The sequence below is a fragment of the Nyctereutes procyonoides genome, unplaced genomic scaffold (assembly GCF_905146905.1).
Source record: "Nyctereutes procyonoides isolate TBG_1078 unplaced genomic scaffold, NYPRO_anot_genome, whole genome shotgun sequence".
In the NCBI taxonomy this organism is placed as follows: Eukaryota; Metazoa; Chordata; class Mammalia; order Carnivora; family Canidae; genus Nyctereutes; species Nyctereutes procyonoides.
Genome location: NW_026575020.1, coordinates 43,649,464 through 43,937,821, shown reverse-complemented (window position 1 = coordinate 43,937,821; position 288,358 = coordinate 43,649,464). Strand labels below are relative to the sequence as shown.

General features: G+C 44.0%; 3 protein-coding genes across 5 annotated transcripts; 1 reads left to right on the top strand and 2 right to left on the bottom strand.

Annotated features, from left to right (window-relative positions):
- Nucleotides 1-25,902: 25,902 nt before the first annotated feature.
- LOC129508290 (ADP-ribosylation factor 2) lies at nucleotides 25,903-43,826 on the bottom strand. 3 transcript variants are annotated; one of them, XM_055323265.1, is made up of 6 exons: nucleotides 43,741-43,803; nucleotides 42,777-43,024; nucleotides 40,631-40,797; nucleotides 33,430-33,540; nucleotides 30,210-30,334; nucleotides 25,903-27,751 (listed from the first exon to the last, which is right to left on the bottom strand). In XM_055323265.1, exons 3-6 carry the CDS (start codon nucleotides 40,776-40,778, stop codon nucleotides 27,590-27,592), a joined length of 546 nt encoding a protein of 181 aa, XP_055179240.1. In that variant the 5' UTR covers nucleotides 40,779-40,797; nucleotides 42,777-43,024; nucleotides 43,741-43,803; the 3' UTR covers nucleotides 25,903-27,589. The 3 variants fall into 3 exon arrangements, with proteins under 3 accessions (XP_055179240.1, XP_055179239.1, XP_055179238.1); XM_055323264.1 differs by having other exon boundaries at nucleotides 42,777-43,063; nucleotides 43,741-43,775; XM_055323263.1 differs by lacking the exon at nucleotides 42,777-43,024 and having other exon boundaries at nucleotides 43,741-43,826.
- A 9,347-nt stretch (nucleotides 43,827-53,173) lies between these two features.
- On the top strand, nucleotides 53,174-196,474 carry NSF (N-ethylmaleimide sensitive factor, vesicle fusing ATPase). The gene is made up of 21 exons (XM_055323262.1): nucleotides 53,174-53,263; nucleotides 72,568-72,653; nucleotides 74,900-74,999; nucleotides 77,925-77,964; nucleotides 87,818-87,984; nucleotides 90,693-90,800; nucleotides 91,255-91,330; nucleotides 93,649-93,804; nucleotides 124,071-124,270; nucleotides 137,580-137,745; nucleotides 138,539-138,613; nucleotides 138,796-138,983; nucleotides 147,460-147,555; nucleotides 150,451-150,607; nucleotides 152,565-152,698; nucleotides 166,075-166,141; nucleotides 168,195-168,274; nucleotides 190,790-190,924; nucleotides 192,346-192,459; nucleotides 195,779-195,834; nucleotides 196,283-196,474. The coding sequence occupies exons 1-21, from the start codon at nucleotides 53,252-53,254 to the stop codon at nucleotides 196,326-196,328; spliced, it is 2,259 nt and encodes a 752-aa protein (XP_055179237.1). The 5' UTR covers nucleotides 53,174-53,251; the 3' UTR covers nucleotides 196,329-196,474.
- Nucleotides 196,475-203,120: 6,646 nt separating this feature from the next.
- WNT3 (Wnt family member 3) lies at nucleotides 203,121-249,398 on the bottom strand. Its single transcript, XM_055320801.1, is given in 6 exon segments — nucleotides 203,121-203,196; nucleotides 206,971-207,458; nucleotides 208,139-208,198; nucleotides 208,200-208,405; nucleotides 211,698-211,939; nucleotides 249,150-249,398. Coding segments are annotated over 5 exon segments (1,068 nt in total). The 5' UTR covers nucleotides 249,230-249,398; the 3' UTR covers nucleotides 203,121-203,196; nucleotides 206,971-206,978.
- Between the last annotated feature and the right edge of the window lie 38,960 nt (nucleotides 249,399-288,358).

The window sequence follows — 288,358 nt, the reverse complement described above, 5'->3', positions numbered from 1 at the left end:
TCCTCTAGGGTCTCTCTGCTGCAGAGAGACTCTTTGCCCCAGAGCAGCCTTCACCAGGGGCCACAGAGGCCCCACTATCTTGCCTGGACAAACAGGGCACAGTGACAGGCACTAACTACTCACTCCAGAGCTCCCCTGGAGTTGGCTGAGCCTTTGTTGGGCCTCACAGTTCCACTCCCCCCTATGCCCAATCCTGCTTTTGTTTCCCTTCCTTTCACATGTGTTGATCCCCAGTAAGCTGTCTCAGCCTCCGCTTCCAGGGAACCCAGCCTATGGAACATGATTCACTACTTTGGACCAATGCAACCAGTGCAATAAGCCCTGGGTCGAGACTTGGCCACTGTTCCCAGTTTCCCTGAGTCACTTCAGGAGGCCCAGGATGTCTGCAGACCACAGTGCTAGAACAGTGGAGACCAAGGCAATGCCAACACTTGGTCAGAGGTCAGGGTGGTCATGGCCTGCCCCAGTAATGGCCATCCTATGCCAGACCTACTATCTGCTCTCTACGGTTCAATGAAACCCTCCCTCCCTTCCTCCCCTTTTTCCTTCTCTCCCTCTTTCCTTGCCCAGGCAGATGTTATGCCCACATGAGTTCTCTGGCATTGTTAGGACAGGGAGCTTACAGTCTAACATGAAAACAACTCAATTCAGCATGATAAGCATTCAGCTAGAGAATGCCATTGATCACAAAGGGGCACCTAGAGGATCCCAGGAGAGGCGTTCTGGAGATGTCTTTGTTGAGTCCTAAAGGACAGGTAGGAGTTGGACAGCCCAGGGGGGTGGAGGGAGATGTTCTAGGGAAAGGGGAAACTCATATCAGCCTGGACCAGGTATCCATGCACTTGCTGGGATGCTGGGGGCAGTTGCCAGTTTCCTTGAAAGCAGCTTTGCTTCCTAAGGACTCAAGTTCGAAGAGTCAGCAGAAGAGCCTGTAGACATGACCCCCTTGCAGTTAACAAACCCCCTGGTTCCCAAAGATGGTTATTACATTGCCCTTTGAGCTCATCTTCTCCAGCCCATAGCCTGATTTATTTCCTTTTTCCCTGTAGGTCCCACACACCAGCCCTGTCATCACTCTCACCCTCTAACCTTTCCCTTTCCACCTGCCCACCTCTGCAAATGCCCCTTCCAGCCCAGAGGCAGGTGACAGGGCTCAGGACATGCTACCCCAAATTATGGCATCTTGGCATAGTGAATATTTTAAGCTAAAGGACTTTGAGAAAGTCTGAGAAAACAGCATGAACAGGAAGCTCTCTCTGAACTTCCTCCCCTTCCCCCCTGAAGCAGGTCATAAGACCCTCTCATGACAGGTGTCCTCTCTAAACCCAGAGGAAAGGAGCATCCCATCCTCCCAGAAGGAGGAAGGCTGAAAAGGAACTGAACCAACAGACCTTGCTAAGTTTTGCACAGTTTACTGCCCTTGCTTATGCTCTTTGACCTGCTCTGTTTCTACCACCATCCAGTCTTCATCAAAACTGGCATGAAAACACTCAGGTTGAACGTTCCCTCATGTCTTAATTTCCTGATAGCTCCAGTGTCATATAAAACTCAGGTTAAATTAATTTGTAAGGTTTTCTGTTATTCTATCATTTTCATTGGCAGACCCAGCCAGAGACACTAAGAGGGTCCAGGAAGATTTTTGTCCCATCCACGGGTTGGGGGGACCAGTGTTCCCCTGTCTCATGTGGTGCCTCTGAAAAGCCTCACTTCCCCCACGTGCTCTGAGACCCCAGCCCCCCTCCAGGCTTGTGCAGGCTTGTTCTCCTGCAAAGTTGGCCTCGTAGCAGATTGCTATAAACACCATGTTCTCTTCCCCCACAGAATCCATGATAAAATCAGAGATTTTTTTTTTCCAAGGGTGGCAAAGAAAACCTTAACAAGTTGGTTTTTCCATGGTCACACAGGGTGGTGCCCTGGCAGCTCTGTGGGAAATGGGAGATATGGCCACCACCTGGTGATTCACCTCTCCCCTCCTTAATCCAGGATTATTCTTCCTTTTTTTGCCTTTTTAAAAACAGCTTTATTGTGATTTAAGTTGCATACCATACAACTCACCTATTTAAATGATATAATTTGATGGCTTTTAGTCTATTCACAGAGTTGAGTACCCATCGCCACCATTGATTCTAGAACATTTTTATTATCTCCGAAAGAAACCCTACACCTCTTAGTTGTCAACCCCTCAAACTCCCCAAACCCACCAACCTTGGGCTACTACTAATCTACTTTCTGCCTTTAAAATTTGCCTATTCTGGACTTTTTATGTAAACTTCCTTCTTCATGGGCCATTATCTACATTATCACGATTATTTGTAGAACTTTTGCAGATTATAAAGTCCTTTCCTACGTATTATCATGATAGATTGATTATTAAGCAAATACATAAATAGAAACACTGGCCCTAATTCTTCCTTACTCCCTTCATTATGCAACTTGGTGGTACCCTCCCATGTGGGCATGGTGTCTCATCCTACCCTACCCCTTCATCCTGGTCTCAGCCACACTGTTTGCTTCAACCAATGGGATGCCAGCCAACAGGAAGGAAGCAGAGTCTGGAACATATGCCGTGTGTTTCTGCTTCCTCCTCTGCTCCTGAGAACATATCCGGTCGGCCCCGAGGAGGGGGGTGGGTAGAAATTCATGCCCCATCAGCCCCATGGCCTGCCCCCAACCCTGTGGGGTAGCCAGCCTACATCACAGAGAACCAAATGTGCGAGCTAAAGAAACGTTTATTGTGATATGCTACTGAGGTTTTGTGGTTCTTACTAGAGCATTATTGTGGCAATAAATAACAATTATCTCATTTGCTTTTTAAACCACAATCCTGTGAGGTTGGTAGAACAGGCAAAATCTAAAATTAAGAGACAAAAATAGGGAAGAGGGAGGAAACTAGTGTGTATTGAACACCTACTCTGAGCCAAGTCCTGCGCTTGGAATTTCCCATGTAGTAATATCTTGCTGATCCTTACAACAACTCTGTGAGACTGCTGTGTTATGGGGAGGAATATTTCAGCTGCAGGGAACAGTGTACTTGCTAATGTCTTATGGAATAAAGATCCTCTTTATCCCAGATAAGAAATCTGGAGGGATAAGCAATCCAGGGTTGCTGAAGAAGCTCAGTAAAGTCATTTAGGATCCAGTCCTCTCTATTTTTCTCCTCCACTATCTTAGCCTTGCTTTCTCAGCCTTGCTTTCTCAGGCTTAGCACTTTGTGGTTGCAGGATGGTTGCCACAACTCCAAGCATCACATCCTCACCCAACCTCATCCATGGCAGAAAGACAACAGCAGGACTTTCTGGCATATGGGGGAAAAATCCTACCCAGATGTCCAATAGCCTTCCTTTTATATCTCATTGGTTAAAATAGGGCCATAGGTCCATCCACTCCTAAGCCAAGCAATAACAAACAAAAAAACAAAATGACATGACCACACTTAGATTAGACCAATTGTAGTTTATCCACTGAAGTTGCTAGAAGGGCTCTTCTTCTCTGAGCATGTGTCATCTGAATGAAATCTAAGAAAAAAGGAGAGATGAGCTTTTAAATGGGCAACAAACGACATCCACAGTTGTTATTCCCACTTTACAGATCATGAAACTGAGGCTTGGGAATTCAAATAAGTTACCAAGGTCATCCACCTAAGAACTGGTAGAACTGAGATTCAACCACAACTCTGTCTGGCTGCAGAGCCCTTTCCAGTACATCGTAAGGGCCCTTGATCAAATTTATGCAACTAAGAATTGCCAGAGCAAGGCTAGAACCTGAGTCTCCTGGATGGGAGCTTTTTCCTCAATGCAGGCCACCTATTTGCCCCCTGCCTGGGCACTCCCTTCGCACACACAATCCTGCCACACTAATCCCTTCCTCCTCCCCTTTGAGTATTTCTGGTGCCTCTGGAGTGGCCACGGTTGTACAATTTAAGGTACATCATAGGAAGTGCTCCCATCCTGTAATATATTTCAGCATGAGTCCTGGTCATGGCTTCAGGGTCCGTAAAATGATTTAGAGACCCACCTGTCTCTCAGTGTAAATCCAAAAGCCTGTGCATCACATTTCCTGGAACAAGGATATATGTACCTGAGCCTGGTAATAGATAGCTCCCATCTACCCATTCGAATCCCCTGCCTCCTTCTCCCCAAAAGAAATGGCCTCAACTTCTCCAATTCAGCAAATTTTACTGTCTTGCAACCTCCTTTCTGGCTGTCAGAGAAGCATGCCAGGGACGTCTCTTTTCTGTTCAGATGTTCCAGTATGCCAACGTGGTTATGCCCACTCGTTCCCATATCAGCCTCAGTCACCGGAGATCAACCTGATATCCAGAAAAGACCCTCACGATGGGGGCTACCACTCAATCTCTGCTCTCACCCCTCCACTGGGCCTAGGAGTTTGCTGGCATTTCTCACAGACCTATCACAGGGATGGTGAAATGGGCTCTTACTCCTTCACAGCCATTTCTTAGTGGAAAATACACACACACACACACACACACACACGCCTGAAAGGCTCTTGGTGTCCACTCAAACCTTTCTTTCCCACCCCAGCCAGTCCCATCTGCTTAGCTCAGAGACACCCCCTGGGACAGTTCAGTGACTGGCCAACATGCCTGGCCTGCCACTCGCCACCCCTGTCCTGGAGGAAACACACGTTCCTGAGCACTGAGTTTTCAGAAACTCGAGGAAAAACTCAAGGCTGAGGTCACACTTGGGCTGGGACTTGAAAAAGATATAGAGGTCAGAAAACCACAGAATCTAGACCATAAAACCAGGGCAGGGAAAAATCTTCAAGATCATCTAGGCCAGTGATTTTTAGCAGCAGGACTTTTGTCTTCCAGATGAGTTGTTTACATTGAATCCCAAGATTCAAAGTAAATACAAGTGGTCTATGTATACAATGGAATATTACTCAGCCATTAGAAATGACAAATACCACTATTCGCTTCAACGTGGATAGAACTGGAGGGTATTATGCTGAGTGAAGTAAGTCAAACGGAGAAGGACAAACATTATATGGTCTCATTCATTTGGGGAATATAAATAATAGTGGAAGGGAATATAAGGGAAGGGAGAAGAAATGTGTGGGAAATATCAGAAAGGGAGACAGAACATAAAGACTCCTAACTCTGGGAAACGAACTAGGGGTGGTGGAAGGGGAGGAGGGTGGGGTATGGGGGTGAATGGGTGACGGGCACTGAGGGGGACACTTGACGGGATGGGCACTGGGTGTTATTCTGTTTGTTGGTAGATTGAACACCAATAAAAAATAAATTTATTATTAAAAAAAAAACAAAGTAAATACAAGTGAAGCCACTCTAATTAAGCAGAGGAGGTAGAGTTGGAGTATACCCGACCCTCAGCCAGTCCCTGGGCTCTGTGGGACACAGTTTGAAAACCATTGCTATAGTCAAATCTTTAATTTACCAGTGGGGAAATTGAAGCCCCCCCAAAAGGAAGTGATTTGGCATGCACATGGAGTTGAGATGCCAGAAACTGTTCACCAAATCCAGAGGACAAGGGTTGACCAAGATCTCCATGCTAGAGCTTGGGGAGAGGACAGCAGGAAAACAGAGTGGGGAGGAGGGAGGACTGGGAGGACTGTTCAAGTGGCTGGTTACCTCAGACAGAGCTTCAGTGAAACATTCTGGAGCTTGGATGAGAAGCCCTCCATCCCAGAGGGAAAGCCAAGTTTGCATTCTTTCTCCCCCACACCAGGCCTTGGGGGAGTATTCTATGGCAATCCTTCAGCACACTCAACTCGTGTCAGGCATTTAACGCACTGAATAAAATATCAATCCCTCACCGAGAACAGCTTCAAAGTGGAAAGTTGACTGAAGCTGATCCAAGACTATATGGGGGCCACCATTCTTGTGATGCTAGGGGACCCAGGAAAAGGCTATCTTTTTTTTTTTTAGTGTCAGAACAGGGGACACTTCTGCTCCAGATGAGGCTGGACAGAGGGACCGAGTATCTAAGGACTGAGGAAGCAGGTCAATCATTTCCTTCCAGCCTCTGCCCATCCCACTGCTCAGTCTAACAAGATCTGGGGGCAGGGGAGTTTGGAGAATAACTGACGTGAAGAGAGCTATTGTTTCATGCAAATGAGGGACAAAATGTAAGAAGTGGTACCTTAAAGCTTTGGTTCTCAGAGTGGTTGTGGTTCTGAGAAAGTAGCATCAGCACCAGCTAGGAATTTACTAGAAATGCAAATTCCAACGTGGATGGAACTGGAGGGTATTATGCTGAGTGAAGTAAGTCAATCGGAGAAGGACAAACAGTGTATGTTCTCATTCATTTGGGGAATATAAATAATAGTGGAAGGGAATATAAGGGAAGGGAGAAGAAATGTGTGGGAAATATCAGAAAGGGAGACAGAACATAAAGACTCCTAACTCTGGGAAACGAACTAGGGGTGGTGGAAGGGGAGGAGGGTGGGGGGTGGGGGTGAGTGGGTGACGGGCACTGAGGGGGACACTTGACGGGATGAGCACTGGGTGTTATTCTGTATGTTGGTAGATTGAACACCAATAAAAAATAAATTTATTTAAAAAAATTAAAAAAAAAAAGAAATGCAAATTCCAGAGCCCCACCCCAGACCCAATGAATGAGAAACTCTGGGGGTGGCACCGAGCCATCCGTGTTTCACCTGCCCTCCAGGGGCTCCGGGCCTGCACTTGAGTTGGAGAACCAGCTGTCTGAGCTCCTGTGCCCCCAGCTCCTGCAGCAGCACCTGGGCTGCATGAAGGAGGTATCTGAGATCAGATCCTAAAGAGAAGACCCGGGGCTGCCCCAGAGGGACTGCTGTCAGAGAGGAAAAAGAATCTTTCTTCCAAAATAACAAATGTTGGCCAGGATGTGGAGCAAACGAACTTGTGCTATGCTGGTGGGAAATGTAAAATGGTGCAGCCTCCGTGGAAAACAGTTTGGCCATTACTCAAAAAAAGCTGAACATAGCATTACCCTTTGACCCTAGCAGCTCCACCTCCCAGGCGTGCCCCCAAAGGAAGTGAGGTGGGCCACAGGTGGGTGAGAGCTTGGTTCCTCATGGTGCTGCAGGGGCACATCTAAGGCAACACCGCCCCCTGACCACATCCCCTTCGCCTCCCAAGGCCTGAACCAGAGAGGCCTGGACAAGCCTGGGCCTCCCATTTCAGTGGCTTGACCTGAGGGAAAGCCAGGTGGCCTGGGTCACTGAGGAATATGATGAACGGCTTGGACGTGAATCCTAGAGCATGTGGACACACCCAGCTTCTCATACCCTGAGGACCCCCAGCCAGGATCACAAGGGCAATAAATGGAGGCTAAGCCAGGCCTCCTGACTGGATTCATCCAGCACCTACAAGGGGCCTTTGCTATGGTCTAGAAAAGCAAGTCCTTTGTTTTAGGGGCTTCTTCCCTCCTCTGTCAAATGAGAAGCTGAACTGGGGGTCTCCCAGGTCCCTCCTGGCTCTGACCTGAGGTGTTGAGGACAGGGTCATGGCTTGCAGCAGAGGGTAAGGGTGGGAAGGCTTGGGTGAGAGTGGAGATAGGGCAGGAATGAACTGGCTCTGAAGGTGACAGCAGCCCCCCGGGGAGGGGGTTGTGAGGTCTCCTCCATTAGCATGGTCAAATGATCCGGTGACACCAGGTGGCACCCGGCACCTAGGAAGCTCTCGGTCATGGTTAGCGACAATGGTTATTATGATTGTCAGTACCCCCAATTAATAAACAGCCTGCTCATTTCATCACTGGTACCCACAAATGTTTCAATTGCTGTATCATTGAATCCAAAATTTCTGAGTCATTGAATCCACACACCGCTGGACCATCCAAGTCCAAGCACAGAAGCATTGCTGAATCAGACCCAAGGGCCCCCGTGAGCTGCACCTCTCCTCCTGCTGCTCGTGCTGCTCCTAGATCTTTCCAAAAGCCAAATCCCACTTTAAGGCCCAATCCATGGATGTGCCATGGGAACATGATTTCATTGGATTCTCAACAACTTTGTGAATAATTATAGTTATAGTTTAAAAAGGAAACAGGTTCTCAGAGGTCACACAGCCTGAACTCACACTCCCATGTATTTGATCCTTGGTCCATGCTCGTACCTTCTGGGTGGCCTTCCACTTCCTGACTGAGTGAACCTTTCCTCCCTCTATGCAGTCCAGACCTTTCTTTTATCTTTCTTGTAGCACAGACAGCCTCATGTTGTCATTTCTTTCTTTCTTTCTTTCTTTCTTTCTTTCTTTCTTTCTTTCTTTCTTTCTTTCTTTCTTTCTAAAGATTTTATTTTCAAATTATCTCTATCCCTAATGTGGGGCTCAAACTCACAGCCCTGAGATCAAGAGTCACATGCTGCCCTGATTAAGTCAGCCAGGCACCCCTTGTATTGTTATTTCTCTGGGCACCTCATCCCCTGGACTGAGAGTCTGACATGGGCAGACAAGAACCGCATCTAGGGGAGCCTGGGTGGCTCCCTCAGTTAAGCATCCAGTTCTTGGGGGATCCCTGGGTGGCTCAGCAGTTTAGCGCCGCCTTCAGCCCAGGGCGTGATCCTGGAGTCCCGGGATCAAGTCCCACATTGGGCTCTCTGCATGGAGCCTGCTTCTCCCTCTGCCTGTCTCTCTCTCTCTCTCTCATGAATAAATAAATAACATTAAAAAAAATAAGCATCCAGCTCTTGATTTCAGCTCAGGTTATGATCTCAGGGTCCTGGGATTGAGTCTCATGTAGGACTCCCTGCTCAGTGGGGAGTCTGCTTGAGGAGCCTCTCTCCCCTCTCCCTCTGCTCCTCACTCTGCTCTCTCTCTCTCTTTCTCAAATAAATAAATCTTAAAAACAAAAACAAAAAAACCAGGTCTGATCTTCCTTATGCCCCCAGGAACCCGCACAGTGCCAGACTCACCTCGGGTGCCAAACAGGACCTTTGGATGGGTCCATCATTCATAGAAAACTCTGGCTACTTGCCAGGGAGGATGACTTCCACAGGAGGAGGAAATGCATTCTGTGGTTCCAGGCTCCATCTTCCTGTGGTAGCCAGTTCACTCCAAAGCTGGAACTGGCCTGCATTCCCCACTCTGCCAGTGATCCTACTAGAACCACACACTGCTTCCACTTCTGCCCCCGCCATAGTCTAGAGTGAAGGTTTCTGGGTCTCAAACCTATTGGATGTGGGAAGAAAGCTCTGGCCCCTCTTCCCAGAAAAAATCCCAAGCCCAGTCACATGAACTTTTGCATATCAGTGGATTTGGCATCTCCTGAAGTCCACCAAGGAAGCCCCTGTAGACATTTAGACCCGAAGTCAGAGGATGCCCGAGTTTGGGAAGTAATTAGTGCCAACAGCAGAGAGCAGGGCCCCAGAGTTTCAGGGCACAAGCCTGTCAGGGAACCCCAACCAGTCCCCCCAGACCACCTCCACCCTGATACCTGCTGCACCTTTCCTTTGGCACACCTTCCCTGGCTAAGAAACCCTGTGTTCTCACAACAGTACACGGGGCCTGAGCTTTCTCTAACGTGATTTGTTTTGCATCTGCTTCATTAGAAAGCCTTTTAAAATGCATTTTCAGGTCTGTGTTCAGCACGGTGTGTCTCGATGTAAAAATTTTCAGACAAATCACTTTAAGCAGGTTGGTTGTTTTTATTCCTTCCCCCTAGGCTTGCCAGGTCTCAGCTCTATGCAAACCATGAAAGAACATCATAAACGATAAGGCAGATTTGGGGCCTCCCAGGGCCTGGACCTGCTAGATTACCTCTATTCCACCCAACTGACTGGAACCCCTGTCTAGACCCGTGGGGACCCCTGTCTAGCACCCATGCAGCTGGACCAGAGGACAGACTCTGAGATGTCAGTGCCCCTCCCCCACATCCCAGATCCTTGCTGACCTGGACCACAGAGACAAAAATTGTCCTTCACAGGGGTTATTTTCTCAGTTTAAAGAAAAGGAAAAAGAGGCCCAGGGTGATGAAGGGGTCCTACAAGGTCACTCTGCCAATCTGTAACCTGGTCTTCTGAGAGGGCTTCAGAAATCACTTAGTTTGATTTTCTGCTGTTTGCGAATTCTAAGAGAAGAGAGGCTGTATGTGGGACCTAGCAATGGTCAAGAGTTTTCCAGACACTACCGTTCGATCAGCTGGAAAAGGCCCAGACAGCACCAGGGACAATTGTGGGGACAGGGTTGACAGTTGGGCTCCAGACCAAATGTCGTAGTACAGACTGCTGACTCTTCATGGTGACACTGGACTCCAGACTCCAGCCCCTCGAGAGGAGTGATATGTCTGACAGAGGGGCCACAGGACACAGCCGAGGACACAGCTGAGCCTTCTCTTCCACAGCAGCTCTGAGGTCTCTGCAGTTTCTATAGGAACGTTTCCTTGGCAAAGCAAGACAGCAGCACGGATTTCTCCCCTGAGCACAGGGACCTGACATCCACAGACGACTCCCTGTGTCCCCGGGTCACACGTGGCTCTGCTCTTCCATCTGGCTTTCTGTGCCTGTTCCTGTGGCTTCTTTCTCTTTTGCTCTAATCCTGCCTGCATGGACTCAGGAGCTCCTGTCCCCTGAGCTGGTGCCCAGCTCAGCCCTGCAACAGAGGTGGGTGATGAAGGGCCCAGCCCAGTGTCAGGCACATGGTGGGCATTCAACAATTTTTGCTGAATTAAAAAACTGAAGAAAATCATGAAGCTGATCTAAAATCTGGAAAATCAAGTATGTTGGGGAAGATGCTTTGGAATCTGTTGGCTCCAAAGGAGCAATGGGCTTGTCCCTGCCAGAGAAGGGTTTATTGGGAAGCTAATAAGTTTATGCTTGAGACCCTCCACCTGTGAGGGTCCCTTCCAAGCCCTATACCCCATTTTGAATTACAGAAGATACCTATTTTTCTTATAGAGTGTACCCAAAGTACTGTAAGCTTCAGGCTTCACGAAACCTAGACCCACACCTGACCCTGGAGGTCCTGCTTTACAAGCTGTAAGGCCTACATATTTGAGAATAGAATCCTAGAATTAAGTGGGATCTCAAAAGATTATCTAGTTTATCTCTTAAGCAGGCAGATCCATCGATTCCCAGGAACATTTTTCCTAAGGATCTGTAAGAAGGTGCCACCTCTCAATTGCCCATTCTAATGTTAGACTCCCTTAAAAATCAAGAAATCTCTCTTTATGTCTGACGTCTGTCTCCTACTTTAATTGAACATTATTACCTCTTGGTCAGGCATTATGGACACAAAGACCATATCTCCCCTCCTCCTCTAAGAATATTGGCATCCCCCTCAGAAGACCTGGTAGACAGATGGCAGAGACAATGCAACACTATTACTTCGAGAGCACACAGGAAGACCACATTTCCCATCCTTCCTTACAGGTAATTTGGGACCACAGGACAGAGTTCTGGCCAATAGGTGTGAGTAGAAGATATAAATCACTTCTGGTCTTGGCCCTTAAAAGCATGATCTTGCAATTCTCTGTTCCCTTCTGCAGAACCTTGAGAGACCATGTGTTCCAGACGTACAGCAAACAGATGAATGCAGCAGGGGTCCCTAGGCCACCTCTTGGAGGAGCAACCAAGCAGCAATAAGATGGTGATGTGAGGAAGGAAAATGAACCTTTACTGCATTAAGACACTAGCACTTCAATGTTTATCCATTATGGTAGCATTGCCTAGACTATCCTAATTAATACAGTCCTAGTTTCTCCTCTCCTCCTCCTCTCTTTCAAGTTTTAGGATGCCTCTTCTACAGCAACATGGAAGTTCATATCAACACAAAATAGGTTAGTGCGGCATGTTGTATCAGGACAAAAATCACATTAAGGATTGATCTATAGAAAAACTAAACCATCCCTGAGCCTCTTTGCCCAGTTAAACAGCATCAACATCTTCAAACTTTCCCTGAATCCAAGGTCCATCCCTTTGATCATCTTTTCTCAAGATTTCCTTCAGTTTTCCACCTTTTTTTTCAAAGAACCAGTGACCCAGAGTGGGAAGCTCACTCTAATAAGAAGAGAATCCATAACATATTATGTATAGAATACAGGAGACCTCCTCTTGTCTCTCCTTATGTCTACAGTTGCAAAAACATCTAAAAAAACAAAGCTTGAAAGGCCTTTCATCCCCCATCTCAGGCAAAGCCTGGCAAACTGAGTACATGGATTTATCATTGTTTCTTTCTGAAACGCCACTAAAATGTGAGTTAAAGAATTTTAAAAAATGTATGAGCCCACAGGAATGAAAAGAATGAGAGGGAAAAAAGAAACCCAGCAGAAGACAAAAGATGTCAACAGATTTTTGGAAGATGGAAAGCAGGTGGAAGAATTATCAGAGCTGAGAAATCTGAATACCATGTGCCTACTCAGGGGGATGCTAACGAAAACAGAGCCAATTCAAGCTGCGGATTCTTGGCAAGACACAGGTATTGCAGGCACCAGGGACTGCAGAAGACAAGGATGAGTTGTAGAACTGGAAACTTGGCAGGTTCTGCCCAACTGGAAACTGAGCGGTCGGTAGAAAGACAGCAAGTTCCCACCCCCATGCAGTACAGCCAAGTGACCACTTTTCCCCTCCCCCAGCAGGGGGTTTATTCCATGGAGAAACTGAGGGTCTAAACCCTGATCAGCAGGAACAGCAGAAGAAAGAGAAGCCAGAGGGAAAACAGAAGGATTGCATGAAAGTCAATCTACAAATGGTTGTATCCCTAGCCCCTTGACCTACGCATCTCCAAGGACATCTAGCAATTAGATCAGCACTAGCCCACCAGACTCATCCACCCCAACCCCAGAGAGATTGGTAGGTTCTTTTCTAGAGAAACTGAATGGCCCCTAAAAGAAGACTCACTGCTACTGACATTTGGGGAACCTCAAAGAAATTGCCCTTATATAACTCCTATGGTGAAGCTCATCAATAGACAAGTGACACTCATGCACATGGAGTGTCCAGATGGCTTTTTAATGTTTTCCTCTTAAATATTAGTGGACTGAAAAGGATAACCAAGAATTTGAGGAAGTTCTCCAACATGAAAGGCAGAAAGTGAAACCAGCTGATCAACAGAGGGAGGAACTTGAAAACATCAAAGAAACAGGCATCAATGTCTTCAGAGAGACAAGAGAAGATATTTCACCTAGGAAACTAGAATAAAAGACTATACAAAAAGGAATAATCCAACTTGGATTGTGGTAATGGTTGCACATCTCTGTAAATTTACTAAAAATCATTGAATCACACTTCAAATGGATGACTTTCATGGTGCATAAATTGTACACCCCAAAACACTATTTTTAAAAGGGAATAATCAGGGGGTAAAAAGGAGAAAACCAATGGCAGATGAGTGCCTGGCTGACTCAGTCAGTAGAGCATGCCATTCTTGATCTCAAGGTCCTGAGTTCAAGCCTCAGGTTGGGCATAGATCTTACTTTAAAAAAAGAAAGAGGAACGCCTGGGTGGCTCAGTGGTTGAGCATCTGCCTTCAGCTCATGGCGTGATCCTGGAGTCCAAGATCCACTCCTGCATTGGGCTCCCTGCATGGAGCCTGCTTCTCCCTCTGCCTGTGTCTCTGCCTCTCTCTCTCTCTCTCTCTCTCTCTGTGTGTGTGTGTCTCTCATGAATAAATAAATATTTTTAAAAAAACAAAATTAAAATTAAAAAAGAAAAAATATGATAGTAGAAATAAAGTAGCAAATAGGAGGGTTTGAAAGATAGCGCCAAGGAAATCTTTGCAAAAGTAGACAAAATATAAAGGTATGGAAAAGAGGGGAGAGAAAAAATAGGGAAAGTCAAACAGATATCCACCTAGGAGGCCCAACAGAAGAAATACAGGATAAAGAAAATGGAAGAGAGTCCATGATCAAAGAAGTAATACAAAAATATTTTCCAGAACTGAAGGACCTACATTTCCAGATTGTAAAAACCCATGGCAGAGGACCTGGGTGGCTCAGTTAAGCAGCTGGCTCTTGATTTCAGCTCAGGTCTTAATCGCAGGATCTTGAGACTGAGCCCCACATCAGGCTGCCCCTCCCCCCCCAAATAAAAAATTAAAATTAAAAAAAGTATTAAAGGATGCCTAGGTGGCTCGGTTGGTTGGGTGACCAACCTTTGATTTTGGCTGGGGTCATGATCTCAGGGTCATGAAATAAAGCCCTGATTTGGGCTCCAAGCTCAACAGAGAATCTGCTGGAGATTCTCTCCCTCTGGCCCTCCCCTCTGCTCATGCTGGAAAAAAAAAAAAGCCCATTGAAAATAAACAAATAAAAATAAAAGCCTACTGAGCACCCAATACAATGAATACGAATAAAGGTCTCCATTAATTTCATGGTGGTGTACATGAAGATAAAAGAAGATCTTAAGTTTTCAGAGGGAAAAACAAAACAGACTAAAAGAAAAGATCAATACTAAGAATGTCATGAGACATCTCATTAAGAACTTCTCATTCTAGAAGTCAGGAAACAAGAGAAATGTGTTCAAAATTCTCCCTTAAACTGGTAAAAGCAGTAACAAAACACAAACAGAAACAATTAAAAAGCAAGTCTTGGAGGAGTGTGTGTGTATGTTTCCATCTCTTTGGGCTTTCTCAAAGATTTCTCTCTCTCACCCACTGTCCCTCTTTCTCTCTCTCTCTCTCTCTCTCTCTCAGTCCTTCGCTCCCATGTTACACATCCTCCCTCCTTCCCTTCCTCTTCTCTCTGCCCTGCTGTCTCTCTTCCTCAACTGGCCATCACACAGGATGGAAGGAACTTTTTTTCTAATTACTCCCTTCACGTGTTTAAGTCATTTTACCTTCTCTCTTCTCTGTTTTATTTTGATTATTTATTTGTTTGTTTGTTTATTTATTTATTTATCACGGAGAGAGAGCACACAAGTAGGCAGAGAGGCAGGCAGAGGGAGAGGGAGAAGCAGGGAGCTCGATGTGGGGCTCGATTCCAGGACACTGGGATCGTGACCTGAGCCAAAGGCAGACGCTTAACCGACTAAGCCACCGAGGCATCTCTCTCTCTCTTCTCTGTTTTAAAAAGTAAACATGCAGAACACTTTATATTTCTGCATTACAAAATTGAAACGAAACTGCTTTTGTTTTCTTCCCCTGGTCCCTGAAGCATCTCCCTGGATTTCTGCCCAGGCAACCCTGCCTCGGTTCTGCCTCCAGTGGGTACCATTCCCTGTTTGTGGGTCACATCAGATGGGAATAAAAGGCTTGACTAGGTCTGAGCTCAAACTCCTCATGTACATTTACTATTTTTTAAAGATTTTATTTACTTATCTAAGAGAAAGAGCATAAACAGAGGGAGGGGTAGAGGGACAAGTAGACACTGTGCTGAGCAGGGAGCCTGATGCAGGGCTCCAACCCACGACCCCATGATCATGACCTGAGCCAAAGTCAGACATCCCAGCTCATGAACATTTAAAGACAACTCTCAACTGGTATTTCCTAGTTCGTTAGGAAAAAAGAGCTTAGGGAAGCCTGGATGGCTCAGTGGTTGAGCATCTGCCTTTGGCTCAGGTTGTGATCCCGGGGTCCTGGGATCAAGTTCCACATCAGGCTCCCCACTGGGAGAGCCCGTTCTCCCTCTGTCTATGTCTCTGCCTCTCTCTGTGTGTCTCTCATGAACAAATTTTTTAAAAATCGAAAGAAAGAAAGAAAGAAAGAAAGAAAGAAAGAAAGAAAGAAAGGGAAAGAGAAAGAAAGAAAAGAAAGGCTTAGATTTGGTCCTCAACAGGAAAAGGCCTCCTCATTCTAGATCCTTCTTTCCAGCTCGCTTTCTAAACCTCTCACTAAAGCAGGATGCTGCCCAAAGCCCATCAAGCAGGGATTGGTTCCCACTCAGTATTGAGACTTGTGTAGAGGTGGATGGTGTCAGCAATGACAAGCCACTCCTCAGAACACATTCGTTAGATGCCAACTATGTGCTCAGTTGCAGGATGCAGAGAAAGCTGAGGCCCGGCCTTTTGTCTCAAGAACTCACTGTCTGTGGCAGGGGGAACAAGCCCTAAACAAATAACTGTCATTCACGATGACCACTGTGGTAGGAAAAGTATGTACAGGGCATCAGAGCAGTGCAGAGAAGGATGGGGTTCCTTCTGTCCTGGGGTACTGAAGGCGACTTCCCAGAACACGTGCCCCAGGAACCGAGCCTTGAAGGATATGTGAGACATTGTCAGATGGAGGAGGCCTGAGGTAGTGTAGGGCAGGTTGGGCAGAGGGAATGCCCCGTGCAAAGGCCTTGAGGTGTGTAAGGACATTTCTGTGTGAGATGTGACATGACTGGAGGTGGGGGAATCCCAACTCTCCCCATCAGAACCCCCAAACCCCCATGACATCTATTACCTATCTGGGGAGAGACAGCAGTGTCTGGTCCTACATGATGCCGTGGCATCCTGTGAGGGACGGCTCTGTCATTAGCAGGGCAGCAGCGCACTGTCCCCAAATGAGCTCCTGGATTTGACAGCTCTGCTGTCACCCAACAGCCTCACTCACTTCCGGGCATCTCAGGAAGGAAGATCGCCTCCCCCAGGGTCACCAGCTCTCCCTGGAGGCTGAGGGAGATAGCAACACTATCTTCTGCGGGAGCTGGGCTGGATCAGTCTCTGAGGCCTAGGAGACCGGCTCCCTGGTAGTGACCGTAAAGACATCAGCAATGTGGGCAGGTCTGACAAGCGGTGGGGCCTGGGAGATCCGTGCAGTGCCCACTCTGTATTCTATCGCTGGGTAACCCACACCTGCCCTCCCCTCAGCCTGGCATGTTTGCTGAATGGATGAGAGAGGGAAGAGCAAAGGCGGGGAGAAAGAGAGAGACAGAAAGAGAGACAGAAAGGTGGGGAGACAGAGACTGATGGGGTGTAAAAGGAGAGAAAGGGATGAGGTGTCGGGGTGCCTAGGGTGCCAGGCACAGTCATACAGCTCACACCTGCAGGACACACATTACATACCAGGCCCTGCTGCTACCTTACATGCAGTACTTGAACACTCCTGACTCATTTGCAGTTGAGGAAACTGAGGCACAATGGGGCTAAGCAACTTGCCAAGGTCACACAGTTCACATGTGTGGGAGCAGGGTGTGAACCCAGGCAGTCTGGTGTCAGAACCCGCACTTCTAACTGCGCAGGGTAATAAATATCGCAGTGGTGGTAGGGAGGCATCTTCATGGGACACAGAGGAGGTTGTGCCCCTGGGGGATGGGATCAGTCCTCTCATGATATGTGATTTGCTCAGTGCACACTCTGGCCCTCAGGCCTCTGTATAGAGTTCCTGGAGGCTAGATCCTACACTCATTGACCACTGCAGTATGCTGGCCTGAACGTTGTGGATCAGGGTGGGGGGTCTCTAAGAGGCCTTGGTCTCCACTGCAGTTGTGGTCAAAGTAGTTGGGCTCTCCAAGCCCAAGCCACCATGGTTTTTTTTTTTTTGTTGTTGTTGTTGTTGTTTGTTTGGTTTGTTTTTTTTTTTTTGTTTTTTTTTTTTTGCAAAAACAGCAGGCCAGATGGTTGGCTCCCTTTGCCTGGTGCCTGGCTCCCTGCCAGCATGGCTGCCCCAGGGCCAGCAGAGTGAGGGTAGGCCTCCACCATAGCTTTCCAGGGTCATCAAGAACCTTCCTCCCCTCTGCCACTTTCTCCCCACAGTCGGGCCTCCCTCATGAGCTGTGGGTATCCTCTCTGGCGTGATACCCCCCACCTCATCACCTCTGCTCCTCAATGAATACTAATGACCATCATTTGAATCTCACCGTGTGCCAGCCACTCTGCCAAGCCTCTGGCATGACTCATTCACTTAGTCTCTGCTACTTTGTCCTAGAGAGCAGGTATCACCCTCTTCTCTGTACAGGCAGGGAAGGAGCCCCTGGTCACAGAAACGCTGGGTGGTGAGATGGGAATCCCACCCAACTGGAGCCAAGCCTGCCCTTTGGCCTGGGCCTTTGTCTTCTGACCCCCCCACCACGTGGGGGTCCTGGCGCCTTCTCTCTTTTACTGGCTTAAAGTCTTTGCCAGATGGCCTCCCTTGCTTCATTGCTGATGGGAAACAAAGTCAGAACAAGGCTGTTTCCAAGAGCAGAGCTGATGGCCACCATCACTAGATAGATGGAGCCCCGAGGAGTCCTCTGAGTGTTAAGATGCCCTGAAGGGATCGAAAGGGTCTCAGACACACCACTTGCTACAGTGGCGCGTAGGAGTCAAAGGGCATGACTGAGCAGGCGAGACCCACATCCCATCCACCAGGGAAGGCAGAAAAGGAGAAAGAGGATCACTTGTTAAGCAGGGAACTGGCTCTGAGAAGCCAAATGTGACCCTGGGGTACGTGTCGTTGGGGCACACACCCAGGACTTACAGGAAGTAGAAGCCCAGGCTGGATCCATCCATCACCCAACCCTCTCAGGAGTAGGACCACCTGGTAGGGTTCTCTCTTGAGCATTCTCCGGGCCACAGCGCCATCTGCAGGGCAGCCCTGTGTCGAAGAGCTCCTAAAAGCCATCAGCGTTTCAGTAATGACTGTGGGTGAGAAAATCTGCGCCCATACATACGGTTCTTTAAAACTTAGGGTAAAGCCACGTAGGCATCACCCCCTTCCAGCAACCTTCTGAATGATTCTGGGGGATAGAATCGTACCCATTTTATAGATGGAGAAGTTGAGCCTCGAGAAGCTACAATCACCTAACCCCTTGGCAGTGGAGCCAGGCAGGGTCCCAGCTCAGGCCCTTTCACAAATATCTTTGTGCTCTACAGCTGTCTTTTCTGTCTCAGGAGAGAAGCAGCATCGGGGGTGAAAGAGAAAGCAAAATCTGCTGGCTGAAGGGATCAGAAAAGTCGGATTTGTGATTTGCTTCTGTCACAGAAGCCCTCAGAAAGGACCCTCTGCCAGCCAAACCCTACCAACTTAGCCAGGGAGAGCGAACACTCCCAGACAACACAACCTCTGGAGTCCATCAGCAGATTAATACACAGAGAATTGAGCTATTTCATTAAAGGAGATTGTCGAGGGGGTGAAGTGGATTTGTTACACATCTCAATAACTGGCACGATAATGGAGAATATATTTTATTCCTTTCAGTTCCCATCTCAGCAGCAAGCCTTGTCAGCCAGGGCTTGGAGGCTGAGGCTGTCTGCCCTAATGAGGAGAGGATGCTCAAGTTGTCTAAATTCACCAATTTTTCTCAAATTTGAAATCTATAGTTTCCTGGGCCATGTCTTGTTAATTGGGCACCCAAATTCTTTTAAAAAAATCTATTCATCTTTATTAAAAGATTTGTGAATTGGGTAGCATCCCATCTAACAAGTAGAGGTGCTCCTGGCCTTCTAAATGCTTGAGCTTGTGTCTAAGCATCTTTGGTGGAACACACGGCAACCTTAACAGGTTTACACTGGTGGTCAACGTTTCATTACCCGCGTGTGGAGTATTCGCTCAAGTGTTTACTCCTGGGACAGTCCTCTTCTGCTGCTCAACTTCAATCTCCCACGAGTTTGTTCCAAGAGTAGCAGATAAGTGCAACAGTATCCACAGCTACTGGCAACATCATCCTGATGGAAGCCTGATTAGAAGGAAGATCTCTCTAGCTGCTGGAGGCTTCCTCTCCCTTTATGCAGAGCACAGCAGATTTGACTGTTCTAGATAACTTGTTATTTGATTATCTATAACACAGCTCTTTTTAATTAACCACTTTTGCATATTTATGTTCCCTAATTAGTAACCAAGTGTTTAACTGTCTACTGCATGCTTATCCCTAAGATGTTTGCTTTAGGTTGGAAAGCCTTCAAAGAGAGATATTGCTCCTTTGGGATGCTAGTCTCTTCGGGTCTTTAGTCACATGAACAAGTAACAGGTATTTTATAATCGTGTGTAAAAGGCTTGTGGAAATCCACACATCTGAGAATAGGATGTGTGGTGAATTTCTAGGGTCAGTTAAAGGAGAAATATATGCAAATGATGGAATTCTGGGATACTTCTGTACATGACCCAGCCAGAAGAGCATAAGGACACCACTTTGATTTCATTCATTAACTCACCAAATATTTGTGGAACACCTACCCAGTACGAGGCCCTACAAAGATTTTGCAAAAATTCAGTCCTTTATTTCAAAATTGACAGCACAGTGGGAAGGTTCTTTTTTTTTTAAGATTTTATTTATTTATTCATGAGAGACACGCAGAGAGGGAGAGAGGCAGAGACACAGCTAGAGAGAAAAGCAGATTCCATGCAGGGAGCCTGATGTGGGATTCGATCCTGGGACTCCAGGATTACGCCCTGGGCCAAAGGCAGTGCTAATAAACCGGGGTGCCCTCTTTTATCTTTCTTTTTTTTTTTTTTAATGCAAATCACAGAATGCAACAGAGGCGAAATCCAGGAGTGGTGAGGAAATAGGGCTCTTGGCTAAACAGGAGAGGCTCGTTCTACTTAGAGTGTCCTGGAACATCTTATCTGCTTGTTGCCAGCCTTTATCCTCAGTAGGTTGAGGAAGTAGGAGAGACAACCACTCCTCTGGACCTTCATGGTTAAAAAGAGAAATGATGGGGGTGCCTGGGTGGCTCAGTTGGTTAAGCATCCGAGTCTTGGTTTTGGCTCAGGTCATGATCTCAGGGTCTTGGGATCGAGGCCTGCATCTCCGTGCTCAGCATGGAATCTGCTTGTCCCTCTTCCTCTGCTCCTCCCCCTGCTCATGCTCTCTCTCTCTCTAAAAAAAGAAGTTTAGATCTTTAAGAAAAAGAGAAATGATGGTGTGTGTTGGGGGTTCTCCAGAGAAACAGAACCAATAGAACATATAGTGATACATAAGGGGAGATTTGTTATGGGGGTTGGCTTACATGGAGGCTGAGATATACTACCATATGCTGTTGCAAGATGGAGAATAAGAAAACTAGTGGCATAATTCCATCTTGAAGCCAAAGGAGGTCAGCCCTATGAAAGTCCCAGTGTCCAAGGACTAAGAACCAGTAGCTCTGATTCCAATGCTCGACAGGAGAGATGAATGTTGGAGCCCGACAAAGAAAAGATAATTTGCTCTTCCTCCACTTTTTTTTTGTTCTACTCTGGCCCTCAGGAGATTGCATGATGCCAGCCCACACTGGTGGGGATGAACTTTTCTCAGCCTACTTAGTCACATGCTAACCTCTTCTGGAAACACCCTCACAGATACACCCAGAAATACTGTTTTACCAGCCATCTGGGCATCCCTTAGCCCAGTGAAGTCAACACATACAATGAACCCTCACAGATGGGTTCACACTGTTACAGCCTCCCTCTGCAATGACTTTCTTCTCCCCACTTCCTGCCATGCCCAAACTTCCTAGACTTTAACCTTCAGGCTCTTTCCCACTCCACTCCTAGGGTCAGCCCACCTCTCCACCTTCTCCCTTTTGTAAGGACCCTGTACCAGCCATCCATCCAGCTCTGGGGAACCTACCCTTCTGGCAAGTCCTGGAAGGCAGGACTCCTCAGGGGCAGGACCCACCCAATCAGGAGGAAGGGAAGTGGCTTTTAAAGAAATCCAAGTGGCTACACTGGGATCCCAGGCTAAACCCAGATTTTAAGAGGACAGGAATGAGAAAAACTGAAGGACAAATGATATAAAGATGGTTTTGGAAATGTCTACTGCTGAAACAAATAACGTGGAAGACAGCATGGCGACTAGAACAAGTATTCAAGAGATATTAGGTGGTATTATTATCGAATACCAGAATGATGAGGTCTTGTGATAAAATATAACTATAACAAAAGCAGCCTTTAAAAGTTAAATTTTTTTCCAAGCAAGAATAATAGGGAAGAGACGTTCCAGGCAGATAACATGATATTAATAAAAGATATTAATAAAAGACTGGGAAAAAGCTAGTATCCTTTCTTCCTATTTCCTTCCATTTCCTGTGTTAAAGAGAATAATCTTCAAGCTGGAAAGGCTAACAAACATTATTACGGGGTAATTGGGACCCAAGATAGATGATGCAGTGCTCAAGGAGAGCCCTGCTCCTTTTCATGGGCTCAGCTCTTCTGATTCCAACTAAATATATCCAAGAACTCTCTGGTGTGACTGCAGAACCCCTACTGGTAAATATTGGGAAATCAGGAAGCTATGAGAGGTGGGGAGAAACTGGAGATAGGGAAATGTTGCCCATATCTGAAAGTGGACTCCAGAAAGTACAGACTGGCAGGTCTAATGTTGATCTGGAGTCAGCAAGGTTTTGAGCCCTTAGGGAAGATGGGCAGGTGTTACTAGTGGCCAAAGTACTAAAGATAACTGGTCAAATTAACCTCATTTCCAATGTTGACTGGTATATGGAGACACTGCTATGCATACTGTATATTTTTGCCAAAGCACTTGACAGTATCTTTGAGGATTCCTGGGAAGCAAGATGAATAAGGCTAGATTTAAAATATAAGGCTCGGAGAGGTTGGCACTTTTATCCATTGTCACACAGCTGACCTTTTGTGAAGATTTGAATTCAGAGAGCTTAAGTCTAGGATTCAAACTGTTAGCCACATCACTGGGCTGGCATCTAGATTATCAGGCTCACCACTGGCCCCCACATTTTAAGAATGCTGACAGATCAAAGCAAGTATGGCAGAGAGCTACCAGAAGAATGGGAGAGGCTAGACATCTTACATATGAAAAATCCTGAGGGTTTGTGTGGGATAAAAATGACTTGAGGGAATATTACATGACAAAGCAAAGAGGTTTATTCTGCTCTGAAGGATAAGGGCAAGTGATAGATCTCAACTTTCTGAGGATTAGTCATCCCAAACTAGAATGGGCTGTTTTGTGAGGTACTGAGCTCCCTGATACTGAAAACATTCAAGCAGATGCTGGACAGCCATCAACCAGGCTTTCTACTCCAAGATAATACTCTTACCCTCTTCTCAAAGTGTCTACAGCACCTCTGAGACCCACTAACTTGGCACCCCCATTGCTATTGGTTTCATGATTATAAATTTCACATTAGCTTTCTTGAGGTGTAATTTACTCACCATACAATTCACCCATTGTGAGAGAGCAATTTGAAGGCTCTTAGTACATGTATACAGTTGTGCAGTCATCAACACAATCCAATTTTAGAACGTTGATTGTAGTTTTTGCTTCCCAAAGAATGTCATAAGCGCTGAAGGTAGGTCTAGGTCTCCTTGTCTACAGTCTCCAAAGGCCTAATAACGCATCTCACACCCCCATGCCCTGGTTCTTCCCTTCCATCCAGCACTCATTCCCTTTCCTTAGCTGACACGGTTCTGCACCTGCAGCTGTGTCTCTGTGCTCTGGGCCCTCCCCAGTGGTCTCCATAGTGCACTTTTGCTTCCTTCTCTGTGTGCCAAGCTCTGGAAGCCAGTGTGTGGTCTTCAGACAGCACCTGAGGCAGCCATGTGGCCTCCAGAAAGTCACTTTATCTTCTGGAACCTTGGTTTCTCCCTTTGTAAAGTAGATGCAATACATGTGCCTTGCTGGGGATGAAGAGTAGAGATGATGTATGTAAAGTGCCTATGATGGTATCCAGTATGGTCCGTAATGGCAATGACCAGTTTTACAGAATACTGTTGCCACCTTTATTATTATTGGCACTCACGAGTCCTCTGCTCTGGGTGCCCATTTGCCTTTCTCTTCCAGGAATATCCATGGCTGTAGTACATTTTTGGGGTTATTACCAGTGTCCAGGCAAGAAGATGGATCCTGGTACCCTCCCCCAAGAGCCAACCCTGCCAAGGCTGAGTATAGGTCAGTGGGATGAAGCAGCAGCACCACCTAGTGGTGATGAGCAGCAGCAAGTTATCGGTCAAATCCGTAGCTGGTCTGACTGCACACTTTGGAGCCTAGAAATTCAATGGTCTGCCATCCAATGCTCCTGTGTGAGACTTGTGTGTGCACAGCACCCTCCTTCCCACACCATGTGTTAGAATAAAAAGATTTAAAAGATAAAAACCACACCAGACGTTCTTTGCATGGTGCTCCTAGAGACCACAGGGCGGGATAATGCAGTCTAAAAAGCATCTCTACCAAGTCTAGAGACGACCAGACCAGTGATTAGTGGTTGCCTAGGACTGGGTGATCTGAAAAAATGGTGAGGTGAATGCTAAAAGGTACGAGGTTTCTTCTCAGGATAACAAAGATATTCAAAAATTACAGTAAGGGTCGCACAGGTCTAATACTAAAAACCACTTAAATGTGTGAACTGTACAGTATGTGACTTATCTCTCAATAAAGCTATCAAAAAAGGTGAGGTATCATAATTTTCAAAGGGAAAAAAATTCATCTCCACCACACACCACCAGATTCTCTGTGTACTGTTTGACAACTTCCATCACACCAGTGGACAAAGGGCTCAGGTCACTTCTAGGTGTCCTATTTTACTTCACTTGAAACCTACCTCAACCCTCCTGTGCTGAGTAACTCAAATGGAAATATTCCCAGCTTTGTTAGATTACTTAGAATAGAGCTAACTATATGACCCACAGTATATAGAACTGACTCACAGAAGCCCCGCATTATCCCTTGTTGGTATCCACTCAGGGCTGTATCCTAGGTCAGCCTGGAAACTTCTATTTCCAGGACAGGAAATGGACGGTCAGAGGTTGGTAGCCTAACTGAAGTCAGCTAGGGAATGGGCAACTTTAATTTCAGCTTCAGACTTTGATTCCAGGTTCAGAGTTCTTGCCATTCTTTAGGGTGCCCACACAACTACCTTTTGCCCTGTGTCCCACATAATTATTCATAGCATCCCACTCCCTCTCGAGATAATAAATTCTGTGGTCCCTAGGGGGCAATCTTTCTCTGGGGCTGTGCCTCCTCTTTATTGGAGACTGGACGGAGCTGTGGTCAGAACCAATGGTATCTCAGTACCCACTAGCTCCCCAGGCCCCTCACCTGCCCAGAATAGACAAATCCAAAGAAACAGAAAGTAGATTAGTGGTTGCTGGGGCCCTGGGGGAAGGGAAGAATGGGGAAGGATGCTAATGGATCCAGAGTTTCTTTTGGAGTTGTCTAAAATTCATAGTTGTGGTTGCATACTCTAAAAACCACTGAACTTTAATGAAAGAAGAAAGAAAAGAAAGAAAGAAAGAAAGAAAGAAAGAAAGAAAGAAAGAAAGAAAGAAAGAAAGAAAAAAGAAAAGAAAAGAAAAAAAAAGAAAAGAAAAGAAAGAGAAAAAGGAAAAAAGGTGAGGGGAGGACACAGCAATGTGCTGGTTAAACAAGCATCCTGGCTGGTCTCCTCAGCATTCTCCATGGTTAGAAAAGGACAAGCATTCAGCAGGGTGCTGGGTGCCTCGGATGGTTAAGCATCTGTCTTCAGCTCAGGTCATGACCAGATCCAGAGGTGCATCAGTCTGTTTCTCCCTCTCCTTCTGCAGCACCCCCACCACCCAAGCTTGTGCACGCTCCCTTTCAAATAAATAAAATCTTAAAAAAAAAAAAAGTGAATTGACAAGAGAAATTAAATATACCCCCCTACACACCATCCCACTTCCCTTCTCCTATAAACAATGCTCATCAGTTTGTGGCCAGCACTATTGTTCACAAGATATTCCCAGGGGAAACCTTCAGAGCAAGGCGTGCAAAGGCCAGAGACCTTGAATCCGCACAACCCTTTTAGGCAGGTATTATTATCCCCATTTAACAGTTAAGCAAACTGAAGCTCAGAGATAAAGAAGCTAAGAGTAAATAGCCTGAAGCCAGCAGCTACTCTACTACATAGCTGGGATGTCAACATGGCATTCAGGGACCCATGGCATTCAGGTCTTCATTCAAAGTTACTGCATGAGGTGGCCCTACTTACCAACTCACCATCTCCAAACCACAGAAAACCACAGTTGAAAGCACCAGGAAAATGGTCAGTGAGGAGTATTGCTAAAGACATAAAAGTCACAGTAGCCTTGGGGCTGTCTTTTGCACAAGGACCCTGGGAGTTTTCAATAGCAGTAAATCTGCTAAGATGGAGGGGGAAAGGGATTTTAAAGTCGTTCAAGATATTCAGAAGCATGTGGCTGTCCTCTCCTTCCAAAGCAAGTTCTTTATTGTCCAACCAATCAATAATTGTTTAATGAGGCCTAGCACCGTACTGGGTACACTGTACTAAGCATAAATACAAAAGTGTAAGACACAGTCCCTGCCAATTTGAGATGTACAACCTAAATATTTCTCAGGAATTACTCCAGTTAAAAATCAAATCTGGACCTGGATGCCAGTATTGCAATGAACATTCTTTCAAGTCACATTGTTATAAAGAAAAACATTACACCCCACATTTATCATGGTATAAGACTTCTTCCTATTAATATCAACATCATCATTAACATACAAGGTTTACTTTTGTTAAAATTCACTTTACATTCCCCTCCTCTGTAATTTGAATAAACCTTTTTTTTTTTTTTGAAAAAAGAACTTTCAAAGGTGAAGTAGGGAAAGCGCTTAAGTACACACTTGGCCAACAGCTGTCTGCGCAAACAAGCTCTGGACTACCATGTGAAATCAAGCTCATCCCTGGGCCATCTCCATGAATATTTTGAGGACAACATAAAGCACATTTCAACATAAGACATTATTGCCATCCAGAAGAGGGAGTCAGCGCCACAGAGAGCAATCAAGATTGGACATTTTTCATGGCAAAATTTAGCACCAACTCAGGGGCAGTAACAGGGGTTGCCAGGGATTTCGATTCCAAAATTAACCTCTCGATCCTCTCTCACTCTCAGAACTCACAGGTGTGTGGTTCTGGGAACAGAAACTAACCGAAACCGCAAGCTGAACTGAGACAACTGAACTGGGTGACGATTCTATCCCAGGAGTGAACCTCCTGCCTCAAGCAGAGAACATTCAGCACAGAGCAGAGCAGTGGGAGCAGCAGTCTCAGGAGCCTGAAACCCGAAGTGGTGATACAAGGACACACGACCTTCACCTCCCTTCTGACCCTCACCTTGCTTCCGTAACCGGGCCCTTCACTCCACCATGTGGCCCCAGTGAAGAACCTCAGCCTCACGCTGGGTTACTGACCCCAAATGGTCTCCATTTGGCAAATAAGAGGGAAACGGGGGAAGGAGCTAGCACAAGGGGAGGACAAGATAATCTTCTAGTGTTCTGGAGTCTTAATGAAAAAGATCTTGAGTTCCTTTAAATAAAGCACATTAAACTAGGAAGAAAATAACTTAAGGGAAAAGTTCAAATCTGAACTTCAAACCTGCAGCAAGCAGGTGCTTGTTTTTCTTGAAGATCTTTTGCTTTAAAGCACTGAAAGGTGAGTTGCTAGGTCTGGCAGTGAGGGACAAGAATGACAAGTCCTTCCTCTTTTACAAAAGGCCACCAAAGTATAAGAGGACTTCAGGTATATGCAGAGACACCAGACCCAAAACTGCACAAGTCAGCTCCATCCCCATGCCCACTCTCCTCCTCCTGCCCACCACAAAGACTACTCTGGCTATTGTGCACCAGGAAGCCCTCAGGACCCATCCGTCAGCTAAGCTGACCCTCGAAACTACTGAAATGGAAGGTAGCATTTAAAATATAACACTGGTTTTTCTTCAAATGTAAGACTGGTTTTCTTATATAGCATGTCTAAGGCACGGTGTGAGAAAGCTGCTCCCACTCCCAGCCACACATCCATACTCGGCTCCTCACACGCACACATGCACACAGAAGAGGCCAGCTGACTTTGCCACAATGCATGGGGAATCGAGCGCTTCCAATCACTTCTGGGTTTTGAGCTGGTTGGAGAGCCAGTCCAGGCCTTCATAAAGCCCATCTCCGCTGGTGGCACAAGTGGCCTGAATGTACCAGTTTCTCTGGCGGAGGGAATGTAGGCCGAGCTTGTCTGTTATTTCTGCTGCGTTCATAGCATTGGGAAGATCCTTCAAGAAAAAAATTCAAAAGTCAGTTTATAATGATGCATTTATATAATGAAATATTATGCTCTTCTCCCAAAACCTTAGTCACAGTCTTAGCTTGGCTGATTTTCTCTCTCTGACCTCTCAACTCCACAATGGGAAACCCCACTCACTTTACCATTAAAACAGATGCAGAATCTGACCACTTCTCAACATATCACAGCTACCCACTTGATCCCACCACCACCACTTCTAAGTCGAGGTACTGAAATAACTTCCTAACTGGTCTCCTTGCTTCTATGCTTGTTTCCCTCGAAGTCTGTTCTCAACCCAGTGGACAGTGAAAGTCAGAGCAAGTCATTTTTTCAAAACCCTGCAACAGATCCATCTCTCTCAGGGGAAGAGTCAGAGACCTTATGGTGTTTTGCAAGGCCTCATGACCTGAGCCCCCAGGACCACTCCTTAATTGTCTTGCTTCATCTTTTCAAATACAGCACTCAACACATGTTACTATAAGATTTACTTATTTGGTATGTTGATTACTTATTATCTGTCTCCTCTAACTAACTAGAATGCAAGCATTACAATGGCAGGAATTTCTATCTTGTCCTTTGAAATATTCCTAGTTCCTAGAACTGTGCCTGGCACATAGTAAAGTCAATCTAGTTATACTGATGTGGAGTGACATCAAAAATACGTTCTGTCGGGCAGCCCAGGTGGCTCAGCAGTTTAGCGCCGTCTTTAGCCCAGGGCGTGATCCTGGAGACCCGGGATTGAGTCCCATGTCAGGCTCCCTGCATGGAGCCTGCTTCTCCCTCTGCCTGTGTCTCTGCCTCTTGCTCTCTCTCTCTCTCTCTGTGTCTCTCTCATGAATTTAAAAAAATATATATATATATATGCTCTGTGGGGACATCTGGGTGGTTCAGTTGGTTAAGTATCTGCCTTTGGCTTAGGTCGTGATCTCAGGGTCCTGAGATCAAGCCCTGCACTGGACTACCCAGCTCATCGGGGAGCCTGCTTCTCCCTCTCCTCCTGCTGCTCCCCCTGCTTGTGTTTGCTCTGTCAAATAAATAAATAAAATCTTAAATGAATAAATAAATGTAAAATAAAATAAAATAAAATGTTTACTGGGACGCCTGGGTGGCTCAGTGGTTGAGCAACTGCCTTCAGCTCAGGGCGTGATCCTAGAGTTCCAGAATGGAGTCCCACATCAGGCTCCCTGCAGGGAGCCTGCTTCTCTCTCTGCCTGTGTCTCTGCCTGTGTCTCTGTGTCTCTCATGAATAAATAAAATCTTTAAAAATAATAATAATAATAAAATAAAATGTTTACAAAGAGCTGGAAGGCAAGAGAAAATGCTTTCAATAAATCTGAAGTGACAAAACAGGATGCAGCCCTGTCAGAAGAGCATAAGCTCAATCACATAATGAATGTATTCATGAAGGAGAAAGTGGAAGGAAACACATCACGCTTCCTGACTGAGGTCATCTCAGGCTGATGCATTCCATGATTCTACTTCATTCCACTATGCTACCTTCAACTCCAAGCTTTCTTCCACTTTGAATCCCAAGGCGAGATGGCTCTACACTTGGCCTTCCTCCCACTCTTCCTTCACTGCTTTCCACTACATTTATGTAGAAGACCCTTCTCCTCCTTGGACAATAAACCCCAAATGATACAACCATCTCCTCCCTCACTGCCACCGCCCCTCTGTTCCAGCTGCACTGGCTGCCATGCTATTCCTAGCCCCATGAGGGTCCTGTGCTCAGATGTCATCTTATCATGGAAGCATTCTGGCCCTTCCCCACATCCAGCCTGACCTCTTCCTCCGCTCCACCTTCCTCTACAACACTTCCAGCAGACACATTACATATCCTTTACTGACTACCTCTACTCCCACTAGGATGTAAACTTCATGGACACCAGGATTTTTGTCTGTCTTGCTGCTCACTGCTACATCACCAATACCTAAAACAATGCCTAAATCTTAATAGATGCTCAATTAATATTTATTGAGTGAATGGAAGACATATGCTAACATGGAGGTAGGGAAGAGCTCAGCTGGCTTAGTCGGTAGAACATAAGACTCAATCTCGGGGTCCTGAGTATAAGTCCTACATTGAGCCTAGAGTTTACTTAAAAAAGAAAAAGAAAAAAAATTTTAAAAAAAGGAGGTTGAGGGAAAGGTTATGGTATGGACTAGAGAGAGGGAGAAACACATCTAATTTAAATATCTATATTCTTGAGGCTCCTGGGTGGCTCAGTCAGTTGAGCATCTGCCTTCAGCTCAGGTCATGGTCCTGGAGTCCCGGGATTGAGCCCCGTTAAGCTCCCTGCTCAGTGGGGAGTCTGCTTCTCCCTCTGCCCCTCATCCTGCTCATGTGCTTGCTCTCTCTCTCTCTCTCTCTCAAATAAATAATTACATTTTTAAGTGAACATCTGGCAGCAATTTTGGTCCCAGTATTCAGAAAGCCAACAATATACCTGTTTATTTACAAATACCAGTAAGACTGCATCTCTGAGCTCATCTTCTGCTAACATTCTGGTTAGTTCTTCTCGGGCCTCATTGACTCGCTCTCTGTCATTACTGTCAACCACAAAAATCAGACCTGGAAAGAAATCACAAGCACATTGGTAATCTGAACCTGGAAAGGGCACCATTTATATGTCCTTACAGCTTCTCCCTACTTACACCTATGGTTTCACAGAAAATAATCAGTTAAGGAAGGACGTTTACTCTCCAGAATTAGGGAGCCTGCCACACACAATCAACTAGCCTATCTTTTCAGAAGCATACAGGCCCTCCCCAGATTGAAAGAAACAAAATTATAGAGAAAAGGTTAGGTTCGTGCTTAATCACTTCACTTTTACATCATATCTGCATAACGAAGTCCCAAGAAAAACCAAGGTCATCAAAGTTCAGACACGGACATCAAAGTTCAGAGAAGCATCCTTGGTTGGCAGTACTGCAGACATCATCCATCAGCATGCCAGAGGTGGTGGCGTCCTGATGCCACACAGAAAGGACAACGTTCTGGAGACCCCTACAATTACAATTGGTGTCTGAAGGGAGGGAGTCTTGTGCTCCTAACCTGTGAAGTGTGGCCTAACTCTAGGAAGCTGGTGTTGGGAAATCTTTGGAGGATCCCATACTAGACCACATCAGATTTTGGCAGCAAGAATATGTCACAGGTAGTGCCAGGTATTCCTTTTTTTATCACATCTTAACACAGAAGTTTGGCCATCACACTTTTAGGGTTGCTAAGTGGGTTTAGACAATATAAGTCTAATTCTCCCAAAATAAAGTTCCCTGTCACCTACTGCTTTTAGCATTCATTGAAGACTATTACTAGATCTGTTATTTCCCTAGAGTTACAGAATGGTGATTTTTCTAGATATTGTTATTTCATCTGTATTTGTTAGCTGACATCTTTCTAAACGAGAATTCCTTCGCTCTGCTCTGAAACCTTGGGAAAGTTCATCTTTTCTGTTTTAGTTTCCTTATCTATAAAATGGAGGTAGTACCTGCCGTGGTTGGATCATTTGGCTTAAAGGAATCATTTGGCTTTATAGACTAAAGGGATATAACAATGAAATGCAATGTGTGAACTTTGGTTCCTGATGCAGACAAATCCAATGTGGAAAAGACATATTTGATACAACCGGAGAAACTAAATTAAGGACTAGGCACTGATCATGAAAGAATTCATATTAAGGGCAGCCCAGGTGGCTCAGCGGTTTAGCGCCACACCTTCAGCCCAGGGCCTGATCCTGGAGACCCGGGATCCAGTCCTGCATCAGGCTCTCTGCATGGAGCCTGCTTCTTCCATTGCCAGTGTCTCTGCCTCTCTCTCTCTCTCTCTCTCTCTCTCTCTGTGTCTCTCATGAATAAATAAATTTATTTTTTTTAAAAAGAATTCATATTAATTTTGGGGGTGTGATAATGGCATGGAGATTATGTTCAGAAAAAAAGCTTTATCAGTTTGAAATGAAAACTGGGGATCCCTGGGTGGCACAGTGGTTTAGCGCCTGCCTTTGGCCCAGGGCACGATCCTGGAGACCCGGGATCGAATCCCACGTCGGGCTCCTGGTGCATGGAGCCTGCTTCTCCTTCTGCCTATGTCTCTGCCTCTCTCTCTCTCACTGTGTGCCTATCATAAATAAAAAAATAAAAAATAAAAAAAGGAAAACTGAAGGATGGGGACACCTGGATGGCTCAGCGGTTAAGCTCTGCTTTCCGCTCAGGGCGTGATCCTGGAGTTCAGGGATCAAGTCTCACATCAGGCTCCCTAATGGGAGCCTGCTTCTCCCTCTCCCTATGTCTCTGCCCCCCTCTCTCTGTTATCTGTCATGAAAAAAAGAAAACTGAAGGATATAGGAGCAAAAGGTCTCATGTATCATGTCTGAGATATGCTAGAACATACTCTGGGCAAAACGCTGGTAACCATGGAAGCTGAGCAATGAACACAAGGGGGTTCATCATGCATCCTTTCTCCTTGTATTTGTTATGAATGTTCTACTAACAGGGCAGCCCTGGTGGCTCAGCAGTTTGGTGCCACCTTCGGTCCACGGCGACCCGGGATCAAGTCCCGCGTCGGGCTCCCTGCATGGAGCCTGCTCCCCCCTCTGCCTGTGTCTCTGCCTCTCTCTCTCTGTGTGTGTGTCTCTCATGAATAAATAAATAAAATCTTTAATTAAAAAAAAATTCTACTAACAAAAGTTAAAAAAAAAGATAAATGCACTATTTTGAGAAAAAACAATCAAATTCAGAGATAACTGCAAACCGAGCAAAGTGCTACAACAATGATCTAAAATCTAAAGGGCCAGCCAGTGTGGGCAATAGGTCTAATGAGACCAACAAACAAAGACTATGACCAACAAAGTCTTTTCATAGTAAAGACCAACAAAGTCTTTACTATGAAATGCATGTGATACAAAAACCACTTGTTATAGAAATTTCAAAATTAAGACTCCAATTAAGTTCTAAAGTGAGCGTGGAGATGCCTTCTGGTTAGGATTCTACATGAGAATCAGGGTGTAAAAACTAGGTGAACAGTTAATGGCTATTTTGACAGGCAATACTCTATAAGGTAGCACTGATCCAACACAAAATCCATGAAAAAAAAAAAAAAAACTCAAGTAGATTGATGAAGGAGTGGACCCATTAAAACCCCAACTTTTAGGAAAGCAGTGATAAGGAAATAAGGTAATGATCTGGGATATGTGTGTGTCAATTCACACACTTCTGGACTAGCAGGGCAGCTGGGAGAGACTGTGGCCACACAAGATGCTGGCATCTGGGGTTCCAGCCATGTCTGTTCATCTCTTTCTCTGCAGGGGCATGATTTTTCGATATTCTCATCCAGTTTAAAAGAGTTCACTGAACTCAAACTCTCTAAAACCTGGTACTTCGTCTAAGGCACATATAGCTCTCAATTAACCAAAAGATAAAATTCATTATGATAGCCATTTTTTTAACTCGTCTGGATTAAGAGTAGTTTTCTATGTAGGACATTAATGCCCACGTACTTTTTCTAGGAAGGCAGGGACCATTTTCCAAAAAGAAAGTGTTAAGTGGATCCTCAGAAGAGAAGGAATGATGGACAGTCCAAATAAAGCAGAGCACAAGGTTTTGCTTCAAGCATCCATCTTTAGACGTGTTTAATACAAATAGTTTCAAGGTCATAGACTGGATAATCTTTACCTTGGGTGTTCTGGAAATAATGTCTCCACAAAGGTCTGATTTTGTCCTGGCCACCAACATCCCAGACCGTGAAGCTGATATTTTTATACTCTACTGTTTCCACATTGAAACCTAAATAGGCAAGATGAAGAAAATTTTTAATGAAGACTTTCATTGGGTAAACAATTCAAATGAATTTTGGCTAACATTTGGACAGGACTTTTAATTCACAAAGCAACTTGCTAGTCAAAGATCTTTAGCTTACAGGATCACCTGGCTGACTCAGATGGTGGAACATGCAACTCTTGATCTCAGGGTCGTGAGTTCAAGCCCCACATTGAGCCTAGAGCTTACTTAAAAAAAAAAACAAACAAAAAAAGAAACAACAAAAAAAACCCTATATAGCTTACAAAATAGAATGCTAGCTTTGCTCTTCCATTCATCATGACAGGTGTCTCAAATCTTCTCTACTCTCCAACTACACATGACCTCTTTCTCTCAGCAGATCTTACATGACTTCAGAGCAAACAGAAGCCATTAATGAGACTGACTTCTACCTCCCACCACACAATGTAGAAACCTACCTACATCTGTAACCATTCTTTTTCTCTCCCTCTTAGAACAGAGAAAGGGGCAACTATCCAATGCCAATTCCATCTATCCATATAATCTGGACCGCTCCAAAATCTCCAACCTCTTCTTCTCAGTAAGCTTAAGTCTTTACACTTCCCAAAAAGCCCTTCTTTGACTCCACATATTCACCTGCTACCACCCTCTATTTTCCAGATTAAAATCAAATTTCTCTAAGAACCTTAGTTACATTCACTGCCCCTACTGTGTTGCCTCTCACCCAAGAGCTCCTGCTGCTTCAACATGTTACACAGCTGGTCTTGCCAAGGTGAGCAATGATCAACATGTCAATAAATCCAACAGAAGCTTTTCAGTTCTTACAAGTTTGATTTTATATTTCATACTACTGCTCACTCCCTTCTTGAAACTCTTCCCTGGTTTCCTATTTTCTTTGTATTTCTATGGCTGAACCTTCTTGGACTACTTAGTGAGCTCAACCACACTTAATTGATCCTGAAATGATCAATATGATTCTGTCCTGCCCCATCCATTCTCCTCTTCCCACAGTGGCAAAAGGTAATTTCGTTCACTCATGGGGCTTCATTACCACCTTTGCACTAACAACTCTCAAATTTACATTTTTCCATCCCAGATCTCCTGAGCTTCAGGCTCATAATCCAATCTTCAATCCAAAATCTTTGATGTCTCAAAGGCTCCAATAAGGCAAGATGTCAACACTGAACATAAGATCCCCACACCTCTAGGGGTGCCTGGGTGGCTCAGTTGGTTGATTCTTTGATCTCAGCTCAGGTCTTGATCTCAGGGTCATGGGTTAGAGCCCCACATTTCAATCCATGCTGGGTACAGAGCCTACTTTAAAGAAAGGGAGGGTGCCTGGGTAGTTCAGTTGGTTAAGCATCTGCCTTCGGCTCATGTCATGATCTCCAGGTCCTGGGAGAGAGCCCTGAGTCAGCTTCTCTCTCTCTCCCTCTGTCCCTCCTCCCTGCTTGTTTTCTCTCTCTCAAATAAGAATAAAATATTAAAAAAAAAAAAAAAGAATAAAATATTTAATTAAAAAAAAAAGATCCCCACCCCTTTATATTCCTCCTCTACTAGTTACCCCTGTACTGACTTCATCCCACAAGCCAGAAATCTGAGAGGCATCCCTGATACTTCCAACTCTCTCACCCCTAAAGATCTCATTATCAAATCTTATCAATTCAACCTCCTAAATATCTAATAGTCACCCTAACCCAAGAGACTGTCATTTCTAGCCTCAATTATTGAAGTAACCTAACTAAGCTACCTGCAGCCACTCTTCCTCTCTCCATCCATTCACCATTTTCCAATCAAAACTCTCAAAACCTATAATGTGGTCATATCACTTCCCTACACATTTATGCTTGACTGAAATATTTAAAATAAAGGGGAAAAAATAATCTCTCTTTGGCTTCCCACACCCAAATCCCAAACATGACCTTCGAGGTCCATCACAGCCTGGGCCTGCTCACTTTCCAAATCTCACTTTGAGTCATGTTTTAGCTTGTTTTAGCGAAGGGCACTCACGTCATCACAGCAATCTCAATTCTTGCTAAATAAATGTATAAATTCAATGACATTCTAATCCTAAAGTGATTAGGGAAGGGGGGTGGGGCAGGAAACTTAGCAAAATGATCTTAAGTGTTATCTGGAAAAATAACCAAGTAAATGTAACCAGGAACTCTCTGAAAATAGATAACAAACTATTTTTAAAGATATTATCAAACCTTGAGTAACACATGAAATAATTAAGTTCAAATTACTACAACAGGGAGTTGTCCAGAAAAAGACATATATATCCATGAAAATTTAGTATATAAAAAGAAGGCATTTAAAATCAGCATAAAAAAACTATCCAATAAATGAGTGTGGACAACTGTCTATCTCTGCACATGTCCAATATATATACGGCTATTTGGATTTAATTGATTAGGAGAACCTGGATGGTTCAGCCAGAAGAGCATGCGACTCTTCATTTAGGTTTGAGCCCCACACTAGTGTAAAAATTAAAAAACTTTTAAAAAATTAAAAATTAAATTAAGTCCAATTAAAAAGTCAGCTCCAGGGGCACCTGGGTGGCTCAGTGGTTGAGCATCTGCCTTCGGCTCAGGGCATGATCCCAGGGTCCTGGGATTGAGTCCCACATCGGTCTCCCCACGGGGGGCCTGCTTCTCCCTCTGCCTGTGTCTCTGCCTATATCTCTGTGTCTCTCATGAAAAAATAAATAAGGGGATCCCTGGGTGGCGCAGCGGTTTAGAGCCTGCCTTTGGCCCAGGGCGCGATCCTGGAGACCCGGGATCGAGTCCCACGTCGGGCCCCCGGTGCATAGAGCCTGCTACTCCCTCTGCCTGTGTCTCTGCCTCTCTCTCTCTGTGTGTGACTATCATAAATAAATAAAAATTAAAAAAAAAAGAAAAAAAGAAAAAAATAAATAAAATCTTTAAGAAAAAAAAAGTCAGCTCCTCAATCTTACTAGCCACCTTTCAAGTGTTCAATAGCCACTTATAGCTATGGCTTCTACCCTGGACAGTATGGACCCAGAACATTTCCATCATTGCAGAATGTTTTATTGGACAGCACTGGCCTATATATTTGAAAAATATAACTAAATTCCTACCTTACTCGTAACAGAAAAATAAACCTCAAATAAATAAAATATTTCAATGTCTTTTAAAATGAAATAAAAATAACAGAAAACTAGCAGTAGAAAATACTTATGAATACTTTTATGACCCTGGAGTTAGGAAGACTTTCTAAAAATGACACTGAAGCTAAAAACAAACAAACTAACAAACAGAAAACTTGGCAGGAAAAAAAAAAAAAAACTTGGCAGGGCACCTGGATGGCTCAATAGGTTAAACATCTGATTTTGGCTGAGGTCATGATCCCAGGGTCATGGGACTGAGCCCTACATCAGGCTCCACACTCATCCAGTAGATTGCTTGTCCCTCTACCCCTTCTCCCCCTCCTCATACACTCTCTCTCTCTCAAATAAATATATTTTTTTAAAAATTGGTAAATAAGACTACCTAAAATTCTATATGGCAAAACTTAGAAAAAGCAAGGTTGAAAGACAATGGAGGGGATCCCTGGGTGGCGCAGCGGTTTGGCGCCTGCCTTTGGCCCGGGGCGCGATCCTGGAGACCCGGGATCGAATCCCACGTCGGGCTCCCGGTGCATGGAGCCTGCTTCTCCCTCTGCCTGTGTCTCTGCCTCTCTCTCTCTCTGTGTGACTATCATAAATAAATAAAAATTAAAAAAAAAAAAAAAAAAAAAAAAAAGACAATGGACTAGGGATCCCCGAGTAGCTCAGTGGTTTGGCGCCTGCTTTCAGCCCAGGGTGTGATCTTGGAGTCCTGGGATCGAGTCCCATGTCGGGCTCCCTGCATAGAGCCTGCTTCTCTCTCTGCCTCTCTCTCTCTCTCATGAATAAATAAATAAAATCTTAAAAAAAAAAAAAGACAATGGACTAGAAAACTAACACATGACACATTGTTCCTGACCCAAGATGTCCTTCTTCAAATCATTAAGAGACATATAAACATGCCAACAAAAAGAGAAAAAAAAACAAAAAACAAACAAAAAAAAACTGGTAGAACCAAATTAAATCAAGTCATAGATTGGAGTGCCTGGCTGGTAGAGCACACAACTCAATCTCAAGGTCATGAGTTCAAGCCCCACATTGGGCATGGAAACTACTTAAAAAATAAATAAGGTGCACCTAGACGGCTCAGTTGGTTAAGCAACTGACTCGATTTCAGCTCCAGGGATGATCTCAAGAGTTGTGGAATCTAGGCTCACATCAGGCTCTGTGCTTAGTGTGGGGTCTGCTTGAGATTCTCTCTCCTCTTCCCTTTATCCCTTCCCGGGTACTCACATGCACTGTCTCTCAAATAAATAAATAAATAAATAAATAAATAAAATCTTAAAAACTAAATAAGTAAAATTGAGCCATAGAATAAATACAAATGGCCAACGGATGTTTGAATATATTCACTTACAATAAAAGAAATCCCAATAAAAATCGGTGTTTTTTTCTCCATCATATAGGCAAATTCCCTGGAGAAATGAACATTTTTAATAGCTGGTACTACAACCTTTTTGGGGAGAAGCTTGGTAATGCGTACCCACATTTTAAATATACATAGGGTTTGGTTGTTTTTTTTTTTTTTTTAAGTAAACTCTGTGTTCAACATGGGGCTCAAACCCACAATCCTGAAATCAAGAGTCACATGCTCTATGGACTGAGCCAGTATGCCCCTAGACATACATTAGCTTTAACATAGCAATTCTTCCTCCAGAAATTACTGCAAGGACTAAAGTACATGTTTGCAAAAATGTTAAAGATGCTTACTTCAGCATCATTTACAAAGAACATGGCAAATAAGTGAATCAACCCATCAATGGAAATTCATTAAAAATATAGCCACATAATGGAATACTATCCAGTTACTCAAATTTGATGTTAATCTGTATCCGTTGTTATTTAAGCCCCAAAATTTAGTGACTTAGAATAATGATTCCTCTCCTCCTCCAACAATTCTGTGGGTTGCCTGGGTTTCCCCTTGTAGTTACATTCAGCTATGGAGTCCCTGGAAGGCTGGACTGGGCCCCTCTCTCTCCAGGTGGTCTTTTCATTCTCAAGAAACATTGAGCTTCCTCTTATGGTGGTGGCAGTGTTCCCAAAGTGCAAGTCTTAAGGCACAAGCACTTATTCAATCTTTGACTTAATTTGCTAATATTCCCTTGGCCAAAGCAAGCCACTTGGCCAAGCTTAGCATCACTGTAGAACAGGAATGCACGTGAGAGTGGATACGGAGGGGGATGATTCACTCCAGGCCATTAGTTTCACAATCTACAAGATTGGTATTCCATTCATTCACCAAATATTTACTGGACAGCTACTATGTGCCAGGCATTTTGCCAGGGGCTTGGGAACAATGGTGAAAAAGACAGACATGGTTCCTGCCCTTATCTACTGCTGGAAGGAAGAGAAGTGGGCAAGCGATGACAAATGTGTTGAGAATTACTAAGAAGTTTTGGTTACTAAGGAAACTTTTAACAGGGGAAAACCAGTCCAGGCCATCAGAAAAGGTGTCCCTGAAAAATAATGTTTAAACTAAGACCATAAGAATGAGCTGGCATTAGCTACAGAAAGGGGGAGGGGGCTAAGTTAAAAGGCAGGAAAGTATTCCAAAGGGAAGAAATCATATAGAAAAAGATCTAAACATACTATTTAATGAAAAGTAAGTTCAAAAACAGCATGCATATGATTTTACAAAGATATTCACCAAATCTTAACAATAGTGTTTTGTTAACACTTATTTATGTTTTGCTGTATGTCTAACACTATGGATGCATGAATTATTTTAATAATTGGAGAAAACCAAGCAATTATGCTATTTTCATTTTAGACTAATAACATTTTTAAATTGTGGATATGAATGCTTTCTCCATCTGGCTTCCTCCTTCTCCAAATGTTGCAATCTCTGAAACCACTGCCCAAGTTGGAAGTTGATCATTTGGTTCCTCTGACTAACCTAACATTCAGAACACTATGACTTCACAGGTCATCCTGTGAGGATCCAGGATGTTTGGATCTAGAGGCAGTTCATAAGGCAAAGATGAAATCCTATCAAACTTGCTTTTGCAAAATCCTTAAATGGCTTACAAAATTCAGCGCCGTTTCGCAGGAATAACTACACTGCCAGGTTCTCCTCCAGCACTGGAACAAATCATATTCTTTCAGCTGGACACCAACTCAAAGTAACTGGCTTGAGCCAGAGTGAAGAAAATCACACTGCATCTTTAAACCCTAGGAACATACTTCTTGTGGACATGGTTCCACTTAGGCCAGCTGGAAGACGACTGAATGAGGAGGCAAGAGCAGGTTCCCAGCTCCCAACTCAGGCTTAGGCTGGGACACAGACTAATTAAGTGGAATAGAGGGCATAAAACCGCCCTCTCGGTTTGTCTGTTTAAAATTTCAAGTAATCTCCACACCCAACATGGACCTCGAACTCACAACCCCAAGATCAGGAGTCGTAAGCTCTGGGGCGCCTGCGTGGCTTAGTCAGTTGAGCATAGGAATCTTGGTTTCAGCTCAGGTCGTGATCTCAGGGTCCTAAGATATAGCCCCAAATTGGGCTCCGAGCTTAGCGTGGAGTCGGCTTGGGTTTCTCTCTCCCTTTCCTTCCATACCTCCCCTGCAAGCTTCCTCCCTAGAGCGCGCTCTCTCTCTTAAACAAATAAATCTTAAAAAAAAAAAAAAGAAAGAAAGAAAAGTCGCAAGCTTTACTGACTGAGCCAGCCAGGCACTGCTGCCCTCCCTGTTTTAATCATTACCTTTTTCATTTTCACCAAGCAGATAAGGTTAATTGTGCTTATCCTAAATGTGTTCATTTGATTGCCTCATACACCTAGCAATGGTCCTAGAGATGCCAGGGAGCAATAAGGAAATTCTGTATTACTCAGTATGGGCCTCAAAAAGCTTACACTCTTAGACAAGATTTTCAAAAAAAAAAAAAAAAAAAAAGTATCAATAATATAAAAGGCAAGTAAAAGTATAACAAAGTAACTTGTAAACTGGTCTTGTCACAGGTTGTGAACATACCTATTGTAGGGATAGTAGTCACAATCTCTCCCAGTTTCAATTTATACAAGATGGTGGTTTTTCCAGCTGCATCCAAACCCACCATAAGAATCCGCATCTCTTTTTTCCCAAATAGACTTTTAAACAGTTTTTCAAAAACGTTCCCCATTGTGACTGATTTCTGTTACCTGAATGAAAAGAAAGACAAGTCAAGTAATTGTTCTTTGCAGAGATATAGAAACACCATACATAAAATACAACTCTCTATTAGAGGAGGGACTTAGTAAAATATGAAAATAATTTTAAGTATAATTTGGCCAATAAATAGTAGCATGTCTTGTGGTTTTTTTTTTTTTTTTAAGCATGTCTTGTTTTTTAAGGGAAATTCAACTCAGCCTTTTGACACCTTGCCAGAAAATTCTCTTTTCCACTGCAGCATCCAAGTGGGTAAGTGGAAACACAGTCTCAACGCTACCACTATGGCCGCCGCCTCGCCTCGCCTCGGCGACTAACCGAGGCCGGGCCTCCCGCCTCCCCCTCGCCCTCCCGGTGCGACCAGCCGACCGACTGGCAGCGGGTTTTGGTCAGCCTGGGCTTTGGTCAGCCTGAGAACGGAAGCAATGTCAAAACAAATACATCTAAACTCTCTCGAAATGAGAACTAAGGAAGCAAAGAATGGGTTTATTTTACAGGATGTGAAGTCTTTAAGGTAGGTTAAATGTCAGTATCTCTTAAAAATGTAGTAGTTGCCTTTGGCTAGCAAACAGTATCAACACCCAGAAAAAAAAAAACTAAAAAAATTTCAGAGGGGAGGAAATACAGCATTTGCAACACCATTCAGCTAACAGAAAAACTAACTAGAGGTGGGGAGATCTGTAGCAACCACTGTTGACCATCCCCTGACTCTCAACCAATTTTTCACTTTTTATTGAAATGTATTATACATAGAGAAAACACATGATAACCAAACAATTCAATGAAATGTCATAAACCCATCAAAATATGATGATTACCAGTGACCCAAATCTCCTTGTTCCCATTCCAGTCATTACCTCCCAAAAGGTATGACTATCGACTTCTAACAACATAAGTGTTCAATATTTTATTTTTTAGAAGACTGTATGATAGATTCTGTAAAGGCAGACTAGCTTTGTAGAAATTTATTCTACAGCCTTTTAACACATCAGTCTATTTGAAGAGTGAGCTTGACATTTTAAAGACTTCAAAGTAGTCCATCCGGACCTCAAACCGAGCCCCTGAACATCTACAAAGATTCTTTGTAGAAAGATTCATTTGTTGGGCAGCCCTGGTGGCTCAGAGGGTTTAGCGCCCTCTCCAGCCCAGGGGTGATCCCGGAGATCCGGGATCGTGTCCCACATCGGGCTCCCTGCATGGAGCCTGCTTCTCTCTCTGCCTCTCTCCCTCTCTCTCTGTGTGTCTCTATGATAAATAAATAAAATGTTTAAAAAAGAAAGATTCATTTGTGAAACAGAAAGGGGTGGAGGAGGGGCAGAGGGAGAAGCAGACTCCCCCACCAAGCAGGGAGCCAGATGTGGTACTCCATCCAGGTGCTCCAGGATCATGACCAGAGCAAACAGCAGACACTTAACCAACGGAGTCAGCCAGGCGCCCCTAAAAAGATCCTTCAAAAATGAAAAGTAAAAAATAAATCCTTGTTCCAAAGAATATGATTTTCCTTTTAAACTGCTAACCAGGGATCCCTGGGTGGCTCAGCAGTTTAGTGCCTGCCTTTGGCCCAGGTCACCATCCTGGAGCCCCAGGATCAAGTCCCCACGTCGGGCTCCCTGCATGGAGCCTGCTTCTCCCTCTGCCTGTGTCTCTGCCCCCTCTCTCTCTCTGTACGTGTATCATGAGTAAATAAATAAAAATCTTAAAAAAAAAAAAGAATTAAAAAAAAAAAAAAACTGCTAACCAGGGGTGCCTGGGCTGGCTCAGTTGGTTAAGCACAAGACTCTGGATTTTGGCTCAGGTCATGATGTCGGGATGGTGAGATGGAGCCTGCTTAAGATTCTCTCTCTCCCTCTGCCCCTCCCTCTGTCAATAAATGAATAAATAAATAAATAAATTGAAAAAAATAAAACTGCTAACCAAAGAAAAACTTTACTCCCTGGCAGGGCAGGGGAAAAATGCAACAAGGACTGCCAACCTCTCATTCATCTGGACCCTAGTGACCTCAGAGGCCACCAAATTCCAGAGGGCCCACGTCTGAAATCCAACGGTTTCCCACAGTAGCTTCACATGGATGATGTCCCAAGTACACACTCCATTCCATTCTACGACGAGAGAAAAGCAGCAGCAGGGCACGTATCCCGTGCATAAATGAAGTTAAAGGTGAACTGCCACAACCAAAGAGTGACGGGTGCTTTCATCATCCATAGGAGGTCTGTTTGGAAACTACACAAACGTCCAGAACATTTCAGCAGTCAAAAATCTCTAGTTGGGCGACAAAACCAGAGACGCCTTGTCTTTTGTTTCCGAAAGAAGACAAATCGCAGAGATGAGGAAAACTGTAAGGAACGAGCCAGGGGTGGGGAGGGGAGGTGCTTCCCCCTCAGAGGTCCCCTGAGGCAAGTGCTCCGCTCGATCCCCCTCCCACCACGCGAGTACACCACCTAGGTTTCCCCTCCTGCTTCTCTTTCCCTCCTCTGTCAGAGACGCCCAAACCCCGCTAAGCCTCTGGAGACGCTCTGGGGAAAAACGTCCGCGACTCCGGCGCCCCTTCGGCGCACCCACCCTTCCCTGCCTCCAGCACCAACTGCCCTTCAGGCAGGAGCCGCGACGACACCCCCAGGGCACCAACAGGACCAGGTGGCCAAGGGGGCGTGCGCGGCGGGCGGGCCGAGCGTCGGCTTCCCGGGGGGGGGGGGGTCCCCAAATGCCTCTCCTGCCCGCCCGCCAGGCCGCTCCCTCGGGAGCTGCCGGCCCTCGGGAAGGCGGAGGACGACGGGTGGACGCGCCAAGCTTCCCTCGGGTCCCCGCAGCACCGGCCCGACCCCTTTCCGCAGGCTAACCGCCGCTCTCTGATTTCCCGCCCGCTGACGGTGCGGCAATCCAGCCAGGCCTGGAGAGCCGCCGCCCCTTCCCCCCCAGCCCGCTCGCCCGCGACTCACCTGCCGCCGCGCTGACCACGGTTACCCACCACAGCCTTTCAGATTTCGGCTCCCTCTGCAAAATGGCGACCGGCGCGGGGGCGGGAACGGCAACCAACCAATCACCCGCCGCCTCTCGGAGCTTTTGTACCAATGAGCTCGAAGTTCCGTGAGTGACGACACATTTGGCCAATGCGAAGGACAATAAGAGCCTGGTCCGGGGTAAGGCCCGCCCCCGGCGACCTAGGCGACGGCACGAAGCTCTGCAAATGCCGAGTTCATCTTCCAATGATAGCCCCCCGCGACCCGGCGGGACACTCCCACACGCCCCGCCCCAAAGCCGCGCGCGACCAATCAGAAAAGTAAAAGGATTTCCGATTTGCTCCGCCAATCAACTCGGAAAAATCCCTGGGATTGAACTAACCCCGGGAGCGTTCGAACCAACCGGGTAGGGGCATGCGGGCGGGGCCAAGTTCCCAGTGATATTTAAGGAAATTTGCCGCGGTTGAGCTAAAAGTAGAAACTAGTTGGGGCGGTGTCTCGTGTGGGAAATACCCAGACTTTGACACAGAAGTTAAGACTTAAGGAAAGTTTCCTACTCAGTTTGAAGCTAGGCTGCACCCCTGCCTCTAAACCGATTTTCAGCAGTTTGGGTAAAATACTAGCCACCTGCACCGTTCGGATGCCGCACTACCACAGCCCTCACCTCCTGTCGGGAACTCAGCCCCCTTTAAAGGCCAACTTGGTGGGGCACCTGGTGGCTCAGTTGGTTGAGCGTCTGCCTTGGCTCAGGTCGTGGTCCTGGGATCCAGTCCCGCATCAGGCTGCCGGCACGGAGCCTGCTTCTCCCTCTGCCTGTGTCTCTGCCTTTTTCTGTGGGTCTCTCATGAATGAATAAATAAAATCTGTAAAAAAAAAAAAAAAAAAAAAAAAGCCAACGTGGTTAGCTGTTAAATAGGTAACCAACTCCTGTAAATGGTACCTGAGATCATCAGAAATGTGAACCCCTATTGAGCACATACCATGTGCCATCTATATCAAGGACTTTACCTGTGTGACCATAACGCCCTGTGAGTTAGAAACTATCATTTCCATTTTCCTCTTTTAAAAGAGGAAAATTTAGCCAAACAGAGATAAAAGCTTAGCTCTTAATCTCTTTACCAAATACTTTCTTTCCTGGTCACAGTGATTGTATATTTGATAGTAAATATATAAGAGGTTTTTCAACGTGACTCCTTAAAATTTTTTTTGACTATAAAAGATTATACAAGGTCACTTTTCTTTTTTTAAAAAAGATTTTATTTATTTATTCATGAGAGGCACAGAGACAGAGGCAGAGGGAGAAGCAGGCTCCATGCTGGGAAACAGGTGGGACTTGATCCCAGGACTCCAGGATCATGCCCTGGGCCAAAGGCAGGCGCTAAACTGCTGAGGCACCCAGGGATCCCCTACAAAGTCACTTTTTAAAAATACATGAAAAAATGGCATTCCTCATCAGAGTGAGGACAAAAAGGAGGAGCGGAAGTGGGGGGAAAAATCACACCATTCTATCATCTAGAGGCAATCACTGTTACATTTTGGATTATTTCTTTCCAGTCACTTTTCTTTCTTCTTCTTTTTTTTTTTTTTTTTTAAAGATTTTATTTATTTGAGAGAGAGAGAGAGCAAGTATGAGTCCGGGGAAGGAGTAGAAAAAGAGGGAGAAGCAGACTCCTTGCTGAGCAGGGAACCCAATGTGAGGCTCCATCCCAGGACCCTGGGATCATGACCTGAGCTGAAGGCAAACACTTAACAACTGAGCCACTCAGGCACCCTCCAATCATTTTTCTATGCAATTTTTACATAGTTCAGATTATAATTACATAAAATTTGGGGGTTTTTCCAGTTAACATTTTAATTTGAGCATTTTCCACATTACTTAACACTTAAACATTTCTGAAAGCTGTGTGATATTCCATCATATGGATATACCCTGATTTATTTAATCATTTTCATGGAGTTCAACAATCAGATTGTTTTTTAAGTTTTTCTATATGAATAATGTTCACTGAACTTTTCTCCCCCAGAATTCCTTGCTTTTTTTTTTTCCCCAGGAAAAAAACAAAAGTGGAATCACTGGGTCAAAACATGAAGATGTTTAAAGCTCTTGATAACACATTACACCATCAAATTGTTTTCTGAATCAACTACACAAATGAGTAGACTATGCATTCCCACCAGCCAAGTGAAAGCAATGTTTACTTCATCATTTGGTAAGCTCTTTTTTATGTGTTTTGTTTGCTAATTTGATAACCAAAAAACCCCAAAATATCTCGTGTTGATTTCATTTTCATTTCTTTGATTACTCATTTTTCCCCAAATGTTTACTAGTATTTTTATTTCATCTACTACAAATGATCTATTCATGTCCTTCTACTGACTTTCAAGTCAAAGATGCAAAAACTGTTTTGCCAGCAATTATGAAGGTTGCTTAAATTGATTCATGGATTCATCATAACCTGAAAAAAGGATCAAATAGCGAAGAAAAGATTTTTATCTGCCACTGTTTGTACCTACAGAAGGAATATTGGAGCTGATAATAATGAGGCTTTATCCCTCCACCTCAATGACCTGAGGATATGTGTTATTTTCCCAAGATCTGCAGCATGCCTATGAATAAAATAAAGTTCCTGTCCATATGGCACTCAATTCTTAAAGGATTACAACCATATATAGATACACACATTAACACAGAGATATCTTTTATATGCATATATATACACACATTTATGTTTTATGTTTATATGTATGTTTTACACAAACACATTTCATATTTTTGAAGATTTAATTTTTTAAGTAATCTCTACAAACCTACATGGGGCTCAAACTTTCCACCCCAGGACCAAGAGCCACGTGCTCTTCCAACTGAGCCAGATAGGTGCCCATCATATATTTTTTATAATAATATGCATGGAAAATGTATGGGAGAGGGGCTAGAAGTAAAAGGTCTAATTTACTGGTGATTGTATTCAGGAGACAGGGGTGTGACTTTTTTCTTTAAGTGATTGAGAGAAAATACTAGTTTCATAATGCAAAACTCAACTTTTTTTTTTTTTAATACAAACCCACAATTAGGAAGAAAGTTTAATTGAAATCATGGCAACTATTCAGGAAAAGTTTATTAAGCTCAATTTTGGTGATTCAATTCAACAAATAAATTGATTAGGGATCCCTGGGTGGCGCAGCGGTTTGGCTCCTGCCTTTGGCCCAGGGCGCAATCCTGGAGACCCGGGATCGAATCCCACATCGGGCTCCCGGTGCATGGAGCCTGCTTCTCCCTCTGCCTGTGTCTCTGCCTCTCTCTCTGTGACTATCATAAATAAATAAATAAATAAATAAATAAATAAATAAATAAATAAATAAATAAAATAAAGTGTCTTAGTAGTTTAAAAAAAAAAACAAATAAATTGATTATTGTGATGTTGATTAAGTGACGTTTTTTCCTTAATAGAAAACATCTCTTGGGGCACCAGGTACCCAGTTATCCATCTGTTCTGGTCACACTTCTGCTCAAGAGATGTCTTCTTCTTTTAGAAAGCCCTACTGTACATGTTCCTTGCCCTAGAAACAGCCCTCCAGTAAACTAATCCTTAGGAGAAACTATATAAGACACACCTTCACTTTTTCTCAGAAGCCCTCCTAAGGAACCATCACAGATAGCCAGTATTGTCATGACCAGTGAGCTGTGGTTTGTGGGCTTCTGTCTTAAGATTTCAGGCAACTCAGCCCTTTCCAGAAGACTCTGACTTCCTTTTCTCAAATGCATAAGAGCTCATCAGACCAATATCTGAATGATCCGTTTCCAAAGAACTGCAAGCAGCTCTCTGGACCCACATTGTTAATATGCAGGGTTAGGCAGCCTGGCAAGCGCTTTGGGGCTCTCACTAAAGGATCATCTGGTTTCCATAGCAACATACATTCCTTTCCATGGAGGATTCTATCATCTCTCCTGCCCACTCAGACTTTCCAGAATGAATTGATTTTTGTGACTATAGGTGTTTGCCCTTGATCCTCCAAAGAGAAAAGACATATTCATCAAAACAAAAAACAAGAAACACACTCAAAAATACCAACAATAAAAAACCTGACTACAGCTAAAATGCTGCATCGCATCAGATCGTCTTCCTTTCTTTAAAAATTCCATATCCTTTCTCCATTTTGCTCCCTTCCCTAGGCTTATCCATCGTTTTGGGAAATAGGTCTCTCCAACAGAAAACAAACAGATGACAGCTCCATTTTCCTAAAATTGGCTATGACAGGGATGTAAAATGAAGTTTTTGTTGAGGGTCCCTTAAGCCTGGGCTTAGGTCAGCCATGGGTGGCTGACCAGTGGGTTATGATGGGAGCGGCAAGAATAAGGATCATTATCCACATAAAGCTCCCCAGAGAGATGTCACAATCTCTGAAATTCCACCAGTAGCAATTAGCATTGCTCTCCCCAGCAATATTCTGTTAAATTGCATATACCTCTGGGAACAGTAATATATGAGGTTACTATTGCTCAAAGAACTTGGGAAAGAGAGAAGGCGGTGTAGAAGGAAGGGTGTAAAAGGGGCTCTAGAGACCATTTTTATCTGTTCACAGTGACATCTTCTACAAGAGGGGCGGTGCGGGTCCTTGTTGATCACATACACAGAGCCACTGGAGGATGCTCTCGGACATTCACAATGCAGTGGTGAATTGCTGCATAGCAGTGTTCCCTGAAACACCTGCATGCAGTCTTGCTGGAAGATGTTTGAAACCCATACCTTAAAGTGACTAAAATGCCTCTCTATTCCCAGCACCATTTGTTTAACCCTAGAGGTTCCAGAGACAAAAGGTAGTTTCCCTCTAGGTAACATGGCAAGCACCAAAAAAGCTTCATTGTTTTGTTAAATAAACTAGACAACACTGAATCAGTTTACTTTTACTTAGTTTATTATTGCCCTCATTCTTCAAAACACAGTAGAAATTTTTCTGCCAGTTAAATTGTTACCACAACTGGGTTTTTTTTTTTAAGATTTTATTTATTTATTCATGAGAGACACAGAAAGAGAGAGGCAGAGACATAGGCAGAGGGAGAAGCAGGCTCCCCTCAAGGAGCCTGATGTGGGACTTGATCCCAGGACCTGGGGGTTAAAGACCTGAGCCAAAGGGAGTCCTGCTACCCACCTGCCTCTATTACTATAACTGTTACAACCAAAATGCCTATGTAACCAGAAAGTTACTCAGCCCCTTTCCAATGGAGCTTTTACTAAGTGATGTTTAATGGGCCATAATTTGAACAGAGAATTATATCCATGCAGTCTTCAAGTCTTTAAATCAGGCCTCCACCTATAAATGTTGGTTAGCCATCAGGGAGGAACAGGTGATACTAAGTTTCACTTTGTAGTGCCTGGAATCACTTCATTGTCACTGACAGGATATTGAATGTATTAGCCAGGGTTCTCCAGAGAAACAATTAATATGGAGCATATATATCTGCATAAAATAAAAAGATTTAAGAAATTGGCTTACGCAATTGGCTTGGGGAGTCCAAAAATTTGATGAGGGAGGCTGGCAAGCCAGAGATTCAGGAAAGAGTTGTAGTTCAAGTGTACTGGGAACCCAGGAAAATGTGATGTTGCAGTTGAAGTCAGAAGACAGTGGAAAATTTCCTGTTGTTCCCAAGAGATCAGCCTTTTATTCAACTAATTAGATGAGGCCTTACCCACATTATGGAGAGCAATCTACTGTACTCAAAATCCATGGATTTAAATTTAAACCTCATCTAAAAATATCCTCATGGAAACATCCAGCATCATGTTTGACCAAGGATCTGGGCACTGTGACCCAGCTAAGTTGATAAATAATATTAACCAACACACTGGGTCACACAGTGGCCATGTTCAACAAGAACAGATCTTGATTGGGACACCTGGGTGGCTCAGCGGTTGAGCGTCTGTCTTCGGCTCAGGGCGTGATACTGGAGTTCCAGGATCGAGTCCCACATCCAGCAGGGAGCCTGCTTCTCCCTCTGCCTATGTCTCTGCCTCTCTCTTTCTGTGTCTCTCATGAAAATAAATAAAATCTTAAAAAAAAAAAAAGAACTGATCTTGATCAAACCCTTACCTCTATTTCTGTTATTTATCTTAGATACTGCTCTAATTCGTTATTCTGTCATTATCTTTTGTCCTTTCATTCAAGGTACCTAATGCACCTTTCCTCTCTGACTCCCTAGTTTTATGGATGTACGTCCTGCCCCCCCTAAAGAAGCCCTGTAGCCCTTAGAAAATGATGTTAGTCATTTATACTTCAGGACAAATTTAGAGGCGCCTGGCTGGTTCATTCAGTTAGGGCATGTGACTCTTGATCTTGGGGTTGTGAGTTTGAACCCCACTTTGGGCATCAAGATTACTTTAAAAAATAGGATAAATCTAAATCATGGTTAGCTGTCTTACCTACTTTCTCATTGTAAAAGGAAAGCATATTAAAAGGATTTCAGGATCAATGAAGAGCTGAGGGAGGTATTTTTTTGAGGAAAGGAAAGAAAAAAGAAAGTGACTAACAAGGGCATCTGGGTGGCTAAGATGGTTAGGTGTCTGCCTTCAGCTGGGGTCATGGTCCTGGGGTCCTAGGATTGAGCTCTGAGCTGGGCTCCCTGCTCAGCAGGGTGTCTGCTTCTCCCTCTTCCTCTGCCCTTCCCCCTGCTTGTCCTCTCTCAAATAAATAAATAAAATCTTAAAAAAGAAAGAAAGAAAGAAAGAAAGAAAGAAAGAAAGAAAGAAAGAAAGAAAGAAAGAAAGAAAAATGAAGACAAAGAGGGGCAACCAGATTCTGCAGAATACAGAAACCAGATAAACTCCAGGGATCAAAATAATTCATGAATGGTCTTTCCAAGGTGTCTCCATTACATAAACTGACTCTCACTGTTTTCCATTTTCCTTAGGATAATCAAGGTTGCAGTCTCCAAGCGGGAGAGAAGCATCTGATTGGTAGAACTTGGGTTCTGTGCTTCCTCCTGGGCCAGGGGATGGCAGGGCACCTTGTCTGACAGTTTCCAAACTGCATGAGCTGGAGGAACTCTGGCCAGAAAAGGGAGCTTGGATTTGGGGCAGCAAAATATTTATTGTCTGTCAATATTACTGTTAAGAATTGCTCAAAGGTGATGCAGCATCAGCTCCACTATTTCTAAGGTAACCTTGAATATCAGAGCAAGGCACAGACGGGAAGCACAGACACTGTGACAGCCAAGAGCAATGTCTTAGAATCCTGCTGCTCCAGCTGGATACTAAGCACCCTAAGGGCTAGAGCTTACATCTACCTATAATTTCTTTGGTAGCTGGACCTGCAGGACGGTGCGCACATGATGCTACTGAATTTATACCACTTGTGCTACAAAGGACCACTCATCGTTGATTTTCTTGCTCTAGACAGATACATTGGAACCTCTCCAGCAAACCTATGTATTCATCCTTATTGGAGAGATTAAAGATATTTTCTCTTACCATCTATTTTACCTAGTAACAAACCAGGGGTGTAAGTATATCTGCATTATTCTCTGGCCTTGAAAATAATGTCAGGTCACTGGACTGAGAACCAGTATAATCTTCTGAATCTTTTTGGTCAATCTCTTTGATTTATAGATTCAAATTCAAAGTATCAAAAAATGTAACACACAACAGTTAAGTGCATCTAATTATACCTTTCACTTTGCAAGTAAGGAAACTGGGGCTCAGAGAGGTCAAGGGACCTGGCAAGTGAGTTGACAGAGAAAAGGGACCAGAACCTACACCTCCAGGCTCCCCAACTCATTCTAATTGTTTTTGTAGCTTTTGCAAGTTAATAGATCAGAGTTCAACTAGTTCTTTTTCCTGATAAACTTGGTTTAGTTAACATCTGATTTGTCCAATAAAGCAATGTGGTTCTCAGGTACAGTGTGAGAGTTTATAGAACTGGCCTGATTTGGGGTGCCTGGGTGGCTCAGTCTGTGAAGCATCTGCCTTCAGCTCTCCTGGGAACCAGCCAAACTTCAGGCTCCCTGCTCAGCTGGGAGTCTGCTTCTCCCTCTCCCTCTGCCCCTCCCCACCATGCTCTCTCTCAAATAAATAAATAGCATCTTAAAAAAAAACAAAAACAAAAACAAAAACAACTGGCCTGACTTTTTTATTTCTTCTGTCTCTGGCCCGCCTTCAGGTGACTTATTGATTTCTATTCTCAATTTTAAACCACTAAGCATGCCCAAGCTCTTCTATTTTTTCCTTCGCTCATGTTGGAAAAACTATTATTTTTCCTAATCAACTGTAAGAAATGAAAGAGAACAAATCCTGTTATTTCTCCTTGCCTCGTGTAAATATGGAGAGAAATCTAAGCCAGCAGGGGCAGGGGCAGGGGCCAAAAAAAAGCATCAGGGAATCCTCTAGGCGGATTCTCTCTTCTTGTAGGGGGCTGCTGCTGCTGTGGTTTTTATTATTTATTCTAATGATTATTATCCTCTGTTCTGGGATTTCAGTGAGGAAATGCAGTAGTTGAGACATCGAAGTAAAAAAAAGAACGAAATTCTGGGGTATTTCATTCAAATTCAGCCATATGGTCTCAAATGAAACAACACTGGGGGATGATAAAGATCGTTAAAAACACTACCTTCATAAGTACTTAATGAAATAAAAAATATAGAAAATGAAAGTATAGCAACAATCACAGTTCACTTTTAAATTTATTATTATTTTTTAAAGATTTTATTCACGAGAGATACAGAGAGAGAGGCAGAGAGAGAAGCAGGCTCCACGCAGGGAGCACGACGTGGGACTCGATCCCAGGACCCCGGGATCACGCCCTGGGCCCCAGGCAGTTGCTCAACCCAGGCATCCCACTCGCTTTTAAATTTGAAGAAAATACTGAGTTTTCCAGGCTACATATAAACCAAACATAAATGCCCATGCTGATAATTTCCAGGAGCTAGATAAACAAGCTCGCCCACAGAGAAAAAGTTTTAATTCTCGCAGAAATTGAATCCAGAACCAACTTGGGGACAGCCCAGTCCCCGCGCCAGATGCTCTCAGGCCCCTTCCCGCATTTCAGCGGGTCCAGAAGCCGAAGGGTGAAAAGGCTAAAAGGCCCTAACTGGGCAAGCGGCAGCTGGCAAAGAGAAGCAGGGCTAAGGGATCAAAACATCAAAGGCCTTGCTACAAAGTCCGAGGCAAAAGGTCAGCAGTGACAAGACGTGCACCACAAGCGCCTGAGTAAACCACCCGCGGCCCCGCACTCGGTCGAGGAACACCCTCGCGGGACCCGCAGCCCGCGCTCAAGATGGCGCCGCCGCCCCGCCCTCGCGTCCGCAGCCGCGGAGCCGGCGCATGCTCTGCGGGGCGGGGGCGCTGGGGGACGCGGCCGGGCGCGCGGGCGCGCGGGCGCGTGGCTTCACGGCGGCTGCGCGCCTGCGCGAGGGCGGGCGACGGGCGCGCGCGCGCGCGCGGCGGGGGCGGGCTCTAGTGAGCGCCCAGCTGTAGCCGCGAAGCCGGACGTGTCCGCGAAGATGGCGGGCCGGGTGAGTGCCGGCCCCGGAGCTGCGGCTCGAGGCGAGGGCGCCGGGCTCGCGGGCGCTCGGAGGTCCCGACGGCCCGAGGGGGAGGGGGAGTGAGTCCGAGCAGATGGGGGGTCCGAGGGGGCGGCCAGCCAGAGGAGGGCTTGAGGGTGAGAAGCGGGAGCGGTGGCAGGGGATTAGCCTCAGAAACTCCATCCGCCCGAGGAAGCTCGAGGGGAGCTGCGCCCCTCACTACCCCGGGTCTCCTGGGTCTCCTCTGATGCTCGCGTTCTGTCCCCTGGGGCTTGTTATCCGCGTCGCCCAAGCCAGCCGCAGGGTTGTGGCGGTCCCAGCCCCGTCGGACGGGCTCTGGGGGCGTCGCACCCCCCTTGCCGGAGCTTATTAGGTGCAGCCGCGGGGATAACTGCGGGGGATCCGTCGGCTGCGTGGGGGCGAGGGCTGTGGAAGGACCATTAGGAACCCACTTCTGCTGCTTTAGAGTGTGAAAGGTCTTGGGAAAGGAAGGAGGAGGTGCAAATGACTTGTAGCGTTAGACCTGCGCCTGGCTGGGGGACCTGTCACCGTCGGAACAGGCAGGAGTGTCCTCAGCTTGGAGTGGGGGATGCGTTTGGGGTGTCGCGTTTTGTTTTTGTGAATGACAGTCGCTTTGAATGCAGTAAGGTATATTGTAGTTTCAGGATTTTAAATTTCACTTCCTCCTTTAGCTTCTTAAAATCGCGGTGTAGTATGGGTTCGGCGAGGGGAGAGAGGGCTGGTTCGGTGCCGTGCTGCAGTGTGCGTTGAGCTAAAAGCTCTCGCTGAGGGATGGATCTTGCCCAGAGATTACACTGGTCATAAACGTAGGGACATTAACTGCGTCACTAGGGGATAAGGATGTGCTTGGCCGATTTATTTATACTGGAATACTTGAACAAGTTTGCATAAATTTATGCGTGCATGCGGATGTCCTATCTAAATGGCATTGAAAGTCGTGAAATTATGGAGTGAGAAGACACCTTAAAGGTCATTTAATTTGACCTCTTCCCCATAGCCTCTCCTTTAATCTATGGCTACTCTCTCTACCCATGTTTCAGAGTCTCTTTTTCCCCCCACCCAAGGAACCCTACTCCTATGTATTCACCTGTTCCCTCTTAACATACTTAATCTTCTTCCATTTTAAGAGAAACCCTCCCTCCACCTTCACACTGTCTCCTTTTCTCTTCCCATTTTTCAGCCAGAAATTTGATGGAGTTGTGTACATTTACTGTCTTCCATTTGTTTACCACCTATTCAGCCCACTGAGGTCTGGTTTCTGGCCATATCAGTCCACTGAAACGAGTTCCTAAACTTAATTGACATTTTTCTTTTCTTTTTTTTTTAAAGATTTCTTTTCTTTATTTTCTTTCTTTCTTTTTCTTTTTGAGAGAGAGAGCCCGAGCACACGGGGGGGGGGGGGAAGGGGGGAAGGGGCAGACGGAGAGGAGGGGCAGAAGGAGAGGAAGGCAGAGGGAGAGGGAGAAGCAGGCTCCTCCCTGAGCAGGGAGCCTGACCTGGGACCCGATCCCAGGACCCTGAGATCCTGACCCCAGCAGAAGGCAGACACTCAACCAGCTGAGCCACTCAAGCACCCTTAATTGACATTTTTCATTCTTTGTCTGAGTTGATGTCTCCACAGCATTTGACATTGACCATTTCATGCAAACGCTCTTCCCATGGGTTCTGTGCAGCCTTGCTTGTTTTTACTCCTACCTCTCTTTTGCAGACTCACCTTCCTCTACCCTGTTATTCAGTGCAGATATTCCTCAAGGCTCTCTTCTCTGTTTTCTCTTCAGGCAATCTCTTCTAAGCCTGTAGCTTCAATTACCATCCATATGCCAATGGTTCTCAATATTTTACTCCCAGTCCACACCTATCCTTTAAGTTCCAGGTCAATGTCAGACTTACTGTGTAAAATCAAGGCACCTCAAACTCTACTGTTCACATCTAAACCCATGATCTTAGCCCACCTAATTACTACTTTTCCTGTTTTCTATTTCAGTGAATGGCATCACCGTGCATCCACTTACATACTCTGAAAACCAGTGTGGGTTGGAAAGGTGGTTGTGGTGGTGGTCATGGCCATCCTTTCTTCTTTCTTACCACATCCTCTGTCCCTCCAGTAAAATTCATCACTGAGTTCTGTTCCACCCAACTCCACCCCTTTGCAAAAAAGGGTATTAGGGCTGAAGAATCTGGCTTGGGCATTGCTGCTTTTTTGGGGGGTGGTGGTGGTGCATTGCTGCTTTAAGCTATAACCAAATAATCCACTGAACTGGTCATGTGGGTTCTGTCATTTTAATATCCTCTTTTTTTAAAAAAAAGATTTTTATTATTTATTTATTCATTAGACACACACACACACAGAGAGAGAGAGAGAGAAAGAGAGAGAGAGAGAGAGAGAGAAAATGAGGCAGAGACATAGGCAGAGGGAGAAGCAGGCTTCTTGCAGGGAGCCTGATGTGGTACTCGATCCTGGATCTCTGGATCACCCCCCTGATCTGAAGGCAGATGCTCAACCACTGAGACACCCGGGAGTTCCTGTCATTTTAATATCCTAAAGAGTATCTTCAATCTGTCCACCTCTCTGTATCTTCATTTCCACCACATTTTCTCAAACTACCATAATTTTGTGGTTTGGACTACTTCAGGAAGCTCGCTAGAGGTCTCTTTACAGCATTTTCCACATTGATTGTTTCTTCCCATGCCTGTTGGCTACTTAAACCCCTACCTCAATAGTATCAGGTTAATTTGGGGAGAAGATGAAATCCAAACTGGGCCTTTAAGGCCTTTTGTGGTTCTACTTCTGCTACTCTGTACTCACTGCCCTACTCTCTGTGCTCAGGTTATATAAGCCATTCAGTTCCTTGAACTTTAGTAGTTTCTCTTACCACAAGGTCTTTGCATGTGCTGTTTCCCTTCTTTGTGATGTTCTGTTCCCAGCCATTTACCTCCTACTCATAGATCACTCATCTATTGAAGAGAAGCCTGTTCTGATCCCACGTAAGTCATAATCCTTTGTTATATGCTCTTGAAGAACTGTTTTCCTTTCCTTAGAGATTTATCTGTTATTTTAAATTTATCGGTGTGGTTATTTGCCTTGATCATTTATCTTCCATGAAAGAAGAAACCATGTTCATTTTCTCATTATCATCACTGGTGCTTTGCATATTGCCTAGGATCTAAGTACCCAGTACATTTTTGTTTAAAATGAAGCTAATTTAATCTCTGAATACTCTAGCAGTAGAAGGTGCATCACCATTAAAGCTAGCCCAATTTAGTGTCATATTAGAAAGGTCTTTTATATGTGGAGTACCATGTAATTTTTAGCTGTTTAGAGCTATATGTATTTTTTAAAGATTTTATTTATTTATTCATGAGAGACACAGAGAGGAGAGAGAGAGAGGCAGAGACACAGGCAGAGGGAGAAGCAGGCTCCATGCAGGGAGCCCGATGTGGGACTCCATCCTGGGTTTCCAGGATCACGCCCTGGGCTGCAGGCGGCGCTAAACCGTTGAGCCACCAGGGCTGCCCTGTTTAGAGCTATATTGAACTAGACACAGTTCCTTTTCTGTATGATAGGTCCTCATATATTTGAAGACAGGTTACATATTCTCTCAGATTTTCTCTTTTGCAATTTAAACATTCCCAATTCCTCTAACATTCTGTATTCCAAACCCTTTATCATTTAGGTTACCTTATTTTGGAAAAGCTGTTTGCCAATATTTCTTCTAAAATGTGTCCCCAGTGGAACACAGTGATTAGTGAAGGATCTCCTGAACACTTGTACTCTTGAGCTAGACATTACCATTATTAATACAGGGTAAAGTTGTATTCTCTTTTTTCCTACAGTAAATCACATTCTTGGCTCATAATGAGCTTACAGTCAATTAAAACTCTTGTATTCTTTTAAAATTGGCTCCCCCACCCCATTATATGTATTGTGCATTTTTAAAGTTAAATCTAAGTGTAAAACCCTATATTTATCTCCTTTACAATTTTTTTTTTTTTTTTAAGGTCAGGGCCTATCTGCTACTTGTTCAAGGTCTTCTTAATTCTCAATTCTTTATGTTATACAACCTGGTAGTGTTGTCTGCTGGTTTTGTTTTCACCTGTAGGTTTAAAATTATGACTTCTGTGTCTACATTCAAGTTATTGATCAAAAGGAGAATAAAATGGATCAGAAATAGCCCTTGATCATGCTGATGGGAACCTTCCTCTAGACTGATACACATCAGTATACTTTGGGTACCATTACTTAAATACAAACATATCTCATTTAATCTTGCCAAACCACCCTGCAAGCTAGGTAGTATTAATATTGTTTTATTCAGAGATAGGGGCTTGTTAATTTGCTAGGTTCACAACTAACTAGCAGTGTCAGGATATGAATTCCAGCTCATTTTGGTACTATTACCTACTTCACCAACTTAGTTAAAAGGGTATAGAGAAGAGAAGATTTACCTTACTTAGAACTTTTAGAGGTTGCTGCCAAAGTTTAATTTTCAAAAACTACCTTCTGTTTTTTGGAAAATCTGAAAACCTTTGGCCCGTCCCTGATTGTCTTATTTTTCCCGATAACTATAATTTCCTAGTAACTACTCACTAATGTTTAACAAATAGAGTTAGCCTTGTTGTAATGCTTTTCCAATGAGTTCTGAATCCCTTTTTTTGTGGGAGAAAAGCTATTTTGAATTATTGCTTTTGGTTAGTTTAATTTTGGCATTCTAATGTCTTGTATATGGTATTTATATTGTGTAATTGAAGGAGACTTTTTCATTGTGTCATTATATCACATGTATCATTGGTAGCATTTGTAACCTGTATATCTTGTCCTTTGCTTTTTCTGGGGAAAATAGACCATTGTGTTTAGTTCATCTGGGAAATTGGCTGAATAAAAAAAATGTGTGATATTATTCAGTAAATAACATCTATATCATGAGATGTATTCCTAAAATATCTTAAAGGTTCTAATCTAAAAAGCAGAGAACCTGAAAGAAAATAATTTTTGTCATTCTCTTCTTAGTGTATTTATTGTATAAGAAAAAAAATGGAATTGTAAGTTGGATACATTTTATAATAAATGATACATTTATTTAAACTTGATTACCTTTGGCCTTTCAAAAAGATTGAATTAGGTAATAAGTGTTCTTGGCTGTCTTAAATTTTTGCTGGCAATAAAACAGATTCTATAGTTCTAATTCTTATACTTACATTGAATACAGACTCTTATTTATAAAAAACTCCACATACAGTTGGCTACCACTGCCCCAGGCTTCAACACTATCTATCTATCAGAACTTTTATGCTAACAGCTTCTCTGGAATCCTAGAATCAGAAGTAGAGGAAAGAAAGAATCTGAAATACAGCCTTAATAGTTTAGGAGAGCTGACTCTAAGTATGGAGAAACTCTTTAATAAAGTTGCTCTCTTTGGTGTTGCTTTTTGGGCCCCTAAACCACCAGCACCACCTGGTTATCAGAAAGAAAAGAAGAAAGGCTTTCCATGTTGTGTGAACTTTTTTGTACTCTATCATTTAAAATTACCAGAAATCTCAATTACTGGAGATTCAGCAGTCCTTTTCGAAAATATACATACAGTCATGCAAAAAAGACAATGGATTAGTTTCTTCATAAATTCTTATACCTAGTTGAGGTAATTTGTTGTGAAGAAATAGGAATAAGATGATATTAAATAGGAATCTAAGGGAGAGAACTCTCTTAGGAGTTGAATGAGATGTACAAAGATGTTAGAGGTCAAATTTACCTAATCTCACATTTTGATAAGGGCAGGCCAGTATATTTAGTATCAGTATATTGATGAAACTTTTGTAACCTAATCTAGAAACCTAGCCATTTATTTATTTAATTTGAAATATTTTATTTGAGAGTGAGCGAGCACGTGCCTGCATGAACAAGAGTGGGGAAGGGCAGAAAGGGAGAGTGAAGGAGAGGGAGAAAGAATCTGAAGCAGATTCTTAGGAGCTGGAGGCCCGGCTCTATTCTACTACTATGTGAGATCATGAGATCATGACCTGAGTGGAAACCAAGAGTCATTTTGCTCAAACAACTAAGCCATCCATGCACCCCAAGAAACTTAGCCATTTATAAGATTTTTGTGCGTAAATGACATCTTTACCAAATAATCAACCTTCAGGTAGTTTGGGGCACAGGTTGTGAATTGGGGATAGTTTATGTGTAATACCACTAGTCCAAACAGATAATGCAGAATGTTTTGTAGTCTTGTTTCCTAAAATCAGAGGTCTGCTGTCCAAAGCATATCAACTTTCTGCAATCTTATATGCAGTAGTTATTGTTTTTGTATGTTACTTTACTGTAAATTCTATTTGCTTTTTAAAAAATATTTGAGACAGAGAGAGCACACACAAACAGGAGTGGCAGAGGGAGAGGGAGAAGCAGACTCCCTGCTGAGCAGAGCCTTGGGCTTGCTGGAGCTTGATCCTAGGACCCTGGCTGGGATCATGACCTGAGCTGAAGGCAGACACTTAACCAACTGAGCCACCCAAGCACCTCTTTAGTGGAGATTTTAAAAAGTATCTTCAAATGCAAATACATTTTAGAAAGTAAAATTGAACTCTTTGTAACACCGTTAAATAGCTTCTTTTTGAAACAAAAGGAATTTATGCTTAAAATGGATGTGTTCTTTTTTCAAGTATTTAAAACAAGGTGCAACAGTATAAGGTGAAACTATACTATTGTACTGTTGAAAATTCTTGAATTGGCAGAACAGTGTGAACCTTTGGAAACACTTGCATTGGCAATATACTAGACAGGTTCTATACTGCAGTTCTTAAGGGTCCATACTCTAGGTATGGTATCTTAGGTAAAAATCTTTTAATGAGATCCTTGCTCACACTTCAGTATTAATACTCTTGAATGGGCTCTGAGGCCTACATTATGCTGTCTTCAGTTTCCTAGTGATTTAGTGCCATAATTTCCAATCTATTTTTTTTTAAATATTTCACTTATTTACTTGAGAGAGAGAGAAAGAGAGAGAATGAGGAGCGTTAGGGGCAGAGGAAGAAGCAGACTCCCCACCCAGTAGGGACTTGACCTGGGTCTGGATCTTGACACTTCAGGATCATGACCTGAGCTAAAGGCAGATGTTCAACCGACTGAATCACCCAGGCACCCCTCCAACTTATTTTTTATGATGGAAACTATTCCTTACTTGACTATAATTATTTCTAGAAGCTCTATGCATTAAAACAAGTATAATTTATATATACCCTAAGAGATTTTAAGCATGGGGTGCCTAGCTGGCTCACTCAGAAGAGCATGCAACTCTTGATCTTGGGATTATGAGTTGAGTTGGGTATAGAGATTACTTAAAAAAAAAAAAAAAAAAAAAAAGACCCCAGCCCTGGTGGCTCAGCGGTTTAGCGCTGCCTTCAGTCCAGGACATGAGCCTGAAGACCAGAGATGGAGTCCCACGTCAGGCATCCCAAGTCCGGCTCCCTGCATGGAGCCTGCTTCTCCCTCTGCCTTGTGTGTGTGTGTCTGTGTGTGTGTGTGTGTGTGTGTGTCTCTCTCTCTCTCTCGCTCTCTCTCTCTCTCTGTCTCTCATGAATAAATAAATAAAATCTTTAAAAAAAAAGAAATCTTAAAAAAAAAAAGATTTCAAGCAAGTACAGCAAATAGCATAACATATATCCATATGCTTACCACCCAGATTTAAGTGTTAACATATTGTGGTATTTGTTTCAGAACTTTAATTTTTAGAAATAAAACATTACAGATTCAGTTGAATCTCTTTTGTATCTCCTTTTGATTCCACTAACCTTTCCCAGAAATAACCACTATTCTAAAGTTAGTATAGATCCTTTTTTTCACGTTTATGTATCTTTGCGCTCATAGGTAATATACTGTTTTGTGTTTTTTAAAAATATATATACTGGTGTCATACTGTATATTTCCTTTTGCAAACTGCATTTTTAAAATTTAAAATGGCATTTGAAATTTAGCCATGTTGATATATAGAGAGCTAGTTAATTCTGTTTAATTACTAGGTAGTATCCTATTTTGTGATATACCACAATTCTCTGTTTCCTTATCTGAGGATAATTTAAGTGGCTTCTAATTTTATTTTTTCTGGAGTACACATTCTTCTATATGTCTCTTTACGTATATATGTAAGAGTTTCTTTAAGATATATGTCTGAAATATGTATCCTGTTGCTACATAGAATTGGTGGGTGATGAGTTACCTTTGTCTTCACCTAGTTATACCAGTTTGTACTCTTGCCAGCAGTGTATGAGTGCCCGTTACACGTCTTTTCCGGCACTTAACATACAGACATTTTAGTTTTTACAATATGATATAATCTTATTGTTTAAGTTTGCATTTTTTCCCTAATTACTAGTGAGATTGAGCAATTTTTTTTATTGGTCATTGGGATTTCCTCTTCTGTGACTCACCTTTGTATATCCTTTGCCTGCTGTTACCTTTTGGCTGTTAGCATTTTTTAAAAAAATTGATTTATATGGTTTTCCTTTTGAGGGGAGTAAGGTATGCTTTGGAATCTGGTTCTTATTTAGTTGTAAATAGCCTCTCCCAGACAGTGGTGATCTTTTCATGTTTACAGAGTTTTAGATTTAAATTTTATTATAGCTATAATTACTCACTTTACCTTTATGATTATTGTGTTTGGGTATTTTAAAAGAAATCTTTTTTTTTAAGATTTTAAAATTTATTTTAGAGAGAGAGAGCAGGGGAAGGGCAGAGGGAAAGAAAAAGAGAGAATCCTGAAGCCGACTTCCCACTGATCTTGGAGCCTGACGGGCTCAATCCCAGTACCCTAAGATCATGACCTGAGCTGACACCAAGAATGGGCTGCCCAATGATCTGAGCCATGTAGATGCTGCAAAAGAAATCTACTTGTCTTCAAGTCAAAAGGATTTTCTTCTAAAAGGTTTAAAATTTTGGTTTTTACATTTTGGTATTTAATTCATTTGGAATTTATTTTTGTGTTTGGTGTGAATTCGGAAGCTAATTTTATTTTTTCCATATGTATAGCCAATTGTCCCAATATCATTTATTGAGTCCATCCTTTTTCCCCACTGATTTTTAATGCTATCTCTGTTTTATAACCACCCAAGTCTGGACTCTTCTGTGGTTCATCTTTTGTTTGTCTATATATGTACCAATACCCCTGTTTTAATTAAGAGATGTGCCTGGGTGGTGCAATTAAGTGTCTGCCTTCCGCTCAGGTTATGATCTCAGGGTCCTGGGATCAAGCCCCATGTCAGGCTCCCCACTTAGCAGAGAGTGCTTCTTACTCTCCCTCTCCCCTCCCCTGTGCTCTGTCTCTGTCTCTCTCTCTCAAATAAATAAAATCTTTGAAAAAAATAGCTTTAATATTAAATGTTATATGTTTTGTAGTAGTTGTATTATTTATGTTATATATATTATATGATAGCTTTAAAATTATTCTTGCTGTATGCTGAAATTATTCTTGCTCCCTCATTTTTTTTTAATTTGGCATTTCTTGGCCCTTTTCCATATGAAAGTAATCTCTTCTTTTAAAAGATATCTTTATCTTTAAATTTAAATTTATCTTTATTGGGGTGCCTAACTGGCTTAGTCAGTAAAGCATGAGACTCAATCTCTGGGTCATGAATTCAAGCCTCATGTTAGGTGTAGAGATTACCTAAAAATAAAAAATCTTTAGGAAAAAAATTATCTTTATTGCTATTGATTTAACCTACATTTTTTCCTCGTGCTTTACAAGGGCAGATAAAAGATAATTTCAATAAAATTCAGCTGAATTACTCTAAAAAGCTGATTTTCTTTTCCTTTTTTTTGACATTAGGCCAAATAGTACTAATAATTTATCACAACTTTGTGCTCTATAGATCTGAAATCAAATGAATTAGCACCAGCTGTTTATGAGTAATGCAGGGTATTTTGGTCCTTTGCTAAATTCAGAGTGAAGTGCTAAAGTTTTTACGTGTTTTGCACTAGCCATATAAATCTTTGGTAATGGAGAAAACGGGAAAATTGTTAAGAAATAAGTTGTCATTTTTGAAATCCAATAATTCACTTATTTTTAAAATACCTAAATAATAAAGAGTGTCTTAGGGTTTTGCTGGTAGATTTTTAAGTATTGCAAAGTGTTTTTTGTGTTATACGCATATGAACAGACATTTTCTTACTTGGTTGACAAGTAACAAAAATAGCAATTATCACTGATTCTGGGTTTTCCAAAGAACATCATTGTGGGGGAATTAAAAATATTTAGTTATCCTAGTTACTTTTCTCCTAGAGAATAATATTGACATTTTGTGAGATGATAGAAGATGTGATTCTCACTGTTTAAAACAGGCCCGGTGTGGAGGTATTACTTAGTGAATGTTAAGTGAATGGATGAATCTTTATTTCTAAATACCTTAATAAATTATCATTTTGGACAATGTAGTTTGAATTTTAATGTTACATTCTTTGCCAACCTATTGAATACTGTACTGCTGTTTATTCTGTTATTCAGATCATTAATAATGTGGCATAGATCTAAATTTAAATAGCTGCTGGATTCCATGCTAGTCTTTTTTCTCCATGTGCGGATATTGAGTCTGATTACTGTTTTTCTTATATAAAGCCTCCCAATCACTTTACTACTTATCAAGCATCAAAATAAACTCAATTGTGTTTATCAGGTTAAATGATGAAATGGCCTTGGAGCATCATTGAAGCCTCTTTTTCATATTTCTATTGTAGAAAGAAAGGAACGTGTTGGTATTTCTGTTTTATGAAATTTCTCTTAATACAGTGATTCTCCAAGTGGAATCTGCAGACCAGCTTCATGCCCAGTGTTTAAAAAATGTTTTTTAAAAACCACAATGAAGGGCAGCCCTGGTGGCTCAGCGGTTTAGTGTTGCCTTCAGCCCAGGGTGTGATCCTGGAGACCTGGGATCGAGTCCCACTTTGGGCTCCCTGCAATGGAGCCGGCTTCTCCCTCTGCCTATGTTTCTGCCTCTCTCTCTCTCTCTCTCTCTCTCTCTCTCTCTCTCTGCTTCTCATGAATAAATAAATACAATCTTAAAAAAAAAAAAAACCAACAATGAGGTACCACTTCAGACCCAGTTTGGCCATTGTTCAAAAAGTTAAACAGAGGGCAGCCCTGGTGGCTCAGCAGTTTAACACTGCCTTCAGCCCAGGGCGTGATCCTGGAGACCCGGGATCGAGTCCCATGTCAAGCTCCCTGCATGGAGCCTGCTTCTCCCTCTGCCTGTGTCTCTGCCTTTCTCTCTCTCTGTGTTTCTCATGAATAAATAAATAAAATCTTAAAAAAAAAAGTTAAACAGAATGACTCAGTAATTTTACTCCTAGGTATATAACCAAGTGAGTTGAAAGTATATACTTATATATATAAACTTGTTACATGGATGTTCATAGCATTATTTATAATTGCCAAAAAGTAGAAATAACCCAGTGTCTATCAGCTGCTGAATAGATAAACAAATGTGGTCTATTCATACAGTGTGAATGAATGATCTAGTCACATGCTGCGATATAGAAAATCTTGAAGACGTTATGCCTAGTGAAAGAAGACAGTTACACAAAGTTGACAGATTTTATTGTTATATGAAATGTCCAGAATAGGCAAATCCATAGAGACTGTTAAACTAGTGGTTATCAGAAGGTAAAGAGTGGGGAGAATTAGGACTATTAATTGTACTTAATTTCTTTTTGGAGTTTTCTGGAAATTAAATGGAGTTAGTGGTGATGATTGCACAACATACTGAATATAGTACAAACCACTGAAGTGTACACTTTAAAAATGAATTGTATGTTATATGAAATTCTCTTAGTCTATTTGGGCTGCTGCAATAAAATACCAGAGACTGGGTAACTTTAAACAACAGAAATTTATTTCTCACAGTTGTGAAGGCTAGAAGTCCAAGATTGGGCTGTCAACATGGTTGAAGTTAAACAATGGAATATTGTGATCCTTGAAGGTGATGAAATGAAACTGTATTATGTGCTTGAATTATATTGAAGGTACCTATAGGAATGAAAATATGCAATCTTCAGGTTATTCACCTTAAAATTAGAATTTTTTTCTCTTCTAAGTATGCAGTATTCAGAATGATCACTTTAAAAAATTATTTAGTGAGAAGTAATTTTCTTGCATTGTGAGAAACTAAAAAGCAGTAGCTAGAGTGAGGTAGTTACAGTTGACCTTTAAAGAACAAGGGGGTTAGGGACATTGACTCCCTGTGCAGTTGAAATTCCACTTAAAGAGGACGCCTGGGTGGCTTAGTGGTTGAGCATCTGCCTTTGGCTTAGGATGTGATCCCAGGGTTCTGGGATCAAGTTCTGCATTGGGCTCCCCAAAGGGAGTCTGCTTCTCCCTCTGCCTATGTCTCTGCTTCTCTCATGAATAAATAAGTAAAATCTTAAAAAAATTTTTGACTCCCCAAAATCTTAACTACTAATATTCTACAGTTACTAGAAGCCTTATTGATAAATGGTTGAATAACACTTTGTGTGCTGTATGTATTATCTACTGTATTTTTAACAATGAATTAAGCTGGAGAAAAAATGTGAAGAGAATCACAAGGGCAGCACCTAGCTGGCTCAGTTGGTAGCATGTGACTCTAGAGGTTGTGAATTTGAGCCTCATATTGGGCAGAGTTTATTTGATTAAAACAAATATGTGTGTATATATATATATGTATATATATGGAAAATACATTTATTACACTGTAATGTATTTATCAAAAAAAAAGCTGCATAGAAGTGGAGTTCAAATTCTTGTAGTTCAAGGGGTCAACTGTAATACTGGATTTTGATAATAAAGAATTGTGAGCTGGAATGCTTACAGGAATGTAAAGCTCTTAAATAGTGCCTGGCACTTAATAAATCTCCCAAAACATACTAGCTATTGTTATTAACACTCCTTCCTCACCACCACCAAATGGATAGTCAGTTGTCTCAACACCATTACTGAATAATTTCCTCCACTGATTCCCAGTCTTGTATATTCAGTTCTTCTGTATATCTGTTCTTTTTTTTTTTTAAAGATTTATTTATTTATTCATGAGAGACAGAGAGGCAGAGACATAGGCAGAGGGAGAAGCAGGCTCCTCGCAGGAAGCTCAATGTGGGACTCGATCCCAGATCCTGGGATCACGCCCTGAGCCAAAGGCAGATGCCCAACCACTGAGCCACCCAGGCATCCCTGTGTATCTGTTCTTATTTCTGGGTTGGTGGTTTTACTCCATTGAACTGTTTGTTTTTGTGCAATACCATCTTGTTTTAGTTACTGTGCATAGCATGTTTTGATATCTAGTAGGGCCATTTCCCCTTATTCTTCCTAAAAGTTTTCTTGGCTAGTTTATTTTTTTTTAATTTTTATTTATTTTATGATAGTCACAGAGGGAGAGAGAGAGAGAGAGGCGCAGAGACATAGGCAGAGGGAGAAGCAGGCTCCATGCACCGGGAGCCCGATGTGGGATTCGATCCTGGGTCTCCAGGATCGCGCCGTGGGCCAAAGGCAGGTGCCAAACCGCTGCGCCACCCAGGGGATCCCTCTTGGCTAGTTTAATAAATTAAAACATTCCCTCCCATTTTCTCTACTATATTTTACTTGGCAGTTGCAGTTTAGATTGAATATATGAATGACCCATTGGGATTCCGCTTATAATTACATTACATTTATAGGTTAATTTGGAGTTGATGATATCCTTACAATACTGAGTCACTGCATACAATAACATCATATTTCTTTACATTTATTTGGGTATTCTTTTATGTATTTGCATTGGTTTTCTTCATGAGGGTCTTACGCATTTTGGCTAAACTTTTTTTTCTGGTACTTTAAAGATTTTTTTTAAATTTTATTAATTTATTCATGAGAGACACAGAGAGAAAGGCAGAGATATAGGCAGAGGCAGATGCAGGGCTCCAATCCTAGGACCCCGGGATCGTGACCTGAGCCAAAGGCAGACCACTCAACCACTGTGTGCCCACCCAGGTGCCCCAAACAGTTTTTGTTTCTGTTGTACTTGGAACCTTGTTGTCTATTTCCTATTTATAGCACTTTTTGGTTGTATGTATTTATCTGCTTAGAGAGGCATTAATTTTCTTCAACTCTGTAGATATATCTCCAAAAGTTTTAAAATTCAACAAATATTTATTGAGTCTCTGTCATGTGCTAGATATCGTTACAGGTACTTCTCCAAATTTTTAAGTAATTTTTAAGACATTGACGAACTTTCCCAAAGTAATGCAGTCTTGGAGAGGAAATTATTTATTCACAGTGCCAAAGACTCAGTTAACTGACTATGATTTAGTGCTCATTTAGATGCTGTCATTGGTTAACCTGCCCAATATAAATAAATCTTTAACTTTATATTTATCAAATGGTTCTGTTTCAAACCATATTTTACAGCTTCTTACTGAGTTTGCTAGAAGTGCTCTTATTTACAGAAATCCTTGTCACACTGTTATCAAAGAAAATTAGATTTAACCAACATTATTTTATTATGAAGAAAACACACAAAGGATGAGACAGTGTCTTACATGTCATGGATAATGACAACGACCTTTATTCAGCATGTCCTTTGAGTTATTTTCCTAATGTGCATGTTCATAACTGTCTATACAGAAGCAGACAGAGGTTTAAAATGAAAAGCCATCAGTTAACTTTAAAGATTTATTTATTTGAGAGAGGGAGAGCCCAAGCGAGAGTGAGCACGAGCATGGGGGAGGCACGGGGGGGGGGGAGAGAGAGAGAGAGAGAGAGAGAGAATCTCAAGTAGACTCTTTGCTGAGTGTGGAGCCTAATGCAGGGCTGGATCTCATGACCCTGAGACTATGACTTAAGCCAGAATCAAGAGTTGGATGCTTAACTGACTGAGCCACCCAGGCACCTCACCATAATGAACTTTATTTATTTTTTTAATTATTTATTTATTCATGACAGACACACACAGAGAGAGGCAGAGACACAGGCAGAAGGAGAAGCAGACTCCATGCAGGGAACCTGACGCGGGACTTAATCCTGGGTCTCCAGGATCAGGCCCTGGGCTGAAGGTGGTGCTAAACCGCTCAGCCACTGGGGCTACTCCATCAATGAACTTTAAAACAAAAATTTTAATTTGGTAAAATTGGAAAATGCAGAAAAAAAAGATGAAAAGAAATGAAATCACTCATAGTTCCATTATCCAGTCATAGTTGTTTTTTATATTTTGGTGCATTTCCATTAAGTTGATTTGCTATACTTTTTATATAATATCCAGTGAACTCTTATGTTGCATTTGGCTTCTTTTCCTCATTATTATGTTTTTGAAGTTTATGTCTATAGTTTCTTTTTAATTTCTGGTTAGTATTCCATTGTATGGCTGTACTACAATTTGTTTATCCATTCATGTGTTGGTAGGCACTTGTGTTGCTTTCTACTTTTTGTCTATTATGAATAAAGCTTCTGTGAGCATCTGTGTATGAGTGTGGCTATATGCTTTCATCTGAATAAAAAGCTATATGCTTTCATCTGAATAAAAATCTAGACTTACTGGATCACGTTAACTTTTTATAAGAAACTATATTATGTTTTTGCCAGCATTTAAATATTATCAGCCTTTTACATTTTTCTCAGGGGTTCCCCCACAAAAAACCAAAATGGGAACTTGCTTTTTTCTTTTTCAATGTAAATCTGTAAAGGAATTTTAAGGCCCTTAGGGATGTCAGGAGATTCATTTATGTGAATAGTTATTGGTCTGAAATGGATAAGGTGAAAGTATCCCTACAGGCTCTTTGAGAGATAATTTTAGGACATACAAGTTTAATTTATTTCTATCCCATCCTGTCTAGGCTCATGTGACTTCAGAATTTTAATAGAAATTATTAGAGGAGTTTATAGCACAGAGTGATTCCATAGGACTGAAGACAGGTATTACTGATGGACTTTCTCACATTATTCTAGATGAGCCCTGTCCAATGAAACTTTCCACAGTGATAGCTACTAACTACATGTGGCACTTGAAAGGTGGTTAGTGAAACTAAAGGATGAAATTTTTAATTGTGTCTAATTTTCATTTTAATAGCCATATCTGTCTAGTGGTTACTCTAGATTTGATCTAGACCAGTGCAGTTCTAAAATGTTATTTTCCAGAAAAGATCATCTGACAAGAAATAATTCAATGAGACTTGTCAGCGGAGCTGGCTCTGGGCAAGTTCATGTTCTCCGTCCTACTTCCCTTTCCTGTGGGGGATTTGTGTGTCTCTAGAGAGTTGTAACCAAGGTCTCAAGCACTTCAGAGGAAGAACCCATGGATTCATGAATGTTGCAATTAGGGTAGGGGCAGTTATTTGGTGATGAGCTCTTCTAGTTAGGTATTACACTCTTTTTTTTTTTTATCTTTTTCTTTTGCCCTATTAAATTGTTTGGTAAACAATATAACATATATTTTAATACTCTAGTTCTTAAAGTAGACCTTTGGACAGAAGTATGCTATTTAAATTTGAAAACCATATAACATTGCCCAGAGAAATTCTGGGTCAATCCTTCCAATTTTTTTTTTTGATGAAGAGGAGCAATTTTTTTCTGCATTTTTAACAGCTTTCAAGTAATGATATAATTACTTCTACTAAAGTTTCCATTAAAGATTTATCGAGATTTCTGTTCTTTTGAGGTAGTGATGAATTGTTAATTTCTTACATTTCAAATTGTTAGTGAAAACATTTTATAGCCTTTAGATGGTTAAATGTTCTAGGAACCCAGATAACTTATATAATATTGCTTATCAGTGTAGTATTTTCATTTCATAATAGCTGCATGGTTGTAGAAGCTGAGTTTTTATTATTGTTTCCTAGAGGCAAGGTCAGTTTTAGAAAAATTGTGGAATTTTCCCTTGCCATTACTGTGGTAAATAAACAGCTACTATTTATAGGAATTGATATTTTGATGAGAAGATGAGATACCCTGCTTGGCTTGTTATAAAAACACAGATGCTTCTAGATTCCAGTAGGGAGGCCTTTTACAGCATCTGTTTTAGTTGGCTAGTCAGAAGACTTCTACAGAGTTTTTCACCTTCTTTTGAAGGACAATAGTTCTTTGACAACAAGTTTACAAATGAAAAGCTTAACTTACCATTTTGTAAGCTTTTTTTTTTTTTATTACTTTGGCTATTTCAGTTCTGTGTAATTTTGAACTGTTAGATAATTTATTTCATATCACCTCCCAAGTAACCTTGAAATGTGTTTTATGCACATGTCCTTTAACTGTTTATTCTGCAGTTAGGTTTGTATTGATCCATAAGTTCATTTATTCAGCAGATATTTGATGAACACTCGCTGTGTACCAACCCCTATACTAGTCCTGGGGAACCCCAGATATAAGTAAGATATAGTCTTAGTCCTTGAAAAGCTTAAGGTGTTTTATGCCATGCAAACATGTAAACAGACAATAAAAATACAGTCAGGAGCTTTCATTTGAGGTTTATTGTATCAGTTTACTGGAGAGGGAAATGAGTCTAGGAAGGTCTTCTAGAAATGTCTTGAGCTGAGAATTGTTGAAATGATTAGGAGTTAGCTAGGCAAGAGGCTCAGCATTCGGGGAGAGAGAAGAATATACAAGGAAGAAGCTTATAGGTGAGAGAGACCCCAGGATGGGTGGGAAATTTAAGTTTGGTACACTTTTGTCAGATGGTATTCAAACTAACCATACTATCTCATTTATAGTGCAGACTTATGATTCAGACTTTATTTACTTCATGTTCTTAATAAGTGATTTCCAAGCATTTTATGAATCCCATAAGTAAAACATGTTTTTGGTCATATATCTCCAAAATATCTACATATTTATTTGTAAGTGAATACTAATAGTTTATATGCATAGTAAAACATACACAAAATGAGATTAAAAGGATGAACTAAAGATGAAATATATTCTTATTTTATTAAAATATAAAAATCAAAATGCTGTTTCACTATTTTTTATAATCTTGTCTTAATATTTTGTGAGATAACAATTTTGAAGTCTGTTTTCTAAATGTAGGTAATTTTGATGCTTGGATTATTTGCAAATCCCTTTTTTTTAAATATTTATTTATTTATTTATCAGAGAGAGAGAGAGAGAGAGAGAGAGAGAGAGAGAGAGAGGCAGAGACACAGGAGGAGGGAGAAGCAGGCTCCATGCCGGGAGCCCGACGTGGGACTCGATCCCGGGACTCCAGGATCGCGCCCTGGGCCAAAGGCAGGCGCTAAACCGCTGAGCCACCCAGGGATCCCTGATTATTTGCAAATCCTTCTGTTGCACACAGCCCACTTTAGGAATCACTGCTCTAACTGGGATAACTATATTGAAACTAGCCTTTTAGTTAAAATCAAAGCAAAAGGTAATTTTTGCTCTGTACATTTGTATTTGGGAGGCAAATTTAAGAAGAATCAGCTTTGGCTTGTGGTTTAAAGAATGAGTACTTTAGTAAAAAACTACATGTCATGACTACAAAGGTCGTATTTCACTAACTTGGAAACCCTAGAGAATGGTGGAAGGGTTATATGAAGTAGGTTATATATAAGTATATAAGTAGGTTATATGAAGGAATGTTTTGCTAGAAGCTCTTGATCAAAAAGATTAATTGCTGTTTGAAAAAAATATACCCGCTAATTATCTTTGTTGGGAGGTATTTGTAAGATGACTTTTCTTCATCCTTAGGAGCTGTGGCTCATACCATTTGGGATCTTCTCAAAAGATATTTTTTCATGATACACTTTATTAAAGTTAGCGAATTTACTTCATTGTATTTCAATCAGTCAGAATTTTTTTCTCTAGAAAAGATGGAAAACAAAATGAAATAAGTTTGAGTGAAAAAAATTTATTGGTTCATACCAATCTTCAGTATTTGTCTCAAGGGCTTTAACTTGGTTGTCAGGTCTGTGTTTCAAAGTGTCTGTTTGTATCTCTGTTACCTTTGCTTTCTTGTAATAGTTTCACTCTCTTATAGAGCAGAAAGTCCTCCTGTATGCAGTAGTGAGGCAAGGGAAAGTGTCCTTCTGGCACATGTCTGTATAAAATCCACTGATGAAATAGAACTCTGTGATTGCCCGTGTACTGGGATTGGCAGGCCCGCAAAAGCGTATGGAATGGGGAGGGAACAGTTTCCCGAAGGAAGGGTTTGCTGTTACCACAGAAGAAGGAATGCGGGGAGTCAAAAACAATAGGTATTTATGGCAGGTGATGAGGAACAGAGGACAGGACACATAAACTTATTCTTTAAGGTTATGAAAGATGACCTAATTTTATTTTCCTAATCATTGATTTTTATAGACTATGCAAGCTGCAAGATGTCCCACAGATGAATTATCTTTAACCAATTGTGCAGTTGTGAATGAAAAGGATTTCCAGCCTGGCCAGTAAGTATCTAACTTTGTTTTCTCCTAACCCGCCAAGTGGTATTTTAGAAACTTCTAGAGAGCCTTATTTTTTAGAAAGCTTGAGAATAACTTTTTCATTCTTCTTTCTGAGTTGGAAAATGGAAGAGATGAGAGTTATGTATTTTAGTTTTTACTGTGTTAAACTTTGGTTGATACATTTTTAAAATCATACATAGCTCTTTATATATAACTTTTATTTTTATCAACTTTCTTAGCAGTACTAAACGTACTGGCTATATGAATCATATATAGCATAGTCATTAGGTTTTTGGCTCTGCAGTCAGATTGAGTTTAAATTCTGACTCTGCCAGTTACAAACTAGGTGACCATGGATAATTTTTATCTACCATCTCTGTGCCTCTGTGTCCTAATCTGTGAAATGGGGATGATGGTAGTATCTTCTTCAGGATATTTGTACAGATTGACTTATATAAATAAAACACTTAAGACACGTGCCTAGCACATTAATAAGCCCTCAATAAATATCAGCTATTTTGATAATTAAGAAATAAAAATTGGAAGATGCACAAAAAGTGTTTCTAAGTACTTATTTATAAATTTTTTGTTGTTGTTGTCATTTATTTTAATTGACTGACATCACCCTGACAGAATTTCTAAAAATGCTGCTATCAAGTTCAGTGCCACCCATATGCTTCTGAGGCTGGTAAAGGTAAGGAGATAAAAGAGCCCCACCAGAAAGCAGCTAGGGAAATAAGGAACAACAAGGGCGTATTTTAAACTGAGCCTTTTTTTTAAAGTTATCTGTGAAATACAGGAATTTTACAAAGTAGAATTTCCAATTATCTGTAGTTTTCAGCTTCAGATTCAAGGGCCTGCACTATATGATTGCAGTAATATTGTTTCGTGTCCTAAAAATTCTATGATACTAAGTTTAACACGTAACTTTCTATGTATAAACTGGAGTATAGATAATCGGGGTGAGAATTTGTTTATGGAAATCTCTTACATTTGTCAAATGTTCACCATACTCGTGGTAGAGTTACTTGAAATATAGCAGATAAAAGAACTTGTGTTCTAGTGGCAAAATGATATGTATAGAAACGTCAAGTATTAATATTTAAAAAGTCATAGCATTGTAAAAGATGGTTTTTTCTGTTTTGTTTTGTTTTTTTACAATTTTATTTGTTCATTTAAGAGAGAGTGCACACACAAGCAGGGAGAGAGGCAGAGGGAGAGGGAGAAGCAGACTCTCCACTGAGCAGGGAACCCAATGTGGGGCTTGCTCCCAGGATACTGGGACCATGACTTGAGCCAAAGGATGACACTTAACTGAGCCACCCAGGCATCCCAAAGATCATTTTTTAAGATTTTATTTATCCATGAAAGACACACAGAGAGAGGCAGACACATAGGCAGAGGGAGAAACAGGCTCCATGCAGGAAGCCTGATGCGGGACTTGATCCCGGGTCTCCACGATCACACCCTGGGCTGAAGGCGGCGCTAAACCGCTGAGCCACCTGGGCTGCCCTAAAAGATGATTTTAAAACAGATAGTGCTGTTTCAAGATAGGGTTTGATTTTATCACACACATGGTCCTTGGCAATTTCTTGTAAGTTATCACAAATAACTATATTTTATCTGTTTATGGGTAACTTCTGACCAGAGTGAATTAGCACAAAATGCTTTGAAATAGTAAATATTGATATCTACATGAAAGCTGATATTTTTTGTGACTAGTTTTAATTTTTATCATCTTTTTAATTTTATAGGTTGTTACTATTTCAACTATTATGAGAGCCTGAAGAGATTTAATGAATAGTCCTAAAACTAACTTTTTTAGACTGGTATATCCTGGTTCTTCTATTTTTGGTTATCATCCTTTTATTCTATTTAGGATGTGACATAATTTTCAGTAGAGGAAATTCACCTAATTTTTACTCATATCAAGGACTCTAAATCATTGCCTTTAGTTTTATGTAAACTGGTGATACAATGATTTTGATATTTTGAATAGTATGTACTCTCTTAAACTTGATCCTGATTCTGCTTGATGTGTGCTTGATCTAAGGTTATGCCTGGAAAACATTTTGAATTGCTGACAGTTTTTAGAAATGAAATTTGTGGTTCTGTTCCTTTCGCACTCTCAAACACTCTGCCGTGTTTCCACCTGGTACTCCTCAAGCATCATGTTGGAAATTAATAGTGAAATTGATGTTTTTTATTTTCTTTTGACATGGAGTATTAACTGTGTTTTTGTCTTTTAGGCATGTGATTGTGAGGACCTCTCCCAACCACAGGTACACATTTACATTGAGGACCCATCCATCGGTGGTTCCAGGGAGCATTGCATTCAGCTTACCTCAGGTAACTCAGATGCTAATTTATTTTCTTCCATTTGCAGAAGTCCGGGAAAAATCAATTCATTTAAAGTAGGCGTCATCCTGTAACTCTTGATTTGTATTGAAGAAAAAACGTCTAAGTATTTATATAAGGAATTTAAAGAACATTCTTTTTTGGAAGGGGATAGGAGCAGAGAGATTGGGAGAGAGAATCTTAAAGCAGGCTCCATGCCCAATGCTGAGCCCAATGAGAGACTTGATCTCACAACCCTGAGATCATGACCTGAGCTGAAATCAAGAGTTGGATACTTAACTAACTGAGCCACCCAGGCACCCTTAAAGATACATTCTTAATTGCCAGTTTTACTGTTTGCCTTTTGTTGTCTTGATTTTTTTTCCTAATTTTTAAAAATTCTGTGGTAATATCAGTTAGCTATTAGATAGTCTCAAGTTATTTTAATGTTAACTCACAGGGTAACAGAAAATATATACAAATAACATTTACATGTAAAATTGACATCTAATGATAATGATTTTTAAAATGCAATGATGTGGGGTGCCTGGGTAGCTCAGTTGGTTGAGTCTCTGTCTTTGGCTTGGGTCATGATCCCAGGGTCCTGGGATCAAGTTCCACGTCAGGTTCCTGGTTTGGGGGCGGGGAGGGGAGTCTACTTCTCCCTCTGCCCCTCCCCCTGCTCTTGTCCCCCCAAATAAATAAATCTTGAAAAAAATTATTTAAAAAAATGTAGTGATGAATATGATGTGAGTAGTTGCTATCTCAAATTACAGTGTTACTTCCTGGGCTTCCTAACAAGTAGAAGGATTATGATTACATTTTTATAACCGTTGCTGGATTCTATGGCGAGAAAACTGCCCAGCACTGTTGCAGGCACCTAATACAAAATTGAGAAGCATTGCAAGTACTAGTCTGTATCCTTTTCTTCCTTGTTGTCTTACTGGTGCTGCTGATCCCAGTCCTCATCAATGTAATGCAACCTCTACCTTCTAGTATGCTAATAAGCATTGATTTATTCCCCTGGAGGTTGAAGGAAAGAGATCAAACACTCTTTAGGGATCCATTAAAGATCTCTTGAAGTGGGGCAGCCTGGGTGGCTCAGCGGTTTAGCGCCACCTTCAGCCCAGGACGTGTTCCTGGAGACCTGGAATCGAGTCCCGCGTTGGGCTACCTGCATGGAGCCTGCTTCTCCCTCTGCCTGTGTCTCTGCCTCTCTCTCTCTCTCTCTCTCTCTCTCTCTCTCTCTCTCTCTCATGAATAAATAAATGAAATCTTAAAAAAATATATCTCTTGAAGCCCTCAAAAATTATAGAAGATCTTTACTCACTATTCCCCTTTTCTCTGTTTGGATGCCTCTTTATATCAGGACTACTTTTCACATTTGTTCCTATACATCAAATGTTTGAGTTATTTTAGAGTTTGCCAGATTTTGCAGAGCTGGGATTGTGGTGGTCAGAAAAGGAATTTCTAGTTGTTTTTTTCTTGTCTCTCTGCTTTTTAAAAAACGTTCCCTAATATTTACTGCAGGCAAAGTACTGTTCTAAGTACTCTTGCATGTATTAGCTCATTTAATACCAAAACCAGTTCCATATGATAGATACTATTATTGTCATCCTTTGAGTCTGTCTTTGGGATTGAAGTACAGAACCTAATTGTGGCCGCTTTGTGATCCAAAGTCTGGACTTACCCAGCATGCTGCTAAGTCTCTCATTGGCTGGAAGTGAGATGGGCATGAAGGGCAGAGAGGTGGGAGAGGAGGTGCCTGTGATGAGGGAGCTAGAGGGGAAAGCAGGTGTTGCACATATTCACAATGTAGCATCTTCACAATCCACCCCCAAATCTGCGTTGCTTGATGAGTAGACAGAATGTGGATTTTCAGCCAAAAATTATTTTTCTCACTGTTCTTTGAAGTGTTATCAGTAGTGACTAATTTTGAATCCATACCAAGCCAGTCCTGAATTCCTGCCTAAACACAATCTGGCCTGCCTCCGTACATTCTTGCTGTGTAACCAGTCTGGACCTGGGAGATGCTAAAGTCTAGTTGCAAATGCCTGAAAATCCTTTGGCTAGTACAAAGAGTAATCAGGACCATTTAATGATTGGAATCCTGCTTGGGTTTCAGGCTAGATTAGCTGACCAGCTGTAATTTACTTTTCATGAACTGAATGTCTTTCTCTCTGAGATATTACACAAATAATAAAAGTTAACCATAGTATATTTAGAATACTGAAATATTATCTGATACTATGAAGGCCTTCAGGAGCAGTTTAATGTGCAAAGGAGCATCCTCCTTGGTGATTCCCATTTTATTGTACAAAGGCAAGCTTTGTATGTTTTTAGGTAGATGTTCAGATATAAACTATAGCATGTAAATATGTTTCCTAGAGCCACTATAACAAAGTACCACAGAATGGGTGGCTTAAATTGATTCTCTTGTAGTTTGGGAGTCTAGAAGTCTGAAGTCAAGGTGTCAGCAAGACCATGCTCTGTGCAAAGGCCTTAGAGAAAAATCTGTTCCATGCTTAGCTTCTGGTGTTACCAACAATCCTTGATATTCCTTGACTGGTAGATATATCACTTCAATCTCTGCCAACATCATCACATGACTTTCTCCCCACGTGTCTGTCTGTCTCGTCTCTTCCTGTAAGGATACCATGTCATATTGGCTTATGGCCTACCCTAATTTGATATGACCTCATCTTAACTTGATTGCTTCTGCAAAGACCCTATTTCCAGATGTGTTGGTATTCATATGTGCCCGAGGCTAAGATTTCAGCGTATCTTTTTGTGGAACACAGTTCAACATACAATACTAAACCACATTTTAATCCTTGAATGTGTTCCTATTACTAAAATTCATGGAAATTCCTATTTTCTTTTCTCTAACTTTGAGTGATTCAGTTTTAAGTGTCTTTTTTAAATTTTATTTTACAGCGAAAATGGGCTGGACTTTCTATTGGGCAAGAAATAGAAGGTAGGTATGTTTTTTAGCTACCTGATATAGATTTTCTTTATGATTTTCTTATGGTTGTGGATATCTGTAAAATTTTCTATTACTGGTTGTCAGGCCATTAAACATTGATCCTGTTTGTGTTACTGGTTAGATATATGAGAATGGAAAATTTAAATAGTATGGTACTTACCTTTTGACTTGCTATTCTGCCTGAAAATTGCAATCTAATGGAGGGAAGAATATCCACTAACTCATAGGTCACAGAATGGGTACAGGGTAAATAAGTGCTCAAATATTACCATTGGGAGCTCTTTGTGAAAGTAGTCAGATAGACAGGAGTGAATGAATTGAGTAGAGACTGGAAAATCAGCCAGAGAAATATTTTTAGGCACGGGAGTTTTGAGCATGATTATGAAGTAGGGGGAAAGCATTACATAATAGAGATAAAGAAGAAAGGCTCTTTTTTTTTTTTTAAGAAGAAAGGCTCTTAATATGAGAAATAATATCAGTAAAAGTCATTCATATGGGAGCAAGCAAATCATAGGCAGGGCTCAGGAAGTATGTTTACCTGATTGAAAAGATTTACCTGAATGAGGTCTATTAAGTGATGGGAGTATGCAGTTAGTGGAGGGCCTTAAAGTATATATGAAAATTTTGGACTTTATTCAAGGACAATTGAGAGCCCCTGAGAATTTTTTTTTAAAGATTTTTATTTTATTTATTCATGAGAGACACAGAGAGAGAGGCAGAGACATAGGCAGAGGGAGAAGCAGGCTCCTTGCAGGGAGCCTGATGTGGGACTCGATCCCAGGACTCCAGGATCATGCCCTGAGCCAAAGGCAGATGCTCAACCGCTGAGCCACCCAGGCATCCCCCACTGAGGATTTTTGAACGAGCCCATCATCTTAACTTTAGAAAAGATTCTGATGTCCATGTGGAGTATAGTGAGGAAAGGGGAGAATTCAGGAGTCAAGGACAATAACATAGAGGTTATTTGACTTGCCTAGAATTACGTTGTGAAATTATGGCTATGGAGAAAGTTTATTTTTATTTTTATTTTATTATATTTTATTTTTATTATTTTTTAAGATTTTATTTTATATTCATGAGAGACAGAAAGAGAGAGAGAGAGAGAGGCAGAGACACAGGCAGAGGGAGAAGCAGGCTCCATGCAGAGAACCCGACGTGGGACTCGATCCCGGGTCTCCAGGATCACGCCCTGGGCTGAAGGCGGTGCTAAACCACTGAGCCACCTGGGCTGCCTGGAAAAAAGTTTTTAAAAGTCTAAGTCCTGTTGGGGGTGCCTTAATGGCACAATTGGTTAAGTGTCCAACTCTTGGTTTTGGCTCTGGTCAGTGATCTCTGAGTCATGAGATTGAGCCCCACCTTGGGCTCTGTGCTCAGCATGGAGTTTGCTTGAGATTCTCTCTCCCTCTGCCTGTCCTGGTCATGCTGTGTGTCTCTCAAATAAATAAATCTTTAAAAAAGTCTAAGTTATGCTAAATAGAATTAGTTACTTAGTGATTCTGTTTTACTGAGATATGTTTTCTTTCTTTTTTTTAAGATTTTATTTATTTATTTGAAAGAGAACATATAGCATGAGTGCAAGGGAGGAGTAGATAGAGAGGGAGAGGCAGACTCCCTGCTGAGCAGGGAGCCTGATACAGGGCTGATCAGAATTCCGATATACTACTTTTACCTAGATTCACCAATTTTCATATTTTTATTATTTTTTAAAGATTTTATTTATTTATTCATGAGAGATACAGAGAGAGAAGGAGAGACATAGGCAGAGAGAGAGAAGCAGGCTCCATGCAGGGAGCCCGACGTGGGACTCGATCCCGGGTCTCTAGGATCACACCCTGGGCTTAAGGCAGGCGCCAAACCGCTGAGCCACCCAGGGATCCCAATTTTCATATTTTTAAAATTGATTTTCTGTCTCTGTACACTCATGTTCACATTTGTTTCCTGAACCATTTGAGATTAAGTTTCAGAAATCTGAAACTTGTTTACATCTAATACTTTCGTGTTTCCTGAGAAAGAAGATGAGCTCTTATAGTAATTGAATTCAGGAAGTAAAAGTTAATATAATTAAACATTGAAACTTTAATCTGTAGTCCATAATTTAATTTTGATAGTTGTTCCAGTTATTTCCTTTACAGCGTTTCCCCCTTCAGTGTAGGATCTAGTTCAGTTCCGTGTATTGTATTTAGCTGTCATTTCTCTAATCTTCAGGTATTTTTGTTTTGCTTTCATTATGGTGATGTTTTTGAAAAATACATTTGTAAGATGGGGATTTCTTTGGTCAAAGGGTGCAAAGTTTCAGTTATATGAGTAAGTATTGGATGTACAGCATGGTGACTGTTATTAACAATACAGCATCGTGTACTTAAACTTTGCAAAGAGGGTACATCTCAAGCATATTCATCTCACTTGTGCTTACTTGCCCACACATGCAAAGAAAGAAAATGTTTCATGTGTACTGAGAAGGAGGTATATTCTGTTATCAGGGTGTAGTGTTCACTGCATGTCCAGAATCTCTGCTTTACTGATTATGCTATTTAGATCTTCTATAGTCTTACTTATTGGTGATCACTTGCCCTGTTGTGCACCGAGAGTGGTGTGTTAAAATCTTCTCAGTATTTTTCTATTTTCCTTGTGTCTCATGTAGTTTCTACTTTACATAGTAGTTTCTGTGTTATTTGGTATGTAAATATTCAAAACTTATATTTTTAATCTGAATTGTGGCTACTAGCATCAAAAAGTATCCTTTGTCTTGTTTAACGTGTTGCAAAATATACTTTGCTTTTTTATTTTTATTTTTATTTTTTATTTTTTGCAAAATATACTTTGATGTCAGGATCACAAACCTTGCTTTCTTACTGTTTTTAATTTTTAGAGTTGGGTTTTGCTTTATGAGCTAATTTGAAATCTTCTTCCAGTAAGCCCATTTAGAGTTATTGATATGACTGATGTATTTTGTCTCAATTCTGTTATTTTACATTTCATTTGTGTTTCCCTATTTGGTATGTCATCTTTGCTATTTTAAAATTTTATTTTGGTATTTAGGAGTGTTTATATTTCTTTTTTAATGATTAATTTTGCATTTATACCTCTCATAGTACCCTTAGTCCCCTCCTTTTTCTTCTTACTTGACCTTTTCAAAAATTCTTTCAGTTCTAAGTGATATTCTTTGACTGTCATCTGTTGTCTGTACAACAGTTAATGCTCATTTTCTACCTTTCCCTTTCTCCTCCCATTTTGTTACTTGCTTTTTTTTTTCAAATTTTAAATATTTTTTTTTTGAGTGGGAGAAGCAAATTTTCAAAAATTGAGGTATAACTGACGTATTAGTCTCAGGTATAAAACATAGTGATTAGTATCTGTATATGTTGCTAATAAATGATCACCACGAGTCTAGTTAATATCCATCACCTTACATAGTTACAAAAATAGTTTTTTCTTGTGATGGGAACTTTTAAGATCTATTCTCGTAGAGACTTTCAAATATGCAATTTAATATTATTAATTATGGTCACCATGCTGTACATATTAGTTGCTTTCTTTCTACTTTGTCAGAGCATGGTATTTACATGCTGTTCTTCCGCACATGACCCATACTTGTTTTAGTCTTAACTCTACAATGAAGTCCTTAAATGATTATGATCAGTCCTTTTGCCAGTTTCTACTTGGTTGAATAAAACCTATGCTCTAGTAGATTCCTCCAGGAAGTATATATGTGTATAGTATCCATTAAGCTCTTGCATATTCAGACTATTTTCTTTAGATCTTTGCTATTTCAAGAGCAGCTTGGCTGGGTATAAAATTCTGGGCTTGTTTTCCTCTCTTGAATTTCTTGAAAATACTGCATCACAATTGCCTTGCATTGTATGATGCTCTTGAGAGTTCTGATACCAATCTGATTTTTTTTTCCAATCTGATTTTCTTACCCTTATAAGTACTTCAGTTTTTCTGCCCGGGGGCCCTGAGGATTTTTCTGTATTTAAAGTCTAATATCCTTACTGTTTATTTTATATATATATATACATATATATGGAGAGAGAGAGAGAGCGAGAGAGAGCGAGCACGCATAAGCCAGGGAGAGGGGCAGAGGGAGAGAGAATCTCAAGCAGGCTCCTCATTGAGCACAGAGCTGGATATGGGGCTCAATCTCACAACCCTGAGATCATGATCTGAGCTGAAGTCAAGAGTTGGATGCTGGAAATCCCTGGGTGGCTCAGCGGTTTGGTGCCTGCCTTCGGCCCAGGGTGTGATCCTGGAGACCCGGATCGAGTCCCATGTCGGGCTCCCTGCATAGAGCCTGCTTCTCCCTCTGCCTGTGTCTCTGCCTCTCTGTGTGTGTGTCTTTCATGAATAAATAAATAAAATCTTAAAAAAAAAGATTTGGATGCTTAACCAACTGAGCCACCCAGGCGCCCCTGCCCTTTCTTTAAAGATTTATTTATTTATTTATTTATTTATTTATTTATTTATTTATTTATTTATTTTATTATTTTTTTATATAAATTAATTTTTATTGGTGTTCAATTTACCAACATACAGAATAACACCCAGTGCTCATCCCGTCAAGTGTCCCCCTCCGTGCCCGTCACCCATTCACCCCCACCCCCCGCCCTCCTCCCCTTCCACCACCCCTAGTTCATTTCCCAGAGTTAGAAGTCTTTATGTTCTGTGTCCCTTTCTGATATCTCCCACACATTTCTTCTCCCTTCCCTTATATTCCCCTTCACTATTATTCATATTCCCCAAATAAGTGAGAACATACACTGTTTGTCCTTCTCCGATTGACTTACTTCACTCAGCATAATACCCTCCAGTCCATCCACGTTGAAGCAAATGGTGGGTATTTGTTGTTTCTAATGGCTGAGTAATATTCCATTGTATACATAAACCACATCTTCTTTATCCTATTTATTTATTTTAGAGAGAGTTAGGAGGAGTATGTGGGGAATGAGGCAAGGGGAGGTGCAGAGGGTGAGGGAGAAGGAGAGAAGCAGATTCCCCACTGAGCACAGAACCTCACTCTGGGCTTGATTGCACAACCCTGAGATCATGACTTGAGCAGAAATCAAGAGTTGGATGCTTAACTGACTAAGACACCCAGGTGCCTCCTCTTTGTTCTTAAAATTTTTTTTCCTCTTATTTTTATTAGTTGGTTGTTTTCCTCTTCTTTCACTGCCTCTTACTGAACATTAATTTGAATCTACTCTCCAATGGGCAGTTTGTAATTTATGATTCACTCTGAAATAGTTTTATCTTTTCCTTCAGTCTCTTTCCTGAGTTTCAAAAACTTATTGCATTTCTTTTGTCTATTCGTGTTCTTATGTTTTAATCTTCTGATTGTAGATGTTTTATTATATTTCTATGTACTTGTTTGAGGGTATTTTATTAAGTTTAAAATGTTATATACATATTTATAGTTCGTGGTTGGTATTTTGAGTGAAAGACACTTAAGCTGAAACACTACAGTATTTTGTTATATGTTTTCTTTTGATAGTAAATCTGTGGAGTTATTTTTTTCAAATTTTCATGGGAACTTTTTAAAAATTTATTTAATTTTTTTTTTTTTAGTTAGAGGGAACTTAAATATTGGGGTTATTTTTAGGTGGTTTTTTTCTTCCTTTGTGGAAATAGGATAAGGGATAAAATTTTAAGTGGGGTGAAAATAAAGGAAATTACTTTAGATATGGGTAGCTTGTGGAAAGTTGCATAATTAGTGCTTTCCAAACATACCTGGGAGAAACACCTGTAGAAGTTTTTTTGTTTTTGTTTTTTTAATATTCTCAGGGCCCTTTCCTTGAGAAGTCTGATTCATGAATCTGTGTTTTTAACACTCACTGTTAAGTGGTTCCTCAGCCACATTTTAAGAAACAGTGACATAAGTGATTCCCTTAACTCTAACCCCTTCATCTGAAGCATAGTGAGAAGCTGAGACAGTGAAGGAGTTCAGCACCAGCATGAAGTAGGTCATGCATGAAACCAGCATTCCTTATTTACAGACATTGGAAGAAGTTAAAAAAAAAAAACAAATGCATGCTTATTAAATCTAGTGAGAAAATGGGTGTGTATGTAGCATAGGTTTCTTCTTCAAATTTTTCTGAATATAGTTAAGAGAGTGCCTAAATTTAACCTTTAATATAGATTAATTACGGTGTGAAAATTCAAGGTTATAAATCTTGATGAGTTGAGAAATGTGTTTTGTGACTTAAATTATGTTTAAAGCATTTTTTCTGCTACCAGAAGTGGTTGTCTTGATTGTAAAGTCGCTTCTTTAATAGGTGAATTAAACAGGGCACCTGGTTGGCTCAGTTGGTAGAACATGCGACTCTTGATCTTGGTGTTGTGGGTTTGAGCCCCATGTTGAGTGAAAAGAGATTACTTAAAAAATAAAATATTTTTAAATAAAATGGATCAAACAGCCTTAATGAACAAAATTATAAAACTAAGTGATCAGGTGGGACTAGGGTAGAATCAGTTTGAGGCAAGGCAGAGTTTGGAGGCCTGGTGATGTGGATGATGTGGCCATAAAGGTAGAAAGCTAGTTCAGTGTAAGTAGCAATGTGGGTACAGATAGGATAGCATGTGTGGTATGAAGGGGGATGCTAATTCAAAGAATCTAGAACAGGCATTCTGTCTGTAGGGTGAGAATTTTTTTTAGTCTAGTCAGTGATTTAAAAAATTTTTTTAATATTTTTTTTCTTTATTTATGATAGAGAGAGAGAGAGAGAGACAGAGAGAGAGGGAGAGAGAGAGAGAGAGAGAGGCAGAGACACAGGCAGAGACACAGGCAGAGGGAGAAGCAGGCTCCATGCACCGGGAGCCCGACATGGGATTCGATCCCGGGTCTCCAGGATCGCGCCCTGGGCCAAAGGCAGGCGCCAAACCACTGCGCCACCCAGGGATCCCCCAAGTCAGTGATTTTAGTGTGAAAGAATCTTCTAGAAGAATCATTTACATATTTTAGGTATTATAGACTGATGTCCAATTAACACGTTTTTTGACCGTTCGAACTTTTCATTTGTAATGTCTTTATTCAAAGCACTGCCTCTAATATTCTTTGCTTATAAAAATAATTTTTATTAGTCTTTGGCATTGAATTGCTATTAATCATAAAATGAGAAAACATTCTCAACCTTTTAACACTTCTTTGCTCCTGGATGAAACCTTCAGGGCACCTGTCCCTTTGGGGCTGCCAGTGGTGCTGACCATGGTGCTGCCTGTGGTACTGTCCGTGGTACTGCCTGCAGCATTTGAAATTGAAACAGCTTGGTCTTTTCTATTTAGGAACACTGACCTTGTTTTAAAGCATATTTGAAAATGATAGTAATAATGATATTTTAATACACTTATTCAAGTTTCTTGATATATAGGTGGTACACACAGGTATATAGGCACATAGATGTATATATATAGGTGTGAATACACACATATATAAATACACATGACATTGTAGAATCATTTTTTGAGCCTTTAATGCACAGAGGTATCATACTGTATGACTCTTTTTGCAGTACAGTTTTTTTTAAAGGTTTTATTTATTTATTTATTCATGAAAGACACAGAGAGAGAGAGGCAGAGACACAGGCAGAGGGAGAAGCAGGCTCCATGCAGGGAGCCCAATGTGGGACTTGATCCCGGGACTCCAGGATCACGCCCTGGGCCGAAGGCAGGTGCTAAACCGCTGAGCCACCCAGGGATTCCCTTTGCAGTACAGTTTTTTACTGAATATTATATATTAAGGGCAGCCCTGGTGGCTCAGCGGTTTAGTGCTGCCTTCAACCCAGGGCGTGATCCTGGAGACCCGGGATTGAGTCCCACATTGGGCTCCCTGCATGGAGCCTACTTCTCCCTCTGCCTGTGTCTCTGCTTCTCTGTGTCTCTCATGAATAAGTAAATAAAATCTTTAAAAAATTATATATTAATAACCCATCCATCTTTATTAAATATACATCAAGTTTTTATTTTAATTGCTGTATAGTATTCCACATTATATATATATGCTACATTTTATTCATCATTCTGCTCCTGATCAGTGTTTTTTCAACATTTGACTGTTACAAATAATGCTGCAAGGAACCTCGGTATAGATCTCTTTTTATTTTTTATTTATTATTATTTTTTATTTTTTATTTTTCTAGATCTCTTTTTAGATAAATGTTCAGTAGTCTTTTTGGTACAGATACCTGGATATGGAATTTCTGAATCAACTTACTTATTTTACATTAATATTTTATTCTATACTGATCTTCACTATATGAGGAAACAATTAGTTTCTGTTGCTTATGAAAATTACTTAACATGTAACCTGTTAAGTTCTAGGAAATCTGTATGTTCTAGGAAATGTTTAAGAATAAAACACCCAGAAGTGGAGGCAGGAAAGTATTCTAAAACTTTCAGCTGAGACTTGTACTTATTCTTTGATCTTCAGTGAACTTTCTATTCCTTACCCTGGCTTTCTTTCCTTTTTTTTTTTTTTTTTTTTTTTTTTTGCAATTAGCAAGAGGGTTTATTGAACGTTTGCGCAAACGGGCCTCCGAGGAGGAAAAGAGCCCCGATTAGCAATTACAGGTATCTTTTAAAGGCAAAAGGAAAGAAACCGCCTAAAGGCAAAAGAACCACGGGAGTCGGGAGTCGCATAGCCTCCAGGTTGATTTCACAGAGGGTCAACATGAACCTATTCAGGGACATTCCAATCAGGGTGTGGGGGGGAAATGGTTTTCTTATTGTGAACAGAATGCTTTTAGTTGCTAAAATTTCAGGAAGGCGCCTGGATGGGCTGCCTCTGTTACCCTGGCTTTCTTAATTATTTTGCTTTCAAAAATGTTTATCTTTACGTGCCTGCCCTTACAATGGCAAACCAAAATATAAAAATATGATTATATAAGCAATTTCATTCAGACGATTTACAAAAAATTCTTATATATAATTCAACTGACTAGACTATAAGAAATAAGTTTAGAACAGAATTTGGGGTATAGAAGAAGCAAAGGTCTATGTAGTTCCATCTTCCTTGTTTTACAGATATTTTATAAATATTTACAGATGTTTTACAAATCAAGGCACAGAACGCTAGATAATTTACTTAGATTTTTACACTCAACAGAATCTATTGAAACATAGACTCCAACATCCCTTTGTCTTGCCTCCTTTTATTAGCGTGGAGATTAGGTTTTTTGTTGTTAGATGCTGTTTGTACAAAGATGAGTTAAAAATATGGTCCTTGCTTTCTTTTACATGTCATACATGTAGTAGTTACTATAGTTCCCTGGTTATGGTGGGTGCTCAGTGAATATTTTTATAGTATTAAAAAGAATGTCAAACTCTGAGTTGCTCTGGAGCAAACCCATCTAGTAAATATTGTTTTTCAAGTTTTTTGTTGTTGTTGTTTGTTTGTTTTTGTCCTGCAAACTAACTTGCTAGGGCAAAAGAGTCCACACACTTCTCACCTTAGTTCTTGCTTGTGTCAAACAAAAATCTTGTTTGAAAGCAACATGCTATACCAACTCCACTGGCACTTTCCATACTGTCATTTTGTCCTCTGTTAGAGAAGGAGGAGGATGTAGAGATAGTGTGGGGAGGGCTGTGATTTCCTATAAGAGTTGGATGAAGGGTAAAGGTAGAGGGATAGTGCTATTGAGATAGCATTATTAGGGATTTGTCCTAATTCAGAGGGGAGCAAAATCTCCAGTGGTTATATTATTTTCTTTAATCTGTACCTGTGTGTCCCTCTGCCATGGAAAGCCCCCTTTTGGTCGAGTTCTGTTATGCTTCATTCATGTGAAACTTTTACTCAAAATACAGCAAGTGTTCAGTGTCCTCGTGATTTTAAAAATGCTTCTTCTTTTTTCCCTAGTATCCTTGTATACATTTGACAAGGCCAAACAATGCATTGGCACAATGACCATCGAGATTGATTTCCTGCAGAAAAAAAGCATTGACTCCAACCCTTACGATACTGACAAGATGGCAGCAGAATTCATTCAGCAGTTCAACAACCAGGCATTCTCAGTGGGACAGCAGGTGGTTTTGAATTTTTTTTCGTTCCTCCCTCTTGACAGGCATTCCAATCTCTGCAGTTCAGAATTAATTCTACTTTTTAGAAACTGCGAGGAGCTTCACATATGGACAGATATATTCAGTTGAGTGATAAAAAGCGAGGGAAATGCATTTCCTGAACCTCTGAGTCTGATCAGAAAAATCCTTAAGTAGCTTTTCGGTTACAGCAGCTCTTCGCTCTGAAAATTTGGGAACCCTGCAAACTTACGTGTCTCAGATTTCTAACTTTTCTTTTTGTGGGACATTTGTTTTGTCTTTGTATGGTTTTCTCTTTCACTGATATATTTCTGTGGAAAAGTAAGTCTTAACATTTTTGGTTATGAACTAGAGAAACTTAAGAAAAGTGTGTGTGTATATTTTCAGGTTTTTCATGGAACATCCGAAGCCCAGATTTTCTGTCCTTAAAAGTGATATTACTGATCTTGCCCTTTTTTTCGACTTCAGTTAATACATTGTTAATCTCCTAGGAAGAAATTCTTTTAAATTTTACTTAAAAAACCTGTGTGAGTTCATAAATTGCTGCTTAATTGTACACATAACTAATCATTACTCATTTGATTTGTTTCTATCTTTGTGACTTTTATTAATTATTCCTAACTCCTTCCTCCTGTCATACATAGCTCCATAGCAAAAGTTCTCAAAATGTGTCCAGAGACTTCAGAGGGTTCCTGAGACCTTTTCAAGGGGTTTGTGAAATCAAAGTATCTTCCTAATAATAGCAAGATGTTATGTCTCTTTTTTCTCTTATTCTCTTACAAACATACTGTGGTGTTTTGTAGACTATGTGATGTGTGCTAGCTCATGAGTATATCGACTATTAAAGCAGATGTGAGGATCCAGCTGTTTTCCTTTAAGCAAGACATTAAAAGATTTGCAAAAATGTGACAGTGTCACTGTTTTACTTAGATTTTTTATTTTGGAAATTGGCGAACTTTTTTCAAAATTAAAAATATCACTTATGTTCACATATAATGAACTTATTGTCATTTTTATATTAATAAATACATTTTAAGTTTCTTGTTCTAATTTCTATGAGAGTGAATGCCAGTGGATATAATCCATTTAAACAAAATCTTTGAGGATTCTCATAAATTTTTAGTCATTTAAAGGGATCCTGAGACCAAAAAGTTTATGAATCACTGCTTATGGCATTCTGATCTCTAGTGACTTATGTAGATTGTCCTTGTAGGATCTCATCTGGGAAAGTATGTGGAACAGACAATGAGAGAGAAGTGGTAGAAAGAAATAGCTGTTGGATGAAAGGAGTGTCACTTCTTTGGATCCTCTCATCTAAGTCAAATGGCATAAATCTGGAAGAACAAGACCAGAAATCTGGAGAATCCATACATTATGATATCAAACTTCCATAAGTGGAAACTGAATGACTGATAGATAGGAAAGGGATATAGTGCATTTATTATTATTTTTAAGAGTACTGGTATTAGAATGAACCTCAGAGGTCATCTTGAGTAACCTCATTTTGCAAATGAATAATTTTTAAATTCAGAAAACATAAATGACATGCCTATGGCTATACAGCCAGGGCCATAGCTGAGACAAGAACCCATTAGTTAAATGAACAATTAGTTAATTAAATATTTACTAGATAACCTAGTATGTTTCAGCTACTATTTTAGGCCTAGCAGATCAGCAGTGAGCAAAATACACACGATTCCTATTCTTTCAGAGCTTCCTTTCTAATTGGGGAAGACAGAAAAAGAAGCAAGAAATGCCATGTACTGTTAAGTACTTTGATGTAAGTAGAATGAGGTGAGGGGCTAGAGATCCAGTCTGGTCCTCTTCCAGATTAGATAGTCCAAGAGGCTCCCCAGCACAATGGTCCTCTGTTCATTTGTTGACCACCTGTCCATTGCTTTTTGAGCTGTATACTGTATTGCTTCTGGGTCCCTACACTTTTTGGTGAATAATTATGCTCAAATTGCTTATTACCTAGACTTCACTGTTTTTACCTTTTCCTTTAGCATTACTGCTTTAATAGAAAATGCTTTGGTATTTGTAATCATTTAAAACCCAGTAACATGCAGATGTTTATAAACCCAAGAGAGAAAAATCTGTGACACAGAGAAGAAATAAATATCTTACCCCAAATCACTGTTCTTAGTATTGATTCCCATTTGTAGTGGTCATTAGTGGCAGGGTTGGCCATCAGCTTTGTCTGCTATAGTTAGTGTTATACTCCAGCAAGTAGAAGAGAGCCCAGATTGTAGAAGGCACTCGTAAATACTTGGTGAATGAAAAGCATTCAAAAGTTGTCTGTAAATTTGTGGGTGGTAGAAAGGCATGAATCTTCGAGTCATGGACCCAACCTTGAATCCTGGCGCTGTCATGTACTATGACTCTGACTTCCATTGCTTAGGCCCTCTCTTGATCTCAGCTCCCTTACTAGTAAAACTGAAGAAGACTGTCTGTTTCTAGGAGAGTTCGTGAGTATTAAGTATAGGACTTCTTGTAGTGTTTGGGTCATGAAGATAATAAATGTTAGTTCCCTTTTCCTCTCATTGCCTGTGTGAGTAGTTTGCCTGTCGAACAAATTTGAGAGGGATACAGGAGAAAACTGCCTTCCCTGCATTTGCAAAACACTGGTGATGATGTAAGAATCCAGCCATTATATCATAAAGTGGTTTTTCTCCCTTTATCTCTTTTCTATGTAGCTTGTGTTTAGCTTCAATGAAAAACTTTTTGGCTTGCTGGTAAAGGACATCGAAGCCATGGATCCTAGCATCCTGAAGGGAGAGCCCGCGACAGGTAAAAGACAGAAGGTATGTTTTATTTCTAATAATCATTGTGATGTGACTTGTGCAGGTTAATATAACATTTGTAGCCATTCTCTTGCTCAGTGATTTCTTTCTTATTATGTACTCTTTGTTTTAAGGTAATAGGGAGAAAACATTGCTTTTATAGCTAACGCTATTTTTTAAATATAGCATAAAATACCCTTTCTTGCAGACTTAATAGTAATTGAAATTTGTAAGTGTACTCGTAATCCTAGTTGAATGCAGATGATTTTTATTGTATACAATAATAACAGTAAGACCGGCATTTTCAAAAGATATATGCACTGAAATTCAATGGAAACAAAAATAAATGTAACTTAGATAATAGTTTGGAAGATTTGCTTTGCTCAAAGAGACCTTATTTCTTGTCATTTTTGGCCTTGCTTTGGAAAGTCTAGAAGTTCACTATTAGACTACTAATTATTGTCTTTTTATACAGATTGAAGTAGGACTGGTTGTTGGGAACAGTCAGGTTGCATTTGAAAAAGCAGAAAATTCATCACTCAATCTTATTGGTAAGATTTGCAATTTTTTGAAAACTCTGAATGAAGTGGGACTATCTCTGTTATCATATGTGGCTCAACTACCCTGATTTTTGTCTGGGAAGAGAATAAGGGCACCTTCATTGAGAAGACTTATCACAAATCCACGAAGTATTTCATCACTGTCAGCTGTGCTGATACACAGAAAAAAAGTTGAGAAAAAAAAAGTTCAAAATGTTCACCAGATCCTCGTTGTCCAATAAAAATGGAATGTGAGCCTTATGTGTAATTTTTAACTTCCTAGCAATCACACTAAAAACCAGGAAAAAAATACAGAATAAAATTAATGTTAATCTATTAGTTTTGAGATAAGTTCAGGCTTACAGAAGATTTGCAAAAATAGTTTAGGGTGGTTCTCTATACTTCACCAGCATCCTTGGTGTTACATCTCAAATAATCATAGCACAATTACTCAAACTAAGTTAACACAGTTACACTGCTACCATCGAAACTGCAGGCTTTATTTGAGTTTCACTAGATTTTTTGCATTATGTCCTTTCGATTATAGGATCTGATTCAGGATTTCACGTTGTGTTTAGTTTAGTTTCCATAGTCTTTTCTGACATTTCGTCAGGCTTCCACTGTCTTTACACACCTTGGTGCATAAGGTTTCTGTATGTACCTTGAGAACTGGTCAGTTATTTGCAGACTACCCTTCACTTGGTGGTGTGTTAGATGTGATACTGGCATCACTTCTGTTAGTGATTGAGTTAAATGGTGAATGTACAGGTAAAGACAGTCTTCCCAATAGATTCATAGCTCTGTCCTACTCTTGTATGTTAGCCTTGCTTTTATTATATTAAAATAGTGCAGATTGAACTCTAAGAAAAGTAACTCACCAGAATGATGATACCATTAACTCTATAGTAATTCTGATTTAGGGTGATTTTCACAATGCTGATGTCTTCTTCCCCAGTAGAAAGTAGAGGATTTTCATTGATTGCGCACCATTATCTCCAAGGTTATTTACCTTCAAATATGTGGTCTTTTTTCTTGATCCATAAATTATCATTCCTTTCTTACCGTTTTTTTCTTAATTTTACAATAAAATACTGGTTTCATAAAATAGACATTCACTGAAAAACAACTCATACTCTAAAATTTTAAAATTTGATTCTATTTTCATATATTATAATTTGCTTTATTGCTTAACAAGCTTCTTAATATACCTCAACAATATAATTTTTAATGACTATGTATGTTGTTTTATGGGTATAGGATTTTTCAGAATCTCCTATTATTGATTCAATACATTTTTTTTTGATTCAATACATTTCTGAAGTGAGTTCTTTGTATTTTACACACCTTTAATACACCTTTTGTTAAGGTATCTTAAGGGAGTTGCATGACTTTCATACAATGTTGGTATTTCTAAGTAATTCATGCAAAGATGTGATTGATAGGCTTTTTTCCATTGATAAAATGGTGTACTAATTTAGCATGCTGTAAATTTGGCCACAGGAGGGCAGTAGAGTGTAAGAAATATATTTTTGATCACATTATAAAGAAATGTTGAGTCCACAAAACTAACCATAAAATCACCATCTAGGATAAACTATGCCTAATGTGACTTTTTCTTTTCTAGTTTTAAAGAAACTATATTACTTTCTTTTTTGTTTATAGTAGAGTGCTCTAAAGTGCGTTTATTGTTTTTGAGATGGCTAATGTGGTTCTCCCGAGTTACTTTAGGTGGCACTATGACCTTTAAGTTAGATAATTTTTATCTGTGGAAATTTGAAAACATGGATTTTGAAATCATTAAGACTTAAGGATGATTTCAGACTTTTGTGTGCAAGTGGAGAAAAAATAAGACATCAGACTTAGTGCATCTTCCCAGGTTAAGGGGTTATACACAGTTTATAAACTTAATCTAGATAAATATATGTATTTTTAAATGTACTTGCTTGAGGAGCTGTGAGGGATTGCTAGATTTCAGTTGCATTTCTAGCAACTAGTATTGTCTTCATCAGATGTACACATAGTGTTTAATCAGCCAAGTTAGTTAACTTGGTTAGGATTAGAGGTTAATAAGACTGGCTTCATGGATTGATCACAAATGGACTACTGCATGAGTTTAGACATTTTGGAAGTGATTTACTAGCCCTGAATGGGTCCAGACAAAGAGTTAACATAGCAAAACGTATTCTTCTTATTTGAAAATCAGCTAAGAGCATGTTCATCTTTGTATAGGATACCTTCTCTTTATTCATTAAGGATGCCCAGCAATTTCTGTCTTTTTTCACCTAGTAATGAAGTTCTTGTTTCACATTGATTATCTTTGTTTGACATAGGCAAAGCTAAAACCAAGGAAAATCGCCAGTCTATCATCAATCCTGACTGGAACTTTGAAAAAATGGGAATAGGAGGTCTGGACAAAGAATTTTCAGATATTTTTCGACGAGCATTTGCTTCTCGAGTATTTCCTCCAGAGATTGTGGAGCAGATGGGTGAGTTTAAAAAGGAAAATTTGGTAAAATCTTGTATTGGCTTTTTTTTTTTTTTAAAGAATGCAATGAAGTCTTTTTTTTTCCCCCCCAATAATGTTTTGAAATTATTTTTCAGGCCTGCCAGTGTTTTTGTGTTTTAACTTTTTATTTCTTTAAAAAAAAAAAAGTTTTCTAAACAAGTTTTGAAGTATTAGAATTTTTTAAATTACATTTTAGCTTTATAGGGAAAATAAAAATATTTGTGGTTGTTTTATCTTATTGACTTATTTATTTAAGTATATTTGTGTGTGGACATATTTAGGAATTTCATTTTATTTACTTATTTATGAAAGGTCTTCTCTAGGGCATATTTAGAAATTTCACCTGACTCTAAACATCACTGTGGATCAGATTTACCCTGCTAAATCATCATTATCTATTAACCATGGGCATTATTTTACATTAGCTGCTACTTCTTTTTATTGTGCTGTTGCATTACCCAATTAGTATGTCTTCACAATAGTAAATGGATTCTTGGCATGTTTTTAAATTAGGTAAGTTTGATCCAAAAAGACAAATGCAGGATATACATGGGAGTTTCCATATTGCATATAAAGAAATGTGTTATTCATTTATCATTTTCTTCTTGAAGGTTTATTTAATTTATCTGTAGACTGAAGTGGCTTTATTTGCTCTAGTGGAAATGCTGTCATGACTGTTCTCATATCCATATCATAAGTCGAATTGGAATGTGAGCAACAGAATATCTGAGAAAGGAATTTATAACATAACAGCTTCTGGCAGACTATTAGTATAAAGTCAGAGTCTTCAAAAAACCTGAAGGAACATGAATATATTACTCCGCTCGCCTCCATCATTCTTTATCTTTACATTGCTACTGGGAGATAAAAGTATGGTGGGGAAAAGAACTGCTTTCTAGGCACTAAGTGCTTGGTTTTATTAGCTTCCTATTGTTGGTAGCTTCTCTGCCTGGCTGTTCACTCTGATAAATTACAGACACAGCACACACCTGTTCTCTGGGTAAAGGTCGAGTTTGGAGTTGGATTAAGAGAAAATGACAGAGACCCTCATCACCTGAGTTTTATACACCTTGAGATGGCAATAACATACTTTTCTACCTGAGAGATAACAAAGGCCAAGTCCATAAAAAACAATTTTAATTTGGAACATAGTATTAAAAAATTTGGTAATTCACTATCTTGGTAATGTGTGTTTTAAAGCACAGTAGTAAGTCCATAAAGCTTTTTGATCAAGACATGGAAATGTTGTTTGCATGTATTTTGGGTATCAGGAGAGATAAAAAGGATAATTTTAAATATTCTAAGTTATTCTTGTGGTATATTTTTACTGGTTTTCAAGACTGAGCTCTGTGCAGAGTCTGATTCTGTTTCTTTGAAGATTTATATTATCCAGCCAACGAGTAGAAAAAAATGGCCTCTGTAATAAGCCATATCTTTTAATTATATTGTAAATATTTTCTCACAGTTTGGAAGCTATCAAGTTATTTAGTTATTCAGATATGCATTTCCTGTTTGTGCATTATCCAAACCCTGCTCATTAGAGCCTCTTTCTGCAGTTGGGTAAATAATATGTAAAGGAGCAAAGCTCATATTGGTCGATTTATGACTTTTCCGGCTGCTGAAAAGCTTGGAATTAAGTCAAAACAGATTTGGAATTTTTGAGTGAATTTAATCTGTGTTTCTGCAATCCATATTGAAATTAAATTATAATACTTTGTGTTTTGTTATGTCAACATGTTTTTTGACTAAGAACCATGAATTTGAATTTTGTTTGAGACTGCTACTATCTAGAACCTTTTTTGTGGATTTATTTTCTGATATTTTTACACTAATTGGACAAAAAAATGAGTTTTATTCTTTAAACATTTTTTTTTCTCTATGGCTTTTCACCATCAGGATGCATGTATTGTCAATTTGATTTAAAAGACAAAAAGTATAAAACTGTATTTGCTTTTGAGATAAATTGAAAGACATTACTTTATTCTGAATGAAGATTGTCAGTGTCATAAAGCTACATTTTTATGGTAAATGGCTGGGAAATAATTTTCTTGCTATGCATGTGTCATTCCCTATTTTCCATTAGAGTTGTCTTTTTTCCTTTGAATTTGGGGGAATTACAGAGTAGAATACCTCATTGCAGTCCAAGAACAGTGGGGTTATAAAATTTTCATTAGCTTTGATAAAAGTATATAATAGATTGCTTACATTTGGATAGAATATAAAATACCCCTCCACACACACAAGTTCTTTTTGTATATATACCTTGTGTTCTTTTACCCTGCCAGGTGGGAACAAAATTAGCTGATTTTTTCCTCACTGTTTGTTAACTAAGTAGCTAAGTTCAACTGGGGATCTAACACTGGGTGCGATTATTTTAAATCAATTAAAATGGAAAAAAAATAGTGATTAGAGAAGAATAATTTATGTAGGTTATGAGGCTGTTTTGTTTAAAGCAGAGAACTTTTGGTCTGAGACCAAATCATTGTGTTTACCACGGAGTCTAGAGTTATGTCTACTTTGCAAGTAGGAATCTTAACTAAATGGATCTTTTTTTGCCTATGTATTAAAGTTGTAAGTTCAGAGTGATCAATTTAGAATTCTCTTCTCTCATTGTGTTTATGAGTGATAATTCTGCTTCGGTAACACAGTTCTTTCCCTTGTCTTGCCAAACTTCATGTTACTTTCCAGGATTGAGGATGTAGTTTAGAAACATGCAGAATGTTGCTGGTGAGATAGATGAAGACTAAAGGGCCAAACAGCATCACACAGTGATGCAAGAACATTCAAGGTCAGATGAGGTCACACACATGCAGTAAATGTCCTGGAGCACTTTCTGAGTCCCAGGGTAGAAGTGTGGGCATTATATACTGGTGTCTGAAAGTCTCAGCGAATAAACTCAGCACCTGATTGCCATCCTTGAGCACAGTAAAGTGTTAGCTGAAAGTATACCTCTGTTTGGACATTTACCACATTTACTCCTTGCATGCAGTTTTGTAGAGAGTGTTAGGATATTTAATTGATTGATTCCCTCAATTCTCAGTTGTGGCTCTTTTGTTGACAAAGATAGAGATTCTATAAAGGAATTTCATTTTTCAGCATCCCTGGCAATTACCCCTAAGTTGTAAATGGTGGAGCAATCAAACAAAAACCTACAAACCTCTTCAAAGAACAGTGGAATAATTATTAAAGAATTAACATCTTTTAATGTAGTTTTAGGACTAGGTTTACATGTATGTAAGGAAAGGGACCTTGGCAGAAGTTACCCGTTTTAGAGCTGAAAGCAAAAAGGTGTGCAGACTGAAGGCCTCCAGCCTCATGCTGCCTTTTGGTGGTTCTGTACCTCGCAGGCATCCAGGCCACCTCGTGGAGAGGCGAGCCTCTGTGATGGTCTTGAGCCCCCCTTCTTTGAAACTGTTCTTTTTGGTCCCCTTCATGCCTCCCTCTTTAAGCCCATTTTCAATCTGTATTTTTAAGATTTCTTTTGAAATTCTAGAGGAAAGCAACTCTTTTCTGGTACTGTAAGTGAAACTGCAGTTACTCTGTGGAGTACAGCGCAGGGAAGATAAGGAGCCTCTCAATCACATGCAGACATCTTTCACATGCTAAAATGGTACAAATAAAATACGGTGGAAGAAAGGGTGCTGAGGTTTTGTACTCACCATATTTGGGAGAGAGGGAGTTCTTGCTCAGATTAACATAAACACTGACACTCTTAAGATGCATTTTCACACCCCCACTCATGAGGAGAGATTGCAATTTAAATGGGGGTTAAGACATCTAGCCGAACTCCAGGGCTCTGTAAAAGGAACCCTAAGGCTAAAGAGCTTATCTGAAATTTGAAAAAAAGAAAAAAAAATGAAGCTTTCTGACATTCATCTTTTTTCCTTGTATTAGTCATAACTTGCTTTTCAGCTATATTTTAGGTTTTGAATGCCAACCTGACATCTGTTCAAGTCTGCCTGTAATTTATTACGAAAGGAAAAGAAAGCAGTTGCTCACTAGTTAGAGATGTAAAACTTCCCCCTTCTGCTTTTCCACCAAGTACTTATAGATGATACTTGGATATGAAGAAGTAATAATTTACTAATTCTGACTTCATGTTGGGAAGTTTGTAAAGTTGTTTTTCTTTTTAATTAGAAGAAGAGATGGCTTATAACCATGTGATTTTCAAAAATCTCTAAAACAGCGTTTAGAATTAAAGCACTAGAGCTAAATACCCTAAAAAATACTGTAAAAAATACTTTTTATAAGTTGAAATTTTTAATCACGAATTAACTCTTGCATTGGTTTTAATTTTTTAAGTAAAATTTACTTATATTTGGATAGGAATAATGTAGTTATGGTATCTCAGTCCAATCATATATAAAGTCAGCATTTTTTATTAATCAATTTTTATAAATAAATCTTTTAAGGAGGCAGAGCTGTCTAGAGTCTAAGCTAATGGATTAAATTTGCTGGCAACTACAGGTGAGTTACAGATCAATAATTGGATCACTAGTCTAAGTTTGAACCTGACTGTCCAGCAGTAAGGAAATAAATAAACTATGCTACATGCTTTTTCCCTCATTATGAAAGGAATCCAGTGAAGCAAGTCTTAAAATGATATAGCTCCAAATATACAGACATGTTATAATAAAAAATACATGTATAAAACTGAAAGTTAGATGCATAGAGGTCTCTATGAACACACATTACATTGAAAAAACATTGTTTACTTATGTGAAAGGGAAGTTAGGAATGGAAATATAGGGAGATTTTTATTCTTTTACTCTATACTTCTGCATCTGAATGTTTTACTGTGATCTTATTTTTCTACTTGTGTAGAAATACTTGGCTCTTTCTTTCTTGTGGTAGCTTCACTGTCCACACAGGAAAGTAGCCTGAGAACAGGTGTGTCCCACATCCTTCATGAAGTTTCATTTTTTTCTTTTCTTTTTTCTTCATGAGGTTTCTATGGAAGAGAAGAGTGCGGGGGTGGGGGTGGGCTGGGGGGATATGGGACCCCCGGGGCTTTGATAGCAGCCTGTGACAGTGGGGAGTTAGAAGTACCTGTCCTTTTCCACTGAAAAGATAAAACCAGTTTCCTGATATGTAAAACTACTTCCTCCTATTTAACTTTTTTGCATTATAGTAATGAATATAAGTTGTTTGTATGCCCTGCAAATCATGAGAACATTTACATCCAGGCCTTTACGCAGCTGTGGAAGCATGAGAGGGGAGAGTGGGATACAGGGACTTGAGGGAGAGCAGAGTTTCTGACATGTGAGGAACTGTGCTTGAATTTGCTCAGTCTTCACACCCTTTCCAAATGAGGAATCCAGCTCCCTTGACTCCTGACGTGAAGTGGTGGATGTTTCTTCCCCTTTACTTAGATTGGTGGTGATGATGTTGATGACAATAGTAGCTAATACTCACATAGTACCAGACACTGTTCTCAATTCTTAACATATATTAACTCACTCAGTTCTCACAATAACAGCCTTATCAGGTAGATATTATATCATCCTCATATTATGGAGAAGGAAACTGAGTCTCTGAAAGGTTAAGTAAGTAGTCTAAGCTATTAAGTAGTGGAGTCAGATTTGAATCCAGGCAGTCCGGCCTCAAAGTCCAAACGATTAACACTTATCTTCTCTCATGAAATCCTATATACTATAAAACCACTAAAATGGGCCTTCTCAGTCCTACTTCTTGGGTCCTCTGAGGTAGTCTTTGAGGGAGCTAGAGTTTTTCAACTGTGGCATCATTAGACATTTTTGGGCTGGATAATTATTTATTGTGTGGCACTGGTTGTCCTGTGCATTGTAGGGTGTTTAGCAGCATCTCTGGCCTCTACTTACTGGATGCGTGTGGCACTCCCCACCTACCCCTAGAGGTGAGAACCAAAAATATTTCCAGACATTGCCAAAACCGCCTCTGGGAGACAAAATCACCCTTGGTGATCTAGCACAACCCCCTGGTTTCTCTTTACAGATGCAGAAATTATGGCCCAAGGTCACTAAGCAAGTCACAGACAGAACTAGGACTAGAATTTGGTACTCCTGATTCAGGAACTGTTGAAGGAGGAGAAGGAAGTGACTTACTAAGTTTGTCTAGCTAGTAAGTAGCCAAGCTCGGGCTGGAAGTAGGATATGTGGTTCCAGAGTCTGATTTCTCTGCTGCCTCTCTAGATACTGGAGAGATGGAGCCAAGAATCAAGGAGTCAAGGAAGCCTTGAAGTTTAGGTCAAAGAATTTTTTTCCCCAAAGATTTATTTATTTATTTGAGAGAGAATATGTGCACACAAGCAGGGGGGAGGAGCAGAGGAAGAAGCAGGACCCCCTCTTACCCCCACTGTGCCCCCCCTGCTGAGCAGGGAGCCTGATGTGGGGCTCTTTCCCAGGACCCCAAAATCATGATCTGAGCCAAAGACAGATGCTTACTTAATTAACAGAGCCACCCAGGCACCCCTAGATCAAAGGATGTTTTATGATGAGTAAATAAGTGGCATTTTTGCCTTTCTTCCTTAATTAATTCTCAAAGAAATTTATAAAGTTTTCCATATAGAAAGGTTCTGAGAACTTAGACAAATGTAGGTTAGGAGGGTGGAAAGGAAGAGAGGAATTATTACTGAATGAAACTCTGAAGGTCTGCAGGTCTGGCCTCTCCCCCCCACCATTGCCTATATGCAGATATAAGTGTTCAGAAAATAGACTGCAGAAATCGGACTTCTGCATTTAGGTATTAGGACAACTTTCTAAACTGTTTAAGTTTTTCTAACCTCTCTGTCTCTGCTAATGAGTTAAACCACCTTCTCCTTCATCTTCCTCTTTGTCATCCTCTTCTTCTTCCTCCCTGCTCCTTGCTTCTCTTCCTTCTCCTCCCTCACCACCTTTCTTCTTCCCCTTCTTTCTTTTCAAGATTAGCAGCATTTTCCAAAAGTCTCAGATTTTTTGTCATGGTGGGAGGGTATTGCCTGGAAATACAAAAATCTCTTTATCTGTTTAAGTTTTTAAATTTTGAGAAACTGTCCCAATTGAGATTTATTAATTTTCTTATTTCTGGCAGATTTTCTGTAATTTAAATCTGACAAGAATCAGTGGACTTCTCTTGGCCTGGAGAAGAAGTATAAGTGCTCAATATATGAGAGTAGATGAACTCTCTATAACACTAAGGTTTTTTTTATAAATTACCTTTCTAGTAACCACATATATCCAAATTGTTGTGAGCTCAAAGACATGAAGCATTGGTTGTAGGACTGAATGTCTGATACTTAAGAAGTCTAGTCCACTTTCTTCATGTGTTTTTTGGTACCTGTTGTAGCATTAATACAGGAAGGAAGTGATTGCTTTGAGTGTGTCAGCAGCTTTGTCTTAACTGTCTACTTAGAGGTGGAGCATAAATGTTAAATAATCATTTAAAAGTTAAGCACTGTAACCTAACAAGTGATATCAGAAGTCAGTATCTGATAAAGTGCCAAATGAGTGGCACAGATGAAAAGTCCTATAGCAGTTTTAAGAGAGCGAGTCACTGAAGACTTCATGGAGGAGGTGGAGCTTGAATGAGTCCTTAAATGCTGAATCATTTTGGATAGGAGGAGAAAGAATGGTTGCCTATGCCCTGGGAAGAGTGACAGACTCAGCAAAGTATAGAAGTCACAGCTTAGACCAGTCTAGCAGAGCTGTTGTTAAAAAGCAGAAAATTAGATTTAGAAGTTAGGTTGGGGTTGTATATAGAAAGCTGGGAATCAGGAGATGAGGACTTCTTTTTTTTTTTTTTTTTTTTTTTTTTTGGTAAATACTAAACCTGTTTGACCTTTAAGACAGACTCGGGTGCTTCTTCTTCTATGCTTCCCTAGTACCTTGTGGATACTTAATGTAGCTCTCTTCTTAATATACTATAATTATTCATTTGCATTACATTCATAAGGGAGAATTTCTCAACCTAAGCATTTTTGACATTTTAGGGTGGCTAATTCTTTGTTGGGAGAAAGGCCTGGTCCTGTTTGTTGCAGGCTTTTTAGCAGCATCTCTGGCGTCTATCCACTCAATGCCAGTAGTTCCCTGTCTCCTTCCCCTGTGTAGTGATCAAAAATGTTTCCCCTGAATGGTAGAATTGCCCTGCATTGAGCACCATGGCTCTAAGACCTTTGAAGGCATAATTATAATGTATTATACATGTATAAATTATACATGTATTATCAACATGTATTATCAACACATTATCCATGTGTTATCAACATCAAGGCTGTTATGGAATGTGGTCTATAGATCATTGCTGAACCATGAACCATTGTTATCAGTCCACGTTGAGATAAATACTGAAACTGAGAGTAAAAATTTAGAAACTTTCTTAGCAATTTAACATTGGCATAATGTTTTTTTAATTGTATTTTACAAAATATTGTTTAGAAACTTTTAAGGAAAAACCTGGACCTTAGCATAGACAATTTGAGAAGTATTGCTTTATGTAAATATTTGCTAACTCAAATATTTACAACCCCAAGTTGTAAGCTCGAACTCAAAACCCCAAGGTCAAAAATCACATGCTCCACTGACTGAGCCAGCCAGGCGCCCCTAAATGAACGAAATTTCTGAACAAATGATTATAGTGAGGAGTCTTTGGAGAATTTTTAGCTGTGGAATAAGCAAAGTGAATGTTTTAGGATAGTTAATATGGTTATTCTGTGTGAAAGGATTGCTCTAGAGAAGAGATGAAAGGCTGCATAACCTGGGATACCAGCAGACTACCCAGTTGTGTGGTCCTTAGAACCTGGATGAGGGTGGTGGCAGTGGGGATGAAAAGGGAAGAAAAGACACGATAAAGATCACAGAGATGAAATTGGTAGAATTTGTGATTACTTATTGTGGGTGATGGAGTTGGAAGTGAGATGTCAGGTCTCACTGAGAAAATGTTAGAAATGAGAAGACCAGGAGGACCTGTTTGGGGGTGGAGAATATCACTGCACATATTTTCATTACCATGAAGAAAAACTAGAACCTGCATTGGGGATGATAGGAAGAATTACTGCTATTTGTATTTAGTGAAGGCTACCTTCGATCTTCATTATGTTTGAGAAGCCCTCTTGACCACTCTTTCTTGAAATATCTTTTTTACTTGGTTTCTCTCACTCGAAGGGCTTCTGATTTTCCTTCTACCTCTGGCTGTCCTTTTTGTTTTTTTTGTGTGTGTCTCCTTTAAAATGCTGGAGTTCTTCAGGAGTCTTAGATCTCTTCTTTTCCTCACTCTGAGATCGTTCTCCCTAAAATTGATCACATCCACTTCTATCCCTGCAGTTACCTTTATGCCATCAACTCTCAAATATGCATATTTTATCTCAGTCTCAGTTTAAAACTCTGGACTTTTATCAGCTTAACCTGTTGTCTATCTTATGATCACACAGATAAGTTCAAAGTTAAATTCATTCAGCTCAAAATTAAACTTATTCAGCTGCCCCCTCCATCTTCTGTAAACATGCTCCTACTTCTGTTTTCTATCTTAGGCAGTGCTGGAGCTGGGCACTTTCTCTCTAACTGTCCTCTCTCCCGCTCCTCCACTTCCAGTCATAGAACAGACCATCAACACTGCAGTCTCTTGCTGTCTCAGGTCCGCCCAGTGTCTCCATCTCCCCCAACTTCTGCCTTCCTTAGGGCACCATTACCTGCATTGCCCCTGGGCCTTCAGCCTTGCCCTTTTGTAGTCCATTCTCCACACTGTAACTGGAATGATTTTTATAAAAAGGCAAGTCTGATCCTGTCACTCCACTGGTTAAAACTTCCCAGTAGCTCTCCTTAACTCCCTCCATGGTTTGCAAGCCCTATGTGTTCTGGCCCCTGCCAAACTTCCCCTCTTCCTGCAGCCTCTGCCCCTCCTCCATGCTCTGGTTCCACCCAGCCTGTTCTATTTCAGTTCCTTTGAGGGTCATGCTACTGTCTCTTACCTGTGGACCCCAGGGGCAGTTCACAATCTTTTTATTCTGTTCCTGCTCATCCTCACTATCAAACACTCTATAGAGGTGGTTGGTTGGTATGATTTCTGTTGCCTAAGGTGCTCTTATAGCTCTGTGAGAGGCAAAAATCTTTAATCCATTGCCTTTAACCAAATGTTTATAGATCTATTTCCTTATCTTAAACTTTTGTTGGCTGTTGAAAATAGTTAACGCCTTAGATTATCCTCTTACAGTGTTTGGTAATTATCCATTTTGAACAGTGTTTGTTGATAAGGTAGTCAAGGGGACACTTCGAAATATTTTTTCCTTATTTGTGAATTCATACTTTGGCTGATTTATATTTACTTTTTATCACATTCCATCAGAGAGGAGTTGATAAATACCACTTCTATAAATCTTGTCAGTTTCTTATATGTGAATACTGATTTAGAAAAACGACTATCTTGATATAGAATGTTGGAAGAAAAGAGATGGAAGAAAGAATTAGCAATAATGGTTAGCAAAAAGCTGCCCAGCACTTAATACAAGAATTATTTAGGAGAGTACTTCTACCATGATTCTAAAGAGACTTTTCTTAGAATTCCATATGACTGCTATGTGGAGCAATATACCTTTGATAATATGTTCATAAATTTAAAAAACCTGCAAGAAACTTGGGTTTTGCTTTATTCTTTTTAAATAACATGATATTCTTTCAAGTTTTTTGAAGAAGTTAGTAGTAAATCCCTTCCATATACCATTTTCCTAATACTGTAACATTTGACATTGAAAGTTACTGTATAATGTATTCAGTACAGTACAGTGCAGAAAGTTACTGTATAATGTATTCAGTACTCAAAGATTCCCTATATTTGTGGCTTTGAGTTCTTTATTGACACATTAGGCTCCCACATGGTATCTTTTCTTTGGGGAGGAGATAGTTTGAGTTCTGTTCCTGTTCCAGAGTGACTGGAAACTAATATATAAAGAATATAAAGATATACACATCTGTAGCTTGAACTTCTATACTATTTATACATGTATTTACTAGAATTTATCCACGATGACATAATTTTTTTGGAAGTGCTTTGATTTTTAAAAATCTACCTAGAAAAAAAAAATCTACCTAGAATCCTATCATGAGGGAGAAAACTTAGCAAGACTTAAGAGCCTTTTGATAATGAATGGTTACTACAGGATAAACCTGTAATTAGAATGCTGCCAAGCCACACATTAGATATATTCCGTCAAATCTCAGATATACGTAGGAGAATTATCCAGACTGCTGACTATTAGCACATTCCAGGGACATTTCTGTGCTGATCCACAATTGCTTTTTTGCCTGATGCTTTTCCTGTATTATTGGACTTTTTCTACAAAACTTCTCTTGATTGATTCCTCTTGCTTTTCTGTCTGCTACCTGATTATTTGACTTCTGGAACTTCTCATTTAGACAACCAGTTGTGGCTCTGATGAGCTTAGACAAAGAGAGATAGGGAAGACATATTTTACTTGAGTTATAGACTCTGTAGTCTCTTTCTCTGGCTGGAGAAGGCTGCCCATATGTGATAATAAATGACAGAACTCAATTGTTCAAAACTTAGATTTGTTTTAGAAATAGTAATGGCTCCAGGTGGGACACCATGGCCACACAAGGAGAGAAAGATGACAGTTTCTTACCACAAACAAAAGATTGAATCCTTTACTTCATTTTATCTAAAAATGAATTTTTTAAAAGTTGAATGGGTAGAATCTGATTCAAATATATAGAAATGTTATACCTTGACAGCAGCAACTGAGGACAGAAAGCAAAAGGGGCAAAATAGTGTCTGCAAATGACATTTGCTCAAAAGGATTGTTCCCCATTTTGCATTATCTAATACTCCTCTCTATGAGATAATGACCAATAGACAGTATATCTATAAATATGATAGATTTAAGTACATTAAGGTAGCTATATATTTGAATCAGAATTAGACCAGGTTAGAGTAGGATACCTTAGAAATGATCTAGTCTAAAATTTTCCAAATTTACTTAAACTTATTATATACACATAAAGACACAACTATTAATACTCCAAGGAAATACCACGTTGGAGAAACACTGACTTTTGTTCATGTCATTCTTATTTTGTAGATGAGGACATTGGGCCTCCAGAGAGTAAGCAGCATATTTAAGCTAAAGTCACAGGAAGAGGGGCTAGAATCCAAATTGCCTTACTCCCAGGCTGGTACCCTTTAGGCTTCTTGATTCAACCACTGAAAATGATTTGATTTATTACTAGATTTTTTATTCCAAATTTCATAAGTCGGATGTGAAGCCATACTTCCTATTCTCTAGAATAAGCTTCATTATTTTTTGGAATCTGAATTTGATTCAGAAAGCCCCTTCTGCCTATAGATCACTTTAAGTTCTCTGGTGGTCCTGGAAATTCCAGAGACAGTACTTTTTATTTATTTTTATTTTTATTTTTTTTTAAGATTTTATTTATTTATTCATGAGAGACACAGAGAGAGAGGCACACCAGCAGGCTCCATGCAGGGAGCCCGATGTGGGACTCGATCCCGGGACTCTAGGATCACGCCCTGGGCCAAAGGCAGGCACCAAACTGCTGTTGAGCCACCCACGGATCCCTGAAACAGTACTTTTAAAAAAAAAATCTCATCATCTTCCTGGCTTTTATAGGGTCTTTTAGATCTCTCATATCTAAGATATCTGTTTATAAAAATACTTTTACTAGTTCTTTTAATAGAAACACATCTATTAGAAACACATCATTTCAAAAATACACATAAGTAAAAAGATGTGTAATTACTCAGTGTAAAAGAAAATACCTGAAAACTATTATTAATATCTGGAGTATATCATTTTACTAGTTTTTACTTTGTATATGTATACACACATATGTATATATGTATTATGGAGGGGAACAAAAATGTGTTTTACTCTTCTTTAACCTCTTTTCCTCCACTCAGTAACGAAGTTTTTCTTAAATATTCTATAATTTTCTTTATTTTATAGAATGATAATGCCATGGTTTATTTATTCAGTCCACTACAATTAGACATACAATTATATTTACTTTTTCACTATTATACTCTATGTTGTGACCAGGACCCCTGAAGCTCAATATTTTTTGCATGTCCATATTTATTTAGAACAAATTTCTGGGCAGCCCTGGTGGCTCAGCGGTTTAGCGCCGCCTTCAGTCCAGGGCGTGATTCTTGAGACTCGGGATCAAGTCCCATGTCAGGCTCCCTGCATGGAGCCTGTTTCTCCCTCTGCCTGTGTCAATGCCTGTGTGTGTGTGTGTGTGTGTGTGTGTGTGTGTGTGTCTGTCTCATGAATAAATAAAATCTTTAAAAAAAAATAGAACAAATTCCTGGAATTGGAATTGCTGAATTAAGGAGCATTCCCAAGTTAAACCCTTTTTTCATGCGCTGCCAAATTTAGACTTCCTTCTTAAAAAGTCAAGATGTTATAGATGAAATTGATCACTAAATAGGTTCTCTGGAAGAGAGAGAGAAATGTAAGAACCATAATGGGTTATTGGGAAACTGATGGACAAGGTGTCAAGAGTTTTGGAGCCTACTCTTAGATTTGTCATTGACCAATTGTGTGATTCTTTAGTGTCATTCCTTCACTAGTAAAAAGGGGAAATAGACTAGATGTAGAAATGTTTCTGGAACTACTACATATGAATGCCTCATTTTAGTGAGATATGAAGTCTGCACATAGACTCTGTCAGGGAAGCTCATCCTTCAAGTTTCAGCTTGATTACCTTCTCTGGAAGATCCCTCACATATCTTCCCAGTAGAAGCCATTGTTTTCCTCTTTGGCTTTTCTTAGCCCATTATCTGTTTTGTTTCTATATAGTTGTGTCTTTGATTATTAATATTAAGCTACTTAGCCAAAGGCCATTTTATCTCGTTAAAGAACTCAGCTTAGCCTATTTTGGGGGTATCTAATGGATATTCAGTAAATATCTATGGGAGTTGAGAGTGATACATAGGTCTCCATGTCCCCAGCCTATGAAAGCAAAGTGCTTAGCCTCCTTAGCTGAGCATTGTCTTTTTCCTCTCTGAAGAGCTCACCATGTTTCTTCAGTTTTTGTGGTTATTCTAAAATGTCTCTCCTTCTGATGCCACTTCTACTTAGTAACACAATGGTTCTCAGTCTTTGGAGTCTATCAGAATTTCAGGGAGGGGGATCCCTGGGTGGCTCAGCAGGGATCCCTGGGTAGCTCAGCAGTTCAGCGCCTGCCTTTGGCCCAGGGCGTGATCTTGGAGTTCCGGATTGAGTCCCATGTCTGGCTCCTGGCATGGAGCCTGCTTCTCCCTCTGCCTGTGTCTCTGCCTCTCTCTTTCTCTTTCTCTATCATGAATAAATAAATAAATAAAATCTTTAAAAAAAAAAAAAGAATTTCAGGGAGGTTTAAAAAAAATACCCAGAAATGAATTTCCAGGTTCTCCCTTAGGTCCGCTGAATGTGAGTCTCAGGCAGAGCTGACACCCAGTGCCATCAGTAGCTGAGCTGTCCCTACAGTGCTTGCTCGGCATCAGGCAGATTGATGTTCAAGTTCTGGCTATCTTGTTTACCAACTGTGTCTCCCGGGGAAAGTCATGTTACTACTCTAAGTGTCAATGCCTTATCTGCCAAAAGAAGGGTAAAAGTAATATGTAGCTGACAGGGCTTTTTAAATGAATATAGAAGAGAACCTACTAAAGTGCTTAGGACAGTGCTTCTAGTAGCTGCAGTTCCAGCCTCGATCTTTCACTTCTTGGGTTCTATATGCATTAATTACTTATTCATTTCTTTTTCAAATAACATGTTTTTCTAACTCTTAGAAGCCAGTATGCTCAGAATGGAGGTTTAATAATTCCATTTCCTAAAGGTAATATTTCATATGAATTTATTCATTCCTTTAATTCAAGCATTTAGTGGTAATTCTTAGATTACTGTATATAACATATCGCTGTATCTCAATAAGCTGTCATTATCCCCCATTAGAATTCTTACTGAGAGGCCCTTGGGTGGCTCAGTCGGTTAAGCATCTGACTCGATCTCAGCTCAGGTCTTGGTCTCAGGGTGGTGAGTTTGAGCCCCATGCTGGGCTCCGAGCTGTGTGGAGCCTACCCAGAAGGGGGAAAAAAAAAAGATTTCTTACTGAAATGAATTCTTGAAATTTTCAAAATTTTGTTACATTTATTAAACATGTTTTCTCATCCTACACATAGTTATCTCTTCCCAGTTACCTTTATTTTCTAGGTCCTTGGAGTCATGTTTTCTTTTCCCCCTTTTTCCTTTGCTTTGCATACAATTTTTTTTTAAATTAACACTCTTTTTTTTTTTAACATCAATTTTAGGCCCATGGCAAAAGGGAGGGGAAAATACAGAGATTTTTCCATATACCCCTGTCCCCATACATGCATGGCTTCCTCCATCATCAACATCTCCTACCAGATGGTATCTTTGTTATAACTGAACCTACACTGATACATCATGATCACCCACGCTGTAGTTTACATTACTATTTACCCTTGGTATTATACATTCTGTGGCTTTGGAGAAATGTATAATAACATATATCTATTTTGCGGTATCATACAGAATATTTTCACTGCTCTAAAAATCCTCTGTGCCCTCTCCCCCTATCCCTGGCAATCACTGATCTTTTTACTATCTCCATAGTTTTGCCTTTTCCAGAATATCATACAATGTAGCCTTTTCAGATTGACTTCTTTCACTTATTTCACTTAGCAATATGCATTTAGGGTTCTTCCATATCTTGTCAAAGCTTGATAGTTCAATTCTTTTTAGTGCTGAATTGTGTTCCCTTGTCTGGATGCACCACCACAGCTTATTTATTCATTAATCTACTGAAGTGCATCTTGGTTGCTTCCAAGTTTGGGTAGTTATGAATAATTATGAATAAAGCTCCTATAAGCATCTGTGTGTAGCTTTTAGCATGGATGTAAGTTTTCAGCTCTTTTGGAGCGCAATTGCTGGATCCTATGGAAAGAGTATGTTTAGTATTGTTTTCCAAATGGAAGCTATCTTCCAAAATGGCTGTGCCATATTGCATTTTCACTACGAACGAATGAGAGTTCCTGTGTTCCATATCCTCATCAACATTTGATGTTGTCAATCTTATGGACTTGGGCCATTTTAATAGGTGTGTAGTGGTATCTTGTCGCTTTAATTTGCATTTCCCTGATAACATATGATGGTAGGGCATCTTTTCATATGCTTATTTGCCATCTGTATATCCTATCCTATTTGGTGAAGTGTGTATTAAGGTCTTTGGCCCATTTTTAAATTGGGTTGTTTCCTTATTTTTGAGTTTTAAGAGTTCTTGGTATATTTTGGTACATAATCACATGTGCCTTTTGCAAATACTTTCTCCCAATCTGTGACTTGTCTTCCTATTCTTTTGACACTTTCACAGAGCAGTTTTTTTTAAGATTTTATTTATTCATGAGAGAGAGAGAGAGAGAGAGAGAGAGAGAGAGAGAGAAAGAGAGAGGCAGAGACACAGGCAGAGGGAGAAGCAGGCTCCATGCAGGGAGCCCAATGTGGGACTTGATCCTAGGTCTCCAGGATCAGGCCCTGGGCTGAAGGCGGCGCTATATCGCTGAGCCACCCGGGCTGCCCCACAGAGCAGTTTTTAACAAAGTCCAGCTTATCAATTATTTCTTTCTTGGATCATGCTTTTGGTGTTGTATCTAAAAAACCATTGCCATACCCAGTGTCGTCTAGGTTTTTTCCCCTATGTTGTCTTACAGAAGTTTTATAGTTTTGTGTTTTACATGTAAGGCTGGGATCCATTTTGTATTAGTTTTTTGTGAAGGATGTGAGGTCTGTGTCTGGATTCTTTTTTTTTTTTGCATGTGGATGTCCAGTTGTTCGAGCACCATTTGTTGAAAAGACAATCTTTGCTTTGTTGTATTGCCTTTGCTCTTTTGTCAAAGATCACTGGGCTATAATTTGTGTGTGCATGCATTTTTTAATCCACTATTGAATACTCTAATATTTCTTCTTTGTTTTCTGTAACATTCCTTTTGTATTTTTATATAGCTTCAGGAAATCACACTTGAACTATAAGCAGTGGCCTCCTTATTGTCTTTGTAGCCTTCAGTCTCTTTTTTCCTTCCCATCCAGGAATATTTATTTCAAAGCTCATTCTCTTTGCAAAACTAGCTGGTTCTGTCAGAGAATATCGAGGGAATTCTAGAAACAGCATTGTAAGGGATCTTAAATATCATTGAGTTCACATACTTTTGTTTGAATTTTCTCTCCATTTTTGCTAAATAACTTCTGTCGAGTTCCTTAGTCTAAGCTTGGATTCCTGCAGTGACAGGGGACTCATTCTCTTTGAATGTCGCAATCCATTTTTGGGATAACTGCATGTGAGACTTCTCTACTTTACAGTGAGATGTGTATCCTTGTGGCTTCTACAAGCTTTAGTTCTCTCCCCTAAGACTCTATAGAACAAGAATGCTTCTCCTTCCTAATGAATACCTTTAAGGCACATGAAGAGAGCTGTTCTGTCCAGACTAATGTCCTGCAAGATTTATCTTTTTGCTAAGCTAAAACTCCCAGCTTGGTTGGTTCCTCCAGCCAGTCCTTTTAGAATTTATTTTCAGCCCTTTACCATCCTATTCACATTTCTCTGAACTTTAATATTTATTTGTATTCTCCTTAAATTGTGATACCTGGAAATCAGTGGTGTCCTCCAAGTGTCTCCTCTTTTCTAAAATAGACCAGAACTCTCCATCCTTTGTTCAAAACTTCAGTCTTCTTTTAATGCACAGTGGAATTGCATTAACATTTTTGACATCCATATTCCATCTTGGATTCTATCTCATGTTGAATTACTATTGAGTAAAACCCCCAAATCACCTCTCACAAAAACCTCCCCCAGCTGTACTTAGTTAAAGAAATCTTAACATTTATTCTTGATAACTTGTTAGGTAGAATAGTTCTTTGGTGTTCTACAGCTACAAACTGTCAAGGAATAAAAAATGTGTACTGAGTTCTCAGCTTATTATTTAATTAAGGCTATAGAATATATATACTAAATAAGATAAAAACCTTAGAACTCTTAAAAATGACTTAATATAGTATCAGTTGTTAACTATGAATGGTTCTCAGTGTCCTCTGGCCTGCATTAGACTCACCTGGGGACAGGGTCACTTTCTTCAGCTCCACTCCAGGCTTAATGAATTCAAATTTCTAGGAGTGATGCCTGAAAATCTGCATTTTAACAGGCTTCATTGAACATTGGTGCATGTTAAAGCTTGACTACTAACTGTAAGTGTTGGAGAATAGAACGTAAGATGTGAGGTGACATTGACATAGTTAGATGTGACATGGTTAGGTGGCATTTCTTAAGGAGGTGATTTCTGAGGAACAGAAGAACATGAACTTGATAGAGTATGTAGAAGTTCCAGGTATAGGAAAAGAAAGAATAAGTTACTGCTAGAGAAAAGATATTTGCTAGTCTGCAGCAGATGCCTTATAGAGAGAGCAGCAAGTAAAATAAGTTGAAAGCTAAGGAAGAGAGGGAAGAAGAAAGAGAAAGCTGTAAAATTCTGAAACCAATAAGAATACATCCTGCCAGATGGCAGCAAGGCAGGACCTGCCATAGTAGAGGCATGATCTTTGTCATCAAGAATTCATGAAATACCAGGCCACACCCTAGGAGGGAGTGTAGAAGGGTGGGTGTGTCAGCAGAGATTAGTTTGGAGAGTTGCTACACATACCCCATCTTTAGTTCTAGGCTATCTAATGAGAAGATCTATATTAAATCTCAGTTGACTAATTTGGATATAGACCAGTCAGGTGGTAGACATCACACAGCTGCTTGGTGCTCAGGGCGTAGGCCTTTTTCACTTTATCGTAACGGAACTCAAAGTGTTCTTAAGAGTATTTTAAAGTTGGCAGGGCACAGCAAGTTGCTGCTAGACAGAATGATACCCATGGATGATCAGAGACCTGACTGCCTAAATGGGGTCAGGAGTGAGTTTTTAGTCTTAAATATTTCATTTCCTTAAATATTTGGTAAGTGCACAGCTCAGCAAATGCAGATGATAACCTGTGTTAGATGCTAATTGGCAGTCTTGGAAACAAACAAATAAAAAAACAGAGCTCCTGTATTACAAGTTGATGGAAGTGATGCTTCAAGTCCACACTGCATGGCTGGAAATTCAAAACTATTTCTTTAAGTAATCATCATACTAGTAAAACGATGAGTTGGATGGAACTAAGAACATAGTCATGATTCTAGGAGAAGCTGAATTGTGCAAACTTTAAAACAAAAGATCAAATATTAACATCAGCTTCTTTTTTTTTTAACATCAGCTTTTGATTGTATTTCTGCAAGTTTAAAAATAAGCATTCAAGTCTGGTTTGCACAACTGCAGAGAGAAGCTTGCAAGACGTGTGAATATGTCCTGACTTGCCACTCGTCTGTTGATAGTCTCCCTCTTAAGCAAACATGGCAGCTTTGTCGGCATTTGAACTGGAAGCTACCTGGACTTCCCCCTTAAATATCAGCTGTCGTTCAAAACCCACTTTATACTTTCTCTCTTTACAGATCATGTTGTCCACGAAATGAATTAAACACTCCTTACCCTGATGCTAATTTGACAGAGATCACTTCTAATATATTATCATTCTGTTCACTCTTGTGTAAAATCAATGTGTTGTTGCTTTTATATATAATTTTTCCTCTTTCAGATACCTAAAAGAGACTGACAGTTCTTCCTCAATGTAGCTTGCCTCTGATATCATCTCAGGAAAACAAAGAAAATTCACTGCTTTTTAAAATGAAATAGCCTAGCAAACATGCTTGTCACTTTTTTGGGATGTTGTTTTATAAGACTATAAATAGCAAACATTACTGTTTATTCATTTTAGTGCAGTGGTATGGTTATATGTTTTTCATAGAGCTATTTTAAGAAGAGAGGTTATAATTAGCATATTAGATATCTTATATTTTCATGTATCATTTTCATCAGAGGGCTGGATAAGCCTTATAGTGGATAAGGTCATCTTTGATTTAGACTCTCAGATCAGAAATAATTTCAAGTTATTTGTAGCATACACTTTAGAGCCTCTTGAAGTTGTCCCCACCAAGATTTGTATGATTATAGTCACTGGATATCAACACCTGGGGCTCAAACAGTATTCCAAGTTTTATGCATTGCTGGAGAATTAATTGCTAATTCAACTGAAAGAGAGAAGTGAGGTGGGAAGGCATAACATGCTAATCTACCTCAAATGTAGAGGCAAAGGGTAGGTTATGGTCATCTAGGATGGCAAATTTGCTTTTGGATGAAGTACCCAGAAATAGCCTCAGTTCCTCCCAGTAGCACCAAATTATTGCAGATGCGTGCCAGCAGAGCAGGGTGTGTGCTCCCTGAGAGAGGGAAGTGGCAGCTAGGGATTATGATAGTAGTTATGTTGGGGAAACACAGGGGACTTTGGAGAAGAAATATACTTAGGTAGAACTAGGAGTGGAGGAGATAGAAAGATATATACACATGGAACTGATAATCATGGTAGCTTGGTTTATGTGGATGAGCTACGTGTTGATCCTAAATGAGCTTGGAAAACTTGAGACATAGGTATGAATAGACTCTGCCTGAGGCATAAGGGAAGTAGGTAGAATTGACTCTGATAGTAATCCACCTGGAAGCCATGGAGAATCCTGACTTACTGAAACACTCGTGAAATCTTTGTGAAACTGCTGTGATCCAACTCATTTACTGCTGTGCTCATTTGGAGCTTGAATCCATCAGCAAAATATATACTATAATTTGCAATGTTCAGGTGACAGTAGTGTCAGATAAGGGGCCACAGTTGGCAGTCTCAGAATTCCATAAGCAAAATAGTCATTTATTTTCAAGCTTTACAGGTCACCTAGCAATGATATAATTCTCAGAGAACAGCTGCAAGTCTGGTTGCATTTCATTGCTCATCTCCAACAAGATGGTAAAGTATAAGCTAGTTATTAATTAATAGCCAGTATTTATGAGCTCTTACTATATGCCAGCACATATGCTAAGTGCTTTATGTACGTTATATTTAATCCTCATACTAGCCTTCTGAGGTAGTTGCAGTTATTATCTCTAGCTAGCAAAACTGAAGAACCAGAATTTGAAACCAGGCAAGCTGAGTCCAGAGCCCACGATCTCAACAATGTATATAAAACAATTCATTTAATATAAAGATTGTCTTTATTCTGAGATTACATCCATCCTACCTTTTGATATTAAAATATATGTCTTTTTATGAAATAGTGGTGTTAGGAGGTGTCAGATTTGATTTTGTTGTTATTGTTTAAGAAATCTTTACCTTGCAAAATAAAAACTAAGCAACCCCATGACAACAATTCTCCCCCGTTTAAAAAAATAAAAGGCCTAAAAGTTTGTGAAAATCAAAGCCTGAGAACCAGTACTCGGAAAAGTAAGACTGTTAGTAATTTTTAATGTTCTCTAGGACTTTTCACTCAATTTATTTCCTAATGCGTTTAATCCAATCAATCCTCATCTGTCTGGCACCTGACGACAAATCATATGTTCATCCTTTGGACAAATACCTGTTGTGAAACATAATAAAAATGCAGTTTTGTGGTTCATATTCTAGGAAGTTGTTAAAAACTCTTTATGACAAGTAGTCTAGAATAAGGTACAAGCAAGCCTTATACTATAAATGCTTTACTGAGTGTATTCTTACAGTGAGGTTCCAGTGTCTCATTAACTTAAATCCTTAGTAAACAATGGCATTATCATTGGCTATGTTTATTTCTTGAGCATTTTATATTGTTCATACCTTTAGTGGTAGCTATTACATAATGATAGGGTTAATAAACATTAACCTTTTTTTTCATTGTCAGTAACATTTGGAGAACAAAATGAGAGAGCAAGAGTAGCCCTGCTAGAGAAGAAGGAACAGGGGAGCCAGATAAGAAGCTGACTTTCTTGCTGAGTGTAATCTTCAGTGTGTTTTATTTCTGTTATTCTGGACTTTGTTGTCCTCGGTGATTTGTTCAATAATTTGTCTTCACAGTTCTTTAACTTCCTCATTTCCAGTAAATTTTCCTTCATTCCATCTCAGCAACCCCCTCTTTGGTCATACCCAAGGCTTCACTGTCTCCAGTAACCAACACTTCAGGAATCTCAGTATTAAGCATTCTGCTCTCCAGCCGCCTCCCATTCTTCCATGTTTCTAGCAGCTTGGATCCCACAGGATGCTCCCGTTAATTTACTCTGTCACTTCCCAACCTTTTTATTCTCTCTTCCCTATTTACCCAGCTTCAATTTCATGGTCTATCATATATGTCCTCAAATACAACCTTAATGGCCTTGCTCCTCATCTTCTATGTGTGTCAAAGTCTTAGCTACCTGCCTACTCTGTGTCAGTACCCAGACTATTGAATATGTCTTAAGAAGAGCACAAACTGTGGTGTTTGATCTTAATTTAAATTTAAGAAGCACATCTCAGATGGGCCCTAAGTGTTATTGGAATCAGTATTTCTTGCTATTTCTTCTGTATTAGTCTAGCCACTTAACTCCCCTTCTCTCTTTTTTTAAATTAAAAAACATCTTTTTTTATTCATGAGAGACACAGAGAGATGCAGAGAGAGAGAGGCAGAGACACAGGCAGAGGGAGAAGCAGGCTCCATGCAGGGAGCCTGACGTGGGTCTCGATTCTGGTCTCCAGGATTACGCCCTGGGCTGAAGGAGGCACCAAACCGCTGAGCCACTCGGGCTGCCCACTCTTCTTTTCTTTAAAGTGACTAGTTCCTCTTCATTTTCCTCAGACCTCTAGCACCACCTCTTCCAAAACATCCTTACCAGGAGCTGATACCCTCATGATTTCATTGAGAAAATAGAAGTAGTCTGAAGAAAACTGCCTCATAATCCCTACCACCAAATGTAGCATTTGTTGCATGAATTAGTTCTGTCCCAGAACTTTATTTACTCCTATATTCAAATATAATTAGCAACTTAAATTCTAATATCATTTATAAATCTGTTTTTGGGGATGCCTGGATGGCTCAGCGGTTGAGCTCTGCTTTCAGCTCAGGGCATGATTCTGGAATTCAGCAATCAGGTCTCACACTGGGCTCCCTGAAGGGAGTCTGCTTCTCTCTCTGCCTATGTCTCTGCGTTTCTCTCTCTCTCTCTCTCTCTCTCTCTCTCTCTCTCTCTCTCTCTATGAATAAATAAATAAAATCTTTAAAAAATCTGTTTTTGGCCATTTTAGATATGCTTCTCACAACTATCATCCTTTAAATTACTATAACCAGGAGTTAATATGTTTGTGCCTTAACCACATAAAAACTGGGTATTTTTAAGAAGATGATTATTAACAGGGGCAGTTAGTAAAATAAGCACTTAAGTAATTGAACACAGGAAATTAAGAGAAGAAATCCTTTGGAACTATGTTTGATTATGCTGTTAGCCCACAAACATATAGTTCTTACTTATATAAGTGATAGAGGAAGGAGAAAAAATGTGAATGACAGAAATGAAGATAAAGCTTCAAACTTGGGCAGCCCCAGTGGCGCAGCGGTTTAGCGCCGCCTGCAGCCTGGGGTGTGATCCTGGAGACCCGGGATTGAGTCCCACGTCAGGTTCCCTGCGTGGAGCCTGCTTCTCCTTCTGCCTGTGTCTCTGCCTCTCGCTCTCTCTGAATGAATAAATAAATGCTCTCTCTGAATGAATAAATAAATAAATCTTTAAAAAAAAAAGCTTCAAACTTTGTGGATGAGAACAAGTCATGTGACAGTTTTGCCTTCATACTTTGGGAAACTTAGGTAATAGAATTTAGTTATAAATATGTTGACTTTAAATTTATGCTGTTATTTGCATCATGTTGCTCAACTTAAAGATTCAGTTTTGAAAAAAAATAAAGGAATTAAAACCAAAAAAAGTCATGATTCTTACGCCAGCTTTAATGAAATTTGTATTTATAGAGTTGAGTAAGAGTCTGCACCTTACCTAACACTGTGAGTAGCTTAGATAATCACAACAAAGAGGAGAGTCCCTCATTGACCTGAGTTCACTTACCTATTGGCACCTGTCTGCTCAGGCATGGGTTTCTACACATTTTCCCAGTTTCCTATGTTCTTAACAAACCTTTATGCTTTCCAGGATCATCTCCTCATTCTTCATTTTGTAGATTACCTAGCTCCTGCTTCACATAGTAAGTAGAGCCCAACAGGTATAATCTCAGCTCACTTCCTCAACCCCCTTTTACTTAACTAATCTCTAATCTTGGGAGAAGAGATTTCCTTGCAAGAGATCTACTGAAATCCCTCCTTTGTATCCCCAGGGTTCCCCAAATTGTGGCACCTGTCCTTGCTTATATTATTTAGCTTCCTTCTCTACCTCAACCCGAAATGATCTGACCCCGACCTAAGTAGACCTTATGGCCCAGATCAGCATGAACTTCCTGGTTTTTAAATTTAGCATTCTCTTTCCAGTTCCCACCCTCTGTCTCTGCAGCGTTTGTTCCTATTGTCACACTCCTCTGCTTAAAACTTCTTGTGGGGGAAAAAAACCCAACTTCTTGTGGCTTTTCATGTGCCCAGAGCAGGTGTTCAAAAACATAGAACCAGTAGTTCTGATATTTTCTGAGCTTTCAACCTATATTTTTAATGACCATTACTGCCTGAATCTCAAATATGTTATAGTCAAAAACAAAATTATAATTTCCTCTAACCTCCTCTTGCTAACTTATTAGTTATGTTCTGGGGTTATCATCATTTTACCGTGTGTCCAGGCTACTTACCTTAAGGTCAACCTTGACTCCTCCTCTTTCTCTTATTTTTCTTTGGTCTCTGAGCTCTGATGAATATCTCCCAAATCTTCCTTTCTTTTCCTGCTACAATTTTTTAGGACTGTTGCCTCTTTCCATTTCCTGTCTCTTGTCTGGGTTATTTCAATAAATTCAGGGGTTTTATATTTGGATTTCATGAATAGACCTCAGAGGATCTAAGAATACCCTCAAAATTACATGCAAATTTTTTGTACATGTGCATTTTTCAGGAAAGGCCCTTTAGACTATTCTATAGGAAAGAAAGTAAGAGATAGAACGAGAGAATATGACAATTTAAATGAGCCAGTTCCACTGAGTTCTCTTCTTTCCTGCTCTTGTCTGTTTAGTTCACCAGCCAGGGCACTGATCTCTGAGGAGTGAGACACTAAGAAGACATAAAGAAAGACCAGGTGACAGCAGTCAGTTCAGCTTACAGACAGTGCAGTCCAGTGGCCACAGATAGAGGCCTTTCTAGCATCAAAGCCACATCTTAATGTCCTGCAGAAGCTCAGGAGAAAGCTGGGGCATCAGTAGGGAGGTGGCCTCCTAAGGCCTCTGGACCCATTTGTTTAAATGCTTCCAGAGGGTTTGGACAGAAATGAAAGGTTAATTGGCAAAAATCCAGAGCCAGCCAGTGAGGCAGTGTCCCCAGAAAAAGGTTAAAAACATTTCTCCCACTACACTTTTACCCTCTGATCTTTATTCCTTAATCCTTCCTCCACTCTACCACCAGTTAGTTTTTAAACATATATTTCACCGTGCACCTTCTCTGATTAATAAAAGCCTCAGAGTTTTTACAAAACAAATGAAAAACTCTTGGGCATGGTGTCAAGGCCTTCCATAGTTGGTAGCCTATCAGCTCATCTTCATACCCTCCCGTCCCTTCCTCTCCCTTCCCCTCCTCTCCCCTCCCCTCCCCTCCCCTTCTGTCCCCTCCCTTCCCATCTAAGGCTGTAGCTGCAACAGGTTACTACTGGCTGTTATGAAAGGATGGCTTCTATGTCCATGCCTCTATGCCTTTGATCATGCTAGTTTTCCTTGTTAGGTGCCATTTCCCCCTCCTGTGCCCAATCATGAACCTCCTGCTGTCCTTCAAGTCCTACACTAAGTGCTGTTTTCCCCTGTGTCCATCCCTAATTTTCTGCCATTACCCTGGCAGAATCAATCTCTCTTGGCCAGGTTCCAAAAACATTTCATACATATCTCTGATAATGTCATATTGTAGATAACCTATTTTTATTTCTGTCTTTCCTACTAAACCAGAAATGCCCTGCAGGTAGGGACTGCCTTTTTCATGTTTGTATCCCTAACACCTAGTTTCATACCTAGTCCAAACAGGAGCTTAATACACTTTTGTTGAATGGAATTACTTACGAAGAGTTTTTATGACTCATTTAAAATTAGAGACCAATGCTTATTTAGTAAGTCAGAATAGGCTATAATAATAGTAGTAATAACAAAGTCCCATTTCCACTGCTTATTCAAGTAACTGCTTCCTTTGTGGAAGTGGATTTTGAAAATCTTCACATGTCACTGTATTTTTTGATGTGTTTTCTTGAGATCCTGAAAGAATTACAGTTCTAATGCAGACTAGAGCCTTTATGACATTCCTATTGGTGTCCTGTTGAATAGCTTCTATCATTTCAGAGATCTGTATGATATACAGTAGTTCCATGGATATACATTTTATTTCTTTCAGACTTCATGGTAATATTTTGTGAATTGTTTATAAAGTCTGAGTCCATTTAACTCAAACCACATTAAATTGAGCATTTTCCACATATGAAAACAGAGTTACGGAGTTAAGACTCTAGTACGTACAGTCCCCAACTTACGATGGTTTGACTTAATGGTTTTTTTGACTTTATGATGGTGTAGAGGTGATATACATTCAATAGAAACCATACTGCAAATTTTGGATTTTGGTCTTTTCCTGGGCTAGAGATGGGCAGCACAATATTCTCTTACGATTCTGGGCAGCAGCATCCATGGTTCCCAGTTGGCTATGCTATATCAAGGGCTGTCTTCAGCGTACAATGGGTTTATCAGGAGGTAACCTCATCATAAGTTGAGGAAGATCTAAATATATATATTAATATAGTTTCATTCTGCTAAATTTGCAAGGTCCCAGTCACCATAAATATTTTATTAGGTATTTAAAATTAGTTCAGTAGGGCAGCCCGGGTGGCTCAGCGGTTTGGTGCCGCCTTCAGTGCAGGGCGTGATCCTGGAGACCGGGGATCGAGTCCCACATCCGGCTCCCTGCATGGAGCCTGCTTCTCCCTCTGCTTGTGTCTCTGCCTCTCTTATCTGTCTCTCATGAATAAATAAATAAAATCTAAAAAAGGGCACCCCCGGTGGCGCAGCGGTTTAGCGCCGCCTGCAGCCCCGGGGTCTGATCCTGGAGACTCAGAATCAAGTCCCGCGTCAGGCTCCCTGCATGGAGCCTGCTTCTCCCTCTGCCTGTGTCTCTGCCTCTCAGTCTCTCTCTCTCTCTGAATAAATAAATTAAAAAAGAATAAATAAAATCTAAAAAATAAAAAAATAAAAAAAATAAATTAGTTCAATTATGAAAGTAAACACTTCATAAATTAAGAGCTTCAAATGATTTTTTAAAATGGTCTTCTTTCCCTCATTTTCTTTGAGGAAAGGAGTCAACAACAATTTACTTATTCAGTCATTTATGGAGTACATATTATGTGCTAGGCATTATGGTGGATATTTGCAATTCCAGATTGATGAGATAGCACCTGCCTTTGAATAGTTCATGGTCTACTGGAGAAGGTATATAAACAAATAATTGCAACTTACCTTGGAGAAGAGTAAGGAAACTCTTTTGAGAACCCATGGTGAAGTTGAGAATGGATGTCTACAGATGAATTTGTGGATAAAGAAGCAGTGAGCTGAAGGGAGTTCGTACTTGATTTTTTTTTTAATATGTGAAGTAGGAATCTAGATCTTTTCTATGCATTAAGTGCATGAGATATTGCTTGAGAAGAGAAGAAGAGTGAAGATCTGGATAACTAATGTGGAGACTGAGAGGTGGACTAACAGAAACCAGTAAAGGCATGCAGTATTGAGAAACAGTGAGTGTGGAACTGAAATTGGATAACATGAAACTGTGAGAATCCCAGTCAGGACAGTGGTGTGATTTTCTCTGGCTGTGCTCTGTGACCAACATGAAGGTGCAGTAAAAGTCATACTGTGTTTAGGCCTGTGGGAGGAGTAGAACAGAACTGTAAGAAGGACAAGGAGTTGAAAACCCCTGAAAGAAAGTATAGCTTTTTTTTTTTAAGCATTTATTCATAAGAGACACACACAGAGAGAGAGAGGTAGAGAGAGAAGCAGGCTCCTTGCCAGGAACCTCATGTGGGACTCCATCCCGTATCGCGCCCTGAGCCAAAGGCAGATGCTCAACCGCTGAGCCACCCAGGCGTTCTGAAAGTATAGCTTAATGTGGAAGGAAGTACTGTTAGGAGGATATTGATAAACTTGGAGAAAGTTAGAGGATGAGGATAAGGCCTGGTACTTTGTAGGTCCTCAGCAAGTCTTCATTTCTCTTTTCTGGCTTCCCTTTCCCAGGCCTTGTTTTACCACTGCCATGACCACCTGCCTCTGCTGTGGTTTATATGAATAATTTCAAATCATGATGATAGCAGTTGGCTTGGAGGGTAAGATTAGTGGCCAGGCTCCAAAGTCTTCATTAAAAGCCCCAATGGTTTGGATGCTGGCAGTGCCTCATGATATTGACTTCTAGGGGAAGCTCAGGCCTTACCCCTTATCTCACTACTACTTGTGCTCCAAGGGTGGATCAAGGGCAAAGACATTTTATTTAGCCATGTTTCTCAGGCCAGGAATTTACTCTGTGATGAGAAGAGTTAAGACTCTAAGCCTTTAAGGGTTTCCACTAAGTTTCCCCTGTCTCTACAAATCTAACCATAAAACAGATCTCATTTCTTTAAAGGATTTAAAAGGGAGTCTTTTTTTGACATATGGAAGCAATGACCATACTGGCAACCCAAAGGGTCTTCCTACTCAGAATCTAAAATATATAGTAGAGTTGGTTGTACCTTGTGATTTCTTTTTTGTGAGTTATTAAATATATTGTCATAATTTTTTAAATGATTTTTAAGACTTTCATTCCAAATAAAGACAAACTATTATTTGTGGAAACATACTGTTTATATTTCATTTTTAGAAATGTTCTTTTTCACCTGTACTTTTGAGCAAAACACTGAAAACTAATAAATCGTTATTTCACAAAGTGCTTTTTTTGGTGTAGTAAAAGGAAAAAACTCAAAAGATTCACACATCCTGAGTGTGAGACTGCTAGAAAGGTGAGAGTTCCTAAAGTTAGTAAACTGAAACCATAGGTCCTTGAAATCTTAGAAATGGAGTAAATGCTCAAGAAGAGTTGGTTAAAAAAATCCTGGGGAGTCTAAATCACCAGTCTTATTCTTTCCCTTTTGTTACTGACACCTTTTAAGGCATTTAGTAATGCTTACCTAGGAAAGAATTGAATACTATCCTTTTGAAACTTCATCTTTATCTGGGTGGCTCTGAGAAAAGCATGTGCCTCCTTTGGTATTAGTCACATGAAGTAGGACATTCAGCTTTATCCACCAAGTCGTAACATCCATCTGGATCCTATGGATTGCTCTATACCAGCCAATGCAAAACATGTTTGCCCATTCTTCAAGGACTTGTGTTGACAGGTAGACCTGTAATTTCTATGACTAAGATATAGTTTCCATAGCCTCCTGTATCATAATAGATTTTGTGTTGGGTTAAATTTGCCTAAAAGTAGATCTCTTTTGTTCTTTGACTTTAAAGTAAAAGATAATGGAAAACAAGTAATAGTTCCTAATTAGATATTTAGGTCAGAGACCTTTTCAGAGTTAAAAATATTTGTTCTAAATGATAGTTCAAATATACTTTTCCAAAGACCTTTAATTGGCAGCTTTCACCCTCAAATATTGGTACTCATGTAGGAATTGTTTCTGGATTTTCTATTTAAAAAAAGAGTTTTAGGGGTACCTGGCTGACTCAGTCACTAGAGCATGGGATTCTGGATCTTTAGGTCATGAATTCAAGCCCCATGTTGGGTGTGGAGCCTACTTTAAAAAAAAAAAAGAGGGGGGGAGAGCTTTAATTGTTCAGTCTTGTTGTGCTCATGGCAGTTGGATATTTTTTTTTTTTATGATAGTCACACACAGAGAGAGAGAGAGAGAGAGAGAGGCAGAGACACAGGCAGAGGGAGAAGCAGGCTCCATGCACCGGGAGCCCGACGTGGGATTCGATCCCGGGTCTCCAGGATCGCACCCTGGGCCAAAGGCAGGCGCCAAACCACTGCGCCACCCAGGGATCCCCGGCAGTTGGATATTATATGTTAATGGAATGACTGTAGTTTTCCTAACATGCATATGAAGAAGAAAGAAAATTTTCCTTCAGATATCTTACTTGGATTTTAGTTAGTTGATATAAGACTGTTTTATTTTCCTTTTTAGGTTGCAAACATGTTAAAGGCATCCTGTTGTATGGGCCTCCAGGTTGTGGTAAGACTCTCTTGGCTCGACAGATTGGCAAGATGTTGAATGCAAGGGAGCCCAAAGTGGTCAATGGGCCAGAAATCCTTAACAAATATGTGGGAGAATCAGAGGCTAACATTCGTAAACTCTTTGCTGATGCTGAAGAGGAGCAAAGGAGGGTAATGTTAATATAATTTAGTAAAAGTTTGTTATCACTTATATGATGAATGAAACCCAAAGCTATGGGGGAAAACTTGTTATGTGATCCATAACAAGTTTTTGAAAAACATGCAGGTAAAATTTATTTAGTACTGAATTATATCACTGAACCAGGGATTATGGGGAGTTTACATGATGTGAGCAGATGCTCTTACCCACATGTAAAAGCCAAAGGTTTTGCAAAAGCAGATCATGAATTTATTTTCAAGTGCCACTTTTATTCCACTTTACTTTCAGAGACTTGAACTCATTTATCCTTTGGAAAAGGAGGAAATTAAATTCATAAAATGACTTATAGGATTATCTATATGTAAGGTTCATGTGCAGAAAGCTAGTTTATTTAGCACTGAGTCTCCTCAGTTGTAGAATGACAGGTGTGAGTTGTTAGGTCTCAAAGGTAAGTTTAATGTGGGTCTTAGAAAAAATTAATTAAAAGTCAAACCAGAGTTTACTAATTGTTATGGTTAATTTTATGTCAGTTTGATTGGGTCTCAGAGTGCCCACACATTTGGTTAAACATTATTCTAGGTGTGTTTGTGAGGATATTTCTGGGTGAGATTACCATTTGTATTGGTAGACTGAGTAAAGCAATTGCTCTCCCTAATATGGGTGGGCCCCATTCAATCAGTTGAAAGCCTGACTAGAACAAAAGGGCTGCTCCTCTCCTAAGAGGGAATATCCTACTGCCTGACTGCTTTTATCTGAGCCATCAGTATAATGCATTTCAGCATCAGTATATCAGCATTTCTCTGCCTTTATACTGATACTGAAACTTCAGCTCTTCCTGAGTCTCCAGCTTGCAAGTCTTTGGACTAGAACTATACCTTTGACTCTTTTGTGTCTCCAGCCTGCCAACTGCAGATCTGGAGACTTATCAACCCCCATAATTGCATCACCCAATTCCTTATAATTACTCTTTCTGTAGATAGATGTAGATCTCTATTTAGATCTATATAGATCTGTGTGTGTGTGTGTGTGTGTGTATGTATGTATGTATGTATGTATTTTCAGGTGACCAGTAGGATGGATCTATAGATCCATCTAATGATTATATTTCTCTAGAAAACCCTAATACACTAATATTAACAGATTTATTTCATTGACAATGTTTAAAAACATTGCCATAGGATTTCCTAGCAACACAGACTAGGTAACCTGAAAACTTGTCTTCTATAAACATCTTCAAATGCTGGGTAAAATATAACTAAAATCATATTAAATGCATAATTTAGTTCTCAGAAAAGAAAAGGACATCTTCAGAAATGAAAAAAACTCTGAAAATTAGAGTGGTAAAGATATGAGCTGCAGCTTTTGGTTTTGGTAATGTATGAGTTTGGGTTTTAGTATCCACTAGTAGGCAGAAAATAAGTCCTTTAACCTACTTAAGGTGTGAACTAGGAACTGAAACCTTCAAAGGGGTTGTGTCTTCAGTGAAAAGAATGGACTAGAAATTGCTCACCAGCACAAAGAAATAAAAACATTTAGCTGTCTGAGTTCTGCTGTGGGAGTTAAAGAATCTCTAATGGGAATTCTGAACTACAGATTCTTAACTCATGCTTAGGATTTGAAAACACACATGCATATCACCACTGCCATCACCACTGAGCTATGTGGTTTGGGGTCCCCATGCTGAGAAATTGATTTAAAAATGAATCCGGGACTAATGATAGTATGGGGTTGATAGATATAAGCAAACCCCTGGAGAGGAGGAAAATGGAGGCTCAGAAAAAAAGGTCCTAGTGTGTAGGGTCACTATTCCTCTGGAGATATTAGCCATTTCTGGGAGGAGCTGCTAAACAGCTATGCAGCCCTTTTAACAGGCCAGCAGGAGTAAGGGGGGAGAGTTTAAAAATCTGTGGCTTATGAAGAGAGGATACCTGATGAACATGCCTCAGTTTGAGCTGGGACTCTGGAGGGCTACACAATAGAAGCAGGGAAGTAGACATGCTGTCACAGAAGCTGCAGACCAGTTTTGAATAGAATTTCTTTTAAATATAAAATTTTCTTTAAAATTAGTTGAAGGTTTCTAAGTTACTAGTGTCCCTTGGCATCTAGCAGAATTGTAGATCCTTCCTGGAGAAAGGTAGTATCATGCAGGGCCACAAATTATTTCTGTAGTTTGCAGGTGAAATGCCTAGTTATAATCAAGAACAGTCAGGTATACAAAGACATAAAGAACTTGAAGAAAGAGAAACAAAAGGTGATCGAAATTGGACCTCCAGGCATTGGAATTCTCAGATACAGACCTTTAAAATAACTACACTTATCACATTCAAAGGGAAACAAGTTTAAGAATTTTGGCAGAGCACTGAAAACTATAAAAAAAAAAATCAAATGGGATTCTGGGAATGAGAAATTCAGCAACTGAAATTAAGTAGGTGGGTTAAAACAGCAGATTAGACACATCTGAAGAGAGAATTAGGGCACTGAAAGATGTTAGAAATAACAAGAGACAAAGGATGAAAGCAATGAAAAGTGATAGAAAATATAACGCAAATGATGGAAGCCAGAAATCAGTTAAATGCTATTTCTCAGAAGCTGAGAGAGAACTGTTCACTTAGAACTTTATATCCAGTGAATGGATAAATTGTCATGTAAATATATAATGAAGTATTACACAGTAATAAGAAATAAACAGACTATAGTTATACACAGTTGTGAATCTCACAAATAAATGTTGATCAAAAGAAACCAGACAAGAAAGAATACAGATTGTATGATTCCATTTATACAAGGTTCAACGAAAATATAGTGTTTGATGATATATGCTTAGGTGGTAAACTATAGAAATACAGTGAGAAGTAATTACCATAAAAAATCAGATTGGGGTTACCTATAAGTGTAGGGGGAATAATTGGGGGAGGAGAGAAATTGGGAATAGTTGTAAGGACATGCTCCCATAATGCTAACCCCATTCTATTTCTTGTTACATATATAATGTAACATTTTGTGATAGTTCCTTGAAACATGCATTCATATTTTGTGAACTTTCCCTCTCTGTATGCCATACTTTACAATAAAATGTTTAAAAGAAGTAAACTTAATAATCACTGTATAAGATGGCAATAATAGTCATCAATAAAGTTTTTTTTGAAGGATAGAACTAAAATATGAAAAAAGAACATGGGAAGTGAATTAAATTTTTATAAGATCTTCTTACCATTTGGGAAGAAGATAGTACTGTTAATTAACATCAAACTGTTAGTGAAATGTGTATGTGAAAATTGCACATAACTTTCACACTTTTCCAAAGCATGAGGAGGAGCTGGGAAAAGAATAAAGAAAATCCAAATACTTTAGAAGGCAAGACTCAAAATGTGAAGATATTGGAAATGTAACTTTAAAAAAAATTTAACTTACTTCAAGCCAAAATGATAAGGTACCTAGAATTAAATCTTAACAGGGAAATTAAAGGAAAAAATCATAAACATTTTTGAGACTCTTTTTTCAAGAACTAGTAATGATAAAAAATGTTTACATGTAAGAATACTGACAATATTATTAAGTGATACTAATTTATAAATTTATGCTTTTCCAGTCAAGTCTGGCAAGAATATTTTGGAATTTGACAACTTGGTGGGTTTTTTTTTGTTTTGTTTTGTTTTGTTTTGTTTTGTTTTGTTTTTTGGATACTTGAAGAGCTTTGAAAATTTTGGAAAATTATGAAGACTTATATATATATCATGATTGTATAATCTTGATATACATATCAAGAATATGTAATTGTGTCAGTTACTACTGGAAAGTTGTAGTAATCGAGACGGTTATATTTTCTTGCATAAACAGACCAAGGAAACAGAATAGAACACAGAAAGAACTTGCTATATGAAAAGTGATAATACAAATCAAAGGGGAAAGAATAATCCATGAATCAGGATGAGATCATCAGCTTTCTGTTTAGGTAAAGATAAAATACAGTCCTTATCATATCATACAGAATTGCAAAATGGATTTGCAAGAAATAAACTAACCAGAGTAAATGTTTTTAGAAGAAATCTAGGCCAAAAGCTTTAAGAATAAAGGCTAGAGAAGAATTTCTTTAAAAAAAAAAAAGGTTTTATTTATTTAGAGAGTATGTGCGCACACACGCAAGTGGGGAGAGAGGTAAAGGAAGAGGGACAGAGAGAGAAAGACTCTCAACCAGACTCTGCTGAGGAGAGAGCCCAACTTGGGGCTCAGTCTCACAACCCTCAGATTGTGACCTGAGCTGAAACCAAGAGTAGGCGGCTTAACCTACTGAGCCATCTAGGCTCCCCAAGAAGAATTTCTTTATTAAGATACAGAAATCAAATCCTTAAAATAAAAAACTGCTGGGACGCCTGGGACGCCTGGGTGGCTCAGTGGTTAAGTGTTGCCTTTGGCTCAGGGTGTGATCCTGGAGTTTCAGGATTGAGTTCCACATCGGGCTCCCTGCATGGAGCCTGTTTCTCTCTCTGCCTGTGTCTCTGCCTCTCTCGCTCTTTGTCTCTCATGAATAAATAAAATCTTAAAAAAACAACATTAATTTGGTTACATTAACATAATATGAAGAAAATTCCCTCTGACAAATTACACTAAATATAGATGTCTTGGGGCACCTGGGTGACTCAGTGGTTGGGCGTCTGCTTTCGGCTCAGGTTGTGATCCTGGGGTCCTGGGATCAAGTCCCGCAGGAGCTTGCTTCTCCCTCTGCCTATGTCTCTGCCTCTCTCTGTGTCTCTCACACGTAAATAAAATCTTTAAAAAAAGAAAAAGATGTCTCAAACTAGAGAGGATATTTACAATGCACATAATCCACAAAGAATTGATGTTTTATATATAAATTCTCTGTAGTAACTCTTTTATAATAAAGAAAAAGACAAACACCACAATTAAAAAAAAAAAAAAACTGGCAGGGGCACCTGAGTGGCTCAGTCAGTTGAGTGTCTGACTCTTGGTTTCGTCTCAGGTCATAATCTCAGGGTTGTGAGATCCAGCCCCATATTGGGCTCAGTACTGGGCATGGAGCTGCTTAGGATGGTCTCTCTCCCTCTGCACCCTCCCTCCCTCTTTCTCTCCCCCTCTCAAAAAAAAAAAAAAAGCCAGAAAACAAAACAAAACAAAAGATATGAACAGACAGTTCTTAGAGGAAGAACCCAACTGAAGATAAGCAAATGAAAAGATGCTCAGGAAAACACATGATAGACATTATTTTTATAGGCAACCTGGCAGAATTTACAAAGACTACACCCAAAGTTGGTGAAGTTGTGAAGAAACAGGACCTCATATACGTTATTATGGCATGAATTAGAAGAGTGTACCAAATGGATAATAATCTTACAGATTAATTAGGAAACATCATGAAGACGCAAAGCCTCATGACCCTCAAATTTTACTACAAAAAGCAACAATAGAGAAACACTCCTGCACTTGAGCACAAAACGATGTATACCAGCATGTTGATTGCCACAGTATTTGTAATGGAGGAAAAAGTAGAAACCTCTTGATTCTTCCCCGGTAGGAAATGGAATATCATACAGACATTAACATGAATCATAATAGATTTACATGGCTCAATATAAATAATACTTAGAAACAATAACTTCTAATATTTTTTAAATCTAGTAAGCTTTACTAAATGTAATCTAACCTGTCATTTCCTACTCTTTCTTGACAGTAAAAACGTTGCCTTATTATTTTAATGCTTCAGGTCTGCTTTTTTCACTGACACAAGGTGATTTTTCCCCTGCTGCTGTCCATCCCATTAACTTCTTGTTCGTATGTTCAGGTCTCATATGGTAATTGCAAGATAGAATGAGTTTTATTGTATTCTTTTCTACTTTTTAAAAAGAATTTCCATTTTCTTCTGTGGAAGACTTCTAATAAAAAAAAGTCATGAAATACCAATATTTATAAACAGTTAAAACTATTCAACACAAAAACTTAAAAATTGAAATTGTGTCTAACAGACCCTGATGGTATACTGAGGATTGAGCACTAGGTGTGGGTGAGTCAAAATGTCCCCTAAAGAAGCATTTTATAAAATCTGTTATGATAGTTTCCACAAAGAATTTCTAGGTAGATGTTAACCTAGTCAGCCTTTTCAGTTATGCCTTTTCTCAACTCTTACATCTGGGAATGGCTTGGTATACTCAGCTAATGACCCCATGGAGGGTAGATGTGGGTTACATAATAAAGAAGAGCATCACCTCTGTGATTCCGGACAGTCCAGGCTGACAGAGATGAACACTTACATATAGGTCAAGCTGGTTAAATATAGAACAGCCATTATCGAAGGCAGTTGCCATGGGCTCAACAGCATCAGCTCTGTTTCTGTGGAGGAAGACTTTGCAGATGTTAAGAACGGAGCCAGAGGCCAGTGAATTAAAGAGGATTGCACTGTGGAAATTTAAACTCTTTGGTAAAGTGTTTATTGATGAGTCAGCTATATTAATCTCTGAACATTAATCTCGACATCTTCCTTACCTTACTCCTAATTCATTACAAGAACTTACCTTTATTTAAGTAACACACCTGTAAAAATTGATGTGGTTTTGCTGACTAGGTTGGGGGAGACACCTAATGACAGGTCACAAGATTAGGAAGGTTCTGAAAAGGTCAGAATGGTACTGAATTATGTTTAAGACAGAGTGTTTCTTTGGCCTACAGTGTTCCTATTGTCTCTGGTATCCTATCCAGATGATTTTTGAGGTCAGACTGAGAAGGAAGTCGTGATTCCAGTGGCAATATTAGGCATATTGATAGCAAAATTTATACATTTTAGCAGTTTTTTGTTTCATGCTAAATTGACAGACAACCTTGAGAAAAGGTTGTCTTATGAAAAATATTGTAGAATCTCGGTTTTCAGTCACAAACAGGAGTGTCCTCGTATGGCAAGAATTAATACCCTATCATACAGAAGTGTTTGGCAAAGCTGAGGATATAGTCCCAATTCCTTACTCTCAGTCTTTTCTACAGTTGGAAAGAGGATAGCTTTCGGTGTTGAATTTCTCTTTTTAAGCAACAAGCTATCATTTATCATCAGACATCTGTTCAATAAATATGACTATACTATGTTGAGGAAATCAATTGTTTTCAGATTCAAATTTAGTTTTTAAAACATTAGTGGAAGGAGAATAATCTGTAAGTAGTGTTCAGGGAAAACCTAGTTAAATTTTGGAAATCTTGATGAATATATGACTATCATCTTGCAGAGAATTGCATTAAAGAGTGAACAATAATCCAAATATGAATAATAGAATGTAAGTATTATAAGATATTGTATCTGTTTTTAAAAATTTATTATTATGAAGTAAAACTGACTTAACCTGGTATGCAGTTTTGTGAGTTTTAAGACATGTTTAGTTTCATGTAACCATTATCAAAATCTAAATACAGAACATTTATCACTCACCCCCCCACACACACACATATACACACAAATTCCCTCATGCTGTCCCTTCATGGTCAGTCTCCCTTTGCTAATAACTCTTGGTACCTACTGATCTGTTCTCCATCCCTATAGTTTTGTTTTTTCAAAAATGGCATATAAATGGGGTCTTAACATATTACCTTTTGAGACTGGTTTCTTTCACATGGCATATTATCTTTGAGATACATCCAAGTTGCTGGATGTATCAAACATCCCTTTTAATTGCTGAGTAATATTCCATTGTATGGATGTACTACAGTTTGTGTATCCATTCACCCTCTAAAGGGCATTTGAGTTTCCAGTTTGGGGCAATTATGAGCAGAGCTGCTATATACCCAGGAGTGGAATTTTGGATCATATAATGTTTTATCTGTTTTTGATTTTAAAAAAATACTTTGCATATTCAGATTTATTTTAGATCCAATCTCATATCAGTTTTGGAAACTTTTTTTCCTACTTTGGATGTAACAAGTTCATCTTTGTGATGTTTTCCTGACCCTTCTTTTTGCCTTTACTGGAGACATCATGTGGTATCACAGCCCAGAATCTGTCTTTTATGTTTCTCCAGCTTAATTGTATGATTCATCTTCTTACAGAATCTAGTTTTCTACTAGACTCTTCTTTACTGTTTGTAGGTGACTTCCAGACCTATTGTTCTGTGCTCTTTTGTCTGATTGTATACCTTGTTTTCTGGAGGACATTTCTAATTAGATGACCTTATTGGGGGGTACCTGGGGTAGCTCAGTCGGTTAAGCATCTGACTTGGTTTTGGCCCAGGTCATGATCTCAGGGTCATGGGATTGAGCCCTGCATTGGGCTCTGTGGTTAGTGAGGAGTCTGCTTGGGATTCTCTCTTGCCATCTCCCTCTACCCCTCCCCCTGCTCACGCTTGCGCTCTCTTTCTCTCTCTCTCTCTCAAATAAATAAATAAATAAATCTTTTTTTAAAAAAAAAAGATGTCCTGTTGACACTAATATTTTTATGGAAGAAATTTTTAAAAAATTTTCTCTTGTATCTTTTTTTTCTGCATCTTATGACTACAAGGTGTTTTTTATCTTTGTTGTCACTTCCCCTTCCACATACAGTCAGTAATCAAACCTAGGACTTTGCATTTTTAGTCATCACCACTTACATTACCGAAATTCTCTTACAGATTCGTTTTACCTCATTTTTGTACTATTGCTTCTCACCAACCTAACTGCATACTTCTCCTTTTTTTCATCCTAAAGTCACAATTAAAAGCATTTTATATAAAGAGCATTTTGCTTTTGCAAATCCTTTAGTGACCTCTGTTTCTGTAGAAAGGTCTGCTTCTGTATTTCAGTCCCTGTGCTGTAATAACTTCTAATATTAGATAAATGTTATAACCCTTCTGTTGGGACTTGACTACTTCTGAGCCTTTTGCTCAAGTGGCCCTATATATTTCTAAGTTATCTATTAGTATCTCTCTTTTTCTGAATGTCTTTGTTCATGGGATCCCTGGGTGGCTCAGCAGTTTAGTGCCTGCCTTCACACCCAGGGCGTGATCTTGGAAACCCAGGATCAAGTCTTGCATTGGGCTCCCTGCATGGAGCCTGCTTCTCTCTCTGCCTGTGTCTCTGCCTCTGTCTCTCTGTCTCTCTCATGAATAAATAAGTAAAATATTAAGAAAAATAAATGTCTTTGTTCAGAGACAATTTCTCATACCCCAAACAAGTACACCTTTTAGTAAAGAGGACACGAAACTTAAATATGAGTACAATGGCCAGATATAGAGTAAGTATACAAACTTAACATAAACTATTTCTAAATAAAATGGAAAAATCTCATTCATACTTTCAACCAAAAAACCTAAGTAGGAGTCTTTATGACTAAAGCTATAATACTCTATTAGGAGACTTGAATAATTGGATATTGAATAATTGGATAAATATATCATTATTCACTCTTTAAAAATAATCTCTATGTTCAGTGTGGGGCTCAAACTCACAATCCTGAGATCAAGAGTCGCATGTTCTACCAACTGAGCCAGCCAGGTACCCCAATATATCATTATTAAGAACTAAATATGCTATAAAGATGTTAGTACTTTTTAAACTGATTTATATTTTTAAATTAATTCTAGTCAAAAATTGGATCTTTTGTTTTTAACTTTTTTGTTTTTAATTGGTGGAGATTGTTTTTACTCTGGTAGAATGATTCTAATAATATTAGTTCATGTCGAAATAAACATGGTTGAAAATAGTCAAAATCATTGACAAAAAATAATCTACGGAGGGAGCAAGCTTGCCTAACCTTACTACTATAGCAGAATAGGCTGGTAATAATATAAAAATATAAACCCTGATAGAAACGACATCTCAATCAATGAAGAAAAGATTATTTAGTCTACAGTATTGGATCAGTTAGTTGTTTGAGTAAGAATTACTTGGATTCTTACTTCACATGTACCAAATACAAAAATGAAACTCCAGATATATTGAAAAATTATATGTAAAGTAAAAATTTAAAAAAGAAGAAAATAGAAGTGACCATCAGGGTATGTAATGGGAAAGAATTTTAAGAGTAAAAATAATTTTAAAACTCATAAAATTAGGGGCGCCATCTGCCTTTAGCTCAGGTCATGATCTCAGGGCGTTGGGATCAAGCCCCCATGTTGGGCTCCCTGTTCATTTTTTTTTTAAGATTTTATTTATTCATGAGAAACACACACAGAGGCAGAGACACAGGCAGAGGGAGAAGCAGGCTCCATGCAGGGAGTCAGACATGGGACTCGATCCCAGGTCTCCAGGATCACGCCCTGGGCTGAAGGCGGCGCTGAACCGCTGAGCCACCTGGGCTGCCCGGGGCTCCCTGTTCAGCAGGGAGTCTGCTTCTCCCTCACCCTCTGCTCCTGCTCTCTCTCTTGCTCATGTGCTCTCTCTCAAATTAATAAATAAATCTTAAGAAAAATAAAAGATAAGAATCCTAAAATTAAAAGTAATTTTGGCTATTTACATAGTTTAAAAAATGTAAAAGTCCTTTTATATTAAAATATATACTGTAAATAAAATTAAAAGATAAGTGGAAAACTGGGATAAAATATTTATAACAAATAAATAATACCCTCAATATATAAATAATTTTTCTGTAAATCAATAAAAATACTATTAAATCTTAACAGAAAAATGTGCAAAAGATATGTACAAATAATAAAAGAAATTACAAATGGTAAAAACATGATTTTATTTTTTCTTATTTTTTTAAAGACTTTACTATTTATTCATGAGAGAAAGAGAGAAAGAGAGAGAGAGAGGCAGAAACACAGGCAGAGGGAGAAGTAGGCTCCATGCAGGGAACCCAGCGTGGGACTTGTGGGACTCAATCCTGGGTCCCCAGGATCATGCCCTGGGCTGAAGGCGGCGCTAAACCGCTGAGCCACCTGGGCTGCCCTAAAAACATGATTTTAAAAAGTGCCAGCCTCTTCAGCGATCAGAAATATACCAGGTAAAAACAATTGAAAAACACTATTGTTTAGCTATCAAGTTGGGAATTCTTTTTAGATTTTTCTAATATTCTTTACTTGTAAGGATATACCAGGATAGGCACTGTCATATATACCTTGGTAGGATTATAAAATGATAAAATCTTTTTGGAAAAGTATTTCACAACCTATTTCAAGGGCCTTAAAATACTCAACACGTCTTTTAAAGTAACCACTTGCATTCAGGAGGTAATCATATCTATTATCAAGGAGTTTAGTACAAAAATGTTTATTATGGGATGCCTGGCTGACTTAGTCATTAGAGCATGCAACTCTGGATCTCAGAGTTGTGAGTTTGAGCCCTATGTTGGCTATAGAGATTACTTAAAAATAAAATCTTAAAAAAAAAACAAATAAATAAAATAAAATCTTAAAAAAATCTTAAAAAATGTTTATTATAACAGCATATACTAAAAACTTAGAAGTTATTAAAAATCTGATAAGGAATTTTTTTAAGATTTTATTTATTCATTCATGAGAGACACACAGAGAGAGAGAGAGAGAGAGAGAGAGAGGCAGAGACACAGGCAGAGGGAGAAGCAGGCTCCATGTAAGGAGCCCGATGGTGGAACTTAAACCCAGGAATCCAGGATCATGCCCTGAGCCAAAGGCAGACACTCAACCACTGAGCCACCCAGGCGTCCCTGATAAGAAGGAAGTAATGTGATGTTAGAGGAAGTTAGATGTAACCAGTCATACAATGAAATATTGTGGAGCCATTAAAAATTATATAGTCAAAAAAATAATAAATAAAAAAAATTATATAGTCATATTTATAGCCACATGAAAGGGCTGAAGATAATATCTGAACTAAAAAAAAAAACGGATACAAACTACCTACACAGCACCTAATTAATAATATGAATTATTTGTAGCTAGTTGAATTTTGGATGATGGTGATTTCTTTAGATTTTTTTAGTATTTTTCCACATTTTCTGTAATGATCATTTATTTTGCAAATAGAAGCAAAAATAACTATTTTAGTTTTCAAAGAATAGTTAATGTTCAAGAGAATACAAGATGCAATGAGTTCCCAATTTTTTAATTAAAATAAATTTAAAATGTAGAAATAAATTAACAGAATGTTAATAGCATTTATCTTTAGGTATTATATATGCCATAGGTATGATATGACATAATTTATTTTTAACTTGTTTTACAACTTTTGCTCAGTTAACATCTAATGCTTTTATAATGAATAAAGAAAAACCCAACTCTATTAAAAAAAGGATTCCTTACCAGCGGTTTAATGAATACCAACCGTATCTAATCCTGAATCTCATTATGCCCACCATCTATATTATCCATATGTAAGTTATGTTCATTTTTACCTGTTTTGTTAATCCTGATACTTTTTTGTTTAAAAAAAAAAGAAAATTTATGGACTATGCTTCCTTTGGTTCCTAATAAGAGACTTAAGTACTTGAATATAAATTGTTAGAAGGTCTGTGTTAACCTAATTAATTATTAGCATTTGAAAGTATTTGTGTCTGTTAAAAGTTTCCCATATATAAACAGTTTTCTTGTAATGATGATTCTGTATTCAATAAATTAAAACAAATCACTGTGTGGAATAAACAACACCCCCTTGACTATTCTATAAACTATGTCTCTCACTTTCCTGTTAGGAAGAAGTACTTTGTTTTCATGTGATATAACCAAATATGAATCATGTTCACCTGTTTCCATCATCTGCCCATTCCTAGTCTACCTCTGGGTAGAGTTACTCCTTAACTATATAATATACAGACAGACTTTAAATCTGCAACTGAGATAGTCCTCTCACCAACATTCAAGGAAAATGGGAGTTGCCATTCATTGACTTAACAGGCATCTGATAATTAGGAGTTCTTTCAAAAGTGAGATAAGAAATGTGTGTCAGTAAACAGATTATTTGATGGACTCTTCACATTCATCAATACATAATGTGTATTGTTGTTTTATGGCTATTAAATATGACATTCTGGAATGCCTTATCAGTTTGCAGAATTCTGAGAATGCGTTTCCAATAGGAAGAGAGGCTAGCAGGGGCAGCCCCAGTGGCTCAGCGGTTTAGCGCCGCCTTTAGTCTGGGGCCTGATCATGGAGACCCAGGATCGAGTCCCACGTCGGGCTCCCTGCATGGAGCCTGCTTCTCCCTCTGCTGTGTCTGTCTGTCTCTCTCTCTCTCTCTCTCTCTCTCTCTCTGTGTCTCTCATGAATGAATGAATGAATGAATGAATGAATGGGGCTAGCAGTCATGATTATACCTGCTATATTTATTAGTCAAAGTAAAGCAAAATCCATCTGTGACAGCTTTGTTTTGCTTTTTTTTTTATTAGTTTGTTTAGTAATATATTCAAATTATGACCTTTACTATAATTTCTTCCCTCACTAGCTTGGTGCTAACAGTGGTTTGCACATAATCATCTTTGATGAAATTGATGCTATCTGCAAGCAGAGAGGGAGCATGGCTGGTAGCACAGGAGTTCATGACACTGTCGTCAACCAGTTGCTGTCCAAAATTGATGGGGTAGAGCAACTGAACAACATCTTGGTCATTGGTATGTTTGCTTTAAAAAACAAAAGTTCTATGATTTCAAAAACATTAGACACATAGATTCTGAAGTAAGATCTGTGTAGGTTGTAGTTAATACTGTACTGCCCATGTTTCCAAATTAGAATCAAGTGATATTGAAGAATCTTAAGTACGTATTTTAATGTCTAGCCTTAATAGGACAAATAAAAGATGAGTTTTAGCGACTCATGGGTATATGCTCATAGCTTAAAGATGAAAAAGGCAGCACAGTGTAATGCAGTGGTTTTCAAATTGCATCCTATAGGCCTCCAGGGGCCCTCAGAGGTGCCTCAGGGTCTGTGAGTGAGCTTCAGATCATGTATCCCAATTATAACTTCTTTTAACTGTTTCATATACTGAGGTTCTTCTGAAGATGACTTTAAAAACAAAACAAAACTTCTGATATTTATGATGTTTGAAAAACATTGGCCTACAAAAAAAGAGAGGGACTTTGGGGTTGGACAGATAATGTTCACATTGTCCCTCTCTCACTTTGACTGGCTTCTTAGCCTCTCTGAACCTTACCCTCTCTTTTTAAATATTTGAAGTTTTCATTACATTTATCGTCCATTGGCTATATAATATAGTGAAATACCAAAGCAGAGTCTTCAGGTATTTCCATTAGAACAGATCAAGAACAAATGAGAATAAATAGTTTTCTATTTGACGTTTATAAAATGTCTTAGCTTGTTTGAGAAATTACTGTTCTTACATATATTAAAGGGAGATTTTATCTTATTTTTGAACTGTTGTTATTTTGTTTTGAAATATGTGCTCAGGAATGACCAATAGACCAGATCTGATAGATGAGGCTCTCCTTCGACCTGGAAGACTGGAAGTTAAAATGGAGATAGGTAAGCAGGTCTGTCACTGATTGGGGGGAGGTTGTGTGTTTAGAATTCATTAGTAAGAGCAGGGTCCATAACTTTATTTTGGTTAGAGAAGTTGTCTATCATGAAGACCACATGCTTACCTGCTTAAATACCTAGGAAAAGCATTAGGATGATAATTTCTATTTTATTTTCAATTTTATCAGGCTTACCAGATGAGAAAGGTCGATTACAGATCCTTCATATCCACACAGCACGGATGAGAGGGCATCAGTTACTCTCTGCTGACGTAGACATTAAAGAACTGGCTGTAGAGACCAAGAATTTCAGTGGTGCTGAACTGGAAGGTCTGGTGCGGGCGGCACAGTCCACTGCTATGAACCGACACATTAAGGTCAGGAAAATCAACTAACACATTAGAAATCTGCAGCTTTCTAAATACTGTGTCAGTGTTCTTTCTCTTTCCTTTCAAACAAGCCAAGGGCTATAGTAATGCTGACTTTTGACAGAGAAGAGGCATGGTAAATAGGAATTGTCAACTGCCAAAGCTTCAGAGTGGTAATGCTGGCATCTGCCCCACGGTGACCACTAGCACATCTGCCTTAGCTTGCCACCATCTGATACAGACATGTGAATATGAAGATGATGAAGAATTTAATTTTTAATCTTTGTACCGTATTGAGTTGTAACATGTCATAGGAAGTTGGGTTTCTACAGTGGCTGCTGGGATTATGGAGGCTGCTTTGTTCAGCACATATGCTGTGAATACCTGCTGTTTTCTGACTATTAAGCTGGAGACACAAAGATGATAAAACACAGCCTCTCCCCTCAAGGAATTCAGAGTCAGGCGGATGGACATGTTTGTAAATTAGTACAATAACATTATTGATACTGTGGTAGAAAGACATAACCAGGATACGTTTATGTTGATAAAATGCTTTTGAGTCTTTACTATCTGTTCTCTTCAGGGATACATGGATGACTCCCAGATTTACATCTCATCTTTGAAAGCTTCTTTCTCCCAGTTTCAGATTTATATAAAATGCCTCTACCTGGATATTTTATCAGACCTCACATTTAACATTCCAAAACCAAATTCACGGCCTTTTTTTTTTTTTAACTGCTTTTCTACCTGTTCCTATTTTCCTGTTTATCATAATTTCCCAGGAGTAAAACTTCAGGATTATCTTTAATTCTTGCCACTCTGGTACACCCTACATCAAGTCATTTTCCAAATTTTGTCACTTCTGTATTGGCAGTGTCCTTAGTTTCTACTCACTTTATGTTTGATTAGTCTTCCTGTTTCATACTATTCTACCCTACAGAAACTTTCAGAACAAAGTAGACTTCTTAGCCTGATCTTTAAGGTCCTCTAGATCTGACCCTAAACTGACCTTTCCAAATGTGTTCCCAGTTATTCTCCATACTTTAGCCAAACTTAAATACTCATTGGTCATCAGGCATTAACTTATTTTTTCACTTCTCTGCTTTTGCAGAAGTCTTTACCCTCTATGTTTACTTGTCTTTTTTAATACCTAGTTCATATGACACCACTTTCTTCAAATCTTTTCTGATTGTCTCCTTCAAGAAGTATTTATTGTCTTCCTTCTTGAAATAGTAATGTGTCACTTATGGTACGTTTTTGACTGACTTTGGTTCACAGTAGATTCAGTCAGCACCTACTCTATGCCAGATCCTGTGCTTGGCGGTTAATGCTACACCTGAAAGAATTAAGCCATCTACCGCTAAGCAGCCCACAGTTTAATCTCCACATTCAGTAACAGAAAGTACAGGAGACGTAAGGAAGTGGAAAGTTGTCATATGTGGTCAACTTGTGGGGTGAGGGGATGCTTCACAGAGAAATTTCTGGGTGAATGCATCTCTTGGTAGGGAGAAGGAACAGAGACACAAAATAGCATGGTGCGTTAGGGTAATTCAGTACTGCTTCATCATAAAAGGTAGGGGAGGGGAGATAGAGACATTGTGGTGAAGAAGTCAGGAGACTAAAGCAGGGAGTGGAACACAAAGAGCCTTTTATATTGTGCTAAGAAGTATGGACTTTTTTTCCTGTGAGTGGTACTAAGCCATTGAAGAGTTTTAAGAATAGCAGTGACATAGTGCTAAAACATAAGCTCACCCTGGCAGCTGAGTCGAGTGGAGTATTATGGAGAGTGGAGTTGGCAACATCCTATCACTGGTTCTAACCAGAGGATCAGCAAACTGTGGCTCATGGTCCATATCCAGTTCACCACCAGCTTTTATAAATAATGTTTTTGGAGAACATGCCCATTTATTTATGTCTTGTCAGTGGCTGCTTTCAATGGTAGAGTTGAATATTTACAACAAGGACTGCATGGCCCACAAAGCCTAAAATAGTTACTATCTCATTCTTTACAGAAAAAGTTTGTCAATCTCTGTTTTAGACTTTAAGTCCATATCTTATACGTGTCTGAATCTCCCAAGTGCCCCAAATAGATCTAAATACTGAGAACATAGCAGATGTTTAGTAAATATTTCTAAGATTACAAGCGTATGTCTCTGTTCTGAATCAGGCTCTACCCATAAGTCATAATTTCCCTACATAATAGAAGTGACTTTGTTCTAGCTTAAGAATGCCAAAAGTTGGTCAGCCCGGGTGGCTCAGCGGTTTAGTGCTGCCTTCGGTCCAGGGCCTGATCCTGGAGACCCAGGATCGAGTTCCATGTCGGGCTCCCTGCATGGAGCTTGCTTCTCCCTCTGCCTGTGTCTCTGCCTTTCTCTCTCTCTCTCTGTCTCTCATGAATAAATAAATAAAATCTTTAAAAAAAAAAAAGGATGCCAAAAGTCAGGATAGTGTGTGAAATACAGTATTGGGTCCTTTATAGAATGGATCCATCCATCCATCCATCCATTATTCATTCACCCATTCACCCTTTCTCCTTGCCATAAGAAATGTCTTAGAAGTGATGGGGACTTCAAGAAAAATTGTGTAAATGATGTGAGGATTGTTCCCCACCATACTGATCTTTCATCTCCGACCACATCAGTGCATCTTGGTATAATCCAAAGTGTCTGGTATATTGTCAGAGTTTTCATAGGCACAGGCCACCAGATTTTTCTTAGTCAATTGTCATTTTTACCACAATAGTCCTACCACAAAATGTCACTCTAAGCCATTCTTTCACTAAGGAGCATGTTTTCTTCAAGTACATATTGGGTTTATATAGACACAAAGCAAAAAGTGATGATGGAAAGATCACAGATTTTGTAGTCAGAAGGTATGGCTATGCATTATACTCCTTTCACTTTTTTATTTTTTATTTTTTGTAAGATTTAAAAAATTTATTTATTTGACAGAGAGAGGGAGAAAGAGGGAGAGAGAGCCCAAGCAGAGAGTAGAGGGAGAAGCAGGCTCCCCGCTGAGCAGGGAGCCCAATACAGGACTTAATTCCAGGACCCTGGGATCATGACCTGTGCCGAAGGAGGACATTTAACTGACAGAGCCACCCAGGTGCCTCACCCTTTTTTATTTCTGTCAGGGGGAAATAACTACTTCATCAGGCTCCGGTGAAAATCAAGTCAATTACTATATATGGAAGTACGTTACAAACTATATAAATGTTAATTATTTCCATTTTTGTTATTGGCCAATTTGAGAGCACACCAATATATATCATTTCCAATGCCTGAGTTTTGGAATTTGTTGACTATTTACAGTTTTATTTTTTTCCATTGTAAATGTTAGTTACCATTGTACAGAATGTGTTATCTTCAGATTTTCAAGTAAGAAGTAGTGCAAATAGTTGATACTCTTGCTCTCACTTTTCCCATGTGGCTACTTTTAAACTTTAGGTAATGCATATTGACTTGTGATCAGTATCTTTTATACCAAAAGCTTTTAATTTTTTTCAGTATCTATGGAATATCTAATACAAGTGACTATTTAGGCACTTCAGGGAAGAGAAAGGTTTATAGGACACTAACCCTTAGCCTCCAAAAAGAAATAATGTGACCATTTATTTCCTTTTCTACATCTTTAAAAAAATCTGTGTGATCAAAGGTCTTTAAACACTGTTTTCCCAACAAGACTCCTCAGCTGAACCAAAAGGCATAAAGTTGTAATATTTCCATTGCTGTAGATGTTCATAGCTTTACTAATAGAGATTGATTAGTAAGTATTTAATTTGAAATTTATGATCTGAAGTTGATATACAACTTTAAAACATCCACAGCATTCAACTGTTCTAATATCCTATCTTTGTATTATTAAAAGCCATAATTGGTTTTATTTTGCATCCTTTTCAAAAGATTTATTAGGTTTAAATAAAGTCAGGTGTATCAACAAAATGAGTCTTCCCTTTTGGACTTTTTTCAAGTTTTCTGAAACGAGGAAAAAATCCAGTTGTAAACACCTGATATTCATGTCATTTGTACTTGAACCCATATTTGTGGTCAACTGAAATTCATGTGACATTTGGTTATTTTTTCTTGAAAGGAATTTCTGCTTCAGGTAGAAAAGATTCATAACCCAAATTTCTTCTGCTCTAATTAGTTGTAAGGAAGTAAATTGAGGACATGCACACACACACACAACACACAAACACGCTACACACCTGAATCAAAGCTCTGATTTATGTTTGCAGAATTTCAGTAAAATTATTTATTTTCTGTAGAATTTTGATTGATTAAGTTCATTCTACCCTTAATTTAAGAGGAATGATAAGAACTTTGAAAGGTCAGATTTAAAAGGTTATGAAATTTAAGGGTGACCACTTGATATTTGCTAGTGTTGAAATACAAGTTTATTAGTTTCTGCAGGTATAAGCTGAAAGATGTTGCCTCTTCTATATTGATTAGCTGTTATAAATAAAATGCAGGAAAAAATCACAGTAATTCAAACAAATGAAAAGAGATTTTCTGAATGAGTAAAAATTCAGAATTATAGAATATTTTAAAATTAGATTTTACTAATTTTGATAAAATAGTAAAAGTTAGCCAAGAGAAGTCCTTAGAGTGCTCGCTTCGGCAGCACATATACTAAAATTGGAACGATACAGAGAAGTCCTTAGAAAACTTAATGAATAGGCAGGAATAATTTGTAATTAGAATATTGATTGTTTACAGTTAGGTAATTTATAAAATTCCTGGTATACCTGACAACTTGTTGTAAAATAACTCTCCCCTAGCCATCTTAATTCACTTTTAATTCATTGGGTGAGTCCTTTTTTAGTAGTAAAAAAAGATAAGTTTCACACAGCTTCAGTCCTGAAATCAATCATATTTTTTGCAAATGTCAAAAGTTAAGATTTTCACTTCATGTTGCCGTATGTTTCTATCATTTGAGTTCACTTTAACCAGCAGAGGAAATCAAAACACAAAACATCATAGTAGAAACTCAGGGCTATATAGAGAGGGGACATTTGGAATGAGGCTGGAGGCTGGGGGCTTCATTGGGTTTTAACATGATTCTGTCGGAGGTCCTTCTTCACATTCACTTGAGAGGTTACACTTTGTAGAATTCTTTAAGACGTGTCAAAAGTTGGGCGGCCCGTGTGGCTCAGCGGTTTAGCGCCACCTTCAGTCCAGGGCGTGGTCCTGGAGACTGAGGATCAAGTCCCACGTCAGGCTCCCTGCATGGAGCCTGCTTCTCCCTCTGCCTGTCTCTGCCTCTCTCTCTGTGTGGCTCTCATGAATAAATAAATAAAATCTTTTAAAAAAATTATCCTACCCTTAATTTTTTTTAAAGATTTTATTAATTCATGAGAGAGAGGCAGAGACACAGGCAGAGGGAGAGGGAGAGAAGCAGCTCCACGCAGGGAGCCTGACATGGGACTCGATCCCGGGTCTCCAGGATCACACCCTGGGCCGAAGGCGGTGCCAAACCGCTGGGCCACTGGGGCTGCCCCTACCCTTAATTTAAGAAAACTCCCAGGCTTATATAAGGATAAAAGCAAAAATGGGTATGATGAAATGAAATAATATATATGAACATACTTTATAAAGCACAGGGCACCTGGGCGGGTCAGTTGGTTAAGTGTCTCCTTTTGGCTCAGGTCATGATCCCAAGGTCCTGGGATTGACCTGTGTCTGGCTACCTGCTGAACAGGGAGCCTGCTTCTTCCTCTCCCTCTGTCCCCCCACCCCCTCTCATGCTCACGCTCTCTCTTGCTCTCAAATAAAATCTTTAAAAATAAATAAATAATAATAATAAAATAAACTATAAAACACTATAGAGATTTATATATTATGAACTGAGCACTGTAATTTTTTCATAGAGGTTCTTGTTTCTTGTAACACCATTTCCTTTCTTTAACTTAGAAATGTCAAATAAGGGACGCCTGGGTGGCTCAGCTGTGTAGTGCCTGCCTTTGGCCCAGGGTGTGATCCTGGAGTCCTGGGATCGAGTCCCGAGATCAAGTCCTACATCAGGCTCCCTGCATGGAGCCTGCTTCTCTCTCTGCCTATGTCTCTGTCTCTCTCTTCTCTCTCTTTCTCTCTGTGTCTCTCATGAATAAATAAATAAATAACTTAAAAAACCCAAAAGAAATGTCAAATAAATGTGGTTAATTTTGTTTGAGAACATGAATAGGAGGAGGAGCAGAGGGAGAGGGAGCAGGAGAAAGAATCTCTCAGGCAGACTCCATATCAAGCATGAAGCTTGATGTGGGGCTCGATCCCATGACCCTGAGATTATGAACTGAGCTAAACCAATCATTGGACTCAACCAACTGAGCCACTCGGGTACCCTGAATGTGGTTAATATTTATTAAATGCCTAATATGTGCCAATGAAAACCCTATTAATAATTTAAATGGTAATTATTCTCTGTATTTAAGTAGAATCTATTATATTTACTTAAATGTTATTTGTTACTTTCTTTTTAAAAATATAGAAGTCACGTATGAGTACATTCTCTTTGTAGAAGACTCAAGGATGCCAAGTGATAAAAGGAAAAGTGAAAAAGGCTATCTCAAATACCCCTTCCCTTTCCCTCTCCAGAAATAGCCAGTGTTTGGGTTATATCTTTATAGTCTGTTTTCCTTACATTTACATTTGTGTGTGTGTGTGCGCTTTTTTTTTTGTATGTGCACTTTTTAAAGAAAAAAAATTAATGGAATTATACTACAGTTTATATTTTTCACTTGACAGTGTATCTTGGATAGCTTTCCATGTCCATATTTATAAGTTTTCATTATTTTGGACAAATGTTCAGTATTCTAGAATATTATAGCATAATTTAAAATGTAAGATCCATGAGGGCAGGAATCCTGTCAGTTTTATATTCTGATATGTCTCTAGTACCTAGAACAGTACATAATACTATTGTGAAAGTGCTTGCCTGTACCTCCCTAAGTGCATGTGAGGATTATTTTCTGGTGGAGATAGCTGGGTATATTTTTGAAGACCACATTGTCATCTAGTTTCTAGTATTACTGGTGAGAGATACCGGTTTTATTCTGGTTTCTTTGCAGCTAACTTGAATCTCTCTCCCCAAAAGGTTCAAGGACTTCCTCTTCACCTTTGGTGTTGTGATAGTTTACAACAGTGTGTCTAGACAGATGTGGGATTTTTTTTTTACTCATCCCTCCAGCACTCATTGAATCTTTTAAACTGCAAAGATACTCCTTTTATTCAGCTGTGGAAAACATTTTTTCTTCTGTCTTCTGTTGTTTTTTCTCTGTCATCCTTTCTCTTCTTCCTTCTGAGACTCCTCTTCGGTCAGTGTTAAATTTCTGGATGTATCTTTCATGATTTTTAACCTTTCTCTTTAACTTTGTCATTTCATGGGATTTGGGTCAGAAGAGAGATAAATGTGTTCTGTTTGCCATCTTGATCCAGTTTTCAGACATAGTTCCTTTTATCCCATAAGGCTGACTTTTTACAAAATGTCTGTCATTTCATTTGTCTCAACAATCTGTTCTAAAAGAATATGAATCATATTTTATAATAATCGATGGAAGGTTGATATTGCTTAACCTACTTTTGTTTTACAGTCAGATTTTTTTGAAAGATACCTTTTTAAAAAAACGTAATGCCATTTAAAAATTTGACTCACTTGCCTTGTGCTATTGGGAGTGAGCCCAGTCACATTTAAAAATGTGTTGGTATCTCAATCACTCATCAGGTCCAGGCAGCTCCAAGTGCTGATAAAGGCCTTGATGCTTCTCCAGATGTCTATTCTAAGTGTTAGCTCCAGGTGCAGTAAGCAGAATATTGGAGCTGGCACATAGGTTCTCAACCACAAAGTATGACTACAAATCAAAGTTGTAGGTCCATAGTCTTCTAGAATAATGGCACGCAAACCTAATTGAGCATCAGAATCCCCTGCGGCACTTTATAAAAATATAAATGTATGGACCCTCTGTTGGACCTGTCAAATCAAAATCCTGAGGGAAGTGGGGCTGGGCTTCTGTATATCTTTAAAGGCTCTAGAGGTTATGCTGGTATGCAGCCAAGGATGAGAACCACTGTTCTTAGAGACCCCCTGAATGTATTTTCTCCTCTTTGTGCCTTATTTTGAAATAAATAAATATATATATATATGTATATATATTTTTTAAAAAGTTATTCAATGTTCTTTGTTACAAATGTGTCATAATTTCCCGAACTGATATCCTCTAGACATTCTAATTTGCTTCTAATCTTCTGCTATTATAAATTATTCTAATGGATATCCTGATATAGTTAACTTTGCATACATTTGTGGATAGATTCAGAGATAAATTCCTAGAAGTGGAATTGTTCAGGCAAAGTTTATGTATATGAATTTGAGAGATGTTTTTTTGTCTGTGAAAATAACACTTTTTTTAAGTCCTCGGGTATTATGTTCTTAGACTGAAAATATTCTTAAATCTTGGAAGTCCTTACATTTCGTTTTTATTTCTAATTAGGCCAGTACTAAGGTGGAAGTGGACATGGAGAAAGCAGAGAGCCTGCAGGTGACAAGAGGAGACTTCCTTGCTTCTTTGGAGAATGATATCAAACCAGTGAGTATGAATACTGAATGATGGATAAGCCAAAAAATTACCATAATTCAAGAGAAAAGTAAATGCTATTTTACCCAAATATTCTGGATGGTTATACCATACATACTTTTAAAAATCAGAAAATCTCAGTATTGGAAGTGACCAGGATGAGAAACATTTGCACATTAATGCAGGTAGCTGGGTAATTAATCAGTACTTAAATTATTTCTCATGATAGGGAGATCACCATATCATAACACGTGGTATTGTCAGACTTAATTTTTGCAATTCAGTTGGATGTAAAATGAAGTTTCAGTTTAGTCTTGATTTGCATATCACTGATTACTTATGAAGTTAAGCATTTCTCCGTAAGTTTACTGGTCAGATGAATGTCTTCTGTGAAATGCTATTCATGTCTTTTGCCTATATTTCTGTTGTATTGTTTATTGTTTATTCTTTATTTTTATTTGGTCTGTATAAGTTCATTCTATATTCTTGACAGTGATAATTTGTTATAACTATCTCCTTAAAAGACAAAAATCAATTTGGTTTAGCCCTGTCTACTTTTTTTTATGATTATTGTGACTTTTAAATATAAACTAATTACTTTCAGAAGTTATTGAGCAATGGAAATGATTTAATTTTTTGCTCTTGTCCTTTTTAATAGTTACTGAAAATATTAGAGCACAGCCTGATTTATTCCAAGATTTTTTTATAAATTTATTTTTTATTTGTGTTCAATTTGCCAACATATAGAATAACACCCAGTGCTCATACCCCCACCCCCTGCCCACCTCCCTTTCCACCACCCCAAGATTTTTTTTTTAATGACAAATAATTTGGCTACCAGGAAGGGGAAACTAAGATAACTTACTTAGTCTAGTAATTAACAACTTTTATTTATTTTTTTTAATTTTTTTAAATTTATTTATTTATGATAGTCACAGAGAGAGAGAGAGAGAGAGAGAAAGAGGCAGAGACATAGGCAGAGGGAGAAGCAGGCTCCATGCACCGGGAACCCGATATGGGATTCGATCCGGGTCTCCAGGATCGCGCCCTGAGCCAAAGGCAGGCGCCAAACCGCTGCGCCACCCAGGGATCCCACAACTTTTATTTATTACATGGGTTTAGGGGATAAGGCAGAAAATAAAATGACAGAATAAGTAAGGAAGACTCCTATGTATGTTTAGCCTGGGAGGGTCACTGTTTCCTGGTTCAGGTATCTTGCTGTTTCTATGAGACTTGGAGGTTGTACTTGGAATCATTAAAGACAAAAACCAGACAGTCTACATGTTTCCTTCCAGTAGCCATTCAACCATTGCTTCCTAGGCTCCTCTTCTATAACTTTTTATAGGGCCATCTAGTGTCCTGTATCCAGACCAGGGAATTATAACTTTCTTCTTTATTTAGGAATCAAAGGACTAGTGTGTGCAAGGATGAGAAGGTGGTCTGCAAAATGATTTGGTGGTAAAATAACAGAGTAATGAGACCACTGTATATTAAGAGACAGTATTAGAGAGAATGATTTCTATGAGCTACAGGTTCTTTTAAAAAAATTATGTATTTATTCATGAGAGAGACAGAGAGAGGGGCAGAAACATAAGCAGAGAGAGAAGCAGGCTCCCTTTGGGGAGCCTGATGCAGGACTCAATCCCAGGACTCCAGATCACAATCTGAACCAAAGGCAAACGCTCAACCACTGAGCCATCCAGGCGTCCCTGGACCACAAGTTCTAATGTTAAAATCATTCTATAAGTTGGGAGATAAAAAAATTGACTTTTTGAGGGATGTGATAATTTTTTAAAATTTGAAATTCTCAAGATATGTGATCCCTAGATTATGAAATGAGTAGGGTTATGTGTTTCTACTCATTTCTTCACTTGTCAACCTTAAGAAAACACAGTTCACTTAAGTCACTAAATACTAATGTTACTGACTCCTGTTGGCAACTGGCTTGATGGGAGTTACAATGTGAAAGTAGAAGTTGAAAATGAAGAGGGATGTGATTTAAGCTCTAATATGTAGCGAGCACACATAAGATTATTATATATAGTATTGCTTTTATTTCCTTTTTCTCATACTTTAGTCTTTTACTTATAGCTACTCCTTTCTACCTCATTCTAAATCTTATATTTACACACCTAGGCTTACCTTGGTGCCATTTAGCATATGTCCCCCACCACCAGGCTGATATGGACAAGATCTTCTCATTACCACTTCATTTCCCATTTTAATCTGAGACACCTACAGCCATTGTGAGGATAGTATTTCTGTCTGCTGAGCTAACTGATTCTAATTTCTAAGTCTATAACCTCTTTTTCTCTTTGTTCTTAATAGAAGCCACAATTAGTGTATTCCTTACAGAAACAAGCACATTGGAACTACCCTTTCTCACGGATTACAAGGGTTTAAGCTCTTGTAGAATCTGACCCAAGAATCTGTTTTATTCTCCTAAATCATGCAAAGTCACCCTAAGTCACCACTTCCCACACCCCATACCCCACTCACTACTGGGTAAAGGTTAAATAAGAATTATAAAATAATGGGTATTTTGTTTTTGCTTTTATTTGCTTTTCAAACTTTTTACATTACTAAGGATATTGCTCAACACTTTGATTTTTTTTTTATTTTTTATTTATTTATGATAGTCACACAGAGAGAGAGAGAGAGAGAGAGGCAGAGACACAGGCAGAGGGAGAAGCAGGCTCCATGCACCAGGAGCCTGATGTGGGACTCGATCCCGGGTCTCCAGGATCGGGCCCTGGGCCAAAGGCAGGCGCCAAACCGTTGTGCCACCCAGGGATCCCGCTCAACACTTTTAGTGTGTAGGAATTATTACTCATCTTTTATACTTTTAAGTGTTTTAGTTTTTATACTAACAACCAAAATGGTTTAAATTATCCTTTTCCTCCATAGGCATTTGGCACAAACCAAGAGGATTATGCAAGTTACATTATGAATGGTATTATCAAATGGGGTGATCCAGTTACTCGAGTTCTGGAAGATGGGGAGCTGCTGGTTCAACAGACTAAAAATAGTGACCGTACACCACTGGTTAGCGTCCTTTTGGAAGGTGAGAAAGAATGAAGAGATGGCAGTAAGAGAAAAAAAAAAAAAAAGCACTTTTACAAAGTTTTTTATTTAGCATATTCCAGAAAAATGGATTATTTTCCATTCTAAATCTCTTCATTATCTAAAAATAGTAATCCAGACTATGTACTTGTATTGTGCATAAATTAAAGTTTTCTTGGAGTAGAATGTTGTTGATAAATGATAGCACTAGTTTTCTTGCGGGAGTGTATTTAAATTTCTGTTACTTCTGCTACCACAGAGTACCTGAGTCAATTACATATTCACCCAGTACTATCTTATGTAATAGACTATATGATACCTCATAGTACTCGATTCAATTAAATAAGTATTCATTGAGTAATTTTAGGCATTGAACCAGTTGCTAAGGATATAAAGACATTCACAGAGTTCAGTCTGGTCATGAAAACAAAGGTATGTAAACAAATTCTTAAGTACAGTATTTATGTGTAAAGTTGTGTGTGAATGCAAGTTATTTTGCCTAGGGATGATCAAAGAAAGCTAAAGGTGGTGTTTAATTTAGATTTTGAAGGATTAGTTAGGATTTTACCAAGTAGACAAAAAGGCCAAGGACATTCTATTCACTAGTTACTTGTTTACAATTATAATTAGTACAACAGAAACGTTTGTTAAGTCCACATGACAGCAGAATCTCATTCCTTCCAAAGTCTGGGAATGAGGGCTCCCTGAAACACATTAAGCCAAGACCTGAAGGATGAGGAGAAGCTGGCCCAGCAAAGTAATTGGGGAAGATGTTTGAGGTGGAGGGACCAGTGTGTGAAAAAGGCCTGGGTGGGAAGGGGATTGAAACAGAAAGGGATATTGGCTAGACAAATGCCAACATTTAAGAACCAAGTAGAGCAGGAAGAGTTGACAAAGGACACTAAGCAGGAGTAACCAGAGAGGTAAGAGGGGGAGAAAGAGAAGAAGCTATCACAGAAGTCAAGAAAAGTATGTTGCTTTTTTTTAAAGGAGTTGTTCATTGTATCAAATATTTCTGAGAAGCCAACAGATAAAGTATCTGTTGGATTTGGTGACATGGAGGTCATTGATGACCCAGATGAAAGCCTGTTCCATGTAATGGCAGTGGAAGCCATAGGGTTTGTTTGAGGATGGAGGGAAAATGAAAACTGAAGGTGGCCAGCGTAGGTAATTATTTAGAGAAGTTCCATTTTAAAGGTAAAAGAAGGAGTGGTGTTGAAAAGTGTGAGTCCAGAGTTTTTTGCTCTGTTTATTAAATTGTTAGGTAGGCTAAAGCATGCTGATATGCTGTTGGAAGGATGATAGGGAAGAGGAAGAGATGGAACATATTGGGAAGAAGATACAGTCAGTGTCAGGTTCCTGAGAAGATGGGAAGGAAAAATTGGTTGGTTTATGGTTGGAAGAGGGACACATCTTCCAGTTCACAGAAGGGAAGAGGAGGAGATGTTTAAATACAGTTGATTTTACAGATTCAATTGCCTTTATGAGAAGGCCTAAATCTTTAAAATTTTAGCTTTGGTCACATTTGCTTCTATTAGACAGTTTTTTCCCTGCTCCCAATGTCATCTTCTAAGAAGATCATATTTTTTGTTAGACATATGATTTGATGGAACTAATAACATGAGTTACAGATATGCATTTGTATGCATTCTTTCCTTTTTTTTTTTAAGGGAAAAAAAACCCTTGCATTTTATATATTTAGCCAGAAGTTTGAAAGATTAAGACTGTGAGAAAGAAAGAAGGAATGTATTTCATCATACCTTTGAGAAATGCTAATCAGTTCATTAAGTTTAGTTGCTAATAAATAAGAGAAAACATGTCTGCTATGAAATTGTGTCAGGAAATGTTAATGAGCAACTAGTTGAGACCTCAGTACATTGTGGATAAACGTTTAAACTTGTTTTATTCCCCTTTGCTTAGGTTGGCTTTTTTCCCCTGACTTGCGTATCTTTACACAGGCCCTCCTCATAGTGGGAAGACTGCTCTAGCAGCAAAGATTGCAGAGGAATCCAACTTCCCCTTCATCAAGATCTGTTCTCCTGATAAGATGATTGGCTTTTCTGAGACAGCCAAGTGTCAGGCCATGAAGAAGGTATCAAGATTTTTACTTTCATTTTAATCTCCTATCTCTTAGATACGTGTACACGTACACATGTATGTGTCTATCTATCTTTGTATGTGTATATATGTAAAAGCCACAGCAACTATGTTCTCAAGTGGAACTAAATTATCAGTAGAATTTGAGTAAAACAATAACTATTTTAGGTAGATTTAACTTTGTAATGCATTTTTATTAGCATTGCTTAATCTTCCAAATTATGGGGTTCCTAAAAGATTTTATTTATTTGTGCATGAGAGCACAAGTGGGGTGGGGAGCAGAGGGAGAGGGAGAAGCAGACTTCTGCTGAGCAGGGAAACCAATGCGAGGCTTGATCCCAGGACCTGATGATCTCAGATCATAACCTGAGCCAAAGGCAGATGCTTAACTGAGCCACCCAGATGCCCCCAAATTATGTTTTGTGTAATATATATTACAGTTAATTTTCATTTCTTAAGTTTGTATTAACTTGATTGAAAGAAAATTCAAAGTAAAAGTATTTGAGTAGAGGGGTGCCTGATGGCTGTTATTTCAGAGTCTCATTCTTAATTTATGCTTAGGTCATGATCTCAGAGTCGTGAGATTAAGCCCCATGTCAGACTTTGTGCTCAGCGCAGTCTGCTTGTCCCTCTCCCTCTGCTCCTCTCTCTTTCTTTCTCTCTGTCTCTCTCAAAAAGAAATAAGATCTTAAAAAAGTATTTGAATAGAGTGGAGCAAATTCATTTCAGATTTTCCTATCAGTGTACAGAATCGCACTGTTTGAGTCAATTAGATTGACTATGTAGTTTGGGAAAGAACAGAGGTATATCATTGGAAAGATATGCTCAAAACCCCAACAAAGGGATGGTGGTCTATTAGGTAACAATCAGAGTCTGCTTGGCAACTTAACATAGTCCTCATCCTTCTTCTTCCTTTCTCTAATTGCCATTTGTCACCTTCTTAATGCAGCTACTTTGAACTGTCAGTGAAAGTTAGAGCAACATAGAATAGAATCCTAGAGCTGAGGACTCTAAGACCGTCTGGTCCATCTCTCTTACATTCAAGCAAATGCCATATAAGGCTTCTAGGATAGTAAGTGGCTACTCTAAAAAGAAAAGTCAATGATGAAGATGTAATGACTGTTTCATATCACTTGGTAGCCTGTGTTCCTACTGATAATTCTCCTGATTTGGTATACTCACAGGCAATGAAGAAGTTATTTTTTATATCTAGTTGAAGTATTTCTTTTACTTAAATCCAATATTTCATGCTTGATCTTTCATAGATATGAACTGTTAGTTAAGGAAATATGGGAAAATCAGGATCTGAGAAAAGAGCTTTGAGAATTGGGGTGCTGCCTAATAAAAAACAGCTCCAAAATTCTTTAACCTTGCTCCTAGGCCCCCACTTTATAAAGATAGAGGATACTTTTAATTGCTTTAGGTTTTCTTAAGGGAAGAGACTAAAGAGGAAATTAATGTTTTAAAAGAAGCAGACTCCAAAAAAAAAAAAAAAAGAGGAAGTTTGAGAAGTTAGCTTCTTGTTTGTGCAGGTGGCAGAACATTGTTCGAATAGCGTGCTTCAAATGGATGGAGTGGGCAGAGCTTGAACCAGGATTCCTGTCCTGTACACTGCAGCATCAAGATAAATATTGTATGGGGCACCTGGGTGGCTCAGTCGGTCAAGCGTCTGCCTTCAGCTCGGGTCATGATCTCAGCGTCCTGGGATCGAGTCTGCATCATGAGCCCTTGCATCTTGCTGGGCTCCCTGCTCAGTGGGGAGTCTGCTTCTCCCTCTCTGTCTCCCTCTGCCCCCACCCCACTTGTGTGCTCTCTCTCTCTCACTCGCTTTCTCAAAGTAAAATAAATAAAATCTTTTAAAAAAAATTCTATATAAAGGTCTTTGAGTGTGAAAGAGAGAGAAATGTTGCCAGATACAAAAAGAACTTAAAAATCATAGTCTGTTTATTCAGTGTCTGAAGTGAAACCAGTAGTATCTGTCCTTCTGGGGAAAATCTAGATAGAATCACTAGAACCAGTAACTTGCCTAATGTTGGTTGGGTGGCTTTTCTTTGCTTTTTACTTTTTTCCTCTCTAAAGGGAACCTAAACAACTTCCTCTAGTGAAACTTTAAATAATAGGCATTGGAATCTGTGACCGTCGAATGTAGTATTTAATTGAACAGCTAATTCTGTTTGCATTTCCCTAACTCCATCTATTCCTTATACTTGTTCAAAAGTAGTAGTCTCCTGTGTAGATGGTAAATTACTCCATTGCTTTTCACCAGCTGCCAGCTTCTACCTCAGATGTACTCTGAGATGTGGGTGGAATGGTCCTAGTTTTTCTATAAAGTTTTAAAAAAGCACTTTAGGCTCCTACAGATCAAAGCTGCTTTGTAAGTGTGAGATATTATCATTTTTATTATTTTAATCTCTTGCAAATTGACTTGAGGGGGGAAGGTAATATGTGCTGGGTTTAGAGGCTTAAATGGTTAAATTAATGGCTTAATAACTTACGATTTAATCTTTAAATTGTTAAAGCCTTTCAAGGTAGAGTTTTAGATGAGTGGAAGGCTAAGGAATAGAAAAGTAAGTGTCTATACAAGCTTATTCAAAATTGTTTCAATTCATGATTCACTGTCTGGATCATCCATGCACCCTTAAAGTTACAAAAATTATTTTCATGTCATCAGTATAATAAATTCATATGAGACTTTTTGGTTTTCCTTGGCAAAAAAATGTCATTCCCTATAACTAAAGTACAGGAACAGAGAAAAGAATGAAGCATAGGAGTCTTAGAAATATATTAGAAATATTGCAAAATCTTTCCCTGCAAATAGTTTTCACATTGTTGCCTAATGATAGGTTGACAAAAGCCTGCGGGCTCAAACCAGTCTAAGGGTGCTAAGACTTCCAGGCTGCTTTTGAAAATGAAATATAAATGCCATTCCTCAGTATTTCTAGTCTACCTCCCACTGCTGTTCTCCTCTCTTCATTTTTAGTGTTAGGATAGGAAGATAGTTCCTTCCTTCCTTCCTTCCTTCCTTCCTTCCTTCCTTCCTTCCTTCCTTCCTTCCTTCCTTTTTCTTTCTTTCTTTCTTTTTTCTTTTCTTTTCTTTCTTTCTTTCTTTTCTTTCTTTCTTTCTTTCTTTCTTTCTTTCTTTCTTTCTTTCTTTCTTTTTTCAGAGAACAAATAATCTGTAATTTTTCATCAGTTCTGGAGAGGGCCTTTCTTTTTAGGTGCTGCTCCTCCCCAAAGGTGCAGCTTTTTAAATCACAAAAATAATTTAGAAAATAGAGAAAAGAGCACAGAAGAAAATAAAAAGAGAGTCTGTATCTGTCCTTCAATTTTCTTCTATACTCAGACACACACTCTGTGTATTGGAGATCATATGGACATACCGTTTTAAACCTGCTTTCACTTAATGTATTGCCTTTTTTTCAAATGTATCTCAGCATTACGTTAATAGCTGTGTAATATTCGTTTAAACAGTCCTCTTTTGCTGAACATTTAGTTTATTTTGAGGTTTTTTCACAATTAAAAATAATATTTTGTAGAACTACCGAACTAGGGAAATCACTACTCCCCATTTTCCTACTAGATTTTTCTTAGAATAGCATCATATTTTATTGGCTAAGAACGTAGGCTTAGGTTTCAAATAGATCTGCATCTGAATCCCAGCTCCAACACACTTACCAGGTCTTATAGTCACTTAACCTATAAGCCTCTGTTTTGTCACCTATGAAATGAAGATAATATTCAGAATTAAGAGAGATGATAATCTATGTAAAGTATCATGCAGCGCCGTGGGATATCATATGTGCTCAATAGAGTGTAGTAGTTATTTTTACATATCATTAGTACCGTATATACATTTCCAGTTGTTTCCTTAGGATAAATTCTCAGAACTGAGATTGCTAAAGTCAAACATTAATATTTTGAAGATTTTTGATAAATATTGATATAAGAACTCTTATGTAAAGTTACTGCTGGTTTATAAAGTCCACCTCTTCAATAAGTTGTACCAGTTTACATTCGCAGCCCCATCATGTGAACGTCCATTTCCTTGGACTCTCACCCACACTTGATGTTATTAAAATATTTTTTTCCAAAAAAAAAAATATATGTATATTTTTTTCCAGGGCGCCTGCTGGCTCAGTCAATGGAGTGTGCGACTCTTGATCTCAGGGTTGTGGGTTCAACCCCATGTTGGGTATAGAGATTACTTAATTTTTAAAAAATTAATTAATTAAAATATTTTTTGCCAATTTGAGAGGTAAAAGATTGGCATTTAAAATTATTTCCTCAGCTATACTTTAATGACCAAGTGCTCAATTTGAAATATTTTTAAAAATGTTTTGTAATGGCAATAGTTTGTGAAATTCAAATATTACAATTTCATATAATTTAACACATTAATTTTTGTTAAAGAGAGATGCTCTAACTTTATTCATAGAATATCTTTACATACCATTTTATTACTTAAACCAAGAGGTTAAGAGTTTTTGTTAGTAGAGAGGGCCATTTGGCTTGCTTTAATGAGTATCTTAGATTTAATTATAATTAAGCAATTGCTTCTTGTTCACATGTGGATGGTGCTAAAATATAGGAAAGTAGTTTATTTTCAATTAATTTAAATTTTACCTTATACTTCTCTTAATTTGCTTAATAAATCCTTTATCCATGAATAAACTCAACACTGCCATTATCCTCACATTTGGGGGTGGGTGGGGTGGGTGGAGATACCATATGTTCCATTAAGATATTTGAAGTGCTTATAGATCTTCTCCCCCATCCCATTTTATATTTGTTTCACAATTCCATTCTATTTTTAAATTTTAGTTCTTTTATCCATATTTGCATCTATATATTTTAAAACTGTTTTGCTAGTTCTGTTAGTGCCATTAAATGAACAAAAGAACACAACAGTAAAGTTTGATTTTAATTAATTACCTAATCTTGATGGTTTCTGAGTACAAAATCAGTATAGAGATGAAATAGAACAATCTGATGTGACTGAATTGTTTGAACAAAATTAAGTAGGAATATCAGTGATTTATAAAACTATACCCATTATTAACATAATATAGTCTTGTTCTTAAAGGACTGAAAATTAATGGAAGAAATTTTCCTTTCCACTAGCTTTGCAAGAAGGAAATAATCTTCTTTGAATATGCTCCTGTAAATCCCACTGCAAATTGTAGTCTGTACAGAACAGAATCATGGTGCCTAATCCTCCTCTTTTCATGGTTTAGTCCATACAAAGAGCAGAGCTGGAAATTGGATCTTTTGACAGCAGTTACTAAGCAACAGAATTTGGATGTTTTTGGTTAACATCCTAATATATCATGTAGCTGATTTGTCGAAGTTTGTGCATGTATTAACTGAGAGAAGTGGACACTCCGGAAGTAACTACTGGTCCCTGCACGGCTAGGGGGTGGGTGCATGTTGTTTTGTTTAATACACTTTGTCTTTTGGCATTTGTACTTCTGGCACACAAAGGAGGATGGTGCAATCTTTAGTAGAACTTCTGAAACCTTGTGACTTTTTATATTATTAAGAATACCCCACTCTGGGGTTTGTGTTATGTGAAAAATGTAAGAATTTTTCCTGAAAAGCAGGGAGAACAAATGAGGGATTTTAAGGTCATTCCAGGAAGCTTTAGTGCATTGCCAAAAGTTTAGGTCCACTTCCTGAGGCAGTTTCATTAGAAGACAGCTAATGTTTGCTTGGTCTACTCCCAAGTTATTTTTAGAAACTAGAGATTATTACTGATAGCACCGATTTGAATTTGCTCATTTACGTTTTTATATGCTACCAAATATGATTAGGGTATGCTTTCAACTAATTGCTGACAGATTTACTACATTAGGGATTTTCGAAGTCATCAGATTCCTACTGTCATCAGATTCCTACTAACTAGGTACTTCACGCCAACCACTTCAGAATTGAGATGAACTCTTTCAGCCCCAGAAGAACCAGAGAATTTGGCTTTACTTACCTCAGAGCACTAATGAGGTTATAGAAAATGGAGGACTGAATCCACTTAGAACACGCTTTGCTGTGGTTTGTGATTCTGAAAGGCTGGGATTAACATGGAGCTAATGCTGGCGTGTTCCCATTTGTATTCATGTAGACTCCAGAATCTGCAGCTGCTGCCCCTCCCCTAACACACAGGTGGCTCCCAGCCTGTCTGTAGATTCCAGGAGTGGGCTGTGTGCCTAGAAGAACTCACAGTGTCCTTGAGGACCCTATTCAGACCTGTCCCAACCTCTGTGTGGCAGAAGCACCATGCCTCCCTTTCCTCTGGTTGCATAGTGCATCCAGCATGTTCTTGCCTTCAGCCCAGGTTCCTCATATTTTATTTTGTCTCTTATGAGACACTACCTACCTTTGCACACAAGAGAGGCGGTACCAGAGAGCAGAAATAGACTGTGGGATTCTGTGTTTTCTAGAGATACTATTCATCTTCTAGAAAAGACATCTCATTATGTCCGTGTTGACTGATGCCACTCTTTCACACACTTTTTCTTTCTTCAGTTCTTCAGATTCTTTTTCTTTAGCCTTCTCTTTCAGACTTCTCACCAGATGCTAAGACTATATATACTGATAATTTTGCCTGCTCTACAGGAAATGTCCTGATAAAACTAGGATGACCAGACATTCCAATTTGCTTTGAGCAATCCTGTTTTTACCTGTTATTCCAGCATGATTATTAACAATGCCCCCTTTTCAGGTGTCCTGGTTTGCATGATAGCTATTTACTCATCCCAAACTGATAACCTTTCCAACAAGAAAAGGCTTGAGCATCATACATACTTTTTTTATCTTACTAAATGAGAGGATTTGAATTTAAAGTAATTTTTAAAGAGTCTTTGAGATACAGCCGCTAGCTCTGGCTTCAGCCCATCTGCCTAACTGTTGTTTGACACCATTTGATCTGGAGCAGGCACTGTGTATCTGCCATGTGCCGTGTGTTAGTAGGGGCAAGTTTGACACTTGATTTGTACTGCTCTAGCTGGAGCAGTTTGTACAATTTTATTTTTTCTGCATCTTTCTTCTGGTACCTCTTCTCTTTCCTGGATTTATCTACCTAAAGTTGTGGTAGAGGGATCCCTGGGTGGTGCAGTGGTTTGGCGCCTGTCTTTGGCCCGGGGCGCGATCCTGGAGACCCGGGATCGAATCCCACGTCGGGCTCCCGGTGCATGGAGCCTGCTTCTCCCTCTGCCTGTGTCTCTGCCTCTTTCTCTCTCTCTCTGTGACTGTCATAAATAAATAAAAAATTAAAAAAAAATAAAGTTGTGGTAGAACTTCCAAGCTCACTATGTAAATATCTCACTTAGATTTTCACCTGACAGCTAAGCGCATGTACTTGCCAGTCAGGTCTGTCCTCTTACTGAACATTATCCTGGGGCGTGGGCCAGGGGGCCAAGAATGGAAGGGGTTGAGGACACCAGGCCGAAAATGAGGATCTAGAGGAAGAGTGGTGACCTTATATTACACTAGTGAATAGCTAAGGTAAAGAATTATGTGTGTAAGAAGTGAAAGGGGTGTGTGTATTTAAATTAGAGCAGAGTTGCTACCCAAGGAGTTTCAGTTGACCTGTCAACTGAAACTGGTCAAGTTACAACTGGAATTACACAGCCTTTGTCATGGTTAGTAGGTTGTTAAGAGAACTGTGAGTGCTCTTCTCCTCATGATAGTAATTAGTACATTAAAAGCTGTCTGTAAAAAAAGAAAAAAAAAAACCACCTACGTTAAATGACTGCCGTAGGTACTTTTCTTCTCAAATCTTATAGGTAAATCATGCAGTCAGCTATGAAGTGATTTGTAATGCTTCATGAACACGATATCTGAGATAAATTGGTGCGACAGCATACCAGTTTATCATCAGTTTTGACCCCAGCAATGTCCTTAATAAGGTTCCTGTAGCTGTGTGAAAGCTCTATACTATTCTTGGGAAGGGAAAAGGGCTGATTAAGGAAAAATGTAGTCCTGCAAATAGCCAGTCCCAGGCCCCTGTGGCTCAAATCCACGATATTACAGCCTGACAGAATTATATGCTTGCATCAGAGCCTTTAGTAGAATTCTGAAAAATGATTTGAAAAGCAAGCATTATTTCCAGTGACTCCTTGATATCACCAGAGTTTATAGGATACCACAGTGACTGCTATCTTGGTTCAATCTTTTTTTAAAAGAAAAAATAGCCAAGAACCATGGTGAAACTGCTCCTGAACTTTTCTCCTGTCTTGGATTCACCAACTCAAAATTTGATCATTATGTATCAAGAGACTGAAATAAATGTCCTGTTTTTCTTCCCCTTTTTGGGGGAGTGATGGGAAGGGGGTGGTGTGGGGAAAGGTAAAGGGTTCCTCTCTTTACATATACTCATAATCCATCTCCAAACCAGCTTCTCCTCAGTCCTATTTCAGTAGTCAAACCAAAAAGAACCCTTGACTCTAGTTTCCTCCTCATTACTACATTCATTCATTGCCAAGTCCATTCAGTTCTGCTTCCTAAATATCTCTAGAATCCATCCATTTATCAGAACACCCACTCCCCTTCCCACTTCCAGACCACCATTATCTTTCATCTGGTGTTCTACAGTATTAAACAATCATTACTCCCCTCTGATGCTTTTCTCTACATCAGCCAGAAAAATGTTTCTAAATCATAAACCTGACATGGTGGTCTGTAGTTTAAAATCCTTCAGTGAAAAGAATAAATAAATAAAATAAAATCCTTCTGTGGCTTTTTATTGCCTTTACAATAAAATTTCAACTGGTGTGAAATTCGTAAGACTCTGCATGTTCAGGCCCTTTTGTTACCTCTTTTGCTTCATCTCTCACCTACCATTCCCCACAGATACCACCATACTAGCACCTCTTCATTTTAATTCTTACTGACTATATGTCAGTTTCTGCAGTGCTCCTGAATTTTCTCACTCTGAGCCTCCTAATATTCAGTGCATTCTGCTTCGAATACTTTCTTCCCCATTTTCCACTGGTTGTTTATCCTTCGGATGTCAGCTTAAATGTTACTTCCTAAATTTAGGACACCATCATTGACTCCATAATCCTCCGTGTCAGTTATGATAGGCTAAGTTATGCTGCAATAATGAGCAACACCCAAATCTCAGTGACTTAACAAAATTTATTTCCTGCTCATACTGCGTGTCCATCATGGCTCAGAGGGGGAGCTCTGCTCATTGTAGCTTCTCAGAGACTCAAACTAAAACATAATAGAAGCTCCCTCTCACATGTAAGATCATGATAGCCAAGGATAGCAGGATAAAAGGAATATGGTGAATCAGGCAGGAGCTCTAAAGCTCCTTTCAGAAAGTGATATATATCCAGTCATGTTTCATTAGCTGAACCAAGCCCCATAGTCCTCCCTACCTTGAGAAGGGATGGGGAACTACAATCCTATCACATGGTAGAAAGAAAACTAGCATGTGTGTGTGTATCCGCAGTGACTACCACAGCTCTTTTGTATGTACTACCATCTCATCTCATATTTCCTGCAGCACAGTAGCATCATGTTTAATATTGTTACTTGTGACCTGCTTTCCCCACTCCAAGCTTTGTGGAGGTAGGATCATGTTAGTTTCATTCATTCCTCTCTCCATTATCTTCATTGATACTTGGCACATAATAGGAATTCGAAAATATTTGCTGAGTGAATGCATAGAGCAACACTCCCAAGATTTGGTACTTACTTCGTTATTCTTTTACCTCTGCCATTTCTCCTTGAGGTATTATCCCCTTGCATGGTTTCAGCAGTCACTGCCCTGAGGGTAAGCTCCATACCCTGACTTCAGTCATATGTCTCCAACTACTCACTTGATATTTCTGCCTGAATTTAAAATGCATATTTAGGGGGGGACCTGGGTGACTCAGTTGGTTAAGTGTCTGCCTTTGGCTCTGGTCATGATCTCTGTGTCCTGGGATTGAGTCCTGCTGCAGGCTTCCTGCTCATTGAGGAGTCTGCTGCTCCCTTTTTCTCTGCCCCTCCCCACTGCTTGTGCACACACTCTCTCAAATAAATAAATAACATTTTTAAAATATAAGATGCATATTTATTCTTACAGTCAATATTTATTGATTACTTTCTACTAAGGCATTATATTAAATGATGTGAGGATACAAAGAGATTAAGGTGTATTTGCCTTCAAAGCGCTTATATTCTAGTATAATACAGGGAAGAATATAATGAATCCTTAATATGTACACAATATACAAGATGCTGTAGCAGAGCAGAACAGAGACCAGTGATTTAGGGCAAGATGGAATTAGAACTTCTGTTGTTTCAACCACTGAATTCACTGGGCAAGGATAAATACTGTTCTGTGCCGGATCCTTGGGACAACATGGATCAAATTTTTATCTACCTCACAATCCAATGGGGAGATAGGTAGCTAAGGATGAAAGAGTAAATGGAATTTTAACACAGTATGAGAGAGTGAGGGAGGGGTAGTAAAGGGGATGATGATGCAAAGGAAAGTAACAGAGGCTTTCTTTCATACATGCATATAGGAAACATTTATTAAGCATCAGCACAGTGTCAGACATTAAAAACATAATACTAAAGAAGACAATTCCTACCTTAAAGGACAGATAGTGTGATAGGAGGAACTTGATTTGTTTTGCCATGTTTTTGTTTTGCATCTTTGAAGGTGACTTTTGAGCATAAAAAAGACCATGTATCACTAATTTAAGGTTTAAAAAATGAAAAGTCAACATATTAAAATTTTGTAGTTTAAAATGTAGTTTTCAACACAAAAGAAAACAAATTTTTAAAAAGTCCCATTACATTTCTTATTCTATTTGTAGGTTTAGTGAAATTTAGCAGTTCCTTAAAAGGGAACTTTTACACTTAAATTTCTTTAAATATTTAAAACTATATTTACATATTTCAAATGTTTTATTTTCTCTTTTTTTAATTTTTATTTTTATTTATGATAGTTACACAGAGAGAGAGAGAGATGCAGAGACACAGGCAGAGGGAGAAGCAGGCTCCATGCACTGGGAGCCCGACGTGGGATTCCATCCCAGGTCTCCAGGATCGCGCCCTGGGCCAAAGGCAGGCGCTAAACCGCTGCGCCACCCAGGGATCCCCTATTTTCTCTCTTTTTTTAAAAAAAAATATTTTATTGATTTGAGACAGAAAATGAGAGAAATAGAGAGCATGAACAGGGTGAGGAACAGAGGGAGAAGCAGACTCCCTGCTGACCCGGGAGCCCTATACAGGACTCAGTCAGCTCAGTCGCAGGACTCCAGGATCATCTGAGCCAGTCAGACAATTAACCAACTGACCCACCCTTTATTATCTCTTTAAAGTACTTCAGTTGTTTGCCTAACAAAACATTGAGTTTCAGAGTAACTATATTTATTTAGTAGTAAATTAAAATACAACTATAAGTATGGTGAATCTTAGATTATTTTTACCATTTGTAAGGCTACTAAAGATATCTTTTACCTTCCAACATAAAAGTTTATCAAAATGAATTATTCAATGGCATATTTTAAATTAAACCAGCAAGGCTAATCTATTAATCTTAATATGATAATTTTTTTTAATTAGAAATACTTTCGAGACCAAATATTTACAAATTGTCTTTAAATTTAATATGAAGGATCCCTGGGTGGCGCAAGGGTTTGGCGCCTGCCTTTGGCCCAGGGCGCGATCCTGGAGACCCGGGATCGAATCCCACGTCGGGCTCCCAGTGCATGGAGCCTGCTTCTCCCTCTGCCTGTGTTTCTGCCTCTCTCTCTCACTGTGTGCCTATCATAAATTAAAAAAATAATAATAAAAATTAAAAAAAAATAAATAAATTTAATATGAAAAATATTAATACTGAAAGCTTGTTTTACTTTATTTCTGTACCTAATACTTAATCATCAATGGTTAAAAACGTCTAAGGAGAGCAGCAGCGGTTTAACGCCGCCTGCAGCCCGGGGTGTGATCCTGGAGACCCAGGATGGAGTCCCGCGTCGGGCTCCCTGCGTGGAGCCTGCTTCTCTCTCTCTCTCTCTCTGTGTGTCTCTATGAATAAATAAATAAGTAAAAAAATCTTAAAAAAAAAAAAAGACTAAGGAATATTATGCTACTTCGAGCAAGATGGGTGGAGGAGTGGTTACCATCTTGGTACACTGAGGTTATTTATCAACCAGAAAGACTGGCCTGAAATGCAGGAATTAATTCTTACAGATGACATCCATTGGGTGCCCTGAACTCCAGTTATAGTCCTAGAATAGGAACCCCCACATTTATGAAAAGGCTGGACTCAAAGCTATGGGCACTCACATTCACCTTATACATAAGTTAAATCTTCTGTCTGGTTTGAAATTGCTGTATCCTTGTCAGGATATTTTTTACTGCTTGCTTTAATTTGCATTTCTCTCACTGTCTTAAGACTGTGTACTGTTTTGTATGGTTCTAAAGATACATCTCTCTGATCCTTTGTAACCAACTTTAATTCTTCTGTAAACGTTTTGACCATTATGGTTTGATTGGAGTGAACAGGATTCTGTTCTCTCAATGTTCCTCCTTACCAGGGCCACAATTCATTCATTCTTTTTTCTTCCTTCTTCCTTCCTTCCTTCCTTCCTTCCTTCCTTCCTTCCTTCCTTCCTTCTTCCTTTCCTTTCTTTTCCTTTTCCTTTTCCTTTTCCTTTTCCTTTTCCTTTTCCTTTTCCTTTTCCTTTTCCTTTCCTTTCCTTTCCTTCTTTTTTTTTTCTTTCTGATTTTATGAGAGACACAGAGAGAGAGAGGCAGAGACATAGGCAGAGAGAGAAGAAGGCTCCCTGCAAGGAGCCTGATGTGGGACTTGATCCTGGGATTCCGGGATCATCCCCTGAGCTGAAGGCAGATGCTCAACTGCTTAGCCACCCAGGCATCCCAACAGGGCTACAATTCTTATAGATAATAAAATGACATTCAGTTTTATTCTACACATTCCTCATGGCTCTGTCTAGCTCTTGAGTCATAACCTGAAATCACAATCCTGACTTGGGAGAGACCACTGTGATATACTTGATGGGATTTGTCAGTTGATTCATGACTAGCTGTTCCTCAGCATGTTCAGATATGACATACCCAGCTCTTGGGGGCTGAAAACAGCATTACTCTTCTTGCTCAGCCATGATCCAGTTGTGTCATCTTGAGCAAGTTATTTAACTGCTTTGGGCCTCAGTTTCCTCATTTGTATATAGCAAGAACTCTTAGTTCTAAAATCCTATTATCTGCTAAGTTCTAATGTAGTGTCTGAAATCTTGGTGCTATACTGTGCTTTGTTAGGCATTGCTCAGTAATTAACTAAATTTTATCTTCTTGGAAATTGTCATAATTATGGAGAACAGTGAGATAATAAGTGGTTTTACTTTCTTCCAGATCTTTGATGATGCGTACAAATCCCAGCTTAGTTGTGTGGTTGTGGATGACATTGAGAGACTGCTTGGTGAGTAATAACCTTTCCCATTGTACTATCTGCCTTATTATACTAATGTCTCACAAATTACAAGAGAAAAATAACGGGTATTTATAAACTCTAGGGCAATAGAAATACTTTTCTTATAAGGAATTATGCTGTTATATCTGAAGTCAATGATGGTATTCATGTTAAATATGCCTTATGACGTTAACACCATTATAAACTGCTTTCCTGTAAGGGCCCACACCTCATATTATTTTGTTTATTCCACAGAGTTCCCTGCCCATAATAAATGATTAGTAATTTCCATTGATGGATATATTTGCTATTTAATACCTCTGAGCTGCCTGTACCCCAGAGTTTCCACTTGGGAGAAGCTGCAAGTTCTCTTGTACCTCAGTGTCTGTTTTATAAGAATGAGTCAGTGTTATAATGCATTTATTCCATATTTATCTAATTTTTGCAATGAAATAAAATGTACCTGTTTTATAAGAACAAAGACTGTTCCCTTCCTTACTTATCCCATAGAGTAATTACACAAACAAAAATGGGATAACAATATTAAAAACGTTCTGAAAGTTAAAAGTGCTCTACAGTAATTTTTAAAAATACAGATTTACCATCTCTTATATTGAAATGCACAGGATACAAAGATGAAAAATAAGACAGTCCCTGAATGCAACTCATAAGGTGTAATCTTCCAGTAAATGTCAGAAAAATGTTGTTACTTACATTTTATTCCATTGCAAAAATTAGATAAATCTGGAATAAATGTATTATAATAGTGACTTGGAATGCTGTGTAACTGTATTTAAATTGAACCCACATGGTGACTTCATAAACTTCTGAAAATACTACCTAAAATCTGAGTAATCCCTTCTTCAGCTATCCAAAATGGTGTAGTAATGATTTCAAGTTAACTCCTCTTACCACATTTGCCTCATGATTTTCAGACTTGCTTTAGGTCCTCTGTTATTTATTTTTCTTGTTTCTTAAAGCAGTGTTTGTTATAAAGATATACCTTTCTGTATAAAGGTGTATCTGAGGTCTTCTTAATTTGATAGTTTTATTTAGTGACCTAGGGTTTTGGTCTGCTGTTTTTGATACATTTCAGCCCAGTTTATAGGATTATTTCTTTAAAAGCCTTTAAGCACAAACTCATAGCTCTGTGTAAATTCCTTTATCTAAACACAATTGAGATGTGTGGTCATAGCAACACTACTATGTCAGGAATGTGTGCCCTCTGAGTATATTTTCACTTGTATGAATAGTTATTATCTGTACTTGTTTGTTCATTTATTCGACAAGTAAGCTGAGCCCTTACTACTGGGTTAGAATTATTAGGGTCTCAGAAAAAATGCGTAACATGCTGTCGTTATAACATAATATTGGTGAAAATTATCACAAAGTAGAATATACCATGTGTTCTGGATATTCAGAAAAAAGAAAGATCACTTTTGACTTCAGAGGGCTGTTGTCTGAAGATAGTTCTAAGCACAAGGCAAGGGTGCATACATATGCAGTATGCAGAGGAATCCTAGGAAGGGGCATTTATGCTGAATCTTGAAGTTTGACAGAAAGTTTTAGAAAGTTCTCTGCTCTTCACTGTCTGAGGACCAGTTTTGGTGACCCTCCTATCATTTCAGTTATATTGAAGTACCTTTCTTAGATGATTACTTGCCATCTCCCCCTCTATTCATTTTCTAGTATGCTTTGTTGCCTGTGAGCTTACTGTATGACCATGATTTGCAGTAATTTCTTGGAAACAGTTGGTAAATCACCTGGGGGCTTTTTCTTCCTTAAAAAAAAAACAAAAAACACCTGTCTCTGACTATTGGACAAAGATGTCTATCTGAACTCAAAATGGATATTTAGAAGCTTTTAAAAAAATTTATAGATGAGAGTTGTTATATAATGTTTTAAACATTTAAGTTATTGGATATATTATTTTTCTAATTATCATTAGTTGCATGACAGTTACTTAGGACTGTGTTTACTCTTGATGCAGAAAAACCTGAATATTTGGACTATGTGCATATGTGTATCAAATCCCTAAAACATAACAATGTTTTTCTTCTAGATTATGTACCTATTGGCCCTCGATTTTCTAATCTGGTATTACAAGCTCTTCTCGTGTTACTCAAAAAGGCACCTCCTCAGGTAAAAATAATATAAAAAACGTTTTCACAGCATTTGTCCAATATATTGCATGTAATGGTGCAAATAAGCTGCTAAATAAGCAAGCTATCATACACATTTCAAATTATGTTGTGGTCATGGAAAAGTCATCTAGTCTCACCTTCTGTTTTAAGGTAAATGATTTCTTTTCTTTTTTTTTTTTTTTTTTTTTAAGGTAAATGATTTCTTAACAGGGAAATTTCCTTTCTAAAGATCCCAAAATCCTAGTTACAATTAGTGTTTTGTTTTTGTAGTTCTGTGGATTCCCCAGCATATTACACATCCCTAGCTGCCTCCATCTTCCATGAGAGATTATGATATTCCTGTAGTAGGGATTGAATACACATTCCCATTTGTTTTGTTTTTCATTTCATAGATAGTTTCCTAAGAATTTGTATTTGGGGTTATTCATTTCCTGTAGGCAAGTTTTTCTTTCCTTTTTAAAAAGAAAAAGCTTAGTTAAACACTAAGCTTGAATTATTTCTCTTGTATCATGTGGCACTTTTGAGGAGGGAGTTCATAGTCAGGATCTTTGTTCATGTGGTTGCATTTTCACTGATGTGGCTACTGGAGATTGGTGATTTTGATAACTAATTTAAAAGTAATCTATGAGGGTTGGTTAAATATGTTAATTATGTAGAGGCTGCCAGAGCATGTTTGGCTATGATACAAGACACAAATTCTATTGATTGATTTTGTGTACTGTAACCTTTGAGAAATGCCAGTCAAAGACAGATACAAAAGGGTTAAGTACTAACTTGAAAAATATCTTAATGTCTAGATGGCAATCTTGTATTTGAAGTTAGAGATATTAACTAGGCTGTATAGAAAATATTTCACCTTAAGTGGGTGAATCTGCTTTTTAATTTAACAGTTAAAATTGTGTGTGTGCTTGTGTGTGTCAGAACTAAAAGTGATGCACTTGTCTTGATTTTCAAGAATTTTTTTGTGGGTTTTTTTGTATTTCTAGAATAGTGAAAAGAAACATAAAGTGTGACAGTCTTGAAAGTTTACTGCATATATGCATTGTAAGGATTTTGTAATCATTTTTCCATAAACTATCATTCCCAGTAATCAGAGTTTTAGTTCATCCTAAAGCTGAAATTAGAAAACTGAATATATTTTTCCCTTCTCTGATTCCTTCAATAAGTAGGTAAATAGATAAATCTAAAGTTGCTGGAAAAGGAGCGCCCAGGTGGCTTAGTCAGTTAAACATCTGACTCTTGATTTTGGCTCAGGTTATGATCTCAGAGTCCTGAGATCGAGCCCTGCTCTAGGCGCCCCATTCAGTGGGGAGTCTGCTTGCCTTCCTCTCCCTCTGCCCTCCCTCTGCTCACACACACACACACACACTCTCTCTGTCTCTGTCTCTCTCAAATAGATAAATAAAACTTTAAATAAAGTTGTTGGAAAAAAGTAAATAACCTCAACATCCATATATATCACAAAATGAGTCCTTTCCTATGATATAGCATTTTAAAAATTATTAGAGGGGCACCTGGATGGCTCAGTTGGTTGAGCATCTGCCTCAGCTTGCGTTGTGATCCTGAAGCTGGGATTAAGCCCTGCATCGGGCTCCCTGCTTCTCCCTTTTCTCCCCACTCATGTTCTCTCTCACTATCTCTGTCTCTCTCTGTCTCTCAAATAAATAAATAAAATATTTAAAACAAATCTTTTTTTAATTATTAGATTGGGGGACTTTCTCCAGGCATTTAAATTTATATCTTATTCAGTCTTTAACTAAAAAGAACATATGCTAAAAGCTGTTGGGAGAAGAAAGAATAATTTTTCAATTATATTTTTTAAACTGCTTGTCCTTTACATTGTTAAATATATTTATTTAACAGAAAGACATCCTCTAGTTGAGAATTATTTGTAAATCCAAAATAGATATGAATAGAAATAAATACAGCATATTAAAAAAAGACTTGCAACATTTTGTTAAAGAGTTGGGAATAGGGATGCCTGGGTGGCTCAGTGGTTGGGCACTTGCCTTTGGCTCAGGTCATGATCCTGGGATCTGGGATCCAGTCCCGCATCAGGCTCCCTGTGAGGAGCCTGCTTCTCCCTCTGCCTGCATCTCTGCCTCTCTCTCTCTCTGTGTGTCTCTCATGAATAAATAAATAAATCTTTTTAAAAAAAATAAAGACTTGGGAATAACTTTCCAGTTTGTAAAAATAATTGTGAAATTCTTGAGGAAACGAACATTTTCTAATGTTTTAAAATCTTACTTACAGTGTCTTCTGGCACAGGTTCATACAGATGTACTTCACTTATTCAACAAAAAAATATAGATAACTTGCTTCTAAAGATATTTCTTTAGTGTCTGCTTATTTTGGTGGGCTTAAGTATTTTGTGTTGTTATAATTTATATTTGGTAAGGTATGATTCAAAAATAAATAAATTTCAAATGGCCAATAAGAACATAAAAAGATACTCAACATCGTTAGCCATCAGAGAAGTGCAAATCAAAGCCACAGTGAGATACCACTTCATACCCACCAGAATGGCCATAACCAAAAAGTCAGATAATAAGTGTTGCTGTGCATATAGAAACCCTTATACACTGTTGGTGGGAATATAAAAATTGTGCACCCTTTGGAAAATAACAGTTCCTCAAAAGATTAGAGACAAAGCTATAATATGACCCAACAATTTAGATACGTACCCCATAGAAATGAAAATATATGTCCTCACAGAAGCTTATAGATATGTTCAAAACAGCATTATTCATAATAGCCAAGAAATGGACACAACCTAGATATTCACAAATAAACTATGGTATATCCATACAATGGAATATCATTCAGCAATAAAAAGAAATCAAATCCTGATACATGCTACAACATGGATGAACCTTGAAAACGTTTTAAACAAAAGGAGCCAATGAAAAAGACTGCAGATTGTTTGATTCCATTTGTATGAAGTGTCCAAAACTGGCAAATCTGTAGAGACAGAACCTAGTAAGTAGATCCATGGTTGCCTAGGACCAGGAGGGGTGGATAGTGAGAATGAGAGGTGACTGCTAATGGGTGTGGGGTTTTTTTGGGGGGTGTTTCACATGTTCAGAAATTGATCATGATGATAGTTGTACCTGCTGTAAATATACTAAAAACCATTGACTAACACACTTTAAATCAGTGAATCGTGTGTTCTGTGACTTATATCTCAGTAAAACAGATGCTTTAAAAAAGAGAGTGATTGCAAAAGCTATATAATTGTTGAAAGGAGGATTATAGGGAAAGCTGGAAGCAAGGAGTGAGCATCTCCTTGCTAGGTACATGGCCCAGTTTGGGAGAAGTCCTAGAAACAGGGATTGGATCATTCAAAAGGGATATGGAATGAATTTCTCTAAGGACTGGAAAGGAAGGGCATTGGAATATGTTAAAAATCAAAGATAGATCTGGTTACCTTAGTGAGAGGAAATCACTAAGTGATTGGAAATGGCAGAGATTCTCTTTTAAGGATTACCAGCCTGTCATTAATCAGAATGTGGTGACTCTGGCCTGGACTGCTGGATGATGCCTTGCTGTATAAATAAGTGTGTCAGTAGCAGGAGAAGTTAATGTTTCAGATATTCCTAGTTGACATATATTTAACAAAATAAAAATGTGCTTTCTCTGTCCCACCTTGCTTTTTAAATTAGTATGTATTCTCTCAGGAGAATAAGGGAGATTTTTCAGGCTGATCCAGTGTTGAGGATATTTGTCTTTCTGAAGTGGAAGCATTCACTTCATCAAACCATTATCCATGTAGGTTTTTCAGATGTTTTCAATTAAATATTAAAAGTGTATGAATCTGAGTGTTATGGAGCTACCTAGGTGGTAGAAAACTATTGTTTTTAATCACCATCAAGAAAACAGAAGTTGAAGGCATTTTTCTTTAAAAAGAACTGTATGTGTATACAATATAGTAATCATATCACAGAATCCTTAATATTCCATTTGTTGTAATTCCAGCTTTCACACAGAAAAATTATGTGTGCATGTGTGCACATGCTCAAATAAAAGAATCCCCCTTCAGGGGCACTATGTTGTTATGTATCTAGATATTCTCTTTTCTCCTCCTCCCCTCCCCCACGCCCCTCCCTCGTTGTAAATTGGCTTATTAAAAGTGGCTCACAAGCCTTCTTTTTTTCCCTTTGTGATTGCTTTGGTCCTGGATTTTCAGTGTAGGACTAAAAATTCAAGTCAGATTTCAGTTACTAGGATAATTTTCTTTGAATTTTAAATTTTTCAAAGTAAATGCATAGATTTTTAATGAATCCAGTATTCAGTGGGTTTGCTTTAAATTTAGCTGGAGAGTTAATTTCATGATTGATTTATTAGCCCTTTGAAAGTATAAAAAGTGGTATCTGTAGTTCATGAAGACTGAAAAACATCATCACATTTTGTTTAGCATCTTTTTAAAACCAATTAAAAGCTTTTCTAAAATGGATTGAACAGGAGAAAATAAAACATGTTCCCTAGGTCTTTATTTCAATCAAGTTGCCCTGTGTTGTGCAGGAGAAGAGATCGAGGGGGGGTAGAGCACTGAAAAGGGCTGTCCCAGCAGGGAGCCGCGCCGGAGAAAAGGGCTGCTCTGAGAAAGCCCCCGGCCTGCTTCATCTACATGCAGAGTCACACAAGGCATGGGGGTGCTCACCGGCACCACAGAGGTTTCACATGTGCTTCCCTGCTGATTCCTGTGAAAAGCTAACAATTGGCTCGGAGGGTAAAAGACCACTGCAGTTCACCCTCCCCGAGCTGGATGTACAATTTGTCCAGTGTTAGGAAATGTCCGGCTTAGCAGTGAGAGGCTTGAAGACACCCCTCCTTCCAGTGAGATTCCTAAAGCTGGCTCTTTTACTCAGTGACACTGGGCTCTTTTCAGGTTTTGCAGATTTATGGAAGTTGAGGGGAATGTGCTTTTCAACATGAGGAGGATAAAAGCCTTAGTCTTAATGTCAAGGAAGAAGCAGTAGGAGCCATAAGGCCAGGTAAATCTTCCCACAACCTGCAGCACCGATGGCTTTATGATTTTCCCCATAGAGCTCTCCTGACACCTTCTTTTTCTTTTTGGGAGACAAAGTGCCCGAAAAGGAACTTCTCAAGATCTTAAATGACATGACTTCCCAGTTTCCTCAACAAGTGCAGGAGTAGTTAAGCCCATTAACCTGAGGAATCAGATTGGAAGACTGCATCTGTAGCTACCAGAATGGCCTTGTAATTTATGGAGAACCCATTCTTCTTTGAGTTCATTTTAGCAGTATATAGAAAATGGTAGCATCTCTTGAGGTACTTGGGTAAATGGCTACCTCTACTCTCAGCTGGCCAGAAGTGCAATGCCCCCACCCAGTGCCACACAGCGCCACACAGCCTTCCCCAGGGTTGATAAGAACTGATGTCTTAGTCCACCTGTAGCTCCTTTACAGCGTACCAGTTGGAAAATTCTTTGGAAACTGTAAACTCTTACAAGAGAAGATCACTCTGAATTCATAGTAATATTAGTGAAGTAGAATTTAGACTTAACAGTTGTTAGAGTTTCAATTAAAGTAAAAGTTGCTGAAAAAATAACTTCCTCACTGCTCTGGCACATAGGAATATATATAGAAGTAGGATTTAGAGTGGGGACTGGCATCACATACCAATAAAAAATGTAGTGAGATGCTAGTGGGAACTTAGCAGGTGGATTTATGTGTCCCAAGGATTTCATTTTAGCATTACCAGTCTCTAGACAGTATTGCTTTTTATGTAATCCTGACACAACATCTGAGTACAGTCTTACTTCAGAGATGTTATTAGGAAGTCTTGATAATATTAAGCAACTCTTCAGCCTTTGGGTTGCTTCAGCGAAATAAGCAGATAATGGAAGAGACTCCAAATCGTGCAGGCCTAAACATGAGTATCTCTCCATCTATCTGTTCAAAATTAACTCTGGCTAATGACTACAATATGACTCAATAAGATGTATAACCACTTTAGGAAAGAGGTGTAGTCATTTTGCCAGACACATTAATTGTAATCACTGGTGTGGTGACTTGTGTATTGGACTGCTTTGGTGAGGAAAAGCTGTATGCCAGTTGACAATCTAGTGGCCCAGTTTTTCCATTTATTAAGTCAGTGACATTAGATGGCTACTGTAGTTTATAAAATTCTTTTTTTTTTAAGATTTTATTTATTTGTTCATGAGAGACATAGAGAGACTGGCAGAGCCACAGGCAGAGGGAGAAGCAGGCTCCATGCAAGGAACCTGACGTGAGACTCGATCCCGGATCCCCAGGATCAGGCCCTGGGCTGAAGGCGGTGCTAAACCGCTGAGCCACCCAGGGTGCCCTATAAAATTCTTTATGCATTGCTTAGCATATAGTAGGTTGTCTCAGTAAATTGAATATATGTATTACATATATATATAGAATGATTTTAGATACTTAAAAACTAGTGAAAGAAATTTGGTGAGTCCTTTTATAAAACCTTGCTATGGATACCCACTGGATAAAACCATGTTTTCAGGGGTACCTGGCTAGTTCAGTTGGTAGAGCATGCAAGTCTTGATCTTAGGGTCATGAGTTAACAAGCCCCATGTTGGGTGTGGAACCTACTTAAAAAATAAATCAAGTAAATAAATACAGACACGCATTTAAAAAAACATGTTTTCAAAACATATTTGGTGTGGTAGAGCCTATCTATAATAGGTATTAATGAATACAAAAAGTTATGGCATGTATATACCACTTTCAGCTAACTCAGAATTAAATATCTAAGTTTAATCATCAGGGAACTGCTAATGGTGCTGAGACACAATGTTCTCTCACTGCCAGAATGTCTTCGCCAAGCCCCATTGCCTTAAATATATTATTGTAACATGACAGTGTTAGAAACACGTTGACTTTAGTACCATAGTATTCCACAGTGCCATGAGTCTAGTTGTGAGGACCCTGTCTGCAGAACTGACTCTGTACTGGAGTCAAAAAACCTGAGTTTGAGTCTTAGTTCAGTCCACTTTGAACTAGTCCCTTAATATCTTTGTGTATTTCTTCACCTATAAAATGAGGATAATTCTCCCTGCCTTACCTATCCATTGAGGGCCAACTAAAATAATGTATAGTGAAGTCCTCTATAAACCTGTGGACTACACAGATAGAAGGTATTGGTACTTTATTATGAAAAGCATAGAGTTACTGAACAGTAGGAATCTGCCATTGTCCACAGAGATGCCATTTGTAAAGGATTGATTTATAGAGTCGTATCCTAACATCTTCAAAAAGATAATGGGTGTTCTCTTGATTTGAATATTCCCATTGCTTGGGGCTCAAGGGTTGACCATCTCTGATTCTGTTTGTTCCTGTTTTGTGACTGTTTCAAAGTTCTTAGAGGGTCTACTGTTTCATTAAGACTATTGTATGGAACTAGACATGTATTTTCCAGTTTGTTTAAAGAAAAGAAGTGCATTTAGATAGTCCACAGAATCTTTTTAGCTTGTAAGATAGGAAAACTAAAGACTGCAACTGCTATATGTGGCAGATTGTCATAGAAAGTGACAGGCACAGCCTGTGCCCAAGCACAGCTTCCCTCATTCACAATACTAGGGAAAAAAATAAGTATGTCTTGCTTCCCTATACCCCATGTGCTGGAATTTAAAAGCTTCCTAAGTACTTTGGTCTGAGAATTGGAGATCCCTCTTATAAATGAAGAATGAAATAGAGACAGGAATTTCAGGACTCAACAGGGTAAGGAGTAGAGGAAGGAACAGGGCTTTTAGCCATTGTCAGATCCCTGAGGACACTACCTATTATGTTTATCTTCAGCCTCCAAGGACTCCCTACCTATTTGCTTTTTCCCTGCAGCCATCTGTTGATTATGACTAAAGCTCCCCTTTTCTTCTAACCCAAGGTAGAACAGAGTAGTGTAGCACAGCTTCTTTGCTGCTCTTGTCCCTGAAACAAATACACAGATCTTTGGACATTTCCTAGGACTTTATACTGCATGGTGTAACAACTGTTAGGTAAGAAGAGCCAATAAGAGGAATCTTACAAAAGGTCCAGAACAATCCATCAATATTCCTGATAGTTATTGGGATATAGGTGGAATGAGGTATTGATCTTTTTAAGTCACTACTTGATCTATAGCTACATCTTCATCTTGACACCCTTCCTTACTTCATATTGGGGAATGGAAATAGTACTTCCACAAGGCAGACTCCAGGCAATCTGTGTGGCTCTGCCTTTTCTTTCTTTCTTTTTTTAAATCATTTAGGCTATGTGGATGATAATATTTACTACGAATGGGTATTTTGAAGATGGTAGGTCTTAACTACACATAGAACTGGCATTGGCAGTGTGAATAAGAGCACAGGAGTTAGAATTAAAAGACTTAAATTTGAACCCAGTCACTTCTGAGCCTCAATTTTCACTTTCTAGAATAAGAACAATAGTGATATTGAAGTTGAGAATGTGAGAATTAAATAAGATAAATATGTATCATAGTTCTCTGTAAACTGCAAAGCACAACTCAGTTATTAGTTTATAATTCACTTCAAAGAAAACTCTGACTCTGTCTTTCCTCACACACAAAATATATAAAACCAACAGAGCAACCAGCCCATATCAAAGGAGCTCGGCTCCATGTGGCTGCTGCTGGAGAAACCAGACCCAGAAATGCTGAAGAAAGAGCATAGCAGCTTTCTCTGACATCCATCTTGCTCCTGCAGCCCCTACCTGCCTTGGACAGCCCTGGGGCAAGTGGAAGAAGGGGGCCAGTTTCCAAAATAAGAGGGACAATAATGGGAAGGAAGGACAGAGAGAAATAACCAGGTGACAGCAGTCAGATGGAAAACTCTGGCCACTCAGCTAGTGACGATTGTCCATATAAACTGGACTGTGTCAGAAACTGCCTGCATAACTGTCAAGTCACCTTTCACTTAATCCTGAGTTGCTCTCTGAGTATGCTATCAGTCAAAGAAAAAAGGACTGGGGGTGTGAGAGGGTAATACTAAAATTATTTCTTGTAATTGCCTTTATATCAACAGTCCCCCAACTTTTTGAATGCATACCCCCGCCAGTAAAAAACAAAACAAAACAAAAACCATTTGAGCTTGTCTTTCCAACATTTTAATACATCTCTTGTTCTATAAGATGATGTTCATTTTAAAACTATAGAAAAAGGATAATTTTTTAAAGAATGCAGTCAAAAATAAAAATAAAAGAAAGTTCTATTATTTCTCCATCTTAAAGGCACCTACTATACCCTAGATGGTAGTATTATAGGTGATTTTTTCCACCTTATTTCCTATGTTTTATAGACTTTTTGACAGTAAGCATTTATAACTTTGTAATAAGGAAAAAAGAAAAATTTAAAGTGTATACTGTTTTCACCTTTAACTAGCAGTAAAGAACTGTCAAAATTCTTTAATTCCAGTCCTTCCAACTGATTTGCTGTTTGCCTAATAGAATTAAATGTAGCTTTGTCTCTAAGCTTGTCTATGTGTAATTTTTTTTTAACATTGTTTTTTCCTTTAAGGCTGATTTAATTTAAGGTCTGGTCTGTAAGACACCCTGTGGTCCTGAGAGGAAAAGTGTGAAAGTGTCTCATGCCTCTCACAGTTGTCCTTGGAGACCCACCTGGCATTTAGCTCAGTGTTGTGCTCTTCCAGTGGAACTCATGATGCTGGAATGCCAGTGTGACCAAGGTTGACTAAGATAGATGGTGACAGTTCTATTACATTCTATGGGAAGGCAGTGGGAACGTTTTTTCCCCATCCAAAAATATTTCTTTTGATATGCAAGTTTGAAATATTACTTTATAGAGTTGTACTTTTACTAGGATGTGCACTTAATAAGAATTTCTTCCACACTGTAGAAATAAAGAATGAATCTGACACTTGTATGTGCCCTCAAAGAGCTTATAATCCAGAACCATCTGTTCAGTTGTGCAGTTTGTGTATAAAGTGTGTACAAGGTCAAGTAACAATTGAGAGTTAACATTCAGCTCATATCCTGCTCATCAAGCCATCCACCTATGTGTGCAGATGAGGCTACATCTGCTCTGAGTGGGGTTGCGGGATATGTCCAAAAAAAGACACCTAGTTAAATTTGAATTCCAGAAAGATTGTCAAATAATTTTTTGGTATATCTCATGCAGTGTTTGGGGCATACTTATACTTAAGGCTTTATCTGGCAATCTTAGCCCTGAGAGTTACTCATACAAGGTGCTGGGGCTTTAGGGGATGGGGCAAGGATAGCTGCATGCTTCTTGCTAGTTCATCTACCTGCTAAGGGTTTTGTTTTTTGTTTTTTACTTAACTGAGTACCCCTGTCATAATCCAGTGAGGGAGAAAGATGTGCAAACATGATGTATCTAGTTAAGTTTTGTAAGTTGTGTGGGTTCCGGGGGACTGTAAAGGAAAGCTCCGTTTTACGGAGAAAATCTACAGATGTTCCACAAATAGTTATTGGTCTTGGTCTTGAAAGATGAGTAGAAGGGAGGTTTAGCAGGGCTGTTGTGCCACGCTAAGTAATTCCAGCTCTGAAGCAATGGGGAGAGATAATGAAGGATGTATCTATGCCAGAATTAGCAAATTTTTATTATTTATTTATTATTTATTATACCCTAACTGATTGGATATTGAAGCATATGTTTTGTGTATAGTTACTTATCTCAGGCTTCATATGGCACATTCAGTTTCACTGGAGATAAGAATAGAAATTTGTAAGAAATTAAAAGCTTTATTTTTTTCAAATGATGGAAGTTTAACCTCTTTAAATATCTATTATGGTTATACTTTAGCCATTTTTATTTTTATTTTTATTTTTTTTTAACTTTAGCCTTTTTTTTTTTTTATGATAGTCACAGAGAGAGAGAGAGAGGCAGAGACACAGGCAGAGGGAGAAGCAGGCTCCATGCACCGGGAGCCCGACGTGGGATTCGATCCCGGGTCTCCAGGATCGCGCCCTGGGCCAAAGGCAGGCGTCAAACCGCTGCGCCACCCAGGGATCCCCCTAACTTTAACCTTTTTTAAGAGGAAAAAGTTGCTAATACATTTTTGGTCTGAACTAAAGTATAATAAACACTATTTTAAGAATAAGGATCAAGGGAAGCCTGGGTGGCTCAGTGGTTTAACGCCACCTTCGGCCTAGGGCGTGATCTTGGATACCCAGGATCAAGTCCCACGTCGGGCTCTCTGCATGGAGCCTGCTTCTCCCTCTGCCTGTGTCTCTGCCTCTCTCTGTGTGTCTCTCATGAATAAATAAATAAAATCTTAAAAAAAAAGATATTAGGCTACAGATCTCTTTAAAAGAAAAAGAATAAGGATCATTACAAATCATAATCACATAGGTCAGTAATATCATGGATAACAGCAGAAACTATTGGAATGTATACAGTTTTTTCCCCAGGTAAGTCATGAAATAGGTCCAATGGTACCCAATTTTGTTTTAGTTTTTTGTACATTTTCTTGTTCTTAATTGTTTGCTGTTAAGCTTTTCTGACGAAATCCGCATTTGATGTTTTGTTGTTAGCCTTCCTGCCTCTGATGGTTTTCCCACTTTTCCAATTTGCTGCTTCTAGTCAACTTGAACTAAAAAAAGGCAACCACTGGGACACAAAAGTTGTTTGTAAAGTAAGAATAAAACACAAGTGCTGGAGGGAGCTTTCCAGGTGAAACAGGACCACATATGACTTACATGTGCCCCTTCCTCCATTAAAAAAAAAATTATTTCCTGCACTGGTATTTATTTATTTATTTATTTATTTATTTTATTTTAATAAATTTTATTTTTATTGGTGTCAATTACAACATACAGAAAAACACCCAGAACTCATCTGTCCAAGTGTCCCCCTCAGTGCCCGTATTCCAAAACCCCATTCACACCCCACCCCGCCCTCCTCCCCTTCCACCACCCCACCGCCTTGTATTTAAAAAACCTTCTTGGGGTACCGGCTGTTCAGTAGTGGAGCATGTGACTCTGATCTTAGTGTTGTAAGTTTTGAGCCCATGTTGGTATAAAGTTTATATAAAAATAAAATCTATAGGGGCACAGGATGGATTTCAGTTGGTTGAATGTCCGACTTAGTTCACCTCAGGGACATGATCTCAGAATCATGAATCAGCCCATGTCAGACTCTGTGCTGGGACATGGACCGGTTTTAAGATGCTCTCTTCTTCTCCCCTCTGCCCCCTCCTCTACCTAAAAAAATAAATAAAAAATACAAATCAAATCTTTAAAAACACAATAACAGAACATTTTCTTGACTGAAAGTTCTGTTTTCTTCTGATTTAAAAAGAAAATAGAAGGAACACCTGTGTGACTCAGTTGAGCGTCAATTCTCATCTTGGATCAGTCTTTGATCTCATGTATGTAAGTTCAACCCACTTTGGCCATGTCTGGACATGAGATCAGTCTTTCAGTCTATCTATCTATCCATCCATCCATCTATATGTAAGCCTTGCAAAGCTTTAGTGTCCTGGAACTCTGTGCCCACTGTGCGTAAAGATAAAGTGGCACATGCAGTGATTAAAGTCACTTTGAATATCACATTGTTTGGTCCTGTATGTTAGAGGATTTTTTGCTTATTTCTTGTTTTGTGTTCACACCAAAAGCCAATCAAATTGTTTCAGCAAATTGGCGTCCGGTTAAGTAAGGGCTTGTTGATCCAAGTTCTGAAAGGTTGGGACCTACAGGAGGACATGGAATTGTGTCAGGTTAAGTGAAGGCAGCATGTAGAAAGAAGGGAGGTTTTGAAATATCTTGGACACAAGAGATCATTGCAAACTGCTGGCAAACTCTGGAAAGCATTTTAATAAAGAAGAAGGCTATGGGTAAAGGTCACAGAGGTAGAAATTAAATGAGAAGAAAGAAGAAAATTGACCTGATTGGAGCACGGAGGTCATTGTGGGGCATATCAAACTAAAAGTCGAGAGAGAGAGGGAAACTTATTGTGGGTACAGACCTGAGGATTTTGGATCTGCTAATGAATCCATGGTTCTCTTAGCTCAGTTTCAGATGAGAGAGTGTATCTATAAAATTATTCCTTTTGGCACTAAGAATACTGTGGCATGGTCAGTACAGTTTTATTTTCTTAATTTAAACTTTTCTCCTGAGAGCTCAGAGATCATAATTTCTACGTGATGTGTCTCCCTGACTCATTAATAAGAGATCAGCCATTGCTGATATGAGTTAAAAATTGCAGAGATGAGAACAATGGACCACAAAGCATAATGGAAATATCTAAGAGGCCTGAACTCTAGCTTCAGCTCCCTGCCTGGATATAAAAGCTATGGACAGGTCACTTCACCTCTCATCCCAGGTTTGTCATTTACAAAATAACCAGGGAGGACTAGGTAATCTTTAGATGAGGTAACCTTCAAGAGCTACTCAAGTGTAAAATCTGATGATTCAGTGTCTTTTTCACAAATGGATACTAAAATATTCTGTAATACCATAAAGTGGTCTGTTCTTGCCTATAGTAATTATTTTAAATTATTTGAGGTGAAGTTTCTCGTTTCATATCTAATCTGCATCATGAATTCCCCTCCTTATTGTCCTTTGCCCTGCTAACAGCACCATGAGGATGGTTACAAAGACAGTAGACTAAGAATTTGCTTCAGGGTAAAATCTAATGGAGAGTTTAAGTGTAGTTGTCTGCCTAGTTGTAGCATGATTTATTTGAAACATCCTTCCTTTGGTATTCAACTTAAACATTTAACCACAAAAAAAAGTTGCAGACATTTGAGCATGAGAAATCAGAAATGCATGCAGAATATCCAAAGGACCCAACCTCTCCTTTTTTTGTCCTGACTCCTGGTTGTGTTTAATGGTAATCAGTCTTCTCCCTGTTTTGGGGAAATCAAGAGTTGTAGGAGATGGTTAATAATACTTGTTTCACTAGCTTGAATTAATGGCTTCATTAATGAATCTCATCTTTTCCCTGTTAGAGAAGTCTGTATTATCCAGTCAATAGCTTAACTATTCATTGATCTGTTGATTAACTAAAAGAAAGATGATAGCCTTATGGTATCTACTTAGGTTGTAAATGAAGCATACATGTCATTCATTCTAGCTTATTTTCTTGAAAACTTGTTAAAGCATTCCCCATTTGGGGCTCCAAGGTATAGACTCTAGTAGATAGTTGTTTTCCTATTCAACATTTGGTATAACATGCATTTTTCCAGGGCCAGAAGAGAGAATATAACAAGGAAGGAGTGATCTGCACCCTCAAAGCCTACAGTGAGATCACCATTCATTCACTCAACACAAATTTATTAATTCCCAGTATGTACAAGGCACAACACTAGCTCCAGATATATCAGTAGACCCAAACAGACAAAAATCCTGTCCTCCTGAAGGAAGACCAGCAATAAACATAATAAATAAGCATTTATGTTGAAAGGTGATCCATACCATAAGGAAGAGAGCAGAATAAAGGGAACTGAAGAAGGAGGAGTCTGTGGTTTTAAATGGCACAGCACAGGGGGTTGTGGGGGCCCTGTGAAGAGGTGACATTCAAGCAATGCCTTGATGTCAGGGAGAAATCATGTGGATGTGTAAGGGAAGAGCAATCGAGGTGGAGGGAGCATAGGAGTATCTTCTGTGTGCCAGACATGTTGTGTTAACCACAAGGACAGATATGAATAAAACATGGCTCCTACCCCTTTGGGGGTTGACAGACTAAGAACAAGATTCAGACTTGTGCAGTGATTCAAATAAGTGCAGTGATAAAGTTATACAAGAACTATGGTAGAGGGGATCCCTGGGTGGCTCAGCGGTTTGGCGCCTGCCTTTGGCCCAGGGCGCGATCCTGGAGTGCCAGGATCAAGTCCCATATCTGGCTCCTGCATGGAGCCTGCGTCTCCCTCTGCCTGTGTGTCTCTGCCTCTGCCTCAATCTCTCTCTCCTCTCTCTCTCTCTCTCGAATGAATGAATAAATGAATAAATAAATAAATAAATCTTAAAAAAACTATGGTAGGTAGAATGTTTTTTAAAAAGTCTGTGTTAAATAATACAAACTAAGTAAAAATATGTGGAATTCTTCCCATTTCATGAATGAAGCTAGGGTAAGTGGTGGACTAACGCATGGCTTACTGGGAACACTTCTTCACAGCCCTGCCTTGAACTGACCTCTCCCTCAGAAGCCTCTTGCTGCGGCCACTCGCTCTCACCCTCTGCCACAACTCCTGGAGGGGATGTTTGATCTTTAGTTCAGGCTTCGTCTTGGCCTCGTTGGAACCCTAGTCAAGCTCTCATTTTCCCCTCAGAGTGAATCTTGGGAGAATTCGCTCTCTGTGCATCATTTACTGTCAGTGCCCTCTGTTAGGAGGAGAAGGATTTGCAGGCATCCCACACTCGCCAACCCAACCTAACCCTGATTTAACCATACTGTTATGGAGTCCTGACATCCTACACAGAGGATGCTTTTTCAGGTTCCCCTCACGACCATTCATTCAGCCTCATACCTCCTCTCATTCTTGCCTCTTCCAAAAGATGCCACTTTCCCAATCTTCTCCCCCATTCCCCTTGCCGCCTCCCCCCCAGCACTCTATATATGTAGGATTTTTATCCCAATTTTATGATTGAGGAGGAGACGGGTACTCAGAAGTTTAATCTACCCCAAATCACATAGCTCTGAATGACAGAGCCGGTCCTTTTGCTACTGCACCAAGCCACCTGTCCATCAGGGGACTTGCCTCTCCTCCCTTGCTGTCTGCCAGCCCTGGGCTTGGCTTAAAAAGGATGTTGTGTGTGTATTGAGATATTGAGGTGAAGGATGTACATCCTTCCTGGACATGCTGACGTGTTCAGCCCGCACATCATTAGTGCCACAGCTTTCCACAGACCCCTAGACCATCCTGCCTGGAACCGCCAGGATCCTCTTTCTCGTCCTCACTCTTCTGCCTCCTCAAGAACCTTCTTTAGTTTCCTGTTGCTTTTTATATCAAATCTCCTTCCTTAGTTAAGCATTCTGAGTCTTCCTTTCAGTGGCTGCCCACTCCCCTCTCTCTAAAAAGACTACGTTTTCAGCCCTGAGTGCTCTGGCTCAGCTGCCTCCACCACCCACATAGGATTTAGTAGCATTAGAGACCCATCCCTTCTCCTCCAGGGCCTCATCTTTGTCAGTGTCTCTGCAGTACTACAGAAATCATCCTGATGACCCTGCTCCAATGAAACAGTCCCCTTATGCTCTGTCCCCTCAGTCATTATTAGTTTGTGTTGGCTCATGTGTTACTTGGTACTGGTCCCTGCATTTGTATTTGCTCTTCCCAGCCAAATTATAATCACTTTGAAAGCACAAACCAAATCTCCTAATTCCATAAATACCTGAAAAGAATAAATGCTTGTTAATGGTCTGATGGACTAGGCTTTTACTTACTGGGTTTATAAACTCTTAACATTCTGAAAATTTTCACTCTCAGAAAAACTTCAGATTCTAACAGAAAATAAAGTTTAAGGCCCCGGCACACAGCAGGTTTGAGTTGCACTTTTAAACTCACTTCTTAATCCATTTCAGGGTTCCCAATTGTTCACAGTTAATTCTTCTTACTGAGGGTGTATTACACTTGCTCAGCATTGAATGATATGGAAAGAATGGCCTTTCTTTACTGCATAACTGACTTTACTTTTGTTCACAGGTTAAAATCAGCCCTTCCATTTCACTGCAGTATTATATCGGTGGCATTTTTATTTAAGAAAAAAAGCTTTCTTCCACATCAACTTTTGTTACAAATCAGTTTATTGGGGCCAATCAATGGGCAGGACCTATGAAAGAGTGTGGATTATCTGGTTAGTCCTTTGTGTGGCAAAAGGCTTAGATACTGCTTAGTACTTTGTTCATTCTTCATCATGTAAAGAAGTGTTTTTTTGAAGGATCAACACCTGACTGAGCCCTGCCTTTTTCATGGTAATGTTTTCACCTGAGTTGCTTCTTATGGTACCAAGAATTAGTTAACTAATACTTATTTAACCTTGGAACAATGTTTATCATAATCCGATTGGCAGATAGTCATTTTATTTAGGCCTGTTTCTTTATTGTATCAGGAACTAGCAAATCTCAATAAAGAGTATACTGGGAACAGTTTGTTGTTTTTTTTTTTTCCTTCAAATAAATTGTCATTCTACTTTTTTTCTTTCCATCAAGGGGTATGTTTCCGTGCTGTAGACTTAAGACTAGTAGCCACACATTAACGAGTTGGATTTCCCCTCTTGGGTTAAGCTCTACTTTTATTTTTAAAGCTGGCTTTCCTATTACATGCTGCTGGCAGCTTTTCATCCAAAATGTTCTCCAATATGATTTATTACATTAATACACTCAGTTGTTTTTTTCATGATAAAACTTCCTCATGAACATTACCACTAATTAATAGACAAAATGACCCAGCACAATTTAATTATTTGGTAATGATTTTTGGTGTTTTCTTAAAGATGATGCTTTACAAGTCGAGGCCTGAACTTGCCTGGGTCATGACCTCTCTGCAGTGTTTCCAGTCTTGTTAAACAAGAAGTAAAGCAAAACATAAATTAGTGTTTCCATTATAAGTTGCTCTACACTTCCCAGTCTTTCAACACTCAGAAGAGCATAGTCACTGTTGACGTAAGACAGAGTTTCACTAGGAAAATGGCAATTCCAGCTTTCTGGAGTAACAAGCTTCTTCCTCAGTGCCATTCTTCTAGGGCCAGTGCATCACCCTCCTTGAGAAAAGACAAGATGGGGGAGTGTGAATTATGGGGTATACAGAACATTCAAAAATTAAGGAAAAGGAGAGTGAACAGTTGCCTTTCATTGTATCAGCCAATGTGGCCATTAGCATCTGTTAGCTTTCAGGGATATGCTCTTAAGTTTACAGATGGAATTTGATGTTGAATAATAAGGCACCAGTCTTCTGTGATAGTAGAAATGTATATGTTTGTAATGTGTGTGTTTGTAATTACCCCAGTTCCCCAGTTTTTGTTTTTATTACATTGCCTTCATACCTACATATTTCTGCTCCTTCTGGCTTGGAATATCTTTCCCCTTCATCTTCTAATCAACCTACTCATTCCTTAAAACTCAGTTCCAGAGAAAGAGCAGATGTTTCTCTGCCACATGTACCGTCCCTCTACCATAACATCCTGTGCATACATAACACCTCCCACCTGTCCATAATGTATCATCATTATCTCTTTTGTAGATCTCTCTCTCTCTCTCTCTCTAGAGAGAGAGAGAGAGAGAGAGAGTCTATTCCACATTCATCTAGGAGCTTGATAAAGGTCTGTTGATAATGTGTTTGATTTTTAGCTCGTTGATTTCTTGAATGATAATAATGATTATCCTTCGATCTGTGTACTTCACAGGTATACTTCTGTCCCATAGTCTTTGCATAATCATATGTGTGCCAATCACTAATTGTGCCAGAAGGTCTTGACTTTGCTTCTTTGATATGCCTTTGTTTATATTGGTGCTTTTTCCATTATTGGCACCGTAGATTGACAAAAACTGTGACTAAGAATGAGAATGATGATTGGTATGCCTTATTGGTAGTAGTGGTATGATGTTTACAAACCCCAAACTAAAATTGTTTTGGCATCTGATCTTCAATTCCTTAGTATCTTTTCCTGTATTTATTTTAATTTTCACATAATTTATTTTCTCATTTATTTTAACATCCCGAGTTTCTAAGATCCATGGATAGGTTTAATGATTGTATTAAAGGCTTATCTGTGGAGTGTGTACTATAAATATAGTGACATAGTTTAAAATGCATTCTTCTTCCGTTTTCCAAATAAACATTTTTTAATGTGTTTTTCTTCATGAAGAAAAGCAGTATCCAGTTTTAGATTTTGGATCTGGCTTCCATCCCTGGATCCATCATATATTAGTTACTTGACCTTCAACAAATTACGTGGGATTCAATAGCTTTATCAGTAAAGTAGAGATGATACGAGTACATAATTCTTAGGATTATATGAACATGAAATGAGACTTGATCTCAAGAGATGTCATTTGCAAATAGAAGTAAATGGGAGTCTCCATATTGAATGATGGGATCCCCAGACCCCTTCCCCCATCTACTCCCAGTATGCTGGAAACTAGGCTTCATAGCCCTCAGGAAGGAGATTGGAAGATCTGACCTTTGGAGGACCCCCAATAATCAGCCAAGTCTTATCTGATTATCTTGTAGTGAAGCCTTCAGACTCTGAGCTTCCAGTCATTAGTTTAACTCTTAAATCTGAATAGTCATCCAGCAATCACCAGATACTTGAGGGAAACCTCCAGTGAACAAATGGGAAAAAAGGAGCTCCAGGAAGATAGGACAAAGCAGAGAACAGAAGAAAACATTATAAAACCTGTAATATTCACACAGATCTAAAATAAGGTATCGTATCCATTAAATACAATAGGATGTAGTTTTAAAAGAAAAAGTATTCAAGAAACAAGACAGAGCTCTTAGAAATGAAAATATATTATAGAAAAAACTTAATATAAAGGTTGGGAGATAATGTTGATACTAACCCAAAAAAGTATTTGGTAATGTGTTTGAAAGAGATGAAAACCAGGAGCAAAAAAAAAAAGAAAAGAAAAATAGAAGATCAGTCTTAGTAGACCAGTATGCAACTCATGGAGGTTCTTGGGGGGGAACCAAAAAAAAAAAAAAAAAAAAAGAAAAAAAAAAGAAAAGCACAGAAAATGAATGAAAAAGAAATATCAAAGAAATAATCCAAGATACTTCGTAAAACTGAGTCATTAGAGTTTTCAGTTGATTTATTTATTTTTAAAGATTTTATTTATTTATCTGACAGAGCACAAGCAGGCAGAGCAGCAGGCAGAAAGAGAGGGAGAAGCAGGCTGTCCACAGAGTAGGGAGCCTGATCCCAGGACTGTGGGATCATGACCTGAGCTAATAGCAGACGTTTAACCAACTGAGCCACCCAGGTACCCCTAGATTTTTCAGTTTAGAAAGGACCCATCTAGGATTCCCTGGGTGGCTCAGCGGTTTAGTGCCTGCCTTCGGCCCAGGGCGTGATCCCGAAGTCCCGGGATCGAGTCCCACACTGGGCTCCCTGCATGGAGCCTGCTTCTCCCTCTGCCTGTGTCTCTGCCTCTCTCTCTGTGTCTGTCTCTCTGTCTGTCTCTCTCCTCTCTCTCTCTCTCTCTCTGTCTCTTATGAATAAATAAATAAAATCTTAAAAAAAAAAAAAGAAAAGAAAGGACCCATCTAGCACCAGCAGAATGAGTAAAGAAAGACTTAGCTCAAAGTATGTGATCTTAAAATTACAGAACTAAGGGTAAGGAAAAGGTCCTTTAAAAATTAAAAATAAAAAGTAGAAGCAAAGAGTCAAAATCAGGATAGCATTAGTCTTCTAGCCAGCAACACTGAAAATTAAAAGACAATAGAGTAATGCCTTCAAAATTCTGGAGGGAAAATTATTTTTAGTCTTATTCTCTGTACCTCACTGAACTATTAAATATAGAGTGGACAATATTAGTGGTGGAATAAAAGCATTTCCAGACATTCAAAGTCTTTACGTTTTTACCTTCTGTGCACCCTCTCTCAAGAAGTTATGGTACACCATGGAAAAGAGGGAATAAATGAAGTAAACGGAAGACCAGGATGTAGGAGATCTAACATGAGAGAAGAAAGTTCTAGAACTATAGCTGTGCACCAGCAGTCTGTTCAGATTGAGCTTTGAGAATACAGGACTCCAGGAGGGGGATGTCTTAAACTTTAAAATTCCCCGACATGGGCAGCCCTGGTGGTGCAGCGGTTTAGCGCTGCCTGCAGCCCAGAGCGTGATCCTGGAGACCCTGGATTGAGTCCCGTGTCAGGCTCTCTGCATGGAGCTTGCTTCTCCCTCTGCCTCTCATTCTCTCTCTGTGTCTCTATGAATAAATAAATAAAATCTTTAAAAATAAATAAATAAAATTCCCCGACATGTTTGCATGTATTGAAAAGATATTCATGGTTGTGTGTGTTTTTAATAAATACCTGGGTGAAAATGGCAGTTATTAACTCTGGTAAATTTAAAATATTTCCTAAGAAAGGAAATATAGTGGTATACTACATGGCTTAGCTGTCAATCATATTTATATAATCATGATAAATACTGAATATAGCTTTTATTCAAAGACTATGAAATAACCACATTGGAAAGACAAAAAAGGGCAAGTATTAAATCCCCATCTTCCATAATAAGTGGTCAATAAATAATATTTAGAACTGAAAACAAAAATCTAAAAATAGAGACGCCTGGGTGGCTCAGTGGTTGAGAGTCTGCTTTTGGCTCAGGGTGTGATCCTGGGGTCCTGGAATTGAGTCCCACATTGGGCTCCCTGCATGGAGCCTGCTTCTCCGTTGGCCTGTGTCTCTGCCTCTCTCTCTCTCTGTGTCACTCTCATGAATAAATAGATAAAATCTTTCAAAAAAATCTAAAAATAGTGGTGTAACCTTGATTTAAAGAAAAGGAGGCAAATACAAGGAGAAAAGCTAAGAATCTAAAATGATTGCCTTTGGAGAGAGGGAATCAGGAATGGTGGCATAGGCCTGCTTTAGTTTTTAAACGTTTTTTTCTATATTTTTGAGTTAAATATACACTAAATTTATATATTTTTGAGTTAAATATATACTAAATGTTTTTAAATATGAAATTTAAAAATATTAAGTGACACAGTTATGTAAAGCACTTGGCACCATGCCTTTCACAGCTAAATGTTGCAGAAATGTAAACAATTATTGTTATCCTATTCCTTAAAAAAAAAAAAAAAGATTTACTTATTTTAGAGAGAGAACGGGTACAAGCGGGAGGAGCAGAGGGAGAGAGAATCTCTAGCAGACTCCATGCTGAGTGTGGAATCTGATGTGGGGCTCAGTGTGGGGTTCAGTGCCAGGACCCTGAGATCACGACCTTAGCTGAAACCAAGAGTCAGTGCTTAACTGACTCTGTCACCCAGGCACCTCACCCTGCTCCTTCTGAAAAGCATTATAAATCTTTAGTAAGTGAGTGATACAGACTTTCTGTTCATTCATTTCCTTTCCTCCAATTCCCACCATTTGTATACCATGTTGGCCATGAAAAATGAATTACAACATATACTTCAGTATCTTTTTATTTGGTTTATATGTCTCCTTGACTTACTCATCCATTATTTTATTGATGTGAATGACAAGAAGGAATTTTTGCCTTTTTTAATCATGTTCTTTTTTTTTTTTTAAGATTTTATTTATTTATTTATGAGAGACACACAGAGAGAGGCAGAGACACAGGCAGAGGGAGAAGCAGGCTCCCTGTGGGAGCCCGATGCGAGACTAGATTCCAGGACCTGAGATGGTGCCCTGAGCCAAAGGCAGACGCTCAACTGCTGAGCCACCCAGGCATCCCTCTTAATCATGCTCTTGATACTTTTCTTTTGATTTTCATGAGGAAAACTATGAATTTATTTTCTTTTGCCTAACCATTTGCATTTCTGCAATTAAATGATTTTGTTCAGGCTTACTCCAAGTTTCCTAACCAGTCTTATCCTGCATTTTAACACATTTTCTCCCTATGATCAGGGCCGAAAGCTTCTTATCATTGGGACAACTAGCCGCAAAGATGTCCTTCAGGAGATGGAGATGCTGAACGCCTTCAGCACCACCATCCATGTGCCCAACATTGCCACAGGAGAGCAGCTGTTGGAGGCTCTGGAGGTAAAAATGAGTCAGTGGATTGCAAACTGTCTATGAGAAAGGAATTGGGGCTGCAGATAATGCTGAGGGGATGTCGTGGACATTGCATCTGGTGCCTGACTTTCTGTCTAACCTAGAATAGGGCAACTGGGATATACCTTCAGTTGTTTCAGGAATTCGATGAAGAGATGACGTCAGTGAAAGTAAATGAACCTCCCCTTCCTTGGTGTAGGCAGCACCCAGCCTGCCAGCAATGAATTATTCTGTGTCCACCATGAGTGATACATAAAGATTACATGGGCCAGAAACCTGGAATGGGTGAAGGGGAGCAGTGGGTGGCAGAGGAAGAGTAATCAATATGTAGAAAATTCGGTCATTCGAAATACCTTTCTGCTCATTTACTTGCATTTAATAAATTGGAACAGTGGTTAAAACCTTAGAGACTTTAGAAAAGCTACAGAAGTAAAAGGAACTGCTTTATCAACAAGTTCATAATATAGAAATGTTTTCTTAAATTTTTTGAAGATGACAAAGTTTACATTTTTAAAAACTATAACCTTCACTATACTTTTGATTAAAATCAGTGTACACAATCACTTGTTGAGATTTGAGGGAAAAAATGTTAGGTAGTGATCTGTTCAGCAGTGGTAAAAGCTTCTTTAAATTCTCAAGATCTATGCAGTTCGGGCTTACGCCCAACAAAATAGAAATTATCCATATGATAAATGTCTCCAGGTTACCTATGTGAGCAGCTCTTATCCATATGATAAATGTCTCCAGGTTACCTACATGAGCAGCTCTTGTGCCAGGGTTGGGTAACAGTTAAATTTAGTCTCTGTTTTGACACATGTTAAAATTTTTAACTGATATTTATTATGGATTGAAGCTTTTTTTCCCTCCACCCCTAGCAATCATATCTCTAAATTATAATAAAGGTCTCTTAGAAAACAGGATTTAGGATACCAATTTTCATTTTCATAATTGTACCTAATGGGTTTAGGAAAGTCAGGTTGGATTTTAAAATAAGAGAAAATCCTGTCAACCTGAACCAGTCAGGTAGTTCTTACTACTGTTCTTTTTTTTTTTTTTTCTTTTTTCGTTTTTTTAGATTTATTTATTTATTTATTTATTATTTATTTATTAATATTTATTATATTTATTTATAAATAAATAAAATCTATTTATTTGAGAGAAAGAGAGAACACAAGCAGAGAGGAGGATCAGAGGTAGAGGGAGAAGCAGACTCCCTGCTGAGCAGGGAGCCCCACACAGGGCTCAACCCAGGACCCCAAGGTCATGATCTGAGCTGAAGGCAGATGCTTAACCAACTGAGCCACGCAGGCACCCCTTTAATATTGTTCATTTAAGGATAAATGTGAGCATTAACTAATGTTGATGCACTTACTATAAAAATGCTTTTGTTATTTTTATTGTTTTTGTAGCTTTTGGGCAACTTCAAAGATAAGGAACGTACCACAATTTCACAGCAAGTCAAAGGAAAGAAGGTCTGGATAGGAATTAAGAAGTTACTAATGCTAATTGAGATGTCGCTACAGGTAAGATGCTGCCTTCTCCAATGATTCAGACACCAGAGCTTCATGATGTACCAAGAAGTTTTATATTTGCTTTGCTAAGGTTTTGTTTTGTTTTAAAGATTTTATTTTAAGTAATCTCTACACACAACGTGGGGCTCGAAACCACAGCCCCTAGATCAAGAGTTGCATGCTCCACGGACTGGGCCAGCCAGGCGCCCCTCCTTTGCTAAAGTTGTAATTTGTTTGTTACAGTTCTCTTATTTCTTAACTCAAGTTGCTATTAGTAGCCTGCTTCTGAGACCAAACAATAACTTATTGGTACTTATCCTTTTCACTTCCTGAAATTCAGAAATAGAAGAAAAGATTGTAAAGTTACTTTCAATTTTAATTTAAGGAGTCATTAGATCTTAGAACCAGAAAAGGCTTTCAAAGAAACAATTGCTCTGCTGTCGTCCCCTCACCCATTTTAGAGATGAGGGTACTGAGTGTCCCACAGATTGTCAGTGGGCTATCCAAGATCACAACATAGCCAATTATTGATGGAAGGAAGATGGCGTTGTTCATCAGTGGTCCAGAAGCTACTGTGCATTACACCAAGAGGGGCCTGGGAGACCGCTTTAAGGGACAAGTTAATTGAATTGTACAGGGTAGTCTTATGCTCTCTATATTTTCCCCTGGCTGGCTCCTAGAAATTTCATGCAAACTACTATAGGGAGAAAGCATCCAGGATCACATAGAAGACTGAGCCCTAGGCTAGTACCTAGGCAAAGATAGATGAAAGTTCTTTGGGACTTTCTCATGTCTCCTGGCAACTTACCTTTCCTCTTTTGAGAACTCCACCCTTCCACATGTCCATCTTATGTCTTTCTACCCTTATCTGACTGGTTAGTTAATAAACATATTCCTACCAAGTTCTATGAGTTCGGGGACCTTGACTGTCACTGTTTGAATCCACAGTCCCAGGAAAAGAGCTGGACAACAGTAGGGTGCTCAGTGAACTGTAGTCAGATGGGCCCATCCCGGGTCATTGGTGGGCAGACTGGCCTGCCGTGGCATTATGTGTCTCTGTTCAGTCCTCCATCTGGGCCCTGTGAGCAGGGGGTGGCAGAGGTGAAGTTTGACTTCCATGGTTACATCTGAAATAGGCTCTTGAACCAGTAACAAATTGAGAACACAAAGTGAATGCTTTTTAATCTTTGCTGGTACATTCATTTTAAAACAAAATTGTGGCTTTCAGAAACCTAAAGTTGAATGTATTGAACTTTTAGTCAGACTGAAATTTATATATTTTCCATGATGAATGGTAAATTGAAGTCACAGACTAATTACTTTGCTTAGGATTATCCTTGGTAAAGGTGCATATACAGATGCATTAACTCTTTCCTTGGGAAAAGATAAATCTGTCAAGATCGTCAGCTCTACTCTTCATTTTTTTGGTTTCAGCATAATTTTTTTTTAATAGTTGCACAGAAGAAACTCTGGGCTTTTCACCCCAGTCCCTACCACTCCCTCCTTTGAAGCATGCAGGTCAGTGATGAACCTCATGCCATTCGTGCATGTGGGGTAGAAAGTAAGAGTAGGGTACGCACTCGGGCCTAATCTTCAGCGACTGACACTTCATAGGCCTCTGAGTTTGAACCCCTTCTTGTCAAATGGATTTCGTGCAGCTGAGTGAATTTTCTTTAGATCTGCCTGAGAGAGACTGCGCCTAAGTGGAGAGGCATGTAGTTTAGCAGAATATAAGTCATGTTGCCTCTCTGTTCACTCTACACGATTCTGTTAAAACTTGCACAGTGCCGGGGATCTGCTCTGACTGGATGTCACCTGAGGGAATAAAGTCATTTATCTAGATTACTTTTTTCCTCCCTTTCTCTTGACTTTTAATTCCATAGCTACAGGCAAGTCAGTAAGTCGTTGCTCACACATATTAAATATATTTAATGGGCAAAGACTTGCAAGTACTGACTACAACTGAGTTCCAGCTAGTTCCATTTTTTTTAAGGAACTTGACAATTGATTCATATGTAATTCTATTCCCAAAGAGGGAAAATGTTTCTTTTGTTAGCTATTCACACTTTTTCTTGGTCCTTTGTAGTCTGACCTCTTAACTTTGATACATTTGAAACTTCTGTTCAATGTTTTTCTGGGATAGAAGAGAAGAAATCTTAAAAAAAAAAACAAAACAAAAAAAAACACCGTGGTTGAGGGGGAATCCAATTGCACATTTACCCACAGCTGCACCGACATTTGAAAGCTATTCCTGGAGGGCAAGGAGTTCCCTCTTGGGAAACAGACTCCTGCCCTGGAACATTTTTTAAAAGTTAGGTATGTTTCTGACAATAAAAATTCATCTTAAAGAATTAAAGATGTTTTTAATGATCATTTTTTAGATAACTTTAAATCTTTGGTATACCAATAAGAACAAAATATAATTTAACAAATTAGTATACATATGAATATAAAAGGAAAATAAAGAGAAAATTAGTAATATCCTAAACTTGGCCCCTGAACCAAAATTCCCCATCTTCTCCTAGACTTGTGATGCCTTTTTTTTTAATGATTCTATTTTTAAGTAACCTCTACACCCAACATGGGGCTCAAACCCATAACCCCAAGATCAAGAGTCACATGCTCCATGGACTGAGCCAGCCAGGCTCCACTAACATGATGCTTTTCTGTCATGGGAAACCCAGCTTATCTAGGGGCCATGTTAGGGGATTCAGCCCCACTCTTTTTTTTTTTTTTTTTACTTTTAACACCGTTTTTGTTGTTGTTGTGTTTTTTTTTTTTCATTAATTGCAAAGAAACTATGCATGGGAGACTAAGGCTAAGAAAAGCTAACGTGTCAGTCATGAAGAGTTAATAAGCTACTAAAGTCATGAAGAGTTAATAAGCTACTAAAAGTCATTTAATTAACCTCAATTGGTTTAAGTTGGTCTCACTTTTATACACCAGATGAGTCCTATGACTTGGATGTCCCTTGAACCCACATGAACAGCCACTGTCTGGTCTCACATGTATCCTTTCAGACATACTGCCTCCTCACACAGCACTAGCTAAGGAGGGCACTCAGCTGAGGTGCCTGGGAATGCCAGCTGGGTCCTTTGGAACCTCATGCACAGTGATTCTCTGTGCTGGGAAATCCTGTTCACTCCTCTTGAATGATGTAATCTGCTTCACTGTGTATCAGAATACTGGTCAGGGAGCAGGTGACATATTTCTATGACTCAGCAAAGTACTGGTGGAGGAAGTATGAAACCGAGCATTTCCTTGGCATGAAGTAGATAGTTATTAGAAGGTGCCATTAACCCGTCTTCTTTATTTCTTCTGATGTATTTAGATGGATCCTGAATACCGTGTAAGAAAATTCTTGGCCCTCTTAAGAGAAGAAGGAGCGTAAGTACACACAACACTTAAGACTGTCAACCAGACTTACTACTCTGTTAAATCCCAGCACCTATTCTAAGCCTTGCTATGCAGTACATATACATTTGAATTCTCAACCTTTCTTGGACAACTTTGTTTCCATTTATTAGCATTCTTCACTGTGTTGTAGGTCTGAGAGACCAAGCAAGGAAACTGGTTGTACTGTTGGTTTGCTCTCCTTGTCCTGCTTCGCAAAACTTCCTTGTCACAATGCAGGAAAAAACTCGATGGTACATATTTATTGGAACCTGCTTTTAAATGCATGGGGCTATGATCATTTTCTTTTTGTGAAATGCTTATCTAATAGCAAATGCATAGTAAATGTAGAAAAACCATTAAGAAGCTTTTAGTGATTTTGTGATAAATGGTTTTTTGTTGACCCTCATTTGTTTTCTTGTTTTGGATATTTCTTTTTCAGTAGCCCCCTGGACTTTGAAAATGGACTCTTTGCACACACACAGTGACCAAGGGAAGTGACCAAGGTGAAGATGGCCTGGGATCTTCACTCAGCTTACTCAAGATCCTGGACAAAGTGAAATGTTCCTTACCTTCAACATGTGCTCACTCTGCATGATTAGTGCAATAAAACTCCCTTCCTTGTGCTTACTCAGATATTCTGCTGTTTTGTGGAAGGTACAAATTTGCTCTAGAATGCTATGCTTACCTCTCTGTGCAATCTAATTCCTTCTTTCTCAGTCTTTAAGTGTGGGAGATATGCTACACTAGTGAACACTACACATTTTAAGCTCCCTACCACCATCACCACCCAAAAACTACAAATAAATTGTAATGATATTGCAAGACAGTATTCGGCCTGTTAGAACACTTTCTAGATATAAATGGAACAGTGACTAGAGGTATGGATTCGTCTTACAACTCGCCTGTGTGAACACTAAATGTGCTTGGGTATTTTGTTATAGGTTCTCCCAAAAAACTGGTTGTTATCTTTGCCTGAAGAAACAGGACTCTGAATTTCCAAGACACTGTTCTCATTTTCAGAGAGGTTTCCAAGTTGCAATCAGGAGGTCTTTCTTAATAGGAAGTCTGATCATTACTGTGTTGGCTGTTGCTTATGATTTGGGAAAGACCTATATGGAGAAAGCATACACCCCTAAACAGAAAGAAGTCATTAAGTAAAGTCATTTATAAACCTCTCAGCACTTAGTGTCTAATTCTAAATGGGAAACAACTTTATAATAAAGGCTTATTATTAGTTTCACCATTTTCCTTCTTCCTCAGCTTAATGACTTAGAATTTATTCTTCCTTTATTTCAAACCCTCTGTGCTATCTAGCACCAAAATAAAACACTATTCTCCAGAAGAAACAGCTTTCTGACCCTCACCCTGAGTCTTTTAACATCCATTCCAGTACATTTAACGCACTTCCTTTCCCCTCTACACGTTTCTTCCAAAGGGAAGGAGAACCAGTGGTGTTTGTTTTCTATCTGAGTCAGGAAGAACGAATCAGGTCATCATATCTGTGATGAGACTTACGGAGCACACCACTCTCTCCTGACTCCAGCTTCAGGTGCAGGGACGGGCAGTCAGCAACCACCTGATGGTGCTTCACGTCATTCGTGAGGCTTGTGGCCACAGTGGCACTTGGGTGTAGCTCTGTCATTTGTCCTATATGGTAGACGGCAGATTATCTCCAGATCCTGCCATCTGTATATTTTTGGTTGACTTCCATGTCATCTCTACTTCGTTTTGGGCTTTCATCCCTAGCTTATTTTGTGGCTTTTTAAAAAGTTGATTTTTTTTTTGTATTGTGTAATTCTGTGATCCCTGATGGCCAGTACCCCCGGTTCCCTGACCTACTGTGCAACTTGCCTCTTTTCTCCTCCCAGAAAGCAACACACACTGTATTAACTTATGGCTCTCATTAAATGAGGTTCATGTCTTTGTGTTTTGTCCAAAACTATATTGGAAAATATAAATATATTGTTTCATGCAAATGAAGGAATGCAATAAAGAGTATCTACACTTGAAAATATTCTGTGGACCAGTGTTTTTTACAAAACAACACACATAACTGATAGGAATGTGTGAAGAAGAGAGGGCTCAGAAAAGCCTCTCTTTGTTTTAACTAGCCTGAGGAGATGGAGGATTTTTATTTAAGAATCTGGTTTTCATTATATAGTAAGTATAATCCTTTGAAAAGAAAAAAACATCAATAATGTATTTTCAAGAGTTAATGCACAATAAGAACCTTCATAACTTATTTTCCTTATTTCCACCTTATTAAACTGAAGTCTACCAAAGCCATAAATGGGTTAGTAATAATCCAGAAAGGAAAATTGTTTCTCAGTTAGAATTATTCCTTTGAAATGTACAAACCAAAGGATTCAGACACTCTCAGTGGCATTTCTTCACATGTTTTATTTTGGAATCCTTTTTGCATTTTTCTGAGTTGTCAGATCTTAGCCTAAAAGCTCGATCCTTAGAGTTGGATCAGGTAGGACGAAAGGCAGCTCAGAGAATCAAGACTCAGTGTGAAAAGGTCAGCTCCCCAGGAATTGTCCACATCTCCTAGGGGGACCCTAAAGCCTTGGGAAGCTGGAGTCTTGAAGCTATTCCAGTGCTCTTCAAAGCCGTGCTGTACAGAGAGCGAGAGAGCGTATGACATCACAGGCCTAGTGACAAAGCAAAGGAGACTCCAGCCAGCTGCTGCCTTAGATTTCTTCATATATAGATGCACTATGAACAGTCTAGTTTTTGTCAGAAGCCGTAATTAAAACCTCAAAAAAGGAAATTATCTCATCCTTTCTGTATTTGTACATCCTCACTGAAATACCTTTAAAAATATATAACAGAGGGGTGCCTGGGTGGCTCAGTCAGTTGAGTGTCTGCCTTTGGCTCGGGGTCATGATCACAGGGTCCTGGGATTGAGGTCCACGTCAGGCTCCCTGCTTAGCAGGAAGCCTGGTTCTCCCTCTCCTTCTCCCCCTGCTCCTGCTCTCTCTTTCTCTAACAAATAGAATCTTTGTGTATATATATATATATATATATATATATATATATATATATATATATATATGACAAAAACTATAATGGTGGCTAAAATCTGAGACGGTTGCTTTAAGGCTGTCTTTTCATGTGCTAAAAACTACAGTGAACAGCCTCTTTTTTAAGTTTTAGCAAGTTATGGAGTAGATTCGTGTGTAATAATCAAATCCTGGTAAATAGACTTGAAGCACTGAGTCAGCGATAAACAACCAAGCCAGCCAAGCACAGAAGGTAAAAGCAAGATTTCCTGTTCCTCACCTGGCCGCTTGATTCATAAGCCTCTTCAAAGAAGACACTGGGACGGCGTGGATAAAAGTTCAAAAAAGCATGTACATTTCAGAAGTTATTGCAAAATGATCTAAAGTTTCTTCTCCACTGGCAAGCAGTGCTGAGACTGAGCCCTGGAGCCGAGCCCACAGAGGGCGTGTGCTTTGCAGACACCAGGGCATTATGATGCTCTACAGAGCGCCTGTGATGGGCAAGAATCCTAAACCATGAAGACAGGATGTGCAAGGAGGACTCATATTTGAAATTTCCCTAGCATACAGTCTCCACACAACTGACTTTGTCACACTCTCTTGGGAGTATAAGATTAATGGTAGGGTAATTCTCTGCTTCCTCAAGAGTTCTCTGTCAAGCTAAGTGTAGCTACCATCATTTTGCGGCATTAACTCCAAGTGTGTGTTGATCAGCCACAGCTAATGTGCCCATCCATACACCCAAGGCCGGCATGGAGGGACCACTAGATCACTGGATCCGTCACTAGATCCACCTAGAATCATTTCCCCGTCATCTCTTCCCCTACTTTTCTCTGCCTTTCCTTTGCCTTTATTTATTTGTACCTCCTTCCCCAGCCTTGAACTCATGCACTCTCTTCCCTGCTTTTTTTCATAAAATACTGCTTTGAAAGAGAGTTTCCCATTATATTGTCTCTTTTCTTTCTTTTGGATCTTTTTTTTTTTTTTTTTTAGCTTCCTCTTGTTTTTAGATGTTTATTAGTATTTTATACTTTGGGTGAAACTGAATGTTCAAGCACTGCAATAAACTGTGTTCTCTTTAATCATAGAATATAATTAATCATAGGACTACAAATGGCCTTGCTAAGTATGAATAGGGACCATTTAAATGTTTGGCAATCTTATAGGTTGAAAAAAAAGTACTCAGGATGCTAGGGTAGATGAGTATTAGTTTTATGTCAAAGTGAAGTACAAGATGAGCAGGGCTATAGATATGGAGATTTCTGTCTACGTTCCTCATATAATTCCTTGCACAGCCGGTACCACCATTTTTGTGTTTTAACCTTTTCAGGAACGAAATAGAAACACATGAGAGGCACAGTAAAGTTCATGAACTTCTAGTAGCCATTCCTAATCTAAGGTTGGAGGTCTGAATGGAGCCCAAGACAGCCCCATCGCCAGCGCACAAGGCAGACAGCTTTATTTATATATTTTTTCTATGCAGTGAGAGAAGATTTGCTTCTAATAAAGGGAAATCAGGAGAAATAAAAAGCATTTTAGCTGTGCTACATAAACTGAAGGTGACATTATATGGGTAGATCTGAAGACCAAAGGATTGTGTATCATCATAAAGCCGAGTTATTGCTCCTCATTGTCGAGAGGGCATTGCTTGTGAGCTTCGGGTGAGTCCTTTTGAAGCAGCGGTCCAAGGAGAGGATGCCCTTCCCAGAGCGTGCCACTGCTGAGTCTTTTCTGCCCAACCTCCAATTTCAAAGGACACCTGTCCCAGGCCACCCAGACACCAGGGCATACCATTTCTTCTTCCTGACCAACCTATCCCTTCTACAGCTTAGCTAGCAGGGGATGGGTGAGCCACTTCCAGTCGGCTTTCATTTTCAATAGAGCAAATCCTATTTTCCCAATAAATGGAGTTGAAAACATGGGTGAGGAAAGGATTAACCAACCCCGTGGTCTGTTGGCCTTGAGCCACATCTTTGAGTGTCTGTGACATTCATGTGTGCAGTGGAAGTGCTAGAGTCTAGGAAAAGGAGCTACTGCCCCAACCACTCACTCCCAGCACTGGGAATTGTTAGATTCTGACTTAGAACAAAGTAAGCCTGTAAGAAAGCCCTACAGGAGATGAGGCCCACTGTCCGTGACGTCAGAGATGATCCTGCTCGGAGAACAGGGAACGGATTTACTTTGGGCCACTAACGTAAGGGTGTAAGTTGAGGCCTCCACATCCAGATTTGGATATTCTTGACCTCCTGAGCATTAACCTGGAAATTCCACACATTGTACAATGTATCCATTTTAAGTTTGTTTACCTTCTCTTTAATGACTTAACAGAAAAAAAACTGCATGATGAAATATATTTTCTCCAAATATATATATATTTATATAATATATAATCTTAGTTAACTCAAAGGTATATACATTGTATAATAAATAATATTTATAAAAAGAGACTTTTTGAATATAAAATCAAAAAGATCAACAACTTCTACAACTTTTTACAAAACTTTGGATACAGCAGGTCGGTAGGAAATTTCTGTTGGATACTATTACCTGACTACGGCGAGAATAATTACAATGTGCTCAGTGTACTATTATTAAATAATTACTTGTCAGCTACTTGAATACGCCCCAGAAACATGACTTTATCACTTTTAATATAGAATACATAGATATGAAAAGACGGTTCTGAAAATTTGTATCCGTTCTGCTGAAATAATTCTCACGTAAAGCAAGCATTATCCGGTTGACATGATTTAAAACTCTTTAGTCTAAGGTGAGATGGGGAGGGGCATTTCCGACTCTCCGGAGAGGGGACGGGATGTGTATCTTTAGCAGGGCTCGCTGCCAGCAGGTTCAAGAGGGCAGGCACGGCTTCTAGATGGTCCTGCCAGGCCTGCCGGAGCAAGCAGCAAGGTCACTTGACCTGGTACCGTAGGTCAGTGTTAGGCAGACCAGAGAGAGGAGGGGCAAAAGGAAGGAACAACTTTGTTCTAGTCTCTACCGCGGCTGCCTCTCTTCTTCCCGGCTCTCCCTAAGACAGAGCTGTTGCGTGGATCCGTCCTGTCACACCCGCTGGCCTCCATGCAGGACGCCCGCGGGGACCAGCGTGCAGCCAGGGCAGCTCAGCCGCAGGAGGCTCTACCTGAGGGAGCAAGTGACAGCTTGCGCCCCTGCCCCGGCATCTCCTCAACGCCTCCTCCTGATCCTTGGGGACTGCGTGCACGGGCGCTCCGTCTGCACACGGTGGGGCCGGAAGGTGTGTGTTCAACACTCTGCATGTCCCTCACCCGCACAGTGCAGAGGAGGAGGAGGAGGCCGGAAGACGTGTCTCTATGGGAGCGGAAAGAAGGAATCACGTTTGGCCTCCCGCTCTACACGTCACCAAATCGGAGCTGCAGGGGGAGGCCGCCACCGCCTCGGCGGCCCCAGGTCGGGCTTCTCCCGGGGGGGACTAGCCTGGCAGCCGCTGCCCCTGGAGCTGTTTCCTGGACGGCCTGCGCCGAGCGGCCCGGACGGACCGACCTTGGCCCCCGAGACCCCGCGGCTTTCCCCAGGAAGCCAACGGAGCTGCCGAAGGCTCGCCGCCCGCCCTCCACGTAACCTATTTACATCGGGTCCGACTCTTAAAAAACAAAACAAAAAGAACAAAACAAAACAAAACACAAGCCCTGCACCGCGTTCCTGGCAGACACTCCGGACTGGCAAGGGACGGGCGCTCGGGCCGCGCGGGCCGGAGCCTCGGTGCGGAGCACACGGGACTGGGAGGGCCGCGGCGCCGCTCGACGGGCCCGGGCCCACGGGCGCTCGCGTCACGGCTCCGGCTCCCGCCGCTCGGTCCTCGCCAGCCCAGGCTCCTGTCCGCGAGGCGGTGTGGAGGAGACGGCAGCAGGAGCGCCGGGGACGGGCAGCCGGGCTCCCGCCTGCGCGAAGTCCCATCGCGGGCAGCTGGCGTGTCCCTGGCGGCGGCCCGGGCCCGGCGTCCGGCCCGCCTGAGGTCTTCGCCGCCAGCCACGCGGCTGCGGGGGCCCGGCCTGTTGTGTCGGAGGAGAATTTTTTTTTTCCATTTTTATTTCTTTAACATGTGCAAAGATAAGCCTGGGGTCTGTTCCTATCAGACCCTAGAGAACTAAAAAGAAAGCCCCTTCCTTGAGAACCACACACCATCCAGAGCAGGGTGAGAAACGAGGGAGAGGGCGGGGAGGCCTCCCGCGGCCGGGCGGGTCCAGGCGCTGACCGCGGGCGTCGGTCGGCCACAGTCCGTGCGGGCCGTGCGGGCCGTCGTGCTGCGGGGCGGCCGAGCCGGCTCCGGCGCATCTGCCCAGCCGCTCGCTTCACCCGTTCCCAGTGCCCCCTGCAAAGCCAAGGGCAAGAATGAGAGCCGGGGCTGCTTTCTCGGGGACGCCCCCCGCTGGGACGCCGAGACCCAGGCCAGGCCGCGTCCCTGGGGTGACGGAGCGCGCTGGCTGCCCCGTACCCCCTCCTCCGCTCGGGGTCTGCCGCTGGGGAAGGGCTCTGATCCCAGGGAACAGGAGGGCTCTAGCAGCCAGGACTCGGATCCCAAGCCCCCCGGCAGCAGGAGTGGGGGGCGGCGGCCGGCAGGCGACCCTGAGGACCCCGCCGGCCAGGGCCCGCTCCCAACTCCAGTGGACCCTGTGCCGGGCGTTTCTGTCACACCAGTGGCTTGATAGTGAGTCCACACCGGAGCCCAGCTATGTAATTAATTGTGCCCCACTCCTGCCTTCTATCTCAAATAAAGAAAAACCTTAAAAAAATAATTAAAAAAAATAAACACAGCCTTCATAAACAATAAAATCTTTTTTAAAAAGTATTTTTAAAAAGGGCGCCTGGATGCCTCAGTCGGTTAAGCATCTGCCTTCAGCTCAGGTCATGGACCCAGGATCCTGGGATTGGGCCCCACATTGCAGGGGCAGGGGGGAGGGGGGGGTCCCTGCTCAGCGGGGAGTCTGTTTCTCCCTCTGCCCATCCCCGGTGCTTCTGTTCTCTCTCTCTCATGCTCACTCTCTCTGTCTCTCTCAAAGAAATAAAATCTTTTTTTTAAGTAATTAATGATGAATAATTCCTTCTCAGGCAGCACCAATGTGTACCTCTCACTGTTTTGTGTATTCACATCTCACAAAGGATTCGAGGCCCAAAGCGCTTTCATGGGCTTTCCCAATCATCCTTCCACTCCTTGGGGGCTGGCCAGGCCAGTGGAAGACCATTTTACAGGGGCAGAAACTGAGGCTCAGCAAGATTAAAGGGACATGGCCAAGGTTTTGCAGCAAGTTAGTGACAGATCCAGCACGTGAGGCCAGCCAGGCTCCGAGTCCTGTCGAGAGAGAGCCCTTTCCAGTTCACTGTGCTCATAACATCTCAGTAACAAGGAATGAACCTGGTACTTGCAAAGTATGACATCAGTCATTAGCTTGGGACACTGGACAGGAGCTACAGGCAATGGAAGAGATGTTGTCCCCACCAGGGAAGGACCGAGAATCTCTGGCCTTCCCATGGAACAAAGCCATTATGACTGGGGCTCCCCACCGAGTGTGTGAAGGGCACTCGTTCCTATCAGCTTGTCTCGAAAGTTCCCATCTTGCCTGCAGTGTCAGTGTGGCTGGAAGGAGGAGAGAGGTAACCAGTCTCAGCCAATCTTGGGCTGGCCTCAACACCAGGCAGCGTGCCTGGAGAAAGTCGCTCTTGGAGGTCAGCCCTGCTAGGCCTGGGAATCTCCGCTGCCTCCTTGGACCACGTGCCAGGCCCAGCACGTGGTCTTCTGGCGCACACAACGCCCCCAGTTCATGAATGAGGGAACCAAGGTGCAGAGAGGCTCCACAGCTTGCCCCGACTCACTCAACAAGTTATAAATTTGTTAAAAGGGCACCACATTGGAAGAGAATCCTCCAGCTATCCCAGAGCAGGAGCTCCAGTGACCAGAAAGGAGGGGCCTCCGGGGAGCCCCCCGCTCCCCGGTCTGTCTGGATATGGCATTTTGAAACCATGTCTGTGTGGCACTTTCTATACGACTGGAGAAAATACCATTCTACTTCAGAAATGGGAGAAGAGATGGTCGAAGATGTGTTAATTCGTCTTGGAATCAGTTCTAATTACAGGGGTGACGGGGAGAGGACTTTTCTGGACACTGAGGGTCAAACCAGCACCTCCTTCCCTGCTTGGCAGATGGCTTATCTTGGCTACCGACCTGGAGAGGGAAGGTGCTGTTACAAGCTGCTGGGGTCTGACCCAGTGACCCTAGAGCCACCTAGAGCCACCAATAGGGCCTGGGCTACTGCTGCTGTAGCCTCTGCAGGACCCACATGTGAAGCTTTCTGGAGGCAGAGACCCGAGCTCTGTGTCCTCACTCTAGTAACGGGTAAGCCAGACAAATGTCCAGTGCACAGCTCCCTCTAGAGCGACCAGAGCTATGTCCTACTTGGGGACACCATGTTGCCTCTGGCCACAGTGGGCATGCTAACAACGAGCCGGTGAGCTCTTTCATACTCGCTGACCTTTCAGTTGTTGTGAGGAGCAGGAAATAAAACTTGCCCAAGTTTTATTGGGAAAGTGAGATGGTGTCATCATCCCACTGAACAATGACACCCTCGTGTCACATCTCTCTGATGGCATTTATCACTCTATTAGTTTTAGATTCAGAGAGGCATTCACCTCTGGTAACTCACTTGAGCCTCATAAAACTTCTGTTAGGCTCTCACCATCCCTGTACGGATGAGGAAACTGGACTTGGGGCTTCCACGGCTGGTATGTGGTGGAGCTGTGTCCTCTCTCCAGCGGCCACACTGTGCCCATTCAGACACCAAGAAAGTGGTACCTTCTGCTGCCTCTCTGGACCCCGTCCCTGCCAGGTCATAACTTGAGCTACACCGAGGGGCCTCCCAGATGAACTCACTCAGAGCTCTCCCCACAATGTGGGTTCCTCCGCACCTCAGAGAGTCCCGGCCCCTCTCCCAGCCCCACACAGTGTAGTCAGGTGCCACCAGCCCTGAGATGGCCCCTGTGGAACTGCATCACCCAGTGGGGTGCTCTCCCCTGCACTGTCCCGGGGCAGCAGTGGGGGATGATCCAGGCAGGTAGGTTCTCTGCAATGAACCAAGCACCATCCCCACAGCCCCTCTGGGGAGGATGATAGATAAGGAGGCAGATCTATAAAAACCCTCTCATCAGGGTCACCTGGCTGGCAAGTGGTGGCAGCTTGGACCAGGGCTCATGCTCTATAGACTAGGCTCCTTCTCAGGGTAGAGAAAAGGGAGAGAGGGCATAGCAGTCTCAGACCTTCCACCTCCAAGACTCTAGGACCACCCTATGTCAGTCCTCCCCTATGCTGGGGACGTAGGGATCCAAGGGCCAGGCCCCATGTCTCCCACGCAGGCCACCTCTGGGAAGCTTGGGAACATAATCCACCTGCCTTTGATCCCTTGATTACTCACCGACAGCACTCTGAACTTGAATCCCTCCTCCTCCCCATCCCCTTCCATAAACTCGGTAAGAGTGGCCCCTGCTCCACCCAAGCTTCAGATCTGACAGGATATGGGCTTATACACAGCTTCCCCCACCCACCTCCTCGAGGTCAGGAGGATTTATGCTTGTGCAAAAAGTGGCATGAAAGTTCAAGGTGGGTGCAAAAGGGGTCTGCCCCTGGGGTAAAAAGAAGATCTCTGGCCAACTATTTCAACAATTTTAACCCCCTCGGGTTACAGTAAGAATACTGAGGCCCATGGAAGTGAAAGAACGGGAAATTAGGGACTTCGTGGAACAGGGCAAAGTCGGGACCAGAAGTCAGGTGTCCCTACTCTGCCTCCACAGATGCTCAGTAGTGACAGCCAGTGGCCATGCAAAAATTTGGCCTGGCTCACCGTGTACTAACTTGTACACGTGAATCAATTGCTTCTACACACACTTAGCTGGGATCTGTGCTTTGTGTAAGCCACCAAAAGCGGTGCAGGGACCATCCCCGCTGGAGCTGGGGAAATCCTGGCTTCCTATCTTGGCCGGGGAAACTTGTGTGTCTTGGACAGCTCAGAAACAGAAGTGGGGTGGTCAAGAAGAGGTGGGCAAACCCAGTTCCCTGTCCTGAGGCCCCCCAGACCCCCACCCCAACGCGCCACCCTACCTGGCTCCCTACTTGCAGGTGTGCACGTCGTAGATGCGGATGCACTCCTGGCAGCTCACATAGCAGCACCAGTGGAAGATGCAGTGGCATTTCTCCTTCCGCTTCTCCGTCCTCGTGTTGTGACCACGGCCACAGCACAGCAGGTCGCAGCCATCGATGCCGTGAGAGGTGACATTGCAAGTCCGGTCCCTGGTGCCAAAGGAGCCCGTCTCGGGATTGGGCTCGCAGAAGTTGGGGGAGTTCTCATAGTAGACCAGGTCCCTCTCGGTGGGCGGCTTGAACAGCGCGTACTTGGCGCGGAGGGTCTCCACCCAGCCACGGGATTCACGGTGCTTCTCCACCACCATCTCCGAGGCACTGTCGTACTTGTCCTTGAGGAAGTCGCCGATAGCGCGGAAGTCGGGTTGGGCCCACCAGCAGGTCTTGACCTCGCAGCTGCCTGACAGCCCGTGGCACTTGCATTTAAGGTGCATGTGGTCCAGGATGGTCTGGGGAAGAGGAGTAGCGGGTGGCCCCTGGCTCGACCCCCCTGGGAGCACAACCTAGGCCCTCCCTCTCTGCCCCTGCCCACCCGATTCCTGGAGCCTTCTCTATTCCTAGCGGGTGTCAGAAGAGAATGGATTGGGGGCGAAGGTACGGACCTAAAGGATGATGGCCATGGTTTCCTGCACCCTCACAGCCCCAAGCATTGGCAGAAATCGCAGCCATTTCTCAAAGCTATAGGTATTAGGGACTGTGATCCTAGTTTAACAGATGGAGAAACTGAGGCTGGGAGCTTAAGTGACTCGCCCTACGTCAAACAAGCAGAGGAAGTGGTGGAGGCTGAGTTCAAAGCCAGGCCCAGCGGTGTCCAGAGCCCTGCCCAGGCAGCCCTGCCCAGGCAGCCCAAGAGCACCGATCAGCCAGCGGGTACCTGCGCCAGAGCTGACGCATCCCTGGGCAGGTGCAGACGGGAACAGCCCAGGGAGAAAGGGGAACGGAAGGGGTGATTGTGGGGTGTGGGTGGGGGCCAAGCACAGGCCAGGGGAAAGAGGAGAGCAGGGAGCCCGGGCAGCACGAGGGCCACCAGAAGGGCAGGGCGGGGGCGAGGCCAGCCGGGAGGGCCAGGGCCAGGGTCCGAAGGGTAGGTGGAGGGGGGTGGTGTCCGGCCAGGGCGGTCGCGGCTCACCGTGCGGCCCGCCTCGTTGTTGTGCTTGTTCATGGCCGAGCGGGCGTCCGGCCTGTTCTCAGCGCGCATCCGCGAACTCCCGGGACACGAGCACCCCGAAGTCGGCGTCCTCGCTGCAGCCGCCCCACTTCCAGCCCTCGCCGGGCGGCCCCTTGTGATGCGAGTCGCAGCCGCAGATGGTGGAGGTGCCCTCGGCGCAGGAGCGCGTGACGGCGAAGGCCACGCCGGCAGAGGCGATGGCGTGCACGAAGGCCGACTCGCGGGTGGCTGCGGGGAGGGCATTGCTCAGGCCGGGTCGTGGGGCGCAGCCGCCCTGCCTCGACCTCCCCAGCCGCGAGGAAAGAGGGAGGAACCGAGGTGCCCTTCTGACCCCCTTGGGCTGGCCCAGCCTCTGAGGTATCCCCGCTTTACAGATGAGCAAACTGAGGCCCCGGGCAGCCAACGGATTAACCCAGGGCCTCCACGCCTGGTCCAGCACAGAGCTGACCCTGGTAAAAGCAGCCACAGAAAGTACAGCTCCGGCAGGTTGCTGAAGGGATGGGGCCTCCTGCCCTCCATCTGCCCAAACGCCAGAGTCCGCAGCACCGCGTAAGCCCTCCCACCCCCGAGAGCCCGAGGCCTGCGGGGGGTGAGGCCACCCGCCCCCCACCTAGAGGCGCTTGGGCAGACCCTTCCTTTCCTGAGAGCCGCAGTTACTCTTTGTAACAGGGGTACAACTTCCCTCTGCCGCGGAAGCTCCCGAGCCTCCCCCTGCCACCACCGGGAGGACAGAACACAGGACAGGATCCCGGGGCTTCAGGGCTGTCCCCCGACCTCAGGATACTGATGGCCACCTTGGAGCGCTCAGTATGCGCCAGAGTCTGCCCTCCATGGGCTTTATCCCATTTAGTCCTCCCCCAAGGCAGCAGCAGGTCTTAATATAGGCCCATTTTACAGATGCAGACATTGAGGGTCAGAGGGCCACGGCCTGGGAGACCTGCCGTCCAACCCTCTCCCTCCCGGCGGGCGAGGGACCCGGAGCAGGAGGTGACCGGCCCCGGGCCGCGCCGGCCTAGAGAGGTCGCGGCCCGGCTGGGCACACAGGGGAGAGCGCCCGGTAGCGGCGGGGCCACCTCGGAGGCGCACGAGCCCGCGGAGCCGGGCGGACTGAGGCCGCGGTGGGGGCGGGGGCAAGGCCCGAGGCCCCGCCCCCCCGCCCCCCCCCCCGCCCCGCCGCGGTCCTCGCCCCCGGTGCAGCTCCCGCCCTCCGCGGAGCGCCCGGGGCGAGCGGGGGGCGGCGGCGCCGGGAGCCCGCGCCTCGCTTCCGGCCGGGCCCGCGGCCTCTCGCGGCGGCGGCGGCGCCCGGACCCCGGGCCGCGCTCGGTTCCCAGCCCCGGGGCCGCGGGGCCGCGGGGCCGCGGGGGCGGCGGGGGCGGGGCGGGGATTAGCCTGGGAGCGGCGCTGACAGCCCCGCTGTGCCGGTCCCCGTCCGGCGGGGCCCGCTGGGCCGCTCAATCCGCCTTTGTTCGCGCGGTGTCACACCGCATTACCCGCATAATGCGGCCGCCGGGCCCGGGCCGCCGGGCCGGCCGCCACCGCGTAGCAACGGGCGGCTCCCGCGGCCGGGCCGCGCCCCCGGCCCCGGCGCCGGCCCGCGAAATCCCCATTGAAGCGGCGCCCCCCGCCCCCGCGCCGCGCCGCGCCGAATGGCCAGAGGGCGTGTGAATGGCGCGGCGGCCGCAGCGGGCGCGGGGCCGGGCCGCGCGGTGGGGGGCGGCGCTCGGGCCCCTTTCAAGCCGCCTAAGCCCTCGGGGCCGCCCGCGCCGCCCCGCCCGCGCCCCGCCGCCCCGGCCCGCCCGCGCCCCGCCGTCGCGGCCCGTCGCCTTCCGGCCGCCGACCCCCGCCCCGCGGCTGCCGCCGAGCCCCCTGCGGGCCGCGGCCCCGCCTCCGCCCCGCCTCCGCCTCGGGCCGGCCGGGCGCGGGGAGCGGGTCCCGCCCCCCCCCCCGGCTCTCCACGCGGGGCCTGGGCGCACCCGCGGGCCGGCGTGGCGCCTTCTTCCCGGGCCTTCCTCCGCTTCGTCCAGGTCTGGAGTTTCCGACCTATCCCCCCCTCCCCCCCCACGAGTGCCCTCTTGCAAGCTAGAGAGGAAGGCAGGTACGAGACCTACAGTGGTGACTGAAAGCGTTTAGCACAGACGGATGGGCCGTACGCTCAGAGGCCCGACTCTCATCGCCAGATGTCCCAAGAGGGTGGCAGCAACCAGAAGGCGAGTCTTGCTTTTCGGGGAGCGCGTCTAGACGCCAGGCTGTTTGATTAAGGGCTACCTGGCCCGAGGTGGGGCCCCGGAAGGCGGTGAGACTGACACACCAGGCAAGATCAGGTTTGAAATGCAAACCGCCGCCACTCGGCCCCAATTAGAGGCCAAACCTTTTATGTAAACAAGGAATAATTAGCTTTGGTAATAGAAGCGTAAACAGAATCATCATCCATTGATTCGCTAATTGCTCCTCTGTCCCTTGACAATGGCCGGTAGGTCCGACGGACCCAGCACAGCTGAGGCCCAGGTGAAGGGCTCCCCTCTCCACCGCCGCCCCCCCCCCCGCGTGCTAAAATGTAGAGGGTCAGTGCCCCTCATCCTCCACCCCACCCCCAAATCCACCTGGCTCTCAGATCCCTGTTCCTTCTGGCTATAAATATAGTTCTTGTAAAAGAAGGGGGGGCCAGGCTCACGAGTTCGGGTGGCAAAGCCTTGGTGGTGGTCCGGAGGGTTCAAGTTGCTGCAGAAAAGGAGCGGTGGCTCCAGGGAGCCAGCTGGGGTCATTAAATTCCGGGGCACTGCCATTCCTCAGAGTTGCCCATCTTTGGCCCAGAACTCACCACCCCAAAGTCCCCTTCGCCCTCATCCCTCTCCCCTAGTCTTGCTTGAAGTCAAGTTGTGTGAATGACAATCATCTCAGGCACCAGGTGATTCGCCTCCCAGGTGGCAGGAGGGTGAGGAAGGTACCCCGAGGCCAGCACGTCCTCTAGCCCTCCACTGCATATCCAGAGTGCAGGGGCAGGGGGGCCAGCAGAATCTTCTCACAGAAATGCTTGGGGGCAATGCAGTGCCACAAGCACCAGGCAGTTTCCTCAGCCCCAGAATTTTCTATATGGGAGGGACCCAGAGGTGGTGATGCTCCCCACCTCACCCAAAAGCTGGATTTGCATGGTGCTCAACACAGTGTTGGGAAGATGTCGCAAATGTCCACATCAAAGCCTCCCCACCTCACTGTGAGGGGGTGAGGACAGAGGCCACGGCACCCTGTCCTGCCCTAGGATCTCAGGACGCAGAGCATCCCAAGGCTGCTTGCCCTCCAGCAGTACCTGGGAAGGTGTGGCTGCCATGGTGACAGTCTGAGTCAGTCCAGAGAGGGCCAACCCACTTTAGAGGCACCTGCAGGTCCTGACCAGCTTCATGGCCATCCCCTGGGGACCCCTGGGCCCAAAGCTGAGGCACCCTGACGTGGAAGAGTCACCATGACCTGCTGCCCTCCCCTATCCAGTCCCTCCCCCACCTGCTACCCGGCCCAGAAACAGTACCTTTGTCCAGGACAGGACCGAAGATGGCCAGGCTGTCATCTATGGTGGTGCAGTTCCAGCGGCGGCCCCGGAACTGGTGCTGGCACTCCTGGATGCCCAACTTCACTCCCTCGGCCACGCTGGGCATGATTTCAATGTAATTCCGGCAGAAGCGCAGCTGCTTGGGGACCAGGCCTGGGATGGAGCCGCAGAGCAGGGGCTGTGAGCCCAAGGATGTGTACTGCTGGCCCAGGGCCAGGGACCTGCAGGCAGACAGAGGGCGGTGGCACTGCCAGCACAAAGCACATGGCCCATCACTGGCCCTTGTTCTTCCCAGGGAGCCCTGGGGGGTAGGTGGAGCCACGGAGGGCCCGCAGGCCAGCCCCAACCCAGAGCCTTGAGTGACCTGGCCCCTGAATGTGCTGCCCTGACCGCACGAGTACACTGGCCCCTTGAAGGGCAGGGCTCAGGTCCAGGCAAAGTCACCCCCTAATGTGGGCATATCGGACGTGAGCGTGGGGACCCTCAGAAACCTCTCTCGGGGGCACTCAGCGGGCAACGCAATACCGCATGATAAGAATCCTGGATTGAAAAGAATAAAAATAAATTAAAAAAAATAAAGAATCCTGGATTGGAGAGATGGAAATGGGAGGCCCAGGTTAAGTCCTGGCATTGAAGCGGTTGGGCTGGACAATCTGCTAGGGAGTCTAAGTTTCTGGGGCCACATGGAGGCTCTGGTGACCCATGGGAGATAACCCAAACCTAAAGCAAGGAAGGTGCCAGGAGCTGGCTTGACCCCAGTCCCATCTCAGATGAAGCAGAGAAGCCGAGAAGCCTCAGTTCCTCAGCAAGGACCTTGTACATGCGTGTGTGCCTGCATGCAGGTTTGCATGCACGCATGGACACCCGCACGCTGCCCGTGGCAGTGCCCCTGAGCCTCCTCCCCAGGATGCTGCCTGCCCAGCTCAAAGCCCCTCGGTGTCTCCCCAGGGAATTGGTGGCTTCTACTAGGTCCTCTGTGCTTTGTCCACAGGGGGCCTCCATAACCATCTTGACAGCTTCCTAGAAGTTTCTAGAGTGCCATCTTTCCCCTCACCGGAGACTGGAGCTTGGCTTTTTTTCTTTCTTTCTTTCTTTCTTTCTTTCTTTCTTTCTTTCTTTCTTTCTTTCTTTTTTTTTTTTTAAGATTTCATTTATTTATTCATGAGAGGCACAGAGAGGTAGAGGCAGAGACACAGGCGGAGGGAGAAGCGGCCCGATGTGGGACTTGATCTCGGGACTCCAGGATCACACCCTGGGTGGAAGGCAGGCGCTAAACCGCTGATTGGCTTTGTTTCAAAACAAGTTTAGCTCAGTGTCCAGAGGAGGAGGATCTCAGATCATGCTCTCCCAGCCAACACTTACAACCCCAGTCAAGTCACCTTGCCCTTCTAACCCTCATTTCTCAATGCATAGCCTGTCAACCTCAGCTTTTATAAAGAGCCTACAGAAGGAAAGGTCTTGTGGGGAGGCAGCAGAGGAGGAACAAGAGTTTAAAATACTAGAGAGCCAACGTGCGGCTCTTCCACTCTCTCCCCCAGCACAGGAACAGCAGGAATGACATTTTGTGTGAGAAACTGAGAAAATGATCCGTGGGTCTCAGTGGACTTGAAGGCCAGTTCGATCAACCCTGTGATCAGGAGCAGTGTGAGCAAGAAGAAGGCTTGCACTGGGGTCCATCTCCCCCCCCTTTACATCCAGCACTGACCCAAGGCTCTAATCTGACAGTGACCTCGGTCGAGTCCCCCACCCAAAGCGATGACAGAAGCCTTGGGAAGAGGGACCTCAGATCAGGAAACATAGGCACACAGGGCTGAATTAAACATTTGCCATTTATCAGCTCTTATTATGCTCCGGGTGCTTTACATGTAGGATTTCCCATCACTTCTCCAAGGCGGAGAATATTACTACCCGCCCCCCCCCCCCAAGACGAGGAAGCCCAAATTTGGGGAGTAAGACAGCTTGCTCAAGGCTTTTTGATGCCAGGTCTGGGGCAGAGCACAGCACACTCACCGGGCTGAGCCTTTTTCTTGGGTTTGCTTCATTGAATCCTGTGACAACTGTATGACACAGAAGGGGGCGTTACAGCGGCCCTGTTTTTGGGTGGCATAGTTTTGCATCCTGAGTAACCAGCCCAGTGCACAGAACTGCTAAGAGTTTGCTCGTTGGACCCCAGGCCATCGGACTCCAGAGCCAAGGAGTGTGTCGCTTGCATTCTGGGCAATGCCTGCTTGGGGCCTGAGCTGGGGCGGTGGCAGTGGCTGCAGGCCTGGCCCATCTGTGTCTTGAGCCTCACCACGGATCCCTTACCTGAGTGGGAGAGAGCAGGTCCACCCAGAGCCCACTGATGGGCGCATGGCACACAGCCCCTGATGGGGCCCTGCAGCCTGTTCTCTCCTGCCCCCACCCTGTTTACAGTTATAAACAGGGTATCCTGATAAGAATGATATTCAAACGTCTATCACTGATTACATGCTGGGCCACTTCTAAGCACTCCTGTCCCTTACCCTATGTAATCCTCGAAGCAAGTCCTTGTCATCACATTATTATCCCATTTCCTAGATGAGGAAACTGAGACCAGGAAGCTAAGTATCCTACCCCAGTCTGCAGGACTGCAACGCGTCAGCGTTGAGCCTCCCTCCCCGTTCAGGCTGCCTCCCCACGTGCTCTTAACCGGCTGCCCCAGCAGCTCTGCAATCCCTGGAGCAGGAACCGAGCCCAGGGTTCAGGGTGGATGGTCAGCACAGCGCCATCCTGAGAGGGCGGCTGGGGAGCAGGGCTCCCCTGGGAAGAAGCGCAGGCCTTTCCCACTCCCTCCTCTGGCATTTAGGAGCCTATGAGGAGGACAGTCAGAGAGGGGGGCCGAGACCCGATAGGGGACTCTGCTACCTGCACGGCCCCTCCTTGGTTTGGTCCTGAATGTGGTGGTGGCTCCTGGCCCCCTCCCCGTGCCCTGGCCTGGCTCCTGCCTGGCCCAGAGCAGCAGGGGAAGACCTGGTACCCACTTCCCAGCCTCAGTGTTCCTCCCCTTTGGCCAGGCCAGTCTCCCCAGTGTCCCCACCACAGGCATCTCTGTCCTTGCATGTGTCGGGAGGTGTGGACCTCCCCTGTGGTGGCCACGCTTGCCGTCAGCGTGGCCTCCTGCCCCCTCTACACACTCTAATGTGGGCCGGTCTGTCCCCCAATCACTTCTGGCACCAGGGGTCCTATCCCATGTCACCCCCCATTATTGATCTGCCCACCAGCCAAGGCCCCTAGTGCCCCAAGGCTCCAGCCTCCCTTCACCCAGAGTTGAAAGTGGCGCCCCAGGGGCCCTCCAGGACCCTTCCTCTACCCCTTCCCCTCCATCACTTTCCTTCCTCCTCCTTCCTAGCTCTCCCCTCGCCCCTCGGTGGGCCTGGGCCCCCTCAAGCGAAGCTGAGCCCTGGGCCAGAATCAGAGCCTATGGGAGGAGCCCTGAGAGAGCGTGGAGCCCACAGGGAGAGGCGGCTCGCCCCCGGCTGCACAGCCCAAACCCCGGAGTCAGGTGGGGCTGCTGGCCACCGTGGAGAGGGAGGCCGAGGGGTGGGGACTCCCCCACTGCCTCTTCGTTTCCACTCGGTGAGGCTACTTCTGTCCCAGCCCTCCAAAGGGGTGCCCACTCCCTGGTCTCATCAGCCCCCTGCAGGTGGGCCTCCCCAGCCCAGCAGAAGCCCCCAGCCCCGGGCACTGGCTGGCTGCCAAGGCCAGAGTTGCTCCCCAAACCTCCCCCAGCAGGGAGATGCCTCGTTCCTTGCCCCTCCTCTGAAGGACACTGAGCCCCTGAGTCTGTAGTCTCCTCCGACCCAAGCAGATTCCCTCTCGCCCCCTGCGGCCACGTGCAAGGCCAGCCGTCAGAGTGACAGCCGTTCCTCTCGCACACCCGGCCTGGCACCTCACGGATGCTTCCTCACAACAGCTCCAGGAGGTGGGCCCTGCCGCCCCCATTTTACAGAGGGGGAGACTGAGGCATAGAGCAACCAGGCACACAGGGAAGTAGCCGAGCCGCAATTCAGCCCTGGGTTTGTCTGACTCCGAGTATGACGCCGCTCACCCTCTGAAGACAGCTCCGGGCCTCAGAGTTGGTGAGTTCCTTCCTCTCCTGCCGTCCCCAGGCTTCCCCGTGATGCCCAGGCCAGCCACCGTGTGCCCCACGGCCAGGCTGCCCGGTGCAAACCCGGCTCTGCTCTTTCCTAACTACTGATCTCTAACAGTGCACGCAACCTGTCCCTGCCTCAGTTCCCTCCCCTGTAAAATAGATGTAATAAGAGGAAGAAATGATATCAAGAGCTGGGCACATGGGAAGCCTTTCATAAGCTTCAGTCATTGTGGTTACCATGTGTTGAAGGGTTGTCCCCAGCACTTTGTCCTCTGCCCTGTCAGCAACCTTCTGCCTCCTGCCCTGTCATTCCTGACTTGATAGAACACCTGAGAATTTCCAGAGCCCCTTCCCATCCATCACTGGGAAGGACGCCTTGGAGCAGAGCAAAGTCGGCCCCTTCCCGAGCAGCTTAGTCCTAACTGGGGTGGCTGGAAGGACATCTGTGACCTGGCTGAGTGTTAAAGGTAACCCAAAAGGAGACATTTCCAGAATGTTCCATTTGAGGGTTTCAGCTCAGACCTGGACATTCTGCTGGTCATGAACAAGGTCCTCTGGGAATGGGGGCGTCGGGCTGGCAATGGGGCTAACGAGGCCTCTGCCATGGGATTGATTTCAGTAGGAGAGCTGCTCTCCCCCAAACATGGCCTGGCACCCCTGGCCTTGCACTCCTCCCCACACGGGACTCAGGTCTGAAACCCCACCACCACAGATGCATCAGTTTAGCTCACAGCTCCTTGTCTCCATTATGAAGTCCACGTTCCCCTGGCCAGGGTGGGCTGGGGGACGTCACACAGTGAGCCTCATTCGCCTTAATTCTTCCCTCCAGAATGCAAGTGGCTCTGGGGGCTCTGCCCAGACGCCGCCATCTCCCCATCCCCGCTGTCCCCACGGCCGCGCCAGCTGAGCCCCCTCCGCCTGGAGCACCTGTCTGCTCACCACCAGCTCCTGACAAACAGCTTACCCATCCTTCAGGACATGACTCGTGGGTCCCCTCCTTTCTAAAGACTTTCATGGGCCCCCAGACAGTCCTGCCTCTGTGTCTTTCCTGTACCCTATTCAAACCTTCTTATCGCAAAGTGTGGGGCTCTTGTGTTTCCAGTTCGGTCTGGCTGTGGGAGTCTGAGCTCCCCAAGGAGAGAGGTTGTGTCTCTTCCGTTTCTCCAACACCTCGCCCCATACCATGTACACTTGTGCACACACATGCACATACACACACACGGGCACACTTGGTGTACGGAAAGGCATGCAATAGGTTCTCGCTAATTCTCAAGGGAAGGAATGAAGGAACCACTCCTTCCCCAAAAGGCCAGTCTGATGGCCCCTGTCTTGCAGCTCCTTAGCCTCACTCCCCAGGAATCCAGGCATCCGGAGGTTTCGCCTCCACACAGGACAAGACTCCTCGGTTCCGCAGAGGAAGTCCCTATGGTTAGGACCTCAGACCACAGCCAGGCTCCCAGGGGAGGTGGGGACCCGCCTGGCACCGGCAGCTGGTGAGGGGGAGGGCGGAGGACACTGCCAGGCCTTCCCAGCCGGGCACGGGCTATTTATACCCAGCTCCTGGCCTGACCCTGCCCTAGGCCCTGCCACCCTCCCCTGAGGACAGCTCATCCTCCGCCCCAACCACCCACTGCCCAGCTGGGCTGAGGATAGACACAGGCAGCCGGGCAGATGGGCAGCAGGTGCCAGCGAGCAACAGGCTGCTCGTGGAGCCCGTGACGCTGACCTCTCCAAGCAGGCCAGACTTCAATAAGTACACTGCCCTGTGGGACTCCCGCTGCTCCCCGGTTCCCCCCCCCCCTTTGCCCCCCGACACCACCTCTGTCTCCAGAGGGCTGAACGTGGGCCTATGCGGTGAGCCAGGGAAGAGAGAAAACTTCTGGCCACAGACCGCGGTCCGCCTGGACGCCAGCCTGACTTACACAGCTATCGCACGGTGAGACACAAGTGTCCTGTGCCGGGTATCCTGTCCGGTGACGCTGGCACTGTCGACACACAGGTCCTGCCATTGCCCAGCAGCAGCCCGCCTGGCTTCGGGCTGCCAGGCCTGCATGCTGCGCCGTCCCTACCCTGCCTTCCTTAACGATCTCTCAGGGTTGGAGCCCTGCACCCCAACCAGTGCCTCTCTTGTACCCAGACTTGTTTCTGTTCTTTACCTTGGGCCTCCCTACTCCCCAGCGTAATAGGATTTTAGAGATGGAGGGGCCTCGGGAGGCCTCTAGTTCAGGGTGTTTTGTATTTGTTAGCTATTTTTTTCCAGATGGAATCATACACAACCTCCCCCCAGTCCTCTATACATAAAACAGATAAAAAGAGGGGACCGTTCCTCTTTTAAAGCTAAATGTACGGGGCGATTTGGGTGACTCAAGTCGGTTGAGCATCTGCCTTGGGCTCAGGTCATGATCGGGGTCCTGGAATCGAGCCCCGCATCGGGCTGCCTGCTCAGTGGGGAGCCTGCTTCTCTTCCTCCCTCTGCCTGCTGCTCCCCCCCTGCTTGTGCTCTCTCTTTCTCTGTCAAATAAATAAATAAAATCTCTTTTAAAAATGTAAAATTTAAAAATAAAGCTAAACGTACAATTACCAGTTGATGGAGAAATTCCACTCCTAGCCATGGGCCCAAGAGAATCGAAAGCAGGAACGCAAATGGACACGTGCACGTCAGTTTGACGGCAGCGCTCTTCACAGTAGCCAACAGGTGGGCACCCCAAGCGTCCATCAGAGGGACAGACAACGAAATGTGGCATATCCCTACAGCGGAATATTACTCAGCCACAGAAAGGAATGAAGTTCCTTACTCCGAAGCACCTGCTCCGACACAGATGAACCTTGACAACATCATGCTGAGTGAAAAAAAACAGTCCATAAAAGGACAAATATTGTATGATTCCACCTACGCGAGGCACCTAGAATAGGCCAATTCCTATGACAGGAATAGACGCTACCAGAGGCTGGGCACTGGGAGGGAAGTTACTGCTTCGTGAGTACAGCTTCTGCCCCCACTGACGGCCCCCCTCCTCGGGATGAACCCTGACGATCACACGTCTAATCTGAGCCCTTCCTCCTCTAGTTGGGAAGAGCGACCGAGGCCCAGAGAAGGTCCCAAGTCACACCGTCACATACGGGCAGGCCCGGGAGAGACGGGCAGGGACACAGCCCAGGGAGAGTCTCCCCTTCCCCTTCTTCCAGTCTCGGGTGAGCTCCATGGCCAAACCTCCCCCAGTTGTGCCTTTCTTGGAGTCAGGAAGGTCCTCACCTTCCCCCAGAGCAAGCTTCTAGCTCTACCTGCCATGGGTGCTAAGAGGGGTAAAGGAGACAGAATGGGGAAGGAGTCGGAAACCACTTCCTCTGTGGTCTTCTGTCTCTCTCCTCCAGAGTGACCACCATGTTTCTGGAAGCCTCACTATAAGCCAGTGCTTGGTGCTCCACCTGCTGGCTCCTGGGCAGTACTGGGCAGTACCGGGCAGGTGCCCTCCCTGTTCCCCGGCCCAGTGGGGCCCCACCCTGGCCTGGGACAAGACGAAAACTTCCAGAAGTAGAAGGCAAGGCTTGGAAATGGACAGGAAATAAAGAGCCAGGTGTTGATTTGGAAACACAAGGCTATTACCTTTCCATTGAAGTCAAGAGGTCCTTTGGGGCTGGCTGATGGCATGAAGGGAACCTGACAAGTTCAGCGGCACATCCTGAGTGGGGCAGGCCAGGGACAGGGCCCGGTGGGCCCTGATGCACCTAATTCCTGGGACACCAGGAGCTATGACCCAGAATGGCAAGTCAATCACTGCCCCTGACATGGGAGGCCCGGGTTAGGACACTCACCCCCCGTCCCTCGGCAGGGAACTTGTGATAAAGGCAGACAGACCTAACTCATGATTCCCAAGCTGCAGCTCTTCTTGCCCTGCCACTGATCCTCTCTGGAGCAGGTGTGGGCCCCATGGATGAGGAGCCCTAAATCAACCCCGCACCCATCTCAGTGCAGGCCAAGGCTAGGGAGTCTCTTCTGAGTCCAAAGGGGCTCCTGTTCCCGTGATCTATGGGGCAAGCCTAGAGACACCTCAACGGATGCCTTTCATCAAAGAAGTGGGGAGATAGCTCTGAACCTATAAGAACTTCTGAACCCAGGAAGGCCCAACCCTCCTGCTGGGCTTCCCATCTTGATTTAGTCCCAGCCAGCCAGCCCAGGGCAGGAGGGCAACAAATGTGTGGAGTGGATGCAGGTGCCCACCCTTGGGAGAGGAGGTTAAAGCCTTCCTTTGGTAAACAAATTCATTCCCCACCTGTTCACTCAACACACATTTGAGTGATGATTTGGAATCGGGCAGAGCGCCAGGTTCTGGGGACATGGAGCGGCATTAAGCCACACCCACAGAGCACCCAGACCAGGAGTCATCTGCCAATTACGGAGCCACAGCATTTCTCCAGCACCTACCAAGTCTGGGTGCCATGGGTGCCATGAACAAGTGACAGAGGCTCCCAAGGCTCTTGTGACCTATAACCCTTGTAACCACCATGCCAGAGGGTGCACTGTCAGAGCCGAGACATGCAGGAGGCAGAGGCGAGAGGGTCCCAGCCAGTGGTGATGATGAAGGCATGGCGGGGGCTCCCTCGGGAGGCACTGGGGTGGCAAGGAAGCCCCAGGTACGAGGTGGGAGTGGGAACCACAGCTGCTCCACTCCAGCTGGAGACCAGAAACTCTACAAAGGAGCAAGAAGGGGAAAGGAGCCCTGAGTGCCAAGCTTTATGCAGGCAACCTGGGCAGCCATTGGAGGCTCCCAAACTGGCCTTTGGAATATTAATCTATTAGACAAAATCTATCTGTGAAATGGACCCCAGGGGGCATTATGCTAAGGAGAGTCCCAGGCTTGGCTGCATGTTACAACCCCTGGGGGACATGTTTTCACTGGTTTGGGGTGACCCATATGCATGAGCGGGGCCAGAGGCAGGAGGGGCATTAGGAGCAGAGAAGAGGAAGTATGTGGGAAATAGGAAGGACAAAAGCATGACCAAGGTTTTAAGCCAGGATGACCAGGAGGATGGATAGGATGTCAAAAGGAAGGGAACTTAAAAGGTGAAGCAGGTTTGGGAAGAAAGACAAAGATAATTTGTGGGGCCAATGAGACCCCCCCACCCCAGACACCCATGTCCAGGCCATGCTGGAAAAAGACAGAGCCTGGAAATTCAGATTTGGGAATCTGTGCTGGAGCTAATAGCTGAATGATGCTTGAGGCCTTGTCCCTCCCCACGGCACACGGTAAAGGGTGAGACACCAGGGACCCTCACAGTGTAGGTGCCCAGGGAGGAACCCCTTTGGTGCCTCGAGAAATGCAGGGCACTCCTGGGAGGAAGGGCACCAACATGGGGTCCGGGACCTCATGTCAGATGGCCCTCACATATTAGGCCGAGACATGGGGAAGGCTCTCCCAAAACCCTGCAGGAGGCAGGTTGGTTGGGCCTCAGCCAACATTAGCACCAAGCGCCCACGTCTGGCTTCTGTTTCCCGGTATTTCTGATGAGGTCCCCAAGGAGGCGCGGCCAACATACTTGGACAGAGTGAGTCACCACACCCTTCCTTTGCTCTGGTCTTTCCCTCTTCAACTTTTGTCCCCACCCTCCTCCCTGGGTGAGAGCCCTGAATGCACACTCACCCATCAACTCACAGCCTCGTCCTCCTGTAGGACCCCTCTCTGTGCACATGGGTGGCATCTCCCAGCCTGACCCTCCTGCTCCTGCCTGGAAGCCACAAAGGGAGCCATTCCCTCTCACCCTGGGACACAGGTCCTGGGCCTTTCCCTCAGGTTGGCTCGGCTGAAATCTGGGCCTTTGGACTTTGGTCTCAGCCTTTTCTGGACCTATAACCCTGTAGCGTGTGCCCCAGGTCACCATGAGTGTGGCAGGGACAGGAGGATGGGAGGCTGGGGGTGAATGCGAGAGAAAAGGGGTATTCCAGGCCAACTGTCCACACCACCATGGATGGTAAACCCACACATCCCCCAAGCATGAAGCCAAAGTAAAAAACCATTTCCTCCCATTGGGCAGCACTGACGACTCACCATGGGAGCCCGAGAAGGGTCTTCCTGCCTTCCTCTCTCTCCCTAAACTCTCCAACGCAACAAGCTGGGCGCTATGGCCAAGTGGTCACTTCTACCTTCGGTGAGCGACCTTGACAACCTTCCTCTGCCTGCTGCCTTCTAGAGGTCTCCTTGCAGGGCCAAGTGGCGCCCTCTGAGGAGGTGTGCTAAGACTGCCGGAGGGCCCAGAGGGGCCACAGCTCTGGATAACCCTGGGAGGAGGTGATGAGGTGGGTGGTGGACACTCAAAACCAGGGGTTCGATCAAAGACTGAGTCCCCATCAGAGGGAGGGGGCAGAGGTGCGGGCCCTGAGCTCCATCCACCATCCCGTCCAGAGCCCTGTGGGATGTTTCTTTGGGGAGGAGAGGGAGGGAGGGGAAGGCGGGCCAGCCTCAGCTGGAATGTTACGGCTTCTGTTCTCCAAAGCAGCTCCCAGAGCGGCTGGCCTGCGGCTCCCGGCTGATCTGATAAGATGTGACAAGGCGGCCTGAAAAATGTTGAAACCTGTAAAATGTTTAAACCTGTTTTTTGTTGTGTTGTGAGGATGAGGGTTTTATTTATTTATTTTTTCTCAATTTCATAGGAAAGTGGGGATGATCAGAGTAGAGAAGGGGAGGAGGGGGAGAGGGGGAGAGGATTGTCCCCTTCAGCCAGATTGGGAGGCAGGGCTCAGGGCAGGATGGTCAGACTGGGGGAGGAGGAAAAAGAGGGTGAGAAGTGGGAAGATGAAGCAGGGGGGAAGGGCCTGGCAGCAGCTGGGGGGCGGGGGTGAGAAGGTGAGAGTGGAGGGAGGAAGTTGGTGCGGTGCTGGCCTGTCCTCCCTCAGCACCCCGAGAGGACACAGTGAGCTCCTTTGGGCAGGTATCGCCCTAGGAAGACTCACTGTGGGACACAGAAGTGCCTGAGCCCACGTGGGTGTCCAGGGAGAAGTGAAAGGGGTCCAGGCCCAGGGCCTGGGCCCTCAGACTCCCTGAGGGTCTCCCGAGAGGCACCAAGATGATGGCAGACAATTGCTCCCAGGTGACCACAGAGGCGGAAACTGCTCCCTGGTCCACTTGCTTTGCCAAATGGTTCAGGTCTCACGGCTGAGCCCAAAGACCTCTTACCTGTTCGATGGAGCCCTGCTCTTTTGCGGTTGGAAGCCAAAGCCCAGCCTCTCCTCTCAGACCCACAAAGGGTTGTCATGCTCTTTACAGATGAGGCGACAGAGGCCCAAAGACACTAAATGACGAGCCTAGGGTCACAGCGCTCCTGCCCACCAGTTTTGGGCGACCCTCTGAAAGTTCCCTCAGTGGGTCCCATCTTTCCTGCCCAAGAGATGCAAAGGGTTCTAGAAACCAAGCGGCGGGGGGGGGGGGGGGGGGGGACAGCCTGGGTGACTCAGCGGTTTAGCACTGCCTTCAGCCCAGGGTGTGATCCTGGGGTCCCGGGATCTAGTCCCACATCGGGCTCCCGCATGGAGCCTGCTTCTCCCTCTGCCTGTGTCTCTGCCTCTCTCTCTGTGTGTGACTATCATAAATAAATAAAAATTAAAAAAAAAAAAAGACAGAGACCATGGTGGGACCAGGTGTCTCTAGGGTGCTCACTGTACAAGGTCGGAGCTTAGGAAAGACCTGCTGAATAAAAGTGTCTACCTGAGGAGATTCTCCTGCTGGTCTCTTGCTAGTTGGAGGAGGCAGGGAGGGGTAGAAGATGCCCGAGGAAGGCTGTGGAAGCAGTCTGTAAACAGCGCCACGGGCTCATTATTCTCGCACGGTACCAGGCCATAGAATGTCGAAGTTGGGTGGGGTCTTGGGCTAATTCCTTCATCCACTCCCTCAGAGAAGCAGTGCGACCTGCTCAGGGTTCCTCCACGGTTGGAGGCGGGGCAGGGGTCAGCCCAGGCCTCGCGACCCAGCCGGACCTCTCTTTCCCCTGAAGCCTGGGGTCCGAGGGCTGGGGCTTCATTCATTACACGTCCATCCCGTGCCTGGTGTGTATGTGAGACGGAGCCTCCACCCGCCTCGGAGGCTCCCACCCTGGTGCAGGACAGACGTCCCCGCGGGTGGACCGCAGTGATGGCAGAGTGTGTGGGTGCAAACCACAGGGGTGGGAACGCTGAGACACAGGGGGCCCAAAGCCAGGAATTCGTCCTCAAAGGAGTCACCTTTGAGCCGGGCCTTGCAAACCAGGTCAGCTTAGACACCTGTGACCCCCAGATCTTGGCCATTCGTTTCTTCTGCCTTCCCTCCCACCAACCAGAATTCTGAGCTCATTTCAGCCTGGGAACCCATCTCCCCTTCCCCGGTCCCTCTAGCTCCCAAGTCACATAAAGCGGAGGTCAGTCTCCCATTGTCCAGATGGGGAAATGAGGGCTCTACAGGGTTAGGCGGCTTGTTCTGAGAAGCCAAGTCTGCAGGTCCCCAGGCCAGGATTTTTCTGTAGTAGTTCACACACTACTTTACCCTTCAGGCCAGTTCCGGTGAAGACAAGACAGTGCCTGCCTGGCCCTCTTGTTCACTTTGGACTCCTATTCATCCACCAAGGTTTGATTTTTAAAACCTCCCCTTCGTGGTCCAGTTTGAACTGGTCCCTCTGGATATTTCCCAGCTCTTACACATGCCTGAGAGGAACCTTAAACACATCCCACCGAGTTTTCCGTTGACTCTCTAAAATCCAGTTTTTTGAGAGGACGACTTACTTCACTCATTTGTATGTGAAGGGAAGAGTGTCTGGTTGACCCCAGGCCCAGCATTCCTCCTGCTCCTCCTGCCACAGTGAGGGCCACACCTGACTGGCCCAGACTTTCCTCACCTCCTCAGGTCCCGCAGACCACCATCAGGACAAGCTGGGGGCATGGGGTGGCACTACTGGTTCTCCGGGCCCTATCACACAGCTGCTGGCTTTACCATCCAGAAACCCTTTGAATCTTAGGAAGAAGCCTAGGAGGGACCATGGAAAGGAGAACCACTTTCCTGGGAATTCATCCTCACAGCAGCCCTCCGGGCTCCTCTGCAGCCATGGGGTGGGTATATATCTTCACTCAACAAACATATATGTTGGGCCCAGCCCTGTGCTGGGTGCTGGGAGCACAGAGAAGTGGGTGGGGGCACCGCTTGTCTTGCAAGAACTCCCAGTTGAGCCTGGGAGCTGCCCCCAGTTACCCCACATTCCTCTCCTGCTGGGGCCCAGATGCCCACCCACCCTGCCTCACACCCAGTGAGATCACACTGGGGAAGGTTCAAGGATGTCACCTACCTCAATCATCCCACCTAGACTCCCCATGCCACTTTTCAGAGGACAGGGGACAAGCATTTATTAGGGGGGTGGTTTTGAAAAATACAGACACCTGGGATTCAAAGCCAGCCCTGCTGAATCAGACTTTCTGGGGAGGAGTCCAGAAAACTGGATCATAAAACCTCCCCCAGAGTGTGACAGTAGCATGGTATGAAATGATGCAATGTGAAATACCTGGCATCCTGTAGGAAGTTCTCTGGTTAAAGATGTTTAACCTGAATCTCCCCAGGCTTTGAGAAATAACTGTCAGCTGTCAGGAAACCCGAAGGATAGAGGAACAAACCAAATGACACAATAGGGAAGTAACCAGACAAATTGAGAATGTGGGGTGGTGCACAGGGCTACTGGACTTAACTTCCCAAAAGTTCCTGTCATTTTTAAAAAGTATATGTGTGTGGGACGCCTGCATGGCTCAGCAGTTGAGCGTCTGCCTTTGGCTCAGGGCCTGATCCTGGATTCCCCGGATCGAGTCCCACACCGGGCCCCTTGCATGGTGCCTGCTTCTCCTCCCTCTGCCTATGTCTCTGCCTCTCTTTTTGTGTCTCTCATGAATAAATAAACAAAATCTTAAAAAAAAATTTTGAGGGGGGTGAGGGATGCTTTAGTTTTTTTTTTTTTTTGAGGGATGCTTTAGTTTAAAATAAACTTAAGATGCATAGCAATCAAATGATTGGAACCCATTTTGAAAATCCTAGCCATGAAGGCATTTTGAGGATAACTGGGAAAACCTGAATCTTTAGGAATCATTATCAATCTTGCTAAGTGTAACAATGGTATATGGTCATAGGGTCATCCTTATATTTTGGAAATACGAGGGTGAAAAAGAGTCATGATGACTATACTTAGTTTGAAATGGTTCAGCAAAAACAAGCCAAACTGGGAGTGGAGGTAGTTTGGGGGTGTGGGGTAGGGCAACCAGCCAAACGAGGAAGGATGCATATGTCTGCTCCTTGTACTACTATTTTGCCTGTTTTTCAGATTAACAATTTTCAGAATACAACTTCAAGGAGCAATAACAATAAAAACTCTCATCAACTCAGGACTTCTGGCCGCAACCATGCAGGGCTCCAACCCGAAACTCTGGACGGGGTGGGTGGGGGCGGGGGGCTGAGCACTGCGTGGCAGGTGCACAGGGGCAGGGGCTGTGGGGCCGGGGGCTCTCGGGGTGCTGCTTGCTCCCTGGCTTTCAAGGTGGGTACTCCCCCCATGGCCCCGAGGATGCGCAGGTGAAACAGCCCGGCGCGGCACCTGGACTTTCCCTCTCTGTCTAGGGAGGCTCCACTCAAGTTCAAAGCCGTGGCTGCCCCTCCCTCTCGCCCCATTCCCCATCTGCAGGAGAAGCAGCCAGAGCGAGCCTCAACATCTTCCTCTGCGCCCCCCTAAATTCATCAGTCCCAAGTGCTGCCGCCAATTCCTCTGCGGAGTCCTTACGTTCGCTCCCTCTGTCCTTTCTTCTCAAGGGGCTCATTGCCAAAGGCGCCTGCCTGGGTTTTGCAAACATCTACTCAGCACCTGTTAAGAGCTGTGTTCCAGGTCCACCGCAGACCTCTGCAGGACCTCGTTAAATGTTCCAGAGCTCAGAGGGGTGGATCGCTGCTTCTCAACCCTGGCTCGGCGTCAGATGGCCCCGGGGGAGCTGACAGCTGCTGATGCCTGGGCTCCACCCCCAGAGAAACAGATGGAACAGGTCTGGGTGCCCCCTCTTTTCTGTGCTATTCCATGCTACGGGGAGGAGGCAGGGTGGAGACCGTCCTGGGTCACAGACGAGGCTCAGAGCCCGCCCAGGGAGGTGGTAGGAGGGGGGCCCCTCACTCCCTGCTATCCATCCTCAGGGGCCCCACCTGTATGGCTCCCAGAATGAGTCCATCCTTTTCCACCAGCCACTGGTGTTGTCTACCTTCCTCTCATGAAAGGAGCCCTCCCTCAACCTCCCTCTCCTGGGCTCTCCACAAATCTCCTCTTCACAGTGAGGGAGGCACAACTTTTCTGACCCAGCAGCAGCAGCACGTCAGTAAAAAGTGCTTGGGCGTGCCCCTCCATTGATACCCTGGGTCTAAACCACTGGCCAGAAAATGAAATGCTCGTACAGTACTCGCATCACAAAACACACGCTAGCATACACTGGGTAAAGAGAAGATGAAAAGTCTATTTCAAGAGTGTTAGCTTCCTCTTTCAGCCTAATGCTTTATCTGATGACCCCCCCACACACACCCTTATCCTGATTCTCAACTTACTTTCGTTAGCCTTGCAGTGGTGTGAGCAAGTGAGCACACCAACACTCTTGGGGCTCAAAGTCCCCAGGTGCCCTCTCCCAGTGGGGCTCCACGTCTTGCATCATTCTTAGCCACAGCTACTTTTTTTTTTTTTTTTTTTTGGTCTAGGACTTCCAGATCTCCATGCATCTCTCACTGGAGATGCTTTTTCTCCCCAAGTCCATGCGTAGAGCTCGCACTCACCTCCTCTGGATCTGTCCTTACTTCCTGCCCCCTCACCTCCGCTCACTGCCTACGCCCTGCCACCCCACCAGACCAGGCGCATCCCCACACAAGTCCCAGCGCTATAGAAAATGTCTGTACTTTTAGTCCCGTGTTCTGTCCATATTCATGACAAAAGTAGGAATTTCTTCCAGGAGGAAACATATTTAAGACAGAAAAGATAAAAATGACACACCATGCTCACACACATTCATACACGTATGAATAGCAAACGTGTCAGGTAGAAAACAAAATCTCTTTACAAATAGGATGTGTCTGTGTCATGTGCGTTCAGCATGAGGGGCAAAACGTCAAAGCATATTTGGTCCAATTAAGGTCCCTGAGGAATCACTGTGGCCTGAGAAGGCCCAAGTCACCTCAGGCAGGAGGAGGTGCCCGCAAAGCCCAGGGAAAATGAACTAATGGGGACACAATGGTGAAATAAGAGGCAATGCCTTATCCAGGTGCATACCCAATGAGAATGTAGGGTGTATTTATTGGGGTAGAGAGTACCTAATAAGGTCACGAGAAAATAATTTACTGAGTTCTGTAAGTAGGGTAGTGAGGGGATCGATTGGTGGGGGTGCTGAGCATGATTATTATTATGAATAATAACAAACAGCTAACTTTTACTGAGCCTGACTAGTGCCAGGAGCCATGGAAAGCACGTTACATAGAATATATCTTTTCATTTGCCAAAGAACCCTCTGGAGGTTATAATTATCCCCCTTTGACAAGTGACAACATGGGTTCAGAGAGGCTAAGCACACATGTCTGGGGTCACACAGCTAGGAAATGGAGGCACCAAGCTGCCTAATAAAGCAGCAGGGGAGACATTTCTTAGGACAGAGTCTGTATGGGGCATGTTGGTTAGGAGCTGGAAGAGGAGGGGAAGGAAATACTCAAGTAGATCCTGCCACTCAGGCTGCTTTCTGGATTTATAGGGCTGTAAACTCAAACGCCGGGGCCCATTGATCTTTTTTCCTTTGAATGTTGTCATGGCTCTTCCATACTCGAGATCTGTCTGTATCCCAGAGAGAGCTAGACTCTCACTCAAAGCATCCCCCGGTGGGGAGGAGACCTCTACCTGAGGGCTGGGGGCAGGACATGTGAATTCAGGACCTCTCCCAGAAGGCATCCAAGATGCCTAAACGTAGATGACTCATGTTCCAGCACCTTCCAAGTTTGCAAAGCATTTCCCCACACAGCATCTGGGTTAATTCTCTCGACAGTCCTGAGAGATAGACATGGCCTCCACTTTCCAAATAAGGAAGCTGAGCCTCATGCAGGGGACCAGCAAGTGAAGGTGAGATTTGACCAAATGCCGTGCTGTTGCTATTCTTCTCTTGTCTAGATCCCACCCTCTAGATCCCAGCCAGATGACCGGCTGATTGGAGCAGAACGCATTTATTCAGCACCCACTGTGTGCTCTGCACTCAGCTGGGCACAAGACACCATCCCGGCCCTTGACCTGGAGGAGGGTATAATCTCATGGGTAGGCCATGTGCACAAGAAGAGAGGGCATGAGCATGAAGACCAACCAGCTTACAAATCATTCTGGGGGAGATGGGGGACCAGGTGAAGGAGAGGACATGGAGTGGGATGGGCGGACAGATAATCTACTTCAGAGGGATGTGCTCTCAGGTGGATTTTTATGCCCTGCAAGAGAAGGAAGAGGAAGGGAACTTCTGGGACATTCATGTAACTCAAAAACACCAAAACCCAAGGAGCAAAGAGGGAAGGAGGCAGGGCCTGAGGTCCCAGCTGATGAGTTTCGATCCCATAGGCAGTGAAGTGGGGGCCAGGGCCGTTCCCCCTGAGAGAAGCCTGTCAGAGCTGGAAAGAACACTGGGGGATCATCTGGCACAAAAGAAGGCCGAGAGGAGGCAGTAGGACCCGGCATTCACACCCCCTGGCTCTGTAGCCCCAGTTTGGGGGTTCAGTTGGGTCCCATGGGCTGAGAAGCCAAAGAGCTCAGCCAACCGTGATAAGGGGCTCTTCCTCGTCTTCACAGAATTCTGGTTCTCCTTTGTTCACAGAACACATTGTACCACCATGGGGAGGAGAAAAAGCTAAACTCAACACCTTATCAGATTCTCATACTAGTCAAGCTTTTGAGAGACCAATCAGTCCACATGGGACTGGGAATTCCTGGGAATTCCATCGTCTTTCCAGTCTGGAAAGTTCTCAGCCCCACTTCTCTCAGTTCCTCTGTCAGCCTCGCCAGCTGCTTCCACTCCTGGGTGCCTTTGCCTCACGACATTTGATGGCAAAGCTCGTCTATTTATGCCCACCACCCCCCATCCCTCTGAGCCGCCATTTTGGCCCTCGTGGCCTCTCCTCAGGTGCTGATGGAGTAGCTGCTCCCCTGCCTGGAATGCAGCCCCCCAACCTTCTCTGCTCCAAGAAAAACAGCCTGTGGCATATGCATCTTAAACCTCCTACAGTCACATCACAGAATTAGCCCTTCCCCCAAGACCCCCACATCTCACTTCTGTTGTATGGCTGGACCAGGGACAGAGCCAGAATAAAGCCCTGGCCACGATGGAGAAAAGAGGACAGTCAACCCCATGACTCCTGGGGTCCTCCTCCTCCTGACTCCTGAAGAAGGGAGTCGGCCTACAGGGTCAGAGAAGGCCAGCTGGCGCATGGGGAAGGATTCTAGCATGTTCACCTCAGAAGTCAGGGCTGCCACCCCCTATCCTGATTCCCTCTTACAACCATCTGTCTTTCACCTGGATAACCTGCCTGGATCAAAGCGGCCACAGATGTCCTGCCTGCAAACATTTCCTGGGCACACGCAGGGTCCCCCGCAAAGTGCCGTGGGTGGTGGCCAAGCCGACTTCCAGGATCTCTCTGCCAGTTCTGCAGCATTGCTGATTCACAGGTGACTTTCCTCCTGTTGTGGCCTCAAAGCCCCACCTCAATATCTTTGTTTCCCCGGAGCTACCACGAAGGTGATGGCAACTGCCCGGCCTCCCAAGGACCCAGTCTCACTCACTTATGCTCTGTCTTACGTATACACAGTGCACTTAAAACCCACCCATATAGTGCCATGGTTTCCATCTTTTGGGGAACGAGAGAGACTAAAAAAGCGGATCAGGTTCTCAGTGGGGTGACTGTGGGTGAGGAGGGGGAGGAGCTGCCCAGTCCCCGAGTGGGAAGCAGCGCTGCAAACCACTGGCCCATGCGGCTGCCCGGAGTCCTGGCCCCGTTGCTACCACTCCTTTCCGTGTCCATTTGGGAGGACTCTACTTCCTGATTCGAAAAATATAAATGTCACCTCCGTCTAAGAGATGGAAGGAGGAGTCGTCGACATATAGGTAAAGCTCTCATGACGGCCCCTGTACAACGAATGGTGGTGGCTGTTATGAGTGCCGGGCATGTTTCATACACGTCACACATACTAACTCATCTAGGCCCCCAACAACCCTGTAAGGAAGGTACTGTTACCATCACCCCCATTTGGATTGGGAGACTGAAGTGCAGAGATGAAGTGATTTGCCTGAGGTTACCTAGGCTTAACCACAGGGTGCTAGATCCCTCCGGAAGGAGTCAGAGGAGAGATGCCATTCAGCAGTCACGGATCGTGTACCCACTTCTGGGAATACAGGGAGGTGAGTGCGATGTGGTCCCTGCCTACAGGGGATCCCAATGTCAGGGAGACCAGATGCCTCCGAAGAAAATGACTGGAGCCTAATGCAAGATGGTGATTCATTCCACTGTGGAGAGGGTGTGACCCACCCCCAGGGTGCGATGGCCAGGCAGTTTTGACTGCTTCCCAGGAGAGGGGATCTAGCTGGATGACCGATTGATGATTGCTTCATTCATTCATTTATTAAAGTGTACATTCACTCAATCCAAGCCCCTCTGGAAGGGGTACTCAGGACTGAACTAGTTCACAAAGGACGATTTTTTTTTTTTAATCAGAAGAGGGGGCACAAGTCTGGCTTAGTCGGAAGAGCGTGTGGCTCTGAATCTTAGGGTCATGGTTCGAGCCCCATGCTGGTATAGAGATTACTAAAATAAATAAATAAATAACTTAAAAATAAAATAAAAAAGAGGAATCACAGCTTGATTGCTGAGAAGAATAAGACCACAAGGACAAACTGACATATGAAAGGAGCAGGAGAATCTTCTAGATCACATTTTCCAAATAGACTAGAGTTGTTATTTGGGGAGAAAGGACTACCAAGTTAAATAATTTTGGAATACAGACTAAACAAATGAAAACAAGGGTCATCGCTGTGGGGCCTGTGTTGCTAATATGCTAATGAATGCTAATATGCTAATGAGCACCATAAACATCAAGAAGCTAGAAGTAGCAGGTGGCATGTCCCAAACTTAATTGACCCCAGAAGCCCTACTCAGCAGGGTTATTTGGAACTGCTATAAGAAGGGCATCCACAAGCGTGCAAAGTCCTGCCCTGGCCCAAACGCACGCAGAAGAGCAGGGAGCGAGGTGGCAGTTAGGTTGAGAAGGTGTCCAAGAAGATGACAGCTCTGAGTTTGCTGGCTTTTGCAAACTCCTGGGAAGGTTATGGTCAGGTGAGGGAGTGATGGGAAAGAGTTTTCCTGTTGGGATAGGGATCCTAAGACCCCTTTATCTTTGTAGGAAAGGCTTGAGGGGGCAGCCCTGGTGGCGCAGTGGTTTAATGCCGCCTGCAGCCCAGGGCGTGATCCTGGAACCCTGGATTGAGTCCCACGTCAGGCTCTCTGCATGGAGCCTGCTTCTCCCTCTGCCTGTGTCTCTCCCTCTCTCTCTCTCTCTCTCTCTCTCTCTCTCTCTCTGCATCTCTATGAATAAATAAATAAAAATTTAAAAAAAGGAAGTGGGGTGTTGCCCCAGTGTGGGAGAAGAGAGGATTGGCAAGGCCGAGCTCACGAGGACAGAGATTCAAGCAGGACCTAACTGCCACACCTGGTTTCCAAGGTGTGCTGAGGAGCTCACAACTTTTCTTTCAGATGGAAGGAAACCCAGCATTTAGATAAAGATTTAGGAGAAAGATCCACCTTCTGGTCTTCCCTGAAGTGGCACCTGGGAGATACTACTACTGTTATTCAGGCAGGAGAGGACCAGGGGGACACGTACCCTTGGTCTGGTGGGGTTCCTGGGATGGGACTTGCTGCAAGGAGTGGCATTGTTTCTGGAAAGCCGGCAGGGTGCTCACAGCCCAGGAGGGTGCACTTAAGGAGCAGAAAGGAGGAGAGTGGTGCAGATGGAGAGGTGAGGCAGAGAAGAGAAGCCTCCATTAGCCAATTTGCCCCTGTCACCAAATGCCAGTGATGCCCTCTGGCCCTTAGAGAAGAGAATGTGAGGAGCGTGAAGGAGTGAAAGCCAAAGGTGGGGATTTCCACCAGACACACCAGCCACGGGCCATGTGTTCTTCCAAATGCATGTCTTATGTGTCGAAATGAACACGTGGGTCGCCGCCTTGCCTCTGCTTCACCCAGCCCTGGGACCTTAAAAACAGTCCCATCTCTGCAAATGAAGACCACAGATCCCATTTGTGAAATCAGTGAAAATGTGAAGCAAAATGAGAGTGGAAATGGGCACAACCTGACTTTGAAAAGCTTTGTGTCAGCTTGTGAAGGGAAACATTTGCAGATCCTGCGATAGGCACCCCCATGAGCTACCATCCTTCATGTGCACCCCGAGACACTCGTCCATTGGCAGGAACTGGAGTTGGCAAGTGTGGTGCATTCAGATGATGGGCTATTACACAGCTGCGAAAATAAAAGAGCTCCAGTAATATCCAACAACATTGTTTGAAATTTAGAAACATAATGTAGAGGGAGAAAAGACAGCATTCAGCATAACACCATTTTTATAATGGCTAAAAATAAGCAAAATGAAATATGTATTGTCTAGGCATTCTTAGCTGGGAAAACTATTATTTTATTTTATTTTTTCAGATTTATTTATTTGAGAGAGAGACACACACACTGAAAGGACCAGTGTCTAAGCCATTAACTGGGGCCATATTAAACCCACACAGACCAGTCCTTGGAACTCCAGTAAGAACAACAACTTCCACATTTGATTTATCCTTCCCTTCCCAAGAGCTGGAGGCCTTGGTGAGTACTTTGGCTGTACAGGACACCAGGACAGAAGGTCAGGCCAGAGTCCACATTGCATTGGGTGCACCAAGTCACATGCCCATCACCCACTTCTTTCTTCAAACAGGTTAATCAGTTGAGACAAAACAACATAAAGCATATGGTTTTCCCTGAGTGTGGCCTGTCCTGTTTTGGAAGGAATTCAGATCTTTTTGTTGTACAAATCCTGGCCTGGGATATTTTTATACCCCTTGCTACACTGGAATGACCTTCAGAACATCATTGATTTATTATTCAGTATTCACCTTTAGCTCAGTTCTTGTGTATTGTTTCATTTCATCCTTAAGGGGCACCAGGTGGCTCAGTCAGTTAAGCATCTGCTCAGGTCCTGGGATTGAGCGCCACATGGGGCTCCCTGCTCAGCAGGATATTTGCTTCTCCCTCTTCCTCTATCCCCCCCAACTCATGCTCTCTTTGTCAAAAAATAAATAAAATCTTTAAAAAAAATACTGCCCTGAGATCAGAGTTTTTACTCCCATTTTACAGCTGAACAAACTGAGATTCAGGGATTTTTAAGAATGTACCCACAGTTCCAGAGCTATTAAGTGGCACATCTGAGATTCACATTATGGCAAATTTGACCCCTCTTTCTGGAATGCTGGGCTGCCTTTCAGCATGGAGACTTAGAAGCTCAGAGCTGGACCCTCTGAGGCCTCACACACTGAGGGAAAACGCTGTCCCAGAGGGTGGGAGCCAGCTGAACCTGGGTGTGAGGTCGCTTGGGCAGGAGCCTAGTTCATCAGCTCGATCAACAGAATTCCCAGCTGTGCTCCTGCATTATGCAGGGCGCTGTGTAAGGCTCACTGGAGATGCGAGGGCATACAAGGGGAACCTGCTCTCAGGGCTAGCTCACTAGTTGGGAAGGCCAGACAAATGCACATGAAAAGATAACTAAGAACCCAAGAAGATATGTGACAAGTGCCAGCAGGTCTTCCCAGGAGGACCTCACGGAGGCTATGAGCGTCTCTGGCCAGGGCTGGAAGACTGAGCCTGTGACTGGGGCAATCTCAGCAGTGTCCCTTCCTCCCACGGCTCATCTTAGAGGGCCTGTTGTGCGCACCTGCTACGCTTGGTGATGTGGGTCCAGAGATGACCAAGAGCTGGTTCTGCCCGCAGGGGGCTCCCAGTCTAGTTCATGGACGTGCTCCTGCTAGAAGGGGCTGAGCAGGGGCCTGTGCCAAGGGAAGGCTACACAGAGAAAAATGTTGTCCAAACTGGGCTCTGAAGAATACAGGCAAGTTCCTAGAGGTCATTCCAAGGGAAGGCAAGGGCAAACACAGAGGTTGGGAGATAGAAGGTAGTAGAACAGTACAGATAATAAAACAAGATTAAGGACAGCAACATGTGTGGACACCGGGACCCCCATACTAAGTCTCACACCTATCGCATCCTTTACCCCTTAGAGTAGCTCTTATCTTACAGAGACAACAGAAGCTCAGAGAGTTTGGGGTCATCCAGATACTAAAGGCAGAACCATCCAGAGCCCAGGCCTGCTGTTCCCCAAGCCCGCACTCTTACCCATGCGAGGGAAAGTAGGTCACGGAGAGGAGGTGGGAGCGGGCCCCGAGCTAGGGGGCGGCTGGACCGCGCAGGGCATCGCAGGCCACGCCAGGGACTGCGGAGCCGCGGAGCTGCCGCTGCACGCTCTTCTGATCGGGCCATTAGAAAATGACAGATCCCACCAAACTGGAAGGCAGTTCCTTCGAGGCTAAGGATGCGTAAGACAGCGTTCCAGCTTGGCAAGAAGGGACTTGAAGGTGTGAGGTGACCCCAGCCTGTGGAGGAGCTGGAAGTGTCACCGGCGCAGGAGGCAGGCAACCTGCTGAGGCAGAAATCTAAGACGCGGCGACGTTGGAGAAAGCAAGCCTTCTTCCAGATTCTGTGGAGGCCCTGTTTCCCGCCTACGAGCCCAGCCCCGGCTGGAGCATTTACGGGGCCTGGCTGAGAGGGTAAGTAGAGGCTCATCTACCACTGCCCAGCACGTGAAGGCCTCCTGTCGGGTCAACAAACTGTTAAATCCCATACGTCCCATTCAATTCAGTGAGCTATGCACTTGAACTTAGCTACTCTCTCATATGTATTCTTCAATAATAAATTAAAAATTCATCCTCTCGTCCTTGTTCACCACCTGAGAGGCTGGGTTCTCCAGAGCTTGATGCTAGAAAAGGGATATCAGGGTGGGGCACCTGCCTGGCTCTGTGGGAAGAGCGTACAACTCTTGATCTTGGGTTGTGAGTTCGAGCCCCACGTTGGGTGTACAGATTACTTAAATAATTTTTTAAAGATTTTATTTATTTATTCATGAGAGACAGAGAGAGAGAGAGAGGCAGAGACACAGGCAGAGGGAGAAGCAGGCTCCATGCAGGGGGCCTGAAGCGGGACTCAATCCTGGTATTCCAGGATCACGCCCTGGGCCAAAGGCAGGCACTAAACTGCTGAGCCACCCAGGGATCCCAAATAAATAATTTTTAAAAAGAGAGGCACCTGAGAAGCTCAGTTGGTTAAGCATCTGCCTTCAGCTTAGGTCATCATCCTAGAGTCCTGGGATCAAGCCCCACATCGGGCTCCCTGCTCAGGCCAGGAGCCTGCTTCTCCCTCTCCTGCTGCTTCTCCCCTCTGCTCATGCAGTCTCTCTCAAATAAAGAAATAAAATATTTGGAGATAAAAAAAGAAAAGTGACATGGGGAGATCCAGCCTGCTGCCTGCCCATCCCTGTTCCATCTCACACTGGACACCCCAATGGAACCTCCGAGCTCCATCCACAGCCCCTGCAAACGGCCTCCCCTGACTACCTCTTGGGTGCAGGGGCACTCACACCAGCAGCATGGCCACTCTATCAGGATCAAACCCAGACAGAGATCTGCACAGCCCAGAAGCAAGCTGATGGCCATTTGGGCAAGGACCTCCAGAGGCGGACCCAGAGCAGAGGTTGGGAGGTGGGGAGTGTGAGTTCTGGGTGGGTACAACCTCTTGGACCCCAGACTCCATGCCCTGTGGGGAGGGGCACGGCCTTAAGACTGCAAAATAGAGCCCTCTAAAATTAAGGGTCTGGTGAGATGCCTTCACCTTGGCCTCAAGGCAGTCCTGTGGGTTACAGCACTTGCAAAAGGAGGTGGAGAAGCTGGAGAGAGATCAGAAGATGGAGAGCAGGGCAGCCCAGGTGGCTCAGTGGTTTAGCGGCGCCCTCAGCCCAGGGCGTGATCCTTGAGACCCAGGATGGAGTCCCACATTGGGCTCCCTGTATGGAGCCTGCTTCTCCCTCTGCCTGTGTCTCTGCCCCTCTCTCGCTCTCTCTCTGATGAATAAATAAATAAATAATCTTAAAAAAAAGAAGAAGAAGAAGAGGGAGGGCAAGGGGGTTAAAGGTATGCAGGAGATTGGGTCATTGGGGAAGGATGGTTCTGGAGAAGGGAAGACCCAGGGAGAAATGCACTCCTGTACTGGAGGCGAACTAGAAATCCACAGTGAAGCTCATGTCCCCAAGACAACTAGAGAGTCTGGGCTTGAACTGAGTCAGGAAAGACCGCAGGCAGACCTAAGGAGGAACTTCCTGCCTGGCAGGATGGGTGTGGTGTCACTGGAGGCCTGGTGGGCCTGGCTGCAGGCGCTCTGTGTTGTGGTTGCCACTCCCGGGCTGGCCAGCTGTGGGGCCTTGGGCAATGGAGTGGCTCTCTTGGGGCCTCAGTTTCCTCACCTGTAGAATGGGGATAACAGGAGTATCTGCCTCCTGAGGTCATTTGGGGGTACGAACTAAAGTGCGTGCTGCGCCTCCCAGGCACACACCATACACAACGACTCATCGGCTGGCTGTGGGCTGCCTCCAGCACTCGCTTCCTAGCTCCTTCCTTAGGCTCTGGCAGCCTCAATTTTCTCATGGACAAAGTAGCGATGAAGGTGCCTGGCCTCCATTGCTGGGTGCCCTTCTGTGTCCCTCCTTGGAGATCTACCGGTGGGTGGGGACTTGGCACCCTCCAGGCCAACCCAGTGCTCCCCTCGGGTGTTGCCAATGGGAAACGCATGGCTGGCAGCGAGGGACCCTGGTGCTCTTCCCGAATGACCGTGGCCTTGTTCTACCTTCCCACTGTGCCTTATAGTGACAGCAGCTCCCACAATGGCTGCTGGGGACTGGGAGAGACCAGGGGGAGGCTACTGGAGCATTCGGTCACCTGCAGAATGGCAGCAAAAGCACTGGCTGCCTTCCAGCACCAGGGAAGGAGGGAGGAACCAGATATGAAGGGAGCCAGGGAAAAGGAAAAGTCTGATCACTGGCTAGGAAACAAGAGAGCTTCCCAAGAGGAAGATTACATACCGACTTCAGGTTTCGAATGAAGCAGATCATGGACAAAAGAAAAGACGGTGGCTTAGCCAAAGACAAAGCTTTAGCAGACTCGGGGTGGAGAGAGAGCTGATGATAAAGAAATAGAAACTGACTGGAATTCTTGCAACGCAACGCCCTGATAGAGCAAGATTTAAAAAAAAAAAAATTGTGTGTGGCTCACCTCTTTCCAGCAAAGATTTGACCACAAACATTTATTCCAAAGACAACAAATATCTATTGAGTATGGACTCTGTACTTGACAGGCACAGAGAATACAGCGGTGTGCAAGACTGCGCCTGCCCTCAAGGAGCTTGTAATACAAAACACGTGGGATTAAATAGTAGCATGAAAACAGAAAATCAGGTTCAAGGTCAAGGAGAAGACAAATATGCCACGTCACGGTCAACAGAGGTGACAGGATTGAATTTCAAGTTTGACTCTGGGTTTCCTGATAGCCAGAACATAAAGGGAAACATACTTTATCTGAAAAGGAGAGATGCTTGTCCTCAGGGAGGAATAAAGTTGAATATTGAATTGAGTAAAAAAAAAAAATCAGCTATCTCAGATGCACTAACTCAAGAATTGGTTTGGGCAAGAAAGACTGATTTTTTTCTGGGATGTGTAGGATAGAGATCGGGCATGAAGGAGCATGAGGGACTAAATAGAAAGATAAAACTCATAGTTGGAAGTAATTAATGCAAGAGGCCACTTACTCCACCTCCTTCCTACTTCACAGGTGAGAAAACACAGGCTCAGGAAGCAGCGATTTGCCAAAGTACCTTGCACCCCTCCAAGGGGCAACAAAATGGTCACGTGCCCCTATCGCCAGCATCCAACTAGCCCAGCTTGAGGACATGTGGAAAGTTCACCAGAGACTTGCATGTATCTCTGAATAAGGGATCTCCTAGAGTTTCAGAAATAGTATCAATAAACCCAAAGCAGCAGCTTGCAAGTTGAAGGTCAAATGTCATCTTGCCTCAAAGCCGTCCTTGGGGGAAGAAGGTAGAACATGAATAAGTCAGTTCTTGCCCCAAATAAGAAATCCGCTTCTGAGCCTGAATGGTGGTAGAAAGAAAAAGCTTTGGGCCCAACAGGATGTAGATTCGGAGTAGAGGGTAGGTGGCCCAAGAACTCATCTGCAGAATGGGGCGAGGTTGGTTTTAGAAGACCATGAGGTGTGTATAGGGACCAGTACATAGAGACCACCAACAAACACACTCACCCAATCCTGGATGAGAAACAAGTCTCACCAAATGGGAATTTAAAACTAAAGACTTGGGCCCCCGAAGATAGAGTGAGCTGGTGAGCATGGTGGAGGGGGTGAGAGTGGCAGGTGGCGGGGTAAATAGAATATTTGCAAATGGAGCTGGGAGGGAAAATCTAATCCCAAAGGAACTGAGACTCTAAGGACAAGGCTCAGACAGCGGCCTGCTCAGGTCTGGGCTGCCATCCTCCTAAGGGCCTTCCAACAGTCCAGGGCTGCCAGCCACGTGGCCGGAGCCAAGCGCACCTGGGCCGAGCAGGGCAGGCTGACTGCTGGTCAGGGGCGACCAGGTCCGGCTGCCTTTCAAAGTCAGCAGAAGCAATGTGCTCTGAGCCTCAGGTTACCCCGGGGGTGAGATGGGTGCACTCCACCCATTCAGTCTGCTCATGACGTCACAGTGATGCACGTGTGCAACTGGCGCTCTTAGAAACGTCTTTTGTTCCTGCATCTTCACAGAGTGCATTACATACGGCACAGAGCTGTTTTTGTTTACTGACCCCGACTCTATGCTGGGCACTGGCCAGGGCGGGTGGCGGTTCCAAGGAACTAAAACTGCTTCTCCCTGTAGCGGGGCATCTGGAGGAGGAAAATAAGACACCCAGAGCTCACGGTAGAAGGCAGGGGGAATAAATGGCATGTCTGCCTGTGGGGGAGAAGAAGAGGGAGTGATGACATGTTTCCTGCTTAGAGGGCACTGGTTTGGAAATCTAGGAGGGCTTCCCAAAGGAAGAGGGTTTTGATCTGGGTCCACGGCAAAGTGGAATTTCAGCGGTTGAGTGTGGGGAAGGGAGAAAGGAGATGGGAGGTATTTCCATGAACAGACACAGAGGAATTGGGGGTTCTTGGGGGCTTATGAAAGTACTATTGAACAGGTGGGTAGAGGCCAAATCCCAGGGAGCCTTGGTGCCAGACAAGAAGTGGGGAGCCACGGGAGGTTTAAAAGCAGGGGGAGGCCCTCAGAAATCCCAGTTAGGGAGTAAGTGGTGAGGATCTGGACAGGAGGCAGGATGCTTGTTCACACGCACTGCCACAGCCCCTATTTGCATTCCTAAAGGCCCTGTGAGGAGAGATTGGTTTTTCTTGCTGACCCAGCTGGCTCTGGCAGATAAGTGGGACTCTGTCCCCAGGGGCAGGTTCCACACAAGGACCCTCCCAACAGCCTGGGTGCTTGGTCCTGTTGCTCCCACCCCCCTTACCACCCCCAAAACGTGCACACACACACTCAGTCCTCCCTATTTTTCCAACCTGGCTTGAGTGAATGGTCTGCCAGTTTGCAAGGCCTTTTGGAGGCAATTAGCATTTTCTGATGGCCACACACCTCTTTCCCCTTACTCTGCCTCACCTCCACCCACATCTCCCATTTTCATTTGTCCCTCCTTAGGAATCCTGCTCTATGGGCCACCTGGGTGGCTCAGTCAGTTAGGCTCGGGTCATGGTCCTGGAGTCCTGGGATCAAGTCCTGCATTGGGCTCCCTGCTCAATGGGGAGCCTGCTTCTCCTTCTCCCTGTGCCCCTTCCCCTGACTCTTCCCCTGCCTGTGCTCTATCTCAAATAAATAAATAAATAAATAAATAAATAAATAAATAAATAAAATCTTTTTAAAAAGAAAAGAAAAGAGATCCTGCTCTGTGCATGGCTGAGCCCAGGTCAGGCCTCTGGTCTCTGCATTAGGTTGGGAGGGCACCCATGTCATGTGCTCTCAGCTATGAACCTTGGCATGTCTGGTGGCCACTTGGACTTCTGCCTCTTCTGAGCTTCATGATGCCCCTGTCCAGCCCACTCCTTCCTCCTCCACTGAAAATACCAACTCCTCAAGCTCAGAGGCTCAGAGAGTCCTGCTGGGCCCATGCTTAGCACCCTCTGACCAGCAGCGAACTCTTACTCTCCTTTTCTGATAGGATCAGCAATGATGCTAACTTCTCTGGAAAGAATGTGACGCTTCTCAAAGGGCTTCCTGAAGATGATTGCTTCTGAAGCTCTGGACAGCCCTGCAGGTAGGCGGGGCAAGTGACAGCGTTAGTATCATCACCCACCTTGCAGATGGGAAAACCAAGGCCTGGGAAGTGGTGAGACTCATCCATGACCTCAAAGCTGTACAAAGCTTTGTGCTCAGCACTCCCACCCCGCCCTGAGGTCAGTCCTCAGTGACCGCCTCCTTCTACCAGGCAGCTGGTCCAAATCACTGGGTGACCAGAATCTGGGATTGGAATCCTAGAGCTGGAAGTCCAGGGCAAGCAGCTTGCCCAAGTCCCCTATTTACTGAGGTCAAGAATAGTGAAGGGACTTGCCCAATGTCATGCCACAGCTAGTGGCAGAGCCAGGTCTCAGGACCCCTAACTCACTGGCCAGAAACCTCCTGTCACCCCACACTGCCCCCTCTTGTCTCCCAGCACACTTGTGCGTCTCCATCCTTCCCCTAGATGTATGGGTGTGCCTGACATTTCTGGAATTCACTCCACACACATAATGAGGCCATTTTGAGAAGGCCCGCCTCAGGGGGAACCAGAGAGCTGTCTAGTGTCCCCATCCTGACCCCTGCCAACTCCTCCCGGCTGTACACGCCAAGCTGCAAACAGATAAATAGACTCTATCGGCCTAGGCTACCCTCCTCCCCCCTGCCCCCCAACACACCTTTCTAGCCTCCAGTACTAGTGGTGGGTTTTGGGTTTCAAAGCCGCGGTGAGACTACATGGGAACCAAGAAGCAATAGAAAGATGTCAGGTTGCCACATGGGTCAGCGTTCATAGAGGGAATCCAGATGTCACCACAGCAAGTGACTGAACAGAATGGGGGCTGTCTGTCAACAGTGCAGAAGTGATTTTGTAGCTTTAGCAGTTGAATTGCGGGGACCCTCTGAGATGTTGGTTTGACGTGAGGATAGCAAAGTTCCTCTCCCTCTGATACAAGCCTGACCCTGCCTGGAGAACTCTCTGGATCTAAGGCAGCCATCGTGCCCACATAACACAGGTTGTCTGGCACTAAAGAACTCGGTTTCAACCTCTGAGCACAGAACCTGGTCCCTAAGTACCCAGCCCGCGGCCTGCTGAGAACCAAACGTAAAAGGAACGCACTTGAAGGAAGGATCCAGAAGCGGCAGTGGGATAGGGCCCTGGTGGGAAAGTGTGGACCTTCAGGAGGATTCTAGAAACCCAGAGTGGGTCAGCTATTCACCTGCCCAGAAGCAGGGAAGAGGGGAAACGGTGCTCCTCCTCCCTAGGTGGTCCTGTTTCCCAGCCCCCCTGGATGCCAGACTCCCCTGGAGGAGTCCCCGGGGATGGAACTCTGGCCTCTCTTTTTCTCCACCTCCTCCAGTCTCAGAAGCTCCTTCTGCTCTCCTGGCCTCATCTCTCCTGGAGAATAGGGAATTCCTTCTCTGGCAGCAGGGAGAAAGGGGGACTGTGCCTGGAGTGTGGGCAGCTATGGGGACTGGCCTGGAGGGGGAGGGGGGTAAGAGTCGATCCCCCCCGCTGCCGCACCACTCATAACCCCCCCCCCAAGAATGTAATTAAGCAGCAGGCCTCTGCCAGGAGCCAAGCTTTCTGCCTTCCGTCTATAAATCACCTTCTGAATCATCTCTCGGCTCCTGGAGGAGCAACTTCTGTGCTCGGGCTGGTCCAGGCGGCCCCAGTGCCACTCCCACTGTGCGCCTGCCTGACCCGCCCCCCCATCCCGGGCCCAGCCCCAGGTGGCTCCAGGTCCCAGCTGGAAATGGCAGTGGCCGGCCGCAAGAGCCCCACAAACTGTGGGGTGGGAGGAGGGCTAGAGGAGGCTCCAATGCCCTCTCTCCCTACCCTTCCTGGGCAAGCAGAGAGCTGAGGTTAGGTTTGCCTGGCCTAACTCCGTCAAGTTAAGAATAAACCTGTAGTCGGGGCACCTGGCTGGCTCAGGAGGAAGAGTGAGAGTTGGGCTCTTGATCTTGTGAGTTCGAGCCCTATGTTGGGTGTAGTGATTACTAAAAGAATAAATAAACTTAAAAAAAAAAAAAAGAATAAAGCAACAGGCTCATGGTCACCAGTACCAAGGGTAATGAGGCAAGTTGACCTCTGAAGATAGGAAAACAGGCCAGACCCCGAGAGGCTTCTTGGGAGAGGCGAGTTTGGATGGAGGACTTCAATGGGTCAAAACAGCTTGCAGACGGCGGGTGCGAGTAACATTTACCCAGTACTTTCCGTAGGCCAGGCATTGCTCTAAGAGCTTTATGTGCGTTCACTCACTGAATCTTCTCTACAACCCCTGAGGCAGAAGCAGTCACTGTTCTTGTCTTATAAATGGGGAGACTGAGGCTCAGAGAGGTTAACCTGCCCTAGGTTACCTACGTACGTGAAAAAGCCACACGTGAACGTGAGCCCGGCTGCCAGGTTTGAGGGAAGTGTGGTCAGGAGAGGTGCAGGCAGGCTGGCCGGGCAGGAGTGGAGCAGCCAGCTTTGGGACTGAGATCAGGCGGGTCTTCGGAAGTCAGGCTAAGCTGCGTAAGGCCAGCTCCGAAAGACTGAATGGGCCCTGCAGGAGTGGGGGCCGTGGAGGGCAGGGGAAGAGGGCACTCGGGCTGCCCTTCCCAGCAGCGATGTGTCTGTCCCTGCCACCGCCTTGGGAACTCCGAGGGGCAGAAGGGATCCCTCAGGGGAGTCAAGGAAAATATAGCCGGGCAGGAGGCGGGGACTTGAAGCATAGAGAGGAAAAGGAGCCCATTCTAGGTCCCACAGCCAGTGCACCATGAACTCAGAACTCAGACCCGAGTCTCCCCACTCAGCTCTAACCACTTCTTGGCACCCAAGGAAACACAACACAGAACACCAGGATTGGCCGTCACCTTTGCTGGAGGGGTTAGGCATTACCTGCCTCCCCATCTGGGACAGAGGTAGAGAATGTCTTCCCTCCCTTTAGAAAGATCCTGAGGTGCACAGCAAGGTGCGTGGAAAAGGCTAGAAGACCAGGTCCTCCTCTGCTCCTGGGCTCGCCACATTCTTAGGCCAGGAAGATACTCCTTTTTCCCCACTCGCCCTGGAAGAGTCTGTTAGCTCCATCCTCCTGAGAAAAGTCACCTCTCCTACCCTGACCCCAAGCTCCTTGTCTCCTGCCCAGACCCCATTGGAAGTCTAGAGAAAACCCTAAGGTCATAGCACCCTGCCCCTATCTCATGTCCATATCACTTCTCAACTGTCCCTACTGTCTTCTCTCAATCCTTCGTCTGTCCAAGTCCCATTCAGGTCTTTTTGACATGAAGTTCTGTAGTGAGGTGGATTAGAGGCACTTGCTTGGCTGACTACTCTTTGGAGATTTCCACCTAGGCACCCCCCCTCTGTCTGCCTCCGTTTCTCCACCTTATCAGTCATGGAGCATGCACCCAGATGCCAGAGTGTGGGGGCTGGTGGGGTTGGTTGGGTTTGTCACAGGAAAGCTGCAGGAGGGAGTGTGTCCACCAAAGAACTTGGCGCCGAGTCCAGCTCCTGACTCTTTCAACCTCACCCTCACCTCCACCCCCAAAAGGTCTCCTTACCAGGCAGCTGTCTCAACCCAGGGCCCTCAAGATCCCTGGGGTGGGAGTGAGGCTCAGAGCCCAGACTCCACCCATCGCTCACCTCTTGGCCCCGGAGCTGTTGAAAAATGTACTGAGATTCTGGGAGAACTTTCCCTGACTGCTGCGCCTTCCCCTGTGCTAAAGTAGATTCTTCCAAGAACAGACCTCAGCTCCAGGCTCCTGGTATTATTATAACATTTGACCTGTTTTTGTTTTTGTTTTAAACAAAATGTGGTCTCATCAATAAGAATACCAATAGACCTGCCACCAATTTCGCTCCCCTGGGACAGCAAGCCTCACCCACAGGGTGGGAGGTGGGGTGGGCAGAAGGCTTGTTAACTCACTTCCAAGAGACCTGGATTAATTTCCCCCACCAAATCCCCCCAGGGAAAGACCTGCCCTGGAAGGGAGACCACCCGGTTCAAGCCTGGCCATCCGATCAGCCCATCTGTCTGTCTGTCTGTCTGTCTGTCTGTGGGATCAACAGCCTCCAGCCAGCTCAGCTTCTCGCCAGCCCCAGCCCCAGCCCCAGCCAGCTGTAATTCCTGCCTGTTACAAGTGTTAACACCTGGCCTGGGGCCTTCCTCCCCCGCAGTCTCCAGGTGCCTCCTTGGGCCCGGCCCACTGACCCCCACGGGGTTTGACTGAACATGTTCACAAGCCTCTGAAAGGCGGGTGGAGGTGGGAGCGGGTGGGGGAGGCAGCACGACAACTGACAGATAGGGAAACTGAGGCAGGGCTTGGGGCAGCCCCTCGAGTGAGGGAACGGGTCCCAGGATGGTGGAAAGAGAACTCAGGTGTCTTATTTTCCAGCTCACTGCCCTTGACTTCTGCAGAACACTTTCACCCAAGCTGTGAGGCAGGACTGCCTGGTGGAGCTTGAGCATAAGAGGAAACAGAGCCCCAGGTGGGTGGGTCACCCAGAGGCAGGTGGGCTCCCGACCCCCAGCATAGGCCCCTTCCATCAGGGCCTCTGTCTCTGGAATGTAGCAGGCCCTAGGATGGGCCCTCATAGGGGAGTTCATTTTTCCCCCAAGAAGGAGAAGAAAGACAAGTTCCTCCAGCAGGCGCTAACTGGGGCTGACAAGAAGAATTATAGAAATCAGTGCTGCTGTCACAGCTTCCTGTCCCAGCTCCACCACTACCTGGCTAGGAAGCCCTGGAGCACATCTCTTCCTTCCATGAGTCTCTGTCTGAGGCCCTTATGGCTCTACCTTCTGATCTGCCTTTTCTCAGGACTGGGGCCTGAGGAGCACAGGCTACTGGGGGTTCGAGGTGCCTTTCTCGAGGGGTAGCGTGGACAGAAATCTCAGCTAAAGGATTTCCCCTGTAAATCCCTCCTGGGGAATGTGTGAGCTGGGTGGGCTGAGGAGGGCAGGCTGTGCTGGACTCAGACGCTGAAAGAACTGGATTCCGACTGACTGCCCTGGAGGCAGAGTGGGAACAGGAATCTGAGACCCATCCACTCTACGGTCCCTGTCCCAGGCCCAGCCCCAGCTCTAGGAAGGGGACTTACCCTCCACCCCAGTTCCAAGACCAAAGACAAATGGCTGAAGAGGGGAGGGCTGCTCACTGCAGTCCTTAGGCAGACAGGATGAGCTCGTGCCAAGAAAGGCTCTGTACCCTGCCCCGACACTGCCCAGCCTGGGACCCGAGGTCAGCCGTGCCCTCTGCAGCTTCCCTGTTAGACCTCTGTCTCCTGCTGGACTGCCCCTCCAGGACCACGGACACCCACCACGCACCCAAGCTTGGGATGTCACCCACACCGGTAAGTCGTAGGTCTGCAAACCTATCCATAATCCTGGGCCCAGCCAGTCACTGGCTGTTGAGGACGGGGTCACAGGCGGACCCAGACACAGCCTCGCACTCATACTTACAAGCACAATCAGGTCATGGCCATGAGCAGTGATATACATGCACAAAGACAGCTGTGGGGCTTTCCCCTTACACTGTCATGAAGGCATGCGCACACACGCACGCACACATGCACACGCACACACAACACTCACATGCCCAGTCATGAACATAGTCATGCATAGTGTCACAAGCAGACACAGGGGCTGACCTGTACGTGGGCATAGACACTTCTAGACTTTCTCTGTCTCAACACACACATACACACACATCCTGGAATCAGTCACTTGCTGACACTTGTGTATAGAGAGACACAGCACACCCGGTCACAGCCATGGATCCCCCAGCTCACATGAGTTCACATCCATGGTGGCCCAGGTACAGGCACAGACTCTTCCATACTCGGAGACATACTGGTATACAGTTGACACTTCTTATGATCATAGACCTAGAACACCCTAGACACACACACACACACACACACACACACACAGCCCTCTCTCTGCTCAGACAAAGCCGCATCCCTGTCTCCCTCCAACCCCCGCCAGCCCCCAAACAAGCCATGTGTCCAGCATTACGTTAGAGGAGATGTCCTGGCTTTCCAGGTTTTTCCAGCATCTTCCTATCTAGATAGTCCCCCCACAACCCTGCCCCAGGAAGTGCCCTCCTCCAGTTAATAGGGTAGGGCACCTGGCCTCTTCCTCAACCCTGCAGCCAGTGGGGCTCCAAGCCTTCTCTCCATACCCTCCCCCTACGGGTCCCCAGGAAGGCAAAGAACAGCATGGCCTTGGCCCAGGGATAGAAAGAAGGTCATTAAGGGCAGGGATGGCAGGACTGGTTTAGGCAGCGGTCTTTCCCCCAACAGGCACAGCCCCCAATCTGGAATCCCCGGCTGCCCCAGCCACCCCTTGGACTGCTTTATGTATCGGAGGCCCCAGGGCCAGCCCAAAGCCGCGGGAAGGATGGGCTGGGCAGAAGAAAGACTTTCCCTTGGGTGTATGTCCTGGTAGCAACTCTCAGCACCCTCTACGCACAGACCCTTGGCCATGCCCTGTTCCTACCCCCATCCCGGCCCCCAAATGCTGCTACCCCCAAACAACTGGAGGCAGACTCAGGGTGTGGCCCCGGAATCATGCTGGCTCGGCTCCCCCTACCCTGGGCTGGGGAGGGGGTGGCAGCTCAAGGAAAGGGGGACACGCAGGTGGCACTGCGCCCTGGTGGCATTCCTTTCTGACTTTCACCTCAGGGGCCACAGGCCCTCTTCTCACTCATGGATCCCAAATTCTTCCTCCTCACCTCCCACCCCCCAGGCCGAGGCTCTCCTAGGTCCAGGAGGGTAAGATTCTTTAATTAAAGTTTTCCGGAATGCAGGGGGCTGGAGACGGAGGGCAGGCGGGGTATAATTTAGAGAACTGGTTTCAGTGTCTTTCCCCTCTGGCCTCTGGGACCTGCCGGTGGGGCTGCTCGGAAAACAAGGGGACTCCGTGGAGCTGGGGCTCCCGAAGGGCTGTTTATTCGTTGGTCGGTCCCCCCATACACGCACACCCCCCCACACACACCGCGCCTGGTTTCCCAGCCTTATTTACTAAAAATGTCTTTTGTATCCGCATTTCTCGGGGACGGAATTCTCCTCTTCCCTCTCTCCCTTTCTCCTCCGTCCTCGGTTTTCCAAAAGGAACGAATTTGACATGGAGAATTGGGTTTTTGGTCAAAGAACAAACCCACCCCCCTCCCAAACAACTACATTTTCAGAGAACCCCCCTTTTGCCAAAATGGACAAACAAGAAATGAATAAAATCCGAATTCAATGGCATCTCGGATCAGCAAATACCATATTCACTTCTGAGGCTCAAGATTAATCTAGAGCAGAGTGGGGAAAATCTGATGAAATCCACCCCCCGCCCGCTCCCCTGCCCCAGGGATCCCTGAAGCCATCGGGGTCTGAAATATGAAGGCAAAAGGGGGTTATTGTGGGGAAATCTCTTGGTGGAGGCGCCGGCGGAGATGGGGGTGGCAATGAAGGAACAGGATGATTTTGCCCATGAAGACCCCAAAATGGAGAAGAGGAGTGGCTGGGCCCCAGGGACAGCGCTGGATTTCCAGAAACCCAACTGCAGGCAAATGGAGGGTCTTCGGGGCCCCCAGATTGGGACGGGTGGAGGGTTAGGATTTTAAGAATCAGAGACCTTCTGCGCCGGGGAAAGTCCTCCAGCCTCTGCAGCGAGTAGCAGGGAAAATGGTGATTATCAGAAAAGCCAGGAGTTGGATTCTGAAGGCGACACCAGCAGAAAATCCAGGAGGGGTGGGCGAGTGGGGGGCTGGAGGGAGGCAAGGAGAAAGGAGCCGCGGCCCACCCGCGGCCGGCGCCCCCCACCTCCCCGGGACCCGGCGGAGAAATCGGGCCGCGGGCGGACAAGAGGCGAGTCTTACCACCAAATTGGGTAGCCGGCGAGGACCCTGGTGCCACAGAGCAGGAGGCCGAGGAGCAGCCCGAGCAGGTGGGGCTCCATTAGAAGCGGCGCCGAGGAGGAAGTTTGCCCGCGACCATGAAGAGGGGGAGCGACGCCCCCAATAGTTGGAACAAAGTCCACTTGAGATTGGAAATGACTTTCGGGCTTGTCAGAAGCGCACCTCCACCCGCAGCCGCCCCCCTCCCGAGCCCAGCGCGGAGCAGCCGGGTTTGAGGATGTCAGCGAGCAGCCAATCAGCGCCCGCGGCCTAAGGTAAGAGATGAGTCTGTAGTTCAGCCTGTCAATCACGCGCCCCTCCCGCCCGGCCCACGAGTCGGGCTCGCGGAAGGGCATCGCCCAGCAAACTTGGGCAAAGCCCGCGCCCCGGACCCAGGGGGAACTTGGGGGGGGGAGGGGCGGCACGTCGGCCCCTCGGCTGGCCCGGGACCGCCGCGGCGACCCCCGCCCCCCGCCCCCGCCCCCGCCAGGTTCAAGACGCCGGGGCTTGGACGGGGGCGTTCACGTGGTGCCGGGTTGGCGTGGGCATTGATGGGTGGCTCCTGTTCCCTCGGGGGACCGTGACCCCTTTGGACTTGGGTGCGTGAGGAATCGAGAGGGGAAAGCACACGGATGTTTCCAGAAGCCTCGCTGGGGCAGGACAGGATCCGAGGGGCTCGGAGGGGGTTGGGAAATACAACCCCTCCCAGCCTCCAGCCTCCGGAGCCCGCGAGCCCGCCGGCACTCGACCCCGGCCGCAGGAGGTCGCTTCCCGGGTGTCCGGGAGGCGCGCGGAAGGGTCCGCGGAGGCTCGAAGGTCTGGCTGCGGGCGGCGCCGGGGGACGGAGCTGAGTGTCATTTGAGTCTTTTGTCAGGGATCAGATCGGTATCGGGACCTCCTGCTGCCTTTGCATTTCCTGCAACTGACACCGGCGGCCAGTTGCATTTCCTGCTCGCGGTGCCAGGTCACTTTCTCCTCCTCGAGGGGTTCAGGCCCGGCGTCCGGCGCGGGTCACAAGCACTGCCCGCAGCCCCGTTTGGATCTTCTGGATGAACCGTTTGGGGCCAGTGAAACGCAGCAGCCCTAGCAGGGAGCAGCTGGGGTCCTGGAAGACCCTGCTGCCCTCCAGGACACCCTCCCCCCAACTCTCTGCCTGAGCTCCCACCTGGTGTTCGGTGATAACGGGCCCTTTCCCTGTGTGGAAGCCAAATGTATCCAACACCCCCACCCCCCACCGGAGGAACAAGTCCCACCACGGCCCCCCTGGGGTCTTTCTGTCCTCTCCGTCTCCAGAGTCCAACAATTAGGTCTCAGCCCTGAGTGAGATGGAGGTGCTGAGACGGAGGCCACTCTTGGGGGACTTGCCCCTGTCACCTGGGCGACCTGCTTCCCAAACCCCGCTCCCAGGCCACCTACAGCCCCAGAGGCACTGGGGACCCTGGGGCAGACCTGGGCCTGGAGTGAAGAAAGCAAGGCCAGTGATGGGAGGCAAGGGCAGAAAGGGCAGCAAAAGAGCCGCCCCTGAGTCCTGTAGAGCACCTGGAATGGTGGGCCCTCTCTCCACCAGGTGGGGGGCACGGCTGGAGGAAGTCCAGGCCAGGAGCCAGACATTCCTGGCCTTTGATCTGGGCCACCCGTGCCCACGGCTCGAACCTGCTGCCCCTGCCCATCCTGAGAGCCCTCTCCCTACACGGCTGCTGCGGGCACGGGGAGCTCGGGGAACTGGCCCCGGGGCGCCAAGGGTCGGGAGAGGCGCCTGGACTTGTCGTGGCTCCTGCCGCGTTCCTAGCCGGGTGCTTGGCTGGAGGGGTGGGGTGGGGGGAGAGATGAAAGAGAGGAGGGATAGGGGGAACAGGGAGAAACTGAGTGCAGAAAGGAGAGAGAGAAAAACTGAGAGACACCAGTACAGAGAGTAGAGGGCAGGACGGGAGTTGAGCAGGGGGAGCTGGAGGAGGGAAGAGGAAGAAGGAGGGAGGCTGAGAGGGGCAGGAGGAGTAAGATGGAGAGAAAGCCCCAACCTGCCCCAGAACAGCGACTGGGATGACGGCTGCAGGGATGGGGATCCTTTAGAGGTGCCCCTGTGCTGGGCTAATTCTGGGATGTCTTGTTTCTGATTCACCTGGAAAGAGGGTCACAGGGGGTTTGCCATTATTCACTGCCCGTGGGGCCCCAGGGTCCCAGCTCTAGGGATAGAGAGCCCTCCACATCCCCTTCGTGGCCTGCTTGGCCTTCCCCTGTGTTCCGTCCTGCCCAACGGGGAGGCTCCACTGGTTTTCTGATCAGAGGTGCCTGCCGGTTCTCCCCTCTGCCTGGTAGTTTGGGAAGCTCCAGAGCCCGTACCTGTCATTCTGAGAGCTGAGCAGGGCTACCCGCCCTGGCCACCAAGACACCATTGTGGATTCAGTGAGGCAGGAGCTGGACTAGATGACCTCTTGGGGTCATTTCTGGGCCCTAAGAGTCCATAGGGGCCAGCCCTGGGAGGTGGGGGCCAAAGATCCCTGAGGCTGTAGGTGGGCTGACGGTTGGCTGAGACATGCCCAGCCAGTCACCCTGGGCAGCTTAGGCAAGACTGGTCATTCTCTGAAGGGCCACTTGTGTCCAATGCCTTCTCCAGAGAGCCTGGGAACACCCGGAGGAGACCCAGGTCAGGAGCTTGAGGCAGGGAAGGGAAGAGAGGCAGGGAAAGCAGTGGGTGGAGGGGAGACTCCGGACTCTTGCTGGCCTGGCCGCACAGCCTGGGGAAGTAAAGGAGGGACTGGCAGGAGGTGTGGGAACCGGCTAGTGGCCCTGCAAGGGCCCTGGAGGATGGAAGCTCGTGGGGATTTTCCCCCACTTGAAAGCTCCCCAGAGGAGGGGATTCCTGAGCCCTTTCCCCTCCCCTGCCAGGTGTCCTTCCTTCAACACAGGCTTAATTTCCTTCCTCCCGCCCGCCCAGCGCTGCCGGTGGAACACAGACACGGTCCCTACCCGGGAGGGGGAGGGCGCCCCCGCGCCACGTGTCCCGAACGGAAACACCCTCCGTCTAATAGGCACCCCGAACCATAGGGTGGGTTGCGGTCGATGGGGAAAGGGTTAAATTCACTCCAAAGCCAGCCCGGGTGGGAGAGGTTGGCGGCGTCGGTGCGGTGGAGGGTGGCCTCTAGAAAGAGGGCAAAGACGGCGGGGAGGGCCGGGGGCCTGGGGGCCGGGGGCTGGCACGTGGGAAGCACTGGGAAGTAAAGGAGGGACTGGCAGGGGTGTGTGCCCGTCGGGGCCCTCGGTGCTGCCGAGCGCCCGCCCGGCCCTGTGCCACCCCCGCCTCTCTCGCCGGCCCGAGGTTCCTTTTGATGTGCGCCCCCCCGGAGCGCGCAGTCGGCAGCTGTGTATTCAGCGCCGCTCGCCGTGCCCCCTGCCGGGCGCCGCCTAGACAAAGCCGAGGCGCCCGGGCCCCCGCCGCCCGCAGGGGGCTACCCGTCTGTCGCCGGGAGGGAGGAGGAAATCTCCGATCCAGCGCAGTGCTATTCATTTTTTGCTTGGAACGTGCCCGAATGCTGCTCGGGGCCCAGAAAGCTGGCGCCCAGACCAGCCTGGGGAGGATGGAGAGAGAGGGGAATGCTGCAGGGTGGGGTGGGGTGGGGTGGGGTGGGGTGGGGTGGAGGGAAGCAGCAGGTGCCCAGGTCCACAGGCCTAAGAGGACGCGGGGAGCCGCACGAGGCGGCGCATGGGGGCTCCGCGGTCGCTCACGGGGGAGGGGGGTGGCTTTTAACTTCTCCTAAGAGCTCTGAGCGAGCTCCCGGAGGCCACTGGAAGGCCGGACAACCCAAGAGCACAGCCTGGAGGCAGGCCGTCGCGTGGGGGTGGGCTTCGGAATTCACCGCGCAAGGTTTCTCTGCACTGCCCAGCATAGAGGTAGCGTCCTGGAACCTACGAGAAGCCGGCATCGCGCACGCACAGAGGTGAGCCGCAAACGTCAAGGGAACAACAGAGGCCCGGAGCCTGCCTGCCCCGCCGTCGTCGGGCCCTGGCGCGCCCCCTGGCGGCCGTGCTGATAGCAAGGCAGGAAATCGGCGGGCGAGGAAGGGAGCTCTGCACCCCCACCTGCACCTGCACTGGCACCCGGGGGTGGGAGGGGGTGGGGGGGACCCGGAGCCTGAGATTTTGTGGGTGACCAGCCCGGTCTTTGGGGACCCACGTTAAGTAGGCGTCCTCTCGTGAGCGAATGTCCTTAATCTACTTGGCAATCCCCGAGCTTAGCAGAAGATAAGGTGTGCGTGGCTTGGGGCTCCCTCACCTCCCCACCCAGGTGGCTCCCTCGGGAGGCCGGGCGGGCCCCAGATGCAGGACGCGGGCGGGCCGGGGTGGTGTGAGGTCTAGTAGGCACCGCCTGGCGGGAGCCCTGCGGCTGCCTCAGCTTTGTGTCGAGATATGCGAGGCTGCAGACGGCAGAGTGATGTCACCGAGTCCTTGCCAGCCTGGCCCACCTGCACCCCGGGATCACAGGTGCCACCTGTGGCGACGTGAGGGCTTTGTCCTGTGGCAGTGATTCCTCTGACGCTGGTCATCTCCCCGGTTCCCCAAGGGCGTTTTGGAAAGCGATGTGGGGCCAGCATCCTTTGGGAGGGGAGGGAGCGACATGAAGGAGAAGGCACCACTGGCCAGCTGCCTATCGCTGAGCCTCCTCTATTCTGTGGGAGGTGGAGATACTACTTTATATCTCATAGGGAGTTGTCAGCGTTAAATGAGAACGGTGCTGACAGCCTGCCAGACCGCGGCCGGGAATAATAAATATTGGGTTTCTTTCTTCTCTCTTAGGGGCTGAGGAACAAGCGGCTCTCTTGGGTTGCTCCTTCTGCCCCAGTCAAGCCTCAGCTAAGCAGCCCTCCTCAGGTACCCAAGAGTACCTGGGTACTCCAGAAGGGTTTATCCAGGGAAACCTTGTCTGATGTTCCAACTTAAGACCTACCTCACAATCGTCCTTCCAGAAGGATCCCCCTTACCGCTAGCTGCTCCCCAACCCAGTCCCTCTTGGTCTCCTATTCCACTTTATTCTTCTGCACAGCCCTTAACACTGACCTTATGTTACAGACGTTATATGTCAAAAATGTCTGTTAAATTGCTCACTTAGTGTCTAGTTCCTACTCTAAAATCAAAACTCTGTGGGACTACCCAAAGTGCCAACACCCAGATCAGAGGCTGGCATGTGGTAGGTCCCATGTAAACACTGTCAATGAGTGTCTACGAGAGGTAGGGTGAGAGGAGGCAGGGACTGAGGCCTCAGAGGGGTGGCGGTTCCTTATGGCCCTTCGGGGTCCCCATAGTGAGTAGACATGGGCCCCCGGAGCTCCCCATTTACCCCACTCTGTCTTTTGGCTCCTGCTTCCCTCTCAGAGGACGCTCGCACTGCCCCAAGTGGGGTGAGATCAGGAGTTGGCAGCCTGTTGGCATCTGAGGCTTGGCGGCCCTCCTGTGCCCTTCCCCATACTGCCAGCGCCCCCTCTCTGCCACTCTTTCCCTCCTTCTCCTTCCCTTTCTTACCCTCTTCAGCTGTCCACCATCCCCTTTATGGTGCCTTCAGCCTCAGAATCCAGCCCGGAGCCCCCACCCAGCCCCATCTGGGTGATCCTTCCCAGGGAAGTAGAGCCAGACCTTTGTGTGGCTGGCATGGTTTTTCTTGGTATGGACTCTGGCTCCCAGTTTCATTCAAAACCAAGATAAAAACCATGAAGATTCTTTCCATCTCAGGGGTCTTTTGGGGAAGACTCCTGTGGGGCACATTAGGGAGATGGGACAGGACAAGCCTGCTATTATTCTTGGAAATGGTATAGAAATTTCTGGTCAAATCCTGGTTTGTACCCTCCAGAGCCCTGGCTCCTAATTAGCTTCCCCCACAGACCAGTGCAGTCTGCAGTGGCTATTTCTGGAATCTCAGGATGGGCTCTGGGTCCTGGGAGCCTAAACACATGGCTAGAGGCCCAGTGGGCTGGCAATGGGGTCAGAGCTGCCTCACCAGGAGGAGCACGGGAGCAGGTGGCTGTGGCTGGGACGGGTATAGGCAGGTCCTTGAGCAGACCAGGGGTACCTGTCTGGCATTGCCCCACACTTGGCAGAGCTCATCTCCTTTGCTCCTTCATGGTGGCTCCTGGATAAAGCCTGATTGGGGTTTCCTGTGTGTGCTGGGAAGACCCTCTGTGTGAGTGGTTGTCTTACAGCCCACATCTCTTGCCACCACCATAACCCCACGAATACCAGCTCTGCCTCCTACTTCATGACACTGCGCACATTACCTACCCTCTCGAAGCCTGCTTCCTCACCTGCAAAATGGGTATAATGCCTGCCTCAATGGCTGTCGCCTATTCAGTGGAATGATGTCTGCAGTGTCTGAAATGGCACCTGGGACATGTTAAGAGATCAGTATAGAGATCCTTCTATACTTTTATGACAGTCAGCTGCTGTTTCTTGAACCTCTGGAAGGTAAAGTCTATGCTGGTGGTCCCTTCCTCCAGGCTGAAAGAGGCTCCCCAGTCTCTTCTGGTATCTACCCCTCCCTCACCCGGCTCAGAGATCCATCCTGATTGGTCTAAGCCGATGATCCTTACCAGAGATTGGTTTAGAGCTAGGCCTGTAACCCAGCTTTGGTCAATGAGTCCTCCCCTGAGGGGAGGTCTGCTGGAGGGTGCAAAAGGACTTCTGGGGAAAGGTTTTGGGGTCTTTTAAAATGAGACTAAGAAATATCCCTTTTTCTTGCTTTTGGACATTGTGTCTGGGTGGGATGCCTGGAGCTGCAGCAGCCATCCTGTGACTGTGAGGGAAACTGCCTGAGGCTGAGGCTGAGTAGTGGAGGAAGGACATTGCAAAGAGAGAGAAAGAAGCTGGATCTCCAACACTGTTGCTGAGACATTAGCTTATCCCTGCGCAGTCCTGCTTCACACTTTCTTGGTATGTGAGATAATACATCGTCCTTGTTAACAGGCCACAGTCCTCCTAAGTGACATTTGGGCCCTCCTGCCTGGAGTGTCTAGTATGGCGCAGCTAGATCAAGTGCTGCCGATTGACTCACAGTTGAGTTGCTCTAATTTATGGGCTAGTTTAGGCTTCTCTCTCTTGATTTGGGGGTTTAGCCTGGATGGGGTGGGGAGGTCACAAGTGCTCCTGGAGCTGGGAGACTTGCTCTGAGACAACTGGGAGGGAGAAGAGAACCACAGAGAATGGTGCAGGGGTCAGATGAGGCTTAAAATTAATCCAGAAGATACTTCCATCCCCTGCTGCCTTGTCCTTTTTCCTGAAGAAACTGCAGCTCGACTGCTAACGGGTACGAGTGTATTTTGGGGTTGATGAAAAGGTTTCAAAATGAGCCCATGGTGATGGTTGCATGACCTATTGAATACTACAATCCACAGAATGGTATGCTTCAAGATGGTGACTTTTATGGTGTGTGGATTGTATCTCCACTTTAAAAAAAGAGGGAAAGCAAGCTGGAGCTCAGCTGCCTCTTCCCACACTCGCTCCACCTGTAGTCACAGCCCTCCTTCCCAGGCCTCCTCAGGCTCCCCGAGGAGCCGCCTCCCACACATCCACACAGCCCTTCCCACTTGGAGGTTGTGCGCTCTGGGGCTGGTGGAAGCCTCCTCTGGGGACCTGGGTAGGAGGGGGGCTACATTCTTCCCTGCTCCCCCCATTTTCAGGCCTCTGGGCTCAGTTTCACCGTTTTATCCACAGGGCCGGGATCTCCTAAATTAGGTCTGCCCCTACTGGCCAGCTAGCCTGGGGGGTTTGGGGAGAAACTTGGGCTCTGGGATTAGGAGGCATTTCAAATCCTGGTTCTGCCACTGTTTTGCTGTGACTTTGGACAAGTTATTTGGACCTCTGTGTGCCTGTTTTTTTTATCTGTCAAATGGGTATGCTAATTCCACAACTCCCCCAGGTTAAATGGAATAATCTACCCAGAGAGCCTCAAGCACGAGACCGTAAATGCTGGTGCCCTAAGACTTACTATAAACTTGTGACCACCCCCCTCCCCAATGGCAAAATCTTGACCAGACTGTCTAATGATTGAGGGCCAGAGGTGATAGTAATGATGCTCCCAGATCTCCTTTGCTGGGCCTAAAAGGCTTTCTTCCCCCTCATTCAAACTGACACTTACCTGGACCCTCCTCAGGTTCCCCCCCCCTTTTTTTAAATCTTTTTTCTTTTTAAATTTATTTATTCATGAGTGACACAGAGAGAGAGACAGGCAGAGACATAGGTGGAGGGAGAAGCAGGCTCCACGCAGGAAGCCCGATGTGGGACTCTATCCTGGGACCCCAGGATCATGCCCTGGGCCAGAGGCATGTGCCAAACTGCTGAGCCACCCAGGTGTCCTCCCAGGACCCCTTTGCCTTTTGTTCTGCACATCAAGATGGGACGCTAAGAAGAAAATTCATTTTCTGAACCCCCAAGTCAGAAAACGTGGTGTAACCAAAATATTTTTAATTCAATCTTATTTTATTACTATTATTTTTTTTCTATGCCAGAGTTTAAGAAAGTCTGAAATATTTGGCCACAGGTTGGAATTTGGAGAGCATCTTCATTGCTAATGGTAATGTTCCTGAGGAGCTGGAGAGGACCATGGGTGCCCCTCTAAATGAAGCATAGTATCTAATAGCTTGGAGTCACACAATGAGAAAGCTCACTTATTCACATTCCCTCTTCCATTCTCTTTCACTCCTTTTGAGTATTGTCAAGGAGAAAGTCTGTTTGGTGCTAAGATGATGCTAAGATTCCTTTCCAATAGAGAAGGTCACACATTCAGAGCCTTTGAGGGGCCACGGTATCTGGTGAGAAGGAAATCACATTGTTGAAAATCACAGTAATCTAACATTTCCTCTTTAATTGAAGTTATTAAGAACAAAGCAAATCAATTGTTTTTCAAAGCAAATCAATTTAAAGAAAAGTGTTAAGAAAATAGCAGTCCAGGTACTAGGGGGTAAATGTGGCCTGGAAACACCTGGAGTCTGGAAGACACTGGATCACGGGCATAGCAGAGCTGTGTGCTTGTGGTCAGGGTGCCCTGCAAGTGCTGGCCTGTGCGGTCAGGGCATCTTCTGGTTGGCCATGTGAGCCTGAGGGTGAGGCAGGCTGGAGCTGGAAGAAGTAGAGAAGCCTCGGAGTTGGATCTGGAAGCCACGCTGACCAAGAGTGGAGATTCACTCCCAGCATCTTCCCTACCTTGATGTGTCAGATGGGAAGCCCATCCAGCCTTATGAATGTGTTAGATGACGACAAGGGGGCCCAGCACCAGGCCTCTGTGACACAGACACTCAGGGTGGGGGTAGGAATGGAGGAAGAAGCTGGGGATAAAGGCCCTGGGTCACCCCTCCAGTCTGGGCCTGACAAGGTTTTTGCATGGAGGCGGTAGAGAGCTTTGAGGTAGGCAAACCAGAGCTCAGAAGGTGTGCTGGTCTCGGAGAGCCCCCTGTTCCCTTCCTGTAAAGGGTATAAAGAGCCACAGAGGAGGAAGAGCAGAAACCAGGGTTCTAGGCACTCCCTTTGCCCACCCCCACCCCCCCACCGGCCTACCTGTGTGTTCCCAGGCAAAGCACTTACCCTATGTGGGTCTCAATGTCCCTCTAGATTGCAGTGGCCACATGAATTCTGATCCTGACACTCTCAGGGGATGATCCGCCTCCCTGTGATCCCCATGCCCACCACCCTTTGTGTTCGTGCCCCTTTCAGGGAAGACCAGGACACGGGACCAGCACTGGCTGCAGGCCCCTGACTGGGGCCATCCCAGCCTTCAGCAGAGGCTTGTCCCTGTAGGTGAGGGCTCATTGGTGTCCAGCCCTGTGAGGCCCTAGCAGGGCTGGGCAGTGCCCAGTGGCACAATTGGCAGGCTTAGGGCACTAACAGAAGAGACCGGGAGCTGAAATGAAGGAGGGGGAGTCAAGGAAGAGGGGCATGCAGGGCGAGGGAGGGGTGGTTCTAGTGGCTGCCCCTTGTGAACGTGCCGAAGGTTGCCAAATTGAGTTTAAGCCTTGGTTCCAGAACACAAAGCCTTGTCGTCTCTGGGGGCTTGACCCCTCGGAGCCCCCACCCCCAGGCCCGGCTGGCTGAGCTGGCCCAGAAGGGCCCGGTTGTTGGCTGCGAAGTGGCTGGGAGGGAAGTTTTAATGATACACAACACAAGACACAGGGGGGAAAGGAAAAAGGGGGGTGGTGGAGGAGAGAAGGGAGGTGGGGGGGGGGAGAAAGAAAGACCTCCTGCCAGGCCTGTTGCCAGGAGACGGCTAGGCAGCCAGAATCAGCCCTGCTCTTTTCACAGTTGCCTTTAAGCACCGAGAGAAAGCCCTGGCCATAAAGGGGGACATGTGTTGCTGGGTGTGTAAGGCTAGCCTCTGCAGTTAGGGGAGCCCCTGGCCCCCGCCCCCTGCCGCTGCCTGGAGAGAGCCCCTTTAGCCCCCAGCCCTGCCCTCCCCCCGCTACTGGGGGTTATGGATGAGCGAAATTGGAAGGAAAGGTCTTGGGGAAGGCGGTGGCCCTGGCCACCAAAAGGCCACAGCCACCTCTGGGGTGAAACTCACCAGCCAGGGGCGCCAGGAAGCTGTCAGGGCCCGGCAGGGTCGGGGAGGCCAGGGGAATCCCACGTGGCATGTCTACGGAAGAGTATTTTGTTGGCTCTGGGTGGGCCATTGGGGCTTGGGGGGCATCTAGATAGTTAAGAATCCTCCATCGGGGACTTAGGTGGGTGCACTGGGGAATCAACAGCCTGCACTCTGGCTCCCTGGGCCTTGTGTCAGACCCCATGATGCGGCTTCAGGGATCCCACGGCTGTGTGTGCCTTAGCACTTGGGGACAGCGCCCGAGCAGCCCCTTGGTGGCTGCACCTGTATCTACTGGAAGTCCACCACACAACCACAGAGTAAATAGGAGGTGAGGGCTGTTGGCAACACAAGGACCCCAGTGTCCCAGATGCTGGCCGTCAGTCGAGAGACATCCGGTGCGGGGGTCACAGCCCGTGCGCTCAGGACAGGGGGGCACCAGTCAGCCAGGCTCCGGCCTCCTTTGTGGGTGGAAGCTGGGCTGGAGCCCTGGTGGATTTTATTCGGCTCGGTGTGCTCTACCTGGCGCAGGGGCGCCGCCAACATCGCGTTCTTCTGCCCCACGAAAACGGGCTGTGATCTCTGGTGCTTCATGCAGCCGTCAAATTAGAGAAAGCCCAGTTTCTTCCGATCCTCTGGCATGCCGCTGGGCCTGGGTGCTAGTCCCAGGGCATCTGAGTCTGCGCTGGGAACAGCCAGCCAGCTCGCCTCGTCTTGCCACCTGGTTGTCTGGCTTCCGTGCACACGCGGGGGGCACTGCGGGGGCTCACCTGGCAGGCGTGCTTCTGCTCGGGGCAGCGGGCAGCCGGCTCTCCCTGGCTGTCCCCCGGCACGCCCGGGCTGTGTGTGTGAGACAGCTCGGCGGAGGCCAGCTCTGGACAAAATGGAGAAATTACTGCATCTTCTAAGAAATTTCTGTCCGTGCGTATGTGTGTGCATTGAGATGTGCTCCACACGTGGTGGCGTCCTGGAAGCCAGGACTCCCGAAGGAAGGAGGAGATGAGGCTGCCCCCTAGACACTTGTCATCTGGGGGGGCATCTGCTGGAGACCCTCGCCTTCCCTCTAGCCTCCCTTGCACATCATCCCTGCTGAAGTGTGTGTGGACTTCCTGGTTCTCCAGTTTTGCCTGTCCCCCGGCTGGGCCAGGCCCCATGCCAGGTGTCAAGGCTTGCTTCCAGAAGGGCCAGATCTCCATGAGGTGATAACCAAAAGGGCAAGTTTGCCAGTTCTCAGGGTGGGGGGACAGGGACTGGTGCTGAGGGCTTGAGGGCCCCGGGAGGGAAGATGGCAGGGATGGGGGCACAGATGGGCCAGGAGGAAATGCAGAGGAGGGAACTGGTGAGTTCTATCAGGCCTTCTGAGGTCTAGTTGGGCTTCACAATGGGAGGTTCAACACACTTTTGTGCAAAAGCCCATCTCCCTGGCTTGTCACTGACATCTCATCCCGAGAAAGGCCAAGGGCTCAAGGAAGCAAACACACCTGGCAGGCTCAGTCTGTACCTGAGGCTGGGCTCGGGTTTAGCCCTTCCTCCTTGCTCCTCCCCCTCCCTCTCCTGTCACACCCCTCCCCCATCTGGAGAGCCCAATTTTATTTTTATTTTTGAGCCCAACTTTAACCTGAAAGGAATAGCTCGCTCTCCCCTCTCACCACTCTGCATCCCGGTGCCAGCCCCTCCCAAGGCTCTCCCCCTCTCCACACGCACACACTGATTCTGTGGTTTCTGCTGCCCTGACTTTCTCAAGGAGAGAGTCCCTGGAAGCCCGCTGGCCTCCAGAAACACCCCGCAAAACAGCCATGGGTGAACTCACCTCTCAGCATCCCCCCCCCAGATAGTACCAAGCCCCCAGGCCTGGCCCCTCTTCTCCCTATTCTTCATGTGAGGGCCATTCGCTCAACTCTGGAGTCCACACTCACCTCCTCCGGGAAGCCTCCCTGACTTACAGCCCCCTTCGTGCCTTCTGGTTCCTCATCAGTCTAGTGATTCCTGACCCTGGATGGCCCTCTGCAGTCATCAATATTTGTTCCCAAAGCTCTGGGCTGATGGTCAGATGGGTTGACGGGGAGTGGGGCTGGGGAGGACACTCTCCTAATTCAATGTAAGAAGAGACTGATGGAGGAAAGGGAGGAGGATCAAGGTCCCCTCTCCTCCCCTTCACTCTCCACTCTGCCAACTTTGCCTAGCCTGTTGCTCATGAGGTTGAACCTTCACTAGACCATAGCCCTTCCCTAAAATAGCCCTGGGAGAGAACGCAGCAGAGATGGGAGCCTCCTCTTTGGAACAAGACTCTTCCTTAGAGGTGAGTTCCCTTCGCTGGGAGGCCCCCAGGCCTCAAAGGTGTCTTGTGCCCCGGCCCAGAGGAGGGGCCTGTGAGGATGGTCAGGGTCACAGTGACACCTGCTGGGGCTTCAAAGAACAGCAGTTGTAGAGATGTTGACAATGGGGGTGGGGGGGTGTGCGGGCAGTAAAGGCAATGAATGACACCTTACCAAAGATCTTGAAATTCTCCTCAGATATTAAACCCTTATTCCTTTCCCGGGGGGGAGAAGCACAAGAAGGTGTAGAGGGAACCGGGGCATTGGAATTCCCACTGGGGCTCCCAGGGCCCCAAGGACATGAGTGGCACTTCTCAGAACTGGTGGTATTCTTTGGACTTCATGCAAAGTCTGGTTTCTAGGGATGTGCCCAGAAGGAAGTCCGAGATTGTTCTTTGCATTTGTATGTGAAATGGAGCTTTTAAGGGCCGAGCACAAGTACTTCCTCTGTAGATCTCTGTGTTTTGTTGCATTGAGAAGAGGAAGAGAAATGTGTGATACTGCAAATACCAATGATTAAAAACAATCCAGGTGGTCATCGTAACATCAATTCTAAAGAAATTGGAAGAAATAAATAAGCTAATGAAATGAATGAACACAGTGCCTGTCACACAGCAAATGCTCAGTATATTGGGGGAAATTAGTTGGTAAAATGAAAACCATGGTGGGGAGAGGCACCAGCCTCCCTGGCAAGCCAGGCTGGTGAGCGGTTGCCAAGGGCTGAGGGTGAGGTCTTGGTTGGAAGCCACCAGCTGACCCGTGTCCTAGTGCACGTGTGTGCTGCTCAGCAATTCCCTAGAATAGATAAAAAGCCAGGCATGTGAATAAAAAGAAATCCAGGGATAAGGGTTTCAGTTTGTAAAATAATCCTTCCCTCCAGGAAGAACTCAGTACAGGACTCTTGCAAGTGTTTTGTGTGTCGTTTACTTGAGGGGCTTAAGTGTGATCAGACTCTGCCTGCAGTGACAGGGCTGGAGCGAGAATCTACTCAAGTAGCCAAACGCCGATGTTCCTGGGGCAGAGTTTGGAGTATAAATGGGAGAATATAGGGAGCGGGGCTGATGTTGGGAACTCGGTGGTCATGCTCTGGCTGAGCTGAACACCATTTATATCCCCAACTAACCGTCACTGAAGTCCCATGTCAGAGCTGGCATGGCTCTGGGTTCGCAGGTAAGGGACTCGTGGCTCAAGAAGGCTGTGAGACCTAGCTGAGGTTACAGTCCTAAGTAAGTTCTGGACCTGAGATGTGAACTCTGGAGCCCAGGAGGGAGGGGTGACTCTTCCAAATGGTTGAGGCTGGGTACACAGGAAGGTGGTGGTGTCCCCACTGGGAATGTGCATGGGGGAAGGTTTGGAGGGCTAGCAAGACTCAGTTTTCCACTCATGGGACAGAGGAGCGACCTGGTATATGCCTTTGGTGCTCCCATGCACAGCTGCACAGGTTGGGGACTACAAAAGGGAACTCCCATATAGGACTGGGCCATTCGCATCACAGGCATATTTGCTTGGGCCATTTTCTGACAGTCAGAATTAAAGAGCCTGGAGGAGGACATATCTGTTTCTAGATCACTCAGAGGGGTTGTGTGGGTGGGCAGTGCCCTACCAGCCTTTTCTACATGCACACTCATCTTCCTGGAGACCTCCACACCAGGGAGTGTGCAGTTGTTGGGGCAACCCCAGGCCATAGCCTGGGAGTGGAGAAACCTTGTGCATTTTCTGTCCCAACAATCATTAGAGAGGTGACAAGGAGCAAAAGCCTTCACTGTGCCACCAGTCATGCTGTTTCTTCTCAGAGCTATCTGCTAAAGATTCAGGCTTTTGCTCTCCTTGCTGGAGCAGGGTCTTATAATTGGGGATTATAAGGGCAGGGGGAAAGAGGGAGAGAAGAGTCAGGAGCCAAGTGGGTAAATACAAGGAAAGCTACAGAGCAGGAGTTAGCTTTTTTTTTTTCATATTACAGATTTTATTTATTTATTTATTCATTTATTTTTTTAAAGATTGTTATTTATTATTTATGAGAGATGCACAGAGAGAGGCAGAGACATAGGCAGAGGGAGAAGCAGGCTCCCTGTGGGGAGCCAGATGTGGGACTTGATCCCAGGACCCTGGGATCAGGCCCTGAGCCAAAGGCAGAAGCTCAACCACTGAACCAGGCATCCTTATTTATGTATTTTAGAGGTGGAGGGGGCGGAGGGAGAGCATCTTCCAGCAGACTCCCCACTGAGCGCACAGCTGGGCGCAGGGCTTGATCCTACCACCCATGAGGTTACAACCTGAACCAAAACCAAGAGTTGGATGCTTAGCCTACTGAGCCACCCAGGTGTCCAGAGATTTTATTTTATTTTATCTTTAAAAGATTTATTTATTTGTCTGACAATGAGTGAGTGAGAGCATGAGCAGGGAGCAGGAAGAGGGGCAGAGGGAGAGGAAGAAGCACATTCCCTGCTGAGCCAAGAGACAAGGGGCTCCATCCCAGGACCCCAGGATCATGACCTGAGCCGAAGGCAGACACTTAACCAACTGAGCCAAGCAGGCACCCCTCAGAAATTTTATTTTTTTAAAGATTTCATTTATTTATTTGAGAAAGAGAGAGTGAAAGAGAGAGAGAACACGAGCAGGGGGAGGAGCAAAGGGAGAGGGAGAAGCAGACTCCCAGCTAAGCAAGAAGCCCGACTCAGGGTTCCATCCTGAGACCCCAGGATCATAACCTGAGCTGAAGGCAGATGCTTAACTGAATGAGCCACCCAGGCGCCCCTGGAGATTTTATTTTTAATAACATTATAGATTATTTGGGGAAAGGGGAAAGTCTTTCTCCCAAAACCATCGGTCAAGTTTGGGGACCCTCAGACTGTTTCCTGCAGCAGTATTTATGGTAACAAGCATGTGAGTATATCAAGGGTCAAGTGGATGCGGTCATAAAAATCTGAGTCTACAAAACATAATTTGGCATGGAGGTCCATGCAGGTAGAGGAGATTACTCACCACATGAAACCGTTCCTAACGGATTGTTTCCTTTACTAATGAGTTTCAAATGAATTCCCGCAAGTTTCAAATTCTTATTTATAATAGTGTTCATTAGATGCTTGTTCTATTAGACAAGCAAGTATATTTGTGGCCATGCTTTACAGCGCACACTCTGTCCCCATGACCGCAGCCGAGTAGACCAGGTGTGGATACCTGACCCTCACTCAGCGGCCAGTCCTTCACTGGCCAATAGCCTTGACAGGTCCAAGCAGGTGCGGTGTCCCCACGTTTTCCTCAGACATATGTCGGGATATATGGCAGATGTCACCGGGCTCCAAAAGTTAAATGACCACAGCACTGTGAGGATGTCACGGAGGCTGCAAGGGGCCATGTGCAGGCTGTAAGTTCTAGGAAACAGGAACCAGGAGCAGAAGCAACAAGACATGTTGAAAAAGAGTGCAGTGTGAGGAAGCCAGCAGAAAGGGGAGTGAGGGAGGCAGATCCAGGCACCTGGAAGTCACAGTCTATGTGGCTTGGTTACCCCCCATTGTTCAGCCTTTGGGTCTTCTAACAGCACCCTCCTTTCCTAGGGCCCTTCCACACTCACTGGGTGGCCCCTTCACTGATGCTGCTTACAACAGGAGGCAGGGGCTGGGGAGGATTACATCTAGAAGGTTCACATTCAGGAGTGAGGGTGACAAATAGGAGAGGGATAAGGCCAGGGAGACCAGTCGAGGGCTCCTTGGAAATCTGACTAATCCACTTTACCAATTATTGAGCACCTACTGTGTTCCAGGCACATTTTTTTTTTTTTAAAAAGCAAGACACAAAGAGAAAGGCAGAGACATAGGCAGAAGGAGAAGCAGGCTCCCGTGGGGAGCCCTGTATGGGACTCCATCCCAGGACCCCTAGATCACAACCCGAGCCAAAGGCAGACGCTCAACCACTGAGCCACCCAGGCGCCCCGTTCCAGGCACATTTTACACAGTATCTCATTCAAGCCTCACAACCAGCCCAACGAATAGCTTTATTCCTATTTTACTGTTGGGAAATGGGGTCTCTGAGAGATTTAGAGGGACTCGCCCAAGGCCACAGGTTAGGAAAGAAAGCCCCAAAGCCCACATAGACATCCTGGCTCTTAGGGCCATAGACACTGCAGGGCTGCTTTGCAGCGGGAAGAAGAAAAAGACGGGCGTCTATACTGGTCACCCGTGCGAGTCTGGCCCTGTACCAGGCACCTCTGGGTGGGAAGGGCTGAGTGGGTGAGAGGAGAATCCAAAAGGCTAGAGGCCTCATCTCTGGTCCCCGAGATCGTCCTAACAGGCTGACAAAACCATGTCCGGAACCGAAAGCCACTTAAACTCGGGCCGGAGGCAGCGGGGCTCCGGAACTGGGGTCCTCTGGGGCTGCAGGGAGGGAAGCTTCCGGAGGGGATGAGCTTGGGCGGCGGGGCGGGACTGGAGAGGAGGGGAGGAATGAGGGCTGGCTGGGCGCAGGCCGGGGAGCTAGGGGCCCTCCGGGCTCAGGAATGCGGGGTGGGCAGGACGACTGGGAGACCCGCATCCCGCTGGCTTGCTGAGAGCCCTTGTACAAGTCACTTCTCTTCTGAGCTTCGCGTCTGCCTTGTGCGAAGTGAAGAGGTCGGGATGCCCTCGCCCCCGCCATCCCGGGCGCCTCCTGCTCGAACTTGGGGAGAGGGGGTGGTCTCCGGTCCTCTAGAGAAGGGCCCCTCCAGCGCTGAGCATCCTCCACCACCCGCGACCTCCTTGAGCAGCGGCCCCGGTGACCGGCAGGGGGCGCTCCTGCAGAAGGCTGGCCGCCGTCTGCTCCTGCGGCCTGGCCGCGGTGTCCAGCAGAAAGGTCTTCCCCTTCTCGTCCTGCCCGCCCTGCTCAGATCACTTGCCTTCCCGTAGTGCCCTCCTCCAACCCCATGTTCTGGAATTAGCTGTCTGGGAGGTTCTTGGAATCCAGGTTCTTTCTTGGGCCAGCCACTTTGCTTCCCGTGCCTCAGTTTCTCCATGTGCAAACTAGGTTAGGAGGAAGAGATGAGTTATTGGGTAGGAAAGACTTCCAGCCACAGGCTGAGGTAAACGTCCTACCGCTTGACACCTCATCATTTTCCCAGGGCAGAGGATGCTGTTTTTATTGCTCTCCGGGGAGAGCTAGAACTCTTCCCTGCCCCCCAATCAGTGTTTGAGTCTGCTTTAAAACTTCTATTCAAAGTCCTTTTATTATAAAGATAGAAATAATTTCTGGATTCCATATGGCACCTGGCAAGATGAGTGAGGCTCAAAAGGTAGTTATGGAATGACTGGTTTTTTTGAAATCATCTGAACAGGAGCTGCCTCTTCTGAATCACACTGGAAGGTGTCCACATTCATCCTCACATTTCTCACCACTGTTCTGTGAGGAACACAGCGAGTGTTATATCCATTTTATAGACGAGGAAATGAGGTCAGAGAGGAAGGTTAAGTTAGGACCCACAGTTCTCGCCATTCAACTACAGGTGTCCCATCCCGTCATTAGTGCCCCTTATTGAAGACATGTGGTATTACAGCCAGCTCAGAGTGGACACTGAATGCCCCGAGGGCCATGAGGAAACCCATAGGCACATCCTGGGTGCTAAGCCCAGAGAGAGAGACTAGGGTGGACCTTGACTTTGGAGCTGGGGAGGTCTGGTGTGAAAATGAGATTCCAGGGTCAGTAACACAGGGTGGCAAGGTTCAGCAAGTCTCAACGATGTTTCCTATTCTGAAGTCCCCAGGACCCTTTCAATCTACTTCTGATTCCAAAGGTGGACTCAATATAGCAAAAGAATGTTCTGGAGGGTCATCCCTTAGAATCATAAGGACAATCATTGGTAAAACTTGACTTTTTACCAAACATTTATGTGGCAAATTAGGATGTGGCAAATTAGGATGGACTATACCTGTTTGGTAAAGTACAGAAAGATGGACTGAAAAAGCCACCTTCCAAGATCCAGCTCAAATATACTGTACCCTGGTAATGTCCCAGACACCACCACCCCACCATACGATGAGTGGATGTCCTCTTGCTAGTTCTTCTCTCATTTGGGACTTTCTACTGTTTACTGCAGCACCCTGATGAAACACATAGCCGGGGATCCCTGGGTGCCGCAGCGGTTTGGCGCCTGCCTTTGGCCCAGGGCGCGATCCTGGAGACCCTGGATCGGATCCCACGTCGGGCTCCCGGTGCATGGAGCCTGGTTCTCCCTCTGCCTGTGTCTCTGCCTCTCTCTCTCTCTCTCTCTCTCTCTCTCTCTCTTTCTCTCTCTATCATAAATAAAAAAAAAAAAGAAAGAAACACATAGCCTCTGGTGCCAGCCCCCTGGATTCTAATCCCAGACCCAAGCCTAATAGTTGGCCAGCTACTTAACATGCCTGTGCCTCAGTTTCTTCATCTGTAAATGTCATGAGGATGACATGTGTGAATATTCCTATAGGACTTAGAACTATGCTTGGCACATACTGAGTACTAAATAATTAGCTTACACTTACACAGAAATGTTAAAATGCTGTGTGAATTTATTTATATGCCTTTTTCAACAAACTACCTGCTCCAGGGCAGCCCGGGTGGCTCAACGTTTTAGTGCCGCCTTCAGCCCAGGGTGTGATCCTGGAGACCTGGGATCCAGTCCCACTTCGGGCTCCCTGCATGGAGCCTACTTCTCCCTCTGCCTGTGTCTCTGCCTCTCTCTCTCTCTCTCATGGATAAATAAAATCTTAAAAAAAAACTGACTACTTGCTCCTTAAGGACAAGAAATCATCTCTTACTCCTAGGGCTTAACACCAGAGGTTCAACCAAAGTTCCTTACATTGAATATTATATAACCACGCTTTATATAAAATGCAAATTTTGCAGTAAAATGAGCTAGTCATCTTTTTCTTTGTGAGGAGTTAAGTCTGAGCTCAGTTTCTCAGATGTAAGTCAAGGTTTGAGTCTCTCCCAGTTTAAAGAAAGACCTCAGGCTGGGACAACGGAGTCCCACACTGAATTCGGGTAGACATGCTGTGGTCCAACTGTCCACTAGTGCAGACTTCATTAACGAGCGCTCCCCGCAAGCTTACTTGTATCTGCAGTTGTGAAATTGTGGCCTGGAGTAAGCAGTCTCTGATGGTTTTTCCCAGCACTGCAGGGCATAGCATTCTGAACTTCATTCAAGATGGGGCTCCTTTCCCCACACCCCTTCTCTTCCAGCGAGCAAGAATGTACTCAGATGAAAAGATGGTGAGAATGCCTCCGTTCAGAGTCAAATCTTTAGAATGTTATTGATAGTAAATTCTGGATTATTTTTCATTTCTATCTGCTAAGAAAGCCAGGTAGGTTCTTTGTGGGTTTTGTTTGTTTGCTTGTTTGTTTTTGCCTTCCTCCTTCCCTTCTTCCTTCCTTCATTTTTCTTTCTTTGAGCTGCATTAGTAGCTGTGCCTTGCCTGGAGCACCTTTTTTGCTAAGACATCCCAAATCAGAGTCTCTCATTAGTGCTTTGCCATGGGAAAGCCCTGTAGAGAGGATTCACAGTAGTCAAAGACAGAATGGATGCTGCCCACCGCTGCATGGCCAGTTACCTTGCTGCACTCTAATGTTCCTGGAAGTGAGGACCCAGGGGTGGGTATATCGATGGTGAGCCTGGTGCCCAGGCAGAGCGCAGACATATATGTCACCCAACATTTGTGAGTTACTTATGGAGAGGATGGAGCAGGCTATTCAAATTGGGATTGTCCATCAGGTTATTATCTATCTACCTACCTACCTACTCATCTACCTATAAACCTATCTATGATCCCTAGACAGAACTGGACTGATCAGAACACTCCCTCCAGTTTGACCCATGCTAGTATGGAGGGTTGAACACCTTGTCTCTCATGAAGTTTATAAAATCAAGGACAGAGTTCGTAGCCATCAGTAAGTCAGGTTTGGCCTATCCATGGTCCAGTGTTTACTTATTCATTAATTCAGAAATTTAATGATTTCTGTGGGCTGAAGCTCAGTATATATAAAAAGCAGTGGTCAAGGTCTTGGTCCTTGAGAAGTCTGCAATCTACACATAACAGGGGTACCTAACATCCCCCAAACTCAAGGACAGTGTATGTATCAACATAATCACTAGCATAAAAGAAAGTTGTGCCAATAAAGTCTCGAGGTCCAAAGTGGTGAGTGAGCAGAGCCGGGAGTGGTCAGGCAGGGCAAGCAAAGCTTCCAGAAGGGATGGTACCCCACAGCAGGAAACCTGCTGGCCTTGGCAAGGGAAGCACGGCTGGGTGGAGGGGTGCTAAAGGGCACCCCTCTGCACTCAGTCTTCCATGGCTAAGCTCAAAGATGCCGCTGTATCAGGGGCTGGAGAAGAGTGGCTCTGCAGGCAGAGTACAAGGGAAGGTCATACCTTCTTCCATACAATGGAACCTTTACTCAGGTTGTTGTTCTGGAATGAGGAAGGCGAGGAAGGGAGAGAGGAATTGAGGCAAGAAGGCTTTGAATTGGAACAGGCATGGGTGGGAGCACTCGGAGGGAGCTCCCCAAGAGAGAATGGGGCACCTTCCTACAGAGGGTGCTGTAGGAGGATACCCAGAAATATGTCTCTCTCCTCTTCTCAAATATCTTTCCTGACAGTGTTTAAAATCCCATCATTAGGGCAGCCCAGGTGGCTCAGCGGTTTAGCGCCGCCTTTAGCCCAGGGTGTGATCCTGGGGACCCAGGATCAAGTCCCACGTCAGGCTCCCTGTATGGAGCCTGCTTCTTCCTCTGCCTGTGTCTCTGTCTCTGTGTGTGTGTGTGTGTCTCTCATGAATAAATAAATAAAATCTTAAAAAAAAATAAAATCCCATCATTACATATTATTCTTGGGTATTTGTCCTGTCCCCCTTTTAAGGAATTCTCATTATAAATGTTAAGCATGCTTGTAACAGAAAACTTAGAGAATACAAAGGGGATAAACACATTTTCTATCCAGACTTACAACCTCCGAGGCACCCCCCCCTTTTTTTTTAATATTTTGGTGTCTCACTTCACCATCTTTTTTGTTGTTGTTTTCACAGACAGACCTGAGTCTCCTGGGCCCAGATTTGGTAGCCCATTTTCCCCTCTTAGTTTCAGTCCTCTATCAGTCTGATGGTCTGGAAACATCAAATCCCCAGCCATCCCCATCAGGTGCCAGTGAGTTCCATGACATTGAAGAAGTTAATCACCTTTCTGGCCTTTAGCCTTGTATCTGCATAGTGAGGACAGTGATGTCCAGCATGCTACCTCACAGCATCTCAGGGTCAAATAATGCAAGCAAGAGTTGAGTCGGGTTCAAATGTGCAGAGGTAGGATGGATGATGGTAGGAGTGGTCAGAACAGAAGTAGTCATAATGAGGCCCCAGCAAAGAAGGCTGGGTCACAAGGAGGTGGGGAGGACAGGCAGAGGGACGGGGGAGGCTCCCCGGACCAGATCTCCTGAGCAGCTGTGCCTTGGACCAGCCTGGACACTGGTGCCTTGCCTCCCAGCTGCTGGGGCATCACCTGTCCCACTTCCTGTCGGGTAGAGTCCATTTCCTGTGCAGCTGTGAGTGTGATCAGAGGGAGATAGCCAGCCTGGAATTCCTCATTTCCACTTGCTCATGGCTTGTTGGTAAACTTGGGGGATCGGAGGATTGGGGGATTGTGATTGCTGGGCTCTGCCTGGGGCCTGGGCTGAGCTGGGGCTTGGAGTCCTGGGGGGACCTGTGGCCAGAGGAAGATGGATGCTTCCTGAGGGTTAGACTTGGGCAGGGCAGCCTGGTCTGAGGACAGGGTTGGGTTGGGGGGGCAGGGAGGTCTGGAGAGATCCTGGAGCTGGATTTGATGCAGCCTTTGCAAACCATTCAGGCACATGCTTGCGCCTTCCAAACTCTGTGTGTGTGCAGGGGGAGGGGAGGACCTCATCCCTGAGAGTGGCTGCCTTGAGCTGGTTAATGGAGACAGGTAGCTGCATGTGGCTGTCTAAGAATGCTTCTCCTGCATACCTGTGCGAACCTGTGGGTCCAGGAGCAGCTGTGGGTCTGCCTAGGAATTTAGACATCCGTGGGGGAGGTGCGGGGAAGTCTGTGTCACTGAATGCCTGGACTTGTGTTGTAGAGTGCTAGAGTTGTTTGTGTGTGTTTATGTGTGTGTGTGTGTGTATGTGTGTGCGTGTGTGTTTGTGATGGGGCATGTGTCTGAGCTTGGGAGGGGATGCAGTGAGCATGCACTTTGTCAGTATGTCACTATCTCTGTGGCCTCACAAAGACCGCAGACCCGTTGTAAGTGGTCAACAATGCATATTTCCTGAGCACCCACTATGTGCTGGGTCCCGTGCCAGGCTCTGGACATGCGGAGAGAAGTCCACTCAGGCTCACAGGGTGTGAGAACAACGGACCCCTATGGCACAAGGCTCTAAGTCCTGAGGGCTGCCTCTCGTGTCCTTCCTTGGGGATTCCACAGCACCGCAACTGTGAAGATGATGTGTTTTCACCACCATTTCCCAGTCCAGGCAGGACCCCTTAGGAAGTGCATGATGCTCTGTAAGGATGAATTATGCAAAGGCCAGTGTGAATCAGGCGGTGTCTGGGCCGTCCTCAGCCAGACATGGCTAACCATGAGCCACAACCAGTGTGGCAGTTCTGCTGGGGCTGAGCTCCACTCCCATGTCCACTACTTACAGCTGGATCACCCACACCAGCTACTTCACCTCTCTGAGCCTCCAGTTTCCTCATCAGCAATGGGGATCCTGATTGTCCTGACCTCGCAGGGGGTGGGAGGTTTCAGGGAGACCACGTGCCAGCCCTGGCACAGAGGCACATAGACACACATGGTACATGGGAGCAGCTGCTGCAATTATGATCCACAGTGGGACTTGCCACCTGGGGAATTCTTTGAAGCCCCAGTTAGGGTGGGAAGCAGAAGAACTCTGATGCCTTTGTGGGCAAGCCAGGAGTCACCCCAGGGACCCAGTTCTAACATCAAGAAGAAGGAGCCAAGGGTAGAGTCTATGCCCTTGGCTGGTGAGAGCTCAAGGACACTCATCTGGATAGTCTCTAGGCGTATCTCAACGTCTAGCTGCTGACCTCTCCATCTCATCTTGGTTCTTTTGGTCTAACTTCAGCATCACAGCCTTAACTAACAGCTGTCCACATGCAACTATTATGAAATGTCGAGAATGTGTCACTTTGGGAGAATATACTCCTCCCTCATCCCCCATCTTCTCCAGGTACGTGTCCCTTGTGCATGCTGGTGCATAATGGCATGTGCCACGGGCATGAGGATCAGAGGGGCTGCTGGATCTGCTTGCTCTTCACCTACCCACACTCCGGTGCCCATTGGGTGTGCTGGGGCCTGGTGGGGGCTCTTCCTTTTCCCTGACTGGGTTAGCTTGTCCCCCACCCTCCCAGCCTCACTGAGCCTGGTTCAAGGTCTTAAAAGTAGTACGCTGGAGTCAGCTCTGATTGACCTGCAGAACAAACTAAGCAAATCTATTCTTAACGCAGGAGATCGGAGGTGATGCCACGTTGGCATCTTGAGATCAACCATGGTGGGAATATCTTCCAGCGCAGAAATCGGCAAACGCTATAAATCAGACACCCATCCACCCCCAGAAAGCATATAAAACACCAGCACACCACTGGTCCTGCCTGCTGATGTAATAACTCACTAGCACCTGCTAGGCATTTGGCATCACTCTGCACAGAAATCCCGTGAGATACTCGTCATCATCCCCGTTTCATATCCAGGGTTCACGATTACTCAGGGTTTCAGCTCACCACACTGGGCCGCGCACCTCAATAAACAGAACCATGAGAGCTGACCAGGGCTAGCCGAGTTGTTAAAGGTCATTGAGCATCCACTCACTCCACTCAGCAAGGAAACTGAGCTCAGAGAGGGTCAGTGTGGCAGCAGCTTCCTCTGCTAATCCTGCCTAAAGTGGAAGCCACCATCTCCCCACCAGCCTCCCAGCAACACCCCCCCACACACACACTGGTGCCCACTGCAAAGCCGAGGTCACTGTCACCTGATGCTCTACAGGCATGACTGAGATTTTGGAAACTTTGCATGCAGATCTTGACGTTCAGTGCAAGTTATGCTTTGTTTTGCTTGATTTGATCCAGTGCTCAAGACTCTCAAAAACATTTAAATAAATCCTGCTTGGGTCATTTGTTGTACGTCTCTCTCACAGACCGCAGTCACCTACCGCCTCCATCACTCCACTTTCGCTGCAGGAATTGGGGGGCTTAAACTTTTTAAAAGAATAAGCAAGACAGAGCTTTGTGGCCCAGCACTGGAGATTCTCATCTTGTCGGACAGAGGTGCCGGCATCCATATACTTTGCAAAGCAGGTTCCTCCCTGGCCCTCCCATTCCCGAGCCCGCTCCTCCTGCCCCACGGACCAGAGAATCCGGATTTTTGTCCAGTGAACATGAGCAGCACTTTGTCAACCGCCCACCGAGGCCCGTGCCGTGCACCTCGCCCTTGACAGTCTCCCGTTTAGAAGGAGGGATCTTCTGCCCTCCTCTGCTCTCAGGGATACCCCTCCAGGATTCCTTTCGCTGGACAGCAGGGTCCCCGCCGCCCCCCCCCCCCCCCCCCAGCCTTTAGAAGCGGAGCTCCCGGTCCGGGAGAGCGGCTCTGAGTCGGAGTCCCGGGGCTGGGCAGGAGACCGCAGCAGGCGCACAGCGGAGCGGACCCCACGCTTCTCCGCAGACACCAGTCCCTCCTTCTGAGACCCCCACCCCCGAACCCCGGGGGAGAGCGCCTAGAGCGTGGCTCCAACCCCGCCGGGAGGTGCGGACGCTCCTGGTCCCCGCCTCCCCAAGCCCGAGGGCCTCCACGTTCCGCCCGCGCGTCCCCCGGCGGGCGCCGCGGCAGGTGAGCTCTCACCTGGGGCGGGGGGGACGCGGAGACGGGGGGCGGGGGGCGGGGCGGGGGCGGGCTCTGGCCGGCGGCCCCACCCGCGACGGGGCGGGGCGAGGCGCGCGGGGCCAATGGGGCGGGGGGCTCGCCGCCCGGGGGGGTGCCGCCGGCGCCGCTCCCTCCCCCCGGCCCGCTCCGCCCCGCCCGGCTTTAAAGCCCCGCGGGCGGCTGGTGGCGGCGCTGCGAGCGCCGAGCGGCGCGAGGACATGCGACAGGGCGCCGCGCCGCCGGCACCATGCGCCCCCCGCCCGCGCTGGCCCTGGCCGCGCTCTGCCTGCTGGCGCTGCCCGCCGCCGCCGCCGCCGCCTACTTCGGGTCAGTGCCCGCCGCGCCCCCGGCCGGCGTCCCCGGCCTGCCTGCCTCCCCTCCTCCGGCTAGAGCAGGGCCAACTTTTCCCTCCCGCTGGCCCCGGCCGCGGCGGGACCTCGAACTCAGACCTTAGCCGCCGGCGGGCCGCAGTCCCGGCGCGCTGTGGGGGTTCGCGCCCGAGCTGGGCCTCGGCTGCCCCGGCCCCGGCTCCGGCCCGGGCGCCCCGTCTGGTGTCCCACTCTCGGTGCTCTTTGCCGCCCCGCTCCCCACCCGGTCCGAGACCTCATCCCGCCGCGTCCGCCCGGCCTCCGACCCCGTCCCGGCTCCCGAACCCCGCACACGTCTCGGACCCTGGCCGCGTCCGCACGGCGTGCCCGGTCCCCGCCGGTCCAGGCGTCCCTCCCGCGTTCCGATGCCCTCCCTGGACGCTCGCTCCGTGCCGTGTGCTCGTAACCTGCCCTCCGTCCCACCACGGTGCGCGCCCCGCGCCCCCTCTCCGCCCTCGCCTTCCCCCTGCGGGCTGGGTGGCTGGGCGGGGATCGCGCGGTACCAGGCGATGCGGAGCTGCCGACGCTGGGGACTGTCAGCTGGCCGTGCAGGAGGGACCCTTCCGCCGGGGAAGCCCAGCCAAATCTCACACCTGGCGTGGGACGAATTCTGGGGAGAATGACCCAGAGTGAGAAGGGAGCAGGGGTACGTGATTGCAAAAGGGAGATCAGAGTTGTGGAGACCCCTGGGGAGAGAGCCGGCGGGAGCGGGAAGTGAACGCAGCACGAGTTACAGGGCAGTTGTCCCTCCTTCTCTGACCCAGGGACTTGGGTGAGAGATGGGGTCTTGGGTGCGAAGGCACTCACGTGACCTCCACCCAAAGCTTGCTCCAAATGTGTACAGGCTGTTACTCTCATCTTGTCACTCCAAATGAGGGTGAAGTTTACAATTTGACTAAAGCAAAGGCAAGAAAACACACCAAGCCAGTGACCTGCCAGGGAGGGGAGTAAGGATCTGAGAAATCCCCGGCAGACCGAACTAAGGGCTGTGGGCTAATTTCCAGGTCATGACCCTGGTTAAAAACGTGCCTTGGCTGTGAGCAGTGGCCTCTCCTGAAAAATCAGGAGGGGGGTGGTGGCTGGCAGCATAGGCAGGTCAGCCCAGACCCTAGCTCCCAGCTCAGCTTGCTGGTGATCTGGGAAGACCAGTCTCTGGACTTCAGTGATCCTTTCCTACAAAGGAGGGGCTGAACTTGACAGAACCGAACCTCTATTTTCACGCTGGGAGCAGTGCATAACATGTTTGTTTGACAGTGATTTCAGACTTGAAGGCACTACTGTTGCCTCAGCAGGCAGGGCGAAATGGTGAGGGCACAGATTTTGGGTTCAATCCCCAATCCAGCTGCCTGCTAGCTGTGTGCTCTTGGCCAAGTCACTTACAAGTCACTTTTACAGATGAGAAGCGGGGATAATGGGAATAATAAAATGGGGATCATAGTGCCTATTTCATATGAATACTACAGGAGTTAGTACACGTAAAGCACTTAGGACAGGGTCTAGCACATAGTAAATGCTCAACTAATGCCAGTAATTATTATTAGTGAGGAGATTAGGCATGGTAGCTTGGTATCCCAGCCCTGAGGGGGTTTCTGAGCTGAAATGGAGAGCAGAAAGACAAATGCACCTGTGTCTTCTTGGACATCAGCTTATTTCCACAATTTTTTGTTTGGGTTTTGGGGTTGGGGATGGGGTGAGGGCCAGATGCGGTGAGAGGAGGGGCCTTTGGGAGGTCTGGACCACTTTGGCTGCTGTGGTTGGGAGGGAAAGGAGTTTTTGGCAGTGTACAGGGGTAGAATTTGAGACTTATGAGCAGGGGGCAGCCTTAGAAATCAGAGTGGGGAATGGTCAATTAGGCCTGGTTAGGGCTGAGAGGGATCATGTGAGTATTAGAGCCACCTTTTTTCAGGTCATGAACCCAGCTAAGCAAAGCTGACAAAATTGACTCCAGCCACCGCCACCCCAGTCTGGAGAACAGGATAAATACTTGAAGAATAAGCTAAAACTGGGGTCTTGTGCCGTTATGTGTTTAGTCTCAGAGAATAGACAGGGTTCAGCCTGAATTCTCACTGAGGAAGCCCTATCGTGACTCAGTCAGGCCCGATTCTCTCCAGCTTCCTATCAGAATTTGCTCTCTGGAGGGAATCTGATATCAGTCATCCACACTATTGTGAGAATGGGAAGCTACGTGCTCCTCCTTTCTCCAGGTCATTTGCATTTGAAGTCTCATTTCTGATTGTAAGATGAAATGTTTGGGCATTTGATAAAAGAAAATTCAAACATCAGGAGAGAAGGTGAGGCCAATCTCCTTGGGGTCTTTGAAATCACAGGATCATAAACTTAAGAGTTGGAAGTACTGCAGAAGCATCTCTGGTCCAACTCCCTGTTTCAAGCAGGTCATTAATGGTTAATCCCATTTTTCAAATGAAGCAGCTATCGCCCCAAACCACGGTAAGCCAGCAACTGTTTCTGGGGCTTTTACGAACCCAGAACTGAATTCCAGTGACCTAATAACTAGTATTGCAGTTTACAAATCACTTTCTCATACAGCCTTTCTCTCATCTGACTCCAGAACCATCATTGAGGTCTATAGGATGGTGTAAATAGTTCCTCAAAGGAAACTTAGGGTTAGAATAGTTCAGTGATTCACCCTAGGTCACACAACAAGTCAATGGGAGAGGTGGGATAGAAGCCAGGTTCTGCCTCCAGTCTGGGTTCTTCGCCTTCCAGGGAACAGTCTCCAGAGCAAAGACTGTGTGATCATCCAGGGGAGCAGCAGCGACAGGGAGCTGCAGGGCATAAGGGAGTGGAGGGTAGTGCCCTCCCCTGCTTGATCACTTGGTCAGGTCACTTGCCTCCAAGGTCTTTAGCACCTGGAGGTCCTACAGTTCCCGAATTCTAATGGGCTGATCCTGGCCTGGAAGTCTAGGATTACTCAAGAGCTCATGTTTTGGCTTGGATGGCTTGGGAATTCTGCAAATATTAAGTGGTGTAGTGTTTTATAAATGAACATGCACTGTATTATGTGACAAGTGGAGCCCATGACAGCCCTTGTCACTCAATCCAGTCTTTAAGTCATCCCAATGGCTTCACTTACCTGACTTTGCCAGCCGGGCGCCCCATGTGTTGAACATTTCTGCATGTGCATGTTAGTCATCTGAACATCTTTTTTCATTGTGTTGATTGTCTTCTTATTGAGTTATAAGCGTTCTTTGTATATTTTGGATCCCGGTCCTTTGTCAGAAAGAATTGGCAATATTCCATCCCTATCTGTGGCTTGCCTTTTAATTTTCATCTTGGAATCTTATGAAGAATACAAGTTTTTAATTTTGATGAAGTACAATTTACAACTTTCTTGTATGGTTTATACTTTCTTGGTGTTCTACTCAAGAAATCTCTGTCTCTTCAGAGGTTGTAAAAATTTCCTTGTACGTTTTCTTCCAGAAATTTTACAGTTTTAGCTCTTACACTTAGGTCTGTTTGTTCCTTTTGAGTTAATTTATGTGAATCATGTAAGGTCAGGGTCAAAGTGTATTGTTTTCCATGTGGAAATCCACTTGTTCCAGCACCATTTGCTGAAAAGATGGTCCTTTCTCTATTGTCATTTTTGTTGCAAATTAATTGATTCAACGTATGAGATTCTATTTCCAGACTCTTTATTCGATTCCATTCACCTATATGTTTATTCTTATGCCAATACCATGTAGTCTTGATTGCCGTACCTGTATGGTAAGTCTTAAAACCAAATAGTATACATTCCCCCTCTCTTTTTTTTTTTCTTTCAAAATTGTTTTGGAGCACCTAGGTGACTCAGTTGGTTAAGTGTCTGACTCTAGATTTCAGCTCAGATCATGATTCAGGGTCCTGGGATCAAGCCCTGTATCAGGCTCCAAACTCAGCAGGGAGTCTGCTTAAGGACTCTCTCTCCTTCTGCCTCTGTCCCCCACCCCACCTCTTGCTCTAAAATAAATAAATAAATCTTTAAAAATAGTTTTTTTTTTTTTTTTTTTACTATTCCAGGTCCTTTGTATTTTCACATAAATTTTAGAATCAACTTGTCAATATCTATAGGAAAGCCTGCTGGGATTTTGTTTGGGATTGCATTGAATCTTTAAGTCAATTTATAGAAGATTAACATTCTAACAATATTGAATCTACTGATTTATAAACGGGCATATCTCATTATGTAAGTTTTTAAAATTTCTTTTAGCAGTGTTTTGTAATTTTCAGTATGCAGATTGTGCAAATATTTAAAATCTTATTCCTAAGTGTTTTTTGGGCTTTTTTTGTATTTGAATGGTATTGTTTTGCTTAAAAACATTTTTATAAATTGGTTGGGTCCCGAGAAAAACAGGGTTGGAGGGAAGAAAGGGTAAAAGAAATTGTACTGCTTTGGGGTGGTGGATTGAAAGCCAAACATCACTGATAAGAATCACTGTGTTTGGGGAAAGAATTTAGGCCAGCCTGCCCCTGGCTAGGCTGTAACACCGCCCCCCACCCAGAAGTTGGGCTCTGTAGTTGGGCTCAGGGTCAGGCCAGCCTCCCCATGGATAGTGATGGATTTTTCTAAGGCTGAGGAAAGTGGACAAGGTAGGAGGACTCCTGGCTGGAATCCCCTAAGGAAGAGAGGTCCTGGTGCCTTTAGGAGTGTGTACTTGGGTAGAAGTTGGGCTCAAGAAGAGGTGGGCCAGGTGCTGGGAGGGTGACTCCCCCCCACCTTGGCATCAGCATAAACAGGGAAAGAGGCAGCCCGAGGCCCTGCTACAGTGTAAAGAGCACCAGACTTGGAATCACGGACTGAGTTCAAATCTTTCATCCAACCACTTAGTAATTGTGACTCAGGGCAAGTCAGTTAACTGTTCTTTTTTTTTTTTAACATTATATTCATTTATTTGATAGTGAGAGCATGAGCAGGTGGAGTAGCAGAGGGAGAGGGAGAAGCAGACTCCCCACTGAGCAGGGAGCCTGAGAATGCAGGGCTCCATCCGAGGACTCTGAGATCATGACCTGAGCCGAAGGCAGCCACTCAACTGACTGAGCCGCGCAGGGGCCCCAAGTCAGTTGACTGTTCTTTTTTTCTTTTTTAATTTTATTTATTTATTCATGAGAGATGAGAGGGAGACACACACACACACACACACACACACACACACACAGAGGCAGAGACACAGGCAGAGGGAGAAGCAGGCTCCATGCAGGGAGCCCAATGTGGGACTCGATCCAGGGTCTCCAGGATCACACCCTGGGCTGAAGGTGGTGCTAAACCACTGAGCCACCCAGGGATCCCCCTCAGTTGGCTGTTCTGACCTCAGTTTTCCCACCTATAAAATGGGCTAACCCTCACCTTATAGAGTTGTTGTAATTAAGTAAGTGCAAATAAACATGCTGAGATGCTATCCATTTATAAGGAGTTCAAGAAATCTAGCAATGTGGTCTTAGAGCCTCCCAAGTTAGGGGCATCTTTGGTATCATATGTTCCTTCCTCTCTTCATCTTTGCCCTGGTCATTGTATAATTCAAATCCTTTCTGTGCTCAGCGTTTTATGTGCATGATCCTATTTATCCACTGTGACCGCCCACGGGGTAGGTGTTGGCGGAATTCATATAGGTAAGTGGGAAGGAGGTCAGAGGGGCCAGGTGCCTTGCCCAAAGGCTCACAGCTAGGGGCTGGCAGCCCTGAAATCTGAATTCTGGCCTGTCCGAATCCAGAGCCAACCTTGTCATGTTGCCTCCTGCTGCCTCTGCCTCTCCCTGGGCAGTCCATCCTGTCACCCTCACCCTTCACCTGGTATATGGCCTAGGCATCTTTTAACGGTTTTTTTTTTTATTTTAAAGATTTTATTTATTTATTCATAAGGGAGACAGAGAGAGAGAGAGAGAGAGAGAGAGAGAGGCAGAGACACAGGCAGAGGGAGAAGCAGGCTCCATGCAGGGAGCCTGATGTGAGACTCGATCCATCGATCAATCCCAGGTCTCTAGGATTAGGCCCTGGGCTGAAGGTGGTGCTAAACCGCTGAATCCCCCCGGGCTGCCCCATTCACAAATTTTTTTTTAAAGATTTTATTTATTTATTCATGAGAGACACACAGAGAGAAGCAGAGACACAGGCAGAGGGAGAAACAGGCTCCCTGCAGGGAGCTCGAATGTGGGACTCGATCCCAGGACTTCAGGATCACACCCTGGGCTGAAGGCAGACGCTCAACCACTGAGCCACCCAGGCTGCCCTCACTGGTTGTTTTAAACTTTTGCTTTGTTACCTATTTTTTTAGTGTGCTTATGTCTTCAATTCATTTAGGCAAGGGTCTTGGGGACTTGTTGGCTGAGTCCCCCATAGTCCCTAGCGTTGCCTCATGGTCCGCAGAGAATGTCTGGATGGACAGCCCTCTCCCTTCCTCTCCCCTAGAATTTTCCTCTGCCCCATTGTATTTGCTCTTCCATCTCCTACTTACACTTGACTCTCTTGAGCACACACTGCTTTGTCATGACCTGGCATCCATCAGGATAGGAAGTAGAAGCACAGTAGAAAGCAAAGACTTGCCCCCATCAGATTCCAGAAGTCAGCTACAGCTGCCTTCCATAGAAATGTTGGTGGCGGCTGAGATGCATTCTTGGGTAGGACAACTGCCTCAAGCCCAGACCCCCTCACTGGAGAGATGAAGACAGAACGGGGGAGGTGGAGAGTCTCAAAGAGCCAGAATAGGTTTAAACCACCATGTTCAGAGTCCTGGAAATTCTTTTTTTTGTTTGTTTGTTTGTTTGTTTGTTAAATAAGCTCTACACTCAACATGGGGCTTGAACTCACCACCTAGAGATCATGAGTCACATGCTTGACCCACTGAGCCAGCCAGGCACCCCCAGAGTCCTGGAAATTCTAAAGAGACTGGTTTCAGGGCAAGGGCAGAGAAGGCCTGCTTTCTTGATAGTTACATTTGTTTTAAGGCCAGGCCAGAATTCAAGAATTTTTGAATTTTAGAAAGATAACTTCATGCATATACTATATCCAGAGCAGCATCCCATCATCAGACACTTTATTATTTTTGCAGAAAAAGGATCTACATATTGGGATAAAGGCAGATCATAAATATTCTCATTTTGGTTCAGGTCAGGACTTGCTGCCATATGAATGCATCCTAACTACATAAAATTTTTTTAGTCGTCCGAGCTTCCTAGAGTTGGAATTGGGGTGAGATTTGTGAACCTGTGGTAAACTTTCAGCACCCATCACCACTAGAGGTTGTGCAAGCTGAGTTTTAAAGACAGACTTTTGGGCCAAGGGCTTGTCTGGTCCTCCCTGGGTGTCCAAGGGAAACTTCAGGTGTCTGGCATGGCTTGTCCCCAGGAACTGAGGTCCAGACGGAACAGATCTGGCTCCCCAGTCTCCACAGGGACTGAGCCGTGGGCCGGTGGAGTCGCCGGGCGGGTGATCTGGTACTGGGGAGAGCACGGCCAGAGATCAGAGTCTGAGGGCCCGGAGGGTGTGGCCAAAGGCAGGTTCCCCCAGAGCCACGCCCCGCCAGCCTGCAGGGCCCAGCTTGGGAAGATTGGGGGGGTGGGGTGTTGGGTGGCCCCTGCAGCTAGAAGTGAGACAGCAGGGAGGCCAGGTGTGTGGGAATGGGGGTGGGGGAGACTGAGGGACTGCCTGGAACATACTCTCCAGCTGGGGTTGGACATCTGAGGGATTTATGCAGCCAGTGGGTATCTGAGGAACACCTGTTTGGGGTGGAGGATCTGAGCTGGGAATGGGGGACCTCTGGGTCTGAGAAACCAGGACCTCTGCAGAGGGGCTTACAGGCTACTTGGAGAGTCTGTCTGTGCAGCTGTGAGGAGGAAGAAAAAAGTGTCAACCATGTAGAACTATGGATGTTATATCTGTAAAAGTGAGAGAACACAAAGAAAGAGGATGGTTAGAGAGAGATGGGACTGGCAAGCAAGTAGGGCTTCCTGGAGGAGGCAGATAAGCATCAGAGCACATTAGAGCTGGATGGGGCCTCAGAATCACCTTTCTCATTCTTTTCATTTTAAGTCAAATGTTGAAAAAGGTTGTGGCCATAAAAGAGTCCAGGGGATCCCCAAGGGCTTTGGGACTGGGAGAGGCATCCCAGGCAGGGATTATAGCATGAAGGAAGGCATGAACTAGACTGGGGGAGCCATGAACTGGACTGACAGGAGGATGAGGAAAAGACTGCCCGAGGGAAGGACCCTCTGCTACAGCCCTGGCTGGCTCTGAGTCCAGGACAGTCCAAGGTGGGAAGTTGTTCTGGTCCTGCTCTGGGGACCCTGCTCTATTCCCAGGGAAGCCCCTTACCACTACATCCCTTAGGGCAGTCCTGACTACTCAGGTTTTCCCTAGGCGCATTCAGGATGTGGCTCCTTCACCAGGTTGGGAAGTTCCTGCTGTCCTTGGAGCCAAGAGGAGAGGTGAGGGGGCGTGGACCATCTTTGGGCCCTGCAGGAGGACAAATGGAACCGGCAGCTTGGGACATCTCTGTCCTGAGCAGCCGCCAACGGTGAAACTACCGTCATCACACAGGGATCACACACAGGGCATCCCCCCTGGGGCCTGGCTCTTCCAGGGCCCCCAGCTCTGCCTAAGCCTGCCTGCCCATCTGTGGGGAAGAGGGTGACCACTGAGCAGCCTGCCAAGCTGGTTAGTTGGTTAACTTATTGTGCTTCAATAACTTGGTCAAAGTTATCCAGCCTAGGAGCCAGGGTTTCAAGGTTGGGGCAGAACTGGATGGGCGTGTTGCCTACCATGAGAAGAGACATCCTCAGAGACTACTAGCCTTTTCCTACAGTCCCCACCCATGTCTCCTAAACTGCTCCTCCCCTGGGTCGGGGCTGGGCCTGTGAAACCAAGAAGCTGGGGAAGCTTATCTTAAAGCTCTTAGGCTCCCTTTTCTCTACCCCTCCCTCTCCTTGCTCTAGGCTTCTCCTTCTTCCGTTTCTTCAGTATCCCAGACCCTCTCCTGTGATCTGCCTTCTGTCTAGCAAAGTATGTTCTCAGGCACTGGCATTGTATCAGACGCTCACACTTTAGTATGAATAGGCAAGCCACTTCTCTAAACCTTATTTCTGATTTTAGCCAAAAAGAAACTGAGTTTTAGACCAGGAAAAAGTAGTCTCTTAAAGAAAGCATACTTCTCTCCCTTTAGCTGCTCAGGGGCCCAGAGGAGTCCTGACCAGATTGCTTTCCTTTCATACCTACCTGTCTTGTATTCCTTTCATCCTAAACATTTGGGGTGGTAGTGGCTAATTTTGCTTCCCTGAAGTGTTACGTTGAAGCTAAAAGCAGAAACTTCTAGCCTTGACAGAAACAATCAGGAGACTCAGGGCACAGTCCTAGGCCTGCCACTAACTCAGTGGGTCACCTTGGAACGTAAATATTACATGAACTCCCAGGGCAAGAGATAGGTCAAAGCAGAGACCTAAACACTTGGCAAATCCCTTGCCTTCCGGTCTGCCCCAGAAGCCTCTGGAATATCTTCCAGGAGCCATCAGGGCAAAACCTCTAGACTGGGTGATCTTGAAGGGCTTCTCCAGCCTTAAAATATATGATTTAAATGGTGTGCATGTGGGCCCAGCAAGGGAGCTGGGGGAGCTGTTCCTAATCTCAGGCCTGTAGAGGTGAGGGAACCCTCTGCCCATTGGGGATCCTCCTTGGCCACCGTGGCACCAGATCCATGCATGCCAGGGATGAAGCCTTCCCCTCCTTGGCTTCTGCTGGGCCTGAGTGGAGAGGGAGAGAGACAGGAAGGAGGAGGGGGAAGCATTTCCTCCGCAGATGTTGCACTGGCCAAGCTCAAAATACCCGAGATTGTTGAGATGCAAAGCATGCTTGCCATGCGGGCTGCTTGCTGCCCACTTAGCTGTGAGCACACATCTCCCCCATGCCATCCTCAGCGGGCAGCCTGGTGTGCGGCTGCAGAACAGGAAGTGGAGCTGTTTTTGGAGAGACAAAGCCCGCAGCTGGGCCGGGCTCTGTTCTCTCCGAGCCAGGGCTGTGCTGGGGTGGGGGACGAGGCTCTGGGGATGAGCTCTAGTGGGAAGGTGACCAGATTTGGTTCTCAAGCTGGGTTCCTGGAGTCCTGACATAAGAGTTGGGAAGGAAAAGGAGGGTGGATCCAGGAGGGGCTGAAGGGGACCCTGACAGGGAAAGAGTGGGCTTTTGTGTCTTTCACTCTTCTGTGGGTAGCCCTGGGATGAAGCTGACCCTCGATAAAGTCACTTAGATATTTATATTTAAGTGAATGGGTGAGAGTAGAGGGGATGGAGCTTGTTGGAGTAGAGGTAGGATGTGGCAACTGGTGACTTGACCAGGCTGTTCATTAAGGACATGTTCTTGGAGGATGCATGAGGGCGACCCCAAATCCAAGAGATGAGAAAGGAGTCTGAAGGATGGAGGAATTGTGTGCTGCTCAGCAACATAAACTTGGGGCCCCTTAGCATGACAGAAAGAGGGGAGAGAGGCTTGGAGTGGATATTGAGTGTACCCCCTCTCTGCAGAAGGACTGTCAGAGCCAAATGCCCTCTTTTCCTTGGCCAGGCACTGCCCTCAGCAATCTCCCTACTGGGAAGACCTGGTGGTGGAGAGCACAGTGTGGGGGTGGGGAGTGTGTGTGGATGTGGGTGGGTGTGTGGATGTGTGTGGGTGTGTGTGTGTAGGGGGATTTAGTGAGGGCTGTGAGGTTCGCTGAGATGTTTGAGATGAAATCACAAAGGGAACACTTACCATGCAAATGGCCCTGCTGCGGAAGCCTCTTATCAGGAGCATCTAATGGGGTTTTGCAGGGCCAAGGCCAATGCTCCAGGCAGGGCAAGGCTTTCCTGGTTCCCAGGTAGCTGCCCACAGTTGGCATGGTCCCTGGTGCCAGGCACAGCTCCTGGCCCCTCCAGCTAAGGGTCTAGACAGGCTGGCATTACCTGGTGCCCTGGGAACCGCCAGCCTTGTCCTGCACCACTCACCCACATCCTGGGGGTTGCCTCCTCTGGAATCATCAGACCCTCTCAAGCAGAAAGAAGGGTGGGAGTAGGGGTGGAAGAACAGAGCCTGGGGCGCCCCCAACTGATGGGAAATGTGCTGCACCTGCCAGGTCTTCCCTGACTAGCCAGGAGTGCTCCTTGGGACTGTCCTCTTGCCTCCTTCCCACTCCCCAGGCCTCTTACTACAGGCAGGATGGGACTGGCCAAGGTCAGGTTCTCACCCAGATGGAGCTAAGAGTTCTGACCCCTGAGAAGCTCCTGATTGCTCCACTCGGAGTTGGGCTGGTTCAGAGCTCTCTTCTGCTTCTTGGGGCCTTGGGAGAGTCTGGAGTACTACTGAATCCAACCAAGTTCCTTCTAGTCTAGGAGCTCCTTGAGGGCAGGAGCACGTCCCAGCAGCCAGCATGGTGCCTGGCATATAGTGAGTGCTCAAGAATGACACTTACCTGGAGCTTACTATGTGTCAGTCATTGTTCTAAGATCTGTACAAATGTTAACTCATTTAATCCTCCTGATAGCCCTGTGAGGTAGATATGTTGGTTGGTTATCTGCATTTTATAAATGAGGCCCAGAGAGAGAGGTGAAGTGCATTGCCCAAATTGGCACAATTGGCAAGAGGCAGAAGTGGGATTTGAACCCAGGCAGCCTGGTCCCGTTACACTCTCCCTCTAGTCAATGTGTATTTGTTAGATGGAATGAGCTCAGGTGGAGAGTGGACATTCCCAGGATCACCAATGAGTGAGGGCAGACCTGAGACCAGTCTATCCAGGCCATAACGGCTTTGCGGGCCTGAGGTCCTTGGGTCCCGTACTCAAGCAAGTGGTGGTTAATTTTCCATCTTCTCTCTGGGATTTGGTGGTGACTGGGGTGCTGTTGAAGGTAAACAAAAGCAGTCTCCTGGGACACTTTCTCCAAATCCTGGGAGAACCTTCTTTTCCTTTCTTCAGGTTCATCCCAAACGGGGGAGCTTTAGCCAAACCATGGATGGGGTGAGCATTAGAGAGTAAAAGGAAGCCAGGGCAGGAAGGCCAGGAGCAGGGGTAGGGTCGTATCTGAGGTGAAGTCCTGAAGGGCACCCTTGACTTTTCCTACCCTGGGAGAAGACAAGGTGACCCAGGAAACAGCTGGTTGGGGGGATGCCCTGGAGTCAAAACCAGAGACATCTTGCGGTGTGGGGGTGGGTGACCTTTCTGGAGGTCAGCCTGGGGGAGTCTAACTGGAAGCAGAAATGGGAGGGACCAGTTGGGCCAAAGCAAATACAGCCAATTGGGGAGTGGCGTGGTCCCAGGCAGCTCAGGAACACTGGAGTCCAGCAGAAGCCTGAAGGAACTCTTTTTTTTTTTTTTTTATCATTTTAAAGTTTTACTTGAATTCCTGTTTGTAAACACAGTATGATATAGTTCCTGAAGGAACTCTTGTCCCAACCCCTGGAAGAGCAACTAGCAACTTCACAAAGTATTCATCCTCTGCTCTTTAGTCCACAACACTGGCTACTCGTTTGGTTGATAGCATCTGACCTGACCACAGGGCAGTGTCTTTATTAAAATTCCAAATTTTGTCTGGATTCATGTGACTGATGAAGCTCACTTGATCTTTTACAGGTATACATCTTATCCCCAAGGGGCCCAACTCACATGTGGGCAATAAGATTCTGCAGACAGGTGGGGGTGCGGTTCTCAGGCCCAGGTGCCAGGGAATGTAGTTTCTTCCAGGAGAAGGGATCATGCCCACAGACCCTGAGAGGGATGGGAAACTGCAATGCCTAGAATCCTTCTGAGGTCCAGGAAGAAGCCTTCCCTAGTAGATGTGAGGATAGCCCATGAACACCATGTGAGGAAATAACGTGTTTTCTAAATTTGATGTCATGGAGCTATTTCCTCAAAGGAAATATGATCCCAACCACAACATAGGAAATAAATAAAAGGGAAACTCACTGGGTCCTGGAAGGTCTCCCAGCTGTCTTCCTAGGCCCTGAGGGGGCTCCTGAGGTGGTGCCAGGGAGCCTTCTCTGAGCGCAGCCCTAGGCAGACCAGGGCCCAGTGTGGCCTGAGGCCTCGATGCGGTTGGCTGCCTTTCCTGACCATTAATCGCTACTAAGTGTCATTAC

Bases quoted from the DNA above. Each gene is read 5' to 3' on its own strand.
- NSF (XM_055323262.1), top strand. The intron at 137,746-138,538 runs GTATGTTTGCTT...ATATGTGCTCAG, and splicing joins GAACAACATCTTGGTCATTG to GAATGACCAATAGACCAGAT. The intron at 192,460-195,778 runs GTAAGATGCTGC...TGATGTATTTAG, and splicing joins TAATTGAGATGTCGCTACAG to ATGGATCCTGAATACCGTGT.
- LOC129508290 (XM_055323263.1), bottom strand. From the start codon at position 40,778: ATGGGGAACGTTTTTGAAAAACTGTTTAAAAGTCTATTTGGGAAAAAA. The intron at 33,541-40,630 runs GTATGTTCACAA...TTGCCTATTTAG, and splicing joins GACTACTATCCCTACAATAG to GTTTCAATGTGGAAACAGTA. The intron at 30,335-33,429 runs GTAAAGATTATC...ATTTCTTTCCAG, and splicing joins TTATTTCCAGAACACCCAAG to GTCTGATTTTTGTGGTTGAC.